Below are 241,764 nucleotides of genomic sequence, written 5' to 3' on the forward strand. Positions count from 1 at the left end.
TAATTTCATTTACACATTAATCTAATTTATTTTATAATACATATTTTTAAAAAATTTAACTAAATCTTACTATATTTATTTAACTAACTACATTTCAAACATTATTTTAATCTAACTACATTTTAAACATCATTTAAATCTAACTACATTCAATAATTAAAAATAACATATCTATAAATTTAAAAGACTCACCCGATAATTCCGCCAAAAAAATATATTCTGCGCTAAAAAATAATATTCCGCCACGAAAAATAATATTCCACCACAAAAACCGACTCCGCAAAATCTTCTCCACAATAATAATTGTTGTCGAGTGAAATTAAATCTTTTCCACAATAATACCCCCATTTAATAAATTTCTCTCTACATTTATCTCTCTATTTCATCTCTCTAGATTTTTTTTTCTGATTTCTTTGGAGTGAGCGAGAAAGGGGGAAAGGTTCCCCCTTATATAGGGGTTGCAGACCGCGGAAATCTTCTGCGGTCTGCAACCACCTGGTCAAAGGGAATTTATTCCCTGTCAGAGGGAATAAATTCCCTCTGTAAACCGCGGAAGTGTTCCGCGGTTTACGCCAACGTGGCTCCACCTGCGTCCAGATGGAGCCACGTCTGCAGACTGCGGAACACTTCCACGGTTTGCAGTAAGCCGCGGAAGTGTTCTGCGGTCTATAGGTGACAAATTAAGAAAAATTGTTAATTGGGGGCTAATTTAAAATTTTTTACTAATTTTATAGATAAACATGCCATTAACCCTGTATTTATTGTGGTTAGGGATGACCTAGGGTTTCCTAGAATCTTCTAGAACATTCTAAAATATTCTAGGGCGAAAGTGTGTGAAGCGATAAATTATTAAGTCTTGATATTAGTTTTAAAATCTATCTTTTTAATTAAATTCGGATTTAAAATTGGTGGCTAAGTAAAGGATTGTTAAAAGTGCGTTTTGGTGCCCGAAAGTGTTAAAAAAGGTTCCTCGGGCCCTATAGATTTGGTTAAGGTCAATTCCAGTCCGTCAAACTTGCAAATTGACATATAAACTTCTAAGATATGGTAATTAGTCCATTTTCTAGACTTAGATTACAATTTCTTTGAATTTTTATGGGCTATTTACGCATAATTACGTTTTAACCCTCCAAGTTTGCATTTGTGCACAGATTACGCCTGCATAAATTCCAGCAAGCAAATCGAAAGCTCGTCACCCGGACGGGTTTCTCTGGAAATCATCATTAGACGCTTCAGTTCCTTATCACTTTTTACCTGTCTGAAAAATAGGTGTCTACGCACGGGGTCATCTAATCCAATTTATACTTTTTTGACCAACTAACCCCAAAACTCTTCATTTTTGGGTCAAATAACCCCATAATTATATTTTTAAAACGCGTAAAATACAAATCGGAGGTGAGGGGTAAAAAAAAGTAATTAGATACTTTCCTAAATGTTGCGATATAGTTATTCTAAATCTATTTTTTGAAACAAAAAAATAAATTATGGGGTTATTTGACCCAAAAAATGAAGAATTTTTGGGTTGATTGCTCAAAAACGTATAAATTGGATTGGATGACCTCGTTTCACAAGTTTAAGGGCGCGTTAGCCCTTTAATTTTATGAGTATCACAAATCAACTACTATTCTACGAAATTCATATATCACTCAAGGGTATAAGTGGAACCCTGTAATACCCCAAAATATTTAAATAGCTAATTGGACCACGTGTCCAGTTTGGATTCGTCAGAGTGGTATTATCGGAAAGTTTTTCGATAAATAAGTTTTAGCAGGTCGGTTTTAGAAAAGATTATTGCGAAGAAAACTTATATTATATTTCAATTCTAAAGTTAGAATTGGAATAATAAGGAAAAATGGCTAGAAAAGTCCAAAATAGAGCACAGGGACCAAAGTGGTAATTTAGCCACTTTGTGTCGAAAATGGTAATATTGGATTTTTACGGGAAAGTATTAATATCGAGCTTTGTATTATTTATAGGATATAAATAATACGTATAAGTCGTAATAAAAGAATTTATCGATTTAGCTATGGACTAAATCGTAGGAAAGAAAAGTTTAAAGGATAAATGATAAGAAACAAAAAGAACAAGGACCAAAGTGAGCCTTTAACCTTAATATATATAAGGAATGAAATATGAAAGAATGGAAGAGAGACTTCCAGAGAGAGCGAGAGAGTTTGAGAGAAAACCTTCGATCACGATCGTTTCGCCGCCGTTTCTCCGTTCGACGTCCGATTCAAGCGATTCAAGCGGCGATTTCTTCGGAATTGAAAACTCTATCATCTTTGGGAATCAAATCAAGGTAAATATCTCGAGAATTGGTTCAAAAATATGATTTATTGGCTGTTTTGGATAGGATTATGATTTAGGTTGTAATTTGACGTTTTTGAGATTATTATGACGTTTTGAAGAAACCGAGATATGGGTATTGAGCGTGGGTATGTTTAGCACGTCGGGGTTGTGGCGAAACCCCGGAAAATCTGATTTCCGGGGCTGTGCACGTGGTGCACGACCGTGCACCACAGGTGCACGAACGTGTACTGGAAGTACACGAACGTGCACCTAGCAAGGTACACGATCGTGTACTGAAGTACACGAACGTGCACTTTTTATGGTGCACGAACGTGTACAATAAGTACACGAACGTGTATCCCTGAGGTGCACGAACGTGTACTCAGTTGCACGATCGTGCACCCACCGAAACGCACACCCATGCACCCCAACTCGCCTCCACACGTATGCAAACCGAAATTGACCTAGGCATTCGACGTTTTGAGTAATTTGACTCTAAAGGACGGATTTCGGACTTTGAGAATCATTAATCTCGAGATTAGCTCGACGTTTTAGATAAATAACAATAATGGAAAACGTCAAGGACGTTAAGCAATTCTCGATTATGAGAAATAGTATTCGCTAAATCGTTTATACGACTAAAGTTATTGAATACGTAAACAAGTATAAAATGAAACTAAATCATAAAACTTAAAAGTATTACACGTATAAGAATGCGAGAATCACGTCTAACTATTAACAATTTATCAGACGTGTCAGCAAGTAGTGGAGTCAATAGAGGCGGACTAGCGAGAGCGTACTATCAGATCGATCATATCATTTCTTGGTTTACGGTCACTGTGAGTTGTACTTTTACTTTCATGTATTAAAACTATTTGATATATATACTGTTTTCACGCATCGCATTATATATAATTGATTGAAATGTTATATGTTTATCTAATTTCTATATATGGGAACTAGTATACGATCCGAAGAAATTAGCTACCTATTGGGTGTCAATAGGCTGTGTGATCACCAGTATCGAGTCAGTCTAGTATGTTTGCATTGAGAAATGACTTGACACAGCTGGGAGCTGTTGATGAATATAAAATTTACGATTGGGTTTTTGATACGAGTGAGTACTCGGCTACGGTGTAGTCTGGAGTCCCCGTATCTAGTGGCTGGGCCACCAGCGAGTTGGACTCGCAATTGATATTTACGATTGGGTTAAATGATATATGATTATCCGAGAGATGTGTCGCATGCTAGGATATTAGTTTCGTACGGATCAAATACGTGTTTATATGTTTCATATTATTGTTCTCTTGAAATGCGATGCTATGTTTTTATACTAATACTGTTAGTAAATGACAACTCACTCAGTATTTCCCCAAATACTGACCCCTCACCTTTGATGTCTTACAGGTGCTTAGTTTGTGGACCTAGCTAGAAGCCAATTTTGAAGTGCAGAAGTCATCTGAATATGTTAGTTTATGACTTCTGTGAACGCTGCAGTAGTGGTCCTTCGTCGATAGTATAGTAGCCTAGACAGCAGTTCATTTTGATTGTATATATTAACTGCTGTTATTGTTTTATATGCATTTTGATAGGCTACGTATTTAGTATATAATCCACGGCCCCAGATGTCGGTGAGATGTTTGAAACACTAACCGATGAATATAGTACCGCGAGGCCAGTTCGTACAGGGTACGGTAACTAGAGCCCGCGAGGTTTTGAAACAGTTAGTGTAAATGTATGATTATATGTTATATATGTATATTTGCTTCCGTTTGTTGATATTGTTTATTTTATATTATATTATATTTGCGAAAAATTAATTATGATTTTAGGCTTGCTACGGGTTCCGGAGCTACCACTCCCGTTCCCTAGCGCCGGTTGCGGCTCAATATTTTGGGTCGTGACAAACCCAAAGCATGGTTCGATAAACAATGTTTTGGGTTTCAACTTTATACTACAGATATATAGAAAATTCATAAAAAAATTATATAAAAAATTTCTTTATCTTTTTAAATTTTTTTAAAAGAAATTATATAAAAAAAACTTCCCTATCATTTAATAAGGGATGAAATAAAAAAAAATATTTAATGTTTTTTGCAATTTTTGTATAAAATAAATTGAGATTTTTAAAATGAGACGAAAGGAGTAATTATAATTATTAAAAGAATAAGCAATTCAATTTTCGCATTCTTCACAATTCTTATACAATTCTTACTTGTAATTAAATTTATCATTTAATTTAATATTTATAAAAATCAAAATAAAATATTTTTAAAATTATTTATTTATTTTAAAATATATTAAATACAAAAGTTAAATATTTTTTTGTTATTTTTTACTTTACAGAAGTTCAAGGAAATATCTTAAAATTATTTTATATTTTATTGTCTATAATACCAAATATACTTTGGAAATTTTATATTTTAAAAAATAGAATCTAATTATTATGCAACTTATTTTTTTTTATTTTAGAATTAGATATTGGATAATTATTTAGTTCAAACTGGATTAAATTGAAATTTTATTAAAAAACAAATAAACTCAACTGAAATTATAAACATGTAAAAAAATTAAACCAAATGAATCCAATTGACTCGATTACTTTATTCGTTTCAGTGTGATTTATACTAAAATATAAATCAAATGAAAAGTTAAAAATTGGGCAAAAGTCCAAAAATTGGAAGCCAACTGATCTTATGCTGTTTTTTTTAATAAAGGGTCAATTCACTCCCTCAACTTGGCACAAAATATCAAATAGGTCATTTTGAAGTGTTTTGGGTCAAACAGATTCGCAACTTGCATTTTGTTTTTCAAAAAAACTCCTCTGGTAGAAATTGTACAGAACGCGTTGAAGAGATCGCGTTATTTCTTTGTGTCTTTGAAATTGCGGGAAAAAACTAACACGTGTAGGGCTTGGATCCTTCATCATAACGTCTCTGAACAAAATAACACCAAATCAAAAAAAAACCCTTCATTTCTTCGATCATTCTCATCTGGTCTTGCTTTTCTCTAACCTAGATTAAAATTGGGAATTTTCAACTTCTATCAATTTAGGCAAAATTAATTGTGATCGTTACTTTTCAAGAGTGAAATATATCGCGCTAAAGGTAACCCAGATAAGATTAGCTGTGAAAGTGGAGCATTTGGATGCATTGAACGGCGCGTCCACTGTGAACTGATAAAATCAAAAAAACGTCTCTAGGTACGTTTTTCCTTTCGTTAATGTCTTCTTTACAAGAATGAGAGTTTTTTTATGGTGAGAGAGAGTTGTGTTGATTTTTTTAGTTTGTCGTTTTAGTAATTTTTGTTAATTTCTGTTTTTTCAATTTATTATGCCAGAATGGTGGAATATATGCATATTAAAGTATATTTGAAAATTAAGCATGGAGGAGTCTTTGTCTTTAATCCTGATTTTAGGTATACTGGGGGGAAGTACTTTAGGCAAGTGATTAGTGATTAGTGAATGCACATTTTAGGACTTCTAGAATGGATTAGGAAGGATGCCATGTCTAGGATTCATAAAAAGGGATGGAAAGTCAGAAATGGTACACTAATGTGAGTCCTAGTGCAGTGTTAATGCTTGAGAAAAATATGAATAGGGCTTGTAATGGCCATGTAGAGTTTAATGGTGATGCACAATATGAGATTTCAGAAGGGGAGGATAGGCACACAGTTAATATCAACACTAGAAGTTGCACATGTAGGCTTTGGGAATTAACTGGTATTCCCTGTCCACATGGCATTGGTGCCATATACCGTAGTGGAAGGAAATTGCTAGACCAGATTCATGATTTTTATGGGAAGGAAAAATACTTAGCTAGCTATGGGTTTGCAGTGATGCCAATAAAGGGAAAGGAAATGTGGCATGGGACAGGAAAAGAGCCCCTATTGCCACTGAAGCCCATCAAACATGCAGGTAGACCAAAAAGAGAAAGAAGAAAGGACCCAGAGGAGCCAAAACCATCAGGGAAAATGCCAAGGGCAGGAGGTGTAATGACTTGTGGGTACTGCCATAACAAGGGCCATAATGCATGGGGATGCAACAAGAAGAAGAATAGTATTCCAGTCACTGAACATGCATGGAAAAAGGGAAAACAGAAGAACCAACCTGATGAAGAAAGTAGAGATTATGTCCAAGAACAAGCAACAACAAAAGGACCAACATTTGCAAGTGAAGAGCCAACATCTGCAACTGAACCACCCAGGGTATGCTTCTCATTAATTTATTCAATTGTGCTGTGTATTTTTCATGGGGGTGAATTGATGCACATTTATGTACTTTCATTTTGCATGAATGGGAAAGGGGGCCTCTGCCAGGGATTAGCATTGGAAATTCAAATCAGAGAAGAAACACTGAAGCATCAACAATGTGGAGGGACAAAGGAAAGACACCTCTTCCTAATCGCAAATCCAAGAAAAACATGTCAAATTCAGTAGGAGCAGGACTTTGTAGGGATGACATAACATGAGAAGTTGAATTTGATGTAAGTGTGGTTTTTAACCCTGTTAAGTGTGATGTGTCAAAGTTATCTAATGTGTACTTATTGCATTGCAGCCTGGTCAACTAGGTGAGAAGCTACTAAATTCACAAAATCCATTCCTAAGGAGCTACAGACAAAGATACACCATAAAGTGAGCACTGTGCAATACGAGGGAAGACCTTACTATGGAAGATCCATGGCAACTGGACCTCAGTGGATGGGGAGTGAAAGCATCTCAACAATCCAACTAGAATTTGAGGTACAAAGAACGATATCAGACATACGTAGAAACAAGGGGGTTACTGTTGAGTCAGCTCCTAATCCACCATATATCAGCTTCTCCAATCCAACACCCCCTGCCTTTAATAGTGTATGCCCACAAGCTGTTAGTCACACATTCTTTGGTCAGTCTGTTTCACAGACTGATTCCAACTTTGTCACCACACCAGCTCCATTCTACATGCATCAATCCACTACTATTAGATCACAAGTTTCAAAGTCAGGCTCACATGTACCTGGAATGCAGCATATGCAAAATAATGGAGATACTGCACAAGCAAAGAAGCATAAGCCAACAAAAAGAGTGAATCCTCCTTTCAAGCAACCAACAGCCAAGCCAAATTGGAAGCTTTGATTGTTTATGTAGTAATTTAGTTATTATCACTTTTGGTGAAAACTGTTTGCCTGTGTGCACAATGATATTTATGTTATGCAGATACAATGTGCTTATATGCACCACATTTTGGGCAGTTTGGTAACAGGGTTATTTATAATGACTGTTAACCTTTTTGGGCAGTTTGTTAATAGGGTTCTTTGTAATGAATGTTAACCTTTTTCGGAAGTTTCACCTTTTTGTTAACTGTATTTTACCTTTTAGTTTGTTCTATATGTGCTGTTATTAAGAGCATATGATAACAAGAATCGCATTTGCTTGAACAAAGATATTGCATTTATAATCAACAATTCCATTAAATATTGCATTGCCACAAGCCTTTAGGCACTACTAATAACAACAACTAAAACAAAAAAAAGCATCATAACAATCCCAAAAGCACCAGCTACAAACCAGAATCTTCTTTTGTACATATCACCCTCTTCTCTTGCTAGTTTCACCATCAATTCAGATGACATTGTCACATCAGAATCATACCTCGGCTCTTCTCTATTTCGCATGCCATTGAAATCTCGATTCAGACTAACCAATTCTTCATTTTCATCTAGCAAATCATTGATAAGTTGCTTCGACCGAGCAGTATAAGCATCATCAACCCAATCAAAGAAACCACATCCAAACTCACCTTTTCTACACCCAAAAAACCTTCTGCCTGGGTTTTCTTTGGTGCAAGCTACCCAAATCGGCGCCTTCACATAAACCCCACAATGACAATAATGATCTCCTCCTTCATAGTTAAAATCAGGTTTATTGGTCTGCTGACGTCGAATGGAACGCGCCTGTTGGGTCGAGCTGAAGATCCTCGAGATGTGGAAAAAGATGACATCTTCAGTAAATAAGGAAGAAATTAGGGTTACAACTTAGACAATTTAGCTATAACGAATTAGGGATTTGAAAAACATAATTGATTGCATTCAATTAAAGATTTAGCAGTTAGGGATTTGAAAGGGGAAAAAATTAGGGTTCATAAACAAATTGGCGATGATATGGTCGTTATTATGATATGGTCGTTATTTTCTGAATATAAATAACTTTTTCTATTAAAAAATGAATTTAATTAAACGCGTGAGACACAGTTTTTAGGGGAGGGGTTTTTTTTTACCAAAAAACGCAAGTTGCGGGTCTGTTTGACCCAAAACGCTCCAAAATGATCTATTTAATATTTCATGCCAAGTTGAGGGGGTAAATTGACCCTTTATTCATTTTTTTTAATTGAAGTTCAGAAAATACAAAACTTCATACAGACATCCAACCCAATTCACACGTTTGCGATTTATTTTTGTGACAAATAGCCACATATGTCATAAGTAATGACAGGGACTCAGATCGGCTTCATAAAGAGAGTATAGTTCGGTCCATTCAACCAGTTTTACTCAAAATTTTAATTTTGTTAATTAATTAATTGAATATTAAATTAAAAAAATTATAATAACAAGTATATAAATAATAATATAATGTCATATTTAATTAAAAATAATTATTAAAATTTTATTACAAAACAATTAATTATAAATAATTAATATTTAAATAAAAATTGAGAGATAGTGTGATAAAAAAGGTGTATGATAGATTTGTATTAATGAGAAAATGTATAAGAGTAAGTATAGAAAATAGAGTGTGGAAAAAGATGTAAAGGGTCAATCCGGTTTTTAAATTTATAATTCAAGTCAAGTAACTCAGTCTCATTTATTATGATCGATTAAAAATATTATTTTATTTTTAGGGCGGTTAAAGACAATATTTATTTTTAGATCAATTAAGAAAAAATTCAAATCATTCCAATTCTTAAATTTGTTCATATTATACAATTATGCCCTTAATTGATTTAAAATATGAAATTTTATTTTTAATTAAAATAATTAAAATTGATTTATTTAATTTTGAATCATAAATTTAAAGACTAGATTGATTCTTTATTTGCGAAAAATTATATATGAAAAATATATAAAAGAGAGAAATGTGTGTGAGAGAGAGATTGAGTATGTGCTAGAGATGAATATGGGTCAAACCAAAATGAGTGTTAATTTGGTTCATATTTTCAAAAAACGGATTTTATTAGTTTTGGTTAAAAACTGAATATATTTTTGGTTCAACCTGAATTTGAATCAATTTTAAATAATATAACTTTGATAACTAATTGAATTAAATAAGTGATCGATTTTTGGTTAACTTAGTTTGACCGGCTGGTCAGATTTACAAACAATGGTCATAGACAGTACTGATTTTTTGCCCCAACATAATTGTCTATCTTATCATTTTTATACAATTTACAAAAATAAAATTAATATTTAAATTTTTTTATAAATTTATCTTCATTTTTTATTATATTCTTATTAAAAACGATGAGTAATTCTCTTTTTTGAGATAATGACAATAAATAATAGATTGTAAATAAGGAAAATTATAAAAATTAATTTTAAAGATTGTAATTTTATCAAAAATATACACATATTTTGGACAAAAAAAGTGCACAATTGTGAGCGGAGAGGGGTTTGAGAACCGCTCGTCCAGACTTATGGCTGATTTCGGATATGGCTAGTAAAAAATGGAGTCGCCACCTAGCTAAGTTAGGAGTCTTTTCTACCGACTAGACAGCCTCACACGCTTATGGGGGAGATCATCGTGCATCAGATCAAAGGACCGGGTTCGCTGGACACTACCAAAACTCGTGTACTTGACTTATCGATTACATTTCATTTACAAAGACATATCCGATATATCTCATATTATTTATACATGCAGTCCACAATAATGTGTTGGAAAGTAAACAAGTCTGAAAAGCTGGTAAATGGAAGATGAAAAACATGTGAAACGCGCATATGACTCGATCTAGACTGCCATGTGAGCATGTAGCAAATATTTCTAAACAAATATTTAATTCTGGGGTTTTTATTACATAAGACAGAGGTTGGTCTTTGTCATTTTGCATGCACAAAGTCTAAACTAGATGTCTAAGTGAGATTGCTTCTATTTTGATCATCCTGAATGCCTATATAACCTCTATTTACATTTTCATGACAGCCCTAAGATCTCTAGGTGATTTGCTGAATTTGGAGCTAATTAACGTGGTTAAGTTATTAAGCCCATCAATTTTGGATTTCGACATACATTCTGTAACACCCACATTTAAATTGCACATAGTTATGCTCATGCATTTCATTCATTTTGATGATTTAGAGTAAGTGTCATTCATAAGCATTTATATGAGCATTTAGATTTATCATTGATATTAAATTAAATGGAAATTATAGGGGTCTGATTAATGCAATAACCATTTAAAATGAATAAGAATTAGTATAAAAACAAACAAATATATTAAAACTAAATTGGAATGAAAGTACGTCGGTTAACTAGAATTTACTTGGTTATCACGAAACAAAATAAGCTATAAGGTTTAAGTTATACTTATGGGATATTTCAAGGATTATAAAGAGATATTAGCATTGACAAATAATTTTATAAAAATATTTCTATTTTAGTAAGATAATCTTTTACTATATGTTTAAAATCACCTTTTAACTTTGATTCTCCATACATCAAAAGAAAAAGAGAGAAGAAAGAGTAAAACATCGATGAAAACCTAAACCTAACTCTAGCAACAAGATCAATTACATTATAATTAAAGTTTGGATCAAGAAATAAGATAATTGATAAGTAATTTAAAGTATTTTGGTTGATTATGTAAGGGTTCATCATCTTTTTGCAAGAATTTTGCATATATCCGAAAATTTAATCTATATTATTTCTATCATACGTCGAGTTATATAACTTCAAATTGAATTATTCTTGATTTTACAGAGACTATAGCCAGTCGACTACAATTGTTATGCTTTGTGTTTCATCATTTTCAGCCGTAATCATGGCCTAATAGTCCACGCCATTTTATTGCTCTGTCTGCCAATACAGCCTGATAGGGTATCACTAAAACTTGAATAACTCATGGTGTAGATATCTAATTGAGTTGGTTCTTTTTGCTATCTCTTATAGACTCATATACCTATAACTCCACCGAAAGGTTTTGTAAAATTATGTTATATTGAAATGTATATCACCTTAAAGACATGGTATATGATCTAGCTACTATGCAGAGCTATGGTTGCAATCTTATTTACTTGTAAATTGATAAATTGAGTTATACATGTCCAAATGATACCAAGTTTAATTATACGGAATATGTAAGATGTTATATAGAACTTTTTAATTTTGACCAAAGATTAATTCTATCATTTGGATGGTGAATAAGAAGAGAACATTTAGTTGTACACTATGTTTAGACAGTTTAACCTTTGCATAATTTTCTTTATACTAATCCAATTGATGTACTTTCAATTGGAAATGAAACTAGACTCAATTATGCAGAACATATATCAATATTGTGCATAGATGATGTGTGTGTTAAAAATAATACTAATTGGAAGTCGGTATACGTAATCTGCCTTGTAAAAGGGGTGGTTACAAGTTTGTTTGTTTATGTAAATTATCAATATAGTTATATCTTGTGAATGAATTGAGATTATATATATGAATATGTACTTATAGACCAGAAGAAAATACGATGGATAAGTCAGGAACTTCATGGGTTTAAGACTTGTTGAATTGAGTAAGTGAATAGATAATGTTATACTTGATATATACGTTTGTTTGTAATTACAAGTGTAAGTTGATTTGAGATGTAAATGTGCTAGTGAATTATAGTTGAAATGTTGAAGTGAGTGATGTTTGGTTATGAGAATCATGTCATGCTTATATTAGTATATTCGATGAGAATTGAGAATAGTCGTTGGTTGCCTAAAATGGCGATTCGGGCCAACAACCTGAGATTAAGTTATTGGTTGCCTATAGGTGCGATTGAGGCCAATAAATCGTATGTTGGTTGGCTAGATGGCGATTTGGGTCAACATGTGAATTATGCGCATGATTGAATATCCTTTTGTAATCTTGATGTTGATTGGAATTGTGTGAATATGTTAGGCTTGAATTGACCATTGGATTGTGCTGTTGGTTATGATTATTGCTTATGTTGAATGGATAATCGCTTGAGTTATATTTTAGTTACTTGAAATGCTTATGAATGTGTATGTTTAGTATAAATATATCTATTTTCTTATTAAGTTGCAGGCCCACCCCTCTGCATTATTTTTCAGGATATAAAGAGTTGCATTGAGTCGGTATTTGCATTTTATAGACGTTTCAGGTGGGCCAATAGAGAATTCATTGCATGTGCATATTTTGAAGTGTTTATGTATATAAAATGAATACATGGATCGTTTGTACTAAGAGTTTTGTAGCATGTTGTGTACAAAGTGTTTTTAAAGTGAGATAGTATGGATGTATATGGATATGTTATAAGTTAAAACTTTTGTGTCGTTATGAAATATTATATTTCATGGTAGTATATCAAATGGAAGTTGTTGTGCTTGTATAACTTACGAGTAAATAATGTTTTAATTAAAAGAGTGTCACACATTCAAAGCAATAAACAATATAAACATGCACATTTACAGTTGATATACATGCAAGGTTAGATACTTTTAACCTTGAAGAACCGGAGTGTCTGACACTCGTATGGCGTCTCGTTGTTTGTGCGGTCGAAATTTGGATTTGGTCGGAGCACAAAAATTCTTCGTCTTGTTGATACGAGTCTACTAGTTTCAACCGGGGTTGATTCCGAGTTCAAATGAACCCGTAATCACATCTCGAAATTGCTGGTCTCTAGCAAGCTTGGGCTTTAGGGTATAATGTGACAGCCCACAGATCTGAAGTGACAGGACGATGCTAACTTGGACAGGTCTATTACAATACAAAATAATGTCCTACAAATAATTACAAATTTTTAGGCTCAAACAAGTATAATTCTGAGCTCAAACGAGTTCGGAAACACAAAAATACAATCTTAAATTGGAAAAAAAGTTTGGGAGGGGCTGGTGCTGAAGAACCATGTCGCCACTTGGAGTGGCATCTGTGCCACTTTATTGTGGCGGCGGCGCTAGGTTACGGTTGCGGAGGCGCCACCAAGAGCTGGTGTGTTCGTTGGTTAGGTAAAAAAAACGACGTGTTGAAACGACCGAAAAGCAGACAGAAACACACATAAATATTCTGGAAAATTATGGAATTGAAATATTGACTAAAACTGGTAAATGCATCCTAAAAACATGTTTTTATATCGATTCATGGAAATACAGTGAGTATGGCAATTCATGGAAAACATACTAAAAAGAAGCTACGCATGCATCCTAATCCATGGAATCTAACAATTCTAGTATATATGCAATAAAAAGTGACAAAGAATGATTTGGATCCTCAGAAGTACCGTTCTGATTCATTGGCTCGTTTTTTGACGATCCGGACTTAGAATCCAGCTTAGGATTGATAGACAGTAATGCATTCTTGACTGAATCAAAGCGTAGAAGCTTATTTGATTGACTGGAGTGTGTGGTGGTGGTGGTGGTAGGTTCTGCCAAACTTAGTATTTTTTAGGGTTTGTATTTTTGATAGTTATGTGTTAATTGTCGGGTTCGGTTCCCTGCTAGAGTTTTCTAAAGTTGTTTAAATAGGTCAGTTTAGGGTTACTAGGCGTTTCAATTAGGTAGTGTGCTAGTGTGTTTTGATTAATTTGAAATATAAATTAGGATAATTATTAAGTTAATTTTGTACTAAATTAGCTATGTCATAAAAAAATGTGGATAAATTGCTATTTTAGTCTTTGAAAATGTCTAAAAGGGCTTCCAGGGCCAATAGAGTTTTTTTATGGTCAATTTAACCCGTCAAATTTGCAAATTTGGCATAAACTTCTAAGACATTCTAATTAGTCCAACTTCTCAAACTTTTATTGACCCCTTTGGATTTTTATGCCTATTTCCGGCTAATTACGCTTCAGTCCCTCAAGTTCGTCACCGTGCACTGATCTAACCTGCTTGAATTCAAACATGCGGACCGTTAACTCATCACCCGAGCGAGTTTCTCTTAAAATTATCATTTAACTCTATCACTTTTTATCTGTTCGGAAAATAAATCCCATAACAATTATATTGAAACAAAGAAAATATTTGTTATAATTTATCATAGATGTAACTGAAAATGTTAATTTTTTATTTTTATACATATGACATTCTTTAATTATTACTATTTTTCAATTTTAAAGTATTTTGATTTTCCCTCCTCCATTACGGAATCCAAATTACAATTAACTGCAGATTATTCCTAAAAATCACATCCCACAGTCTCGCTTGTAAAAGTATCACCATTACTCGCCGCATAAGCAGGACACGTCATTATTTTGAGATTCTCCGTGTGGTCTTACTAAGTGAAATAACGAAATTGCCACTGAATCGTAACCAGCGCGAGTACCAAAATAAAAGGCATATTTATTCAACCATTAATGGCGTATATATAACGCACATAAATAGAAAATTTCAATTCCTCATTTGTGTTTAGTATTTGTACTGGCAGTGAAATAGAAACAGTGTAAACACTTAAACTAGAGTAGAATCGGTGATAAATATGTCTGCAACCGGTGACGGCGGAGGCGGTGGCGGTGGTCAGGAAGAAGACAAGAAGCCTGTGGATCAAACTGCTCATATTAATCTTAAAGTGAAGGGACAAGTATGTATGCCTGTGTTCGTTTTTGTTTTTGTTTTTGTCTGGTCTGGGTCTTGTTTATTTTTTGTTTTTGGTGAAAAAGATGGTGGCTTTAGGGTTTGCATTTAGAAATTGGATGTGGGTGCTTCTTATTTCTTGGTTTTGCATGCTAAAATTGAGTTGAGCTGCTGTTATTCTTCTTAGTTGATTGTGCTTTTTTAGGTTTTAGTTGTGGCATTTTGAATTGTTTTACTTTGTGTTTTCTCTCTTAAAGTGTGTAAAAGTTCTGTCCTTGGGTTATAATATGATTATTTTGGAGCTTAAAGTTTCAATCTTTACTTGTTTAGAAGCTAGGTAGCAAGAACAATTCATTTAATCACCATTTGGCTTTTCGGAAACTGTCTGAAACTAAGTGTTTTGGACACAACTTACTTTTAACATAGGAAAGCTTACAATAACACTGTTTTGCCGTGTCCGTGTCCAAGTGTCTCATTTCTTCTTATCCGTCTCCGTGATACCTAGTTTAGAAGTCATAAGACGGAATCTTGAATGAATTATGTTTTGGATTACGTTTTCATAGTTTTTGCGATCAGCAAATTGGTTGCTGCATATGATAGAAGATTAAGAAAATGTTAGATCTCAATTGAGTAGACTTTTCATGTTAACTTGCTTTAATAGATTTTTGACTGATACTGATTGTTTATTAGCATAATCAGACTTTTTTCGTCTTTGAAAATCATGAAAGAATTGCCTTTTCCTGTGCTTTCAAAGCTCTTGGAATGTTGGCAGTTGCTTGTTGTGGATGGTCGATTTTGCTGATAGTTTGTATTTGTTTATATAGCTTAATTCTTTGTTTGGTTGTTTTGTTTATAGGATGGCAATGAGGTGTTTTTCAGGATCAAGAGAAGCACGCAGCTGCGGAAACTAATGACTGCTTACTGTGATAGGCAATCAGTAGAATTCAACTCGATTGCTTTTCTGTTTGATGGCAGGAGGCTGCGTGCTGAACAGACTCCTGATGAGGTAAAATCATATTCTAATTTTACTGATTGGTTTATATCTTTACACTGTTCTTGGCTCTTAGCTTTGTTGTTTTAGCCTCGGTCACGTCTATCCCAACTCATTTCTGTTTTTTAATTTAAGAAAGACTTTATGAGATTGTATTGTTTGAAGAGATACACTATCAGTATGCCAATTGAATTGTTGCGTTGGTTGCCTTCCTATCAGACAATAAAAGTAGCAAAAGCATTGTACTTCAACTGTCAATTTAGATGTTAGAGCATCTCAAATTGTATTTTTTGAATTATAGAGCATCTTATACCTAAAGATTTAAACTTTTAATCTAAGTGTAATGAATTTTTTCATTTACAACTCTTTGTTTTGATATTTCTATAAACGTTAAATAATACTATCAATGTATTTATTTTTGTCTTTCTTTTGATTTTAATTCTCATCTTCTTATGTTGGAAAAAGAATAATTGTTATACTCTCAAAAAGTAAGTGATTAATATACTCTTAATTAATTACATACACGGTAGGGAGTGGATTTTGGCTCTTCATATGTGGAGGAATCGAACCGACTCATAATTAAATTTCTATAGTAAAGAGTTTATTATATTCTTAATTTATTGCTATATTCTTTTTAAACTAAGAATTCAAACTCTTTACTATAGAAATTTAATATAATTTGTTGGTTTATGGAGAGCCAAACTTGCTGCTCTATATATAAGTAATGACTAACTTTTCAAAATTCATTATTTAATTTATTAGAATCCAAACTCTTGATTATAAACTTGCTTGTGACTTGGTGACAGCTTGAGATGGAAGATGGAGATGAAATTGATGCTATGCTGCACCAAACTGGAGGTGGAGATGCATAGCTTGAGTGCACATTGACTAAGCCGATGAATACAACGGAGGTGGATTGAAATATTATTACCCTACTAGTTTATTTGGAAAAGCTGCTGTAAATGGAGATCAAACTCATGCAGACTGTACTCTGGTTTTCTATATATTTTGTTTCATCGACTTTGAACTTATTAATTTATCATCCTGAGATGCAATTTCAACTGGTTTAATCTGTTGTGCTTTAGCAAATTCAATAGGGGAAATGCCTATTTTGACAAGCTGTTTTTGTAATATGTGATTCATATCTATTTTCTAAGAATAACTCACAGGTGCTACAGCGTATGAAGAAAAATAACTAATAGTACAATATTCTGGCATAACTCAGCTACATAGGTAAAATCTGAATAAATGTAAATAAAGTAATGTTTCCTACTTTTCAAAGAATCTAAGCTATAATAATAAATCATTAGCATGAAACAAAACTAGATCTGCTATTGCTGTTGTTGATGAATCAAAACATCATTCTATCCTTCCCGGAATGACTCAGGCTGGTAACTGGAGCCTCTTGTTGTTTTTCCAGCTGCAGCACCAATTTCAATTTAAATGGTAAGTAATAAAGCATAGGCAAGGGCAATGAACCATCCTGCAAATTACTTGAACACGATCTTTACCTCTCAAAGTAGTAATAGAAGAAGTCTGCATACAGCAATGTCTGTACAAGCCCTGAAATCCAAGCTGCAGACAAATATAGAGATCATCAATGCCTAAATTATCCTGGAAATGGGAAAGAGAACTCCGGTTGCTTTAGATTAAATTTAGTATCATTTAAATAATGACCGTAGTGGGAATAGCCAAGGATTAAAAAAAAACATAAAAACAGTAGCGATGACAAGTAATTAACAACCAAAAAGGCTCATAAGAGAACAGTTGAATGAAGTTACAATGAATGACTGCCAGGGCTAGGATTCATCTACTTATCTAGAACACATATAATTGCATCCTTGATTGAGGAAAGTCGAGGAGTTGAACTTTTATTATTCATGACCTTAAACCAGACCATGATTAAGCCATCTTCAACAAATACCACATTACATGGGAATCAAGCAAGAACCTGCTACTGAGCCAAGCCTAAACATGCAAGTAGCAAATTTATGACCCTGTTTAAAGTCATATAACTAGAGAGCTAAAACATTCTGGATATTTCGCTACAACAAAACATTCCTGGTTTTCATTCCATTTGAAAGGGATTTATAAAAGCAGGACAGTCCTTGCTCAAACATACAACATAATAGCAGGATGCAGGATTAATATTTAAGATAAACACTCTAGCGTTAAAGAGCTAACTTGCTAGCATCATCATACACATGACTCTGGTAATTTGTTCATATATGTGCATGAGGCACACCCAAGGACACAGGAAACAGGAGTGTTATTACCTATCCAATGGACATAGTGTGGCTCAGTGAAGTAGCGATAGATCCAGTTCAGAATATAAAGACCTCGGTAGGCACTGCAGAAGATAAGGACAACTCAAATATATTATTCAGCATCTAATATCAAGAACGTAGCAACTCATCAACAAGACAACAACATTTGTTTTTCTTTTAGTGACGAGGACTCACTCCCCTGAGCCGAAGCCGAGGATCACTGTCAAACATCAGGATGCGGACCGCCCGCAAGCCCACATACCTGGAAAATCCGGGCTATAATAGTCAACAGCCCCAACCACTCCATTTTTTAGAAAGGGCGTAGCCGGGGTTTGAACCCGCGACCGTGGCGCCCAGATAGCTGAGACTTAAACCACTAGACCAAACCCGTGCGGGCAACAACATTTGTATTCCTACTAGCATAACAGCATAATGGTAACATTAAGTCAAATTCTAAGAAATCTAAAACTTGGAAATAAGTGAGACATATAAAGTACAGTAGTTTAACTAATTGTGACATCAACGAAATTGTTTTAGCAAAAATGAACCCCAAGTGAAGTACTCACATGACCATAATTTCAACATTAGATGATTCATATAACCCTTGAAATTTTAATTTTGTACTATTGGGCCCGCCAATTGAAATGGTTCTGCATTGAATTTTGAACTTACTAATGCGATAGTGAACATTCAGATGAAAACTAGCAATTTCATCAAAAAAGTAAAAATGAAAACTAGCAAAATTGGTGTTCAATTCAAACCAACAGCTATGTCAGTTAATACATGGTGTGACATTTTCACAAAAATTTCCTATTAAACTTTTTCAAACTTGAAATTCATGAATATTAATGAGAAAGAAATTCAAAGAGAATGTTATAGGGTTTTCCTTTTGTTAGAAAATTTTAAGTTGCTAAAAAAAATCCACAGATCACAAGGAAATCTATAATTTCATTTTTCTAAATGAAATTCAAGTTATTAATGTTTGAAGAGAATTAAAAACTTTAAGACCCATATCATTTTTCACATTATCTATTTGGAAGACTTGGTGATGATTGTATCACCAAATGTATCAATTCTGACTGATATTTTCAAGTTGTCAAAATCGGACCCAATAACAGAAACTGAGTAATCAATACATAAATTTCTTCAGATGGAGTCACTGGCAAAAACATTAGTATTCTATGACGTAAGCTATTGGTTTTCTTTCCATTTCAATTCGGAAAATGTAAAATGACAGCTTACCCAAGAAGAAATACATATTGCCCAGTCAAGTTGTCAATATTTTTAGTTTTCTGCAACAGAACAAGCTGAGGAAGTATGGCAACAGCTTCTAAATAGATGGAAAACGTCCACATGACCTGAACAGTTTTTTGTAAATCATGTAAGAAAGCCAAATCAGGCAAAATCTAAATTTTTTTAGTGAGTTCAGAAAAGATGTGTGAAACAAATTAAATAGCTTGCAACCAAAAAAAACCCTTTACAGGAAAAAAAGGGAAAATATAATGATAACAAACCTCTTTAAACATAAATTTCTCGTTCACAATAAGGGCCAAGAGGAAGCAAGGTAGTATAATAAAATGATGGCGGAAGGTGTCTTGAGCTCTATCATAAGACCTGCTGACAATTTTGTGGTTCCTTATGTACCAAACTATCAAAAATGAGCTTCCTAGAAATATTAGCTTCATGATAGTATTGTAAAAGGATATGAAATCCGTGAATATATCCAAGTAGCGAGTAGCAAAAACTAGAGCATAGAGTTCTTGAGTTTTCAAAGAAATTCCTGCATAAAGTACAGCATATTGAAATTTGAAACTCATGTGACACAAAAATAATTTGACAAGACACAATACCACTAAGAATAGTGCATGCAATAGGAATTGAAAGACGACTCATAATCAGAATTCTGGAAGCATAGCACAAAGTTCAGACCTTAGCCTGCTGATTATACATATTAATAAGAAAAAAAATGGGAATTTCAACTGCCAGATCCAATCCATTCTACTATAACACCAAGAAACAAGGAAATTATTGAGATTCTGAAATTAAGAAAAGGCTTAATTCAGCTAGATCATCATTTACCTACTTTGCCTTTTATTCAAATAGGGATAATCCAACTCTATATGAAATCTAAGGATCCAAAAACTATGTCTGGTAGATTAACCACTGAATTCAAGCTTTGAAATGTTAAAGTAGGCTCTGTCATATTATTTTAAAACCATCAGCTTTGAGTTTCATTTCAGTTCAAAAGAGAGCTTATAGGATTTTTTAAGATAAAAAACATCCACCCACTTGAATTCCATGTGGCTCGCTCGCTATTAAGGATAAGGCAACAGCCCTTAAAGGAATTGTTTCACTGCAACTGGTATAAGTAATGCAGCTGTTTAGTTATTGGATTCTATGTCAGCATGAGATACAAAGCACGGAAGAAAAACCTCTCCTATTTACTTATGTCAACTGGTATAAGTAATGCAGAGTTCAATTACAAGATCACGTTACATTATCTAATCGCAACTGACAACTACAATCTTAAATTACCTTGAAATACTAACATTCTTTATCGTGTCGTCCTAGCACTTACGTTGGTTAATTCAATAACCTAGAATTACATTCTAGAATAATAGAGTGAAATTACTGAATCATAATACTATAGTACTTAAAATTCAAATACTACTAGCTATACTAGTACCTACAGGATTAATGAAGTTAAATGTTGATTCATTGCCCCAGTAAATTATAGTCTTAAACAACTTCAAAAACTAATTATCAATTCCAAATTTATAATTAATTGAACCTCAATAACAATGAACTGATTCCTAATTTCCACTCACATGTTAAAAATAATGAAATTGACATCTCATGATTCCTAAAACACAAGATTCCCACATTAACTGAACATTATATTCAACATTTAAAAATAAAATAGGGAGTAAGAGAGAGTACCAGCGCAAGATTTGATGGTGTGGATCTTAAGGAGCAAGACTAGAACGCTAGCGAGGTGAGTCATATCACCCGCTAACCTAAATATATTCATTGATGATCTATTCAATTAACGAAATGAATCAAATACAGTAAATTTAATCAAAAATGTGTTCTAATTTGCTTGTTGGCTGATCAGAATTGCAGAGATTTTACGGGAACCGGTGAACGGCGTGTCTACGCAAAAGAGAACAGCGTGAGCAGCAAGGTTAGTCAGATCTCACACCACTTTGTTGAATTTCGAGTGTGTTCTTCTGCTGTAGATTTTGCCATTATACATTTCTAGCCAATAACACTTTGCAATGTCACCATAGTGACTGCTCGTTTTAAACTTCCTCTCCTGTTTTCTTAATATTTTAATAAATATTTTACATTTAAATAGTTATTTAACTATTTATTTTGTATCCTCGTGAACCTTCCGTGGATAAAATTCGGAACGTATAACCAAACGCGAATGCCGTCGTTAAATATTTAAAGTTTAACTTAATTAAAAAATTTATACTATTATCTTTTATTTCATTTCGTCTTTAATATATATTTTGCATTTAAATAGCTCCTTAACTATGCATTTTATATATAAATGATTTTTTTGTTAACGAAATTTGAAGCATGTAACAATTTTTTTGTAACTTGTTAACTTGTTAAGGTTAATTTTATCTTGAGACCCAGAAACTTTCACCATTTTGGTTTTGTTTTTCCTTTTAAAAGTTTTATATTCATTAGGTCTTTATATTTCATCGATTTGATTTGATAGGTCTGTTTTTTAGACGGAATTTGTACACGTGTGTTTGGTTTCTATTACCATTGCCACATGGAAAATAATAAAGCGGATTTAGGTAAATGAGTTAATCTTTTAATAAGCCCCTCTATTTTCAAATTTTGTTTATCTGGTCCATTTTGCAGTTCGGACTCACATGTGTTTCGCGACGAGTGTAGTGCATACTCTTTATCCATCCTAAATAAGACTTAAAAAATCAAAATAAATTAAATATTGGAACTAGATAAAAATAATATTTTAGAAAATAACCAGATAAACAAAATAGTGAAACTATGAGGGCTTTGAGATGGAGTTGCCCAATATTAATATATCATAACTATATATGTCATTAATAGACTTGTGAAATTACGCTTAAGATAATTCAGATATCTTTTTGGTAAGGGTATGAGTCATAAAAATGAATTTAGATATTTAGGCTAGAGTTAGGAGTATCAAAATGGGTTGGTGGTCGTGTTTGTATCATATCGATCCATTGTGTTTTTACGATTAAGGTTGACACAAACACATTAATTTAACTAATTCTGTCAAAAAAATTAACTCAAACACGACACAATTTAAAATGGATAAGACGACATGCATATCTAACATGTTGTTTACACCAGTCCAAAAAATAAACTTTAAGACAATGGGCTGCCAGTTAGAATGGAGCATAGCGGGCTGAATTGGGATTGGGCCCACAATAGCCATTTTTATTATTGTTTTTTTATTAGCCGAGTAAAAGACTTTTAGTCTTATCAGGTTAGAATTTAGTTAAGTCATTGAGTCTTAGTTGTTTTCTTTTTCCTATTATTAGGGGATTTGTCCCTATAAATAGTTATTTTTTCAGATTAATAAAGGCACAACACAAATCAATCAACAAAAACACAATCTCAAAGCCCTGTGCTTTTCTATCCACAACCCCTGCGGTTGGTTAACTTAGGAGTAGATGGACATCAATCCCGCTTAGGTTTCTTAACCTCCGGATCGATACTGTTAGATTTAGTTTAGCTGGTCACTTTTGTTTCGTTCGTTTGCGAGACACGTTCGTTTGCGAGACACGTTCGTTTGCGAGACACGTTCGTTTGCGAGACACGTTCGTTTGCGAGACACGTTCGTTTGCGAGACACGTTCGTTTGCGAGACACGTTCGTTTGCGAGACACGTTCGTTTGCGAGACACGTTCGTTTGCGAGACACGTTCGTTTGCGAGACAAGTTTGCAAACACCGGAGGAGATCAGCTCATCGAGCCATTTGGCCGATCGGCGGATCATGACAAGTTTGCAAGACCTATTTTGCGAGACTTGACCGACTTGACCGATTAAAGCATCAAACCGAAACAGATCCCAATCATAAATTCAAAGATTCGAGTGGCGGATTATTTCCCTGCGAACATCTTTTGGCGACTCCACTGGGGACATGTTTATGGTTAGCACAAAAATCGGTACTAAAGAGCTAAAAGATATACACACTCAATGAGTCGATCAAGCTTATTCGAAGGAAGCGAGACGCCATGAGATTTAGACTCTGATTTGGAAGCGATCATGACCAAGAGAGACAAGAACCAACTGTCGCACGAGGGAACTACTATACCTCCCACAGAAAGGAAATCGGTCGATCTCAGAGTCAAAAATTTCAACCAATTCGAAGATGACGATTCGAGTGACGATAATCGTTTCCTATCCCCAAATCCTTCAACATTATCAATGGCCGATTCCATAACCATGAGGAATAAGATCACGTATGAAAATCGGCCAAGATATTATGAAGGAGACCAATTAGCGAGAGCCATGAAGACCGTACTTGACAAAAAAAATGACTGTTCAAAGAGAGATCAGGTCGGACATAGGAAAAAGCCTATTAAGCATAAACGATATTATGTCAAAAGTCATGGCTCGACAAAACATCGCCGAGACTACCATCAAGATGGTTGATCTTGGCTACACACCAGCACGGATCGGCTCGCAAAGAGGGACTGCCGATCAGACGCAACCGATCAATCGATCTGGTATGAAGTACGGTGCTGCAGATCACAAAAATGATGTGAGACACATGGAGTATTGTGTGGCCAATCACAATAATGCTTCAAGCCATATACATAATGGTGCAGTTGATCACAATAATGCTTCAAAACACATGAAGTATGGTGTGGCCGATCATTTGGTGGATCAAATCCAGACACCGAAAGAGATCAGCTCATCGAGCCATTTGGCCGATCTGATCAAAACACTGGAGATCACCTCGTTGAGGTATTTGGCCGATCTGATCCAAATGTCGGAGGAGATCACCTCGCCGAATCATTCGGTCGATCTGATCAAAAAGCCGGAGGAAATCATCTCTCTGAATCATTTGGTCGATGTGATCAAAACACTGGAGATCACCTCGTCGAGGTATTTGGCCGATCTAATCCAAAACGGAGAAGGAGATCAGCATTCGAGTTCATTGGCGGGACGACTGCTTGAAGATCGGTCCGATATAATGGTGATCATCTTTACAAAGGAGATCAGATTATCAAGTATATTTTGTCGCGCCTTTATGTGAGATCAGATTGTCAAAAAGGCGATAAGGCATATGACTCATTTTTAAGAACGAATCAAGACGCTGGGGGGCAAGGCCGACTTGGTGTATATGGATGTCAAGGAACAAGTAATTTGATATCGCCGATCGAAAAGATGAAGAATGGAGTAAGCTCATTCGGCGTTCTGCTAGTGAGACATGATCATTTTAGTTCGCTAGTGAGACCTGATCACTTTGTTCCGCTAGTAAGGTATTTGATTATTTCGGAAACATGGTGTTCAAGATTATGGTTTTTCACAAAATCACAATATGACGGTATTCTTGTCGATCATATACTTTTTGCCGAGTCCAATCCGAAGTTGCCGAGTCCAATCCGAAGTAGGCTGCACATCGTCACGCGATTCAAACACAGACTTGGAATAGATCATGACAAAAGGCGACAAGTCAGGGTTACAACCGCAAAAGGGGATCGACGTACCCTCCGTTGTAACAACGACCGTCGAGTTTCAGCTGCAAAAGGGTATCGACGCACCCCCGCTGGGACGACGACCGCATAGTCAAGCATCCGAACCAAGTGCTTGGAAGGAGACAAATGATTATGTCTGCAACCTACCTCCCACTCGCCTCACACTATCACGTGTTGATTTCCTAACTGTACATGATTTGGCCTAAGAAAACTCGGATTGAAGATCAGCCTAAGAAAGCTCTGGTTCTCAGAAAAAACACACCTGCCATGGTCGCACACAAGGTTACACCTACTGCGATCTTCAAAAATGGTACGACGACCATGATCGCCAACAATGGTTTACCCATCACGGATGTGAAGAACGGTAAATACAGGAGAACAGTGTTTGAGAGAATTTATGAAGTACGTTGCCCAATGTGCAAAACATGCTTCAAGACGGAGCAATATGTGTGCCGTCAACATTCGAAAACTTTCAAGCCAAAATCTGATCCGCTAGTGACAGTCACACTCGGGGGCAAGAGCCGATCATCCATAATGCAAAAATCTGATGATTAGTAAATACAAGTCGATCAGGGATAAAGTTTGCATACTTCCCGAAAATGGTGCGATACGATCAACGAAATGCATTTACGAGCAAGACCCTACATGAGTGTTTCGTGCAAAGATTGACGTATTTACTTAAGAGTGTTGTCAGCATAATCTTGTTGATCGATCAGCGGCCGATCATTGGTTGTTCACACTTGTGATAAAACGCAATGATCGGCCAAACAAGAGTGTGTTGTGCAACGATCGACATCTTTACTTAAGATTATTGTGAGCATAATCTTGTTGATCGATCGGCGGCCAATCATTGGTTGTTCACACTTGTGATAAAACGCAATGATCGGCCAAACAAGAGTGTGTTGTGCAACGATCGACATCTTTACTTAAGATTGTTGTGAGCATAATCTTGTTGATCGATCGGCGGCCGATCATTGGTTGTTCACACTTGTGATAAAACGCAACGATCGGCCAAATAAGAGTATTTTGTGCAAAGATCGACATCTTTAATTAAGATTGTTGTGAGCATAATCTTGTTGAACGATCAGCCAAACGAGAGTGTTTTGTGCAAAGATCGACATCTTTAATTAAAATTGTTGTGAGCATAATCTTGTTAATCGATCGGCGGCCGATCATTAGTTGTTCACACTTGTGATAAAACGCAATGATCGGCCAAATAAGAGTGTTTTGTGCAAAGATCGACATCTTTAATTAAGATTATTGGGAGCATAATCTTGTTGATCGATCGGCGGCCGATCATTGGTTGTTCACACTTGTGATAAAACGCAATGATCGGCCAAACAAGAGTGTTTCGTGCAAAGATCGACATCTTTACTTAAGATTGCTGTGAGCATAATCTTGTTACTACCTGTTTTGAACAAGAAAATTAAACAAACTTCGGCAAAACATGTCGATCAAAAAAGCAGAAATAGATGTTTATTCCGATCCACAAGCCATAAAATAAGCCCAAACATGCCGATCTCGTCGAGAAATAAAAATGTCTCACTAAAAATTACGCCTCTTCATCTTACTTGACATTCAGCTAAAAAGACGTGGGGGGCATTGTTTACACCAGTCCAAAAAATAAACTTTAAGACAATGGGCTGCCAGTTAGAATGGAGCATAGCGGGCTGAATTGGGATTGGGCCCACAATAGCCATTTTTATTATTGTTTTTTTATTAGCCGAGTAAAAGACTTTTAGTCTTATCAGGTTAGAATTTAGTTAAGTCATTGAGTCTTAGTTGTTTTCTTTTTCCTATTATTAGGGGATTTGTCCCTATAAATAGTTATTTTTTCAGATTAATAAAGGCACAACACAAATCAATCAACAAAAACACAATCTCAAAGCCCTGTGCTTTTCTATCCACAACCCCTGCGGTTGGTTAACTTAGGAGTAGATGGACATCAATCCCGCTTAGGTTTCTTAACCTCCGGATCGATACTGTTAGATTTAGTTTAGCTGGTCACTTTTGTTTCGTTCGTTTGCGAGACACGTTCGTTTGCGAGACACGTTCGTTTGCGAGACACGTTCGTTTGCGAGACACGTTCGTTTGCGAGACACGTTCGTTTGCGAGACACGTTCGTTTGCGAGACACGTTCGTTTGCGAGACACGTTCGTTTGCGAGACACGTTCGTTTGCGAGACACGTTCATTTGCGAGACAAGTTTGCAAACACCGGAGGAGATCAGCTCATCGAGCCATTTGGCCGATCGGCGGATCATGACAAGTTTGCAAGACCTATTTTGCGAGACTTGACCGACTTGACCGATTAAAGCATCAAACCGAAACAGATCCCAATCATAAATTCAAAGATTCGAGTGGCGGATTATTTCCCTGCGAACACATGTTAAGATAATATAGATTAGAGATGTCAATAAATGAATAAATACCACATGACACGACTAATATGTTAGATTATAGGTGTAAAAATGAGTTGACATTGTGTTTGTGTCGTGTAATCCATCAAATTTCGTCCATGCAAAGACCACATATATACAAAATACATAGTTAGACAAATTATTTTAATGCAAAATTTTTATTATGGAGCAAGTGAAATTAAAGTTAATAGTACAAAAACTTTAGGCAAATTTAACTTTAAGTATTTAGCTGCGTCACTTGCATTTGATTAGATGCGCCAAATTATGTCCATGGAAGGAGCACGAAGTACAAAATAAATAGTTAAGGGCGCATTTAAATACAAAATATTTATTATGAACAAAATAAAATAAAAATCAACACGAATTTTAAAATTAGTTTAGCCTATTCGTTTAAGGCTTAACTCATCAAGATGTCTATGCATTGAACTTTTATTTATAAGATCCATTTTTAAAGTTTGTTTCTTGATAGAGTCCATGTACTATTCGGGTCTTTTTATAGACGAAAGTTTTGAGATTATGGTTCAATCGTCATTAAGTGATTAACGATTTTCATGTCGATAGTAATAAAAAAATCCCTACATTTAATTTAATTTATTTGATTCATTATTTAAGTTTTTCTATTTAATAGATTCATGTACTTATAAAATTTTGTCCATATGGTTTCTCCTCAAATTTAATAATGCTTTCTATTTTGTCAACATGTTAAATTAGATGAACATTTAAATTTTGTCCATGTGTTTTTCATGGTAAATGTAATGCTCACTCTTTCTCCATCTTAAAAAGAATATAAAAATTCAAAATTAATTAAGTATAAGGACTAGATAAAAATTGAATTTTAGAAAAGACCTGATAACCAAAACTTAAAAATATAGAAACTTAAAGATGTGTTTGACCTTTTTTTTAATTGCTACACCTTTATATTTTGTTGGCGTTTTAAAAATCCAAACGGTTACGGTACCAAAAAGCCACTAATTAGTGATTTTATTGATTAAATAAAAAATAGACATATTAATATAATATATTTGTATATTTAAAATTTAAAGACATATAAAATTATAATTAATAAGTGAACGAAACAAATGACGGTTTTAAATAATTAAAAAAAAAATTTATAGCTTAATTAGTTCAATAATTTGTAATTTTTTTATATATTTATAGAGGTAGAATTGTATTTTTAATATTTCTTTTAAATCAGAGTAACTTTTGATTTGCAATCGAATATGATACGGTCAACACTAATTAAATTAAAGTTTATTCACTAAGTTTTTTAAAATCGAATATGATGAAATGGTCGGTCTAATATATATGAGATTGATTTTGTTAATTACCACATTTAACACCGAATACGATCACTACTTATATTTTTATGACAACCCGATAAAATCAAGGTATTTGATTAATCTAAATTTAATCATGTGAGATTGATTGAGTATTTGTTTGTAATGGTGGCTGGAAATTGTTTTCTATGGCTAGAAATAAATGTTTCAAATTATCAATATTAATTGTTTACTTCTTTTTGGTGTATTAATTGTCCACTACTTGAATAATGTACAAAAGATGATATTTATAAGTTTTAGGCAATGGTTAGGGTTAGTTAGAGTTTACTAGGTTTCGGGTTAGATTAAAACACTCATTTTAACGTAATTAAGAGTTAATTTCGGATTAAATAATAGTATATGCCATAGAAAAAGATGGGAAAAAGATTGTTTTAGTCCTTGAAAAATGTCAAAAAGGTTGGGCTTTTAGCAATCTGGTCCACCAAACCTACAAATTAGCCCATAAACGTTTAAGGCATTGTAATTAGTCCAATTTTTTAGTTTTTTCTCACAATTTCTTTTGAATTTTATGAGTTATCTGCGACATATATGCTTTAATTCTTCAATTTTGCCGTTATACGTCAATTTAGTACATTTGAATTATTACAAAAAATCGTTAGCTCGTCACCCGGATGAATGTCTCTAAACTTATCATTGGACGCTTCAGTCCTTTATCACCTTTTTACCTGTCCGGAAAAAATGTCTACAATTACATTAATAATTATTGTGAATTTTTGGAGTTATATTGTGCTACTTTCTACATTTTAATTGTGTTATTATGTTTTATTTTTAGTTTGCAGCACGATATTATAATGATGGTTGACTGCTGAATTTTACAATAGTATAATGTTGCACACATGTTGATTTTTTGTTAATTTCAGTTGACATAAGATTGATATTGCTAATTTGTATTGAGATAGTCTTTAGTTGAATTTATAATTGACGAAGACGATGACATTATACATGAAAAATATTAAAAAAACTAAAATTATATTGAAATAGAATAATGATATATTGGTTGATATTTGGTTGATCTTAAAATTGGCATATAAAATGACAATGTACATGAAAAAAATTAAAAATTAAACATCATAATTAATGTATAAAATTATGAAAGAAAATCAAACAAAACATATTAGAAAAATTGAAATTACTAAGTGTATTATATTTTTGGTTGACCTTTATTTGATCTAAAAATTGACAAAGAAGGCGATATTGTGCGTAAAAACAATCAAAAAAACTAAAAACTAAATATATTGTAAATAATAAGTGTAGTAGAATAATTAGCAAACAAAATTAAAATGTTAGAATACAAAAATAAAATATAAAATAATTTTAAAAAATTCAGTTTAAAACCGAAATATAGTATGAAATGTAAGATTTTACAAAATAATAATAAAAAATTATGAAAAAAATAGTAAATTGTATAAAAGGCCCCATATTTGTATGGGTTGGGCTGGAATGAGTTCGGGTAGCAAGAAAGGATCCAATGAGGCTCATATTTGAATCCAGTGATAAAGTAGACATCATATGCATACAAGTCCGAAATTGTGAAAGCAACCCATAAATCTCTAGTCCAAATGTTTGTCTGTCTTTCAGTTTCTTTTGGTCCCACACGTTAAAAATGGAAAATTTTAGCCTGCAGGTCATTTTCTTTTAAATTCAAACACAATTATTTAAGAAATAGAAACTGATTTATACACATTGCAAATTACATTTAAATCAATAATTTTTTTTCATTTTTTCTAAATATTAGATAAAAATATTTATTATTAAGATTTTGAAAGTTTGTTATTTGCTTATAAAAAATAAAAACTTAATTTTATTTTGAAAAAACAAAATTTTATTTCCCTTATTTTATTCTGAAAGCTATTTTTAACATTTCACTTTTAATATATATCAAAAGAAAATGTTGATTTTAAATGTTTTATTTTTAATTTAAATTATAACTTATGTTGCTCCTCATTATATTTTTGATAAATTATTAAATAATTTACATACAATTTCTAGGATATATTTATAGAAATAAATATGAAAAAATGAATACTAAATTAATTTTTTTAATATGAGTGTATTTGAAAGAAACACGAGAAAAAACATTTTTTTTTGTCAAAAAGGGACAATTTTCAAAATACCATACTTTTGGAACATAATTGCAGTAGTACCTAGTTTTTGTAAATAATCACACCTCATACTTTTTTTTATTTTTCAAATTTTCCTTTTAATTTTAAAAATATCTTTTTAGTTTTTCTTTTATTGTTTGTTGGTATTTTTATGGAGTACATATATTATATTTATGTGTATTTATGACATATTTATAATGAATAAAGACTGGTTAAAGAAAATATTTTTATAAATGTATTTTTAAAATTGAATACCGAATATAGTTAGCAATTTATAATCTAAATTTTTATAATTACTTTATAAAAGTAGGATAATTTGAGAATAATTTTAAAAATAAAAATAAAATGAGGCAATATAAAATATAGGGATAATGTCATAAAAATTCACAAACTTTACACGTTTTTTCAATTTAATCATGTTATTTAATACTTGTAAAAATACTCCAACTTTTAATTTTTCCCAAATTCATATACAGTGCTGACGTGTCACTTACTCATTAGTTAGAAATGACTTACACCTCATGCAAATTATACCAATGAATGAGTGAGACATCAGCACCGTGTATAAATTTATAAAATAATGGAAGTTGGTGTATTTCTATTAGAAATTTTAAAAAACGTGATTAAATTGAGAAAACATGTAAAGTTGGTCAATTTTTATGACGTTAACCCTAAAATATATAATAAATAGTGAATTTTAACACTCTCTATGTATAAAGTTAAATTAATTTTGTATTTTAAATTTATTATAATTTAATTTAATTTATAAATACTTTAAATAAAATAATTATTTTTTTTTCATTAAAATACTTTTAATATAAACAATACATTCTGTCAATTTTTATTTAAATTTAAAAAGGAAAAAATATACAAAAATGACCCTAATGTTTCGCCCGTGTTTCATCTGGCTCCCTAATATTTTTTTAGTCTAAAAAAGGACACTACCGTTATAAAAATGGAACAAATAAGCACCCCGTCTAACGGCAGACTGACTAAGTGTTAAACTCGCTTATGTGGCACCCAAAGAGCTGTTGCCATTAATCTACCTGGCATTTATTACTGCCACCTACTCAGCGTGCCTATTAATTTCCCCATCTAAAAGCCCTTAAATCCCCAATTTCAGAATCCTCAACATTTGAAATCCTAAACTACAATCAAAAACAAAATTGGAAGAGAAAAATGTTTGATTTCATGTCCTCCTCGTTAATCACAATCGATGAACACACTTCTCAAAAATGAATAAGCCCTTCCATTTAATTACGAAGGTCCTTCGAGGTTCTGTCATTGCAAATTAAGGGGATTGAGATTGAAATCTCCACTCAGAACAGCATGGACTATTGATAATCATGGGTGATAACGTTTAGTAGGGCCCTACTAAACGTTATCACTGGGCGAAAGTTCTTTAATTGTCGTTTTTCTGATGTAAGTTAGGTTTTGATATTGATTTAATTTTGTATCCGTATACTCAAAGTTTCAGTATGAATTTTGGTGAAGTTTGAAAATACTAAAACGTTGTTTCTCACAGTGAATTGATTGAATCAATGCAGAGAAGTCCATCGAATTTAATGAAGTGCAATTTCTTTCAGTGGTGTGATCAACCCATTAGGGATAGGACTGCAGTCGTTATCAATGAGATTCGAGAACATAGGTTGGTTATGAAAAGAGAAATTAGGTTCTTAAAGATGCAATTGAGGCAGAATAGAGGAGGAAATGACAATCAAATTGAAGCAGATGTTGGTATTCTTTGGACAGAGGTGAGGAGATTAAAAAGAAAACAATTGAAGTTGAATGAAGAAATCAAAATTGCAGCTAGAAAGAAGAATGTAGCATATGTTTTTGGTATTTTGTCATGGATTGTATTGCTATATGCCCGGTTTGCATAGGTATGTAATGGTTTAGGTTGAATTTGCTTTCGAATTGAATCAATGAAATTCACAATTAGTACCTAAATGAATGACAAAAAATATAGCAAATAGTGGATCATAGAGTTTGACATAAACAGCAAAAGAAGCCATATGTATTTATAAATATACCAATTGTTTTACAAAATACCATACCACACCACAAAATACATCCCCTGTAAGTTTTATTCTACCAAAATACCACACTACTGTTTTAATCTAACAAATCATGTCCAAAATAGTACTTAACCTATCTGCTTTAAACTAACAAAGATTATACAGGCCACATAACTATTTTATAATATGCTGGATTACAACAGTTGTGCAAAAAACAAAATTAACCTAATAGATGCCCTGTTTCAAATAGTGTGCTTATTTCCCCTGTTTTGCAGGCCAACAGCTTGTTGATCTCCTTATTGTTGAAGCCTAGATGTTGTTATACTAGGAGCCTTCATCCATTGCAATCCAGGTATTGTAAAAGGCAAGTCTATTGCATAACGCAGTTGAGATGGATCACTAGTGAATTGCACAGTTCTTGAATAAGACTTTGTAGTTTCAGTCCTTGTCCTTCTTAATTCCCTCTCATTTGTGATAGGCCTTCTAATCTGAGGATCAGGATTGTGCATGGCAAACACAAGAACAGGTACATGCTCTGTGTGCCTTTCAGATCAAATAAAGCAAATAGAAATAACAATAGAATCAATTAAGAATTCACATAACATATCATCAAACAAACCACAAAATAATAACAAACTCAGACCAAATAACTTACATCCATGATTGTTTCCCCTGTCTCTTCATTGTAGATGTGCCCATATCCTCTTACTGGCATGTTTCTCCTAGCCCAAGAAGCTGCCTGCATCCTTTGACCATGCAAGGTTCTTATTCGATTATTGGTCCTAGGGCCAGGTGGTGCTCTTGGCCCAGATGATGCACTTGGGCCAGCTGATGCACTTGGGCCCATCCCAAATACTGGACCCACCGCAGCTGCTGCACACAGCCAAGGTAGTGCATTTGGCTCATGAGATCCTGCTGAAGCATTTAGCCAGGATGGAACATTTGGCCTCCCGGGCACTTGTGGTACTTGATCTTCTTGAGCTTGTGCCTGTCAGAACCAATATCAACCACAATTTCAACCCACTTAACATTCAACCAATTTCAAACATTTTTAACATGTCTCAACAAATAATTACAAACAGAAACACATAAAGATGATATAAAGAATAAGTAGATACATGTGGTGGAATACACACATTATGACAATTTTTCTTATTATGCCCCTCTCCTCCACACTTACCACATCTCTGTTTTCCCCCTTCTTACTCAGTCTTATTGCAGGCTGAGACTCATGGACTCCTCTAATCCTCTTTTTTCTTTGCCTCCGAGGCATCTTTGTCAGTGGAGGTGGTTCTATTGCCTGGAATTCTTGACATTTGAAAAATTTATTTCCAGGATCCGGCTGCCATGAGTACTGATATGCTGCCACATACTTAGACTTGTGATACCAAGATGAAATCTCATTTTTTAGATCAATCTTCTGGTGTCTCATAGTTACCATTGTATGGGCACAAGGGATTCCTGTGAGATCCCAAGCTCTACAGGTGCATATTTTTTTATGCAACAAGAAAATGTGCTTGTCTTCTCCATCTCCAAATTCAAACCCATTATCGCCATTGAACACAACTTCACATGTTTGTGCACCAAGCTCTTTGTTGTCTTGGAACTAATCCATACAGATTGGGCTCAAATCTGTAACCCATCTATCAACAAGCTTCCTATTTTCAGCAATCCACGTCATAGTCTTCAATCTGATTTCCTCAAGCATGGACACTATTGGCTTATGTCTTGCTTGCTTGATCCAAGAATTGAAAAACTCCAAGATGTTATTGTCAACTGACCAATATGAGCATCTATTTATGAAATAGGCCCTTGACCATGTGTGGGGTTGATAATGCATTAGGTCTTTAGCTGCATCTCTTTTACTGCACCAAGCTTTACGAGGTTGTCTTTAAAATCTTCAGGAAATGTGCTCCAAGAACAATATCCAGAACAATTTCTCCATTTCACCCCCTCTCCAAGTCTAGCCCAAATTTACAAGGATGTGCCTTGCACACATACGATGCTCAACTTCTGGAAGCAAGTTCTTAATAGCCTTAGTTAGTCCTTGTCAATCAACAAGAAATTACTTTACTCCAAATGCAAGAAATGAACAACAAATGCAAGGCACAAAAACAAGCAATAATATTACCTTTTGCATGTCAGACATAAGGGTTAAGTGTTTCCCATCCCCAAGATTTAGCTCCCTTGATAGCCACATCAAAAACCAACCCCGGTTGTTCTTAGTCTCTTTGTCAACCACAATTCATGCAATTGGGTACATCTGATCATTACCATCCATTCCCAGTGTTGATAACATAATCCCTTTGCAGACCCCTTTCAAGAAGCACCCATATAAGCCAATGATTGGCCTACATCCTGTTAAACACCCCCTTTTGTAAGCATCAAAGCAAACAAACATTCTTTTAAAAACTCTCTTGCCTTACCTCAAACTCTAATTGCATAGATCAATGTGGGTAGTGGTTCCAGGATTGCTTCTTATCAAAGCAGCAGCGTAGGCCTCTAGATATCTAAACTCTACCTTATGACTCCCATTTAGCTCTTGAATTACTGCTCTTTTAGCCCTTTTGTACTTAGCAATGCTGATTTTAACCCTAAGTAACTCTTCTATTGTAGCCTTCAGGTCTTGTGTGGACATTTCTGGTTTTTTTATACGATTTCTTCTGCATGAAATTGGCAACATATGATGCAGTACAACAAGGATTTTCAAAAATCCTATAGCAATCATGATCTGGCTTCAAGGTCTTCACAGCTAGGACTGGACTACTCCCATCTTGTGAAATATGTATCACAAATGGACAACCTTCACAGGTGACATAAACTGCCCTAACTCTACTTCTCTCATTAGGCTTTAGCTTCAAATGAACACCCTTAGCAATATCATAGTTTGCAAGTGCAACTCTAGCTTCCTTCACATTCGTAAAGGTCATACCAACTTGGAAATGAGGTTGGCCTTCTCTTGCCTCAAAATGCACTCCTACCCTATGCTTATGATCACTGCTCTCATCACTATCTACCTCTCCATCATCTGAACTGTCATCTGCACTCTCAATATAGAGGAAATCATGTCTATTCTGCTCTGTTTGTCCTACCCAGCCCTTACTTACTCTGTATTGTTGTTATTAGGTAGTTTTTGTTTCCAATTTTGTTCAATTTCTCCCCCACCAGACCTGCTCCCTTCTCTATTTCCTCCTATTATTTCTACTCCAGCCCTACCATCTATATGATGCTCATGCCCATGTACACAACTATGTTATATACCTAAGTTTCCATCTTGAAAAATAGGGTCCAACTCATCAAATAAACCACCCATATCAAAATCCTAACCAACCACATCAAATAGGCCACCAGTATGTAACTACTGAACAAGCCCATCTTGACCAGCCTCCTCATCATGCCCAGAACCATCTTGACCAAGCCCATCTTGCCTAGCCTCCTCCTCATGACCAGCCCCATCTTGACTAGCCACCTTTTTATGATCAACCACCTCCTCATGACCAGGCCCATTCTAACCAGCCTCCTCCTCTTAACTAAGCCCATGTTGATCATCAACCTCCTGATTATTGTGTTCAATACTAAGCAGATGAGGGACCTTCTATACTTAAAAGGACAGTATGAAAAACAAGCCCATCGATACTGTGATCAACATACAAATCAATTTCTGATACCCAAAAATACTTAGAAATGTATTTCAGCATTTTCTTAACCCCTTCATCATTATGTAATAAAAATAACCCATCAAATAGACTTTTACCAGGTTTGAGAACAAATATGTGTTTGATATTTTTAAATCCTAATCTTTCCTTATACCTAAACTTAATGTCATTAAAACACAAGAAATCCATATCCAAAATTATACATTGTCTAAATATCTCCATTAATATATTCTAAATCAGGACCATTTGCCCATTCACCACCATAATGAAAATTAACGTTTAGCCCTCTTTCTGTTCTGCATAGGACAAGATAATTGCAAAATTAGGGTTTAAAGTGAAATTAAATATAGTTATTTAATGAAAACAGAACAAATTAGGGTTATTTAATTGTAAGAGAATAAAAAATCCATTTCCCAAATTTTCACTAAGATTAGTTTTTTTTATAAATTTAAACAGTCTATGTGGTCTACTCATATATAATTCCCTTTACCCCACAACAATAGTAAAATGCACAATAAAATAACAATGTGGTACATATAAGACAAATATCATTAACATTAAAAAGAGAAAAAAATAGTAAAATAAAGATAACATCAGAAGATTCTAACTTTTTTTCAGTAAAGCCCTTTTCGAACTTTATTCTAAAAATGACAAAGATAACACCATAATTTAGTTAAAGAACACATTCCGTTTCTATTTCTAGTGTAACAGCACAGTTTTGATGTCTTTAGTGAGGAATTTGAAATGGTTGTTGGAAAAGATGAGAGAAGTAAATGCACGCCGAGTAGGTGGTAGTAATAAATGCCAGGTAGATTAATGGCAACGGCTCTTTGGGTGCCATATAAACGAGTTTAACGTTTAATCAGTCTGCTGTTAGACATAGTGTTTATTTGTTCTATTTTTATAACATTAGTATCCTTTTTGAGACTCAAAAAATATCAAGGGGCCATCCTCTTCGGGCCGGACTTGGACAACTTTTTTATAAGTATAAACCCGGCTCGGCTTGAGCCCGGTTAAAAGCCCGGATTATTATGTCGGGTTTGGGATTTTATATAAATACCCAAGCCCGGCCCGAAATATAAATATAGATATATAATTATTAAAAAATAAATTAGTGACATTGGAGATATGTTAGAATTGAACCTGTGACCTTTTATTCAAATTCAAATGCCTTATACTGCTGAGCCAATTACAGTTTTCGTTTATGAACTTATTATTATTATTATTATTAATAAAACTAAATAAAAAACAGAAACCCTAAATGCAATTTGAAAGAAAGTTAGAAACCCAACTTATCTCATGTTCATTTTTCTCGTCTTCTTTTTGTTGCAGCTGCTCTGTTATACCAAAAAATACCTAACTCTATTCTATTCTTATGAAATTGTATTTTTATGTTTAGAGAGTTTTACTTGTAGAGGTTAATATAACAGATCAATCTATTAAAAAATTATTTCAGGTTATTAGACCGGGCCGGGCTTTTTAAAAAATTCAGGGCCTGGGCTTGGATAGAGAAATATTAAAAATATTCGGGCCTGGGCGGGCTCTGGCTTGATAAAAAAAAGTTCGTCCCAGCCAAGCCCGAACCGAGCCCCCTAAGCCCGGTAGGGCTGGCAATTCGTGTCATCGTGTCATAAACGTGTCGTGTGTCCATTTATAAATAGGCATATTTCTCTAACCCGAACACGACCCGTTTAACTAATCGTGTCAAAATGTCAACCCTAAGCCAACACGCTTAATAGACGGGTTAACACGTTTAGACATGTTTAACCCATTTAGTAAAACATGTCATAACAGATCACATATTTAACCTGTTTAACATGTTTATTAATAACCAATTTAACCCATTTAACACAATTTTTTATTAAATGAGTATAATCAAATAACAATAACCATAAATCTTAATATAATAAATAACAATTAATAAATTATATGTATCATATGAGTACTATTTGGTCATATATAATTTAATTAATCAATAATATTAATATATAGATTTAAACGTGTCTTAGGCGGGTTAGGCGGGTTTAACCTGTTTAACCTGCTAGTTAACTGTGTCATAAACGGATTGACCCGTTTATGACCCAAACTCATATAAACTCAACCCGAACCCGTTTAACTTCGTGTCGTGTCGTGTTGAGTTCACGGGTCGTGTGCGCAATTGCCAGACCTAAAGCCCAGCCCATAAACATATCTAGCAAGATGAGACACGGGTGAAACATTAGGGTCATTTTTGTACCTTTTTAAAATAGCAAACATGTACTTTAAAAACCATCGTCTCCTATTTAGTAAATCTATACAAGAACCAATAAAATAAAAAGAAAAGGAAATGTCACGTTCCTAATTAAAAACCACTTACCCCACAACACTCACAGTGGCAGAAACCACAAAATACGCGCCCACTGCCGTGTAATCAAACAAAGCGCCCTACCAAATTACCATTTCCCCCACCCCAAAAATCCAAAAAAGGAATTTCAGCAACCCCGTTGACTCACGCGCCATTAACATCGAGTGGGAAACCACAAACTTCCTTAAATATAGAAAGAAATCCAAAATTAAACCATAATCACACTCATTATTCATAATCAAACCAAGATAATCCAAAAATCCCCTCGTAACGGCCTTTTACAAACGAGACAGTCTCCACTTTTCTCTGCCACCAATCTAGAGAGAGAATCTAGAGAGAGAAACTAGTGGGTTTATTATTAGTTTATCAGCACAGTTTTCAACGAGAACACTCACTTCACTCTACTACTTATAGTATTTCAATTCTTTTTGTTTTTTCAAATTTTTTAATATTTTATATTTTTGGGTTTGGGTTTTATGTATAAATTAGTTTAAAGTGGTGGGTTGAGGTTGAATGTGGTGACCCGAGAGTCGTCGATCTGTCAAGTAACGGCTATTTTATTTTTTTCGTTTGGGTTTGTGATTGTTGAGAGATTGTGTGTACTATAGTACTCTTTGGATGGATTACAACGATGACAGGTAAAAAATAAATTTAATTTTTTTTTTCTGGTTTTCTCGTGGATTTATTGATGGGTTTTATTGGAAATGTAATGTTCTTTCATGGGTTTTCGGTGAATTTGCTTTTTTGTTGTTGGGGTTTCTGGGTTTTATTTTGATTTTGATTTTGGGTTTGTTTACCATTGGACTGTTTGATTTAGTTTTAGTAATGTTCTTTTTTTTGCTTTGTGAAGTGGCAATGGGGAACATTGGAACTGGCAAGGGGAGAATTATTGTATACAAAAGGAATCTAATTATGGTAAGTTATGTTGTTTTAGTTTGATTGTGAGTGAAAAATGCTGTGTCTGAAGTTTTGTTTTATGTAGATGCAACTGAAGGTATATGGAATGATGTGGCTTTGAATGAGGAAGATATTTCCTACATGTTAGATGAGACGACAACGCCGGTTAAGGCTTGTGGGGATTTGGCTTACCATGTTAATGACACTGGTAAAGCTTCATTTTCATGTTTTGGTTTGTTTGATTGTATGTTTTGTTTTTTATAATTGCGAAAAGTGTATCGCAGACGACAAGGAATTAGAAGAATGCAGGGAGAGTTCGTCGCAGATAAAGAGGCGCCGAATGTTGCAATTTGATGCTCAGTCGGCTGATTCTCCACTCTGCCATGAGGATATTTCGTCTGTTTTTCTTCAATCAAATGCAAGTGCTAGATATCCTTTTACTATTTTGACACTTGCATATCTAAAGCATGTTGTTTATCCTGACTATCAGAAGATAGATGTAATGCTATTTTTGATTCTAAATTTGTAATGTTCTATCCATATGCAAATTGGTTGTGCTACATAGGATTGCTGTTTAGGTGTGCTAGTGTTAAATTGAGGTTGAACATAACTACTTTAACTCTAGTGTTTCTGTTCTCAAAGATTTTTGACTTCTTCTATAATTTTGTCCTACGTTATCCGTATTGTACAAAATTACATACTTGCTAATTAGCATAGTGGACCATCCTTTCTTGTTTTTGTTATTTATGGTTTTGTTCTCTTCTTAGGAGAGGGAGGACTCACTTGATGAAATTTTACCTCAAGCATCAGATTGGATGCCTGGTTTTTCAGGTTTGTCATTTGAGGCTGTGTTATAAAACCAAAGTGTGCTTAATTGCTTACTGTAGTATTTGTGATGATGATGCCATATATTCTAGCAGATGTGTCTGCCTCCAGTTATGAGGTCCTCGATCAGTCATCCGAAAGGTGGCTTGCTAATTGCATTAATGACACTGACATGGACTATAGCCCTAATGATATGTATGCTTCTTTAGACTTTGCACTCTAGTAGTCTAGTTTGATTACATTCTCCTAAAAGCTAACTGATCAGTTATGCAACACTCAGGAATTTTCCTGGAGCATCTGATATTCAGATTGATGTATCAGGTATAAAGGCCTTCTTTTTCTTTCTCTATGGTTCTTTTAATGTGTACTATATGCTAAGTTCGTAAAATTGGTCTGCTATTGTAGAGTTCTGCAGCACTCCAATTCGGAATGAAGCCAATGTTATTCAAAAACGTCTTACAAGATCTTCGCGGAATGTAATTATTAAAGGTGTTTCTCTTTTCTCAGTATTATGTTTATTACTTGTTTCTACTGAGCTCTATTAACTATGTTAACTCATATAATTTTGTACCTTATACTGAATGTTGATGTGCAAATGTCTTAGTTGTTGTCACCTACAGAAAATTGTTATTGTTTTCTCATTTCTGTTAAATGATCTGAAATGCGTACCTTATATCTTTGATAAAGGGAAAAGACAGGAAGCGATTTGCAAGATTTTGAAAATCTGTATTTTCTGATCTTTGTGTTTCTGTTACTATATAAGACTCCCTCCTTTTTGGCATCTCTAGGTAAGAAGACCCTTATACGACCACCCACGAAGTTAGCCTCTTCTATTGTATATCCATTTAACTTCATCAAACCTTGTGGATTCCACGGAGATGTTACTCTTAAGGACATAAACCAGAAGATTCTCACTCCCCCACCATCAAAGTCAAAGCAAATTGAGGACGATCCATCTGCTTATCCCACTTCAGCATTTTCTGGGAAGCCTGTTGTTGGCAAAACTAAAATTCGCACCGAAGGAGGAAAAGGTAGCATCACAATCATGCGAACCAAAGGCTGAATAGATAAGTGTTTTTGCCAGACTTTCATTTTTGCAGCCCGATAAACTCTTACCCCATTGTGTTATGGGGTAAGAGTTTGATTTTTGTTTTGAAAGCTGTTCTTAGCTCTGCACCTTTCTCGGGCCTTCAAGTATAGATGTTGATAGCTGAATTTTCTCGTTCTCATTCAGTTTCGTTTTGGAATTCATAAATCACATGAAAGTGTTTATGTTTCCAAGGAGTAATTTAGGTGCCAACGGCAGTTGTGTCATATATATTGACTCTGGTCTAGGACTAATGATATCTTGATATGAGATCTCCATATGTTCTTTTGGCTTTGAAAGGCCTTGTTAGTGTTTTTGCTGAATTCCTCTAGAAGTGCAATGCCATTTGTATTTGGACTGTGTATTTGAAGTTGTATTGACATTATCATGAGTAGAAAAACAAAAAAATTCAGCTGGCATTCTCAAAACCTAGCATTCCCTATGTGCTGACTCGAGTTATTTTTTTTCTTTTCACGTTCATGCTTTGGGTCCTCATTGTTTGCCAGTTTTACAGCTGCTTAAGTTAACATTTTGAGCTGCCTGATTTTGCCTGTTGACTGCAAAAAATGCCATTGGTATTGCGGTTATTGCCCGTACGGATAGTTAAGAGTAAGTTTAACAGTTTACCCTAATCTCTCTCAGTTGTTGTGGTGGGTAGAAAACATGTTTACATATCTGTTTAGTCTCACAGATTGATATCTGTTTTTTCATCTACCTGTGTGTGTTTATCAGGGTGAAGGTTTCATTTTCAAATGTAGTCACTCTGTGAAAGTTGAGTAGTTTATTTTACAGGCCTGAGAGATTAATATGGGAATTCTCTTCTTTTTGATGCGTATTTGCATTCGGAAATTAACCTTATTTTGTATGATGCTAAAATTATTTATACAGTAGACCCTCTAATAATTAATATTCAATAAATTAATAATTTTGATAATTAATATAATTTTAGTAAACCAATCTTAATATTACGTCTTATATAATATTTAATAAATTAATAATTTTAATAATTAATTTATTTCTAATCTATCATGTATATTAATTATTAGAGGGTCGACTGTAATTTAATCATCTATTTTTGTTCAATTCTTAAAAATTATTTAATATGTTTTTTAGTTAAATTTAATTATAATGATCTATTATTGTGAATGAAAATTTATATTTGTCCCTTTACAAAAATTCCTAGGAAATTTCCAGTTGAGTGGATGTTGTGTTTTATTGCTGCCAGTACTAGGCCTAAATAAAACCATTGATTATTGTACCATTAAGGAACAAGAGCCTGTTTAGATTATTATATTTTTAGTAAAATTGTCATTTTATGCAATTTGAATAAATATTTTAAAACTAAGTCATGCATCATATATATTAAATCGAAATAATTCAGTCCTTTGCACATACAAAAATAAGTGCTATGGCTTATTCGAATAGTTTTCTTTTGGCATATTATAATAATGAGAAATTTTTAAATAAACTCAGTCCATCACATTATTTTTGGACTAAATCTATCATATTATGACACGTTATTAAAATAGTGGCATTATCGTAATATTACTATCCAAATGTATAAAAAAAGTAATAAATAGAATTACAATAGTACTACTATTTTGATGACATGTCATAATATGATAGAGTAGTTCATGGATGACGTTGTAGACAGTCTTTTTTAAGGATAGCTTTTTAAACTTTAGAAAGTCTTAAAATTTGAACATTTTTAAATATTAGATAATGATAGTCAGGATATTGGTACATTTTAATTTGGTGTGTGATAAGGGCAAAACAAGAAATCCAAAAATACTGATACTGTTATCAGCAGGTTTTTCAGCAGGTTTTTCACTGGAGCTGATTAATTATACAATTATTAGCAAACCATCAGAAGCGCGGAAGTTTCCCAAAACATCCTTATTATCTTTTGTTTTCTTCAATTACAACAGGAAGGAATATAGCAATGCGTCCCTAACACTCGACCACAAGCTTATTATCTATTCTGCCCTGTCCAAGTTATAATATAATTTTGAGTTAATTCCATAAAAAGTCATGAACTTTAAACGAAATTTCATTTTAATCACGACTTTTAAAAGTTGCCATATAAAATTATGACTTTTTATTTTTTTTTTCAAATCTATCACCGATTATTTTCCGGTGTATTTTTACCTTTCATTTTTTTTTCAAATCATACTGAAAATTAATTGGGGTATTTCTATTAAATAGCACCACCTTTAGCGGTTTTTGCAATTTAAGAACATACTACAAAGTGTCTCAATTGTTAGCCCAAACTTTCCAATCCTTTTAATTATTAGCACATGTCCTATTTCCGGCATCTGAAATTCCAACTGGCTCGCCGGATTGCCTCGTCAGCGCCAGCGTGGCCTTCTTTGACGTCGTTTTGGATTATTTCTACCAAATAACACGAACTACCTGTTGGGTTTTATAGGTTCATAACGCAGGGGAATTTCAAAAATTTATCTAAAAACCCAAACCAAGATCCATGTAATTCGAATTAACAGAATAATTACTTACTTGTATGTCGAATTCAACAACAATGTAGGAAGGAAGGAGGTGGTTCACTTTGGTGATACCTGGCCTTGGATCAGAAACGCCTCCAAAAGAACGCGTCCTCTACGAGTATCCACACGAACAGACCTTAGTCAAAATTAGTGTTTGTGTGCTAGCACTATTGCTTCACAAGCAATTTCGAATTTTAGTGATTTAGTGAATAATGAATTTCGTGATTCTCAAATCAATTGCTTAATGTGTATTTATAGTGATAAACAACACTAGGGTTTGAGACAAATTCGAATTTCAATCTCATTGCAATTCTACAAGTTTATGTTTATCAAAAACTCCTTTTTGATAATTATCCATATATATTAATTACTATATTTATTATCTTCCAAAAATAATAAATTAAGGAAAACACTTATCCTTAAATTTCGAATTAATATATATATATATATATATATATATATATATTAATATATATATTACGAATTATATATATATATATATATAATTAATCACTTAATCACATTGGGCTTGTACAACCCATAACTGTTTTGGGCCTGTTCTTAGTGTGCGACCCTATGGGTTCATATAACGTTGGCAGTAGGCTCGAAATCCCTATTTCAGCCCACAAGTCATAAGTGGCCTCTAGCAAGACATTATGACTACCCAAGTTATATGAATATCGATAATCCGATTTAACCATTTACAATAATATTTTAATCCCTTTGTCTCTCGATATCCAGATTGAATATAAGGCATAGTCCTGTCATCCTTATAATATTCAATCATTAGTTTCTTGATTTTAAGTAGACTGAAAATGATAACTCCTTATCAATTAGCATGGCCATGCATTTTCTTCAGTCTATCTTCTTCAAGGGGCCCATAGATATCTTACTCAAATAAATGAGGGACAAATTTCTTCCCAGTCACTCACATTTCTCACATAGTTACTTTCATATCCAATGACAATCTATTCCATTATCCATGATGATTTCAAGGTCAAAGGATTATACTAATAGAACTGTAATGAGAATTACTTATGACAGTGATCTATGTAGTATTCTCACAGTGGGTCATCCAGTGCCTTATTTCTCAAATAACACCTATGATTTGACTTAATATCTCATATACATGATTAGTAAAACATAATCATCAGTCAACATCATACTAGTCTCAATGTTCTATTAAGACTAGGGATAGATGGTATATAATTCTTTTATTAAACCTAAGGGTTCTATTATCAAGTCACATACTCGATGACCTTAGAAAGAATTAACCATTCAAGTATTTTAATCATTAATATAAAATGATAAAAACTGCCAATCAATAAATAATAAAATGATAAAGTCAAAACATGGTCAAACATGATTGACCTAGTGCATATCACTAACACTACCATTTTGTCTCAAATATTAGCACAACCTTTCAAATATTTTTAAATTTTAGCCTAAAACCTGTTTTCGGCTATTGGAATCCGATGTGCACATTTAAGAATAATTAGTGTCGTTTCACGTGTGTCACACGTGGCTCGCAGTGTGACTCGTCAAATTATTAAATAATATTTAAAATAATAGTTAATTAGGAATAGTTTATCATATATAATACTTTGGATGATTAATTTAATAGGTTAACGTTTTAAATTGATAATAAAATTTTATAATTATAAAAAATTTAAATAAAAAAATCAAATAATAATTAAAATATTAATTTATTAGAAGTAGTTTACCTTATTTAGAATTTTATATGATTTACATATAACTAAAATAGTAATTGTTAAATATTTAAAATAGTTTATTTTAATATAGTAGTTTAATTTAACTAGTACTATAAATTAGCTTAGCATAGTAGTTTATTTTAGTTAGTACTCTTTTTCTAATAATTATCTCAATATAGCCTAAACAGGTTTTAGGCTAAAATTTAAAAATATTTGAAAGGTTGTGCTAATATTTGAGATAAAATGGTAGTTCGTGTTATTTGATAGGAATAATCCAAAACGACGTCGTTAAAGAAAGCCACGCTGGCGCTGACGAGGCAATCCGGCGAGCCACGTGGGATTTCAGATGCCGGAAATGCGACCTGTGCTAATAATTAAAAGGATTGGAAAGCTTGGGCTAACAATTGAGACACTTTGTAGTATGTGCTTAAATTGCAAAAAACGCTAAAGATGGTGCTATTTAATAGGAATACCCCAAATTAATTTGGTGATAGATTTGAAAAAAAATAAAAGTTCATGGTTTATATGACAACTTTTAAAGATCGTGATTAAAATAAAATTTCATATAAAGGTCATGATTTTATATGTAATTAACCCTGTAATTTTCATTAAAAGTGAGAAGTTGGCAAAGAATATTTCTGGGCTCTTAATATGTACCAAAGGCAAACACTCATTGTTACACTTAAGTAGCCTTGTTCATGGACCAGGTTCGGACCGGGTTCGCCAGGCTTTTAAATTTTTAGTACAAGCCCAAATGGCCCGAACCTAGCTCAAATTTTATATTTCTTACCAAATCCGGTCCTAACATTATATGTTGTAGGCTCAGGCCGGGTTTTGGCAAAGTTACATGAAAATTCTATAAAAATAAAAGTCCGAGCACACCTATAAAATAGTCAGCTTTTTTCGGGCTCGAGCTCAGACATGGCTTAGGACGGAAAATTATTGACAAGCCCGGCCCTAAAGACCGGATTTAGACGGGTACCCAAACACATGAACATATTTATACTTAAGGCATACCCCATAGTTAACATTTGACCAGCTTGCCCAATTCTTTATATTTTTTATAAATCATGGAGTATTCATAATGATCAATAGCCTCTGTTACAATTGTTTGAAAATACTCCCTCTGTCCCAAAGTCCACTTTCTCCTTTTCACACAGTTTAAAAAACACAATTAATGCTCTAACTTTTCACAAATTTATTTTTATTTTTCCTATCATTCCCTTATTAAATGTTATGACCATAGGCTAATAGCAATAAATGATACACTTTAAATAAGAACAATATGGAAAACAAACACTCTTAATTGTGATTTACAAAGAAAGTGGACTACTGTTTTGGGACAAAAAAAAGTGGACTATTGTTTTGAGACGGAGGGAGTAGCAGTTTATTGTTTAGACAATTATCTTAAAATTTGAACAAATTACCGATGGACTATTCTGACTGAGTCGCGGATTAGGTTGCTCTCTTTAAGACGTTTTGCGACTTTACCCCAGCTGTGCAGGACAGTCTACACGATGTATAAATTTTAAGAGACCTCATTTTCTATTAGGTAGAAAAGTAAGAAGGGAATGAAGCATCCGATGATGATTTTCAGATACACTCGTTCAGATGACGAGCTAGCAATCCGCTTGTCAGAATTCAAGTGGACTAGATCGATGTACAACAACAAAATTGAAAGACTGAAGCGTATTCGTCGCAAATAACTCATACAAATCCAAAAGGATTATTATAAGAGTTAAAGAGATTGGACCAATTACAATACTTTAGAAATTTATGGCCAATTTGTATGTTTAACAGATTAAATTGCCCAAAACCTAAACTTAGTATCCATGACGTCTTTTTTGACACTTGTAGGGATTAAAACAACTCTTTTGCCACTTTTTCATGGCATACACTGCATATTCCAAAATTAATCTTTAATTAACCAAAAATAAGAGTTTCAACCTAATTTAGACTCTAGCTGTACCTAACCCTAACGCTAGCTAACCATTACTACTATAGATAAGAACCTTAACACCCTAATTAAGGGGGTGGCACATGATTAGATAGAAATTAATTAATTAAATTAATTAGAAGACACAAAACCTAAAATCTCAATCACCACCATCAGTTTCCAGCCACTTACCACCATTTCCAGTCAGTCAAACTATCACAATACGAACTCTTCGGATTGAGATCGACGCTAAGGAACGGGAGTATTTGCTCTGAAACCCGTAACAAGTTTAACTAATACCAACTTTTACCCAAGTATTGTTATTTATATCGTAACTGACAAACATGCTTGCATAATATATAATCAATATTAAACATACAACGTTATACTATTCAACATGCGTTCGAGTAAGACATTCTAATCCAACTACTACTGCGGTGCTTTTAGAAATTAAATTGTTTCATTTACAGACTTTTTGTCAAAAACCTCTTGTAGACACCTATTTTCCGGACAGGTAAAAAGTGATAAGGAACTGAAGCGTCCAATGATAATTTTCAAAAAAATCTGTCCGGATGACGAGCTATTGATTTGCTTGTTGGGATTCAGGCAGGCGCAATCAATGCACAACTACGAATTTGAAGGGATAAAACATAATTAGCCATGAGTAGCCCATAAAAAATCCAAAGAGATTGTAGTCTAAGTCCGGAAATTGGACTAATTGCAATAACTTAGAAGTTTATGGGTCAATTTGCAAGTTTGACGGATTAAAATTGACCATAATCAAATCTATAGAGCTCTAGGAGACTTTTAAACACTTTCGGGTACAAAAACTGACTTTTAGGTATGTTTTTCTTAGCCATCCAGTTTTAGTTCGGGACTAATCCCTTTTAAAGTAGTTTTCTCCTTATCATAACTCTATTATTAAATAATTAATTAACATTAATCATTTACTAAAAAAGCCATAATAGTAAATTGACTTAGAACTAACCCTAGCTAACCCTAAGTCACCTTTTTTTTTTGAATTTATCGGATCTCATTAAATTGGATATGAAACAGTTACATTTGTAAGAAACTCGGGATAATTTAAAAACTAAACCCGATGACCTGACATGGAACAGACAACATGCTGTCTGATTCGCAGACCTTACTTACGAAAATAAAAATAAATTATTAACTGTGTCGCGAATTAAGTGCAGTCTTCAATCACTCTTCGTTCAAACTTCTCATCACTCTTCGTTCAAATTTCTCAAAACACCCGCAAACTCACAGCATCCGATTCAATTGACACTTGATATAACTCTTTCTAAAAAAGAGACAACAACTCCTTCTAAAAAGGAGACAACAAACCTTTCACGGAGAAAGGACAACAAACCTTTCATAAAGAAAGGACAAAGTAAAACATTCATAAAAAAGACAAACAATACAAATAAATAAAACTAGTATAACTCATAGACGAATCCATTTTGTTACTGAAAGATCTTCAATCTATCGTCGCTTCTTGATAATTGAATTGCGCTTCGTGATAAATTTTAATCCGTTAGAAAAATGAAAAAGAATTGGCTATTTATTATAATCTATGAAATTAAAAGAACATAAATAAAAGGGGTGGATACCGTCAATAGAAAAATTAAGCCATTGACGGCTGCCGAAGAAAAAATAAGAAAAAAGCTCTATGCGGCTAGGGTTTGTTAGAGAGAAAAGAGGCGACACTAGTTACCCTAAGTCACCTTAATCACTATAAATACAGCTGTTAGTCAGCTTAGCAAGGGACCGGAATTTCAGACCTGAAAAGCATAAAAAACCCCTAGGATAAACATGGTCTTTGCCGCCCCCACTACACACACACATCAAATTCAGTTAACTTTAGTCCATAGAACGGAGCTAGAACATTCTGATCAATCAAATACAAGTTGTACATATAGATTCAAAGCTGGATTACGCATCCAATTCGTTAGTAAACAAGCTAAGGACTCAGAACGGTACTTCTGAGGTCCCTCAATTTATTCTCTATCACTTTCATGCCATGTTAATTGCAAATCGCTGAGTTATTTCCAATTAGGATGTATATTAGTTTATTTTATTGTTTTCGCCATAATTGCAAAATTATGTGTTCCTGATAAAAATTGTTATACAAACTAAAAAAACATGATAATAGGTTGTTTTTAGGTGTTTAGTATGCCATATATAGATTTATATTCATTGTAGAGCTTAAAATGCATGTTAGGAGATTTTTTAGCTTGTTTACCTCAAATTGCTATTGCTAAATTTGCCATTAAATTAGCTATTTGAGTGTTTTAATTTGATGTTAGACACTTTATATCAATTTCAGTATGTGTTATTTGCATTCCTTGCGCTTTTTATGCATTTTTGAGTGTTTTTGCATGAAAAAACGAGCTGAAACGACGAGCTGCTACCCCCTCTTGCTCATGCCGGCGCCGCCATTCTGAACTGTCGGCGCCTCCGCTATACACTGCCGGCGCCGGTAGTACACATTCCCACCGCAGGCACTGTGTGTGGCGTCATCCTCTTGTTTTTCCCCTCCACAACTGATTCCAGATCCTCCCAAAATCAATCTGACATTCTTTTCGTGTTTCCGGGCTCGTTTGAGCTTGAAATTAGGCCAAGTTTGAACTCTGATGTCTGTTTTAGTTGTAAGACTTGTTTGTAATAGTTAATGGGCATTTTCCTCTGTATTTCTGGCCTTAAAGCCGAATTTGTAATCTGTCCAGCCAACCGTGCCCTAAAGCCTTGATCCAGCGCGACTAGCAACTTCCAGACCCGATTCCGAGCCCATCCGTTTGCAAAATGGGGAATAAACATCCTGAGACTAACGGCGAAGAACCAAAGGAAATTCATTTTTGTAGCAGTTGACCATTCCACAAAATGGGTGGAAGTGGAGGCCGTTTCTACGATAACTGCAGCCAGAGCTATGGGAATTGTTCTAGAGAGAAGCAGTATGTCGGTTCGGCATACCTAAGACGCTTGTAACAGATAACGGGAAGTAGTTTGAAGCGCTACATTCAGCGGTTTCTTAATCTCCTCCAGAACCTCAGAATTAGGAAGGACTTATTGACCTTCCCAGAAAGTGACATCAGCGACCTGATCAACATGCGTCGCAGGAAGATTACCCACCTCCCCTATTGGAATGGACATGTCTATGTCAAAATTAGAAAGAAGGTCGTCAAGTGAGGCAGTCATCCTAGACGTAAAAGATAAAATAAATAAAGTTAGAAAAATACTTTCGGGATTAACACGAAGATCTACCAAAGGCGGAACCCGATGGGTGAAAACGTTAGTTACTAAATTCAAAAATGAAATAGCTTTTCTTTTTTATTTTAAATATTTTAAATTTTGAACCTTTTCTAGTTTAGACTATCTATTACATATATAAGATTATATTTGTTATTGCATGTAATTAGATTATAGTAATAGTTATTCCGATAAATTGATAAGATGAATAAAATAGTAAAACACAAGAGTTAATTGTGTTTATATTCTAGATTTTTTGATCGGATGAACATAATCTTATATATGCATAAGTGAGTAAGATCGACTAATTGGTATAAAAAAAATTCCTAGTACTACTGGATGGCAACCCAATTCCAGTTTAGATCACTAAATTGTCTTAAGGCTGAACGAAACCAAGCACACCGGGTTCACAGACCATCGCTCCGCTTACGGATAGTTAATAATTTTAATTTTGTTTTAGAATAAATATAAAAAAAAACGGAATTAAATTGGGCTGAATCAATTAAGTTTAAAATATTTAAAAACTCCCTTTGAACTGAACTCACTCACAGTCTACCAGTACCAGTACATACAATAAATAGTTAGCACTGCTGACAAAACACTAACGGTTTCCCAACTGTTCCATAAATAAACCGAAAGCATAAAACTTAAAATAAACTCTTTTCCCCCATCACTCCATTCTTCTTCACAATTCTTTTGAATCCTCTGTTTCCATGGAATCATAAGAATTAACCATGATTATACTGTTTCAAGGTTCAATATGTTACATTTTGTTCACCCTTATAGTTCTTGTATACACTGTATTTAATTCTACTACTGTTCATGCCAAGAAGCACAACATTCCGTCCACTCTCGACGGTCCTTTTGAACCCGTAACCGCTCCGTTCGACGTCAGTTTACGGGGCAACGCCGTTGATTTACCCGACACTGATCCCCGTGTTCAGCGCCTCGTAAAGGATTTCGAACCTGAACAGATTTCTGTTGCTTTGTCTTCTTCTTTTGATTCTGTGTGGATCTCCTGGATTACAGGTTTCGTTAATTTTTTGTTTTCAAATTAGTTGTATATGATTGATTAGTGAATTTCATGGTTAATTTTGTTGGTTTGCAGGAGAATTTCAAATCGGTTATAATGTAACACCGTTCAATCCTACGAGAGTGGCGAGCGTTGTTCGATATGGGACTTTGCGGCATCCGTTATCTCGTGAGGCGAAAGGGTATTCGGTTGTTTATAATCAGCTTTATGCTTTTGATGGTCTTCAAAATTATACCTCTGGGATCATCCATCATGTTCGTCTCACCGGTACACTTTATTTCCATCTTTCTTATACTTAGTTTGCTTCTATTTCACTCCAAACTTTGTCGAAATGAGCTTATTTAGAGTGTGTTTGATGTAAATGAGTGTGTTTGATGTAAATGAATGGAGTTCATTTAAAAATCTATAACATTTGTGTTTGGTTATAGCACGGACATTTCATTTAATCAATGTGTCACATTTGGTAAACGTTTCGGGACACGAAATTTCATTTTTTACATAGAAAACCTTAAGATAACACCATTTGCCGTGTCTGTAAGACTGCATCCGAGTGTTGCGTTCCCGTTTCCGTGTCTGTGTCCGAGTGCGCCGTTTCCCCGTGTCCGTGTTCGTGCTACCTATGTCATATGGAATTCTGTTTTTTTAATTATGTGGAATTCATTATGCTTACTTCAATTTCTATTAAAATTGATGAAATTTGGAAATGACAAAAACTATGGAACTCATTACATTTCAATCCTTTTCTCTTATGGTGCATTTAGTTCAAATGAATATTACTAAATTTTGGTAGAATTCATTTGCAAATGAATATAGCTGTGTTTGGTTTACTTAGAAATTTATGTGATAATTTTATTTTTTTAAGTTTTGTAAAATTGGTCATGTATATGTCAAATAAATTACTATATATATTAATCTGCAAATGAAGTTAATTTAAGAATTAGATTGATCCAAAGTAAGCCTAATCCTGGTAAATTGGGTTTTTTTTGTGACAGAATGTTCTCGGCATGAGCTATGTGTAACTGGTTAACATGTACCGATGATTTTTTTTTTCTTGGTTTTGACAGGATTAAAACCTAAGAAAATGTATTATTATAGATGTGGAGATCCTTCTATGAGGGCATGGAGTAGTATTTACTCATTTAAGACTATGCCTTCTTCAAATCCAAGTAGCTACCCTAGAAGAATTGCAGTTCTTGGTGATCTTGGACTTACTTACAATACAACTTCTACAGTTTATCATGTGATTAAGAACAATCCTGAACTTGTTTTGCTCGTTGGTGATGTTACTTACGCGAATCTTTACCTAACGAATGGAACTGGTTCTGACTGCTATTCTTGCTCGTTTCCTCATTCCCCTATACATGAGACCTATCAGCCTCGTTGGGACTACTGGGGAAGGTTTATTTCCTATTTCGTACTCTTTTTCCCTTATTTTGAGTTTGGGGATTATGTAGCTTCTTCATCTAGCTTTTGTAACACATGATATTGATATTGATATGCTATGTAAAACATCACTGCAACAGAAATTGTCGAAACGAAATATGGGAAAATTATATTTTTATAAATGATTGGGTATAAATATAGAGTTTTAGAGTTTCATAATCGTTTCTGGAAATAAAACGAAGCGCTGAAACCTAAGATTGAGAATTTTCCATGCAGCGTAGTTGATATGAAAAACATCTGTTTATAGGTTTATGCAGAAACTGGTATCTAGAATTCCAATGATGGTGATAGAAGGGAACCATGAAATTGAACAACAAGCTAGAAACAAAACATTTGTTGCTTATAGTTCTCGCTTTGCATTCCCATCTGAAGAAAGTGGATCTTCATCCACGTTCTACTACTCTTTCAACGCCGGAGGAATACATTTCATCATGCTTGGAGCATACATTGATTATGATAAAACTGGTAATTAATACAACCTTTATTTTTTGAGGCTTAATTGTCTTTTAATAAAACATAATATTACACTAGTGACTTTGCAAAGTGCGCTTTGATTTTCTTTTCTTTCAGCAGTTGATCATTGCGAAAACTTGCATGAATTCAAATGGAATAGAAGTCGGAGTGATTTTTATTTTGTAGAGTATATTGTTTTTTAATGATGAAACTTTTGATCTTGTAACTAAATTATGTGCGCAAATGCGTTCCATATGTACGATCTTGATCATTTATGTGCAATTCTTGGTTTGTTTCATAGGTAAGCAATACAGATGGCTGGAGAAAGACTTGGCTAATGTTGACAGATCTCTAACTCCATGGCTGGTAGCTGTATGGCATCCTCCTTGGTATAGTTCATACAAAGCCCATTACAGAGAAGCAGAGTGTATGAGGGTAGCAATGGAAGAATTGCTTTACTCTTACAGCGTTGATATAGTCTTAAACGGACATGTAAGTTATACTAACCCATTTAAGATAATAATTGGTCAGTATATATTAGCACAAGAGTTTTATAGCAATGCTTTTTTTGCATATGCATCTCAATGTCTTGATATTTTCCGGGAAAGAACATGTTTCATTTACATTGCAGGAAATGGAAATGCTGAGATGAAAAATGTTGAAATAGGAACAATGAAACAATATATATTTCAAAAGAACAGAAAACTTTTAGAAGTTTGCCGGAGCTGGAATGCAGGATTAGACAAATTTCTGTGCAACATAGGTTCTTCTTAAGTAGACTGATGTTCTGTTAATAATCTGTTACCAGGTTCATGCGTATGAGAGATCAAATCGTGTATATAACTACCAACTGGATCCTTGCGGTCCAGTGTATATCACAGTTGGAGATGGGGGTAACCGGGAAAAGATGGCTGTTGAACATGCTGATGAACCTGGCAACTGTCCAGAGCCATCAACCACTCCTGATCCTTACATGGGTGGATTCTGTGCCATGAACTTTACATCAGGTCCAGCAGCCGGTCAATTCTGTTGGGACCAGCAACCTGACTATAGTGCATTCCGAGAAAGCAGCTTCGGCCATGGAATTTTGGAGGTACTCTCTCTCTTGCACGAGAACTTGTTGAATTTTACAATTTGATATTTCATATCCATTTAGAAAGTGTTTCGGAAACTCATGAAACTTTACATTTACAATCTATTCTTGTAAAAAAAAGAAGTCCTTGTTTTCTCGTTTAGTATTTCCATTTCCGTACAGCATAGCATTCTAGTCTTTGGATTGCTTAGAAAATGCAGCACCCAACGTTCATTAGTCTACTTGATACCTATGTTGAACGGAAATTTGTATAATCCTGCATTTCAGCGTTTTTCATTTTCAGAAAGCTTCTAAATGTAATGTCATAATTTTCTCGCATAGTATTTCCATTTCCGTGCAATTTGCATAATCTCATAAAAGTGCTCACTGTCAACATGAATTGAATTGCAGGTGAAGAATGAGACTTGGGCATTATGGACATGGCACCGTAATCAAGACTCTGATAGTCAAGTTGCGGATGAAATTTATATAGTTAGGCAACCTGAGAAATGCCCTGTCCACCGCGGCAGCCGAATTAAACATCGGTTTGCATCTATATTAAATAGTTTTATCAGTACATTTTCCATGATTTTCTAACTGATGCAGCTGCTACAAACTGATTCTTCTGACAGATAGATTTTACAGAAATAGATTAGTTGGAGAAAGATTCTTTATATCATACCTCTAATGGATCCTTCTCCTTATAACTAACACACTATACCAGAAAAATACTTCCCATATGTGAATTACAAATAGAATCCTATAATTTGGACTATTTTTTATCTCATTGTATAACTAGAAATGTTTTATGGTGAAGCTTTGCAGAAGTACCCAATATAAATAGCCTTAGTGCTGTGTTATTTTGAAAGAGTACTTGTTTGGTTTAATAAAATTTAAAAGAAATAAGAATGGAATTTATTTTTGTTGGAAAAAAAAAAATTATATGGGGGATGAGAATGAGATTCTCCTCCAATGGAAAATCATTATTCCCAATTAAGGCTAACTTATAACGTAGTATCATATATCCATTTATATATTATCAATAAATCCGAATACAATACGTTATTATTTAACGGATTAACACGAGACAATATGGTTAATAATTAATAAACATGACATATAGATTATAGTTTATATAAAACTTGTTTAACCCATTTCAACTATTTGATATTGCAAGCATTTATCAAACCTATTAAATTTTTAAATAAAATATAATTTAGATATAAATATATAGAGTAATTAAACTTAATATCTAAAAATACTAAAATATTAATATCCATTAGCACAATAGTTGAACAAATTTAAAAGTGTTACTCGTGAATTAAGCGGGTTAAACTTTTTTTTTTGGGAAAAATAGCGGGTTAAACTTGGTAACCTGTCTTCTAACGTTTTGAATGGTTGATAATGTTATGATTTAAATTTGGTAAGCTCAATTTAAACCCGCTTAATTTCTTATTGTATTATGTCGTTTAAACAAACTGTTCTCCAAAAATGCCAGCCCTATCATTTTATTCTTTTAATTATCATTATTTTTCTTATTTTCTACTTAACCAACAACATATAAAATTAATTGTTTTTATTTTCTCATTGTAGTTTTCATTTATAATTATAAAGTTAAACAAAATGGACCCTAGTTGAAGTTGATGAGGTGACTAACTATTTTGAGTAAAATGGCAACAACTAGGTAATCCACACACAAAAAAGCATAGCACAAGCAACAACTACACATAAAGATTCAAATTCCTAACAAGAAATGACAAGAAAACAGCCGAACAACTGAACCCATTTATAGAAGATAGACAAGGTAATGTCTACATTAAATGTTTAATCATAAATACATTATTGATAACATAGTGATAATGATTAGTAGGGGTTAAGCAATCTCGCCAAAAACGAACATCGCTAAGTCAAGCATTTTACCGATATGGTCGTCGATAAACAACACCGAGCTATAACGGACACGGAGCACCTCACCCAAAGCTCGAATCCAGGAACACATGTATACACTGCCTTCGCTCGTGATGCTCAGCATCACAAGTCGGATCTGGCGAGACTAATCCATCGACCATGTGATATGGGGGGGGGGGGGGGTCACCGAACCAAGTATAGCCAAGGGGAATCTCGGATAAATACCAGAGACGTCGAGCATAAAATACCATCCGAGCTCCGTGGGCTTAACACTGAAGCTCGGTCTAACAAGATTCATGAGACGAGTTCTGAAATCTCACTATGATCCACATTCACGTGTAACTGATTCTGGGACCACATAAAATCCATAAAGAATGTTCCCTACGCCTGACGCACCTAACAAACCGCACCAAATGCGGAAGAACCTGCCACGTGAGCATAACTAAATACAGGGACCACAAGAAGAAGAGGCAAGGTTTGCATATGAGTTCTAATTATAAAAGGAACCTCATGTACAAACCCTAGATAATTCTTTTTTTTTTCAAGATTATTCTTCTTCTTTTTTCACTAAAACTTATTTGAGCGTCGGATCGAACATCCGGTGATCCCTACCGAAAATTCGTTTCGACCTCTGTTTATTGGTTTGTGCAGGCTTAGCAGATCGGACTCCATTATGGTGATTCATCACTTGGCGCCGTCTGTGTATATCGAACCCACGACCACATGGCTATAAATTAGCAACAACTACACATAAAGATTCAGATTCCTAATAAAAAATGACAAGAAAACAGCTGAACAAACTAAATCCATTTATAGAACATAGACAAGGTAATGTCTACATTAAGGGGCCGTTTGGTTCGGCATAAAAATGGGAATGGGTATGGGAATAATATCCATTGTTTATGTTTGTTTTGTCAAATTATATTAGGGAATGAGAATGTGATTATCCCCTCAATGGGAATCACCCATTCCCTCCCATGGGAATTGATTTTTTGGAATGGGAATCAAAATTTTATAAAATATTTTAATAATAATTAATAAATATATAATTATTAAAAAAACTATTTTTAAATATTTATTTTAAAAAATACACTTAAAATAATAAAAAAACTTTTTTAATTTTTTTAAATATTTTTTTTTTAATTTTTTTAAATATTTTTTTCAAAAATATGTTTTTAATTTTTTAAAAAACTATTTTTTTTATTTTTTCGAAAATATTTTTTTTATTTTTTCGAAAATATTTTTTTTTACTTGAATAATGCATTAGGGACCAAATAGTTGATGCCCCACTAGAAGATGTATATTTGGGATGTAGTACCACTGTCACTGTGTATTTGTCTTTAATTCAAAATGAAAATGACTTATGCATAAAGGATATGGAACTCACATGCATCTGGTTGAACATTTATTACTGTATTTCTATTTTGGCTAAACCTATATTTGAATGGCCTAATGTCTTAAAAAAACCCCGACCTTTTAGCCCCTTTTCAATCATACCCCGACGTTGCAAATTTGTCAATTTTACCCTATTTTACATTTTTGTGTTTCAATTGTACCCTGAAAAATTAAATTAACGTCTTTTGCGTTTGGAAATTTGTTTAAAACATTCTACACGTCTCGCATATATTAATTGTATATTTTTAAAATTTATTTAAATTTAGTTAAATTAATTAAGAATTTAAATTAGTGTTAATTTGATTATGGTTTTTAGTTAGTTTTTAAAAATAAAGGACTTATTTGTACTTTTTTGAATAAAAAAAAATTTAATTTCATGTTTAGACTTAATTAATTGAACGATTTAATCATTTAAGTAAAAAAATTAACAAAAATTAAAATATTGGGGTACAATTGAAAACGGAAAATTCAAAAGTGGGTAAAATTGACAAATTTTCAACGTCGGGGTAGAATTGAAAAAAAGTTTAAAGGTGAGGGGGTTTTGAGTGATTAGGCCTATTTGAATCCCTACATTGTTATATATATTTTTTTGAATTGAGTTCATCTCTTTTTATTTATCAAAATTGAATCTCTATATTTTTGATTTTGTAATCATGGAAATGAAATGTGTGTATCCACATGTCGTAGTGCGACTAGGATAATTGTTCTTTTGCATCTTTTTAATTGAGTCTATATTTTTATTTTTGTTGAAAGTAAATTTTTTTAATTGGTTTTTTCGGTATAAATTGACACTATTAACACTTTTATATGTCGAAAGGATCTAAAGTAGAAGGACTATTTAAAAAATATAAAAATATAAATATGTCTTTTATCTTTTTTTTTTTAATTACTTCCGGAGGAAATTAAATTTGAAACCTTCAGTTCTATTAGAAACGTTCTGATCACTAGAATATGCACGTTAGTATTTGTTATTTTGTTATATAATGGTACAAACCCCATCTCATTTAATTCATATTGTTGTACAATTTTCATCAATAAAGGATTAATAATTTAATAATACCCATGTTCTATTGAACTTTTATTGTCAACTTTAGTTGGAATTGCATTCTTTTCTTGGTGTTTCCCATTTTAGATGGCACATAATCTCACTTTAATTGAGTGAGTTATCCTCAATTTTGTATCATTTTATCCCATATATATGAACTTAGGTTGGCTAATTAATTACATTATGGAGAAATCATTTCTTGCAAGTAATATATACCAAACAATAAAGTAGAATTTAAAAACATAATAATGCTAATTACACCTTACAAACATTAATGTATAAGAAAACAGAGTATCATCATTTTCCTGCTTTCTATGGACTGAAAAGGTAGAGTTAGTATTTCATTTGTAAAGGAATCAAATCATTATTGGTCTCTAACATATAACTCTTCTTTAATGAAGTAAATGGTCCCCAATCTTTTGATAAAACATAATGATCAGCTTTAATTTAATTCTTTATTGTTTGTGTTTTCTGTAATTATTAATAATTTAGAGAGCACATTCTTAGAAAAAAACATTCTTTAAATTATTGAATTAATTTTTTTATTGAATTTAATGTCAGAAGTGTGTGTTAATAAAACTAGCCTCCAATTATCATCTTCTTTTATAAGCATAAATACTACAAATTTCTAAATTTAAGTCGTAATAAATCAGTTCATACAGTTTTTTTTAAAGTAAAATATTCAACACAATTTAAAAGTTGTAGTAGTTCATTCGGTCATAATTATTAGAGAAAATTATTCTAAAACTCTTCATATTTGTCATATTTACAGTTTGGTACATCTTGTTTGAAAATCAAACGATTTGATATCTCATTTTTAATTCCGTCAACAATTAGGGGCTTATGTTAATTCCGTTAATAATTTGATATTCACTTTCAAACAATTTGATATCTCACTTTCAATTATATTAACGATTTGGTACCTCATTTTTAAACAATTTAGTATCTCACAATTAATTTTGATACCTATATTTAACAAAAGGTTGTAAATATTTGCAAAACTAAAATTGAAATACCAAATTGTTTAATTTTTGAACAAAAAGTATTAAACCGTAAATTACGACATATATAGCAAGCCTTGGAGTAATTTGCTCAATTATTATTGAAAAGCAATTCATTTTAAAAAATAACTACATCACATAACAATTATTCCAATCACTTTTCCAAACTTAATTTCTCCAAAAGATTACATCAATACAGTTATGGGCAATATGACAAACATAACAACTCAATTTTCCACACAGAAGTTGAAAAAGTTTTATATAAATCTAATTTATTATCAAATTATAATAATAAACCAATAAACTAATTTTTAAATACTAGTTTCGCATTACGTGCTATGCATGTGGCTCGTAACGTAACTCCTCAATGAACATATTAGTAAATTTATTATAGTTATATCAATTTTTTTATTTATAATTAATATTAAATTAGTTAAGATTTTTTCTAATTTATTTCATACTGAATTTATTTTTCTTTTGGTTTTATAATAACCATAATTAAATAATTAACTTAATTTTATTAATAATATCTTTAAAAATAATAAGATAGAAATTTAAATAACAATATATTAACCAAATACAGTATTTTAATTTTGTAGTTTAATCAAACTAAAAGATAGGTATTCCTACTAATTTGGAGACAATTTAGTTTTGGAGATAATTTAGCTACCTATTTTAATTAGGACTTTAATTACAATAGTGATTAATTAAATAACTAATTAGTTAATGACTATAAAACCTTTATTTAGTAGTAAACTGAAAAGGATTATTCAGTAAATTTGCATGTCCCCCCCCCCCCATCCGTGCTTTTATATATAGTATAGATTAATCAATTTTAAGTAAAATTTGAATTTTTTTATTAATTAATTAATATCACATATCAAAAAATAAATAGATAGTTTATAATCCAACTTAATAAAGTAGTACTATAATTTATGAAAAAATATCTCCAAAATTTATATACAGAAAAAAACATATTCTATATTAAAAACCTGTAATCTCACAAGAACATACAAACAAGATGTTTACATAAATTCTGAATGTGAATAACATTTGATATGAATTTCAACAAATAAAAATTGAAAAAAAAATCTAAAAAATATCAAGAATTTCAACAATAAACCCATTACAAAGAGGACAATTACCCCTTTGAACCCAAAGCTCTCTTGAACACAATCTGCAAAACGTATGCCCGCAGGGGATAAAAGCTGCGCCTTTATGTCTAACCATGCACACGCAGCAAGTGTGCTCAATTCCATCACCACCGTTCGTTCCATCATCATCATCCTCCTCTTCCTCTTCCTCACATTCCACCTCATCATCCCCCACAGTGTATCTGGACCCCACAAATCCCAGCTGTCTATCCGTTTCTTCTAACAAATCCATCAACGACATTCTCACCGGCTGCTCCTCTTCTTCCTCAACCGCCTCCGGAGACTCCCCTTCCTCCGCCTCCTCGTCGGCTTCCGCTTGAGCAGCCGCCTCCGCTGCTTCCTGAGCAGCTACGGCTTCTCTCGCCGACAATTGTCTCTCCTCCGCTAACACAACTCCTAAACGTCGGCTACCACTACTACTACCGTTACCGTCACGTGCTATCTCGTCTTCTCCGCCGTCTATAAACGGAGAGTCGTAGTTACGAGATGAATTATGCCGCGACATTTGCGGTCTGAAGCTACGTGCGGGAGGTTCGTCTCCGACGGCGTGAATATTCTCATCCGGTACCGGTGATGTTCCGTACCGAGAGGAAACTCGTCGCACCATAAACGGTCGAGCACCGGACCTCGGAATAGAAGACGCTGAGGCAGGTGAATGATCGTTATTCTCATCATTATCTGAACGAGGAGACTGATCACCGGCATTTACGGAAGATATAGTAGTAAACCGAACGGAGCTCCGGCGAGACATTGACGATCTGGTTTGGTTAAAAGCGTTGGTGTTAGCGAAGTTAGTGTTGATCGGAATATCAGACGCCGGAATCGGAACTGTTGAGGTCCAAGCAGCGCCGGCGCGTTTAAGACGGAGACGGTCTCGGAAAGCTTTCCAGCTTTTCTTATCCTTCTGCCCGAATAATGAACCGTTCGGCTCTTCATCTCGTATTATATCAAGTAGCGTTCTGTTCATTTGTGGTGGCGCAGGAGACGCCGCAGCCGGTGGTGGTGGTGTTGATGGCGGCGGTTGTGGTTGATTCTGTTTGTCGGAGAGAATTGAATCCAGTGATAAACCAGTTAGGTCACCTGACATTTGTTCTAAAAGTGTGAGGCTCCTCTGTCCTCCTCCTGCTCCTCTTCCTCCGCCGCCTCCGCCTCCGACTCCGGCGCTGCCTACTTCCATTCAGAAACAAGAAATAAAAATGGAAATTAGATTAAAAAAATCTTAGGGGAGAGAATCGAGAAGGATTGGAAACATCTTTTGTGTTGGAAATGAAGAAGAATGAATTGGAAAAAAAAAATAGAAAATCAGATGCGAAGAGACAAATTTTCAACAAAATTTGGCAGTTTCTATTCTAATGTTGAATAGATAAAACAGGGCTGAATACATAGTTTGACCCCTGAATTTGTACCCTTTTACCCATCTAACCTCTAAACTTAACGCTTCACCTATCGAACCTCTGAACTTGTTAAATAATCCGATTTGACCCCTGAACTTGATACAAACGTAAATATTGAACCCCTCCGTACACAATTTCTTCTAGAATGTTTCAAGTGACAGGTGGCACGGAGGGGTTCAATATTTACGTATTTATCAAATTTAGGGGTTAAATCGGATTATTTAACAAGTTCAGAGGTTCGATAGGTGAGACGTTAAGTTTAGAGGTTAGATGGGTAAAAGGGTACAAGTTCAGGGGTCAAACTATGTATTAAGCCATAAAACAATGCTTTACCAGGATACAGATCTAAAATAAGTGAATGGGAATGAAGAATCAGCAAAATAAGCAAATATTTAAGGATATTCAATTTTTATATAATTTATTTAACTATAATATCTGTGTAAGTCAAATTTTTATCTGTTTTTATGAAACAAGTATTTTATAGCATTTAAAGAAAAATATTTCTATTTTTGTTTTGAAAATATTTCTAATTTATTTAAAACTTAGGTTTTTTTTATTGAGTTAGTCACATTGATACTAAACAAAATTTAAGACATTTATTTAAAATTACAGTTAATGATTAAGATAAAAAGAAATTTATATTAGATGTTTTTTTGATTATCGGGGAGAGGATGCGTTTTGAGAAAAAAATGAACCCACAACTTAGCAAAATATTGTTTAATATTTTTATTATTTAAGCATAGCTCGTTGGTAGTTTATATTAGTTTTTAGAATGTATCTCAAATTAATGATCTTCAAAAGAATGGGAAAAAAACTGAGGTTAATAAATTGAAAAGCATTGGATACCTTAGGGGTTGGTTAATTTGACAGGTACTGTAATGGCAGATGTTCTCTGAAATATGTAATTTTTTTACAGCAGATTTGAATTAGAACAATAGTACCTGAAAAAAGAAAAAGTAAAAGTGAAATAAAATTGGAGCAAGAAATACCAGAAATATATTACTGCAAAGATAAAAAAGACATGGAAAAGTAAAACTGAAAAAAAAAACAAAAAAAAGAGAGTGCACCCACCAAAAGGAAAGATGGGGAGGTGTATGTTTTTGAAGTACTATCACTTTCTTTGCATTTTGTTTGTTTCTTTAATTTTGTGAAATGTGTAAAAGTGAAAGAGAGGTATGGGAAATGAGAGCGAGTCTTAAGGAAACATTGGGGTCCTATTCCATCCCTTCATTTACGCCAACCTTCTTTTTTTTCTTTATTCAAATTATTTTTCCTTTTTCAAGTCAAAATTACATTTGAGAAAAACAAACAAAAATTGAATAATTAAATTGACTGTCCAAACATATTTCGTTGGATTTTCATATTTTTTTAAATTAATGCTATGAATTTTTAAAAAAATATCAAGAATTATTTTAGCCATTTTACAATCATCGAAATATTACGAGGTTAAAATAATTTATAAAGTTGTTGATATGGTGTGACATTTAAATTAAGATCTGAGTTAAAATTGAGTCTAATATGAAAATTAAAATTGTATATTTGACACACAGACAACTGTATAATTATCCACATAAAAATCATTTGCTTCACTAACTAAATAAAAAAAATTCTCAATCGGCCAACGGCGACTAAAATCTTGTTTGGATTTTGGTACTTATAAAAAAAGTTAAAACATCAATATAAAAAACAGTTCATAAATCAAAATAAAAAAAATTATTAATATTAGGTACTCTTAATAAAACTTTTCCTAAAATTTTAAATTTGGAGAAAGACGATTTATTTATTGTTAACAGAAATCAGATAAATAATGCATTGCATAGACTACATCTTTGAGTAACCTCTAAATTTGACTTGTTAAAGAGAAACTAATTGAATATTCCCTCAATCACTATCATAAAGTTTTATATATGTTATCTTTGCATTAATATACTTCTCAATCGGCCAGCTAAATCAGGTTTTGATTAGAGATTCTAAAGTACATATAATGTGGCAGCTGAGCATATGAACATCTTCTTTTCTCCTTTTATAAGTGATAACGTAGCACATCTAGTAGGGGCGAAGCAACCTCGCCAGGAACGAACATCACTAAGTCAAGCATTTCACCGACCTGGTAACAATGTCCGACCTCCTTGAAATCATAGAGCACATGACTTGGGGGGTCACCAGATCGATGGGAATTCAAACATCATCCGAGACAATCATGCTTGATAAAGTCGGATCAAGAATTCTATCCGGGCTCCGAATTATATTCAACTCAGACCTAGGCCGAACTCCGAGCTCCTAAGCCCGAAGGACCAGACCATCTGGCCCGAGCTCTGAGCAATTCTCAGATACAGGAGCCATGATAACTTGACTCCCAAGTTATCCGGGCTTCAAGGCTTGACCGGGCTCCGAGGTCCTGCCCCGGAGCGCTCACTCGTGTACCAGATCCTGGGACCACAGAAGATCTTCTGACAGGTACGTGAGGAATGTTCCCTCTGACACACCTAACAACCCGTGCCTCCCGCAGGGATATTCTACCACGTCAGCATAACTGATTTCTGGGACAACTGGGCTCACAGCCTGCCAGCAAGGCAGGTTTGTCCTTAAACCCTAACTATAAATAGAGGGTTTAAGGACAAACCCTAGGTAATTTCTTTTTCTCTACTCTAAGCACTCTCTTTTCCCTTCTTCTTCTTCCTCTACTTCAAAACCTTACTTGAGCGTCGGAGTGAACGTCCGGTGACCCCCACCGGAGTTCCTTCTGACCTCTGTTTGCTTGTGGTGTGCAGGTCGGTAAAACTCGGATTCTGTTTGGTGATTCATCACTTGGCGCCGTCTGTGGGAAACGTTTTGTATTCCCCTGTTCTACTCTGGTTCTCTTGACGTTGCTGATCAGATCTTGACAAGAAATAATGGCTGATGATCCTGTTTTGGACAGGGTAGACCCTCTGGGAACTACGGTTACCGACACTAACTTGGTTGGTGGAGTCTCTGCTAGTGGTCGGACCTCTGTGATCACTGGCTTAACTCCTCCGGCGAATGCTCAGGTGGGAGGATCCAGGGCCTCCGGCAGTGGAGCTGGATTTGTGCCTTTATATGGGTTGGAAAACTATCCTAGGGCGAACCCTTTTGCTTCAGATGCAAGTCACACCCACTTATCAACCCCAGGAACCACCGTGCCTCAGAGTTTCCTCCACAATACCTTGTCTCCCACTCAACTCAACTTCCCGGTAGACGCTACACTGGTGGCTACGGGAACAGGAACAACTTCTGGGCAGGATATACCTCCGGCGGTCTTACAAGCTCAAGAATATTTAGAATACATGGCTCGCCAACTGCACCAGGCCCAACAGATGCATTTTGCAGTCATGTCCCAGTATTACCCAAGTTACAACCCCTCGGCCACCCCCGTGGTCCCTCCACCCCAAGCTGCTGAGTTTCAGGATGGTCGTCCTCCGAGAGAAGAAGGTCGGAGCGATCACCCACGACCCAGACCTAGGGGTCCCACAGAGCATCAAGCACCAAGAGGCGAAGATCATCGTGACACTAATTTGCCGAGAGACGAAGGTCGGCATGATCGCCCTCTGCCGAGAGACGAAGGTCGGCATGATCGCCCTTTTCCGAGAGAAGAAGGTCGGAATGATCCTCCTCCTCCTCGAAGGGAGGGGGTGCAAGACGAGAATCTACCACCGGGGACACAACGTGGTGACGCTGGTTTGGGGAGGGGAGACCCAGACCCGGAGGCAGATCCTCTGCGGACCGCGAGAGCAGGAGTTCCACCGGTCAGGAGAAACGGGGCAGAAAGTGTTCACAGCTCGGGTGCAGCGTCACAGCATCAGAAAACCTTGCATGACGAAGTCACTCATCTGGTCCAGGCCGAGCTGGATAAGCACAAAGGACACAAGGCAGAGTCTCGACCTTTTACTACCTGCGGCATTGCTAGCCCCTTGTCAAAGGCTATATGGGATGACCCATTCCCAGATAAGTTTAAATATCCGCCCATTGACAGATATAACGGTAAATCCGACCCGATGACTCATTTAAGTTGCTTTCAGGTTGCCATGGGAGTCCAAAGTGTCTCGGACGCCACGTGTGCAAAGTGTTCCCTTCAACGTTGAGTGATGCAGCGCAAAAGTGGTACCAGAACCTCAAGGAGGGCTCTATTACTAGTTTCAGGGAGCTCGCTATGGCTTTCAAAACTCATTTTGCCCCGAGCATCGAACGAAAGAAAAGATCCAGTGATTTGAAGAAATGCTTTCAAAAGCAGGGAGGAAGTTTGAAAGCTTACATTGCTCGGTTCAATGCCGAGGCAATCATGATAGAAGATTTGAACGATGATACCGCCATCGATGCTATGAAAGATAACACCAGCATGCAAGTCTTCCGAGACAGCCTGATCACCAACCCGGTTGACACTTACACCGAGTTGATGGACAGGGCTTGGAATTATATCAATCTCGACGAGGAAAGGCAGAGGAAGTCTTACGGGATGGCTAGCCCAGTTCCCAGTAAAACGCAGAATACTCAGGGATCCAACCGTAACCAAGGTCGGTACCGACCTCTGAATGAGACTTCGGGGTACAGGGGTAACAAGTCGTTCAATGCTCAAACCAGTCCGCCAAGTACAGGGCCTGGCACGAAGCCAAGCTTCAGTATTGGAGGAGGAACGGAAGGATACGTGGACCGAGCAGGAGTACCAAGACAATATGTACCACTTAACACACCGAGGGAGCAGATTCTATCCTGGATCAAGCACAACAACGAAGAGATTCGTTATCCATCGAGGCTAGTGAAAGATGGAGACCGATCCAAGTTCTGTGATTTTCATGATGGTTATGGCCACGAAACAGAGGAATGTGGACGTTTGCGAAGTGAGATAGACAAGTTAGTCTGCCAGGGGCGATTACAACATTTTGTTGTGGCCAAGGAGGGCCAAGACCGAGGAAATACGAGGGTCAACTCGGTCAGGTCAGAGCCCGGGGGGAGCAGGGAAGCCCAATCCCCATCAAAAAAGACACAGGTCGCGGGGGTAATTAACACAATCTCAGGAGGAACTTCGGAATCTGAGTACAGTCGAAAACGCAGAAAGAAAAAGCAAAAGATGGTCATGTCAGTATCTACCGGGTCGCCATGGCCTAACATTGTTTTCGGGCCAGAGGATGCGAAAGGAGTAGATTTTCCTCATGAAGACGCTTTGATTGTATCAGCCATCATTGGATCGAAATGGGTAAAACGATTGCTGGTAGACGATGGTAGCTCGGTTAACTTGTTGACTCTGTCAGTCTTTTTGACAATGGGAGGATCCAAGACTGGCCTCAAACCTGTGAACATTCCCCTCCTGGGGCTGGGGGGAGCTCCGGTCACCCCAGAGGGCATGGTCGAGCTAGATTTGGAGCTTGGCATCGAAACACCTCAGGAGGACGGAACAGAGGGAGTCTTGGCGGAACCAACACGGAAGGTACGTTCACTGTTCATGATAGTTGACATGCCTCTTGCGTATAATGGTATTCTTGGTAGACCTATGTTGTATAGCACAGGTGCAGTGACTAGTATTCGTTACTTGATGATGAAAATCCCAGTGGAAAACGAGGTCATAACTATCAGGGGAAACCAAACCCTATCTAAGCAATGTTACATGGCCACTATGGGCAGCACGGTGGAAACGATGAACATCGATACACCGGAGCTGCTCCTCAAAGAGAAAAAAGCTCAGAAACCCCGAGAAAACTTAGAAACAATTGAACTTACAGAGGGATCCGAGATGTGTGTAAAGCTGGGGGTAGATTGGCCAAACGAGCACCGGGAAGCTATCATAGCTCGGATAAAACAGTATGTGGAGGAGTTTACCAACAAGCCAGAGGATATTGGAGGGGTAGACCCGAAGATAATCTCGCACAAGTTAAACGTGGATGCCAAATGCAAGCCTGTCAAGCAAAAGAAAAGAACTTTCTCTCTAGAGAAACAGATTGCTATCCGAGATGAAGTGGAGAAGTTTTTGAAAGCCGGGTTCATCAGGAAGGTAGACTACCCTGAATGGCTGGCTAATGTAGTCTTGATCAAAAAGTCCAACGGTAGATGGAGGCTTTGTATAAATTTCACTGATCTAAACAATGCCTGCCGAAAAGACAGTTTTCCTCTGCCAAACATTGACCAACTGGTGGACGCGACGTGCGGATTTGCGGTCTATGCATTCTTAGACGCTTCTCAGGGATATCACCAGATCCCGATGAGTAAAGATGACGAAGAAAAGACAGCTTTCACAACGGACCTGTGGACTTATTGCTACAAGAAGATGCCTTTTGGTCTGAAAAATGCTGGGGCAACCTATCAAAGACTCATGAATCATGTTTTTAAAGATCAATTGGGCAAGAACGTCGAGGTTTATGTGGATGACATAGTCGTGAAATCCAAAGGGATCGAGGATCACGCAGAGGATCTGGCAGAAACTTTTGAAAAGCTGAAGGGTTTTAACCTCAAGCTGAACCCAGAAAAGTGTGTTTTCGCAGTCCGCTCGGGGAAATTTCTAGGGCACCTCATCTCGGAGAAAGGCATCGAGGCGAACCCGGAGAAAATTGAGGCAGTCATGAGCATGAAAGCACCCAGCTCGGTGAAAGAAGTACAAAAGTTGAACGAGAGAGTAACGGCGTTGGGAAGATTCATGAGTTGCTCGGCCAAACGATGTTTGCCATTTTTCAAAATCCTGAAGAATACAAAGAACAAGTGGACAGAGGAGTGTAACACAGCTTTTGAAGAGCTGAAGGTTTACCTCAGCACGCCCCCAGTGCTAGGTAGACCTGAGCCTGGGGAAATCTTATATTTGTATCTCTCGGTGAATGACGAGACAGCAGCGGCAGTCCTGGTGAAGGAAGATAAGGGTCTGCAAACCCCAGTTTACTATCTTAGCAGGGTCTTGAAAGGCCCGGAGGTCAGATATCCAAAAATTGAGAAATTTGCTTTGGCATTGAAAGTGGCGGCGGAAAAGCTAAGGAGATATTTCGAGGCTCACATCATTGTAGTACGTACGAACCAACCTCTGAGAAAGGCGCTGCAGAGGCCAGAGATGTCGGGACGGCTGGTCAGCTGGTCGGTCCAGCTGGGAGGATATGACATCCGGTATGAACCGAGACCGGCTCTGAAAGCACAAGTATTGGCAGATTTCATAGCCGAGACCACAGCAAGCGACCAACCTGAAGAACCTGATGAACAACTTCTACGGTGGGTCTTAGAATTCGACGGGGCATCAAATCTGGAGGGATCTGGGGCAGGCGTAGTCTTGAAAGGCCCTCACGGAGTCACACTCCAAAGCTCGGTAAAATTCGATTTCCCGACATCCAACAATGCCGCAGAATATGAGGCTCTGTTGATCGGATTAAGAATGGTAAACGTGGTCAAGGCCGAGCACGTAACAATAAGGAGTGATTCTCAGTTAGTCGTTTGTCAAACCCTGGGTACTTTTGAAGCTCGGGATTCGGAAATGAGGAGATACGTGGACAGAGTCAAGTTCTTCTTGAACAAGATTCAGGAGCTCGGAAGAAAATGGGTGATAGAGCAAGTTCCTCGTTTGGAAAATCAAGAGGCTGATGTACTAGCCAAAGCAGCAACAGTGAACGAAAAGATACCGGGGGTCCATTTCTCTGTTCAAATGCATTCCAGTATCGACAACCATGAAACCATTTTTCTAACTCAGCCTTTGGAAAATTGGATGCAAGGCATAGCCCACTACCTGATGGATGGAACTCTGCCAGAAAACAGAGACAAAGCCTACAAAATCTTGCGACAAGCTTCGTACTACGCGTTCCTCGACGGAGTCTTGTACAGAAAGTCATTCACCCACCCGTGGTCGAGATGCTTGACAGCAGAGGAAGGGGAGTATGTGCTGAGAGAGATACATGAAGGCATCTGTGGGGCACACATAGCTCCTCGCATGTTAGCAAAGAAAGCAGTGTTGCAGGGCTACTACTGGCCCCTAATGGTCAGGCAAGCAGAGGAGATAGTAAAGAAATGTGAAAACTGTCAGAGGCATCAGAACATCCGACATGCTCCCACCACAGAGCAGTGTCCTATTACCAGTCCTTGGCCATTTGCAACTTGGGGAATTGACATCCTGGGACCTTTCACGCCAACCAAGGGGTAGAAAAAGTTCTTGATAGTGGCAGTAGATCACTTCACAAAGTGGATCGAGGTAGAGGCAGTGAGCACCATCACAGAAGCTCGGATCCGGGATTTCTTCTGGAGGCAAATTGTGTGTCGTTTCGGTATACCCAGAGCGTTGGTAACTGATAACGGAAAGCAATTCAACTGCCGAGCCTTCAAGGAATTTTGCAACGACTTGCACATTGACCTGCGTTTCACTTCGGTAGTTCACCCGCAAAGCAATGGGATGACCGAAGTAACCAACCGGACGATCCTCAAAGGGCTTAAGGCCAGGCTAGGGGAGTTCGATAGACAGTGGCTGGAAGAGCTACCAAAGGTCATATGGGCTTACCGAACCACGCCAAGGGCAGGCACAGGAGACACCCCGTTTTCTTTGACATACGGGTGCGAGGCAATGATACCTGTGGAAATCGGGATGCCGACTCTAAGGGTCCAGTTCTTTGATGAGGCTAAGAACGAAGAAGAACAGAAGTTGTGCCTAGACCTGCTGGAAGAACGAAGAGAGTAGGCAGCGCTGAGAATTGAAGCATACAAACAAAGAATGTCTAAGTATCATAACAAGAGAGTTAAACCCCTGAGTTTCCAAGTTGGCGATCTGGTCCTGAGGCGGGCAGACATTGCTAAGGGAAACGCTTGAGTGGGAAAGCTCGAACCCAATTGGGAAGGCCCCTATCGAGTCACTGAGGTCGGACGAGCAGGAGCTTACAAGATAGCACACATGTCGGGCAGAGTGCTCCCGAGAACTTGGAACTCCCAGGTTCTTCGGAAATACTATCAGTAGTCACTTGTTTTCATTTTCGAGGTACCTAGGGGTTTTTTCACTTATGTTTGAGTTAGGCTTTTGTAAAACTCAAACATAAGTTTTTCCCCTCAATGAATAAAAAAGATTAAAAAGAATTCATGTCTTCTCCAAAACCCGAGCACTCTACTCGGTAAAAAATCCACGGGCTATGTGCCATCCACGGGCTATGTGCCACCAGCGGGCTATGTGCCATCCACGGGCTATGTGCCACCAGCGGGCTATGTGCCATCTACGGGCTATGTGCCACCAGCGGGCTATGTGCCACCAGCGGGCTATGCGCCATTTACGGGCTATGTGCCACCAGCGGGCTATGCGCCACCAGCGGGCTATGCGCCACCAGCGGGCTATGTGCCACCTACGGGCTACATACCACCTACGGGCTATGGACCACCTACGAACTACGAGCAATTCTGACCCCGAGCAATGACAACCCCGGTTTGTCCCAAGACAGCAGGTTATCCACCCCGAGACAATAGATCAAACTTGCTCAAGCTTGATCTATGAACAACCAAGAACCTATCCTAGCATTTTTTTATCCTAAGTCTGAGTCAAGAACCCATACATGAAAACAACAAGAGAAAGTTCACACTACTGGAACCAGCTCGGAAATTAAACTAACTTAGTCAAAATCTCCAAAATAAAAACAGGGCAAAAAGTTCATTCAAAGAGACAACACGAATATAACAAAGAAAACATAGGCATTCAGACAAGTAAAGATCAAGATATATATACAAAGAAAAAATTCATTCAGAAAAAGCAAGTATATACGAAAGAAAATATCCAAACTGGCAAAAAGAGCTCAAAGCTCAAATATCCCAAAAATTTACAAAGACAAAGAAAAATTGTTCCAAACTATAAAACAAAAAACCAAATTGTTCAAAAATTACAAAAACATCTGCCTTAGTTCGGTCCTTGGTCTTGATCATCAGCCAGATAATCCTCGATATCGGCTGGAACATCATAATCCTCGGGCAGCTCCTTAGCTCGGCGATGCAGCTCCAACGCGTCTAGCTTGAAGTCCGAAACATCGACGTCGGCTCCAAACCGGCCTTTCACGAACTCGCCAACTTGAACCTCCCCAATGTACAGCATCCGCCGGAAATCCTCATACAGGCCTTCCTCCCGGGCAGCTCCCTTGGCCACCTCGGCCTCTGCATCCTCGGCCCGCTTGGTGATCTCGGTCAATTTTTTCTTTTGGTCGGCCACGGTCTCTCGGAGGCCTTTAGACGCCAAGTCATTCCGAGTCATCAAGGCGGACAGTTGCTTGGCAAAGTCATCCTTAGCCGCAGAATGTTCATTCTCAAGCCGGCTAACTTCGCTTCTTAGCTTCTCCAGCATGCCCAAATCCTCGGCCCGACGATCCTCGGAACACTTCAGCTTGTCCTCCAATTTGGCCACCAGAGAAGCCCCGTCCGAAGCCCTCTTCTCAGCCTCCGAGGCCCTTTTCTCGGCTTCTCCAGCCCTCTTTTCAGCATCCCGGACCTTGGCAGCCTCCGCAAGTAAAAGCCTCTTGGCCAGCAGGAGGTCATCTTCATTTTGGCTGGCATTCCGATCAGCCCGGTACGACATCTGAGCCGCCTAAAAGCAAACACAAAGTTGTTTAGAACAAGAAAAATGAATCAAGTAAAACAAAAAGACAAGCCAAGCAATGTTAAAAAAAAAAATTATTACCTGGATACAGAGAGCAGAGACGGTGGCCAGCAAGTTCTCGGGCTTATAAGTTTTATAATAAGCCTCGTCCTCGGGCAGAGTCGTCACCCGAGCAATGTCCCCCGCTATGGGCAGTTCATGAATGGATACCCGGACCCCAGGGTTATGCTGGCCGACCCACTCGGCGAAACGCGCCCGAGTAATACCATTGGGCCCAGAAGCAGTGGTGCTGGAGTCCGACGAAACGTCCGGCAGATCCGGCATCCGGAAGTGGGAGGTTTGAGCACTGGAACCACCCACCCCGGGAGCCGCCCCCTGGGGGACCTCCTCAGCCTCTCGCGGCCCCACCACAGTCTCGGCAGATCCCAGGTTGACGAAAGGGATGTTCCCCACTGGCTCAGCAGTAGGTGGGATGTCGATACCTTTAGGCAGTTGGACCCGGAGGGGGACCACGTGAATACCCACCTCAGGGGCCGCTGTACTCGCTGTCGTTGTTCGAGGCCCCGAAGCTGCATCAGCTGCTGCCCGGGGAACAGCTGGAGGCACCGAGGTAGAAGCTCGGGTAGCAGGCCTTTTGCGCTTCTTCCCAGCGAGTTTTGCAGGATCCAGACTGTTCACTGCAATAACACAAAGGCACAATGAGTAAAAAAAAAAACAACAACAAAGGAAAAAGTACAACACAACACAGCAAGCAAGATACCAAACAAGACAAAGTATTAAGATAAACACCAAACTAATGAAAATAAGCAAGACAAACCAGCACTAGCTGGAGCCGGGCTCTTCCAATAGTTAAAAGGAACTTTGGGGCTCAGATCATCAGCATGAGCCTTTTCCCCAGCAGGAGCAGCATCCCGGAGCTTGTACATATCATCTCGCTCCAGAGGGCCGGGGATATGGAACCACTTCTCGGGTTTGTAGCATTTGGCAACCCAGGTAGTCACCATCCCTTGGAAAGCCGTAGGATGAGAAATCTGAAAATAATCCTCTTTGAAATCCCTCAAAGAGTCGGTTATCCCCGAGACCAGCCCCCCGGGCACATCTTTCCTCTCACCCCGAAATCGAAGGTAAGCAAAATGACTTTGGTCCTTCAACGACATCAGATACATACAGCAGAAGAGTCGCATGCTGCCCGTAACTCCGTTTTGCTGACACAGCTTCAAGAAACAGGAGTAGTGCCGCACACCGTTAGGGTGAATCTGTGATAAAGGCACTTCGAAATAATCGCTTAACCTCTTGTACTGCTCGGAAATGGGAAACCGAATCCCTGACTGTAGATGCTCCAGAGTGAGCATGATAGTGTTCTCGGGAGGAACATCATTCAACCTCTTCCCCTTAGGAATCACCGACAGCTCGTATTCCTCCGGGATGCCGAAAGTTGCTCGCACAGCCCTTAAAAAACCCAACGTACACCGCGATGTCTTTATATCCCGGTCCTCAGGCTTATCATTCCCAGCTTTTTTCTTTTCCTTTCCCTTACGGGAAGGTTCAGGTATAGAGGTCCCCACCTCTTCCACCTCGGGAGCCTCATCGCGCCGAGGGCGTACTACATAAAATTCAGTCGACGGCTCGTCTGTGCCCATGTCATTGTCATCATACCCCATCCCCTCTTCACGATCTGATGACTCACCCGACATGCCTAAAGACAAGGAAACAAGCTCGGATGAGGCAAGTCTCACTAAATAAACAAAATGAACGAAGGAAAAACTAAAACTATGGATCAATGAGGGTTTCCTAGGGGGTGAATTCATCAGAACATGAAGAACATCAAACGAAACCTCCAGATTACTGGAGAAACGCCTCCCAAACAGAGGACATAACCCTAAATCCCCAAATCTGGAAATCCAGACCCCAAACAAACCACACAGGAACAACAAAAAATAATAAAATCACAGTGAGCAACTGCCACGAAACAAAGCAAAACAACGAATTCTGGGAAACAAAAGGAATTTTCAAACATTACACAAACACAGAGGCAAAAACAAGTATCAATCCCTAGAAAAACCTCTGCAGCAAGCAAGGAACGAATAAACAGAAATAAAGCACCACAAACACAAAATCCAAGTCATCACAGATACGAAAAACCGAAAATTTAATAAGAAAACCAGAAAACTTACTTGTATGTGAAGCAGAGAACCTTCGAAGAACAATGGCGAATCCTTTGGCGTAGACAGCACTGGAAACAGAAAGCTTCAGAAACACTAGAAAATCCTTCGCCAAAGAGAAAGACAGAGAACCTTCACACTCAGAAACACGAGGAAGACTGAGAAAAATCAAAGCACACAGGTTTCCTTTTTAGCGCAGAGAGAAAACGAGAGAGACGAAGATGAAAAGTTTAATCTGTTTTTGAAAAATGCAATTTATACCTGAAAAAGAGAGGGAAATTGAAAGGACACGCCTTTAATTTTTCTCTCTCTTCCCATTTAAAACGTCTCCTAGGAAACTGCACTAGCAATAACCGCTAGACACGTGGATGAAACGTGCACGAAAGCACGAACGCCATCCAGGAGACCCATCTCTAACAGCTGTCATGCTCACCAACTCGAAAGGACAGGTCTTTTCACATCCCACCAGTTACCCCTTCTGACAAGCGGCTCGGTGTCAGCATTGACCAATACTAGGACAATCAAACCACCATTCACGTGAATGGAGATCTCAAAGGACACTACCATCTCGGACATAAATATCCGACACACTGGGGGGGGACTAGTGATAACGTAGCACATCTAGTAGGGGCGAAGCAACCTCGCCAGGAACGAACATCACTAAGTCAAGCATTTCACCGACCTGGTAACAATGTCCGACCTCCTTGAAATCATAGAGCACATGACTTGGGGGGTCACCGGATCGATGGGAATTCAAACATCATCCGAGACAATCATGCTTGATAAGGTCGGACCAGGAATTCTATCCGGGCTCCGAGTTATATTCAACTCAGACCTAGGCCGAGCTCCGAGCTCCTAAGCCCGAAGGACCAGACCATCTGGCCCGAGCTCTGAGCAACTCTCAGATACAGGAGCCATGATAACTTGACTCCCAAGTTATCCGGGCTTCAAGGCTTGACCGGGCTCCGAGGTTCTGCCCCGGAGCGCTCACTCGTGTACCAGATCCTGGGACCACAGAAGATCTTCTGACAGGTACGTGAGGAATGTTCCCTCTGACACACCTAACAACCCGTGCCTCCCGCAGGGATATTCTACCACGTCAGCATAACTGATTTCTGGGACCACTGGGCTCACAGCCTGCCAGCAAGGCAGGTTTGTCCTTAAACCCTAACTATAAATATAGGGTTTAAGGACAAACCCTAGGTAATTTCTTTTTCTCTACTCTAAGCACTCTCTTTTCCCTTCTTCTTCTTCCTCTACTTCAAAACCTTACTTGAGCGTCGGAGTGAACGTCCGGTGACCCCCACCGGAGTTCCTTCTGACCTCTGTTTGCTTGTGGTGTGCAGGTCGGTAAAGCTCGGATTCTGTTTGGTGATTCATCAATAAGTATCGTTAATTACAACTTGTGAAGACATTCAAATTCATAACTTTAGTATTATGACTGTTCATTTTATTAGGATAAGGGCAATAAATAACGAACTTTAAATAATGACAAAATAAAAGAGTTTATTAGTAATGTTGTTTTTAATAATAAAAATAATAATTTATTAATGTTGCATCGTCAAGTTTACTTTAGCTACCAATGAGTTATATCTTAAATGGTGTAAATGCGGACAATATTCTATTAGATCGTATGTTTAATTTCAATTCCTCCCACAAGTGCGCCTTTTTTTAGTTATAAAAATAAATAAATTATTTTTTAGTCATTGGAATTACATTTAAATATTAGTGTGGATCGCATCTAATTTTTAATAAATTTGTAATGATGTAACAGTTTTACTAAATTAATGATAAATAAATTAATATTTGGTTAATACAACAGTTGAAATGTTTGAAGTTTTCATATGATGACTAATTAAATGTAGATTAGCCGGCCAAATACCTGTTCAATTTCATGCTTATTTGTTCTAAAGCATAATTAAGTACTCAAGAATAACGAGACCAAAAACCTAATTATAGGTTTTGTTTGGTTAACAGCTTAACTTGACAATGAATGGAAAGAATATGGCTTAATACATCATTTGACCCCTAAACTATACACTTTTATTCTCTGAGACTCTTAAACTAATTTGATATTCTATTGTACCTGTTAACTTTATTTTTTGTTCTATTTAACCCGTCAACTGCAACTATTTTTCCGATCTGACCTTTTTCCTCCAACGTGGCAAAAGCGCGTGTTTTCAAACGCTTTGAAGCGCGTGAAGGATAATTAAAAAGCATAAATTGTTCTATTGAACACACGAACTACACTATTTTGTTCTATTTGACCCCTGAATTTATTTTATTTTCCTATTACACCTTCAAATTTTTAATTTTTACCCATTTAACCTTCTCCAAAATACAATTATTTAATTGTTATCCATTTAATCTTCTAGAAAAATAAAATAATATTGAAATTTAGTCAAATAATTACATAATATAACTTCTTGTACATGTAAATATTTGTTTACATTTCAATAATGATAAATGAAGTTTGTCTGTTTTTAACGATATTATAAAATATATAAATTTATTATACTGTGATAATATTAAAAAAAGACTAAATTTTTTAAAATATTATAATTTTTAGTGTGTTTCACGAATTTCCAATTTTAATACGCCAGCTTTTAATTTTTTGCAATTTCAAACTTTCAAATCAATTCTGAATTTTTAAAATTTGTGTTAAAATTGGAAAACACGCTAAATTTCATGACTTTTAAAGCCTTGGATGATTTTTTCAAATAATATGTAAAGTATATCACTTTTTATTTTAAAATAAAAAAATATATTTAGGCTTAATATATTTTTTGACCCATAAACCTTACCCTTTTATTCCCTATAACCTCTAAACTATTTTAGTGTTCCATTGAACCTCTTAACTATTTTTTTTATTCTATTTAACCCCATGTAAGAAAAGCCATGTCAGCAATTTTATCCACGTCATCGCGCGTGGTTTGCACATTCCGTGTGAGAGGTTAAATAGAACAAAAAAAAAAGTTAAGAGGTCCAAAAGAAAACGAAATTAGTTTATAGGTCGCAGAGAATAAAATGGTATAGTTTAGGGGTCAAATTATGTATTAAGCCGAAAGAATATCAACTCTAATCAATATGTTACATAAACATAATTATGTATTCATACATAACGATAAGCGTAATATTTATAGTTAGAAAAATATATTTTTAATATATTTTAATACTCCATCCGTTTCAAGATAATTGTCCATTTTACTCTTTAAATACAGTTTAAAAAAACACAATTAATATTTCAAATTTTAATTAATTATTTTCAAATTTATACCATATCTTTATCAAATGTTATGACTGATTCACTTATTTAAAATAATGACAATAGATAGTGCACTTTATACAAGGCTAATATAGACAAATTAATTTTATAAATTTGTGAATTACTAAAAACGGGCAAGTATTTGAGACAAAAAAGAGAAAAGTGTAAAAAATTATCATGGAACGGATAGGGAGTATTAATTAGTGTCATGACCCGAAATCTCGAGTCGAGACCGGCACTAGAGAATGGGAGTGGTTGCTCCGAAACCCGTAGTAAGCCTGAAAAACACTATAAATTTTTCGCTTTGAAAATAGAAATGTATGAAACATTTATTAAATAACTGATGGGACAAAACATCAGAGTTTAAATGCGTTTTAAAACATTTGTATATAACAAGACTATACTAGTATACTGCGGACAACTAGAACTTAAAACCTTCTTTACAGTCTTTTACCAAAATAGACTTCCGAGAAATAAACATTCGGAAGCCTCCTTCACAATCGGACCAGCTTTCCCTGAAAATGTTTGGAGGAGTGGGTCAGTATAAAACTGAGTGAGTTCATGCCGTTACAAATAAATATTACATAAAGTGAAAATCGTTTTATATTTAAAATAACTTTATGTATTTTTAAAATTCTTTGAAAACGTCTTAAAAACAGTTGAAGCTCGAACTCGTACATAACATATATTGACAAGACATTCCATATCATTGGAGTCAACCATACACGTTGACCTTTAGATTAAACCACATTTCTTAAATTCGTCCATCTACATTGATGGCGAAACTAATCAACATATCACACATGCATAATCTTATGTGACCGATAGTACAGCCAACCGATCAACCATATCCACAACAAACACAAATTATATGCGACCGATAGCACAGCCAACCGATCAACCATATTCACCTGACATTGATAGCGAAGCCAACCGATGTAACACACACACACAATCCGACATCGATAGCGAAGCCAACCGATGTAACACACACACAATCCTGACATCGATAGCGAAGCCAACCGATGTAACACACACACAATCCTGACATCGATAGCGAAGCCAACCGATGTAACACACACACAATCCTGACATCGATAGCGAAGCCAACCGATGTAACACACACACAATTCTGACATCGATAGCGAATCCAACCGATGTAACACACACACACACAATCCTGGCATCGATGGTGAAGCCAACCGATGTAACACACACACACACACAATCCTGACATCGATAGCGAAGCCAACCAAAATATTTTGTGATAGTCAAACAACACTCCACATTGTTGCCAATCTGGTTTGCCACGAATGCACCAAGCACATAGAAATCGATTGTCACGTCATCCGAGAGAAAATTCAGCCAGGTGCTATAGTAACTGCTCATGTTTCGTTAGCATGCTAGCTTGCCGATTATTCACCAGTCACTAAATTCATCAATTTTTCATTCCCTTCTAATTAAGTTTCACATTCTTGACATACACGCTCCAATTTTAAGGGGAGTATTACGGAAAAGATTACACTTATAAAGTCTCCATAATAATTATGGAAATCTTATTTGTTAATTTATAGGATTATATATTAGCCAATTTTTTGATTGATTGTAATTAATATTTGCCTATAGTAGAATAGTTGTTACTGTGTATAAATAAACTTATAATGCATACATTTGAATATATAAAAAATTTCCAGAGCTCTAACTCTGTTTTCTCAAGCAGCTTCGGCCCAGTCAATAGTAATGATGGTGTTGTCTAGTCATTTTTGACTGCCTTTGTTGACGGCGGCTACCTCAGCAAAGCCGTCGACGACAATGAATTCATTATCAGTACCGCAGACATCATAAGACATATGTTGTTGTATCCTTGTTGTTGTCTTGTGCTTTCCGATGCCATGGGATCCTTATGGTGTTGTCAACTTCAGCAAGCAATTGCAATAATATTCTGGTACATCGTGCCACTGGTTTGTTATTTCCTTATTGATGGTCACGTTTTGCAATTGCAAGTAGTGGTGAGCATAAATCAAACCAAAGCAAATAACCAAACCAAACTGACCGATGTAGTTTGGTTCGGTTATTCGGTGAAAACGATCTGGTTTGGTTGCCACAAAAGTCAAGTTTGGTGTTCGGTTTTCAGTCCGGTTTGAACATTTTGAAATCCGGCCGAACCAAAAAATCGAACTAACCAAACAAAGATATAGAAAACCATATATTTTTTGTAATATATATGTATGTTAATAATTTTTTTAGTATAATTTCCTTAATTATTGTTAATATATGAGTTAATAAATTTTAAATATTATATAAATATGTTAAAAATATATATGGAAATTTATTATATCCTAATTATTTAATATTTGAATTAATTTAATATGAAAAATAAAAAAATAAAAAAATTTGATTTTAACCGAATCAAATCATACTGAACCAAAATGTTCAGTTCGGTACGTTTTATTTTTTTTACTCCAAACTTCAATTTTAATTCGGTTTGAAATTTTTTCAAACTTCAATTGGTTATTTTTGCTCGGTTTGCTACAGCCAAACCGACTGACGTTGACCCTTAATTGTAAGAGCAATTGCAAATTGTAACAAATGGGCCACATTTTGCAATTGCAAATTGTAACAAATGGGCCACATTTTGCAATTGCAAAAAAGCTTTGTACATAAATGCTTGAATTGAGCTATGGATATGCAAAAATACTCTGATATTGAAACTTAAGCACAATTACGCCTTTTTCAATGAACTTTATGCACTAGTACGCTTTTTAAGAAACTGAGATCATTTATATGATGAAAAAAGTCAAAACACCCAATACTCTAAAATTTTCATCCACCTCATCTTTCTTCTTGTCCATTCTTTATGGTACCTGTTACTTAAAATTATTTCATCAAAATTGAAATATTATTTTCTTTATCCATTTTTTCATCAATCAAATTAAAAAAAAGAACAATAATTTAAAGTAAAAGTATTTCATTCAATTTCTTTGATTTCTGGATATTTACATTTATTTTTTATAAAATTAATCTTACTTTTTAATATTTTATTTGTAATGTGTAAGTTGTATGTTTTTAATATTTAAGTGAACTTCTCATTAAATTTTTATTTTTTGAGTGAGATAGTCTCATCTTTAGATGCAGAACTTATCTTGTTTAGTATTTTTCCACTGTTTTATTTTATTTTTTGTACTAAATTACATGATTTGGCTAAATAATAGCCATCTTTAGTCTAAAATAAGACAATTTAATGAGGTTATATAGTATATATGAATGACAATATTGCATTAATTTATTTTACTATAACTAATTGTCAAGTTAAAACTTGTGCAAAGTTTAGTTTTTAAACAAAATTTGTAAAAATTGATAAATCAAATAAAAAGAAAACTAATGGTATCCAATTGTGAGTTAATAAAAAAGTTAAAAATGAGAAACCAAAAGACATTTGAATTTTACAACTTAAATTGCTCAGTTGAGATCAAAAAATCATCGGCCAATTACAAATAATTATACTGTCATATAATTTTTTGATCATTCACATCGCTTTTCGTTATATTTTGGTGGATTCTTGGCTGATTTTTGTTTGCTCATTGGTTTCTCTTTGATTAATTTTTGGTAGCTGATTTAAAATAAATATAAATTTTTTATTTAATTTAAAAATTAAAATATATTAAATTTTATGAACAATTACTGTTTTTTTATAATAAAAAGGAGGAGCGATTATGAAAAAAAATTAAACTCACGACTATAGCAGGTGATGTCCAACAATTAATATAATATTTAAGTTACTCGTTTATGTGAATTACTACTACTAAAGGATGTCAACGAAGCATCATATGCTTGATCAATATGCATAGATATTGTACTCATTAAACAATCAAAATTGTAACATTATAAACTTAGACTTTGATTGTTTAAAATTAAAATATATTATGGAAGATATTTATGTTCAATGAATGTAAATTAATTTTTTATAAAATTATATAAGACGTTTGATAAAATACCTTAAGAGTCTCTCTAAGATCTCTCCGTAATAGTTTAAAATAAAATATTTTTTACGGTACATTTTGATTAATAATTAGTTGATTGTTGGTTGATTATAATTGTTCTTTAACTTTCGTTATTTTTTATTAGCTCATTAGTTGCTTTTTAGTTGATTATCAATAGATCATTATTAATTATTAATGGTTCATTGGTAACTTGTTTGTTGTTTTTTAATTGCTCTTCGTCTTGTTGTATTTTATTTTCATTTTAGTTGCTTTTTTTTTTATTGAGGATTTAGTTTTTACAATTATAATCTTATAACAAATATTAATTTCATTTATTAAATATGATTATCTACAATATAACTTACTTTTTGTTATAATGTATGAATATGGTTAATTTTTTTATTTGCATAATACAAAAAAACTAATTAGAGATAGGTGTAAAAAAATTAAAATTCTTTCAATGAAGACAATTTTATGTAGCAAATGTAAGGTGTACGAATATAATAAGAAAACATCTCGAAATGACGCAAGAACCTTATTTATAATTTTATAATTGTATCAAAATTATAAGTCGAGTAACTTCTTGTAACGTCTTTTTAAATTTATACAATAACATGACATTATTATTCAAATATTATAGTAACTAAAAAAATTTATATTTTAATTTGTATTTATTGACTTATTATTTTTAAGTAGATCGTTGTAGAATTTTAGTTGCTCATTAGTTGCTTTTAGGTAACTCGTTAGCAGCTTGTTAGCAGCATTCTAATCGTTAGTTACTTTAAATAGCTCATTAGTAGCTATTAAAATATTTAAGAAACATGCATTGTCAAAGTATTTTTATATCAACTCTAAAATAAATGATTTTCATCAAATATGAAATTTTAAAAAAAGTTATGATTCACCATTATTCAAAAATATAAATTCATGATAATATATTGTTGATAGTAAAAAATAGGAATATTGGCAAAACAAATCCCAACATTTTATTTTTTAGCGAGATAAGTCTAATGTTTAAAATATTACGAAACAAATCATAATCTTTTTAATTTTTGTATTTTGTAGCCTCATCAAGAATTTCGTCCATTTTGTCAACTTTTTTTAGGTTGCATACTTCAAAAATGTGAAAAGGCTGGCATTTTATTTGCAAAATTTTAAAACGTTGGAATTTAATATGCCAATAATATAGCTGCCACGTATGCAAATAGTGGCCGAAAAATTGTTGGAGCTACAAAATGAAAGAACTAAAAAGGTTGAGATTTGTTTCGTAACGTTTTAAATGTTAGGTTTAAATCGTTAAAAAGGTGAAACGTTAGGATTTATTTGCTAATCCCCCTAAAAAATACTACACATACTAACTTCAAAAGTAAAAACATTATGATGAAAGTAATTTTAAAAATTTTAATTAAAAAAATTAAAATTAAAATAACTAGTGTATAAATATAAAAGATAAGTGTCTAAATTAAAAAAAAATCAAAAGAAAAAAGATAATAAAATTTAACTACAAAGGACAAGTGTCTAAATTAAAAAAAATTGCTCATTAAATACAAATATCTAAAATTAGATAAGAAATGTCCAAGTGAAAAGGAAATTAAATAAAAACATATCAAGTGTTTAGTTGAGAAAAACATGTGTATATGATAAAATCTAATTATTAACATGAATCATATAACATTTACGAATATATATTAATTTTTATATTTATCATGCTAATAAACAATAGATAAATTGAATTATAAAAATTGGAATATAAAATAAGATAAAATCAAATAAATAAGATCAAATAATAGAATTGAGCAATTATAAAAATAAAAAGATTAGTATAAAAAAATAGTGTGATAATATTAAAACAAATAAAAAAAACATATATAATGATAAACTTAATATAATAAAAGATATTGTATGTAATATCATTACAAATAAAAACATACATGTATGGATACACCTGTGGAAACAAGCACGTGGAAGGCCACAAAACAAAAAATGAGTAAATTTGAAAATGAAATGTTAAAAAGGAACACGTTTGATATTGTTTCTTTTGATCAGGTACATATGCAAAGATAATAGTTTTAAGGATATAGGGTGTGATTTTCTCATTGCGGAAAATATGATAGTTGGGCCATTTGGCCCAATTTTGTTTATCTTTTTATTTTGGGCTTTGTACATAAATGCTTGATTTGGGCTTGTTCTTTTCAAAAACACTCTCCTATTAAAAAGTTAGCACATTTACTCCTTTTTTAATTGAAAGATAGCAAATGTACCTTCTATCTAATAACAAAATCACAGATGCACGAAAAATTCTCTTCCACATATTAGGCTGACTGGCTACAGCTAGTGGATCTTAATTTATTAGATTTGATATTACTTATTCTCTAATTCTAACAAAATATTATTATTATAATAATCTCCCTTTTTATCTCGTTTTTTTTAATCAATTACTATTATAGTTTACTCTATGAAGTATATAGCCACAATCCTATTCTTCATGTTCTTCTCATTAACGCCAGTTATTAAGTTGAATTTTGTTTATAGATAATAATTTTCTATAGCAGTGGCTCTAATTGTTTTATCTATTTTTGTTGCTAAATAATTTGAAAACTTGACAGCTACCCTTGTATATAGTGCTCCATCATTTAATTGTTTAATAAGTTATGTTGGCTCAGTTGTTTTTTTATCAATAAATAAGTTATAAAATGAAAAATAATAATTAAACATTTAATATTGAAATGATTTTTATCTAATTTAATTATAATATTATATTTTATCTTTAATTTTTTTTGTAATTCAAATATAAAAAATATAATAGTATGTGTAAACTATAATAATTTCAGTGAGTGACATCATGAGATAGAATATATTACTCCCTCCGTCCCAATAGAGTTGTCCACTTTGCCTTTATCACACAGTTTAAGAAAAGCAATTATTGTTTGTGGATTTTATGAATTTTCACTTACTTTTCTTGTCATACCCCTATTTAATATAGGGTCCACTTGCAATTTACTTTTAATTTACTCATTAGTGGATTTTAAATAAGGGTAATATAGAAAAATTAAGTGTAAAAGTTAGTTACTTTTTGAAAGTGGACAAGTATTTTGGGACAAATTTTTTTTTCAAAGTGGACAACTCTATTGGGACGGAGGGAGTAGTTTTTAATGTACGCCCTCCGTTCTTTTTTAGTTGTCCATTTAGCAAAATATATTTATCTTTAATTAGTTGTCTATTTAGAATTTCGATGTAATTTTAGCTATTATCTTAAAAATTTATCCATCCCTAATAAATGACTCCATGTTTTCATTTAAAAAATATTTATTAACTAATAGGCCTATATCAGTATTTCTCTTTATAAATTAAGATAAAAGAGCACTATATTGGTATGTGCAATATTGGATAAATGGACAGTTAAAAAAGAACGGAGGGAGTAATGAGCAATTAATGAACAACCGACGAACAACTAAAAAATAACCGACAAGCAACCAAGAAGCAATTAAAAAGCAATATGAATTATTATTTTAGTAATATATTATATATTTTTCCTTTAGTTTGCTTAAAAAGTTATTAAATAGAAATTAATTATGCACTTTTTAATACTAAATAAATATAACTTCATTATCTATGGAAAACTAGAAAATATATCCAAAATGCACAAAATACTTTTTATATATAACATACACTAAATTTTAAATTGTTTAGTAAAATATTATGTGAGCAATTTAAAAATAATCAAAGATCAACTGAAAAGTCACCAAAATGCAACTAAAGAGCAACTCAAGTGTCATTGAAAAAATTATCAAACACAACAACTTAAAACTAAAAATAATCAAAGAGTATGAAAATTAAACATTAAATGAGAAATAAATATATGTTTTTAAAAAATAAAGATAATGCAATGTTATTATCCATATATAACCAAAAATAATATCCAAATTACATAAAATATTCTACATTTTAAATAGTAACCAAAAATAAATATAAAGTATGAGTAATTGAAAAGCTAGTAAAGAGCAAATGAAAAATAACCAAAAAAATACTAAAAGTGTTAAAACTTCAAGTGATGAAATAATTGTGTGAATAAAATGTCAAAACATTAACAATAATTTTTTTTAATTTATTAATATTGATCATTTAACAAATTAGTTAATTTGACCTTATCAAGAGTGATTTTTTTATATAATTATCATGTTAATAAAATAATAATAAAAAAATAACTTTATAAAATAAAAATAAGAAATAGAGATCAAAATAAAAAAGATTAAAAATAATTATTAACAAATAAAAATACATATAGAACACAAGTGTCTAACTTTAGATGTCGCTTGTTTATATATTAAAGATAAATAATAAAATATGGAGATTTTTATAAATAAAATAATAATAAAAGATAAAATAAAAAAAATATTTACAAAAAAAGAGCATTAAAGAAAAAATATTCATTATAAAAGATAAGTGTTTAAAGGCAAATAACAAATTCAATAGTATTAGAAAAGTGTTTAAAATAAATGACAGATGTCTATATATTTTTAAAAAATAGATTAATATAAAAAAATAAATTAAAATGATAACATTTTTCATTAGAGATAAATATATAGCGATAAATAGTAAATATTTTAATATAAATAAATTTGCATTCAAATTTAAAAAAATTAATCAAATTTTTAATAATTTAAATTTATAAACATTAACATGTATTATCAAAAACTAATATGATATGATAATAATGACAATTACTTGTGAAATGAGTATTATGTTAGTGTTGTCATGAAAATGGCGTATTTGTGCAAATTGAACATTAAAAAGGCGCACGCTTGCCAATGTTAAACATAAGGGAGTACTTTTACAAAGATATGAAAAAGCTATGTGTAGGGCGTCAATTCCTCTTTTATTTTGTTTTCTTATTTTTACATTTATAAGGCTTTATTGAAAATTATAACTTTTGACACCCGTGATATAGTAAACATCTGACGCATGATCACAATTTTAATTAACCAACTAATTTAGGGCTAGTGTTTAGATTAGACAATTTAATATTTAATTAAAATTAATTCATTTAAAAATATTTAGGATTTAATTCTCATAATTAGTAGCGTTGTCTCATGTTTTGATTAACAATTGCATGGTCGCTAAAATATTGAATGTTTGCCTCACTCGGCCGCTCATAGTAAAAATAAAATGGGACAGAAAAAGTAAATATAAAAATTAATATAATCATATATGTTAAACTCTTAGGGGGTGTTTGATAACCCAATTTATTACTTAAATTAATAAATTAAGCACTCAATTATTTTAAGTTGGTTTGATATTTCAAAAAAGTTCAACTTAACTTACTCAGTTAAGTCAAAAACCACTTAAAATAATAAATCCAAAAATTTGACTTATTTTTTTTTACTGAAAATATTAAATTATTAAATATTAGTTTTATTATTGAATAAACTTTATATTTTTATTATTTTTGATAATTACTCACAAATACAAATATTTTATCTCACATTTCTTTAATATCACAATGAGTATATTATATTTTGGTACTATATTTTTCATTAGAAATATTTTGTTTTCTATCTTTTTTTTTATAATCTATATATCATTTATTTAATATTTTCATCTTTTAATATTATTTGAATTTCTGCTTGTAATTGATGGAAACCGAACTCCAACATAACTATAATGAAATCAAGTCGTATAAGATCTACTCTTATGAGAGAATCCTAGCACTCGCCTAAAAGGCGAAAGCCTGATGGTATCGACATCCGATTCAAACTTGAAGATTAATAGATTTAAACGATTTTTCAGAATTACAAAAATTAGTATTTTATTTTAAGGGCTAATTTTTTAGTTAAAGGGGAGCACTGTTATAATCTTTAAGGACTAGTTATCAACATATGCAACTAAAATTTAATATTTTTATTTATGATATATGTATTATTCATAATATTTTTTATATATTATTTGTTTATATTATAAAACATTTAAATAATAAATAATATAAAATTTATATTTAATAATTTACTTTTAAAATAATTAATCTTTAAAGGTGTAAATATGTAAATATAATAATTTTAATAATATTCAACAATTGTAGACTTGAGTTATTAAACAGACTTATTTAATTCAGCATTTAAAAAATTCAGCAATTATTATTTTCAGCACTTAAAATTCAGCACTTAATTTTCAGTTTTATCAAACGTCACCTTAGTTAGTGTTTTGATTCATTACATGAAGTACATAGTTCTAAAAGCACATAATTTATTTTATAAAATGAACCACAAATTTAAAGTGATTTAAAAAATTAAATGAAAAACATATACGTATTAAAATCATCTAAGTTTTTTAATATACATATTTATTTAAATGGACAATTAAAAAATAGGGAATGTATAATCTTTTAGTGTTGTATTTCATGTAATATTTGTTGTTTGAAATTTTTTGATTAAAAAATTCTTGAAGAGATAATGATAATATATAAAATAATTTTTAATTATAATAAATTTTTAAAAATTATTTATTATTAAAATCGGAAGTGTTCCCTTTAAAAAAAAATAAAAAAAAATAGAAAGTATTATTGGAGAGTAGTGGGAGAATCTATGCGGCTTCTCGAGTCTTCTATAGATCCACAGCTTGTCTTAGCTTTCTTTCTTTTATTTATCATACTCTCTCCTTTTGTCAACCAATATATTTCATTCATTTCCTTCATTAAAAAGAAAGAATTCAATTTGATCATAATTTTCTTGATTTCTTGAACTGCAGGAATTATCTGCTTCATAGTAGTTAATCAGATCAACAAGAATGACTCATATCCTTTGCTGATCAGTTTTGTTATTATCTTCACATCAACTTTTTCATTTTTTTACAAATCCCGTTGTTTAATCCAAAGCAACTAAACAGATTAATGGGGAATTTGATGTTATAAAATGTTAGTTTTTTGGTTTATGATTCTGTTTTATCTTTAACTGAAGCGAAAGCGGAAACCAGAGAGAGCGAGACCGTGAAAGAGCTCAAGCTAGGGCCGGCAATACCAAATCCAAGAACTCCAATCACGACGGTTTGACCCCTGAACAACGCCGTGAAAGGTTTCGCTTTTTCTTTTGAGTATTTATTCTATACGACTGTTGTGCCATGTCATTTTTATAACATTCTAATAGAGAATTTTTTAGTAATTTTTTTATTATTCAATTTTGGCCTAATGTCTTAAAAAACCCTAACCTTTTAGCCCTTTTTCAATCATACCCTGACGTTGAAAATTTGTCAATTTTACCCTATTTTGCATTTTTGTGTTTCAATTGTACCCTGAAAAATTAAATTAACGTCTTTTGCGTTTGAAAATTTGTTTAAAACATTCTACATGTCTCGCATATATTAATTGTATATTTTTAAAATTTATTTAAATTTAATTAAATTAATTAAAAATTTAAATTAGTGTTAATTTGATTATGGTTTTTAGTTAGTGTTTAAGAATAAAGGACTTATTTGTACTTTTTTGAATAAAAAAGAATTTAATTTCATGTTTAGACTTAATTAATTGAATGATTTCATCATTTAAGTAAAAAAATTAACAAAAATTAAAATATTGGGGTACAATTGAAAACGGAAAATTCAAAAGTGGGTAAAATTGACAAATTTTCAACGTCGGAGTGGAATTGAAAAAAAGTTTAAAGGTGAAGGATTTTTGAGTGATTAGGCCTTCAATTTTTCACAAATAATGCACGAATGACGTAACGCAACAGTTATGTTATATAATTTTTTTTTTTGACTTTTTTTTTTCATTTGAACTGTTTTTGAATTTTAATTTTCTGTTTGTGCAGAGACGCAAAGGCTTTACAGGAGAAATTAGGGAAAAAAGCTGCTCAGGCCGCTGCTGGCGGAAATAATGCTGGTGGTGGTGGTGGAGGTAAAAGCAAATAATGGAGTGTTTGCTCATTGATATTGACTTCTGAACACTGGATATTCATATCTGATTTAAATGGGAACCTTGTGTAGCATAGTATTGTGATGTCTTTGAACTCTAAAGTATGTCTAGTTTAACTCAATTATTCTTATTGAACTTTCATTTATTTTGTTGCTTATTTTTTATTTAATAAAATCATCCTAATGTATAAATGGTGATTTTATGAACATTAGAATAAGATATTGAATGAATGTTGATTAAGATATTGAATGCTTTTCGGATTTCTATCACATTGGAGAAGGGGAATTTCAATACGAGACTTTCAATTCTGAATTAATGTCCTACAACCAAGTGGGATAAATAAATGAATAGATTTAAGATACTTCTAGTTGATGTTCATCTATACCTTAAGTGGATACTGAACCGGTAGTACTTGTAGACTTGTAGTTAGTATCATTGATTTAAAAATACGAGCGGACCGGTCGATTCAATTCACTAGCTGTCCAATTTTGATTGACCATAAAAACTAAAAATTGGATTGAATTGGGTTTATCGTATTGAACCTGGATTGAACCAGCGTTGAACATCCGATAACCAGCTAGACTTTAATCCATGTCTAAAATTTATTTTTTAAATTCAGTTTATTTAATTGGTTAAATTAATGTATCGGTTGAATTGGAATCATTTTAATTTTTATGTACTTTTAGTATCATAATTTACTTGTTTGAAACTTTGTTAGTGTTATAGACAGGATAACTAAATCAAAATCTTACTAACAAATAGTACGGTTTGGATTTTTTGATTAGTGATTATTTGACATAATATTAGAGCTTTAAACATTGAAAGATCTAGAATTTTATTTTTGAAAATCTCATAACTAGATGTCATGTATTGATTCACATTATCTGCCCAATGAAAGAGATTATCGACTACATTTAGCACCTTAATCAATCTCTCCCGTTTTCGTGGAGTTCTCTCTCTCTCCTCTAGGTTTTCTAGGGTTAGGGTTCCTCTTCCACGTGAAGATTTTTTATCGTTTCTTTTGATTTTTCTACGCCGTTCGACGTGCGGTATCCTTGCCTCCTTTCTGAGGTGGGTTATTCGTATTTTTGTTTCTGATGGAGGAAGGGCTGGTAGCAGCTTGTTCACAGCTGCGTCTGACAGAGGATGAGTTAACTACCATTACTTTGGAAGATGTGGTTGATGAGAATGCAGAACAGAAGGCTGAACTGAGTCTTGTAGGTCGGGTTTTGACGCAAAAACCTTACAATATTACCCATATGAAGAATGCTTTGACGAACGCTTGGAGACTTGCTAAAGGTTGTTCAGTTAGGGATATTGGAGAGAGGACCTATTTGTTTGTGAGTTTGCGACTAAGATTGACAAAAACAGAATATTGAACGAGGGGCCGTGGAATTTTGACAAACAGCTCATTATCCTTGAACCTATGTCAGGAAACATGCAACCCAACAATATGATCTTAAAATTCTGCCCAGTTTGGGTTAGAATCTATAATCTCCCTATGAACTGTAGGGGTAGGGCTGCAATAAGCAAGATTGGGGGAAAGCTGGGTCGTATCATGGAGGTGGATGGTGACAATGGCGAGTGTAACCGGTATGGTAGAGCTAGGGTTAATTTGGATACCTCTAAACCCATTATTAGAGGTACCAAAGTCATAAATCCCCTTGGAGAACAGTGTTGGATACCCTTCAAGTATGAGCGAATTCAGAATTTTTGCTATTGGTGTGGTATGTTGAACCATCTGGTGGCTGAATGTGAGGATAAGCCAGAAGAGACAGACGTGACTGACTGGCCGTATGGACCAGGCCTACGGGCTACCCCACGCAAACGGAGTATGATGGCTCCTAGATCAAACCCTACAGTTAGAGTCACTAGGGTCGAGGAACCAGCTGTTGACGTTTCTCAGAATTGCGGTGGGGTTAACTTTAGAGAGGTGAGGAGAGAACTGAACCTTAATCCGGGTATACTTGACGCAGATGTTGGAGGTAGTCAAAACCCGTCTCTCCCTAGCAGGACGGGGCCTGAACGTGGAATGGTTAACGGTGAGAATGCAGCAGTCCAGGGAGAGCAGCAGGCTGTAAGAGTAAATGAGTTAGTTGACGTGAACATTCAACAAGCTCAGTTCGTGGATACGGCACAATCTGTTAGTTTTCAAGGGGGTACCTCTAATCAGCTTAAAGTTGGCAGGAAATCAAGTCTTGAGGGGTCCTGTTCTCGAAGTAGAGCTGGAAGAAAGAAAAGTATGGTGGAGGTTGGGGAGGGCAGTAAGAAGAATGCCATGAAGAGAGCTCGCAGTGATTTGACAGGAGAGGATTCTGATGACCTTTTCTCTAAAAAAGTAAGAGATGGGTTGATGAATAGGTTCGAAAATATTGAGATATCGGCGGAGACTGTTGACCAGTCTCGCCGGATGCAATGAAAATCTTCAGTTGGAACCTCCAGGGATTGGGGAATTCTTGGACGGTTCGGGCTCTTAAATTATTCATTAAGAATAATTCCCCAGACATTTTCTTTTTGATTGAAACAAAGTTAGTTCGCAGTGAATTTGGTAATTTACTTAGTTTTTTTAACTCCTTTAATTCCTTTATAGTTGATTCTGATGGTAGGAAGGGTGGATTGGCTCTTTTCTGGAGGAAAACTATTGATGTTAACATTGTTACTTCATCGCATAATCATGTGGCTTTTATGGTAACAGAGGCTTCAATAGATAATTCTTGGATGGGCATCGGGATGTACGGTTGGTCTGAATCTCAATATAAGTCTCGGACCTGTGAGCTTATTAAGGATTCGCGGTGTGTTGCTACATAACCGCAGGTTATATTTGGTGACTTTAATCTTCATTTATTTCATGGCGAGAAGTATGGGGGGAGAGATAGTGACCAACGGGAGATGGATATGTTTCGAGAGGCTCTTGATAGTTGTGGTGTAGCTGATTTGGGGCACAAAGGTGGTATCTACACCTGGTCCAACAGACGACGGGATGACAATCTCATACAAATTCGTCTTGACAGATTTGTGGCCAATATGAAATGGCAGGAATCCCACCCGGGTTGGCTTGTATCTCATCTTTCAAGGTATAAGTCAGACCATTGCCCCATTCTCCTTGACTCTACGGGTTTAGATCGGTCGAGTGAATTTGGTAATTTACTTAGTTTTTTTAACTCTTTTAATTCCTTTATAGTTGATTCTGATGGTAGGAAGGGTGGATTGGCTCTTTTCTGGAGGAAAACTATTGATGTTAACATTGTTACTTCATCGCATAATCATGTGGCTTTTATGGTAACGGAGGCTTCAATAGATAATTCTTGGATGGGCATCGGGATGTACGGTTGGTCTGAATCTCAATATAAGTCTCGGACCTGTGAGCTTATTAAGGATTTGCGGTGTGTTGCTACACAACCGCAGGTTATATTTGGTGACTTTAATCTTCATTTATTTCATGGCGAGAAGTATGGGGGGAGAGATAGTGACCAACGGGAGATGGATATGTTTCGAGAGGCTCTTGATAGTTGTGGTGTAGCTGATTTGGGGCACAAAGGTGGTATCTACACCTGGTCCAACAGACGACGGGATGACAATCTCATACAAATTCGTCTTGACAGATTTGTGGCCAATATGAAATGGCAGGAATCCCACCCGGGTTGGCTTGTATCTCATATTTCAAGGTATAAGTCAGACCATTGCCCCATTCTCCTTGACTCTACGGGTTTAGATCGGTCGAGTGGTGGGGTTCCTAGATCTAGACCGTTCCGCTTCGAACAGATGTGGATGACGAATGATAATTTTGATGGGGTGGTCTCGGAAGCTTGGAGGGAGTCGGGAATGGGTAGCATGGATTTTATGACCAAGATTGAAGCTTGTGGGGCGAATCTCAAGAGTTGGGCTCTCTCAAACTTTGGAGCTGTTAACAAAAGCAAAAAACAAAAGCTTGAGGAGCTGTTACAGCTTCAAAATCATACCGACCCAGACAGGGTCTATGAGCGGTGTCAGCAGGTCTCGGCTGAGCTGGATGATATCCTTACGACAGAAGAAATAATGTGGAAGCAGAGGTCGAGGGCAGATTGGTTGCGGGAGGGAGATCGCAATACAAAGTTCTTCCATAATAAAGCATCAAATAGGAAAAAGAACAATTTTATCCATCGTATCCAAGATGGAAGTGGGACGTGGAAGCAAGGAAAGGAGGTTTTTACCGTGGTTGAGGAGTATTATCGGCAGTTGTTCACTACCTCCTACCCTACGAACCAAGACAGAGTGTTGGCATGCATTGATTCGGCTCTCACAGCTGAACAATTCTCAGATCTGCAACGTCCGTTCAGCGAAGAGGAAGTTATTGCGGCTCTCAAACAAATGGGATCGCTAAAGGCTCCAGGACCTGATGGTATGCCTGTCCTGTTTTATAATTCCTATTGGCATGTGGTGGGGAAAGACGTTATCGCCTGTATTTTGGATTTCCTCTCTACTGGAACTATGCCCAGCCGTGCTAATCACACTTTTCTCACTCTCATTCCGAAGATTGCTACCCCTGAGACTATGAAAGATCTTCGACCTATAAGTCTTTGCAACGTAATCTATAAGTTAATAGCTAAAGTAATTGCTAATAGACTTAAAGGTGTGCTATCTGGGTTGATTGATGAAGCTCAGAGTGCTTTTGTTCCGGGAAGAATGATCACGGATAATGCTATGATTGCCTTTGAGGTTTTTCATTCTATGGCAAAGCGGTCGCAAGGGAAGCAAGGAGCGGTCGCTCTGAAACTTGACATGAGTAAGGCTTACGACAGGGTGGAGTGGAGCTTTATTGAGAGAGTATTGGAGAAAATGGGATTTCCACATCATTTTATTCGGCTGATTATGGTTTGTATCTCGTCAGTCTCCTTTTCGTTCCTCATTAATGGGACTCCTTTTGGTCTGCTTTACCCAGAGCGGGGCTTGCGTCAAGGTGACCCCTTGTCGCCATATTTGTTCCTGATTTGTTCGGAGGGATTTTCTGCTCTTATAAGGAAAGGTATCCGAGATAGAGTGATATCGGGTGGTAGGGTCTGCAGGGGTGGTCCTCGGATTAGTCACTTGTTGTTTGCTGATGACAGTGTCCTTTTCATTAAGGCTTCATCTCGGGAGGGGAGGGCTCTGAAGGAAATAATCACGTCGTATGAAGAAGCTTCGGGCCAGGTCGTTAATATTGATAAATCAGAAATGTTTTTTAGCACAGGTGTTGCTCAAAATCATAGAACTGAATTGGCTGAGATGTTGGGGTTCAGGGTAGTCGACTACTTCAAAAAGTACCTGGGTATGCCCACGCTAGTCGGACGGTCTAAGAAACCCATCTTTGCGTTCCTTAAAGAACGGCTTCATAAGAGAGTTCTCGGGTGGAAAGAGAAGTTTCTTTCGAAAGCAGGTCGCGAGGTGCTTATCAAGTCAATAGCCCAATCAATTCCCACGTATGTTATGAGTTGTTTTGCACTCCCAGTTACTTTTTGTAATGAGATGAGGAGCATTATCTCGAAATTTTGGTGGAGCGGTACTGATGACAAAAACAAGATTTCATGGGTGAGTTGGCAGTCTATTTGCAAACCAAAGAGCGAGGGTGGTCTAGGCTTTCGGAATCTCCATGCTTTTAATTTAGCTATGTTAGCTAAACAGGCGTGGAAGCTAGCGCAGGACCCTCATTCCTTATGTGCCAGAGTTTTAAAAGCGAAATATTTTCAGCACACTGACTTCTTGCAGGCAGGAGCTCGGAGGGGGTCGAGTTTTCTTTGGCAAAGCATCATGGAAGGAAAACGAGTCCTTGACACAGGAGTTGCGTGGAGAATAGGTAACGGGGAGAAAGTGGATGTTATCCGTGATAACTGGATCACGCAAAGTTCCATTATGCGGCCAATGGGTTTTTTCAAATGTTCAGGTGGGGTGTAAGGTGAAATACTTCTTAACTGCTGATGGCCGATGGGATGTTGAGAAGCTCCAGAATTGTTTTTCATCAGATGACGTATCCAACGTTCTCAAAATCCCACTTAGCAGGAATCTTCCGCCAGACAAGCTTTTTTGGACGTTCAATAGGAACGGTTTTTATACGGTGAAATCGGGATACTATCAGGCTTGCAAGGTTCTTCACAGGGACGTAGCATCATCGTCTTCCTCACATAATAACGATGGTCTATGGAAGAGAATTTGGCGGCTCTCAGTGCAACCTAAGGTTCGTCATTTCATTTGGCGTATTTTGCACGAATCTCTTCCATGCAACGCAAAGTTGGCTCGTCGGATTCCTGCGTCATCAGAGTTATGCCCTAGGTGTGGTGTTGTAGAGGAGTCTCAGTTACATGCTCTAAAGGATTGTGAGGTTGTTCGTGGCCTATGGCTGATCTCCCCCTCTAAATCTTCGTACGGATAGCTTCAATAGCTTGTGTATGAAGGATTGGATCTTGCAGATGTTCAACCGGCTTAAGAAAGATGAAGTTCATATTTTCGTCATGAGTTTGTGGGTTATCTGGCTGGATCGTAATAATATTGTCTTTGACAATAATCGCCACCCTCCTGATTTGCTTTTCCGGTCTGTCTACCCCAGGTCTGACCAACGATCAGCTTCTGACCGTCGGTCTAATGCTCTGCGACCTCCTGTTCTTGTAGAATGGGAACCTCCAGCCACGGGGACGGTGAAGATTAACACTGACGCTGCGATATCAGCTGCTAAGAACCGCTCTGTCTCCAGTGCTATTTGCAGGGATGAGAATGGAAGGGTGTTAAGGTGGGGAGTTAAACTGATGCAAGGTGTTGTGGATGCTGAGCTTGCCGAAGCCCACGCTGTACTTTTCGGAATTCAGCTAGCTTCAACGTTTTTGGGTACTCAGTTGGTATTTGAATCCTATGCCTCAAATGTTATCAGCAGACTGTTGAACCCGTCAAGTGCGATTGATCCTATTCAGTTGGTGATTGAGGATTGTCTGGATTTGGTGAAGGGTAGCAACGTTGTCTTCAAGTTTGCTCGTCGTCAATGCAACCATGTTGCCCATGCTTTGGCAAAATGGGGAGTATTTTATGATAAAGATTATATTTGTAACGGGAGCGTTCCTTTCCCGGTGAATGAACTTATTAATGTCTCTTGTGATTGATTAATAAAACTCATCTTTTCTCTCAAAAAAAAAAGAGACTATCAACTAGTCTTAAATAAATGGGCGATACTATTAGGATAAAATCTATTCAGATAGAAAGATTTTTTATTTTTATTTAATTATTTAACTAAAAGATAATCACTATTCTAACTTTTTGTAATTTTTTTCACCATCTTAATTTTAAAATATTTCACTTTACTTTCTATTTTTAGTAATTAATATTTTCTACACTTTTATCTTTTTCTAACCAAAGTTTATCATTTGTATAACTACTTTTTTTTAGAATGAGGTAGGATTTTATTACAGAAAAATATCAGTCATTACAATGTTTTTCTATTCGTTTGTAACAAAACTATGATTCTATTCTAAAACCTCATTTAGCTAAAGAATGTGCCAAGCGATTTCCATCTTTTCGTACGTGCGAGAACATGATATGTTCTGTACTGTTTCCCATATCAACTGACGATGATCCATTGCACCATTGCACTATCAGTATTTTGAACGCGATGTGTAACTTAAATGTGTAACTTCTTAAAACCTGCAACTATTGTCATCTCTACTCTGAATCTAATAGCCATAAGTTCTGCCACCTCCACATTCGTAATTCATGTGAACTAGTGGTGTGCATCGGTCGGTTCAGTTTATAATTTGTCAAAACCGAAATAACCGAAGTTTAAACTATGGTTGAACTGAATTGTATTTTTTATTGAAAACCGAAATTTATTTTAACCGAATATTAGTCGGTTCGGTTCGGTTTGGGTTTTTAACTTCGGTTTGTAACCTCTTAATTAGACCCTGAAACATTTTAATTGAACTTCACATATTAAAAGTCCAAAAATCTATTTAAGTAAGCATACACCAACAAATGAGAACTTTAATACATATTTCCCTAAGTATACATCGTAATAATAGATGTTGAAAACCTGTTTAACTAAAATCCATACATGCTGTAAATAATTCATCTTAATCTATCAAATAATGATAAAGTATGAAACATATATAGAGAGGTGGATGCATATGCATCAAAAAAATGCTCCAAGCACAAGGAATGACCACTTTTCAAAATCGCAGGCAACTCAAAATCAGGTGAACCACAAGAGTAACTGAAGACATCAATGCTGTGGATGGAATCTGAAGCTGGGACATTCAACAAATTATGTAATGAGACCAGAATTTTGAATCTGCAATATACAAGAATGCATAAAAATTAGACATTAATAAAATAAACATGTTCATGCCAATGTTAATGCCATATAGAAAGATGATAAAAGAAAAACCCAAACAATAAGCTAAATCAGAAATAAAGATAAAACATAAATTATCACCTCCATTCATTAGATTAATACATAGATCCATATGCACCAGAAACAGAATTAATGATCAAGATAGAAGCCTGACAAGAGGAGATAATTCAGTTAAAAAATGAATCATTTTTATAGTTGAACACAATTATTAAAACATAAATTTTTAAAAAATTATTATCTACCTCAATTATATTCATCATATAGGTTTTCATATGAGTGGTTGAGCTATTACCTGATAACAATATTTCCATGCCTAGAGGTGAGTAGATGCGCCAACTCAAGATGAATTCAAACCATCAAATCTTTGAACAAAGGGTCAACGCGCCCCCTAAACTTGTGACACGGGATCATCTAACCCAATTTATATTTTTTTGAGCAACTAACCCCAAAAGTCTTCATTTTTGGGTCAAATAACCCATAATTATATTTTTAAAACGCATAAAATACAAATCGAAGGTGAGGGATGCAAAAAAATAATTACATACTTCTCTAATTGTTGCGATATAATTATCCTAAATTTATTTTTTGAAATAAAAAATATAAATTATGGGTTATTTGACCTAAAAATGAAGAGTTTTGGGGTTAGTTGCTCAAAAAAGTATAAATTGGGCTATATGACCCCGCATCACAAGTTTAGGGGGCGCGTTGACCCTTTGTTCTCAAATCTTTTGAATTCAGGCCATCAAAACCAAAAATGTATCACACTTGCTACCTGAACTTGAAAAAATGGACCAGATCACAATTTTTGAAACATAGATAGTTCACAAAATTATAATCTACTTCAAGCATATTATTATTAATATCACATACCTTGTCCATATGAGTAGTTGAGTTATCAGCGATAAACATTGTTTTGACGTTAATAGATGCACTTCATTAAAAGCTGAATTAAGACTATCAAAGTCTCTTGAATTCAGACCATCAAAACCAAAAAATTATCATGCTTGTTGCCATTGACGGAGACAAGGTAGGGCCAGGCAGTGCCTGGGCCCTACCTCAAAAAAAAATTCACTTTTAAAAAAATTAAAAAAATAATTAGTTACATAAAATATATAAAATATTTAGGTAATTTAGTTAGTCAAAAATTCACAAATCTTAACCATAACATTTTATGGACCGAACCAAATAAATTATCAAAGCCTTTAGTCAAATTTAATCCATATAATTTAATTTAAATGTACGTTTGCTTAGCCATAGGAGCAATTTATAATAAGTTTTTTTTTTATAATTAGGAAGGAGAGAGTGAGACTCGAACACGATTATTATTGTGCTACAAGAGCACTCGTTATCTATAATAAGTTAGTTAATGAATTTATTTATTGTCTAGGTAACATGTACATTTTATTTATTTAATGTGTCTCGTTCTAAGAACTTTTCGAAAATGTGACATTTCAAACACGAAACTTCACTTTTTACATAGAAAACTTTAAAATAACATTATTTATCCGTATCTGAGTGTCCCATTTCCCAATATTCGTTTTTGTGTTACCTAATTCATTGTTTATGGTTATGAAATGATCATTGGACAAATATAAGAACCGTTAGATTAAATAAAATCAAATCAACCTGAATTATAATATCTCTTGAACCAATCAAATTATTAATTTTAACTAAAAACTGATTTAATTGAATTAATTAAAATATTGAAAATAGAAAACTAAACTAGCCGAATTAGTCGGTTAATTTGGCTAAACCAATAAAAATATAAAATAAAATAATTAAAACAAAAATATATATAGTATTTGATCAATTTTTTAATAATTATTTTTTAATATATATTTTTTATGATATTATATTTATACTTTTTATAATTAAATTGTGCACTACTTGAAATCGTGGTCTGGCTTCGTCACTGCTTGTTGCCTAAACTTGGAAAATTTGACCATTTTACAATTTCTCCCAAAAAAAAACACCATCTCTTTGCCCAAAAAACAAAATACAGCATCAAAAGATGCTGTCCAGGCTGCATTTTCAGCCAGCAAGAGGCCCATGATTCGGCAACTCTGAAAAAAAAAACATATTATAATCAAGAAGCAAAAGAAAACCAATAATAATAAAGAAATAAAAAGTAGGACAAAAACAAATATACAACCTTGCTCAAACAACTCAAGCTCATCAATTGATTCCTCAACTATCAAAGGAAGGTTCGATGCTCTAAGCCAATCTTGCGCACATATTAATGCTTCTGCCAATCTAGGAGTTAAGGAACTTCTAAAACAGTCCAGTACCCTACCACCGGTAATAAAAGCTGATTCGGAAGCGACGGTAGATATGGGAATAGCAAGAGTATCACGAGCCATTTTGGATAGGATCGGAAAACGCTATGAGTTGAGCTTCCACCACTTCAATACATCAAAATTATCATCATCCTCAATGAGGGACTCACTAAGATAAATTTCCAGCTCACTCTTCTTGTTAGCTAGGCTGCCTTTTTCCTTTCTATGCTTTTTAAATCTAGCTTTCGTAAGTGATTCAAGCTTTTTAACACCACAAACTCGAGCTGATATTGTAGAATGGACTCCCTCGCGTAGGTTCAAATTCGATTGAGAACACACATTGCTTTCATCAACAACAATTTCATACATAGACTTTTACTCATCAAATAAAAGAGCAAGCTCACACTTAACAGATTGAAACAGATTTGAACCTTTTTCATCATCAAACATTGATGTTAGTGAATACTCCATTCCATCTAGCTTAGCAGAAGGGTCAAACACATATGCAATAAAAATCAGTTTATTCATTTTATCGGGGTCACCCCAATACTTATCAAATTTGCTCTTCATCTTCTGACCCATATTCTTAACATCAATATCTTCACTGTCCATCATATCAATTAATTAATACCATATGCAGATCACTAATATCTTGAAAATGCATGTTGGAAGTTACATATAAGGATCCAGAAATGCGTATAGTCACCGCATAAAAATGAGATAAACATTCAGAAAATTTTCTAATCATTTCCCTATCAAGAGAGTTGGGTAAATTGTTTTGCATATCTGTCTGAAATGACGACTCCTCCTCATCATATTTTTCAAATGCCTTTTCACACAAGGAAGCAGTTTCAAGCATTAGAAATGTAGAGTTCCATTGGGTAGGAACATCAAGGGAAAAACACTTTTTTGTTTCTATTTCAACAAATGTGGCAAGGTCTTTAAATTTTTTAAGCCTTGTGGGGCTGTTTCTGATGTACCTAACACAATCCCTTACTTTTTTTGATAGAGACATGCATATCTTTCAATCCGTCATTAACAACCAAGTTTAAAATATGCGCTATGCATCTCATATGCAAATATCGACCTTTAGACACAGATGTTCCCCATGAAATTAATTTTTTTCTTGAAAGTTGAAACTGCCACATCATTGCTCGAAGCATTATCCATAGTAATTGTGAAAATACTTTTAAGTCCCCACTCTAGTTACCAATTCTCTAATGACTTAGCGATGTACTCACCCCGATGTCCAATAACTGGAATAAATGATAAAATTCTTTTATGCAATTTCCACTCATCATCTAGCCAATGGCAGGTAAGATACATATAGTTAATTCGTTGAATGCTTGTCCAACTATCAGAAGTTATACTTACCCTTTGACTGCGATTTTTTAAAAAGGCTTTAAGTTTCAACTTTTCATCAAGGTATAGCTGAAAGCAATCCCTAGTTACAGTCCACCTAGATGGGATTTTAAACCTAGGGCAGGCAATATCCATCAATTTTTTGAACCCAATTCCCTCAACAAACCTAATTGGTAATTCATCAACAATTATCATAAAGGTTGTAGCATTCCTGATTAATTCTTGAGAAAATTTCCAAGCTCCTAATTTTCCATTCCCCTCATCCTCACCAACAGCAGAGACATTCATTGTAGACTGCAAAGTAAGTAAAGCTTGTCTGGTATCTCTACTCTGTGGATTCATAAGGCAAGCTAGCATATGAGCTCTAAGTGTAGATGTGCCATTTAACTTAGTGGATGATTGGTAAATTTTAGCACAATATAAACACTTAACGCTGATTACCTTCCCGTCGTTGTCGGTTATACGCTTAAAATGATCCCAGACGATCGATCTACTAACAATTTGCTTCCTTTTTTTACCTTGCAATATTTTTGCATTTTCAGTTCCAGTATCAGCTTGAACAGGCTGAGCAGAGCCCTCAACACCATCATTCTCTAATTGATCAGAATTGTTTTTCTCAGAGTTGGACATCTACAAAGAATTAAAAAATTTAAGTTAGTTAAAACAAGTTACTCTTTCAAAATGATAAAGCTATAGATAATATATTATGAAAAAAAACTCAAACTTAATAAAAATGGTAACTACAAAATTAAGAAAGTGATAACTGTAAACAAAACATAATATTGTTCATTTAATAAATATTTTAAAGATAATAAAAATTGAAAAGAAAAATTAAATAATATAAGTTTAAAAGAGAGTTGACGACGATTACTCGAAAAAAACCCCAGATAATTTCAAAATTATTTCATTTGTCATAAAGTAAATAATTTTAATTTTTCTTTTCAAAGAAACCATTTTCAAAATATAAAAAGGAAAAAAGAGATGAAATCAAGTTAGACTACACCTAAAAGTAATTGATTTATTAAAACATCTAATTTACTATCATTTATACAAAAATGATTCAAATAAATGAATATATTATCTGTATTATACCTCTAATGTTTTTCTTCCACCAGATTTCACATAAAAAATTTGAATCTCAAAATGGATTTTGTCTGCTTCTTCAAGAAAGAAAATTTGATTTTTGAAAAATAATTAGAGAAGATAATAATCAGATATAATAAATAGGAGATATTAAGAAGCCATGAAGTGAGGCTTAAGGAGTGGCGGTGAGCGGTGTTTTAAAAATCGAACCGGTGGCCGAACCGGTGAGGCCATCGGTTTCCGGTTCAACCGGTTGAACAGGTTCAATGACCGGTTCAACCAATTTAATAAATTTAAAAAAAATTAAAAAATTTACTGATTCACCGGTTTTTTACCGGTTCAATCCGGTCCGATCCGGTTCAACATCCAGTTTTTTACTGGTTCAATCCGGTTCAACCGGTCCAACCCGGTCCAATCAAAAGATCCGGTTTTTCACAGTTTCAGACCGGACCACTGGCCGGTTCGCGGTTCAACCGGTCCGACCGGCCGTTCCGGTCCGGTTTTTAAAACACTGGAGGTGAGTTCTTTTTTAAAAGAGTAAGAAAAAGAATTAGGTTTAGGGTTAGATAAGAAATATAAAATATTCTAATAAAACGATATCGTATGAAATAGAGAATTCTATTTTTATAAACCTTTCTTTATATTTGCTGCATTCTAATTATAGATATGAAAACTACATCGTTTTAAAATTTCGGTTTTTCGGTTTTTTCGGTTTTTAAAACATAAAAACCGAACCGATAACCGATGACCTAAATTTTTAACAACTCACAACCGAACCAAACCGTTCCTATTAAAAAACCGAACCAAACTTCATATTCGGTTCGGTTAAACGGTTCGGTTTGGTTCGATTTTTGCACAGCCCTAATGTGAACGTTTTAGTGCCCATCTTGTAGTCTTGACTTGTTTGATCCATGATAATCATACTTCCAACAGCCAGCTCGTTACTCAAGTCCACCTCCGCGTCTGTATTCACTTTTACTTTTCCTTCCGCTAGTGGTCTCCACACTACCGATGGAACCAGCTGATCTTGAGCTTTCTACTTATCCATACTTTAAAGATGCTATGACAGAATGAGACTGCCTGAAAAAAGAAAACGATCCTCCATTCTCTTATTGTTGAAAACAATATTATTCCTATCCGTCCAAATGAGCCAGATGCAAATGCAAAAGGTTTGGATAGCATCTTCTGTGAAGTTAAAGAATACATATCTAATCCAATTTTCCATTTCCATATATACAATTTCATCAATGCGCGGACCTAATGGAGAAAGTAACCAAAGAATTCTGACCTTACTACAGCTCATCAACACGTGCTTGGATGATTCTTCTTCTTGTTGGCACCTAGGACATAGAGTAGGGATCTGGATGCATTTTTTTCACAAATTCAACTTACTCAACAGGCTTCTAAAGGAATTTGTATTAATCTTATATATTTACATTAAACCTTTGCACTATATATATATATATATATATATATATATATATTTATACAGGTTTGTGAGACTGTTGACAAATATTACAATGGTAAACTAACATATTTGCAAAGATACACTGACATATATAGAGCTGATATTATGCTAAATTAGAGCTGAATTAACATCCTGATTTTGTGCTCTATCATGCCCCCGCAAGCGCAAGGGTCTAGGAAGGACGCTAAGCTTGGTACGATGATTATGAAGAATTTGACGTGACAATGGCTTAGTTAAGGATATGCGAGCTGGTCAGAAGTATGTACATGAGTGACCCGAAGTAAATTTTTTGCTACTTGATCACGAACAAAGTGAAAATCAATAGCGATATGCTTCATTCGAGAGTGAAAGATAGGATTGGAGCATAGATACGCAGCTCCGATGTTATCACAGTAAATGGTAGGGGGAGATGGAACTGAAATACCAAGTTCACCGAGAATATTAGACATCCAATTAACTTCAGTTGTGGCAGTAGCAACAGCTCGATACTCAGCTTCTGTAGACGAGCGGCCAATTGTTTTCTGCTTTTTTGAGCTCCAACTGATAGAATTAGAACCCAAGAACACAACATATGCTGAAATGGAATGACATGTATCGGCATCGCCTGCCCAATCAGCATCCGCAAAAGCATGCAGAGAAAGAGGAGAGTTAGCAGATAAGAAAAGACTATAGTGAGACGTACCTTTGAGATAACGGAGAACTCGTTTAACATCGTTCCAATCTGAGGAAGATGGACTGTGCATAAATTGGGCAATTTTGTTGACAGCGAAGCTAACATCCGGTCGAGTTAACGATAAATATTGGAGAGAACCAAGAGCTTGACGATATTCAGTTGCGTCATGAGTTGGTTCGCCATCATGGAGTTTCAGAGTGTCATGTGGGGATAGAGGCGTGCTGACTTCTTTCGCCTCGTGCATGTTGGTTTTATGGAGCAAGTCTAGTATGTATTTTCTCTGAGATAAGAACAGCCCATTGGCAGTCCGATGAACTTCAATACCCAAGAAGTAGTTGAGGGAGCCAAGATCTTTCAGGGAGAAAGATGTAGTGAAGTTCTGAATTGCAAGAGAGTTACTTCCAGTGACGACTATGCCGTTAACATATACAAGGAGATACATGATGTGATTATTAGTGCGGCGAATAAACAGAGAGGTATCGCTCTTGGAATTGACAAAATCATTGTCCAAGAGAAATGAGCTGAGTTCCGTATACCATGCACGAGGTGCTTGACGAAGACCATATAGAGCCTTGTGTAACTTACAAACATGATGAGGATATTTCGGATCATTGAATCCTTGTGGTTGCTGCATAAAAACATGGTTAGATAAAGTTCCCTGCAAGAAAGTATTGTTAACATCCAACTGATTCATAGTCCAACCACTAGATATTGCCAAACTGAGTACAAGGCGAATAGTGGCAGACTTAACCACATGGCTGAAAGTCTCTTTAAAATCAATGTCAAGGCGTTGGTGAAAGCTTTTTGCTACAAGGCGTGCCTTATAACGAGCAACAAAGCCATCTGTTTTTTTTATTCGGTAGACCCATTTACAACCAATAATATTTTGTGTAGGTGAGTAGGGAATTAAAGTCCATGTTTTATTTTGTTGAAGAGCGACTATTTCCTCTTCCATGGCAGCACGCCATTCAGACAATTTATTTGCTTGGGTAAATGAGGTTGGTTCAGTAGTAGATAAAATGGTGATGGTAGAGGTGGTGTTCAAGTTGAATGGAATTTTTGGTTTGTGAATATTATTTTTGTGCTCTTGTGATTATTCTTCGAGGTTCAGATGGGAGAGGAAAAGATGGTGAAGAAGGATTACTTACTTGATTTAGCGAGGAGGGCATTGAAAAGCTTTGACTAGACGGTGAAGTAGGTGTGATATTTGTGTGAGAGGAATTTTGAGATGTAATTACGGTTGGGCAAGGTGTTGTTATTTGTTGTCTTTCTTATGACGTGAAATTAGATGGAATGATGGTAGGAGATAAATTAGGTAGAATTTCAAAATTTGGTGAGTTATTTGATACGTCTTGACTTACTCGAGATTTAGCTAAAAATAAGGGAAGTAAGTTAGAATAAGAGTGATTGGTGCTGCAATGTGCTGATTTGGAGCGATCTTTGTATGGAAAAATATTTTCAAATAATATGACATGTCGTGAAATAATTTTTTATTAAGTTTTGGATCAATGCAGAGAAAAGCATGATGGGTGAGTGAGAAGCCGAGATAGACACATGCTTTGGACCTTGGTTCAAGTTTATGTGTATTATATGGACGGAGCCAAGGGTAGCAGAGGCAACGGAAAATACGTAAGGAAGTATATTTTGGCTGATGACCAAACAAATTTAATAGGGAGTATCATTTTTTAAGACTGGGGTTGGCATACGATTAATAAGATAAGTTGCTGTTTGGAAGGCATAAGGCAAAAAACGGAGAGGTATAGAGGCATTGTGAAGGAGAGTTAATCCAGTTTCAACAACATGTCGGTGTTTCCGTTTAACAGTACCGACATGTTCAGGAGTATAAGGAGGTGAAATGAGGTATTGAATACCATGTTGAGTAAGGTTATGAGATAGGGCTTGATATTCTCCTCCACCATCTGTGTAAACAGTTTTAATAGATGTTTGAAAGAAGTTTTCGACAATTTTTTAAATCGTTCAAAAACAGTTGAAACTTCAGATTTCAATTGAAGAGGGTACAACCATGTATATTTGGTATAGTAATCAACAAATATGACATAATACTTAAAGTTGCCAAAGGATGTAATGGGAGCAGGACCCCAAACATCAGAATAGATAATTTGAAATGGTTTGTCACAAACAATTGAAGAGTCTTTAAAAGATTATGAATTTTCTTACATAAACATGAATCACAAATTTGATTTTGAACATTAAAATCTGAAACAGAAATTTGATTACTCTCAAGAATTTTCTTTTGAACCGGAAAAGATGGGTGTCCAAGCCTTTGATGCCATAGTTTGGTGGTTGATGCAATAGAGGTAGAAGGTGATGCGGAAGGTGGTAAATTTAAGGATGACCATTCATACAAGTTGTTCCTACTCCGGCCTTGGGCCAAGGATGCCCCCGCATTCAAATCCTTCACAAGAAAAAAGTTAGGAAAGAACTCTATAGATGTATCATTTTGTCTGCAAAACTGAGAAACTGATATGAGATTTTTTTATGTAAAGGGGCACACAGAACATTATTAAGGGTAAATAAGTTCATAGAAGAATTAACTTTAGAGGAACCAACATGTGAGATAGAGATTGCTTTACCGTTGCCGACTACGATGTCCTCGTCTCAAATGTAGTCGGAGTGCATTGATAAATTTTGAAGGTCAGAAGTCATATGATGAGTGGCTCCCGAGTCTAGTACCCATTTGTTGTTGTATTGACCTGGATTAACATCTGTATAATGCGCTTGAGGTCGATTGAGGAAGTGAGATGGTAGTCCACGAGAGCGGCAAGATTTTGCACTATGTCCTGATTTGTCACATAATTGACAAACAGGTGGAAGTTGGTTCTGATTATGATATGAATTCCAAGATGGGACATGAGATCGATAAGTTGGGCGGTATTGAATGCCTTGTGGTGTATATTCTTTGGTGTAGTTGTTGGCTGACCTAAATTGAGGGGAGTGTGACTGCCCACCAAATTTGGAGAATTGATGGAATGACTTTGAGTTTCTTGAGTTACCTGTATCATGGTCGGTTGAAGATTTAGAGTCCCAATGATTTGCCTTTCCAATTTTTGTTTTGTAATTATTGACTCCTCGTTGAGCCACCTGAGCAGTGATTTGAGTTTCATCTTCTGGTAGTTCACCATGATTTTGAATGATTTCTTCATCCAAGAGTTTGTCATAAAGATCTTCAAAGGAGATGGGGCTGTCACGAATCCGAACAGCAGCTGTGAGTTCTTTGAATTCATCTCCAAGACCATTAATAGTATGAGCAATAATTTCAGGATCGCTCAAGACATGACCAATAAGTGCAAGATCATCGATGATGCTTTTCATTTTGTTTATGTAGGTAGCAACTGATTTTCCTTCCTTCTTAAATGACACGAGAGAGGATAGGAGAGAAAACATTCTCGTATTTGAATGATTGGCATAACTGTTTGTCAATCTATTCCATGCTTCAGCTGTTGTAGTGCAGTTGTTGATGGTGGGGCTAACAGTGTTGTGAACCGTTGCTTGAGTTCCTAGGATTACTAGTTGATCTTGTCGAAGCCAGAAGATTTGGTTTTGATCTGCGTTCGGTGGACAAGGTAACCCCGGTTTAAGGGGACGGCTGACCTCTATCTGCCTCCCTAAAAGAGGAACAGACACCATGTTCCAATCCCGTATACAAGGTCCGGTCACCGGCGTCCCATCCACTGGGAGCCCTGTCAGGATGGCCACGTCCTGCAACGTGATAGTACACTCGCCCTCTGGAAACATAAACGTATGTGTCTCCGGTCTCCACCACAAGAGCTGTGATAAGGCACAAGTCAACTGGAAACTGGCGCATCGCGATAAAACCAGACATGCCCGTCTGAATAACCCCATTCCTGATGCGAGAATGTATCTCGTGAAATGGAGTAAGTCTGGCGCTCGATCGTGACCCTAGGGAAGACTCGTCGTCCTGAAAAAGTAACAATTCTATAAAAATTAGGACTCTGATCTTGGAAAAAGCAAATATAAAGTATTGTGCCAATAACAAAACAAGTTGTTACCTGGTTATCCTAAATAACCGCGGATCTGTGATCGTCCTGCATGGTCAGAACGTCTGGCACCTGCGGCCCAAGAGTGTAGTAGTCATGGCGTTCAGCCATAGCTGAAATAACAAATATATATAACAGTTATTAAAAATTACAACAAACATTCATAAGAATAATACATTACTAAAATGAGATTCATAAGAATTACTAAAATGAGATTCATAAGAATAATACATTACTAAAATAACATTCATTAAAACAATAACAGTCATAACAAATACAATAACAGTCATAACTACTTCCAATCTATTACACGATAACAGTCATAATCTACTCATCTCGGATAGGATTGGTATAATTGTCACGGCTCAAATTTTTGAGCCGCGAACGGCGCTAGGGAACGGGAGTGGTAGCTTCGGAACCCGTAACAAGCCTAAAATCAATATAAATTTTTTTTCGCGATTAAAACGTTTTATTATATATAATATATTATCAGAAATCTTCTTTAAATAATATAATTCAATTATAAAAATATCGTATTCCTTTTCTGAAAACATTCGCGAAACAATTCCTAGAAACCAGGGTCTTACCGAGCGATATCTCATATCCAGCACCGCCCTGTTTCTAATCACAAACATCACCAATTCCATTCACGGTAATTGCTATCAAATTCAAACGGATAAATGCTATCTTTCTAAACAATTCATTTATAAAATTATATCAGAGTTTACTTTTCAAATACCGTTTGAAATTGAATTATAAACCTAATACTGACACCTACTGACTACTGCAGCTCTATAAAACTCGTACTTTGTGTAAGCCAAAAGGCTGCCGACACAAAGGAGATGGTCTGTCTGATCCGACTCCGGTCACCTGAAAAGAAACACTGTGAGGGGGTCAGTATTTTGGGAAATACTGAGTGAGTTGGCATTTACTAACCGTATTATAAAAATATATCATCGCATCTCAAGAAAACAACAATATAAAACATATAAACATGTATTTGATCCGTACGAAACTAATATCCTAGCATGCGACACATTTCTCGAATAATCATTATCATTCAACCCAATCGTAAATATCAATCGCGAGTCTAACTCGCTGGTGGCTCAGCCACTAGATACGGGGACTCCAGACTACACCGTAGCCGAGTGCTCACTCATATCAAAAACCCAATCGTAAATATCAATCGCGAGTCTAACTCGCTGGTGGCCCAGTCACGTAAATTTTATAATCATCATCAGCTCCCAGCTGTGTCAATTCATTTCTCAAATGCAAACATACTAGACTGACTCGATACTGGTGATCACACAGCCTATTGACACCCAATAGGTAGCTAGTTTCTTCGGATCGCATACTAGTTCTCGTATATAAATCTTGATAAAACATATAACATCTCAATCAATTATATGTAATGCGATGCGTATAAATAATATACATATACATATGAAAATATCTTTTATTCTAATAATACGCGAAAGTAAATTTGCCACTCACAGTGACCGCCAAAACTGCATTATCGCCACCCGAATACATAAGCTCCGTGCATCGTTTGATCTCGTAGCTACTCTAGCTCGACGGCCTGGTAGCTTAACGATATGTCCAATTCCTACTCAAATCATATGTACGTTTAATTCATAAACGTAAACTTAATCTCAAAACCCTAAGTTATAAACTTAGGTTAATATAATCGTATTTTAAATACAATTCTTAACTTTAATTTTATTTTAATACTTAGTCGAGATATTCATTATATCTCTTATTCATTGATTCTTAAACTTAGGTTCCTTATATATATATCGAAACTCTAGTCGAACACGTTATGTTTGATATCCAAATTTCCCGTTTTCGAGGTTTGTAATCCATTTTCAATATCCGACATACACGAAGTCGAACAACCGGGTCATAATGGGGCAAGAAAATGCCCAAACAGGCAAGCCTGTTGGCTGTGCGATCGCACAGAGGGCACTGTGCGTTCGCACAGTTCCGGTGCGATCGCACAGCTGCCTCAGCTGTGCGTTCGCACAGCCCCGGAAATTTATTTCCGGGCTATTCCGACGTGCTCCGATGCCCCTAATGCGATCTACATGCTATTTATGACAATATCCATTTCAAAAACGTCGATTAAAACGCGATTATAATTCGTTCAATTCGAAATAATCCTAAATTACCAATTCTCACAATAAAAACGTCAAGTTTACCTCGATTTGAAGCTTAACGATGAAAGAGAATCGAATTCTGAACGAATCGATATAAAGAACTCGTGATTTGGGCGAGAAACGGCGAAACCGCGGCGGATCGTAATCGATCGTCGAAACCTTTCTTTCCTTCGCTGCTTCATTTTTCTTCTTTCTGGATTCTTCATTTCCTTAAAATGATTCATATATATTTGGCTAATTATCCATTTTGATCCTTTAACTCTTTAACTTAAACCATTTCTCTTTTAAATTTTCTAATTTAACCAAACGGTTAAATTATTCTTTTAATTCAATTACTTACGTATTATTTATATCCAAATAAATAATGCTAACCCAAAATTATTATTTTCCGTCAATAATCTTTTAATTGCCATTCTCGAAGTTTAATTGGCTAATTTACGTTTTAGCCCTTGAACTTTTCAAAAGTTGCAATTTAGCCCAAAACGTATCCGCGTCCAAATTTTAAAAGGTCTCCGATTGACCCGAAACTTTCACCACATATATTATAAAACATTTCGCGGACCTTGGCGAAATAATTTTCATTTCAAGATTTATATGGTTAAATTACCACTTTAGTCCCTGAACTCTAGTTCGGGACTTTTCTTGACATTTTTCCTTTTAATTTAAATTCCAACTTTTGAATTGGAATATGATGTTAAATTTCTCACAATAACCCTTTCGAATCCGTCCTGTTAAAATTTAATATTTATCTTAATTTCTCGGAAATCTTTCCGATATCGCCACTCTAGCGACTTAACACTAGACACGGGGACCAATTAGAAAATTTAATCATTTGGGGTATTACAATAATCATTTGCATTGTGACCCCTGTTACAACATCTGCTAAACCAGTTAGGACTCTGATCTTCCCTGTATTCTTGATCCATCTCGTTCTTGTAGCGCTGGTTGACTGGACGCCCCCTTTTTCGATGCCATTCAGGGTTTGGAATGAAGTACGGTTCGCCTTCGCCGGACTTCCTCCAGTATGTGCGGGCACGTAACACTTTAAATGGAGTGTTCCAGCATTGAATATCAAACTTTGTCTGATAATGCCAATGCACAAACGCAAGAGGGTTCAGCTTCTCCTTCGCACAAACGGCCATAGCATGAGAGCAGGGCAACTTAAATTGCTGGAATTTACCGCACGTGCATTTCTTATTCTGAAGGTTTACCGTATGGATATTTCCTCCTCTCCCACTAGAGTGGTTCTTCCTAGTTTCCACTTTGCATGTCATCGTAGAACGGTCGTATGTCTGGCTGGTATGGAAACGGGCCTTCTCCCCCTTCTGCTTCAGTAGTTGGATGCATATTGGAGTGTAGTGAACATTTGTGGCAATTAACTCCTCATACGTCTTCCAACGCGTGTCGAACATTTTAACCATCCGATCAAAAATTGCTTCAAGCATTGATGTGATCGGAAGCCCCCTTATATTTTTCAGTGTCGCGTTGACAGACTCAACATAGTTAGTTGTCATCACATTGTGGCGTTGCCCTTTTTTGTCATACACCCTTGTCCACTTTTCTTTAGGCCGCTTTTCTTTCTTAGTCAGCCATGCATACGCTTCTGGTCTTCTAATCTTGATCGCGTTCATGTAGCGAGTATACTTCTTCTTCTGATATGCTCGGCCTAAAACATAAATCATAATATTAGCGCATAATAATAACCTATTTTGTCAACATAATCACTCGTAAAAAATCATTACCTGCTTTCTCCGCCAGCTTTTTCAAAACCTTGTCCCTAAACTTGGTCTGAAAATTACTAAAGAAATGTCTGATGCAAAACTTGTGAGCGACACCGGCCCATTCAGGATGCTTCAGAATCGACAATATTCCAGCGTGCAGATCAGATATAATGGCCACCTTCCTTTCGCAAATCACTTGCTCACGCAAATGTTCAAAAAAGTACTCATAACTGGCAGTACTTTCATATTCAACAAGTGCAAATGCCAGTGGCATTATGTGACTGTTCCCATCGATTGCCGACGCGATCAACAAGGTCATTTTGTATCTGCCATATAAATGAGTACCGTCGACGAACAAAACTGGCTTGCAAAAACAAAACCCATCAATTGTCGGTTTGAAAGTCCAAAACATTCTGATGAACGTTACGACTTTCGGCTGAAGGATCCCGTCAGTGTAAACCTCAGCGCCTACATATCACAAGTTCAACAAAATTAGAATTATTACTTGAAGCAGCTCGTTGTATAACAAATTAGAGTTATTATGTATACCTTCTGCATGCTAGAAAGATCCAGGGTTGACATGCATCATCTCGATGGTTTGGATCAGGTAACAGCTGATTGCACGTGTGCGGGCCAATATATTTTGTCAACGTCCACGTCTGAGTTGATTGTAGAAGTGTGGCGCGCAACCACCATTTGCGGAGAGGGTTGTGCCTACAAACCAACAATATTGTGGAGTTCGTAGTCCGGCGACCCTTGTACTCCCTTCCCACCCCAGCCGAATAAGAAGCTGCACAAGCTCGGACGACATCGCGATTTGGAAAGACCATCCCTACTTTGAATTCCATCCCAGGATCCCACATAATCTTTTCATCGGCCTCCGGGGCGACGTCAAAGTCGCAAAGATCCGCCCTTCTTACATGCTCAGGAAGTTGCGACTGATATTGTGAATCTGCTCCTAAGTCTTCCTCAACATCCTCTTCGTTGCTGTCATAGAAATCCTCTTCTTCCTCTTCTTCCTCTTCATCACTACCCTTCTCAGACCCGCTGGAATCACCTAAAACCAACTGCTCCAGTAAAGTCTCATTGTGAACTACAACCTCGTATTACACGTACAATTCCAAAATATCCAGTTGCGGATACCGGATAACCTCGTTCAAAATTCCAAATACATGCTCGCTATTCTCCACAGAAAACAACGAGTACGAGCGTATCGCACCCCCAACTATTCTTGGAAGCGGGAAGTAGATTTTTGAAATTTCTACTTCCCCGTCGGTAGAAACTGCTCTTCTACAACTATTTTGTAATTCTTCGAAACTCATTCTCTCGCTAAGCGCCATATTAACTAGACGCCCCCCCATGATATTCTATTCCACACGGAGAACTCACAATACGGCCATCACACCATATCAACAAAGATATATTTGGAGTCGTCATTTCTAATTAATAAACAGCAAATATATCACCACTATATTTAAAATGCGAATCTTAAATTTATAGCATGAACATATCAATTGCAATTACTGTTACTTTATTTCTAATATTTTTTTAAAATAAAAATAAATTAAACATATCCTAATATAATTGTATGAAATTTCTAATTATACATTTCCTTATTACATGAAATTTCTAATTATACATGTCCTAATTATATCCTAATATAATTATATTAAACATATTCTAATTTTTTTATATTATACATGCATTTCTAAATTACAATTAAAGTCTAATATTTTGCTATATTAAAATTAATTTTATAACAATTTTACATATTATTAAATTTCTAACATTTATTAACACTAAAATTATTTAAAGCAATAATTAAAAAAATTACACGTACTAACCTCTTGTAGTCCTTTAAAATAATTAGTATCGAATAAAAAATATAACACTTCACGAAGAGATCCGTTTAGCTCCGAAATATAACTTCTTCCAACTTTTTTCCGTTCAACTTCAAAATATAACGCCTCGAAATTAATTTTTTTCTGCCCTATACTCTCATTTTTTTACTCTCTTATCATTAAATTTGTTTTTTTTAAGTGAGTAAAAAGGTTTTGAAAACCCTTTTTATAGGCAACCGTTGGGAGCTGCTCCCAACGGTAAATTAAATGCGTTCCGCATTTCTTGAATGCGGAATGCATTTAATTTACCGTTGGGAGACCAGCTCCCAACGGTAACATGTGCAGTGTTCCACATTTCTAGAATGTGGAACACTGCTAATCAGATTTATTTATCTGATGAGCATGTTCCGCATTCTAGGAATGCGGAACTCCACATGTTCCGCATTCATAGAATGCGGAACATGTGAGTCCTGACACTCTTTTGGAATTAATTCCAAAAGAGGCACAGGACTGAAATTTTGGGTGCCTCATATCAAAAACCCTAATTTGACACGTATATCATACTTTAGAGATATAAAAGTTGGATCCGTATAAAAATAAAAAGTTGAAGAAAGTTAGTTATTTGGAAAAAAGCTCTATACATAATTCATTTTAATTATATAAATTATGCTCTTTCATTCTAAAGGTGAAAATTATTTGTAGATGAAAATTATATATAATTTATTTATAATTAAATTCTATTATACATGTCGAATTGTTTCCAAGGGCCTTTATAATTAGGGGTGAGCAAGAACCAAACCAAACCAAAAAATCAAACCGAACTGAACCGTTATTTAAATATATATATAAAAGTTTATTAGACTCTAATTATTTAAGTAATTGTTAATGGAGGTTTTTGTTTTAGTATGATGTTATAATGTATTCGTAGTTTGAATTAATGGGCTTCACTTTAATTTTTTATCAAAAATAATGGACTTTATTTTAATTTTTTTATTAAAAATTATAGGTTTTACTTTAATTTTTTATGGGCTTTCAAAAATCCAAACCGATAAAAATTATGAAAACCGAACCAACCAAAGTTTTTCGGTGAAAAAAAACTTTGGTGTTTAGTTAAATAAAAAACGGTTTAAATTGAAATTTTTCCAAAACAAAAACCAAAAAATCAAAAAAATTCTAACCAAACCGAACCGACTGATGCTCGCCCCTATTTATAATTGTAAACTTGTATAGTTGTGAAACTTGTGAAAAGAATTCTAAATTAACATAGAACATCATAAAGAAAAAAAGGCCTCGTTTTTTTATCATCTTCTTCTTCATGCAGAAAAGCCCAAACCCAAGCCCATTACCATCACAGGGACAGGTCTGTCTCTCGCTCGGATACTCCCTCTTCGAAAAACCAAAACCTGAAGGGGAAAAAAAAACTTAAAAAAAAAAATACGAACGTACAAATTTCTCAAACAATTTTCTTTTGAAAATCAGAAAGGACCTTTTCAGATTGAGAAACGAAAAAAAAATTACAGAAGAAAAAAACAACAATTTCATGGCAGGCATTTTGCAGTTACGTGTTTGATTCCCAAGGCAAAAATTAAATTTCCCTTCCTCTTGATTATGCAGAGCTAATTTTATTTTTCATTATTCCAAAACCCTAGGAGAGAGAGACTTTTCTTTGTCACTTCAATTGCTCTGCCCTAGCTTCTCAATTTTGTAATTCAGGTGATTCTTTCTTCTAATTTCTAGGTTTTATTTTATTTCCAGTATGCAAACCCTAGAATTGAACTCCAATGTTCAATTTCTGATAATTTTTTGTTGATTCGGGCAAGTTAGGGTTTCTTTTTGTAGGGCATAGTATTTCATTTCGTTTCTGTTGTGGTTTTGTGACGCATTGATGTTGTAAGCTGTGCTATTGTTGTAAATATGGGAATTAAGTGTATTGACTTTGTATTATCTCGTGTTTAAGTTGTTAGGTGATTGTTTTTGGATTTCTATTTGAGTTTATTTGTTGGAATTGAAGTGTTTAATCATTTGTTTTGCTTATGAGCATGCACATATAACATTTGCATAGTTAGTACCTATGTTGGTTTTGTTAGTTACATGTTTTTAGGGGCTTAACTTCTTTTAAATGGATCATAACTGTAGATTTTATTCTTCTTTCTGGAATTCTTTAACTAAAGTGTCTGGAACCAGATTGCCATATGTAACAATGTGAGAACAGTTTTTACTGTTTAGTGCATTGTTGTTTATGCAAGCTTTGTCTGTGATTGCTGCGGTGATGTTCGTTTGCAATGTATATGCAGCATTTCAAATTAGCTGTATGAGACTCCTCATGAAATCATTTTCTATGGACAGAAGAAAATTACTAAGACTATGTTAAGCTAGTGATATGCACTAGACAATTAAACTTCTCTTAAGTTCTCTCTCTCTTTCTGTGATGTTTCTTTCGTAAACCATATTGCATTACAAACTGATTGTGGTCGGCATGTAATATAGATTCTGCGTAGTAATCTACTGAGTTAGCTATCTATAAGACTTTACCAGGTATTTCTCACTCAACTTTGAGTGTGAAGGAGCTGCAAATGTATTTTTATCACTCATATTACTTAGAGAATTGAGGCATTGTTGCAGAAATGCTAAATTCGGTCTCTGCTGAAGGAAATTTCCTTGGTTTTTTCATTTGCAATTTCTGGAGATACTGCATATTTAGACCTGCTATCATTTCCCTTTGATTTTTGTACTATTCAGCTTCGGCTTGTGTAGCATGATGAGGTTCATAACTGGAGTAAAGTGTTATGAGGCCTATATAACATATTAATTAAGTATAAATTTGTTGTTTGAGATAATCTTTTATGCGTGCTTTTTTTCTTTCCTCCTGAATGATCGTACATGAATGCTGTAATATCGATGTCATAGTAACTGCTATGTTTTGTCTATGGTATGTCTGTGCTTTGATGGCCGAGATGTGTGTGCTTTCCTGCACAAGTCAAATTTGCTTGCTTACTTTCCTGTATATATATTATAAGTAAATGTGCTCACTAGTCAACTGTGAGCTTTTCAGTTATTTGAACTCGTTGAACCTTAATTACATCGGAGATTTACATATTATATTACAGTCCTGCACTTTTGACTTACTTGTGAAAGAGTGCTTTCCAATGGTTCTTATTGCTCTACTTCATCCTAAATTTTTTTATTTCCGTCTTACTTTAGGTTTCTGGACCAATGGGAAGGGACAGGTTGTAGCTATTGAGGCAGGAATGCATGTATGTGGTTTAGGATCTGCTCTCTTAGTAAATGCTGAGGTTGATTCCATGGGAGGGGTTGTTGACGGCGGAGTTGGAATTGGGATCAAAACCTCTCCACGCCGAGCAGCAATTGAGAGAGCTCAGACAGAGCTGAGGTAATGCTAGCATGCTCTTCTCTGTTTCACATCCCTTAAAAATTGCTGATATTCTATTCCCATTGATGTGATTTATATTCCTTATACTTTTTGGGAAAATAAGAGAATTTCATGTCAACAGACAGGAGTATGATGTTCGTGAGGAAAGGCGAAGAGAGCTAGAATTTCTTGAGAAAGTATGGCAATTTAGTGCTTATCTTTCTGATTTTTGATGCGCTTAAAAACAAGCGCTTTTTTTGCTATTTGCGTTCCATTAGGTTCTCATTTAAGTATTATCCTTTCCTGTAGGGTGGCAATCCATTGGACTTTAAGTTTGGGAATGCAGCTTCAGTTAGTGTTCAGTCTACTTCTCTCACTGATCATCAAACAGAAAATTTTGTGACTAGGTATATTCTTTTTCCTGCTCTATTTTACAATTTTACAGAGTATGTTTTATTAGGCAGCTAATGCACTGATTTCACTTGTCCACTGCTGTAATTACAGTGAAGCAAAAGGTAGTTTTGCATTGACTGCATCCCCTCATGGTGACTCTGTGGAGAGTAGTGGCAGACCAGGAGCACTAACAGTTTGTGAACCCAACAGTGCTGACAATTTTGATGCTGACAATGAAATTCTTGAAAGGGAAAGGAAATTTAAACATTCTAGTCGAAGGAGTCATGTTGCTCCATCAGAACAGTCTTCCCAGATTGATGGGGCTCAAAATGCAAAGGAATCTGAAGATTCTGCCATTGTACGACCATATGCTCGAAGGAACAGGTCTAGACCAAATCGTGATGGTGCTCGATCAAGCTCAACTGATGTAGTTCAGAGTTCTGGTGGTCATGGATCTTTATTACAGATTCATGGGGGTTCAAGGGATGCAAAGGGGTCAATATCTGAAACAAACCATGAGAAGGACCGGATTATTACTTCTGGTTTGCACCCTAAGTCCACTGCTTCTAATGGTGATATGGTTTCTCAGATTTTGGTTACAAATTCGCAGTCAAAAAAGCACGTGGATGGTGCTCAGGCTCTGGAAGCATTAGCCAGCACTACTAAATCTAGTCTCCCTGAAAGTAGGTTGAATGTCCCAGATGCCAACATTTCTGGGGGTAACCAACATGATAAAACAGGAGTTTTAGAAGATGATCAGAAAATGTCGGTTGACATGGTTTCTAGGGGTTGTGACCATGTTGAAGGTAAAGAACAGGTGATTTTAGCTGCTTCTGAGTATCCATGTGGTGCAGCTGTGACAAAAACTGAGAATGAAAATGGTTCTGCTCACTTAAATATCTTCAATGACTTGAAAAAAGATGGCATTGAAGGCCAAAATAACAATGGTGCACAAGGAACAAAAGGATTACATTCAGAATCCTCTTGCACACAAAATGTCATGTGCTTAGAGGCAAACAAGGAGAGTGATTTACATATTATTGGAAGAAATGACGACACTAATGAGATTCTTGTGAAACGGACATCAGACTCTGAAGAAATGGAAATTTTAGTGGCCGGTGAAATAGGAAATGAAAAGAATGATATCAAGGTTATTGACTGCGGTGATGTGATGAAAGAAGACGATATTTTTCCACACCAAAACCAATCTGACAATGATCCTGTTCGCAATATTAAGGAAGAAATACAGAAAAGTCCTGATGAGTTAAAATGTTCTTCATACTCGAAAGAAGTAGAACAGAATGACCATACTGAACCTGAGGGTGATAAAAAACAATGTAATGAAATAGGTGAAAATTTTAGTGTCAATATCTTCTCTGGTGTGCCACAGAACTCTATCAATTTCTCAAATAAAGAGTTATCTGAATTGACATTGTCTGAGAAAAGCTCTTATGCTGCTGCTGACCCTCAATCTTGTTCTGGTAACCATTTGGTAGCTGCAGAGAAGGCTCATGAAGATTCTATTCTCGAAGAGGCACGGAGCATAGAGGTTGGTTCTGCATCCTTTCATACAATTCATTAGTCAATTGCAGGAATTTCATTCCTTTACTTCTAAAGCTTTGAGGATATGAACTAATGTGGCAAAACAGGCTAAACGCAAGAGGATTGCAGAGTTACATGTTGGAACTGTACCTTTGGAGAGTCGCCGGAAGTGTAACTGGGATTTTGTGCTTGAAGAAATGGCATGGCTGGCAAATGATTTTGCACAGGTCTGACTGCTTTTAACTGATAATGACTTGATAAATAATAACTTTTCCTGGTGAAGTGTTGATCTTCTGCATCTAACAAAATGCTTTTGGAACTTGTATTCAATGTTAGCTTTCTTCCTTAGTTATTTGTTGTTTGCTTGTAGGAGCGTCTTTGGAAAATGACTGCTGCTGCTCAAATATGTCACCGAGTTGCTTTCAGCTATCAGTTAAGAGTTGAAGAACAGAATCAACAACGGAAGCTTAAGAGAGTTGCTTACTCTCTGTCAAAAGCTGTCATGCAGTTCTGGCATTCAGCTGAGGTGTTGGTAAATGGAGATGACCAGTTTGCTGGTTTAAAAAACAGCAAGCATGATTCAAGGATATTTGATGGGAAGGAATTGTCCAAGGACAAGCTTGGAGAACTTGATAAGGTGCCATTTTGTTAACTTGTTGAACAATTGGTAGTTCCTCACTTTATTTTAATATCAATCCACCTTGTGGTTGTCCTTTTTCTCTTTCCTTTATGCTTTTCCACAGGTATTTCTGGATTCATTAAAATTCTCATTGTTTCTTTGTCTTAATATGTGTATTCATACAAGCAGTTCATTTTTATATATGCAAAGAAAATAGATAAAAATATATTGGGTACTACCAAATTTGATTCAGGGTCCGAAATGCTTCTCTTCCTAAATGTGATTCTATGCGGCAAATGTGCTTCTAGGATTGCTAATGGAGTTTTTAATTGCGCTGAGTTCCAGAGCTGGCAAGAGTTATAAGCTTATTTGCTATGTATTGACTGCTACTCTTGGCCTTCTGATTATGGACAGGAGACTTACACAGATTTTGAGATGCAAAGTCCTGGAAAGAATTTTGCACGGTCAATTCAGGGATATGCTGTGAGATTCTTAAGATGCAACAATTCTCCAATTCCTTCCCTTGAAGCAGAAGCACCAGCAACTCCTGATAGATTAGGCGATTCAGGCATTGTTGAAACTTCCTGGGAAGATCACCTTACAGAAGTATGGTTTTTGCATATAATATTTCTTTTTTTGTTATGTTTACTAACCATATTTGATGCCTGCTATTCCGTCCCCATCTTTTAAATTTACATAGTTGCCTTTCATGGTAGGTATCAGTCGTACAGTATATTTTTTGGACAGTCTGTCTTGTATTATCATGTGGTCACTTCTTTGTTTTACATGTTTGAAATTCTTATTTATGTGTTAATTCTATTGGCAGGAAAGCCTATTTTATGCAGTTCCCTCAGGTGCAATGGAGGCCTACAGGATCTCTATTGAGTCTCATTTGGCCCAGTGTGAGGTAAGTAAATAAGATCGGCGTGTTTATGTGTTCTTTTGTTTGCTCTTACTTTGGTATGTGATTGCAAAATATGCGAGTTTAGAAGTAATTTTTTTTGTATCTCAACTAATTAACACAAATGCCTTGGTATTTGTGTTCAATCGGCATACCGTGCCTGATAGTTATTTTATGAGTAGAGGTGTAACCGAGTCGAGTCGACACACTGCCAAGCTCGAGCTTGACTCGACTTGACTCTAAAATATGAAGCTCGAGACTCGACTTAAACTTGACCGAGCTTCATTTTAGGAGTTTGAGCTCGAACTCCATAGAATAATTAAGAGTCGAGCTCGACTCTAACTCAATTATCTATATAAATATTTAAAAATTAAATTTTAATACTAAAATTAAGGTATTATTATAAATATATATAAATATAAGGCTTAATGTCTTAAAAAACCCTGACCTTTTATCCCTTTTTCAATCCTACCCTGACGTTGCAAATCTGTCAATTTTACCCTATTTTATATTTTTTCATTTCAATTGTACCCTAAAGCATAACATTGATCTTTTTTTATTTGGCAAAAATTCTCTAAATTGACCCTTTTTGCATTGGATTAACTTTTTATATTAAATTGATCATTTAAAAAAAAATTATTGAACTCTTGTCAAATAAATAAAGGTCAATTGTATGCTTCAGGGTACAATTGAAATGAAAAAAATGCAAACTAGGGTAAAATTGACAATTTTTCAACGTCAGGGTAGGATTGAAAAGGGGATGAAAGGTCGGGGTTTTTTTAAGGCATTAAGCCTAAATATAAAGGGTAAAAAGGTAAATTAACTGAAGCTCAATTAGGCTCGCGAGCTCATCGTGTCAAGTATTTTGGAGCTCGAACTCGACTCGATAACTAACTCGAGTAGCTCTAACTCGATATTGGTCGAGTATTTTCCGAGTCAATCCCGAGTATCTCGCGAGTTAGCTTAACTCTGTTACACCCCTAATGACGAGCATTTGAATCAAATAGTGCAAACTATTTATTTTTGAATATTTTCCAATTTTTAACAGCTCGATTTTCTTGTTTTATTTATTTATATTGGCATTATGGCTTATTTTGAAATCAGTTTTTCCCCTTTCAGAAGACTGGCAGTAACATACAGGAGGAAGTTGATACATCTATGTATGATGCTACTGCAGGTAAATTGGCGCTACTTTGTTTATGATTTTTTATTCTAATATGGTGCAGTTCTCTCAAGTTCATTATCAAATTCAGATTTTGGGTATCGTGGGGATATGTACGATGAAGAGGATGGAGAAACAAACACTTATTATCTGCATGGAGGTCTTGACAATACCAAGTCAACAAAACATGACCAGAAGAAAAGGAAAATCCTTAAATACTCTGCTGATTTTCCTTATGGAAACTACGCAGCTGGGTCCCAACCGCATGCATTGATGGGAAAAAGGCCTGGGTCTGCCAGTAATCTTCATGTGGGTCCAATTCCGACAAAACGTGTCCGTACTACTCCTAGGCCGAGGTTTATAACTCCTTTTACTGCTGGAGCTTCTGGATGCATGCAGACTCCGGCGAAGACAGATGCTTCAAGTGGAGATACTAGTTCTTTTCAGGATGAACAGAGTACTCTGCATGGTGGATCCCAAGTCCAGAAGAGTGTGGAGGTTGAGTCAGTTGCTGAGCAGTTAACTTATGACTGTGCAGAGACATCAACAAAGCCAAAAAAGAAGAAGAAGGCAAAACATCTGGTACATGAGTATTCTTATGTCCAAGAGACAGGCATTGCGGATATGGTTTTTTGGTACTGGTTGAGTGATCTTGCTCTCTTTGGTTGCAGGCTTCTGCTTATGAGGGTTGGCAGATGGATTCTACTTTTCATAATGAACAGGTCAATAAGTTCCTCTTTCTCGTACTCTTCCTTAAATTGCTTTACTTTTTCAAAATGTCTTCATGCTCTTTCTTATTGTTAAAATCAGTTGGTTCATGTCATTTGAACTTTTTGAGAGTAAAACAGGAAGAAGTCTTATTGCAATTTGCAGGAGTTTATAGTTAAAGAATTCAAGAATGTGCTATCGGGGTGTCAATTTAATATCTAGGGTTTATAAGCTGATACTTCCTATTGTAATTCATATTCTACTATGCATGTCTACTTAAGTTGCTCATCAACATGTGGACCTTTGTCATCAATGTTCCCTTTACTGATAGTGTAGCCTACTCTGTACAATGACTGTGTATGCTAGAACAATCATCTAAAAGGTTGTTTATTTTGTCATGGTGCTTCTCTATTTGCAGAGGGATAATTCCAAAAGGAGATTGGATAGTCCTCATTTCGACTCGAATGGAACTAGTGGTAATTCTGTATTTCATTTAAAATTGCTTTAGTGTTTATTTGACAGGGTTCTTTTTCTTGAGTTCTTACATTGTAAATTCTAGGTTTATATGGGTACCATACTTCAAAGAAACCAAAATTACTGAAACGATCACTTGACAATACCTATGACAACATGGCTCAAAGTGGATTAGTTCCTTCTCCTGCGGCTTCCCAAATGAGTAATATGCCTTGCACAAATAAAGGTGTGAAAATGATTGGTAATCGCGATAGGGGCAGAAAGACTAAATTACTAAAGGTAAATTTCAGACTTTCAGTGCAGTTGTGGCTTGTTCCCGCTAGTTTTCAATTTTGTAGATGTCTCATTCCAGGTTCAAGCTTTTTCCTCCTTTGCAGGTGCCTACAGGGCCACAAGGTCCTGGAAGTCCATGGTCGCTTTTTGAAGACCAGGTTTGCTATGACCAACTTTCTGGAATCTATTTTTTGTGGTCAGCAATGTAATGGCTAAATATTTAAGTGATAATTTTCTAATTCCAGGCACTGGTTGTCCTTGTACATGATATGGGTCCCAATTGGGAGCTTGTAAGTGATGCCATTAACAGCACCCTTCAATTTAAGGTAAATTACATGTGTTGCATTTGAATTGGGATTCTCAGATTACATGACAATTTCCACTGGGTTCCTTTTTTGCTTCAAATATTGTTGCAAATGTTATTGACCTTTTTATTGTCAGAAATATTTATTTTATCGGTGTATGTTCAACATGTTCAGTGCATATTTCGCAAGCCTAAAGAATGCAAAGAACGGCATAAAATTCTAATGGATAAGAGTGGTGGTGACGATTATGACAGTGCTGATGATTCGAGAACTTCTCAATCCTATCCATCAACTTTGCCCGGTATCCCGAAGGCAAGAATTTTGGTTCTATAATAGATATTGTTTCCCCTAATTATTAGACAAAAATTCTGCATACTTATATTATGAAAGATGTTTTTCTTGCTTTATTTGAATTCTAGTGCTTTATTTCATGCAGGGCAGTGCCAGACAATTATTTCAACGTTTACAAGAACCAATGGAGGAGGATACTATCAAGTCACACTTCGAAAAGATTACTTTGATTGGAAAGAAGTATCATTACAGAAGGAATCAGGTTTGTCAATGACCCGAAGTTGCATACAGAAATTGGTCATTTTATGTTGATTGTTCTCTGAAGTCTACAAACTTCCAGCGTCCAAATCTTAAAGAATTTGCTAACTGGGCATTTTATCAGAGCTATGTAGGAGTTGCTATTTACTCTGTTTCTTGAATTTAAACATTGGCAATATCTGTCACATTTACCCTAATACTAAATGCTAACTGATTTGAGCTTATCTGCTAGCACAAGTTACATGGAAACAATAGAATTAGTTTTTATTCTTAAACTGATACTTGAATATGTGAAATTGATCCTATAGGACCTAAACTTGCTCTATATATATATATGCCTTTTCAAACTCTCATTGACTCTGATTCTTTGTTTATATGCAAATTGTGAAGAATGATAATCAGGATCCTAAACAAATTGTAGCAGTCCACAATTCTCATGCTGCTACTCTAGACCAAGTTCCCACAAACCAAAATGGGGGTGTTTTAACGTAAGTTTTTGCTCTTTTGAAACCTGGTTACTTAGCCATGCATAATTTTTGTTTGTTTATGTTAATTTATCCTCATCATAATTGCAAAATGACTTTGTTGTAGGCCCCTTGATCTGTGTGACGCAAGTGCAGCAAGTCCAGATATTATTCCCATTGTGTCTCAAAATTCCCATGCTACTGGTATACCGTTGGCAAATCAAGCTGCCGTAGGATCAGTGCTTCCTACTTCTGGGGTAAATACCTCTCTATCTTCTGGTGTGGCTCTTGGTAATAACTCTTCATCTTCTGGCCAGCTTAATGTCCCTATCAGGTAGCCTTACTTATGTTTATCATTTCACGTTCATTTAATCTATGTGCTATTCCTATAACAGATTCTAATTCCTTATTCTGTGATGTGAAATGACTGTTACCAGGGATGGTCGGTACAATGTTCCAAGAACATCTTTGCCTGCTGATGAGCAGCAGAGGATGCAACACTATGGTCAAATGCTTTCCAACAGAAATTTGCAGCAGCCTAACTTGTCTGTTTCTGGAGCTGACCGTGGCGTTCGCATGCCACCTGGTGGAAATCCCATGGGCATGATGCATGGGATGAGCAGAAGCTTGCCACAGCCTAGGCCAGGTTTTCAGGGAATGGCCTCATCTTCAGTGCTGAACTCTGGTAGTATGCTTTCAGCTGGAGTAGTTGGGATGCCAAGCCTTGTAAATATGCAATCTGCAAGTGGTTCTGGTCAGAGGAATTCAATGATGAGATCCCGTGAAGGTGTGCATATGATGCGGGTAAGTTCTTTTATATTTATGTAAGTGCATATTAAGGTTGGTTGTCTTAATGATCACATTGATTCATGTTTTTGTAAAGGATACCAAGTGTGCCCTTGTCAGTATGTTATTTTTATTTTATGTGCTGGTCTGAATTCTTTTCATCCGTCTTCTTTATGTAATTCATTTCATTAAATGTCTAGGTTATAATTTAATTATCTGGATGTAAAGGGCAACTTGCTGTAGTTGGTGGTTACCTCTTCTTTTTATATGAAGTCAATGTTGGACTTTCCTATTGATACCTAAAATTCCATGCCTTTACTTGCACATTCTGTTCATATCATTTTATTATTGCATCAGTAGTGTTATAATATTTGGAACTGGCTGTCTTTGTTATAGGCTAACCATAACTCGGAGCATCAAAGGCAAGTAATGGCTCCAGAGCTTCAGATGCAGGTCACACAAACAAACAGTCAAGGAATTCCTGCTTTTAATGGGTTGAGTTCAACTCCTCCATCTGTGCATGCATATCCTGGTCACGCCCCACAGCAGCATCAAATGCCTCCACAACAATCCCATGTGATGAAACATCCTCAAATTCAGGGCACCAACCATACTACAGGATCACAGCAGCAAGCATATGCAATGCGTATTGCTAAGGAAAGGATGCAACATCGGCTTCTGCAGCAGCAGCCGCAACAGAATCAGCAACAGTTTGCTGCGTCTGGTGCATTAATATCACATGTCCAACCTCCTTCTCAACTCCCCATATCTTCATCTATGCAAAATAGTTCCCATATCCAGCCACAAACTTCACAACAGCCAGTGTCACTTCCCACATTATCATCACCGTCGTCTATGACTCCTATGTCAGTGCAACCACAACAGCAGAAGCATACCCTGCCGCATCATGGTATCAGTGCCAACTCTCAAACTGCTGCCAGTGGGTTGACCAATCAGATGGGAAAACAAAGACCCCGACAGCCACAGCAGAATCAGCAGTTTCAACAATCTGGCAGGATCCATCCTTCTCAGCGGCAGCACGCACAGTCTACACAGCAAGCTAAACTTTTGAAGGGAATGGGAAGAGGGAATATGACGGTACATCAGAATCTTCCCATTGATCATGCTCCATTAAACGGCTTTTCTGTGCCAACAGGAAACCAAAGTGCAGATAAGGGAGAGCATATCATGCACTTGATGCAAAGTCAAGGCTTGTATCCTGGTTCTGGTTTGAGCTCAATACCATCCTCTAAACCATTGGCTACTCAGTCCTCAAACCATTCTCAGCCTCAGCAAAAGTTATTTTCTGCCTCTGCACCACCTTCATCAAAGCAATTGCAGCAGGTGCCTTCTCATGCTGATCCCAGCACTCAAGGTCAGGTACCATCAGTATCATCTGGTCATTCATTGTCTACTGCTCATCAAACTCTCCCTGCTTCCATCATGGCTTCCAACCATCAGCACCTGCAACCGCAACCACAAATACAGCAGAAGCAGGCCAGTCAGGCTCAACCAACTGTCCAGAGAATGGTTCAACAGAATCGGCAGTTGAATTCTGAACTCCCAACCAAGTCTCAAATTGATCAGGGGCATATAGAACAGCAGCCCTTCTGCAATGTTCCACAGATGGGTGCAACTACAAACACGTCAGTGTCTCAGTCCTCTAATGATTCAGCAAATGTGGTGCCAGTTGTTTCTTCTTCTGTTGCTTCTCAGTGGAAACCATCAGAACCCTCATGTGATTCTGCCTTGACGAATTCTGCTTCTCAAGGGGGTTCTATTGCTTGTCCACCTCTTACAAATTCAGCAGGAAGTGAGCCAATCGCATCTGTCAACCAAGGTTTAGGCCAAAGGCAGTTATCAGGAGGCTTGGCCCAACATAAGGGTGCTGGATCTCAGAGGCAGCAGCATCTACCGCCTCTACAGTCATCGCCTCCACCTCTACAACCTGTATCTCAGCAACTGTTCCAGCCACAAGAGCAGCAATTACAACCAGAAGAGCAGTCATCACGACAACAGCTGCCATTGCAACAGCACTCTCAGCAGCACACCCAGCATCCTCAATCAGCACAAGGAAGTTTATATATGAGGCCCACCAATTCTCACATGGAATGATTCAATATATAGATTGAGCAGTTCTGGAAGCACTCGGTGCTGCTACAGTGTGGGTTCGCATGCTCTTATACCAGCAATGTACAGGTAACTTCTGTTTTTCTTTTTCTCAACTGGCACACACTTGTTTATTGAAAGTCAGGACTGTATTTGTTGTAGTAGTTCTATAAATAGCTTTGCATGTCTTTTCAAAGTTGTGCATGTTACAACATGCTTGAGCTCTTCTTTCATTGTAGGGTGGACTATTTGTCTACTGTAATTATTCTTGCTTTTGATGCTCCTCAACTGAGGTGTATTTATTCAAAGCGTCCATATGTCTGTTTTCTTTACTTCAAAGTTGATCTAAAACACTTATTTTACAAATTTTATTAAATGGTTGTTTCTAACAGGAATTCTTAAGGTTTTTTTACCTCCATTATCTCATAGCAATTTTCACTTTTCGCTGTTTTAATTTATGATGTTTTGAACATCTTTTTTTTTTTTTTGGGTTTCTAACAGGAATTTGAGGTTTTTACCTTCATTATTTCGTTGCAATTTTTCACTTTTCACTATTTTAATTTATGATGGTTTTGAAGCTCTTTTTAGGTTTTTTCCTTTGCGAATAACCAGTATTTTTACTACTGTAATGAAGGCAATCTAATGGTGCAGTGGTTTTTATGCAGATTAGGCTGATTACTCCACGGTGACATTTCAAAATTGGAGGCAGTGACTATTTTTTGCAGGCTTTGTTAAAAAATTACCCAATGAAATGTCTAGGGGCCATTTTTTTGTTAAAAACGGTCTAATTTTATTAAAATTAGGGGAAAGCATGTAAATTACCACTTGTGTAGGGCTAATGGAAGATGAAGATGAATATAGGTGATTGTACAGGGTCTCATCTGTCCATTTCTTGTACTTCCCCCACCTTTTGTTTAGTTTACTTTTTGCAGGCAGTAGCAGCAGTAGGTTAGTGCATGTAATTTTGTTACACTAGCAGATTATGTTGGTAGCCATCATTGTTATGGGCAAAATGGCCCTTAGAAATTTTGTGAATACAAGCTCTCTGGTGTACACTAGTCTCAATCATCTATCGCTGCCATTGCCATCCATTGCACGACTATCCGTGATGGCCGACCCATCTGGTAATCTGTATATATTGACAAATTAATAGTTACAATCTTTCCTCTTCGCCCTTTTTCATATCTACTTATTACTACTTAATTAGCAGGTGTTTTTTGGTTATATATAGACCTTGTAATACAGCTTTTATGAAGTCGAATCCTTGGGTGTACATACTCGTCATTCGTCAATACTAGGTTGGAGGGTATACACAAGCTCTCTGTTAACTCCTTGATTATAGTAGCTTTATATTGCACTTTGGATCAACTCCTTTATTATTGTAGCTTTATATATTGTATATATGTATAAAATTATAGTTATAGTTTTGGTTCTTCCTTTATGTATGGTTCGAGAAGGTCTGGTGCATGATAGATTATGGAGTAACAAAGGTGATTTGCGAGTTGAGCTGAAAAATAGAGAATAAGTGTGAGAAAGAAATGTATAGTTATGGTCATATAGGGAGTTCACATATGAGGGATGACCTACGCCATACTTCTCAGTAATTTAATTTCAAGAGAAGAAGAAATAAAAGAAATAAGGATTGGGATCCCCTCAAATTCATTTATTTGAGGGGATCATGTTCACGATTTACACCGTTCATTGTAAAATGAACGGTGTAGATTAATTTGATCAAAATTATACTTTTTTGATCTACACCGTTCATTTTATAATGAACGGTGTAGATCGTGAATATGATCCTCTCAAGTTTAAAATGGACTTGAGGGAATCCCAATCCAAAAAATAATAAGTGATAACATTATAGATGGAACAGTTATAATAGTCCACCAAGCCTGGAGATCACTTCAGGTCCAAGCCCCACTGATCAGTCTCACACTGGACCAAGATGAAAAATTTCCGATTTAACCAAATTATTGAGACAACCAAGTTAACGAAATGACCAGCTTATCACAGATTTTGCCCAATGAACACACAGCCATATCGAGATAGCACCTTGCTGAAATCAGTAGGTATTCTGACACTATGCTGGGGTATTGCGCAGCAAATAAAGCATACCAGCCACGTCATCCCGGATTCCCACCAACCAATGCCACATCACCAAATGTACACGATCATTGCCACATCACCAAATGTACATGTTCATTGCCTCATCATCATTTCCCATAAGTATTCCAAAAATAGATAAGGTTAAGATAAGTATTCTTTAACCAATTTGTATCACAACCAATCTAAAAAAACCTTAAATAAAGAAAAAAGCCAAATCTATCGCTACATACTTTCACTTCTCATTTGTTTCTTCTACTCAAACTTATTTGACTGTTAGAGAGGTGTTCCGGAATCATCTTTCGGCACCCTTCTAACAATTATTTTTCTGTGTTTCAGGTGAGTTTTGAAGAATTCTCCGGCTCAAGACATGTTCCGGTTATTTATCCGTTACTATCGGCATCAATAATAACTGGTGGGGCGTCCTCAAAACTCATTAGAGATTTTACAGTTATTCATAAGGTATACTACTATTATTACGTTTTAGTATTAATTCAACCTCACATCCAGAATGTAGCAAATAAATTTGTACAATTCGATTTAGAAAAATTAAAATCCCAATAATATTTTTGGTTTTAAATATTTTTGGTTCGATTTTGGCTTGATTTGGAATAGTGCCCAACCCTTCTAATGCTTACGCAAAAAAAAAAAATATGAATACACTCTAAAAAAGATCAAGTACTGAAATTATTTGTGGAGAAGGACAAGAAATAGTAGAAAACACAAGACAACAACCTTTAGAAAATATAAAACCACAATAATTCAAATTTTGAGATCAGATAAGGCTACAAGAATTCGTTTCCACATAAAAAAAATAATTATAAAGGGTAAGCAAATATATCAACTTCTCAGCTTTCGTATTTTATCCCGTTTCCTTATATCTGCTACTTCCATTTCTGTCATAATAACACATAGCAATGGAGTCAAGTTCAGAGGCTGCCCAAAGAATTGCAAGAATATCTGCTCATCTATATCCTCCCAATTTCCAGGTTTTTTCTTTTCTTACTGCTTGTCAAGTTTCCAAAACTTGGGGATATTATTTTCAGCTTGGAACCTTACACTTCTCAACATGACTACTTGGTTTTTTTGTATCTTTAAGTTACAGTTCTTCCAATAGTTCAGCTATGTTTTAGTGAATGTTTGTATGGCCTTTGTTTGAATAGATGGAGGAAAGTCCAGCTTTGAAGAGAGTTGATTGCAGGGCAAAAGGAGGAGCACCAGGGTTCAAGGTGGCTATCTTGGGCGCGGCCGGAGGTATCGGCCAACCTCTTGCAATGCTTATGAAGATGAACCCGTTAGTCTCAGTTCTTCATCTCTATGATGTTGTGAATGCTCCTGGCGTCACGGCCGATATTAGCCATATGGACACTGGTGCTGTGGTAACTATCGATGCCCTTTACTTAGTTTTTAAGTGAATCTTTCTAACTATATAATTCGGCTAACTGTTAATTCGGGTTTGTAGGTTCGCGGTTTTCTTGGCCAGCAACAGCTTGAGAATGCTCTTACAGGCATGGACCTTGTAATCATACCTGCTGGTGTGCCAAGGAAGCCTGGGATGACTAGGGATGATCTTTTCAAAATTAATGCTGGGATTGTCAGGACTCTTGCTGAAGGAATTGCCAAGTGCTGCCCCAGAGCAATCGTCAATTTGATCAGCAATCCTGTTAACTCCACAGTTCCTATTGCTGCTGAGGTTTTCAAGAAGGCTGGGACTTATGATCCCAAGCGACTTCTTGGAGTTACGATGCTTGATGTCGTCAGAGCAAACACTTTTGTGGTATGCACCGATAAATGAACTGACTAGTTATGTGCTTTCTGGTTTTACTTCGTTATGCTATTTGGATTACATGCTTTCTGAGCTGTGTTTTATGATCACAGGCTGAAGTTCTGGGACTTGATCCTAGGGATGTTGATGTCCCGGTGGTTGGAGGTCATGCAGGAGTTACAATTTTACCACTTTTGTCGCAGGTATTAGAGATGATTTCCTAAACACCAGCATTGATTAGATAATGTTATTACTATTTGCACATACGTTATGGTTTTCTTCGACAAGAAATTGAATTTGGTGCACTGGTTGCAGGTTAAACCTCCCTGCAGCTTCACCCCAGAGGAAACTGAATACCTGACTAAAAGAATTCAAGATGGTGGCACGGAGGTGGTTCAGGTAAGTTTACAAATCGTACATTTGATGTGAGCCAATGATGTATATGGAGTTGAGATTTGGTATTCCATTTGCAGGCAAAAGCTGGGGCTGGCTCTGCAACACTCTCAATGGTTAGAAATTTTTTTCTACCTCCTTTTGTCTCAAAGTCTCGTAGTTTTATCTGCTAATGTACCTGCATTCTGAATGAAATATACGACACACAGGCGTATGCAGCAGTGAAATTTGCAGATGCATGTCTTCGTGGTTTGAGAGGAGACGCCGGAGTCATTGAATGTTCATATGTTGACTCTCAGGTGCCTTTTTTTTTCTGTATCCATCATCAACTCACAATTTTGGTTCGAACTTTTTACCAGCGAAGCGTCTCATTTATAACAGGTGACGGAACTTCCTTTCTTTGCAACCAAGGTACGACTTGGCCGTAATGGAGCTGAGGAAGTCTATCAACTTGGTCCTTTGAATGAGTATGAAAGGTATGACTATACACATTATCCCTTAACTGTGATTAATATGTTTGCCAGAATTAGCAAATATGATTAGATTTTCTTTTTTTTTTATACGCAGGATCGGGTTGGAGAAGGCGAAAAAGGAGTTGGAAGCAAGCATTGAGAAGGGAGTTTCGTTTATTAGGAAGTAGTAGGTCCTCCATATTGAGGAAAAGAGTATTATGTAAATGTAATAAGTATAATGTATTAGTATTTTGTTTCATAAATGTTCAATCAACCCTCTTGTATCCATACTCTTTTATAATGAACTTTCCTATAAGTTTCAGCAGATTCAAAAGTTATTATCTTATGCAGTTTAGTTAGAGAGGAGTCGAGTGGTGTGAACTAAATATAATATTATTTTACGAGTGTCGCTATTGTCAAAGCAACAAAGGATAACTTTGTCAAAATAATTTTTTTTGCTCTAGCTATATCAACTGTTGCTCTGACGATAGCGTCATCCTATTTTAATTTTGTTGGCATGTACATTTTTATTGTGGAAATGACTATGAAATGGGTTTTTTTGTCAAAAAAAAGTTGAGAATAACCTTTTAAATTTGTAATGCAAGTTGAGGGAGAAAAATAAACTTTTATCCAGTTACTACTAGAACTTGAAAGATACAAATGTTTGTGATATGACTCAAATTTAACATTTTCACAAATTATTTTGTTTCTATACTTGAACTAGCTTAATTCACAAATAATTAATATTGTTGTTGTTTTTGGAACCTTGAGATGAAAAACTCCAACTTATAAGGAAATAAATTACTCCCTCCGTCCCACGAAGATGGACAAAATTTCTATTTTAGGTATAAAGTTGCTATTTTAATTTGAATTGTCAACTTGAATTAACACTATTGTCCCTCATTAATTTCAACTACTTTTATTATATTCTCTTAATCATCATTAATTATTACTTTATCCAATATAAAATTAATAATAAACTTACTTTTTCAAAGCCTTGCTTGGTTGGAGATAAGTGAACTAGGGAAATAAAACTTCCCGGAAAGTGATAAAAAAAACATTTACTTGGTTCATTTTATGTGTCATACTTCTCAAAAAGTTGATAGTCAAACTTCCCCTTGACTAGGGAAGCAACTTCCTTAGCAAAACTTAGGTAAGTTGTACTTCCCTAGGTACTAAATATAAAATACATCAATATCCTTATATTTAATTGTTTTAATTATTTGTTAAGGGTTTTATAGTTTTTACCATTTAATGTATAAAAATAAAAAAACAATTTTCCTGAAAAGTTGAAAAACAAACCAAGTAGAATAATTCTTATTTCCCTAATAATTAAATTCCTGAGTAATTAACTTCCCGGAAAGTTATTTTTCGGAAAGTGTATAGTTGCGAACCAAGCGAGACCTAAGATTATATTGAATTCCAGCAATAAATATTATTCCCAAAATATATAATTCATAAAATTTAAAATATCTAGATTATTAAATCAAAGGTATAATAGAAAGTTGATAATAAACAACTAATTCAACTTCCATTTCTTAATTCTTGTGCAAAGTTAGTTTTGCCTATTTTTAAGGGATGGAGGGAGTATTAGTTCAAAACAAATTATTCCCTTAAATAATGTTTCAGTTAGCAAAATATTTATCTTGTACTTGCACTGAAGTAGAGATCTTCTTCAAGCAGATGAGGCATACACATAAAACGGTTGATTTTGTTGCCTCAACATTCATTTTAGAAAATGAAGTCATCAATAAATTATTAAATCCTATGAAAGATAGAGCTGCAGTAAAGGTATAAGAAAATGTACTTCTCTTGCACTTAAACCACATCTTGGACCCTAATCCTATTCTTGGAACCACATTGTAATCAAAGAGAGAAAAAATTGAAATTGCAGAACGTATTTTCCGCTAAATTTTATCCAGCGACATGTACCGTATGCTTCATTGCTCTCAGCTTCCTTGACTTTCTCATTTCTCAAATTAAAACCATCACCGTGCTAATGGAAGATTCCGACAAAAATACTAAATCAGTTCCCTGTGCTCTTCCTTTCTGTGCTTCACCACAAGCATCTGTTTAAGTCTGGTTTGCATAGGCATGAAGAAGAGAAGTTGTTAATTGACAGACAAAGGCGAAAGCTATAACTGAAATTAATGCAATTTCCAATCCCAAGTAGCAATTTAGCAGCATAATAACAAAATGTTACAGCAATTTCCATCCACCAACAAAATCAAATCCAGTTCTCCAAAACATTGAACTGTCTTTTCTGTTATCATAATAGTCAGAATTTTACCACAAATGGAGTCGTCATGTTAGATTGGACATGGGTTATATTTCAATTTTTTAGAGTAAAAACCATTGAACGGATAAGGGGTTAAGAATTTTGCGCAATTATCAAATGCGCACCCCTAACATTCTCAATACACTCATCTTTGCAGCTTAGAAACTGTTGCCGCAATCCTACATATACATCCCTTATACTCCAAACTCCAATATCTTAACATGCATTACAATTCTGATTTATGGTTATCCAATAGCTAAAGTGAAATAAGATAAATATAATATTAGTTCTCTTTTGTTTGGAAAGAAAGTAAATCATAATATAACGATAATTTTTAGTTGAATATAACCATTACTATCTCAAATCAATTCCCCCATTTGGGAAGTTGAAAATTAAAGTTTTAAAGGTTTAGAACGCTTACCTTCTAATTACTCAAACATGGATTGAAAGCTCCAAAACTTTACAAACTCTCCTCAACACTTCTCGATCCTTCTCAACCCTGTTTCGAAACACACTGTAAATTTTCTTTTGCAAACAATAGCAAACAAACCGTGTTCACTGCACAATAGCAAAGACAATGCAAGTGAACTAAAATAACTAATCCATTTTCATGTTCTAATCAAAATGAATCACAAGTTGCAAATCTATTATAAGTACAGAATGCTCTAACCTAAGTAAACAGCAATAGCACGAAATCAACTCGAATCCTAAATCAACAAAAAGCATAAAAATTTAAATAGAAGAGCAATAAACCTTGAAATCTTCTCGAGAATCAAAAGCCAAATTGATCATATCAACAATCTTTTTCTGAGAATCCAAAATCATCCCCACTCTTTTATTCTCCATCTCCATTCGCCATCTCTCCGTCTCCTTCATCATTTCCATCTTCTTCCTCTCCATTCCGACTATCCTCTCCGTAAACGCCCTAATTTCCCCTGCCAATTCCAACTCCACCCTCTTTCCACTCCCTTCCTCCTCATCCACCTCCTCTTCAATCACTTCCTCCTTCTTCCGCTTATTCACCTCGGCCGCGGCCCGTAAAAACCTAGAATCACCCCCTCCTGCAAATCTGTTAACTAAACTAGGTTTCTGCAGTATATAATTAATACTCAAGGACCTACTCCTATACCCATGTTCTTCTTCATCCTCTTCCTCCTCCTCGTCCTCCTCCTCGTCATCGTCTTCTTCACCGTCTTTGCCATATCCGTCGCCTTCTACCACCGCCAGTGGCCGTACAGATATAGGCAAAGGCCCACGTTCTAAGGAATCCATTAGGTTAAAGAACGGCCAGAAACAGTTACCGTTGAGAGATAAACGGCGCGTCTCTTCACGGTAACGTTTGCGGAGTTTCTCCATTTTGTGGCGGCATTGGACGACGGTTTTAGCGGGGTGGCGATTGTAATCGTCGTCGTAGCCGCAGCGGGCGGCGACTGTTTCGGCGACTTCCTCCCATTGGTTGGCTTTGAGTTGTCCGCGTTTTGAGGAGTACCATTTTTCTTGGTAAGCTTGGATTAAGTGGACTGTTTCTTGGTGGTTCCAGGGGACGGGGTGGTGTTTCTTTTTGCTGGTGGTTCTCGGTGGCGATGAGTGTGATAGCGGTGGTTCTTGTGGTGGTGGTGGAGATGGAGAGGGGGAAGGTGTGGCCATTCTGGGGGTTAGGGCTAGGTTAAGTGTTTTCTAGTTGAGGTGAGTGGGTTAATTGTTTTTGGATGGGCGGTGGTGACGGCGGAGGAAGTGGTGGTGTGATGGTGGCTGGAATTAGGTTGTGGTACTACTGCGGAGTGTGCTTTCAAAGCTGGGCTTTGTGCTTTTTGATGGGTCGGGTAAATGGACCAATGCAGTAAAGTGTGTGAATCAGTCCAATACAAAGAAGAGCAAGAGAACTAGAGAAGCTCAAATACATCATAAAGAGAGGAAAACTACTAAAACTTATACAGTCGACCCTCTGATAATTAATACACATGGCGGTCAAAAATTTATTAATTATTAGAATTATTAATTTATTGAATTTGTATAAAAAAAATTATAAAAGATATTTTAAAACATATATATTAATAGACCTAATATTAATATTATATTATAAAAAAACTAACTAAATACACTTTACAATCACTCAATTTAAAAGAAACAATTTTATATTTAATTTAAAAAATATCAATTGATATCAAATCAAAAAATAATTATTAAAAAATTGTATTCATAAAATAAAATAATTTTTAATATTTTTTATATTAGAGATACTTTACTTACTTTATTTTGTTTATCTTATAACTTCTTTTAAAATTTCTCAAAAGAATAAGAAAGTCATAATTTGATGGTATTTTAACTTCCACTTTATGAATTAAGGTTAGTATTGCCTCAAATAAATTATCAATTGTTATATATTTTTTAAAAAAAATCTCTCTAATAATTAATATTCATGTAGAATATCTTTTAAATTTTATTAATTATTAAATAATAGAATTATTAATTATCCGACGTGAAACGAAGTTGGTTCTCTCAATTTTCTATTAATTATTAGAATTATTAATTTATAGAATATTAACTATTAGAGGGTCGACTGTATAAAAAACAGCTTAACTTTTAAAAATATGTTTTAAACTTGACTATTTCATCTTAATTTAAAAGTTTAAAAAGAAACATACTTACAAAAATTCATCGTAGATAAACATTACATATGTCAAAGATACATTGCCAATACGTTTCCGACACATCTCTGTTATTAGGGGTGTGCAGTATTCGGTCAAAATCGAATTAACCGACCGAACCAAACTGAAATTTCAATTCGGTTCAGTTTTTGGTTAATTTGGTTTTGGTTTTTAGTTTTTAAAAGTTTGGTTAATTCGGTTTGGTTCGGTTTTGGATATGAAATTTTCCAATTAATCGAATCGACCGAAATATATATATTTATAATGTTATTTTTATAATTTTTTTTAAAAAATAAGGTAATTTTGAATTTTTTTAGGATTTAGCTATTAAATCACCCTGAAATTATACAATAATAATAAATTAGTACATTTTTATTTTTATTTTATTTTTAATAATTAATTTTAATAAAATTTGGTTATTTCGGTTAACCGAAATAACCGACCGAACCAAAATATTATTTCGGTTCGGTTTTAAAATATTTCGGTTCAGTTTCGATTTTGGAAATTTCTAATATTTCGGGTTCGGTTAATTCGGGTTCGATTCGATTCGGTAACCGAACCGACCGATGCACACCCCTATCTGTTATAGAGTGTAAATGAAAGTTTTTCTTATTATTTTGTAGTATTTAATTTTGTATTGCGTTTTCTCACTATTTTGTAATCTATATTTTGTATTTCAAACTGCTTTTATAGTTTTTCTACTAGAAACCTAGCTAGCAATAGTGAGAAAACGAAATTATATATAGTTTTGAACAAGTTTGCGTTATATTGACAACAAATGTAATTTCTTTTAGAAAAAATGTAATTTAATTAACTTGATTTTAAATACAATATTCAAATTGTTCTGAAATACTAAAGTTTGTCTCCATGACACTAATTTTACAATGTATTTTTCACATTTGATTACATTTTAGGATTAGAAAAAGGCCAAAAATGAGAATAATTTGGGAGGTGGCAATGATATATTCTTTTTGTTGGATAATGCCTCAAATGTGATGAACATTGAACAGGATCTTTCGTTTGAATCAAGCTGGACATGTCAAATGATTAACAATTAGGTGTAATACATTTAATATTATTGAGTTGAACATTCGACAATATTTGACATGTCAAATGATTAACAGTTAGAAATAATATACATTTGATATTATTGAGTTGAACATCCAATCACATTTATGTTGAATTAAATTTTCAAGAATACCATATTAATAAAAAAGAATATAACTGAATAATCAATTCAGTAATATTAAATGAAAGTAACTAAATGCCAACAGCATGATGCTTGAATTCAAGCTAATACATGCAAATTGCTAATGTATTTTCAAGTTTAAGACAGCAAAGGATATTTATGAAATAATCAATGGTTGATTAAAAGTAAAGGAATAATATATGCAAGTTAAAATTCACTTCTTGTTATGGTTATCAATGGCCTAGCACAAATTAAAGTTCCAATCTTGTCTTCAGAAATTGCCTCAATTCAAAATATTCTTGTAGTAAAGCTTTTTTCTGAAAAGATCGATTCTAAGCATCGGTGTGGTTGCATATTTTGTCAGTCCCGGAAATAAGAAATGGAAAAAAGAAAAACAAAAAGATCATGCTATGTACAGATACACGAGACATATGGTACATGTATCATGCTCGCATCTGAAAATTTAGAATTCACGGCAAGCTGATGAATGTCATTCTTGTTCTTTGAAAGATAAGAACCTGTGTAGAAAAGAAAAGAAATGAGATTGTGTTTCTTGGAGTTTGAAACATAGATATTACGGCCATGCATTAACTAAAAGTAATACCTCGAATGCTACTCCCTCTGAATCCGCTGAGCGAGCTTGCGTTTAGTTTTATCTGAATTCTGCAGAGTCATAAGGCTTCTGCAAAACAACATCCGGTAACTTGTTTTCAAGAAACGCGTCTCATCTTTCGGGAGGAAAAGATTTGCAGTTTCTTGGCCAACAAGAGTTCACTCCCTGCAATAGGCAAAGTTTTGCACAATCAGCAGAGTAAACGTGTCCCATTAAACTAAGCCGAACTATAGATTGCATTTTAAATTAAATAACACAACAATGTCTTTCCCCGTCCCGATAATATTAATCACTGTTGTGACTGACCAACAAATTCAAACATGCGTGTAGATCGATTATTATTGACCATATTCTTTATCCATCACCAACTTACAATGGATTGATTGGCAACAAGGGTATCGCTAAATGCTAGATTATAGGTTGAAAGAACTAAAATTTATTTTGATTAACTTACAGTTAAGGCGCTCTCTTTAAGATTTTCCAGCGATGCAGCAAGCTCCACCTGTTTCGATGCAGTTGCAATCAGTGCCTGCAAAATGATAAGTTAGTTTCATCGACCAAATAATGAAAAAGAAAATTAGTATGATACTATTCAGTTCAGTGCTACCCACGTTTTGAGTAAAGTAAATGTATCTTACCTTCTTTGTCTTCTGGAGATCATATTCGATACACTTAATTCGACTCAATGACTCAAGAAGCATGTCCTCTTTCTCACGAGGAATTTTGGAAGGTTTGTTAACCAGCTCATTGACCATTTCTTCTAAATTTTGCAGCCTCTGCCAGCATGGCTGTAGGGATTCCTCTTTTATGTCATTTGAAACATGTTGCTCTTGAGAATTTGAGTGTTCTAACAGTAGGACCTGTTGGTTTGGTAACTGTCTGTCTGGATGTTGTGCTGCAAAAAATCTCCGAGTCCTTGGGAGGAGAAGATATATCCATGCTAACAATTTGAGCATGAAGCGAACCATAGAACTTGTTATCTGATGAATGAAATTCTTCTGCACCGTTCTTGTGCTGATTTCATTTATTGATTCATCTGTCAGAAATGTTAAATATCATCAAAAGGCTTGCATGCTACATTAACTATAAGCCAAATAATAGTTTTTTCACTGAGACGGGAAAATAATAATGGAGCGCCAGCTATACAGCAGTTAAGGACAAATTGAATAATGAAAAAGCAAGTTTCGCATATAAAATCAAATCAGACTCTGTTACAGCTTGATCTATTTAAAACTTGAAACAGTTAACATCATATTAAGTTGGCGCCTTCTGTTATTTTAGAAATATATATGTAAAGATGATTGATGAAACACTCTTTAACATCTTTGTTCTGCATTCTGTGAGCGACAAAATAGTGCACTGCCAACATCAGCAATTTAATTATGTTTATGGTATCATTAAGTTACTTAGCTATCCCTGAGCCTCCGTAAACATCATTTAGAACTTATCATCCGATGCCAAGGCATCGACTGCAAGGTGAAGAAGAAGCAATCCAGCTATAGATCTCATTTTTCTCCCTTCCTGATGAAAATTTTGCATGATACAACCACCTTGAATACATTTAGGGTGTGTATTTTTCAATGTTGGGAATGGAATGAAAGGTAATGGGAACAAAAATAGTTTTATTTCCATATATTGTTTGGTTTAATAAGTTTAGTATGGGAATGGGAATGAAAAGTAACATAATCTTTTACTATATTTTATTAATTTACAATACTAAATGAATTATTTTTAAGCAATAAAAGTTTAAAACTTAAATACAAATAAATATATGTAATTCAAAATAAGTAGAGGAAAGAAAAAACATTTGTCATTTATGAGTTGTCAGGCTACTTACTTGTTGAACTAGATTCTTCCACCCTTGCAGGAATGTGCTCTACCAGGCTGTGAGTAGAAGCCGGAGCACCCGTCCTTCCCTAACATAAAATAAGACCATTGCAAGTGTTAAACACAGCAACAAGCATGTCTAATTATCAAAAAAAAGTGTTAAGCACAGCAGTGAACCAGAAAGCAATATGCTCTATATGTTGTCAAGCATCTTAAAGGACACTATCTTGAACCTTCCACTGTTACAACTTGTCATAATTTTCAAATTATACTGACAAAAAAGAAGAGAACTTTGACTCAAAAGCTCAAATGGATCAAACATTAACAAATACCAGTTAAAAGGAGAACAATATGATCACCTATAACGTATTTTTCAACTAACAATATGAAATTTAGAGTTCCTATAACTTCAGAAATCCTTGAAATTTGCAATAACTAGGCAACATTAAAGAAAAAGGGTCATTTTAAATAAATAAACCAGTCTCAAGTTACTAGCAATCTACTAAGTTCATTGGATAACAAATTAAGCACAATAGATGATGTTCAATAAAGAAAAGAGTGATGCAGGACTTAACCTAGTATTGATATACAAATCCAGAACCTCAAAACCAAATTCTAGAAAACTTACTTTCTCTGAAACTGGAGTTTGTTCTATAAACCCTGAGGCATTTGGATTAATATCAAAACATGAATCAGCAGAAAATGCTTCACTTCTAAAAACCTGCATCACAAAGTATCTTGCATCAGTTCATATAGGTAATCATAGGTGAAGGTTAAAGTGAATAATCATTCTGCAACTCACCTTAGAGGCAAATAGCTTGAAATCTAAATCATCATCAGAAAAAGAATTCCTCATTTTCCTCAAGTACATTGCTTCCCCAGCATGAACAACCTGCAAGCAACACGAATACTTTTTAGTTTCCCAGCATGCCAACATGAATATTGAAGCTTTAATGTAAAACATCAATACTTCCAAATTAAGGTTTCCAAGTAATAATGTTTGACACTTTATCTGATATTAACAATGATCATACTTTCATTATTTCTGGATCATTCCAGGGCCCCTTGTCAGATCTAAGACAACCACCTTCACTTGGGCACGAACAGGATCCACCAAGAAATTCTGGCAATTGGCTGTGTTGCAAGAAATACCAAAACAAGTTTGAAGCATGGGTTAGAGAAAATTACAGATGGAGTTCATAATTTTCAATTACACATAAGATGCAAAAAACAAAATTCAAACCTTGGGTCTATAATCTCAAACAACTTATTTTGGAATTTATTGCCTAAAACCTGTGGAGCCAAATCAGAATGAATTAGTATCATAAATTTCGAGTACTCAAAGAAGTAAAATATCAAAGTGTTGTACATGTATCTTTGCAGTAGTCTTAGGGTCAAGGAAGCTTTTTGCTGTATTCCACAGCAATTTGAATCCATTACCAGCATTAACAATGAACATCTGATGTAATGTCTGTAAGCAAAGGGAGCAGAAAATGAATACATAGTAACTCGAAAAAAGATTTTGTTCAAATTTTATTAATAATAAAACTACCTCGGGATAGTTGTCACCGTCAGTTTTCTGCATCCGCATAACTAGATCATGAGCAACCTTTCCAAAACTCATCCAGTTCTGCACAACCAGAGAAATATCAAGGAGTGATGGAATAGTTCAAATGCATATCATTTATGAAATTGAAATAAATAGTACTGCATATGTCAAAAAAAAATAAAAAAAAGATACTACTGTAAGCTCAGAAAAATTACCAGGCCATGCACATCCAATATTGTAATTGTAGAATCTATGTGCCGTTTGGCTGCAATAGAACACGCAGGAAATTTCTCAGCAAAAGTCTTTTCAAATCCCTGAACGTGATATTTTAAAAACCGGTCTACTGTGGTTACACTCATTAGCTTGCTGGGTTCAATTTTTCCAAGCCTTTCGATATAAATTGGCCGACCCTCTTTATCTACACCATGATAACCATGAGGATAATAACGTTGAACTTCTTCATACTCATCATATACAAAATCCTAAGCAAGAAACAACACATTACACCATCAGTTGCAAACCAAAAACATGCAAATGTCACTTGCCTTGAGAGTCGGTCTTGATCTCATGCATCAAACAATTAACATAACATAAACTATTTCTACTATGACAGGTCTGAATTGACAATATTAAGAAAATGAAACTCTAATAGTAAAATTTACCTGTAAGATCGAATCTACTCCATTATCTCTCCTCCAGTTAAGCATTTCTGACCACATCAGGAGAGTTTTATCAAGGTCAAACTTTCGAGCCCTTAAGAACCTGCAAGGATAAGTATCCAATCCACTAGAATTAAGTACAATAATAGTATTCTCATTACCCTTATTCGAAGGAAAAAAATTATAAATTATAAATGCAAATATTCAATTGGACTAAATTTTATTTATTGACTTCTCCAGAAAGTCTATAGTTGCTATAATTCAATTATTTCAGCTTACTAAAAGAAAGCATTCTCTAAGAAATCGAAATAACATCCAAAATTTGATATGATTTTGAAAGACACGACATCAAGAGGTTAATCAAATTGAATTCTCGCGCACGATTTGTTGCAGTACAGCAGCTAAACAGTTAACTTTGCATGTGAAACGACAATATACACATCTAATATAAAACAAAAAACAAAAAACAGAACCAAAAAATCACCTCAAAAGAGTATGATAATCATCATGGCGAGGCGGAAGCAAGTCTTTAACAATCAATGTATGCCGAAACGCATTAACCGCAGCTTCCTCCTCCGCATCCCTAAAATCATTAATAGAAATCGCAGCAAATCTACAATCCGCCACACGCTTCCCTCGCTTCCTAAGGCTATGAGTAAGCTTAGAGGAAGCACTCATTGCTTTTTTCTTTAACAAATTAGATCTCGACGATGATTTCCTTCTCCTAATGGTCTCATATTCAGGAATTTCTAGATCCATAGCTCTCGCTCTCTCAATCTCCTGAATCGAATGAACCTCACCTACGCATACACGATCCAAAAACAATCACAAATCTAATAAAACTAATAAAATTAAATCACATTTTAGGTTATTTTTTCATAGAATTTCACACACCTTGCATTGGAATTCAGATCACAAATCTAGATCAGAAAAACAAAACAATCAATCGATTAGATAATCAAAACATATAACAAACAGATCGGATCATAATAAATCAGATCAATGAATCAAATAAATCGCACCGTACCTTCGCCGCAATCAAGCGATTGAGATTCTGATCGGAGAATTACAGTTACGAATTATATACATGAAATTAATACGAATACAATGCAATTGCTTGGAGATTACGAATAGGATTATAGCTTTATTCACATTTATATGGTTTGTTTGTTAGAGTATTAATTCTTTTTTTGTTGGTTGGTTGGTTGGGTTGGTTTTAAAATTTTAAAATTTTAAAAAATGAAAGGGAATAATATTAAAATAGTTGGTGACAGAAGGAGCTGAAGAAGAACGCAGCTGCTATGGTACGGTTGCTTTCAGGTAAGGAGAAGCTAAATGAGGGAGCTTATGTTATGTATAGATGTCGTTTTCAATTCCGTTTATTTTCACCGTAACGGCAATGCCGGTTGTTTTTCTATTTGGCGCTTCTTCTCCTGCTGGTAACTACCGCTTTAATACTGCTCTTCATCAAAATATACTTCTCTTTATAATTTGTTTATTTATTTAATTCTGTAAAATGGTTATATTTAATTTAAATTTTAATACAATTTATTATTAAATTTAGTATAGAAGTATTTACTAATAATGAAACAAAAATATAACACATAGTATAAAATAGCAATTTATATGAACTAAATATTTAATTAAATTTATTTATCTTAAATATAATATTCAATTCATGATTATCAAAAAATATATTCAATTCATTGTAAATGAAAATTTTATTTTTAGAATATCAAACGCAATAATTATTTATAAATATTATTTTTTAATAATTATTATTTAACTGAATTTTATATTAATTGGAAATAAGTAATTACAAAGTGTATTAAAAATGTTAGATACTTTTAATCAATTTATTTTCTTCTAGATAACCTTCTATGCTTTTAACGAATAGTAAGACTTATAAAAGGACCAAAGCATTCACATGAGTCTCATGCTTTAAAGTTCAAAATAAACTATTTTATAGTCAACAAATCAGAGTAAAATGTCAAATTGTGCGATGATATTTATGTAAACTAATAGGAATATTTTTGATGCTATAGTACTTTTCCATCAACATCTAAATAATTTTTTAAATATCTTTGATTTACTCAAAAAAAATAAAAAAATATCAAAAGAGGCCCGAATAGTACTAGTTTTATTTGTTTGTTTGATTCTTACTCCCTCCGGTCCATAATATTTGTCGCATTTGAGAGATTCTTTTGTTCCATAATATTTGTCATGTTATAATTTCAAGAGAGCATTAATTGCTATTTTTCCATGGTTGCCCCTTATTAATTTAGTGGACTACTATTTACCGCCCCAAATTACTACCCACCGCCCAACTTTTTACCAAAATACCCCTAAGCCATTCTCAGTTTTTTTTTTAAAATATTCAATTCTCTCAATTCAATTAAAAACCTAACGAATATCCGAGTGAATTTACAATAAAAATGTCAAAATCGACTAAAAATAAAAGACGGAATTTCCGGTAAATAATCGGTTTTTATTTATTTAATTTTTTAATTTTTTTAATTTTATTTAATTTTTTTTAAAGGCCATCGCCCGGCGATGGCGATGGACCTGTGCATCATCGCCTGGCGATGGCGATGGTGCACTGGGGACGATTGTCCCAGTGGACCATCGTCCTCGGGGGACGATTGTCCCAGTGGACAATCGTCCCAGGAAGACGATGGTCCTAGTGGACCATCGCCAGAAGATGACGATGGTCCATTGGGACCATCGTCCCTCATGGACAATGGTCCACTGGGACAATCGTCCCTCGGGGACGATTGTCCCTGTGCACCATCGCCATCGACAGGCGATGGTGCACAGGGCCATCTCCATCGCTGGGCGATGGCCCTTGAAAAAAATAAAAAAAAATTCTTTTTTATTAAAACAGTTAAAAACGAAAAAAATTAATTACCGGAGGTTTCCGTCTTTTATTTCCCGTTGATTGCGACATAAATCGGCTCCGGTTATCGTCGGGATTTTATGTTGAGTTTGAGAGATTTTTGAGTTGAGAGAATTTTTGTTTTTTTGTTTTTGAATTGAAATTATGTCAGGGGCATTTCAGTCAAAATTTGGGCGGTGTGTAGTAAATTGGGGCGGCGAATAGTAAACCCCTTAATTTATTGAAAGAATACAATAAACAAATGAAAATGTTAGTTATAAATGTAAACAAGTTTCAATATAGGGTTAACTTAGTAAAAGTGTTTATAAATTAAGACATATTAATTATTATTTTAGTTTTTGTGCTAAAGCCAAATACGACAAATATTATGGACCAGAGGGAGTAGTAAATTATTGAAAAATACATTAATTCTCAAAATTATAAATTTGGTCAAAATTATAAATTTGGAAAATATTTTTAAATTCTAGATGTCCTAGCACTTTTTTGCATACTAAGTATAATATTATCGTACCAACGAGCTGTATCTTAAATATTATAAGCGTTGGTCAGTAATTAGCAAAGTCGTGGGTACAAATTCTTCTATAAATGTTCTTCTTCTCTAATTATTAAAAAAATAAAGCATGATATCATTGTTCATTATTTTATTAAGCTTAAAAAAACACTTTAAAATAATTAAAAGTTTGATTGAAACACCCGATTGCGCACTTAAGTTGTACCACCAGGCTATAATTCTTAATTGAGTAATAATTATCTTTAGTAATTTTAATTTCTTTGGTTATGCTTTCTGTTTGAAGTCTTAATTTATATGGACAATCTGTTAGATTTTTAAATAGAGGAGTGTATCTTTTTTATCAAATTTATATATATTTCAATTAGTTTACATTTTTTTTATCATAATTAGTTTATAATTTTGACTGAGACCATATTTGTAAATCGTAATACGAAATTTACATAAGATTGAGCCGTTAAAATGATATAATTCGAAAAGAAAATTGAAAATGAAGTGAGAGGAGAGCATGGGATATAGAGTAGAAGAAAAAACTTCAATCATATCAATATTTGACTTTTTAGTTTGAGATGGATACAATTCATAGAAACAACGTTGATATCGAAAAAAAAGTACACCGTTCATTTTGAGAAGGTCAACAAATAAATTAAATATTCTAATTTATAATGAACTACAATTTTGAGAAGGTCAACAAATAAATTAAATATTTTAATTTATAATGAACTAGAAACACTTTTCTATACCTAATTTCAAAAGTGTTTCTTTTAAATATTTTAATTTATTTATTTAAGATAATAGATATAAAATGTTATCATACTCATTAATTCAGTGTAAATATCATCATGTAAAAAAATGCATTGACACGTACTCAATTTTTTTAGGGCAAAAGGGTTGAAAAACTACCCACCTTTTATTTTTTTTAAATAGCACTCTGACTTTTTAAAAAATTCAATAGCACCCTATTTCATATTTTTACGTTTCAATAGCACCCTAAATTTTAAAAAATAGTTGATTTTATTATTATAAGAATTAAATTTAATAAAACAATCAAATTTAAGGGCCATTTTATACATTTTTTTACTTGGCTAAATTCAAACAAACCCCTTAACTTAAAATACATTCAAATAATTAATTATTTAAAATGGTGTTTTGTTTACTATTTCGAATTAAAAGGGAATTTCATCCACAACCTCCACATCCACCGCAGATCTATCTCTCAGGGTTCGATTTTGGCCATTTTTGGGTATTTGGTGATTGAATTATTGAATTGCAATGGCGAAAGGGGCAAAACTGTCAGGAATGCAGAAACAAGTACTGAGCCTTTACCGATCATTCCTACGAGCTGCTCGATCAAAATCCCCAGAGGGTCGCCGCCAGATTGAATCGGTTGTATCGACCGAGTTTCGGCGACATTCAAATTGAGTATTTGATTCGTCGCGGTAGGAAACAGCTGGATCATCTCAACTCTCCTGATACTCTTGGCTTATCTTCTTTTAATCTCAATCATCATAGTCATGATTGATTTGTCATTGCACGCATACTGTTTTTTGTAATGCCTTTCAGTTATTCTTAATTTCTTATTACTTTTCAATGTATTATTAAAAAGATTGCTAGTTATGAAATATAATTCAAAATCAACTCAGTTGCCACACAAATTAATTGTTTGATTCTATCTACATTTATAATGCTTCTCAATTATACCAATTTTTGAAGTTGATAAACTCAAATTGACATGATATTACCAGGAAGAAGTAATCTGGTTATTGAGTCCATCAGCTCCATCCATAAGAAATTGTTTGATTCTATCTACATTTTAGTATTTTTATTTATTTATATTTTTTTTATTGTGAGGGTTTGTATATAAAATTTAAAACATTATATGATATTTAGAATTTTTGAAAAATATGAAAGATTTGTTTTGATCTTTATGCAAATGAAAAGAGTTCAATTTGATACTTTAGGGTGCTATTGAAACGTAAAAATATAAAATAGGGTGCTATTGAACTTTTTATAAGGTCAGGGTGTTATTGAAAAAAAAATGAAACGTGGGTAGTTTTTCATCGCTTTTGCTATTTTTTTAGTATAAAACATGAAAAGAGAGTATATTTTTTAAAAAAGAATAAATTGTACTATTTTAAAAAGTTTGAACACATTAAACTTTATATTTTTTGGACTTTTAAAAATAACACTTTAAAATAATATATTTATTGACAAATTAGTCATATATAAATTTAATACTACATTATCAATATTAAATTATTTACATTTATTATTGAACTACTAAAAATTGGATTAATGTCATAAGAATTCACCAATTTTACATGTTTTCTCATTCTAATCACGCAGTTTAAATTATCTCATTTTCATGCACGAACTACCATTTTTTTCTCAAATTCATGCACGATGCTGAGGTTCAGGGTCCCCCATTAGTGTAATTTGCTAAGATAGAGGTCATTTTACACCAATGAATGAGTGTCACCTCAGCACTGTGTATGAATTTGAGAAAAAGTGGTAATGTAATACCCAAAATATTTAATTATCTAATTGGACCACGTGTCCAGTCTTGAGTCGCAGGAGTAGTGATATCGGAAAGTTTTCCGATAAATAAGTTTTAGTAGGTTGGTTTTGGGAAATTAATTATGAGAAAATTAAGGTTATATTTCAATTTTAAAGTTATAATTGGAATTAAAAGGAAAAATGTCAAGAAAAGTCCAAAATAAAGTACAGGGACCAAAGTGCTAATTTAGCCACTTTGTGTCGAAAATGGAACTTTTGGATTTTGACGGGAAAGTATTAATATCGGGTTTCATATTGTTGGATATAAATAATACGTATAAGTTATAATAAAAGGATTTATCGATTTAATTATGGACTAAATCGTATAAAAAAAAGTTTGAAAGATAATTTGTAATAAACAAATAGAACAAGAATTAAAGTGGCACTTTAGCCAAATTTTATAAGAAAGAAAAATTGAACCAGAGGAACAGAAGGAGGCTTCGAGAGAATTTGAGAATCATCGCCGATTATCGTCGTTTCGCCGCCGTTTCGCCGTTCGACGTCCGATTCAAGCGGTTTTTGCGGCGATCTCTTCAGAATCGAATTCTCTATCATTCCTAAGCTTCGTTTTAAGGTAAATATCTTGATATTTGGTGGAAAATTTGAATTAAATGGTAGTTTGGTATAAAATAGAAATTTATTGATTTTAACTCGATTCTTAGCGTTTTTGGAAAAACTAAAATACGGGTTTTGTCGGAAATGAAGTGTTTGGTGTGTATGGCGAGAGATAGCACGACGGGAAGCCCGGAAACAATGTTTCCGGGGGCTGCGTGCGAAACGCACACCAGTGTGCGGACGCACACCCACGGTGTCCGAACGCACACCACCCTGTGCGGGCGCGCATTGGGTCCGCGGGGACCAAAGTGGACTTTTTTCCCGAGGGACTAATGGACTTTTAGCCCTAGCTGAACAAGAATTCAATATTTTTGAATATTAGACCCTAAAAATGATTAAGGACCCCGATAATTCGAAAAATAAAGTTTTAGCTCGACATTTTACGCGAGCATCGATAACGAAAAACGTTAAGGATATTATACGTTTCTCGAATACGAGAAACAGAGTTCGAGATATTGTGACTATGATAAAGGAATATCGAGATCACGAATAATGTTAAAAATGAAACTAAACCCTAGAACTTAAAAGTATTATACATATTAAAGTATGAGGTGCACGTCTAATCATTAAACAATTTGTCAGATGTGTCAGCGAGTAGTGGGGTCAGTAGACACGGACTAGTAAGAGCGTACTATCAGATCGACCACATCATTACTTAGATAGCGGTCACAGTGAGTTGTATTTTAGTTTCGTGTATTATATATTAAAGTTATTTTATATATATAATTAAACTGTTTATCGCATCGCATGATATATGGTTTGAGTAAATAATAGATATTTTTATTAAGTATATATAGGAGAACTAGTATGCGATCCGAAGAAACTAGCTACATATTGGGTGTCAATAGGCTGTGTGATCACCAGCATTGAGTCAGTCTAGTGTGTTTGCATTGGAGAAATGATTTGATATGTATGGCATGATGTGATTATGAAATTCAAGATTGGGTATATGATTTCGATACGAGTGAGCACTCGATTACGGTGTAACCTGTAGTCCCCGTATCTAGTGGGTTGGACCCACCAGTGAGTTGGATTCACAACTTGAGATTTATGATTGGGTTGAACGATATATGATTATTCAAGAGATGTGTCGCATGCTAGGATATAGTTTCGTACGGATCAAATACATGTTTATATGTTTTATATTATTGTTTTCTTGAGATGTGATACTATGTTTTTATATTAATACCGTCAGTAAATACAAACTCACTCAGTATTTTCCCAAATACTGACCCCTCACCTTTAATGTCTTTCAGGTACTTAATATGTGGACCTAGCTAGAGGCCAATTTTGAAGTCTAGAAGTCAGTTGTGTATGTATAGTATCTGACTTCTGTGAATGCTGCAGTAGTGGTCCCGTGTGACAGAATCGTAGCCTAGACAGTAGTACATTTTGATTGTACATATTACTTGCTGTCCTGTTTATATGTTTTTGTAAGCTGCGTTTTTTATATGTTGTGCACGGCACCAGATGCCGGTGATATGTTGGATATACCAACTGATGTATATGGTACCGCGATGCCAGTTTGTACAGGGTACGGTAACTAGAGCCCGCAAGGTTTTTGAATAGTTAGTGTAAATGTTTGTGTATACATGTTATGTATACTTGCTTCTGTTACTTTATGTTATTTGTTTATTATTTGGAAAAATTAATAGTGATTTAAGGCTTATTACGGGTTCCAGAGCTACCACTCCCGTTCCCTAGCGCCGGTTGTGGCTCAATAATTTGGGTCGTGACAGGTAGTTTGTATATGAAAATGAGAAAATTTAAATTGCATAACTAAAATGAAAAAACGTATAAAGTTCATAATTTTTTTTAACATTAACTCTTAAAATATTGAACATATTAAACTTTTTTATATTTGTTCAAAGATATTTGGTTAATAGTCAATAATTAAAAATTAAATTAATTTACTGTATTTTTAGTTTAAATACAAAATCTGAAACTTAAAAGTTTAACAACATGATATTCCCGCTACAAAGTGTGGTACAATTACTGGCTCACGCACGTGGATGGTAATGAGCAAAAGCAAGAATAATAATGCTTCTTAAAAAGTCTATTACTTCCAAAAGAAAAGGCCTATTACAGTTGTACAGTCTTCTAACACTAATCATTAACATCGTTAGTTGCATCATCACCAACCATCATCATGTACAATCAAAATTTTAAAAAAAGTCAAATCTTCTGTAAAGTCAAATCTTATCTCAGGCATCTAGCTTTGTCCTGAGACAAACTCTGTTAAAGGTCGTCTGAAAAAATAAACCCAGATGAGTTCGTGTCCTCAAACGACGACGAATTATTCATATGAGAATACAAACCCAAACCAAGACGACTCAGCAAGATCTGTTCGTCGCGGGTCCGAGAGTCGCGGTAGGTCCGAAGGCGTCGGGAGGTCAAAAAAAGAGAAAATTACACATATGGGCTGATAGCGGGCTTTTATTACAAAATTGCTAAGGCTGTCAAAATCTTTCAACTGTGCTAGCTTTTTATTTACATTAAAATACTAATAACGGGATTATATTACATGTTGTACGAGAAGCATCCCTACCTTACATGTGTCATTCTAATTACAATCAACCCACTTTTTCCATCTTTTCAATCTCACCCTCTCCACACCATTTTCGAATTCTGAGCAGTGGTAGATTGTTCTTTGGCGTTGCCTTGTAACTTTACTTCCTCTTCTTTCCATGGATATTCAGATACTCTATACGAAGACAACGATCTCGCAGCTCGCCGGCGGCTCGCACTAGAAGTTAAACTCGCCGGACTTCTATCTCTACCTCTTTGATTTCGAGTATTTTCAGCAGCTGTAGCAAATGGATCTGAATAATCTTTCTTCTTCCTCGGCGAGAAAGCCTTATGAAACATCTTTTTCCATTGAGCTAGCGGCGATCTCAGCGACAAAAGAGAACTCATGTCTTCGTACTGTAGTCTTGGAGGAGGCTTCAGCGGCTTGATTTTACCTCCGTCGAAAAGATCTTCAGTAGAAAGAGAAGTTTCTTCTAACTCGGACCTGAAATCAAAAGCGAATTCATCCCCTTTCGGCGACGGAGATCTAGGCGTACCAGGTCTTTCCTCCAAATTAAAAGCAAATCCGCCGCTGTTACTATCTTCAAACTCGTCAAAAGTATGATAAAACTCAGCGATTCTGGAGGGACTGGAAGGACCACTAAAAGAAAAATCACCCAAACGCCTAGGCGTAGACGGAGCACTCAAGACGGAGCACTGTTTCTCTTTACTATTTTTCTAATTAATTTCTCTTTAAACTTCTTATTCTGCTTCTGGGTCTGCTTGTTTTGATAAAAAAATTGCATTCTTTTATCTGGGTACTCAACTTTTTCAGCACAAAAATATGAAAGTTTAACATTTTCTCATGCTATCTTGGTTGAATTTGTGCTTTGAATTTGTTTATTAACTGAAATTGGTTAATTATAAAGGCCCATTTTAATTTCAGCATAATTTTCTTTTAATCTTAATTTATTGTTTCTTTTTTTTAGAAGAATTTATTGTTTCTTGAATGACTGCTCTTAATTAAGCTAATTAAGGTGGTGGAGATGACGTGGAATAGGAATACCAATAATTCTGCAACCTTCAACAGCTCCCATCAACACAATTTGCCAACTTGGCATGGCTAAGATGCTCTGTGTATGGACAAGCTTGTACCTTAAAATATTACACTTTGAATGTTTCAAACTTCTTACAGTTTCATAGATTTGCCTTTTTTTGGGTTTCAGTTACTTATGGAGAAGTATGTGTACACTATTCCTTTAGTGTGTTGTAAAAAAAATTGATTCATAATAAAATAGATGTATTATTAAAATTATATTCGTTATGTACTTTTTATGTATTTAAGATGTATTTTTTATGTATATTAAGATGTATTATTTAAATAAAATATTGTCAAATTTTATATAACGAATACGTTGTTGATACATTTTTAATACATCTCTAATACATTTTCGACACATCTCAGATATATTAGATAATTATAAATTTATTATTTAAGAAAAATAGTTAATCGACGCATACATGAGTTAATCTTTTTTTTTTAAAATCTTGGATCGAAAAGTGAACTAGATGTAGTAAATTGAAGTTTAATTACTTGAAATAAATTAAATTTTTTATTTTTTATTTGTTATTTTTTATTTTTATCGATTTAATTGAATCAACCGATGAATATTTGATACATACAAAAGATATTTAAAAACATATTTGATACATCTACGATACACCTCAAATACATATCCAATACATTTGCAATACATATTTGATACATATTCGTTGTTCGGAACCTTTTTCTTATTGTCTTTTTTTTAAGTTTTATTACTAATATTTTTATACATCTCAAAGACTTATCAAAAAATTTATTACATGTATTACATATATATTTTATATACATATTTGATATATCTCTGATAAATAATTTATATATATGATAGATATATTTTTAAAATATATTAAACAGACACATCGTTGATATATAATTTATACATGATATATACATCCTTAATATGTCTTTTAAATATATTTTTAGATACATCTTTCATATACAATTAAAACATCTCGTATACATCAACAATACATATCAGAAACAGCTCACAGAATATTTATATATATGTTTTTTAGATGTGTTTGTTAGATACATCTTTTATATACAATTAAAACATGATAAATATATCCTTAATACATATCATTGATTAATATTTTATACAATTTACAGAGCATGTGGCATATTTTAATATATGTTATTGATATATTTCAACTATCCGTAAATTATATATTCAATGCGTTAAATATACAACTCAAATACAGCTCAAATGAATTTAAATAAATGAATTATTTATTTCAAAATTTAAAATAGTAATTAACAAAAGAATAATGCAAGCATCGAACATGTAATAGGAAGACACATTATTTTATAGATACTTTTTTTATAACATAATTTATGTATTTTTAAAATATATAATACCTGTATCTTTTAATTTAAAATATATTATACATATACCTTATAGGCATATAAATAATAAATATAAATAATATATATGTGTGTGTGTGTGTGTGTGTGTATTTATATATTTATAATTGTTTTAAAAATAAGGAAAAATGATAAAACAAATGTTTCTGATACATTGCGGATACATAACAGATACATAAATAATACATGTTTGAATATTTAACTTGTGACATGATGCATTTGTTTGACACGCGCGTCAAGCACATGTCTGAGCGCGCGTCAGGCGCAGATCTGACACGTTTCTGACGCGTTTTTGACCAATTTTGACACGTTTTTGACTTTTTTTCATTTGTTTTGAGTGTGCCATGTGTTGCATACTCATTGGAAAGGTATTAGATGTAAAGTTTCAATTTTTTTAGGTGCTGATGTAATATTTCAGCAAACTTAGTATTTTTGTTATTTTCTTCCTTTTTTTGAATAGTTTTGTCATTTACTCTCAAAAAAGGCGACCGTGGAGTCGGTTTAATTTTTAATAAAGTTCAAAAAATTGATTAATTATATATTTAATTAAATTCTCACTTAAAATTTATTTGAATTTTTAAAACATAAAGAACTTGTTTAAATTTTTTCAAACAGAAAAAAATATGATATTATCATTAAATTTAGTTGTTTTAAATGCTTTTATCCTTATAGTAACAAATCGTCTAATATTTTCAATATATGGCATAATTGAAAGTTGAAAATGTGAAATAGGTGCTATTGAAAAAAACTACAACCTCAGGGATACTAAAAAAAAATTAATGAGACCTTTTGCCTAAAATATAAAAGTCTAAATATCGAGAGTGATTTTTCTAACTTCTAGCATGCGAGGTAAGAATTATAATTTAAAAATGGAAGGGAAGTTTACATATTCATCTAACAAAATAAAAATATTTGCATTTTATACCTCAAATCGAAAAAAACTATAAAAAAATACTTCACGTTTTTTTCAAATTTACGTTTTTGCTCTCGATATTTAAAATAATTATTATTTTATTCCGTTATCATATATATGTATCATTATCATGTCAATATCATAATCTTACTGGTAAATTTTTTAATTTTATTCCATTATCATACATGTATTCACTATCATATCGGTGTCATAATGTTTCTGTAAAATCATTTGATGTACTTTATCGTACTATTATCATAACCTGTTTTCATAAAAATTATTATAACATAATCATAATATACTTTATCATAACAATATCATAAGTATTATCATATTATTCTCATGATTTACTTTATCATACTGATATCATAACATTATTTTACTATTATCATAATCTTATCATATTTTTATCTATCTATTATCATAGCTGTATCATACGATTACCATACTATTTGTCACGACCCAATCTCAGAGCCGAGACCGGCGCTAGGGAATGGGAGTGGTTGCTCCAAAACCCGTAGCAAGCCTAAAAACGTAAAATAATTTTTCGCAAAACATAAAAGTCATGCATGACATAAATAAACACGTGTCATGCAGAAGCACACAAGCCAGGCACACATATCCTCTGGCAGTCACAATATATATAACGCAGCAAGCGTAAAACGTTTAAGACTTTAAAACGGTAAAGTTATATTTACAGAAAGCTACACATATAAGCTGACTTACAAAACACTTATCTACTGCAGCTCTAAGAGTAAAGTACTGTTTCTTTATATACTCAAAAATACAGACTTCTGGAAGTAGGATAGAAGTCCGTTGCTTCAAAGCGTCTTTATCCTGAAAGGAAATCTGTGAGGGGTCAGTATATTGGGATATACTGAGTGAGTTCATACATTACTAATAAGTATTCAAATAAAATCATAAACGATACTTAATCGTATGCAGCCAAGTACAGGATCCGAATGAAACATTAATCCTCAAACATACTAATAATCAATCGATCAACCTAATCATAAATATCAATTGCGAGTCCAACTCGCTGGTGGCCCAGCCACTAGATACGGGGACTTCCAGGCTACACCGTAGCCGAGTTCACTCTCGTATCGAAATCATAACCCAATCGTAAATTTCATGTTCATCATCAGCTCCCAGCTGAGGTATATCAAAACTGGTGATCACACAGTCCTATTGTCGCCCAATAGGTAGCACGTTCCATCGGATCAATACTGGTTTCAAATCAACCATATGTAATTCATAAAAAGAATTCGCATATAAAACATGTAATTCAAATATAAAGCAATATAAAATAATTGCTTAATAAATACTTTAAAAGCAAATCGTATAAACTCACAGAAAACGCTTATCCAAAAATACGTCGGGGCTTTAGAAACGTCAAGCTTCCCGAGCTCCTGGTCCAGCTCCTTCATACCTCGCTGGATCTAAAACAATTTCAAAACATTTGACTCACATCAGAATCCTATTCTAAGATTAACTCTAGACTCGAGACTCGACACATTGAACTCTTATTAATCGTCGTGCTTCTCACGCATATCCCATTAAACGATATCAAACTCGTTTACGGATCGCAAATTACTTCCAATTCAATCTTCTTATAACCTCATTAGGTTAACTACTATTCGATTTCCGATTCAATACGCGTAATTAATTCAATCGAAGTACGAAGACTCAGGGTGCGAGAATCGAAGGGTGCACGCTCGTGCAGGGAGGTACACGTTCGTGTACCATATGATGGTACACGTTCGTGTACCTTAGTACACGTTCGTGTACCATTGATGGTACACGTTCGTGTACCATAAGTACACGTTCGTGTACCACAGTACACGATCGTGTACTGTCGTGCACGATCCCCCGAAATCGATTTCCGGGGTTTCCGACCTGCTATATACGTAAAAACGCTCCAAACTCAGCCAAAACGCGTATTCTAAGCTCAAAACGCTATATATCAATCCTATATTCGATAAAACGATAAAATCGTTTCGTGGCCTAAAACTTTGAATCGATATAACTTAAAATATAATCAACGAAACGGTAAAACGTCAAGCTTACCGTGATTCGCCTCGAGAATACGATCAATTCGAGCTATTAAACGTCGAAAATGGACGAGAAACGGAATCGAGCGACGGAACCGTAAGGAACGGAGCGAGAGAAATGAGAAAGAGAAAGAAAAGAGATGAAGGTTCTGTAACCTTCATCTGAAGGTTTAAATCATATGAATAATGGCTAACTTGCCATTTGGTCCTTGAAACTTTTCAAAAGCTTCAATTTAGTCCAAAACTTATTCAATTAATCTTTCTATTAATTCAAATACGTATTATTTATATCCGAATAAATAATACTAACTCAAAAATACATATTTCCATCGAAAATCCTCGAATTTCTATTTTCGGGCTTAATTGGCTAATTTGCACTTTAGCCCCTAAACTTTTCAAAATTTACAATTTAGCCCTAAAATGCTTCCACATCCAACTTTTCATAATAACTCCTTTAATCCCGCTAATTGACTCATCAAATTTTTATTCTAAATTTCCGATATAATCAAATTAAATTCTCCTTAATTTAATTTATCGGAAATCTCGACACGTGGCACGACTTAATTACCTTAAAATATTTTGGGGTATTACATTCACCCCCCCTTAAAATAAATTCGTCCTCGAATTTAAAATTTAGCCACGTACCTTGAGTGAATAGATATGGATACTTCTGCCTCATATCCTCTTCTGTCTCCCACGTGCACTCTTCTACGGATTGACTCCTCCATAGAACTTTTTCACCATCGGAATTCTCTTTGTCCGTAGTTGTCGTATTTGCGTATCGACAATTTGCACTGGCCGTTCTTCGTAAGTCAGTTCTTCGCTCACATCCACCACTTGCGGTTGAATTATTCGAGAAGGGTCTGGTACATACTTCCGAAGCATGGAAATATGGAAGACCGGATGGACTTGCGACATCTCCTGTGGCAAGTCTAGCTTATAGGCAACTGAGCCTATACGCTCCACGATCTGATATGGTCCGACATATCTCGGAGCCAATTTACCCTTCTTTCCGAAACGAATAAATCCCTTCATCGGTGATACTTTGAGAAATACGTAGTCTCCGATCTGAAATTCGATATCTTTCCTCTTGGGGTCCGCGTAACTCTTCTGTCGACTGGAAGCAGTATTCAAACGCTGCTTTATCAACGGAACTTTTTCTGACCTAATCTGGATAATCTCTGCTCCAGTGAGCTTTCGCTCACCGACTTCGTCCCAACAAATAGGAGATCGACATTTTCGCCCGTACAATGCTTCGTAAGGAGCCATCTCGATGCTTGAATGATAGCTGTTGTTGTAGGCAAACTCGACTAGAGGTAGGTACGTATCCCAACTACCTCCGAAGTCTAATACGCAAAGTCGAAGCATATCTTCTAACGTTTGAATCGTCCGTTCAGACTGACCGTCTGTCTGAGGGTGAAACGCAGTGCTGAAATTCAATCGCGTTCCTAATACGTCTTGTAAGCTCTTCCAAAAATGAGAGGTAAATACAGAACCTCTGTCTGAAACGATTGATACGGGAACTCCGTGTAGGCTTACGATCTTATCGATATAAATCTCCGCCAACTTTGCTGCAGAATAAGTCGTCTTGATAGGAATGAAGTGCGCTGACTTCGTCAAACGATCCACAATTACCCAAATAGAATCAAAACCTTTCTGCGTCTTGGGCAATCCGATTACGAAATCCATCATAATTTGCTCCCACTTCCACTCTGGAATGGGTAAGGGCTGAAGAAAACCGTAAGGTCGCTGATGCTCTAATTTGACTTGCTGACAAGTGGGGCATTTTGCTACGAACTCTGCGATGTCTTTCTTCATTCCGCTCCACCAGTACGTTGTCTTGATGTCGTGGTACATCTTCGTGGAACCAGGATGAACACTATACATCGTTCCATGAGTCTCCTCCATGATCTTCTGTCTTAAGTCTTCCACATCTGGAACGCACATTCGACTGCCGTATTTCAGCATTCCGTTGACGATACTGAAATCTTGACTCTTTCCTTGTTGTACTTCCTCAATTAGATGCTTCAATTGAGGGTCATCCGCTTGCAACTCTTTAATCTGATCTATTAACGTCGATCGTATCGTTAACTGAGCCATTAGGTTTCCGAGAGATGAAATCTCAAACTCAACCCCTTGGCTAAACATCGTATGAATCTCGTTAATTAATGGCCTCCGCCATGTTGTTGTAACGTGCGCGAGACTTCCTGCCGACTTCCTGCTTAAGGCATCTGCCACTACGTTGGCCTTGCCTGGATGGTATTGTATCGTACAATCGTAGTCTTTCAGTAGCTCCATCCATCTCCGCTGTCTGAGGTTTAACTCTCGTTGGTCAAAAATGTACTTGAGACTCTTATGATCCGTGAATATCTCGCACGTGGCACCATATAAATAATGTCTCCAAATTTTTAGCGCGAAAATCACCGCTGCTAACTCTAGATCATGCGTCGGATAATTCGCCTCGTGCTTCTTAAGCTGTCGCGATGCGTACGCTATTACTCTACCGTGTTGCATAAGAACACATCCTAGTCCAATTCTTGATGCATCACAGTAAACTGTTAATCCTTCCGTTCCTTCTGGTAGTGCCAAGACTGGTGCCGTCGTCAGACACTCTTTCAGTTTCAGAAAACTGAGTTCACATTGGTCCGTCCAATTGAATGTCGCGTTCTTTTGAGTTAACTTCGTTAAAGGTACAGCGATCTTCGAAAAGTCCTGTACAAATCGTCTGTAATATCCCGCTAAACCAAGGAAACTTCTAATTTTCGTAACTGATTCAGGCCGCTTCCATTCTATCACAGCTTCGATCTTCTTTGGGTCAACCTTAATGCCGCTTTGTGAAACCACATGACCTAAGAAAGCCACTTCCGTTAGCCAAAATTCACATTTAGAGAATTTGGCGTAAAGCTGATGCTCTCTTAGCGTCTTTAGTACTATTCGCAGATGTTGAGCGTGCTCTTCTTCTGAACGTGAATAGATCAAAATATCGTCAATGAACACGATCACGAACTGATCCAAGTACGGTTTGAATATCCTATTCATCAAATCAATGAAGGCTGCTGGGGCGTTCGTCAATCCGAATGACATAACGAGGAACTCATAATGTCCATATCGAGTTCGGAAAGCAGTCTTTTGTATGTCATCGTTATGAATCTTCAATTGATGATAGCCTGATCTTAGATCAATCTTAGAGAAAAACTTCGCTCCTTGTAACTGGTCGAACAAATCGTCGATTCTGGGTAACGGATACTTATTCTTAATCGTCACCTTATTCAGCTGTCGATAATCGATACATAGTCGAAGCGATCCATCCTTCTTTTTCACGAACAACATTGGTGCACCCCACGGGGATACACTCGGTCTAATAAAACCACGATCAAACAATTCTTCTAACTGATCCTTAAGTTCTTTGAGCTCTGCTGGCGCCATTCGATAAGGAGGTATCGATATTGGCTTCGTGCCAGGAGCCAATTCGATACAAAATTCAATCTCGCGATCTGGGGGTAATCCAGGTAATTCCTCTGGAAAACGTCTGGATATTCCGACACAACTGGCACGTTACTTAAATTTATACTTTTCTTCTCCACGTCTCGTACTATTGCTAAGAATCCTTGACATCCCTTCTTCAACATACTACAAGCTTTAATAGCTGAAATAATACTCGTAGAAGATTCCATCTTATCACCCTGAATTGAAACCGCTTCAATTCCAGGCGTGTTAAACGTCACCGTCTTCTTCCGACAATCCACGTTGGCATAGTGCTGAGCTAGCCAATCCATTCCTAGTATAACGTCAAAAGCTAATACTTCGAGTAAAATTAAGTCGACTAACAAATCTCGTCCTTGAACTTTCACAGGACAAGACGGGTAAACGATACTAACTTCCACACTTTCTCCAACTGGAGTAGCTACAGATAAGGGATTCCTAAGATACGCTGGTTGCACTCCTAACTTACTAGCAAAACTAGGCGAAACAAACGAATGTGTAGCGCCCGGATCAAATAAAACTAATGCGTCTTGAGAAGCGATAGAAAAGGTACCTTGCACCACCGCATTGGAAGCCTGAGCCTCCTGAGGATTCAGTGCAAAGACCCTAGCTTGACTTCCGCCAGCCTGCGAAGTCTGGCCAGTACCACGACCTCCGCCGTTTGTGCCTCCTCGATTCGCATAACCACGGCCTCTCTGGCCAGTAAAGGTACTTCCTGTTTGATCATATCCTGACGCTATTTGCTGCGCAGTTCTCTGCTGCTGATAAGAAGGCTGTACTACAGTAGTCATCGAACCCTGAGGCATCTGCCTCGGACAATCTCTGGCAAAATGGCCCCGTTGACCACAGTTAAAACATGCTCCATTAGCAGTGTAACACGCACCATAGTGCCTCCTATTACAATTCAGACATAAAGGAACTCCGCCTCCCATGACACTCATCGATCTGGCACTAAATCCGGTGCCTGAAGTACTGACTCTAGTTCCATACCGAGCTCTTTTATTTCTCTGCTGACGTGATGGAGGTCGAGAATAACTCCCAGCATAAGATCGGGTAGGTGCGCTCTGTACGCTGCGAAACGTATTATCTCTCACAAGTGCAATATTGGAAGGGTCAGGAATTTTTCCAAAACGGATAAGAGAAACTTCCATTTGCCTAGCACTATCAATCAGTTGCACTAAGGTTCTTCCGATATCAGACGTCAGACTCACAAATTCAGCTCCTAGACCCTCTACAAACCTTGAGTTCACTCTGACTAGGTCTGTAGTCAGGTCTGGTGCAAACCTACTCACTCTAGTGAACTCCGTCACATACTCTTGCACAGACCGATTGCCTCTACTCAGGGTCAACCACTGACTACGATAACTCTCCGTCACCGCATATGGTAAAAAGTATTCCCTAAAATGGTTCGCGAATTCAGCCCAGGTCATAGTCTCCATGGTTGGCTGAATATGCTGCTGAAACCAATCTTTTGCGGGTCCTTTCAATGACATTTCCACCATAATGATGGTCTGTCTCTCATTAGCTTGCAGGCGTCGAGCATTACGTTCTACTTCTTCGAGGAAATCGAGAGCATCACCTGTACTGTCAAACTTAGTTGGCTTGAGGCGCATATAAGCCAAAACGATATCTCGATCAGTAAAAGCAACATTGCGTAGCTGTTGCTGCTGTAGTTGTTCACGATGCATATTCTGCACTTCTGCCTGATTAGCTTGCATAGCCGCAATTCCCGTAAGGAACTGATTCAGATCAAAACCCACAACATTAGGTTGCTGGGCTTGCGCTTGCACTCCAGGTGCCTGCGCCTGGGCCTCTTGGCCACCACCTCCTCCGTGAACAGAAGACTCATCTTGAGCTTCTGGATGGACGTCATGCGCCCCTTCTATAACATTATGTGCTGCAGCGGCAGCTCGCTCTACTTCTTGTCGTTGGTCAGACATCCTGACCAAGACAAACAGCGTTACTTAGCCACATAATCGCATATTATCGCAAACGCATACCGTAATAAACGCGCATCTCATCACAAGCGAACACACACATAAGACAGACTCACATCCTAGAGGGAAAGCTGAAAGTTTGAAAATCAAACGAATACGTAACAAGGACAAGACTCGAGTCCTATATGCTGCAGTAGATTCCTAGGAAAATCAATCACTCTTCTGACATAAGCAATGGTAACTGGACCATGCTCTGATACCAACATTGTCACGACCCAATCTCAGAGCCGAGACCGGCGCTAGGGAATGGGAGTGGTTGCTCCAAAACCCGTAGCAAGCCTAAAAACGTAAAATAATTTTTCGCAAAACATAAACGTCATGCATGACATAAATAAACACGTGTCATGCATAAGCACACATGCCAGGCACACATATCCTCTGGCAGTCACAATATATATAACGCAGCAAGCGTAAAACGTTTAAGACTTTAAAACGGTAAAGTTATATTTACAGAAAGCTACACATACAAGCTGACTTACAAAACTCTTATCTACTGCAGCTCTAAGAGTAAAGTACTGTTTCTTTATATACTCAAAAATACAGACTTCTGGAAGTAGGATAGAAGTCCGTTGCTTCAAAGCGTCTTTATCCTGAAAGGAAATCTGTGAGGGGTCAGTATATTGGGATATACTGAGTGAGTTCATACATTTACTAATAAGTATTCAAATAAAATCATAAACGATACTTAATCGTATGCAGCCAAGTACAGGATCCGAATGAAACCTTAATCCTCAAACATACTAATAATCAATCGATCAACCCAATCATAAATATCAATTGCGAGTCCAACTCGCTGGTGGCCCAGCCACTAGATACGGGGACTTCCAGGCTACACCGTAGCCGAGTTCACTCTCGTATCGAAATCATAACCCAATCGTAAATTTCATGTTCATCATCAGCTCCCAGCTGAGGTATATCAAAACTGGTGATCACACAGTCCTATTGTCGCCCAATAGGTAGCACGTTCCATCGGATCAATACTGGTTTCAAATCAACCATATGTAATTCATAAAAAGAATTCGCATATAAAACATGTAATTCAAATATAAAGCAATATAAAATAATTGCTTAATAAATACTTTAAAAGCAAATCGTATAAACTCACAGAAAACGCTTATCCAAAAATACGTCGGGGCTTTAGAAACGTCAAGCTTCCCGAGCTCCTGGTCCAGCTCCTTCATACCTCGCTGGATCTAAAACAATTTCAAAACATTTGACTCACATCAGAATCCTATTCTAAGATTAACTCTAGACTCGAGACTCGACACATTGAACTCTTATTAATCGTCGTGCTTCTCACGCATATCCCATTAAACGATATCAAACTCGTTTACGGATCGCAAATTACTTCCAATTCAATCTTCTTATAACCTCATTAGGTTAACTACTATTCGATTTCCGATTCAATACGCGTAATTAATTCAATCGAAGTACGAAGACTCAGGGTGCGAGAATCGAAGGGTGCACGCTCGTGCAGGGAGGTACACGTTCGTGTACCATATGATGGTACACGTTCGTGTACCTTAGTACACGTTCGTGTACCATAAGTACACGTTCGTGTACCACAGTACACGATCGTGTACTGTCGTGCACGATCCCCCGAAATTGATTTCCGGGGTTTCCGACCTGCTATATACGTAAAAACGCTCCAAACTCAGCCAAAACGCGTATTCTAAGCTCAAAACGCTATATATCAATCCTATATTCGATAAAACGATAAAATCGTTTCGTGGCCTAAAACTTTGAATCGATATAACTTAAAATATAATCAACGAAACGGTAAAACGTCAAGCTTACCGTGATTCGCCTCGAGAATACGATCAATTCGAGCTATTAAACGTCGAAAATGGACGAGAAACGGAATCGAGCGACGGAACCGTAAGGAACGGAGCGAGAGAAATGGGAAAGAGAAAGAAAAGAGATGAAGGTTCTGTAACCTTCATCTGAAGGTTTGAATCATATGTATAATGGCTAACTTGCCATTTGGTCCTTGAAACTTTTCAAAAGCTTCAATTTAGTCCAAAACTTATTCAATTAATCTTTCTATTAATTCAAATACGTATTATTTATATCCGAATAAATAATACTAACTCAAAAATACATATTTCCATCGAAAATCCTCGAATTTCTATTTTCAGGCTTAATTGGCTAATTTGCACTTTAGCCCCTAAACTTTTCAAAATTTACAATTTAGCCCTAAAATGCTTCCACATCCAACTTTTCATAATAACTCCTTTAATCCCGCTAATTGACTCATCAAATTTTTATTCTAAATTTCCGATATAATCAAATTAAATTCTCCTTAATTTAATTTATCGGAAATCTCGACACGTGGCACGACTTAATTACCTTAAAATATTTTGGGGTATTACACTATTATCATAACTTTATAATGCAAAAATATTTTATATACTATATCATAACCTTATCAAGATAATATGATGATAACGATATGATAATATTATTAATACCGATATGATAATCAAATACTGTTTTTAGAAAAAATTGTTTTTTCCTGCAGTATTATGATACTGATATGATAATTTAGTGGTACCAACATGATGATCAAACAGTTTTCTGCATAAAAAAAATTTCCGGCAAAAAAAACATTTTTTTCAACTTTTTCAGTAGACTTTTAGATCTGAAAAATGGAAGAAAAAGAAAATCAAAGCCAATTTTTTAGATCCAAAAATTAAAATAAATCGTAAATATTACAACGAGCAAAAAAATTGATGAAATTAAATATGGAATGACGGCGAAGCGACGGCGGAGAAATGACGAGAAAGAAATTGAAAAAAAACAGAGAAGAAGGAAAAGAAAGAAACACGCGAAACAAAGAGAATATAATACAAGTGTAAGATTAAAAATAAAAATGCTTAGAATAAAATAAAGGGTTATTCCTACCAGATAGCACACGTCTTTTGCAATTTAAGCACATACTACCATTTATCTCAAATACATAACCTTTCAAATGTTTTTAAGTTTTAGCCTACGCCCCGTTTCCGACCCCACTGGAATCCAACGTGACTCGCTGAATTGCCTCGTCAGTGCTAGCGTGGCCTTCTTTATGTGAAGTCGTTTTGAATTATTCCTGCCAAATAGCATAAACTAACCAATGAGAGTTGGTTCAAGTGGTAAGCGGCTTGGTATCGCTTAAGTAAGGTCTCGGGTTCGAGTCCTTGTGAATGCAGAAAATTCCCACTGGAAGACTCACCCACCATGCCAGGTGCGCGACACGGGTCGGATCCGGATTAGTCAGGGCGAAGCCTTGGAAACCGGATGGGCTTACCAAAAAAAAAATAGCATAAACTACCATTTTGTCTCAAATATTAGCACAACCTTTTAAATATTTTAAATTTTAGCTTAAAATCTGTTTTCAGCCATTAAAATCACATCTAACCCTAACATCACAGCTTAAATTCACAGCCCTAGAATTACAACCATAAATTCACAAACTCTAACATCACAGACAGAAATTCACAACTTTAATATCAATACTGTAAAATTAGAAGTATAAAATCTTTCAATCAGAACATCCAATAAAATTTTAGAAAAAGATGTCGGAATCAAAAGTCAAAAGTTTGATCCACATTAAAACTTTAAATTCAAAAATAAATAAAATAACTAAATTAATTTTGTATTCGATAATTTTTATAACAAAAGTGATGTACCTCTAAAGCATATGCTTGTTCATAATACGTAGCAGATTTTTGTAACATATATTCACAACCCTACATATGTTTTTTTTTTTGAAAACGATCAAGAGATTTATTCATGAATCAACTTGAAAACAATTACAAGTGTGAGAAATTCAAAAACGTGAGAATACCGCTCCTGCTTACCTGACAAGGAACGGATAAAGTGCGCTAAATTATGCGCTGTCTGATCCGCAGATCGTACTCTTACAAAAACAAAAATTAAAATCGAAAATTGCTTAGCCAAATCTACACAGTCTTCAATCAAAAAGTCAGCTTCGGTAGTACCTCGAATCCTTTAATCCAACTGAAAATTTCTCGGATGTCCATTATCTCAGCCGTTCTAGGAGAGTAGCTGCCTATGATGTTAGAGGCACAGGCCTGGATCAGTTTACCTTTACTGTCATGAACCACACAACCGATGCCTACTGAACTGCCATCAACCGGACATGCAATGTCAACATATGTTATTTTATGATAAATGTGCATTTATTATTTTTAAATGTGCACAATTGGTTCCAATAGCCGGAAACTGGTTTTAGACTAAAATTTAAAAATGTTTGAAAGGTTGTGCTAATATCTGAGATAAAATGGTAGTTCGTGCTATATGGTAGGAATAATCCAAAACGACGTTGCATAAAGAAAGCCACGCTGGCGCTGACGAGGCAATCTGGCGAGCCACGTTGGATTCCAATGGCCGAAAACGGCACGTGAGCTAATAAATAAAAATATTTGAAAGGTTATGCTAATATTTAAGAAAATGGCAGTGCTTAAATTGAATCTCCAATTCATAATTTTTTTAATTTATTTTATTTTTGTAGATATTAAATAATGTTAATCTATTAATTTATTTATTCTATTACTTTTAAATACTAAAAATAAGATAAAATTATATTTTCAAAAGCAAAAATTATCAAAATTATTTAAAATTTGTATTTTTATTGATAAGATTTGAAGTAGAGAATGAATTTGGCTCTCTATATGTGGAGACGCTCTACTCTAAATTTTAAATATAGGAAGTCTATTGGAGTTTATATTTTATGTCAAACTCTTTAAATTAAAGAGTTTTACATTTTTAAAGAATGCATCGAAAATGCTCAAATATTTTAAAAGCTCATTGTCATTTCAACTATGCAAATCTCATTTGAATTTTTAGTACTTTTTTGTTCTTTTCATATTGATATAATTTTAAAGTATTAAATATATTTATCTACAGAGTTCATGAAATGTTTTGAACGTATCTCAATCAGTGTTTTAAAAATTGAATTGGTGGCTAAATCGATGAGGTTAACGGTGCCAATTCAACCGGTTGAATTGGTTTATTAACCGGTTCAACCGGTTTAATAAATTTCAAAAAATTATGATTTATAGGTTTTTTACCAGTTCAACCTCCGATTCACAAGTCAACACCCATTTTTATCGGTTCGATTCGGTCCAATTCGGTTAAACTAAAAAATCAAGTTTTTTTACAGTTTTAGATCGGATCACTGACCGATTTCCAGTTTAACCTGTACAATCAGCCGGTTAGGTCTGATTTTTTAAAATATTGATCTCAACTATGGAAATGCACCTTTAAACCTTTCATATCAGACTAGTTTTATTTAGAGTTGCATAGGTCCCCTGTAGATAAAACTAGAACAAAGGATCACTTTACCCCCTGAACTTGGCGCAAAGTATCAAAAACGTCCAAATTAGCAAAACAGGATCACTTTTACCTTGAACTTGTCAAATTTAGTACAAAACCCCCCCTCCCCACTCTCACCCTAGAGAGTGTACCTCACTCTCCGGTTTTTTGTGGTGGTTAATTTTGAAAGGTGGTTTTTAATGGTAAATAGTTTAAAAAGGTGCTTAATATTTTTTGATTTTTTAAATTAACATATAATAATTTTTAAAAAAATTATTTAATCTTTTTTATTTTAAAACTTTATATGTTAAATGAATTTTAATTAAAAATAAAAAGGACTACTTTGTATTTTTTACAAAAAAAATATTTTTTTTAATAGATGAGCAGCTGCCGGACTTCTTCTCCGACAGCTGCCCATCAGAGACGACGAGCTTCGTCTCTGAAGCTCGTCGTCTGGTCTCTGTATCAGAGACGAACCCATCTGGGTTCGTCTCTGTTACAGAGACGAACTCATCTCGTCTCTGATACTGAGACGAGTTCGTCTCTGTAAGGAGACGAACCCAGATGGGTTCGTCTTCTTACAGAGACCACCGTCGTCTCTGTAAGGAGACGAATCCAGATGCGTTCGTCTCCTTACAGAGACGATGAGTGTCTCTGCAACAGAGATGGGTTCATCTCTGTTGCAGAGATCAGTCCGTCTCCGTTGGAGACGGAGGCCGGAGGTTGGAGACGGAGGCCGGAGGTTGGCCGGATTATGGGTATATTTAGAGTTTTAGGTTAATTAGATTAGGTTAATTATGATTAGGTTAATTATGATTAAGTGTTTAATTAGTATGTTTAATTAAATTAGATTAATTAGAGTTAAGTATAAATAAATAGAGTTAATTTTAAAATTTGAAATCTCACTCTCCAATTAAGTGCCACTTCAGCATAAGGGGGGTTTTTGAGCCGGTTTTGCCAAGTTCAGGGTAAAAGTGATCCGGTTTTCTCAATTTGGACGTTTTTGATACTTTGCGCCAAGTTCAGGGGGTAAAGTGATCCTTTGTTCGATAAAACTATGACCCCAACTTGTAGTACTTTTTTTTTTATCTTTTTCATGATGATATAATTTAAAGCAATAAATGTTATTAATAAATGCGAATGATTATAAATTTATTTTATTATCCATTATATTATGTTAATGAAAAATGACAAAATCCTTTGAAATTTGAATTTTTATTTAAAATAATTATTTTATGGGTTAATAGCAAATTATAACACAAACTTTAAAACTTGGTAAATTGGTACACCAACTCTCATATTTAGCAAATTAATATATCGAACTAGAAAAACACTAATATAGACATTGTAATATACAGTCACATATTGTAGTATGATTGGTCAGTGTACTAATTTACTAAAAAAATGAAAATCAATCTATCAATTTGTCAAGTTTTAAAATTCGTGTTGTAATTGCAAATTAAAATTCGTTTATTAATTTGTAATTAACTCTTATTTTAAAGCAGGCAAACTACGTCTACGTACAAAATACTTTGAACTATAACTTTTTAAGTGTGTGTAAACTAAGACTTTTCAGATGAAACAGATATATACTGTAATTAATTTTCGTTTTCTGTCATCTAGAAGAAAAACATGATTTACGACAATAAACATTATTCATAAAAACTACTAATAAAAAAACTAAACCCTTCTCAGCTTGTTAGACTTTCCAACTCCATTGACGTCTACCTTCTACCAATTCTTCTGGTCTACATCCAGAGTCAAAAAACTCAAATATTAGTACTTAGTACTAATCAAACTTTTTTATTTTTTTTTAATTATAATCTTATTTGAATTTTTTTATTTTTTTCATAATTTATTCCACCAAATTAAATTGAAAAAGAAAAAGACAAATATAAAGAAAGCAGCAATTCAATTAAGTCAAACAAATTTAACTGCAATTAAAAAAAATTAAACATTATTTGTTCTATTATTCAATACTTTATTTATTCTAAAATAGACCAACCACTAAAAAAATGCATCAATTTTCAAAGTTTCAGGAAGATTCATTTTCACATTAGAGTTGACATAGCTATTATAAAATCTTAAGAATAAAAAGTGCATAATTTTACACTTTTCAACTATGTATGTAAGACATGCAGAACTAAGTAGTTTCCATTCATCTTGAAATTTACAAACCAAGATTTTTATTTAAAACTACAATATCAAAGATCAACACAGCTAGCTTACGAATCAAACCGTTAATTGACATGAATTTACAGAGGTGAATTTACAGCTCCGTGGCTACTATCCTAAGACACATTAACGAGACAAACCTGACGAATGCAGATTCTTCTTGATTCCGTTGATTCCTTTCTTGATCCAATTTGATGATTTAACTACTTTCAATGCCTTCGTATGACGGACTTCGATGATGTCTTTTCTTCAAGCTTGCCTGAAATTGCAGAGTATTTGATCAGAGTGTTTGTGAAACATAATGACGTTTAGTACTACGTTTTCTGAAGCTGAGATTTCTAGCAATACAACAGTTAACAAAAATCTATATTTAGCGTAGCATTGCAATTGTGGGGGTTGTATATCTACCAATCAGAATAAGAAATCAACTTAACGGACAATCATATCTTAATCTAATTAGAAACACTTCTAAAATTTCACCAATGCTATTTAATCTATCGTCCTTCAATCAACCTAAAAGCTGAAATTGTTATGTGCGGCTCTGGCTATGGTTTATCATCTCCAACACACTCTGCATGCGAGTACCCATTAGGTTTGAAGCATGAACAAACACATCGCTACCTCATACTCGTATATTTAATTAATCAAATAGTATTGCCAAGGATTGAACTCTACATTGTTTGATCATAGAGCTCTGATACTCTATCAAAAAGTATCACATAGTATCAATCAAAGCTTAAAAGTTCAAATTGTTAAGTAATGGATTGCTCAAATTGCTAACCAGAAACAACACCGTGCATGCAGTAAAAGCAATAAGAACCATATCAAATTGAATCAAATCATTTTTGTTAATCATACTTGTTACTTCAGATGCTTGGCAGAAAATAATGAAACCGATGCATGAAAATGATAGTAAGTAGGAAAATTATTATCTATATGGGGTGTATTATGAATATCAAGTGGTGGGATTTAAGATGTAGTTTTAAATAGTGAGAGTCACACGTTAAATTCCTATTGCAAGTGTACAACACCCAAAATACGTGTACACCCAAAATACGTGTTAATCATCCAACGGCTGGTGCAGGTAAGAATTTCACAGGTAGGTAAAAGAAGATCCAAGATCTAACTTTTGGAATGTTATTTTTCATTAGATCTGCTTATATAGCTCCTGAAGTTAATTATTGAGCTGATGATTTTAAATTTTAGAGATTTTTCTCTCTGGATGAAGCTTCTATGAACCTCCTAGTATATGTTATTACGGATAACGGTAAAAAGAAGCATCTATGTCCATATAATAAGGGTAAAACGTTTATGAAGTGCCTATGTCTCCTAGACCATGGTTTTAAATAACGGCCGTTACGTAACGTAACGGCCGTTATTTCTAGGTTTTGAAGCATGCCGTTACCTTTATGGCCGTTATCTAGCCTACTTTTCTTTTTTGTATGAGTAACGGCCGTTACCTCCGTTAAGTAAAGGTAAAGGCCGTTTTTTTTTCCGTTACCTTTAAGTAAGGTTGCAAACTTGCAACATATGAGAAAAAGCTGACATGCAGCAGACTGCAGAGTTAGAGGCAGTACAGTTTGCAGAACTAAAGTGCTGCATAGACCCCACCACTTTTGAGAAAAACAATAATTACCTATATATATGTATAAACCCACCAATATATACAACCATAAATTATGAATAAATATTTATTACTATTAAATTTACCTATTATATATTATTAATGGTTTTTGAATTTTGTTTATATATAAAATTCAAATATAGATTAGAAAATTATACATAATTTTTATATATTTTATTTATTGATTACTATTAGATTTCAGGACTTTATATTTGTTTAATTGCTTATCCAAGTTTTCTTTAATTTTTCTGTCTACTTTTTTTTCTTCAAAATAAAGCATAAACAATTATGATATAAAATAATGAATAAAGTATGCATTTTTTTCTACATCTCTTTTAATTAGATATTTGTATAGTTAAATTTTATTTAATTCCTTCAAAGTATAATAAATCTATATACTTTACAAAATTTTAAATAAAAATTGCGCTTCGCCGGACCGTTATGCAACGTTACGGCCGTTACTAATATGTTTCCGTTATATACGGCCGCGACCGCGACTGCGGCCGTTACCGCGATTTAAATCCATGTCCTAGACCCTCCTACCTTCTCTTTCAGTTATGAGGTTCTACTAATGAAGGCTGCATAAAAATGCAGCCACCCTCCCCCCCTCTCCGGCAATAGCCTGGAAGCATTTTAGGGTTCAACTCCATTCTCTTTAATATACACGTCTTAATGTTTTACATCATTGTCACAGCCATGTTAAACATCTTGTCTTAGATTCTATATAAGCATTACTCCTAATTCTGTATTTGTTTCACCATTTGCATACAATAGCTTAATCTCATGGTAGGCTCCGCACTGCTGAGTAAGTTCTTGAATCAACAATAATGCCAGTGCACTTGTCATTTAATCAGTTTATTAAAAAAAAAATAAGGCGAAAAACCAGAAATAGCATTTAAAACTCTTGTAGCACACCTTAGAAGATGATGTCGGTAAAGAAGCATGCCGCGTGGGCTCTCTCAGCTGCTGAATCTCTCGAAGCTGGTTCAATACGTCCTCCACCAGTTTAAGCTGTGTATTTACTATTTCCCTGTGCTCTGCTGAGAAAGTTAGCTTCTCCTTTTCCTCTTGCACTATACGCAGCCTCTCTCTTAGCCTTTCAACTTCATTGTCAATTTTTAACCTTTCACCATCAATTGGAGATGGAGACCGCCTCTGTGAATCAAAGTTAACGGTTTTGCATGAAGAATTACCAGACACTAGGGATATGTTATGCATATCAAAACTGCTCTCACGGACAATGGGCTCAATATCTGCCATGGTCATATTCGAACAGTCACTCAAAAGTTTATCACTCTGAACACTTGTTGTAGCATCAACAACATGAACATCATAAACAGTTGATTCTGAATCGAGTATAGAACTATGTATCTTGCAGCCCAATTGATTCCGATGGTCCTCATCTTTTCCTAGTTCTTCTTCAATAGTATCACTTTTTTTAGGTGATATCATGCGGATATCCCTTTCGGTTTCTTGTTTTCCTGCTACACTATCAGTGCTTTGCACCAGATCTTGCGACACGCATAAGTCAGAGATTAAGTCCACACTTATCATTTCTTCCCCCAATGCTTGGCTTTGCTCATTATACAATAGCCGTTTTGCAGTACTTCCCATTCCCTTCTCATCAATTGAATTAACTGAAGGTGAAGAGCCCTGCTCTTCGTCGTTTATCTGATAGGATGAATCACCTTCCGCCTGCTCATTTCCCAAAAAGCTCATCCTCTCATAAGCTTCAACTTCCTTTTCTAGAAAATGAATCTCCCTCTCCCTCCTAATAAGAATCTCTTTAAAAATCTTCATCTCTTCGTCATCATAAGCAAATTTTTCTTCTATCACCCTGTGATACTGTCGCGCTTCCATTTCAATAGATGCCTTATCTTCTTGCAACCGTAATATCATGGCCATGGCTTCATCGGCTGCAGTTGCAGCAGCAGCCCTCTCTTTCTCTAACTCCTGATAAAGAGCTGCACGGGCAACTTTCTCTTCTTCAAGTGATTGTACCAACTGGCGAATCACATTTGCTTCAATTTCAACAGTCGCTGAATCCTTGTCAATGTCTTTACCCTTCCAATAGGATCCATCATATTCAAAATTAGTCGCGGTGCTTTGACTAAAAATACTGCTGTTTCGAGCATTTTGATCACCTAACCAGCAAGCAGTCAGTTTGCCTTTTAGTGCAAAATGTGTTCAATAGTAAATTGTGAATTAAAGGTCAAAGAAAATCAACTTAGACTTAAATTGTTCTAAACAACTAACAAACATGTTCAATATGAAATATGTAATGCATATCTTTGTAAATGAGGAGGACTGTTATTTAAGCAACAGATTTCACTCACCTACAAAACCATCTTCCACTGCACTTCCAGGATCCAAGCAATCACTAAACTCAGTTCTCATAACACTGCCATCATAAACATGGTAGGGAATTCCTACACCTACTAGATTCGTGCCTGTACTAGTAAAAGATGTAGCAGGGAAGTTTTTACCATATCCAAGAGCAGCTCTTCTCCGCCGACGAACCCCGGGTTTTTGCTTCTGATTCAAGCTTCTCTTCCCCTTCAAATCACTTTCAAATTCCTTATCAACAGAACTTTCACATATTGGACCCGAAATTGAACCAGAACAAGCATCTCCCTCCACCACAAAAACCCCATTTGAACAGTTTCTAATTCCAATCCTTTCCACATGCAAATTACAAGACTGGTGATCAAACCAAATCAAATCAAAAGGGAATCTAGTCTTAGCCAACTCCTGAATGGTAGCAATCTTTGTAATTGGCCAATCTATCAACAGTCTGTGAAAGCACAGATCATAGTTTTGGTAGCCAAAAAAGCCAGTACAAGGACATGGAAAATAAAGTCCAAGTGCACTCAATAATTTAGATGGTATAAATGAAAAAAGAGATCCACATAAGAGTGTATAAGCAATAGAAAGCTCAATAAAAGCCTTTATAAGACTACTCAAACTCCAAGAACGAACAGCTCTGAAACCCATAATAATCAAAATACAATCTTTACTACAAGAACTCCAAAAACAGATGACCCACATGAACTAATCATGATTTTAACATTAACCCACTTCAAGAAACTGTACAATAATCATCAAGAACAAGAAATAAACTTGAAAGAAGCAATATAAATAAAAAAGTCAGAACCTAAGGGAGCCAACGAAAATAAAGAAGAACCTGGAAATTACAGAGTGGCGATCAATGAAATTGAGTGAATTGGCCAACAGCATAAAAAAACAAAAACAGTGTTTATGAAGGATCAGACACGTGCTGTACTAGAAAAGCTTCATAAGCAAGAAAAGTTATTGCAATTTCGTTTCTTACAGTGGGATAGAACCGTATTGTAATAATCAATCAGTTGATCTTACTGTGTTCTGGGAGTTTTATTATGTAGACGAACTACCCAATTATTATTCTTAAATTATTAATTATTGGTTTACTATAGTCTCATACAATAATCGTTGGGATTTAGGTAAAAAAAGAAAATATTTATTTTATTATTTGTTGTTGAGCACGCAGTTTATTCGGCCATGGTGTAGGATACTGTGAATCAATATTTGGACCATTTCTGCATTAATTAATGTTGATTGTTTGAGACATTTTAGGCTTATTTTTATCCTTTAGCAGTTAGAAAGTTCCATGTATTTTACTAATTGATTAAAAAGTTTTGAAATTTATGAGATTAATTTGGATTTGGTTTTGACCAATTCGATAAACTAGTGATGTGCAGGGGTGTAGCGAACCGAGTTGTTCACGAGCTGTTTCTTCATCAGAGTTCGATTCAAGTTCATTTGTACTAAAAAAAACAAATTCAAACTTAATTTTATGTTTATTTATTTAAACAAATCGAGTTTGGATATATTGTTCTTTGTCTCGTTTATGTTCAAGACCACTCATATATTAGCTTGTTTAATAGTATATGAACATGTTTATATATGTGTTCGTTTAAAAATTTATAAACGGACTCATATATAAACTCAATAAAGAGTTCGTCAGTTGATTTGTATGCGTGCTCGATTATACGTTACTGAACTATTTTATATTTAAATTAAATATAAGATATTAATTTATAATTTAGTATAAAAATATTTTTATATATATATATATATATGATTTATTTATTTTAAATATATTTATAGGAGATTATTCATCAAAAAAATTTATTTATAAAATTAAACAATCTTTAGATATTTTATGATTGTCATTTGATATTTATTTGCTATTGATATTGTGAATTTTTGTTGGTTAAAAATTATTTTTATATATTTAATAATCGTTCTTTATTATTTATTTCTTACTAAAGTTTGGGTAATTACTATGTATTTCATAATTAATTATTAAATATTTTGTATTTGTTTGTTTAGGTTCTAAATAATCTCCGTTCGTGAACCTAAACATAAACAAGTGAACACGAGCTCGGCTCTTACACTAATAAATATGAGCTAAACACACAAATTGAGTACAAATATTATAGATTTTAAGTGAATCGGACATCAATATAAAGGTGACCATGGTGAATCAGTATGGTCAAACAGGGACGGGCCAACATTAGGAACCGAGGTGGTCATGGTCACCCCAAATCCTAATCAGGTTTCTAAAAAAAAAATTATAGTCCTTATAGTTTTTTTCCTAAATTTAAATAATTTTGATGAAAATTAATTAATTTTACTTTTTTAACTAAAATTCTTTTAGTAATAAAATTTAGTTTTAGTTTCTTACAATGTCTTGTGCAATTTTTTATTATTAAATTGTTTTTTAATTTATATAATTATATTTATTTTATTGTGATAATAAATGAAAGATAAATATATATTTTGTATTATATATATTTTTAAATTACAACTGAAATTATAATTTATTAACAGCTCCTCCAAATATGTTTACAACTTCTCCTTCTCCTCTTGCATATTGGGATGAAATTGAAGAGGGGTTAAAAGATTGAGAATTTTTAGGACATTAAATCTATAAAAATAATAATAATTAACTGAAGTTGGACGTGTTTTTATCATGAACATATCAATTTATTTTATCACGCAACTTAAAACACGCCGCTGATTGACAAAAAAAATAATCAATCCATTTAATTTTTTTAAATCACATTATGTTTTGTCAATCCAACCCTACACGTTTTCAATTCATGTCAATTTAGTAATTTTTTTTTGAAAAAGTCAATTTAGTAATTTAAAAACCTATATATAATGTACATATAAATTATTCAACTAAGCGTGTTATATAAACTAATTAAATATGGATTAAATTGTTAAAACAATAAAGTAGCATAATATTAAGGAGTTGGGCTGGGCTAAAATCAAAGCCCGTATCAAGCCTCTCATTCACCGACCCAATACTCTACATCTTGGTCGATCAAATATTCAAACCCCAACTAAAAAAATTAAACCCCTCAATTAGGGTTTCTCTCTGTACACAAGAAGAACAATCAGCTGAACCTTAATTTGATAATCTAATCCTATATCACCATGGTTTGTTCTATAATTCAATCTCCTTTAATTGCTTATTTTCCCATTGTTTATTTTTTCATTATAATTTATACTCATTTGATTTGAATTATAGCCTCAAGGAGATTACATAGAGCTGCACAGGAAGAGACATGGCTACCGTCTCGATCATTTTGAGCGTAAACGCAAGAAGGAGGCTCGTGAAGTTCATAAGAAATCTGAGCGTGCTCAAAAAGTTTGTTTCTTTGCTCTTTTGTATGTGTATTATGTTTAACTTTGTGATTGTGATTTTGATTTTTAACTAATAAATTATGTTTGGTGACAGACATTGGGTATCAAGGGTAAAATGCTCGCCAAGAAAAATTATGCTGAGAAGGCTCTCATGAAGAAAACGTTAGTTTCCTTTTTAATTCTGTTTTTTTTTTTTAATTTCGATTATTGCATTTCTGCGTTTTTGTATGCAAATTTATATTATATTCTGATATATTATATGCTGATTTTCAGAATATTTCATTTTGTTGTGCTATAGTTGATGCTTTACGTAAACATTTTCTTTTTCGAGTATTGAAATCTGATATATCATGTAACATTGTTTAAGCCTAGTTCAGTTGTGCATTTATTGGATGATATTACAAACTTAGTCTAAGGTGGTAATCTTGTGATAATTGGAGTCAGCTTGATAGGGGTGGTATCTCTATGTTGAAGCTGTTTTTTTTTTTTTTTTGCTTTATGGTAATTGGTGTAGGAAATGTTAATGACAAAGCCTTTTTTGCCTTCCCCTATTCCCTTTTCTTATTCTAGCAGGCTGAGAGTAGGATTTTGTGGTTGTAAATTTGAAGTGCCGATTTTAGGATTTTCTTGCAGTTAATCACGAACTGCCAGCCACGCCATAGTAATTATTGCTGTAATTTATATATTACATTTTTTAGGCAAAGTGTATTTATGATATAGTAGCTGAAAAGTAACTTTGAAGTGTCGATTTTAGGATTTTCTTGTAGTTAATCATGATCTGCCAGCCACGCCATAATAATTATTGCTGTAATTAATATCAGAAACTTTTGATGTGTTTGACAATTTTTTTAGGATTTTTGTGGTTATGGCGACTTTTATGTCATCTTATAAACTGTTTCTGCAGTGTGTACCTATTCCATAATTTGTTTTGTAATTGCAGTTGCTTGAAAATTGTTTCTTTTATGATATGGTGTTGTAACTACAGTTATTTTATGTGTCCTGGTTAATAAATCAGTTATGTTGACACTTGAACTTTTGGATAATTCTGTTCTATTATGTTAATAGCTTGGCCATGCATGAGGAATCAGCATCTAGGCGCAAGGTGGATGATGATGTTCAGGAAGGAGCTGTTCCTGCATATCTGATTGACCGTGAAAATACAACACGAATGAAGGTTAATTCATGATGCACATGTGGTTAAAATCAGTCTGTTCATGTCATATGCAGTGAATGTGGATATATTTGTATCTCTAAATGTATAATCTGATGTTTCAGATTCTTAGCAACACAGTGAAGCAAAAGAGAAAAGAAAAGGCTGGGAAATGGGAGGTGCCTCTACCCAAGGTTAGATGGAACTCACTATTTTATTTCATCTATATTATCTACTTCCTTCATTTATATCCTATTGGAGTTTATTTTTGGTTTTAGACACTTTCAATCTTCTTATAACGACATCACTTTGCACTTGTAGCAATGCTTAATGGTCTCTAACTATATCTCTTATTTCTTTTTCTTTTCCAGGTTAGACCTGTTGCAGAAGATGAAATGTTTAAAGTTATTAGATCCGGCAAGCGAAAAAGTAAGCATTTTACTAATTGTGCTTCATCTGCTGAGAAATAATTCTCTTATTGGTAACTCTCATAATAAGTTCTTCATTTCTGCAGCCAAGCAGTGGAAGAGGATGGTAACAAAGGTCACATTTGTGGGACCGGGTTTTACAAGGAAACCTCCCAAGTATGAGCGTTTTATCCGTCCTTCAGGATTGCGTTTTACAAAGGCCCATGTGACGCACCCAGAACTCAAATGCACATTCAATCTTGAGATCATCGGAGTGAAGAAAAACCCTAATGGCCCAATGTATACATCTCTTGGAGTTATAACCAAAGGAAGTATCATCGAGGTAATACAGTACTTGCATATTGTTTGAGATGCTACGACATTACTTGCATATTGTTTGAGATGCTACGACATATATAGAATTAAGACTTCCTGTTATATGTATTGAGTGTTATTGTGTGAACTTCAGGTGAATGTCAGCGAATTAGGTCTAGTTACACCGGCCGGCAAAGTTGTATGGGGTAAGTCCATTCCTGATTTCTCACTCTGCCTTCTTCCATTATGTTATCCTTTGCTTTCTTGTAACAGCTCTATCTGTTTCTTGATTCAGGGAAATACGCTCAAGTAACAAATAATCCCGAGAATGATGGCTGTATAAATGGAGTTCTTTTGGTGTAGGAGACGAATAGCACTGAAGATTTGAATCAACGTGAATGAGTGTTTAATGTCACCATCTGCTCCATCTCAATAGTGTAGTAGTTTCTACTTGCTTCTAACGTGAAAGATATATCCTTGTACGAATATATGCCAGTTTTGTCAACTAGTATTTGTAGACATCAGCCAGGCGGCTTTAACAATGGCCACTTTTTATTGCCTGGTTCAATGGCAACTCTGAGAGTTCATGTCAATTGTTTTTTACTTTTTGCCTTGGGTCCATGCTGTTAGACGTCGTCTGGCTGCGTTACTTTGTGGTTGGCTGAGTTGAGAAGTAATCATGCGCATTAATTGTAATTGCTATTGAATTTAACAAATAGCTGTTTTATAACTATTCTAATCCACCACCTTTTATAAAAAAACAAAATGGAAGTAAACATTCATATATCTTGAGTGTAGGTATGAAAACTTGGACTTTAGATTTCACATTGGCCAAAGGTACATCCATGACCCTGATGTTAGGTTCAAAATTATAGTTGAATCATAATGATAAATTTTGGTTCTAAATACACATTAACATTATATATATAAAAAGAAGCATAAACACTAGACCCCACGATCCACAACATAAACTCAAAACCTAAAATTAGGGTCTTAAATGTACCTTTATCCTTTCACGAACATGAAAGAAGAATACCACCTGCACTTAGGTGGGAGGAACATTTATAGTCGTACAGCACTACACAGTTAATAGATTTGATTCATAATAAATTCGAAAATAGTCCGAAGCAGGTAAAGTTACAACAGAAGCCAGCAACTTACATGCTTGCTTGAAATCATTTTAGTCCAAACCAAACAGACAATGACCGAGAACAAAGGTCAGTTTCATTTAGTTAGTTTCATATCTATATTCTAACTTCTAAAACCGAAGCTAAAAGTCCTGTACATTATACAGTGCTTGATGAATTTTGTGGATATTCATAATTTGAAATATCTATATTCTAACTTCTAAAAGTGAAGTTAAAAGTCATGTACATTATACAGTGCTTGATGAGTTTTGTAGTTATCCATAATTTGAAAAAATATTTATCTGTTGAGGGTTCCTGTGAAAAATGCAAGGTGTGCATAAAATTGTCCATTTCGTTTGCTCTACTATGCATAAATGATATATATAATATTAATGGGGCCACCAATATTGAAATACCCACATGCAGGGTTCTTTGGCAATTGGACATATTTTTTTCAACTCTTGCGTCTTGTCATTAGCACATTGCATAAATGTAGTTAGAACCTATATTCTATTCATTTGTCAAAGATGTCTTTCCTTGAGCCACTCACTCAACACTAATAAAAGTTTGCTCTAATAAATTTGCACAATTATAATAGCGTAGTAGTTGTGTATTCAATTCCCCACAATAATAAAATTCACCAGTCATGTTGTATTAAAAACAAATCAACAATTATAGACACCCTCTGCATCCCTATGAAGCTAGATGGATCTACAAAAATATATATTGGAAGAATCAAAATATATCTTTAACCAATGTGAATTACGGACAATCTTTTCTTTGTATTGTTTTTATATAGGGTTAATGTCATTAAAATTCACCAACTTTACATATTTTCTCATTTTAATCACGCAGTTTAAATTTTCCCATTTTCATACACGAACCACCACTTTTTCTCAAATTCATACACGGTGTTGAGGTGTCACGGCTCCATTGGTATACTTCGCTGAGGTGGAGGTCATTTTACACCAATAAATGAGTGCCACCTCAGCACCGTGCATGAATTTGAGAAAAATTGATAATTCGTGTATGAAAATGAAAAAATTTAAACTGTGTGATTAAAATGAGAAAATGTATAAAGTTCGTGATTTTTTTTAACATTAACCCTTTTATATATCTTTTCTCTGTCTCATTTTTCGAGGAAAGAAAAAAGGGTCTTTTTTGTAATCAAACTTGCCCTGCCATTCAAATATAAATTAGTTAGTTTCGTATTGTACCTCACACAACTTGACGCACTGAGGTTAGTTTTTTCTTTGGCTCTTTCAATTTCAATATGTTCGCATATTATTTACATTATAACATTTTGTTTTTTCCAAGTTTGCCCATCAACACACACATATCTCATATAAGGTAATAAAATTTTAAAATTGCCAATCAATACACATGTGTGGTAAACTAATGAGTTTAGATATTAAATTACTCTATCTTTTGGAATCTTGAATATAATGCTACCAATAATTGCACTAATCCACATATGCTACTTTTTTCTTTCTAAGGGATGGGGTTGGGGTGTATAAGAACCGTTTTTTTGAGGATGCCTGGGAACAACTCCTAGTCGTGCTTTGTGTTTGTAAGAAAGTGCGGCAAGAATTTATTTACAATAGACAAAATTTATTATCTATCAAAAAACATGAATGGGCTACAAGAGTCCGAGTTACCTAATGACATGATCATTTTTTTTAAATGGTCTCTTTTAAAAATGAAATGAATTTCGCCACTGACATTTGACCTAATTATTTATTATTGGTATCCAATGTTAGTGTTTGAATTTTATCAAAATTGTTTATATAAAAGATATATAAACACTTTATAATATAGTAAAAAGTGTTAAATAAACTCCTAACGTTTAACCTATAGGTCAAATAGGTCCCAACGTTCGGAAAGGTACAACGAGGACCTCAACGTTTTTCAGTCGTATTATGTAACCCCTCCATACTAACACCGTCTGCTTTTGCCAGCGTGGCTCATTTTATGCTGACATGTAATGTTTAAGAAAAACTAAACACTTGGTGTTCAATAACGATTAGAACAGTTTAAGAAAAATTAAACAATGAGCCTTTTAGCAGGAGCAGGTGCCAGTAGTTTCACAAGCGGCGGTGAAAAAAAAAGACCCACCACTTGTACAATCAAAAAGAAAAAGAAGATCAAAACAGGTAAAATTACCCAGAAAATGAAGAACACCAAGAAAACGGAGAATACCAAGAACACAGCTATAAAAGATAATAGAAACTACCTAGATGATGACGAAAATAAGACAAAATGGAACCAAAACAGAAAATCCTAAAGCAGATCCAACCAAGTTACCTGGAAAATAAAGATTGAGAATAAAAAGTTAGAACTGGAAAATATTCAGAGAAAGAAACAAAAATAAGTGAAAAAGCACGGGAAAGAAGAAAACCACTTAAATATGTAAGTGATGGCATGTAAAAGTCATAAAAAGACACTTGTCTTAAATTTAGAAAAGACAATAACAGATGATTGGAACATGGCAAAAAAGAGGAAGAAATAAAAAAAGATCATGAATTATACCTTGAGAAATAGTTCCTCCAACGAATTCATAATATAATTCAGCAAGTCCTTTCAAAGGATCTTCCAAAGGCATCCAACGGCGCCTAACATGGCCATTCACCAAAACAGGAAATAAAGGTTCTTGAAAGATTATGTGCAAAGGGAGGTCAAAGGCCAAAATAGACTCGAAAAGAGTTAAAGGAGAAGGATAGACATCATAAAATTTAGCCGAAAAACATAAAGGAAAATGGGAAAAAACAAAATCATGACAGATAACGAAATACCTAGCTCGCCAATCATTATCTAAGTAGGAAAAATGAATAACGAATCTACCTTTCCTACCGAGGGCAAAAACGAAGCATTCGTCACATTTTTTCAACTCTACAAAATGATGAAATGCATTTAAAGAAGGAAGTTGACCCTGAAGCCTACATGCTTCTATATAAGCTAATATAATCTGAATTGTCCCAGGGTAAAGTTCTCATAGAGCTATTTTCGCTTCACTACACAACTCTATGATAAAAGGATCTAAAGGAAATCAAAGACGTACGACTAATTGTTCTTCAAAAACAATGGCCTCCCTAGGCGAATCGGGATACCCAAAGGCCCGCATCCAGGGGTCTGGTGTCCCAGCACCGTATTCCAGAGAAAAATTATATCTAAAAGAAAGATCCTGAATTTCTTCGCTAGAAAGTTTAGATTCAGTAAGAGCCATCGAGGCCCATTCAACTCTCGCCTTCTTAGCAACCATATAAAGGGCGGGAATTTTAACAAATAAAGGAAAGGAAATTCAAAAAGAAAAAGAAGATCAAAACAGGTAAAATTACCCATAAAATGAAAAACACCAAGAAAACGAAGAACACCAAGAACACAGCTATAAAAAATAATGGAAACTACCTATATGATGACGAAAATAAGACAAAATGGAACCAAAATAGAAAATCGTAATGCAGATCCAACGAAGTTACCTTGAAAACAAAGATTGAGAGTAAAAAGCTAGAACTGGAAAATATTCAGAGAAAGAAACAAAAATAAGTGAAAGAGCACGAGAAAAAAGAAATACACTTAAATATGTAAGTGATGGCATGCAAAAAGTCACAAAAGCCACTTGTCTTAAATCTAGAAAAGATAATAACAGATGATTGGAACATGGCAAAAAAGAGGAAGAAATAAAAAAGATAAGGAATTATACATTGAGAAATAGTTCCTTCAACGAATTCATAATCTAATTCAGCAAGTCCTTTCAAAGGATCTTCCAAAGGCATCCAGCAGCGCCTAACATGGCATTCACCAAAACAGGGAAAAAAAGGTTCTTGAAAGATGATGTGCAAAGAGAGGTTAAAGGCCAAAAGACCCAGAAAGAGTTAAAGGAGAAGGATAGACATCAGAAAATTTAGCCGAAAAACATAAAGAAAAATGGGAAAAAAGAAAATCATGACAGACAACGAAATACCTAGATGATCACAAAAATAAGACAAAATAAAACCGAAACAGAAAATCCTAAAGCAGATCCAACGAAGTTACCTGTAAAACGAAGATTGAAAATAAAAAGCTAGAACTGGAAAATATTCAGAGAAAGAAATAAGAATAAGTGAAAGAGCACGAGAAAGAAGAAAACCACTTAAATATATAACTGATGGCATGTAAAAAATCACAAATTGACATTTGTCTTAAATCTAGAAAAGACACTAACAAATGATTGACACATGGCAAAAAAGAGGAAACATGAAAATCCTGACAAGAAAATAAAACGACACGCTGAAATACGAATAGACTCGTCCCAAACGAAGCTAAAATTTATCAAGGCATAAATATCAAGATGTTAGCTCACTTGCAGCAGGGGGGCTAATGATGGATACTGAATCCTACCATAAGTACAATGGAGTCGAGTCGTACAAGATTCACCCTCAAAGACAATATCGAGCTCTTAACTGAAGGGGTTAAAAGCCAGATAAAACCGGCAACCGAATCCACGAGATTCTTTTACCGAAGGAGTAATCTGAATCACAAAAATAAGGCACCTGAAGATTCGGATAAAGCGCGTTGACCGAGGGATTTGATTAACATGAAAGAATTGACCGAAATGATTAAAATATCAATAAAATAATCATGAAGAATCATATTATTTGATTTTTAAATAATTGTTTTTTTTTTAATAATTATGATAATAGTTAGGAGTGGTAGAGTAATTTGCTATAAAAATATTTAAAACTCTTACATACGAGATTTCAAAGAGTGTTTTTTTTTGTGTGTTTTTGATAATTGAAAAAAAGAGTGTTTATAAAAGGATTTAGGGGGTGTTTGGTTTAGCTTTTTAGAAGAGCTTTTAGCTTTTGCTTTTCAAAAAGTTTCATCAAAGTGTTTGGTGAGAATTTTTCTAGAGCTTTTCAGAATTTTTTGAACCTCCAACAGCTGCTGTTTGAAAAGCTACATTTTGGAGCTTTTTGCCAACAGCTGATAGCTGTTTTAATATTTTTAATTATAACGGTAATAATTCATTTATTCTCCGCCATGTGTCGCTATTTTACTGGAGTTTGATTTTCCCCCAAAATTCCAATTGCTTTAATGGGCTCAAACCCTAATTTCTTCATTTAGTCTCAGATTTTTTCCATTCTTCTCTAATTTCTTCACCTCAATAGCAGTTAATTCAATCCCATCACCAAACTCAACAAAGAACCATAATTTTGTCCTTGTTTCTCTGATTTCGTCATCCCAAAATCGTAATCAACCATACTCAACAATGGATTATCCGACGTTCATTCCCTCCTGCTATTGCAATCAACCAGCTTTATTGAAAACGGCTTGGACTCAGAAGAACCCAGGAAGGAAATTTTTTGGTTGCAATGGTTTTAAGGTAAGTGTTTTTCATGGGTGAAATGAAATTTGTTGGAACTGAGGATTTGTGAAATTGAAACGTTATGCTTTCTCTTGAACAGTCTGGTGGTGGGTGTGATTACTTCTGCTGGTTTGATGATCCTCTGCCAAAAAGAACAAGATCTATCCTACTTGGATTGCTGGATAAGGTGGATGAACAAGAGGTAGAAAGTCAGTGCAAGGCAAGAAAATGGACTTTTATGAAGCTTTTTGTGCTTTTTGTTTTTGTATTTTATCTTGGAAGATTGAGCTGTAATTAGACTAGATTGAATGTAATGCTATTAGTTAAACTATGGTTATCTGTAATGGTTGTAGATGGGTCTGTTAGTATGGCAGCAGCTATGTTTGTAATAGTTTAAATTTGTGTCTGTAATGATTCAAATCTGTGTCTGTAATGCTTCAAATCTGTGTCTGTAATACAAAAATCTGTTTCTGTAATGGTGAAGATGACTAATGAAATGTAGTGTTGTTGTTTTAACAATGGTAGAGTAAATAAAGTTAGCTATATTGGTAATGAAAAAAGAAACTTGATCGAATCAACTACATAGATAACCATGTTAAGGTCAAAATACAGGGAATAAAACAACATTTAAATATTCAACCTGTTTGTACAATCCTAGCAAAAAGCCAAATATAGAAGTGGGGTAGATGCAATAATGCACCACCAACTGCTGCTGGCAAGAGTTTAATATTCTCTTCTCTCTTTACAAAAAATATCATAGTTAATATAAAAGATGCCAGACACAACACACTTCCACAAAAATAGTCCCATTGTTTATTTCAAAGCTACTGCCTTGAAGATTGTCCTGGTGGAACCCAAATGTTTATCTTCCTTATGCTCAGTTTTGCAAGAGGAGTATGTAAAACTTCCATAGAAGTTGTTGTGGGAGTACCAGCAAGAGCTTTTGGAGCACTTGGAGCTTTTGCAGATCTGCTAGCTTTAGGAGCACTTGGAGCTTTTGCAGCAGCAACACATTTTGGAGCAGTTGGAGCTTTTGCAGAAGTACTTGGAGGTTTTGCAGCAGCAATTTCAGATCTGGATTGAACATGAGCTTTTTGAGTCCTCTTTGGTGCTACAAACCTCTTAGTTGATGGAGTCTTAGCCTTCACATGCCTTTTGTCTATCTTAATCCTCTTACCACTAGATCTGTGGATATCTCCAAGAGTTGGATCTCGAGCAGCTACATCAGTTATGTCCACTAGCCTTTTAGTCTTTCTAACAACAATGTCATCTAGTGGTGTGGGAGTCTGATGCATAACCACAACAACAACACATCATATAACAACATCATTTAAAGTAAAAAACAACTAGGTTACCTCAGGCTCATCTTGAGTAGGAGCAGGAGGAGGCATGTCTTGAGTGGCTGCAGGTGGAGGAGTGTCTTGAGTGGCTACATCTGGCTCATCTTGAGTAGGAGCAGGAGGCTCATAGAAACTTTCATCTTGCACATCCATCTCTTGAGGCTCAGGAGGCATGTCTTCTGTGGGAGCATCAGGTTCCTGCTCAGCTCTAGCAGCAACAGGTGGAGGGATGCCAGAAGCTACATGTCCAAGTGGTCTTCTACTTGAGCCCTAAAACAATGTAAGTTATAACAAAATAGTTAGCAATTGTTTTTGATATTAAAATGGTTGACAGAAAATTAAAAATACTTACAGCACCAGCTGAACCTTCCTTTTCATGCAATTTCTTGTTGTGCCCTCGTAGACCACAATATGAACACTTTGAAATGCCTCCCTTTTTTGATTCTTTACCATTAACTATGCCAGAAGGCCTTTGCAGCTCATCATCTTCCTTTCTTTGTAGGAGTTGCTTTTTACCTGTCCTGAAATTCACTGCCTTTGGAGGAATTATTGGTGGGTGATCACTTTTGGGCCAAAGTTCCATCCCATTGATTGGTGATAGCAGATGGTTGTAGGTTCTAAGGTATGTGGAAACCTTATAGCAGTCATGTAGATAGTTCTGTGGGATGTCTTTATTCTCATTGAAAGCTGCAATTGCATGGTGACATGGTATGCCTGTCAATTGCCACCTCCTACAGGTACATGTAAGCTGCCCCTTATCCACCACAAACTGACCATCAAATCCAAAAACCTGATAAGTTTGCCCTCCTGACCAAATTGTCTTGTAGAACCAACTCATCTGCCTTCCCTTCTCAAACTTTTTCAAAGGCTTTCGACAATACAAACTGTCCAACTTAAGCATGTTATCTTTTTTTTGTTGAATTCTTACCATTAACTTTGTCCTAATCATCTCATTTATAGTAATGATACCTTTTGTCCTAGCATCTAGAATAACATGATTAAAACTCTCACTCAAATTATTCAATAAGATGTCACACTTGAAAAATTCATTAAACTGAGACCTTGTCCACTTGCCTTTTTTTATGCCATGTAGATAAGCATAAGCACTAGGGGAGATATCTTTTGCTTCTGTCATACATTTGTCATAACCCTGACTGTATGGAGCCCTGGCACATGCCCATAGTAAGTCCTTAAGGGCCTTTCCCTCGAATGTTTTCCTAAAGTTGGTTAGAATGTGTCTAACACAGAACCTATGCTCAGCAAAAGGGAATATGGTCTCAATAGCAGGTATTAGTCCCTAGCAAAAACAATAACCTACCATTAACCCAAACTACACATCCAAAACAGGTTACAACATTTTAAAAAAGGCATACAACATATGACAGTTGACAATAAAAAACAGGCAGCCAACATATAACAGTTGACAATAAAAAACAGGCAGCTAACATATAATAAATGAGGATAAAAACAGTTACCTTTTGTCGATCGCTCATAAAGAACCAACCATGGCTGTTGTTGATAGGCAAATCATCCGCCAATAACCCAAGAAATCACATCCAGTTTTCCTTGGTTTCACTGCCAACAGTACACCATGCTATTGGATATGTGCAATCATTTGCATCAATCCCTACCGCCGCAAGCAATTGCCCTCCATATAATCATTTTAGCCAACATCCATCAACTGACACAACCCTCCTACAATCGTCCATAAATCCATCTCTCAGAGGTGCCAAACACACATACATTCCCTCAAACACACCCTGAGACCTCTTGAAAAGAATTGTTGAATTAGGGTGTGCTTTCATTAGCTCAAGTCTGTAGTCATTTAGCCTTTTCATTTGGTCACTGTCATCTCCATTCAGTATATGCAAAGCTAAATGCTTGGCCCTAAGAGCAGCTACTCGTCATATGCTTGCCTTTTGATTGGATTTAACAGCCTGTATTATTCCATTAAGGCACCAATTGGGATCAGCTCTGGATTGTTCCAAGTACTTGTGTGCAATCCACTTTGGACTCACATGCCTTATGTTATGGTCCCTAGTACATTCATGCTTCAAAACTCCTAATTTAATCTGCACAGTAAGTTTATCCTTGTTCATAAGAGATGCCCATAGGTAGAAAGGACATTCTTTCTTGCAATAGGCCTTACATCTCTTCTTATCATTAGGCCTGAACTTCATCATACAACGGTTCTTAATACCATAGTTCCTAACTGCCTCTTTAAATTGGGCAAAACTTTTGAATTTCATTCCAATCTCAAATTCTAGATCCTCCATGTTTTCCTCGTTGAACTCAGAATACTTAGGTTTTTGTGACTCAGCATCTAAGTCACTACCTGAACATGAATGTAATTCATTATCATCAGCAATATAGGAATCATCATCTTGATTAGCACCCTGATTTCCACCATCAGTTGCTCCAATATCAGCATTTGCATTATCTACTTGATTACGGGCTGCAATATCCTCTTGCTGCACATCCCCATCTCTGTTCATACTAGAATCAGAACTGTAATAAGAATCCTCAAAGCCACTACCATCAGATTCCTTGTCTAATTCATCATCAGCATCATCAGCATCTCCTTCTCCAGCCTGAACAAAACTACTCTCAGCATTTGCAGCTTCATTATCCCTCGCAACAGCAGGTTCTTCACCCTGATTCTCACCCACTTCTGTGAAATCTACTTCATTCTCACCCACATCACTTCCCTCTAATTCAAAATGACTCCCTATTTCAATAATAGCATGCACATCTATCAATTTATCAGCATCCACACTAAGAGCCATCTTCAGAACATCCCTTTCAGTCTTCAAATTGTTTAACCTCACATGTAATTCCTCAGAAACATGATAGAACTTAAACTGATCAGCATCCTCACCTAATCCCAAGCTGACACCCATACAAATCAACTCTGGCAATGACAAAGTTGTTGCACTACAATAATCTATATAACCTAAAAGCTTACAATCATAACCAATTTCACGTCCTACATATATTTTATACATTCGCATACTGAAAAACGAGGACTCTGGTGCTGTGACAAGTACACATTGTAAACAAAATTAACACAACACTCAGTATGCTCAGAGACAAAGATAATAAAAAATCCAAAAGGCACTTACCGTAAATAGGAGTTGGAGATCCTTCGCAGCGGGGTCTCTAGTCGCGATTCATCCTTTGTGCTCGTTAGGGTTTCTGCAATGAGAGAGACAACTTCAAAAAAAAAAAAAAAGACGAACAGAAGAGTTTAGGGTTTCTAGGATTAAAAGGAAAGAAAAAGAGGGAAAATGAGAATTTAGGAATTAGGGGTTAATTTTTAATTATGTATTCGTAGCAAAAACGATTCGTTTTGTTAAGCTGACGTGGTCTCTTCATTTTGATAACATGGAGGAGAGAGATTCGTTAGCCTCTTCCGGCGTGTCATGTAAGACCAAAACGATGCGTTTTGTTAAGAAAAGGATAGAAAACAGGCTGGTGATATCCCATTGTAATGAACAGGTGATGTCAGTGACATTTTTGAAAGAAAATCGACATTAGTGAGCATTTTGTAACTTCAACTGATTTGGATGACCTAGGATGTTTAATATCCTTCTTTTGCTGACCTTTCAAAAAAAATGAATTCTTTTGCTGACCACTCACAGCAAGCCACATGGATCCAAAACCATCCTCACATACTAAATAGTCACCATTACCGACTAGCTAATATCTCTGCACTGCAACACAAATTATGGCTCTGAATCTGATTCTAATGGCGAGTTCAACACGCGCCACTTTTCCATCGCCTAAATCCTTCAGTCCACGGCAGTCAAAGCACATTACCTCCCTTAATCTTCCTCGCCGATGCAGCACTACGTTATCGTTACCGTTATCCCTCTGCAACATCGACATTTCGGTTAATCCATTCTTCAGACCTTCAGTTCTCAGGTAAAATTAATTCGTTACCGCTGTGTTTTTTTTAGAGTAAATTATATTTTCACTCTCTGTATTATACCATTATTTACACTTTACTCCACTGTTTCTGTAGAATTAGCACTTCCAGTCCTTGTCCTATTTTTGATGATAGACTAAAGTGTTATATAACATTGAATAAATATGGAACAGCTGCTAAGTGAGAATTGTTGAAAAAAACGCGAAGGATGAGAATTGTTGAAGTTTAGCAAGTTCAGGATATGTAGTGCCACAATTTCTTGAACTTGCTAAACTTTTCATCCTCTAGTGTAGAGCCGTTTTTTCCCGCCAAAATAATGTCGTTTTGTCCGTTTTCGATGACTAAAAACATCGGATATGTTGTTTAGGCTATAAATGCCACAAAGTGAAGGGTCATGCTTTTTAATTCTAAGAAATGTAAGGTTGGAATGTGTGGTGCCACGTCTAGTAGAATGTGTTTAAATCGAAAATAACGCGAAAGTTAAGGATATTTTATGACAATAACTCAATTGTATGTCATGGAAAAACTATTGGGGTGCTTAGGTAAATATGTCTATTACAAATTAGTGTTGTAATTTGTATGGTGTTATGAAACAGGATCAGAAGCAGCTTTGCTCGGGAAGATTCTGGAAATTTAGAACCTGAAAACAATAGTTTAGATGGACAGAATGAAATATTTAGGTCTCAGAATAATAATAGTAATAATAATGGTAGTGTTTCATCAGGAAATTCACTTTTGATTATATTAGGGGTTGCTGTGGGTATAGCTGCAATTATTACAATAACATCAATTGGTTTAAAAAGGCCTAGTGGTGGCGGTGGTGGTGTTAGTTCTTTCTTTGGAGTTCAGTGTCTGGCTGAAAGCTCGGCATCCTCGGCTTCTGGTTCTGTTGGTTTCAGTTTCAAAGCTTTTGGATATAGAATTATACTTCCTGAATATGCACCAGGGTAAATGTTTTCATTGCTTCATTCCTTGTAATGTCTCGATTTTGTTAGCAATTACTAATTGTTAAGACAAACTGCATTTTCTTTTGGCATTGACTTTGATTCTTGTGAAATCATATCATTTTTTTTATGATTGCACTCCTACAAATTGCTTTCCTTTCTTTCATTTTCATGCCATATTGGTATGGGCGAGAATCTTGTGCAGAGATCAAATGAAGTACAAATTTCAATTACCTGGAGCTAAAGTGTCTCTTATTGATTCAACATCACTACAAGAAGGCAGAGCTAGATGACCTTGCCTCTTTATGTACTTTCTCTGAAATGATACTATTCTTAAGTTTCATCCAAAATGCTTTCTTTTAGATGGATTTATTTTTGGCTGCTCATGGCTGCTGGTTGTGGACTATTCGTCAGTGAGGAGGCATTAAATGTTTGGGTCTGTTTTGAATACTGGTGCTTCTGTTTTGCTAACTCGAACATTTACTTTATATCTTTAGGCTTTGTTTTTCTTGAAATTCTAAACTAAGCATCAGCATGTCTTTTACAGTCATTTTGTTTTCATTTGAGCATTTTTTTTTTCTTGGCCCCTATTCAGGTTGGTATATCCTTATCACGGATGCTGACTCTGGACGGAACATGGCAATCTTTTGTTGAATCTTTCTCTCGAAATGCTCCGTATATTATGTCCACGGTTCTGTGGGTATACTGGTTAGTAAAAATTCCACTTTGTTCTTTCCATCAAATGCTATTGCTATTTGGTTCCTTAACTTGCTCCTGTTGTGTATAATGAATTTTTAGATGTTCAAAATTCTACAAACATAAAGTTTCTTAAGCCTTATCTAACAGTAGGCTCCAACCCAAAAATGATTAGTAGCCATCACACTATTTTTAAAATGGATGAGCATACTAGTTTCTTTAATGTTGAACATTAAAATATTTGAATTCAAAACGAAGTATGTATTGAACATTTGATAAGTTGATTCTTTTCACTCATAATTCAATGCTATTGCTTTAAAATTTCAATATCTAATTTCTGTTTCCTTTTACGTCTTATATGGCAATGTGAATCTTCAGGGGAGTTTGTATCAGTGATATGATACCATTTTACCTGGGGAAGCTTTTTAGGGAAAGTGGGACAACTGGTGACATTTGTTCAAAGGTTCACTTTTTGCTCATTAATTGCTTCCAGTTCAAGCTTCTTCTTATTGGATAATATATATGGTCAATACTTGCTCAATTTTAAAGTTCAATGGATTAATTTGAAATTATGCTGTATTAAGTATTTTAAAAGACTTGATTTCTTCTAATTGTGAACACTTGTGATGACTATAGTTAGGTATTGGTGAAGAGAAGGCGCTGAGCATTTCAAATACGGTGCGAAAATATGGCAACCTTGCCGGCCTTGGTGAGTTATAAGCCCCTGTTTCATGTTGGATATTAATTTATCTGGAAAAGTATGTTGTGATGGAATGATAAATTATGAAGTTACAATGGGATTCCTTTCTGATGTTAATAATGTCAACAAATGAAAATGTGGATTCTGATATACATTCAGTAAACATGGGGTCATGTAACAAATATGAAATAAACGTGCATACTCCTTTAGTAATGCTGCCAATGCGGACAAATGTGCATAAACTACTTGCATCTTGGCATCAGTTGTCTCACAATTCACAAACCAGATTTCCCAACTTCTTCTCTCTCCTACAATAAAGTCCATGATTGTACATCCGAGAGTGTTGTCTCAAGGCCTCAGGGCTCCTTTTTCTCTCTGAATAGTGATCACCTTATACTATTTGATAAACATTTATAAGAATTCAGGTAGAGATGGGTTGGTCTTCACTTTTAATCTTTTACTGGTCAATTACGAGGCATGATATTGGTTGAACTTCTTAAAAAATTGAAAGAAATTAAAGTTTATTTTGTGTTAACTTATTGTGTATGCATGATGGAGCCATCCAAAGTTTAATTGATTTTTATTATGTTTTTGTGTATTGTAATCTGCAGTGGAGCGGTTTTCCCTTGGAGTAAGAAATCCTACTGGTTTTCTGGCGGGAACGATGGTTAGTGATCATCAATCTATAGTTCTATACAGATTGCATGTCTTAACAAAATGTTTTATTTCAATTCATACAATTAAAAGGCCTAATACATTAGGTGCTGCCTTGTTTTAACCCGTTTTAGACATTCTGTAGTTTTTTCCTTTAACCCCCCTTCACTCGATCTACTTATATCTATGTTGCTCTTTATTCTCTTATCCTGGTTGAGCTTGTGATGACGATTGACATTTGTATTTTTTGACCACCTCCTTTTTTTATAGATATAAATTTCACTCAGCAAAAAACATGACAAGGAAAAAAGTAATAAATAAACTAGGAAAAATAGTGATAGTACACAAATAATAGGAAATCTGAATGGATTTTATCTCGTGACCTAATAATAAACATGCGAGTTATCTGCAACATTTTTCATACTGTCTACTATGGATTTATGCATCATATTAGTACTTTTAGTGAAACAATCTCTTATCTGAATGCAGGGTGTATCTCCAGAAATTTTCTTTGCTGGAGTTTGCGGTGGTTGCTTGATCACCCTTCCACTTCAGGTCTGTCTAGATCCATTTTATATTTCATGTGTAAGATTTATCTGCATTCATCACTGCACTATACGGTCCTTGCTTACAACACTGCTTAGGTACAAGAACATTCAAACAATTAAGAAAATCCCTCTTTGCAATAGTAAAAAAGAGTCAGCAAGCATTGTTCAAAAGGGTGGTGCCTGCGAAATTTTGTCTTCGGCTGGACAGAATTGCACAAGTAAATCCCATTTTCCCAGAGATGACTGATCAAGGATCTCATAAATTTATTAAGCCATTCCACTAGTTGGACTCCTAAATAGTAAAATTTATAGGAAGCTTAAATTATTAAAATTAATAATTAGATAGTGTCGAGTCCTTAAATTCCATCTTCGTATTAGTTTTAAATTTTGCTTGGTTTGGCTTTATTTTCTGCCACTGATGATTACACTTTCAGATAGCTGCTATAAATGATTGTTTATTTTCCCTACCTGGTGTCTTCTTCAAATTGCATGCAGCTAGTTAGATCACTAAGTGTATATGTTTTCTTGGTTGTTAAACACAGCTAGGGATTGGATATCTATTGAGGGAACGCCCTGTGGTTGCCCTTGCCACAGTTGCCTCTGTAGTGGTAAGAAAAGTTTAGGTTCGCATCATCTTTTGATTTTGCATATACCAGTATCTAATTTGTAGAGCCATCATACAGGGCATTTGGACCATATTCCCCTATGCTGTGGCTGCTGTAACTGCATTATTCCTTTACCTGCAAGGTCGTTCCTCTACCTAGCTTCACACAAATTCGTTCATCATTGTAAGTGGTCCAAAATTTTATAGTAACTAAATTTCTTTACATGCGCAGCATTATTATATAAGCTCATCATATCCTGCATGATTTTGCACATCCTTCAAACTTTTGCCTGTAATCTAGATGAAGTTGCATTTTGAATTTTCCTCGGGCAAGGAGGGTCTATAACAAAATTATTTGATGTTTATCTAGGAAAAGGAAACTGGACCACATATTTGATGAACCACTTCATATTCAGGATGATTCACTGTGACGGGTTAGTTGGCTTGTGTGTGATTAAGTGATGGATGTGGTTCATCAAAAATAAATCAAACCCAGTAATATGCTTCTTTTAATATATATATATATATATATATATATATATGTAGATTTAGTAACGGACAGAGCCTAGCTTGGTTTATCTTTTTATGTATTCACCAGTCTCTTTACATTCTATACCTGTAGAAATTTCTTAAGATAATTATCAGGTGTTTATATACATCTTTCAGTCTGAATAGCACACAACTTTGGCAAGTGGTAGGCATACTGAATTTTTTTTTTCACCGACTGAACAGATACATGTATATGCATAGCTTTTCTTTCACTCTCATAGATCTCCTTGTGCTAAATAACTTACTAGATACCATTCCACACTATTTCCTTTAACCAAATATCTATGTACTAATCCCTAAAAAGCACTGGTCTTACGGCACACACTTAGACATGGACTATACTTACGCTGCACTGGTGACAAGGGACTTACATGTCGCAGGCTGCGAGATATGCCAGCTGAGTGTTGTATGCTTCTTTTAGCTCTGTCAATACCTCTGCTATATTAGGCCTCTGTGAGGCATCTCTCTCTACTGACCTAGCAGCAACTTTTGCTGCCTTTCTCATGCTTTCTACCTCAAAAGTTCCCTTTATGCTATCATCTACTATCTCAAATGCATCCGCCTGCAAGTAGGGCTTGGCCTGCAGTCATCATTGTAAACACAAAGCAATTTAGACCTTTTACGGGAAGTAATACTTCAGTAGATGTAAAAAGAAGAGCTTTTGTTTACCCATAAGACTAAATTGAAGGAATCTGGAGTTCCTGAGCGGCGTAATGGTTCCCGACCACAAATGAGCTCCAAAAGAACAACACCGAAGCTGTAGACATCGCTTTTCTCTGTAAGCTGTTGGGTAGAATAGTACCTAAACAGCGTATGAATTTGAATGAGTTCTAATTCATTCATTAAGAATTCGGTAAAGAATTAGATTAAGATCTCAATAACCAAACACTTACTCAGGATCAAGATAGCCAGCAGTGCCTTTGACAACAGTAGTCACGTGGCTTGCATCTGCCTGCATCACTTGCTTAGAAAGGCCAAAGTCACAGACCTTGGCATTCATGTCCTTGTCCATTAATATGTTGCTGCATTTCACATCACGGTGTATAATTCTCGGTTCGCTCCCGTTGTGCAGATAGTCCAATCCTAGAATGGAATTTAAACTAAATGTTACACTTTGATCTCTTAATAATGTCATACGAAATCAATGTACACATACCCTTAGCAGAATCAACAGCAATTTTCAGTCTACGAACCCAACTTAAGGAAACTTTTCGACTGTTAGGACCTTAAAAATGAAAAAATGGGAAATATTCAGGCACATTAAGTAAAGGGTTCAAAAGTTTTCAACTGAATGCAAAAGGCGGTATAATATTGATTAATAGCATATACCATAGAGGTGATCAGCCAATGATCCACCAGGTAGATACTCATAGACTAGAATTTGCTGCTTTGATTCATAACAAAATCCTTCCAGACCCACAAGATTCTGATGACGAATTTGCGACAACAGATACACCTGAAAATATATGGCAAGGAAAATCAGGCAACTCCGGAACTCATTTAACCTAAAATTATATTCCACAAAAACTTATTGAGTCGTACATTTTGACATTTTGTTTCCTTTCCGGAAACGCTTCTAAACTTAGAAACTTTATATTTACAACATATTTTTGTAATGCCCTTCAAGGCCTTCACCATTACCTCATTGATAAAAGAATCAGCCCCAAGTTGAGTCCTGTCAAACCTCACTTTCACAGCTACTGGTTTTCCATCTGAAAGCTTTCCAAGATAAACAGCTCCGAAACTTCCACGGCCAATAACCTCCTTAAACTTGTTTGTAGCTCTTTTTATTTCTTTATAGGAAAAGATTCTTGCTGCATTCCAGTTTCTCATATCTATTGCAGTCCCTGACCATCAGACAAGATTCCAAATAAGTATGAATTATGAAACAACTTCATCGTGTTAGGAACACGGATTTTAACATACTGTCTGTGTATGTGAGTTCACTAGTTTGTTTCTTTGTGTAGAGGAATAGTGCAAGAGAAATGAGAAGAAGAGCAAATATGGTTCCTCCAGCTGCACCAAGTATAATTGCCATATGATTGATCTTGTTACGACTTTTCTTGGTAAAAATTGTAACTTGTGGTGTTTCTATCGTCGGATTAGATGAAATGTCGCTGCACGACAAAGTCGAGAAGGAAAGACATGGATTTCCTGATGTCCTGCAATATGGTTGCTGCATCAGAATTCTTACTTACAGAAACAAAAAGATCAAGAAAATGTATTTCGTACCTCACTTCCAAACTTTCTCTGTTTAGAGACTGTGGAAGACTGCCCTCCAGTTTATTGTTTTCCAGGTTCCTGCAGAATGCAAGAGAGTGATTACTACTTGGTGCTTAATTTATTAAACTGTCTCGATGCGGACTAATAAACTTTAACGGGTCATAACTTTCATTGAGAGTGGAATTACGAGGCCTATAACCACAATTGACTGATATGTTGCCCAAAAATTTTATTTTTTAAAGGCATTTCTTGAGCCGTTAAAGATTTCTTTCGATTGACTTTTAAGAAATTTCTTGCATATTTCGGATTTAGATTTTCCTTACCTTTTAGAAATACTGCTTAGACTTCTTTAGTTAATTTGAAAATTGAATAATATAACATAATTTTTTATATCTCAAATCATAACTGTGTTTGCTATTTCGCCGTGTCACTCAAATTTGATATTTAGAAGCTTGCTTACAATAGATGAAGGTCATCCAACTCTGCTAAGCCATCAGGAACAGTTCCTTGCAAGCTATTGTTTCGCAGGTCCCTTCGTGTTGGAAAATTAACGTTAGTACAAAAATTCTATTTAATTAAAATATCCAATAAAAAAGCCATGGAGAATCCAATAGATAAGGCAACTTACAAACTCTGAAGGCTAACCAGTTTGTCCAGTTCAGTCCCAAAGGATGTTAGATGGTTGAAACTCAGGTTCCTGAGAAAACAATTTAGATTTGTAAGAAAAAAAGTTGTCTTACTCTCTCAAGAGTAAAAAACTTGCAATTTTATTAATTCTTTTTCTTCTCAATTTTAAAAAGAATTCATTTTTCAGTACTATAGATATTAGATAACATATTTCAATTAATTGGAACTAACTAATATATAGGAGAAACAATGCTTTTTTAAAACTCAAGAAAAATAATAATTTCGACTTAATCTCGTGTTTACAGCTTCTCAAGATGTTGGAGGCTTCCTAAGTTCTGAATCTCTCCAGCAAGTGAAGTGTTATGCAAATCCCTGAAGCAAAATATGTCAGGATATGAGAAATGGAGCACTGAAAGAAGTGAATCATGGATTGAAAACGGTATTGAAGATCAGAATTTACAGTGTTTTAAGGTCCAGTAGATCACCAAAGGTTGGATTAATTGACCTTAAATTGACATCTGAAAGCTCCCTATATAAGAAACCAAATCACAACATACATATTAACAGATTATGGTAGTACTGAAATGAAAATGGCGAAATGATAACTTTTTATAGGAATGTATTAGTATAAATGTAGCGTTTTGGGGTTCTAAATGTATTTCGGAAAACGCTAAAACATAGGACTCGAGATCTTGAACAGCAACCAAAATGATTAGGAAAGTAAAATGGACAATAACTTACAATGATGTGACAAGGCTTCCTTCACATTGAATATGATCCCATGGTGTTGGAGAACACGGATCATCTTCCCATTCCAGGTCTAATCCTGTTGAATGCTGAATAACCTGAAGTGCTGACACTGCATATAAGTAATTCAACAGTCACGATCTGCAAACTGAAGTCAGTTCTAGCCTATGTTGCACGGAAACATACACATTGAAACGAGAAACGCTCATATAGTTAACAACAAAACAACATATTTTACAACACTATATTATTAATTTAAAAGGTCCAAAGTTTCAGGGGCATTTTGAAAATAAAAGTAAAACGGTGAAACATAGGACTCGATAAAAGTAAAATGAAAGATTCACCTGTAGTTGAGGAAGTTTGTAATGGAATTTCAAGAATCTCATAAACTTCAATCCCATTGATTTGTGGATAGAAGCTGATACTCTTCAGAGTAATATTCAAGCTATTTATTTCTTTTCGCGTTAAATACAAAGCACTAGCTTCTGAAACTCTGACAGTATAATTAGAATGAACAATATGACCATTAATCAGAACATCAAAAGAGGGAGAAACAGGAAGAATCCCAGCAAAGTAAAGGACAATGTAGTAATCTCCAAGTGTATCCAGACCAAGATTGTAACTCAGAACATCCTTCCGTGCCAATACTCTCGCGTTCTGAAGAACATTGATGGGAGGATCCTCACTAACACTTGATGACTCAACCTTTAGTAGCTTCTCGAATCCAGTCGATACGTGAAATGGTGTATAATTTTCATCAGCATCCCAGATTCGATCATATGGATCGTAAGGGTACCTATCGTATTCCAAATTATAAATCAAACAACATTAATAGAGAAGTCCTAATGATCGATAAAAATCTAAATCTTATATCAATTCTAACTTTTTTTTTATTCAATGGTTCATACCTTAAGGAACCATTAGCATAGCCACTATTAATACGATAAGTTTTTCTGAGTAATCTATCAGGAAATTCTCCAATTCCACTCCGATAAGATCCTTCAGGAAGCGAACGAACTTCAAGCGATGCAATAACAGGAAATCCGCCGTCAGGAATACTATGTAAGCAGAAAGAGAGTGTTTCCTTATTAGCAGGCCAAACAAATTCTTCAATCCATGGATCATTTTTTGCAAGATTTACAGTACTAATAATAGCTGTGTCGATAGAAACACGAAAAGAAGGGGGTTTTCGAAGCTTGTCGTAATTCTTGTACAGAAATTGAGGCCTAACAAGAACAACAGATGATAAATTCTTCAATGGTAGCTTATAGCATTTTCGAGCTTTCGAATCCGGAAAAAACCTGAGAGGAATGGTAGATGATGAAGTAGCACCAATGGTGGTGGTGGTAATGTTTCCTGTGGCTATGTATTTACTGTCAGAAACCCATGAAACGTTGGATGAATCGGTAAAACTTGTAGCTCCACCGCAGGATAAACTCAAGAAACCTGCAGTAAAAATTCAGAGACAGGTAAAAAAATATAATATGTTGATGAAAAACAAAATGGAATGTGTTGTTTATGTACCATTTTGGTTAGTACAGAGAGAGTTCATCCAGAAGGAAGACAAGAATATGAAGCCAATCCATAAGGATTTTATTAGATCCATAGAACCAAGCAAAGACTATAGGGAAACCAAATTTTTGTAATATTACTCAATGCTAACTGACATATATTTATAGGGTGTAAACAGTAACTCTGAAACTATATATAAAAAATAAAATATGTTCAAACTATAGGGTGTAAACAGTAACTCTGAAACTATATATAAAAAATAAAATATGTTCAAACTATATCAAGGGAAATCTTAAATTGAAAAAAACAAAACAAAACTTAAAACAGTCCGAAAAGCGACTTAAACAATTGACTTGAGGGTTGTAAATCAGCTGATTACGGATATATTGAGCAATTCATGTGGATTTCTGAATTAGTTTCGATTTGATATATTAAGAGCTTTATAAGTTATAATTCTAGTCCAATTCAAAGCTATAATCTGATGCCAATGATTATACTTTTGAATGATGATATGCAACAGGCTTAATGGCGAAAAAAAAAAGCTAAATCTTTACCACTTGTTGCAATTTAAACTAAACCTTTTAATTTTTGTAATAATAGCTATTTTTGTTGTTGTAAGTTTGGTCACCAATTTGGCTATTATTGTAAAAAATTTAAAAATTTAGTTTAAATTAAAACAAATCGTAAAGTTTTTTTTTTTTTCTATCATTAGGCCTATGCAATACTGAACTATAGTGCTAACTACTACTAATGTAGTAGTGGAGGTTGGTAGTAAAAAAGCAGCTCAAGAGAAACAAGAAAGTCTTGAAGGTTTAAAAACAAATAAAATAAAAGTAATTTCTTCTTCATGGAAAAAGATGTGTCTGAGTTGACAAACATGATCATGCTCAAAACACTTTTGGATAGAGAAATGTATTTGAAGTTTCTGTTGCCAAACCAATAAAGAGCCACAGTTCATAAAGAGCCATAGTTCAAATAGTATTAACGCTGAATAGCAAACTATTACATCGTGGGCTCAATTTTTCTCACAAATGCTCTCCCTCCTCAAAATGAAATCACTAACGGAGTTATATAAAAGGGTGGTTGCAATGACGGAAGGAAGGGGAGGCATGGGAATGTGATGATCCCTCCCAATTTTTAAAATTGTCAAAATTAGCACTAATATTTTTAGTATTTTACAGTTTAACCCTTCCTAATTTCTAAAATTGCCTACTTTATATATTATATATTGCAATTTGGCCTTTTTTTATGTTGAAATTCTAGCTCCGTCACTGTTGGTTCTGTCCTCGAATATAATGATATTGTCATGTCATTTTTTTTTGTTATATTAAGACAGAAAAAATGACAACATCAACTCAAAAAAAATTAAGAATTTCATTAATCACTAAAAGTGGAATTTAAATGGACCTAATTGGTAAGCTAAACAAGATAATGATTTAAGATTACTTAATTAATTTATGTGGGCAAGTAATAATGAGGCATAATGGAATGCTTAAAGAAGGCGCATATTAATTAGGTTTGCTTTCAAAATAAAATTCACCACATCATGTGTCTTTCCCTCGAAGGAAAGCTACCTTTCAATTTTTCCAATTCGTAATCAAAGCAAACATCAGTAAAGCTTATTTTAACAAGGCCTAATGTCTTAAAAAACTTCGACCTTCCATGGAATTTCTATTCCATAAACCAAAATAAGAAATAGTCATTGTATACCAAATACCAAACATAGCATACAAGTTAAAACTTGAAGGTTTTCATATGAGTTTAATAATACGCATACACTTAGCAGAATCGACGGCAATTTTCAGTCTACAAGCCCAGAAAACTTTTCAACTGTTGGGACCTTGATAATGGCAAAATGGGGAATTGTCGGGCACATAAAATAGAGGTTTAAAAGTTTTCAACTGGGTGCAAAAGGTGGTATTTATTGATTGATAGCATATACCATAGAGGTGATCAGCCAGTGATCCACCAGGTAGATCCTCATAGACTAGTATTTTCTGCTTTGATTCGTAACAAAATCCTTGCACACCCACAAGATTCTGATGACGAATTTGCGGCAACAGATAAACCTGAAAACACATGGCAAGAAAACACTTTTGAAACTTCAAATTTTATGATTATAACCTATTACCGTAAAAGATTATGTTCTTCCCATGTGAGATAAGAGTATAGACCTAAAGTTCACCATTACAAGTTATATGGTACAAACCTCATTGATTAAAGAATCAGACCCAGGTTGAGTCCCGTCAAACCTCACTTTTCCAGCTACTAGTTTTACATCCGAAAGCCTTCCAAGAGCAGCAGCATCAATATTGGTGGTAGTGGTTCCTCTAGTTATCTATTACTATCAGAAACCGATGATATGTTGGATGAATCGGTAAAACTTGTCGTTCAACCGCAGGATAAACTCAAGAAACCTGCAGTAGACTCAGAGACAGTAACAAAATGGAAAAATCGAAAGTGTTGGGTTTATGTACCATTTTTGTTAGTGCAGGAGGAGTTTATCCAGTACCAAGGCAAGAAGATGAAGCCAACCCATAAAGGATTTTATTAGGGGCCATAGAAGAATCAGACCCTAGTGTAGGGTAATTTGAATCTAAGAGTAGCTTATTTTTTAAAAACAGATTGTATTTTGTTCATCCTAAATTTGTGCACCAATTTGGTATGAAATCACAAGTAAAAACTGATGATTGATAGGAAATGATTGTGCGAAAAATAGTGAAATGAGACTACTATGCATCTAATCAAGCTATAACTTAAGTTTGAAGGTTGAACATAATTTTTGACCAAGAAATGTTTCACATGTACTCTATTAAATGCAAAAAGTTAAGCCATCTCAACTAGTTAAGGTACACGGTACATGTGTCGCGCAATTTCAGAATTGAGCTACAAATCTGTACCAACTGTGGCTTAAAGTTCTACTATTTCAATTACATCTCAAATACATTACTCAGTCGCGATCCGCATCTTCTATTTCTTCATCTTCTGGCACACCACGAAGATACAGAACATTGTTGCATCTGCAGATATAAGACAAGAAATTTAAACACCATTAACTTTGGGGAAAATATTATGCAGCATTCTAATGGTGTTCCGACATTGGAAACAGTTGCCATGGGTAATTTCTTTGGATTTCAACATTTTTCATCAAAAGATTGCACAGATTTTTACAGCTTCAGTTAGGCAATAAATAGTAATTTTTGCATACTGTTTGTCTCAAAATAATCATTCAATATGCCAAATATTATAATATTGCATACAAACAAATGAAACTCAGTTAGATACATAGTGTATATTGTTCCAGAACTTCAAAACCATTCTTTGCACTGCTACAGTTTATCAAAAGAGTCTTAAACAATGGACATCCACTTTCTAAAATATCCTCTAGAAATGTAAAGAGAAGGGCATTGCATATTTTTTATATTTCGTAAATCTAATTACTGAAGGATTTCAAGTTTGCAAGTAGATTAATTTGGATTTTCATAGTATCCTGTTAACTTTCCATAGCAAATTAGTTCTTCTAGTTTGTCACAGTTCATAATAAGTGGGTGATAGAGAACTGAATCTAGAAAAAGCAATGTCAAAGCCAGCCAATAGAGGCACTGCGGCTTCGATGCTTATCTTTCTTAGACATGTTGATGAGTTGCATACAAGAAAGACTGGGTTTCTCACCCCTTCCCGCACCCCAGCCCCCACCAACACCCCTAACCATGGTGAGATTCATCACCATGATAAAAGCATGGGGGACCATCTCGGTGAACGGAAAATGAAACAAAGGCATTTAGTCTATCAGTTTTTTTATTTGGTTGTCCAAATTAAAATCTTTAAGTTAAAGCTTATCAACAGTTTTCTGAGAAGATGGATAAAAATAACCATTTCCATCCATCTTTCCAGCATTTAAAAATAATTTTTAGGTTAACATACACACTTGGCAATTGCACAAAGTTTCACACAATAAAGACATCAAGTAATAAGACACGGAAACTAGTCAATTCGGTTTAACTTACCTGATCAAAATCTCCCCAAGGTTTCCAGTGAATTGTCCATCAATAAACTCTTCGGTGTTGCCTAGCTGCAATCAGATTCATTGAGCAAAGAAGGTGAGAAAGGACACCCAAAAGACATAATATAGTCAAATTAAAATGCACGAGAGAAACTCCAACAGCTCGACTGTATCATTCTAAGCCAATTACATGAGGTAGATTATTTAAACCACATCATTACAAAATTCTCTCTTCTCATAGCCAAACAGCACTGCAATATTCCCAGAACCCAGTCCAAATCTTATTCCAGTAGTCCAAAATAATCAGAATTAGTTCCAAAGACAGTGCAAACCTAGTTCTCTTTTATTTATCTCTGGTTTTTCTCCCCTCTAAACTAACAGAGCAGATAGGCTAAGTGAAGAAGCAGTACCTGTAAGTTCATGTATGAGTCAACTGACGCAAGAAACCCTAAAAAAACAGCAACATTTCAAAATTAGAGGCAATTAGTGTTAAAATACAAAACAAAATTGAATTAGGTTTTGACCTCTGTATTCCATGCCCCATTTAAGTTTGACTATAACAGTCTTCCCGGTCAAGTTGTTCAAGAATGGCTTTGGATTAACTGGTATAGTCTGCAACTCATGAAAAAAATTATTCAGCACCAAAAGATATATAAATTACAGAAGATGAAGTTTCTTGAAGCAAACACGGAAAAAATACAAGTAAATAAGACTACTTACAGCCATTGTGGAGCTTGCTTTGGTGGCTGGCCGGCGGCAAAGGTTAGGGATGAAGTTTTGAGTCAATTAAATTTTAACACACCCCTTAATTATAACCGCACTCTAATTTTCAAAATTGTTAAAATTAGCACCAATATTTTTTATTATTTACAATTTAAACCCCCCCCCCCCCTAATTTTTAAGATTGCATACTTCATATTCCTTCCATCTCAATAGAGTTGTCCACTTTGAGAAATTTTTTTGTCCCAAAATACTTGTCCACTTTCAAAAATTAACTAATTTTTACACTTAGTTTTTCTATATTACCCCTATTTAAAATTCACTGATGAGTAAATTGAAAATAAATTGCAAGTGGGCCCGATATTAAATAGGGGTATGACAAGAAAAGTAAGTAAAAATTCACAAAACCCACAAACAATAATTGTTTTTCTTAAACTGTGTGATAAAGGTAAAGTGGACAACTCTATTGGGACGGAGGGAGTATATAATAAAGGCCTAATTACTTAAAACCCACTCATTTTATAACTTTTTTTCATTTATATCATGACCTAGGAAAATTTTCAATTGTACCCTATTTTCGATTTTTATGTTTCATCTCTACCTAATGAGTTAAATTGATCTATTTTCTTTTGAAAAAAAGTTTAAATTAGTCCTTCATTTTTAATCTATATTCTGATAAAACGTTAATATTAATTATTTATGTATCTTGTATTTAATATTTTCATCCTTAAATTAATTAAATTATCAAATTTTTTAATTTTGGGGTACAAATGAAACATAAAAATCGAAAATAGGGTACAATTGAAAATTTTCCTAAGTCATTGTATAAATGAAAAAAAATTATAAGATGGGTGGTTTTTAAGTAATTAGGCCTATAATATATTACAATTTGGCCCTCTTATAATGAAATCCTGACTCAGTCACTGTTCAAACATCTAATTATTTATTTAGTGAATGAAGGAATATATAGACCTGGAATTTGGAAGAACATTTATAATTTAGGGTTAATTACTATCACCCTTATAAGATTTGATCCGTAATCCTATCCCCATAAATTTTGAAAAACGACTATTTTTTATGATATTTGTGTTTTTTTAATTAACATCCCCTAGCTGAACATAAAATTGAAAGGGAAAATAGTTGTTTTTTTTAAAACTCATAAGGAAAGTAGTATTTAAGACCAAATTTCATCGGAGTAATAGTAATTAACCCTATAATTTATACTAAATTTCAAATACCATCAGATTTCTATGTTACTTGTCAAAGTAATATATTCTTAAAAACTTATAGCATGTTAAAACAATATTTCAAACAGAAAAATCGTAATTTGAAAGCGTAAAAAAAGAATTCAGTCCGTAAACTAATGAATTAAGAGTAATTATTTAATCCAATGATTGTGGTTATTTATTTAAGAAGGTGATTAAGATATTAAAATCTGTCAACTCCAAATACAATTACAACTCTGCCCCTACTTTCACTTAGCTAAAAAAACAATAATAGCTAACCCAATATCTCATAACAAGCTAAACTGTCTATTTATGTTTTTGCGCCTTGAGCACGTACACCGTTATTAACAGCGCCAACATTGCCAACAGCGTTACTACTAGCACTGCCGGTCCCCACAAATTAATTATTCGTATAGCCCAATGTTCACCACCTCCGTTACCGTTCTCGTCGTCACCCGCACCGCCGTTATCCAAATTATTATCACCCGCACCGCCGTTATCCAAATTATTATCACCCGCACCGCCGTCACCGTCACCGTTATCATTAGCACCACCGTCACCCAAATTTTCCACAGCATCACCGTTGCCGTTACCGTCATCATTAGCACCACCGTCACCCATATTATCCCCAGCATCACCGATGCCGATACCGTCATCATTAGCATTGCCGTCTCCCAAATTATCCCCAGCATCACCGACGCCGTTACCGTCATCAATAGCACCACCGTCGCCCAAATTATTCCCAGCATCACCGACGCCGTTACCGTCATCATAAGCACCACCCTCTCCTAAATTATCACCAGCATCACCCTCGCCATTACCATTATCACCAGCATCACCCTCGCCATTATCGTTATCAACTGCACCAGTGTTACCCAAATTATCAGCAGCACCACCGACTTTTTCCTCACCGGCACCGGCAAGAATAGCAGTTCCTTCATCCTCTTCCACAGAATTATTCTTGTCAACAAGTTCCTTAACAGTTGAGTTCTGAAAAGGGGATAATTTATAATGAAGAACTAATATTACTTAACAAATTAAACTAAACATCAGATAAAAGAAGAATCTTGATTCTTAAAACTTGTTAGCATCCAAGGGCTGCATTTCTAATACAGTTTTGCTAGTTGTTCAACAAAATGAAAAATACAAGAAATTACCCTAGGACCCAACCAGAGGCACAAAACTGAGTTCTTGATTATTTTCTTGCGAACCAAACAGTAATCTACACCATATCTTTCAAGATACAAAACCCTAAAACACGTCAAGATTGTATAGCAAACAATTAGCAAAATAAATTTTCTTCCTAATGTATCCAAACAAGAAAATGACCAATTGAACACTTGAAATTCCAGGAATCGCATGCAAAATTTATTTACCATAAACATGTAAATAAAAGCATGAAATAACCAAAAGCATAACAAGATTTCAGGCTACATTTTCTTTTCCAAGAAGCCAAACAGAATGTTTAAAGATTCACTTTACCTTAACATCAGACGAACTTTCCTTCGATTGCTTGCTATCAGTATCCATTATAGTTTTGTTTTCTTTAAAAACAGAAAGGAAAATGAGAGATTTTGTAGTGGTTTCTTGATTTTTCTTTAGAAGTAAACTCTAAATTACAGGGCTGCTTCTCCGAGTTTGTAATATTAAAGTTCGTTTCAAGCTTCGTTGCAGGCAAGTTAGTTATACATAACGGTTTTTCAATCCTTTTTAGCAAATCGTATTTTGCCACGTGCATGATATAATAGCACAAACATTGTCTTTTGACCCCTTTATTTATAGCTTAGTACTCAAAGGTGAAAATATGTTAGAGTAGTCAATTTTACCCACATTTTTATGGATGTAGAAGGGAATTAAAAAGATAAAAGTGCAATTTATCAGGAAAAGGGACTATTATATGGCATTTTAAAAAATAAGGGTGTGTCCGCACCTTTTATAAATTTAATTAAAAATTGAAATTGTTTCATTAAAATGAATAATTAATCTTATTGTTGAAAAGTAAGAACTAATTATTTTAAATTTACTAAATAGTTAATTATTTCAAAAAATAAATTTTAAATTGCTGACAATATTTTTAGAAGAAGAATATTTATATTCTAAGGCACAACATTATAAAAGTGAACTCTCTCAATCAATTATCAATACGGGATTATCAATATGGTAAGTCGTTATATCAGTTTAATAAAACTGTAAAACGGAAGCATCTTGAAATTTTATTTCTCCACTTCCTCACTATTTTCAAACTTTAGCATGTTGCACATTTAATGTTGTATATTAGTCTTCATGTTAATTTTTTTGGGTTAAAGATTCTGAGGGTCGCTCAACTTTCGCTAAATTGTAAAATAGTCAGTGAATTTCAAACGTTACAAAATGGTTACCGTGCTCCTATTAAGTGAATCTCCGATGGTCTTTAAATGATTTCCGGTATTAATAATCACACATGGCCACCGGAAGCTGAGTCACTCCATTCTCTATTTTACACGTCATTTTTTTCCTCACTCATTTTACATGTCATCTTCTCCTTCTTCACAAGGACAAATCTACCATCTACAGCCACCAGCAACCACCCACAGCCACCCTAACAGCAACCAGCAACCACCCACACCACCCACAACCACAACCCAGAACCACCCTACATCAACCAACAACCAAAATGACACCCATAGCTACAACCAACCACCCACAGCCACTAGAAAAATTAAATTCCAAAAACCTCCGACTAGCATCGTCTTACCGCCTAACTCCTCTGTGCTCGTCTTGCCGCCTTAGGTCGTTCTTCGTTGCTATTTCTGCCGTTCAACACTGCTCCTCCGCCATTGTTGCTGCTGCCGTTCAACGTTGCTCCTTGTTCAAAACACATGTTGCTGCCGTTAACTGCCGCTCCTCATCCAACACACTGCTGCTGTATATTTTATCTTTTGCTCGTTCATTTTGCAGCAATGAAGAAAGGTGGAAGCCGACGATGTGAGGATAGGCGGCGGTGGCAGCTCATTGTGTAGATTAGGGTTTCATGTAGTTTTGTTTGAATATGGTTAATTTTAATTTAATTATGGTTAAAATTAATTTAATTAGGGTAGTTGTGTTTAATTAGGATATAATAATTATAAATTAAATTATGAATAAAAAAATAGGGAAGAAGAGATGAGGTGGATGCCTCAAAATATTGTTGGCTGACATGGCAAAGGAGGGGAGCGTGACTCGATCAGCATCGGAAATCATTTAGGAACCACCAGAAGTTTGCTAATAGTGAATACGACAACCATTTTGTAATGTTTTGAAATTCAGTGACCATTTTGCAACTTGGCGAAAGTTGTGTGACCCCCAGAATCTTTAACCCTAATTTTTTAGATGTCTTTCAATCCTTCAAGCGGAAGTATGGAGAGCTTTTGACGGTTTGGAAATTGCTTGAATTAGAGGCTTTCGGAATGTGGTTTTGTTATTGGAAGAAAGACAGAAATTTAATCATCAAAAAATTAAAATAAACAGTAAATCACATAACACAACGGCATACCAAAACTTTAACGGTAAAAATAAATGACTTAATTAAGTTATATAATTTTAAAAAAATTTGATAGAAAGCTCTAATGATCTACTATTACTCAGGTAGCCTCGTAATAGCGTAAAAAGAAAGAAACAAGCTTGTACTAATCCAATAGTCGAAAATCTGTATTTAAATTAAACGGAGAAGTTGTGTTTCTCATAACGCCAAAAAGCAGCAGATTATATAAAGATCATCGGTGATTCTACTTCTCAGCCTCCTTCAACTTTTTTTCTGTTTTAGTAGCTTCATGTTCGATTATCTCCGACTCCCCATCCTCCTACCTTTTCCCTGAAAATAGGACATGATTATATTAAGAGCCGAGTGTTATAGCTTCGATTAAAAAGCTAAAATGTTAAGAGAGAAGGCTTACTCCTGTCCGCTTGATCATTGCCAGGTGCAGGAGCAGCATGATCATTCTAGTCATTCTCATTAGAATCCTCTATCTGAAATTCATATCCCCCATCGGCAAAATGAGCTTTCACAAGAGAAAGTGTCCGGTAGCGGTGAGAGATCTTGTTTTTCTCTTTCTGGGAAATCTCAGCAAAACTAAAGTGAAGATCAAAATAGAAATTCAGATTAATACTGTATCTAAATAAACAAATAGAGAAACTTTGACAGTATTAGAAAATATCTTGTTCTTACGTTTGATCATAGCCATCAGGTTGAAAGATTGGATCCCATCCGAAATCCCTAGGTCCCTTGGGAGCAACTATCTTATCTTGTCATTCAATGTCGAAGCAAATAAGTTGACAAAACCATGAGAAGATAACAATCAGCGAGTTAAATAGTTTTTGGGTCACTGAACTATAGTGTTTTTACTAAACAGTTACCGAATTATAAAAAGTTACAAAATAATTACTGAATTATAGCTTTTTTAGAAAACGGTTATCGAATTATAAAATGTTACAAAACAGTTATTAGAGTATCTTTTTTTTTTTACAAATGGTTACCATCTTGATTATGTGGAAAAGGAAAATATGTATAGTAAGATAACCTTTTCGTAAAACAACAACAGTTCGATAACCGTTTTATAAACATAACTATAGTTAAGTAACCATTTTATAACTTTTTATAGTTCGGTAACCTTTTTGTAATAACACTATAGTTCACTAACTTTTTTGTAACTTTTTATAATTCGGTAACCGTTTTGTAAAAACACTACTATAGTGACAAAAAATATTTAACCCAACAATTAGCAATAATCAACTCGATTTGGCTCAATAAATTTAATATACATGATAGAAAACTGAAGAACCTAAACAATATGCTCTTTACGGTTTTTTTCTAACAAGATGGTCAGTGATTTTACAAGGAAAGTGCATGTTGGGTTTAGTTATTCAACTAATTTTTTCATTCAAAAAATCAAACTAAACGTCATTTTTGGTTTACTTTTCAAATTAATTTCTGACATTGAATACGAACTTGTGCAAAATATGATAGTATAATTTAGGGTTAAATACAAACTCATACACCAACTTTAACCTAATTTGCAATTACAACATAAACTTTTAAATTTGGTCGGTAATGAACTTTGCACTTTTGACAAATCAATACATCACTATTTTTCCGGGACATTTTTGCTGAGTTGGAAGTCGGATTGCCATGTAGGCTGACAAATTGGAAAATAAACGGTGCATTGATTTGCCAAAAAGTAAAAGTTGTTGCCTGTTTTTACCAAAAATTTAAAATTAGTGTTGTAATTGCAAATTACGTTAAAGTTTATGATTTCATTTGCAAACGTGCCAAATTACGTGACAAATACTGAAATTCATTACGTCAGTATACGTGTTCTTTCCGGCCTCCAACTCAGCAAAATTGTCCCGAAAAATAATTGGCGTATCGATTTGCTAAAAGTGCAAAGTTCATTACCGACATCGCCAAGTTTAAAAGTTTATGCTATAATTGAAAATCAGGTCAAAATTGGTATATGAATTTGCATTTAACTCTATAATTTACGGTAAAAAAAAATACTAAGACTTAACCTTATACTTGTTAAGTGATAAAATTTTGAATTAATTTAAGGGATATTAACTGTGGTTGACATAAATTAATTTATGGAGTTTAAAGAGGCGAGTAACCTGGAAAAGTTCATATACAAATGTTTAATGTTTATCTTCATGGAATTATTATTCTTTTTATTTATTTATATATTATTATTTTTGGCTTAGAAAAAAAAAAACTTGAAGGGATATTAATATTCAATTTACGTTAATATGTGAAGTTGAGCGTCACTAATATTTTTATTACACTGTATCTCTAATTTTTTCTTGATTGTTTCTTTTGCAAGAGGGGTCTCCTCCTGCCTTCCGTTGTCAATTGGTGGAACTCCTCCACTTATTAGGTAAAATTAAATTAGATTTTTTTTGTTATTTTTTAATATAAATAATCTTGTCTTATTTTAAAGGATCCCGACATTTCAGTTATGTGTTCTACAAAATCAAAGTAATACTTATATTATTTTAGTTGCTACTAAAGGGAAGTAATTTTAATTTGTAAGTTTTATCGTTCTATATTGCTACCGTTCATTTAGCAAATTATTTACATACTAGTCGTAAACCCGCGCATTTGCGCGGAATCAAATTTATATATAATTTAAAGTATTACTAAATTTTAAAAGGTAATATAAATAATTTATAATCAATAAAATTTATAATCTATGAACTAATAAAACAAAATAAATTAAAATCTATTCTAATGTATTCTAATAATCATAGTAATGTTAAGATAATAAGGCTAAGATAATGGCAAAAAAACTAATATTTCATACTTTATGAATTAATAAAAAAAATCAAATTTATTTTTAAAAGTAAATGTATATCGATAATTGCAAAAAAACTAATATTTCATACTTTATGAATTAATAAAAAAAATCAAATTTATTTTATTTTAAAAAGGGCCTAATGCCTCAAAAAAATTCCGACCTTTTAGCCCCTTCTCAATCCTACCCTGACGTTGAAAACTGGTCAATTTTACCCTATTTTGCATTTTTGTGTTTTAATTGTACCCCGAAATATTAAATTGTCATTTTTTCGTTTGGAAAAATTAAAAAACGTTCTCCATGTCTAGCATATATTAATTGTATATGTTAAAAATTTATTTATATTTAGCTAAATTAATTAAGAATTTAAATTAGTTTTAATTTGATTATGGTTTTTAGTTAATTTTTAAAAATAAAAGACTTATTTGTACTTTTTTGAATGGAAATAAATTTAATTTTATCTTTAAACTTAGTTAATTAAATGATTTCATCATTTAAATAAAAAATTATAAAAAATTAAAAAATAGGGTACAATTAGAACGAAAAAATGCAAAATAGGGTAAAATTGATCAATTTTCAACGTCAGGGTAAAATTGAAAAGGGGCCAAAAGGTTGAGATTTTTTGAGGTATTAGGCCTTAAAAAAATAACAAATCTATTTAGTAGTTAATAAGAACACTTTTCCTCAGGAAAAAAATATAAGAACACTTCTTAAGATCATAAGATGTAAATATAACAAAAGACTGTGAAACGCTTAAAACTTTCGGCTAGATGTTTATAGTTATGTGGGTTAATTACAATTAACGCAACTATTATTTAAAAAAAAAAGTAAAAAAACCAAGTATTTATAAACATGATGAACCAAAACAAATAAATGGTCGAAAACCATTAAAACCCACACCAAAAAGCATATGCTAAACTCATATTAATCTTGTAATTCTGCATAAATATGTCTATTTAATCAAATTTAACCAATTAAATGTTAATATTGCTGAATAAAAGAATAGTGATAATACTACACTAATCACCACATGTAAATGAATAAATCAAACTCAGAAAATAAAGACTTTCAAAGTTCATATTTTTAACTCATGATCAAAAATTAAAGTATAATTAAGATGGCCACTGATGTTGATTAATGACTTAAATCGTTTTTTTTTTTGTTCCCAAACTCGTAAAAATGAAGAAAATATAAATGAAATATGATAAAGATATTGAATTAGCATTGAAAAAGTTTTACTGATCTAATAAAAGATTAAAATTGAAGTTGATGGTACATTTTCTAAAAGGCTAATTTCCTGAAAACCCCCCGCACCTTTCAACCCCTCTTCGTTTGCACCCTCACCTTTCAAAATCTCCAATTTTACCCAAATTCTCACCTTTCATTTTCAATTGCACCCTAAAAGTATTAAATTAGTCCTTTTTCACTATAAAAAAGTTCAAATCGATAATTTTTATTTTAATTCATATTCTAAATAGTCCTCAATGTTTAAATTTCAACAGTAAAACCATATTTCTTAAAATTTTAAAAGTTAATTTTTTTTATATAAAATAAAAATCAATTAAAAATATCATTAAATATGGTTTTGTTGTTGAAATTTAAACATTAAGGACTATTTAGAACATGAATTAAAATATAAAGTATCGATTTCAAGTTTTTTCTAGTGACAAAAGCCCAATTTAATATTTTTAGAGTGCAATTGAAAATGAAAGGTGATAATTTGGGTAAAATTGGAAATTTTGAAAGGTGAGGGTGCAAACGAAGAGGGATTGAAAGGTGAGGGTTTTTCAGGGGTTAAGCCTTTCTTAAAAATGGGTGGCTTAAAATAGTTCAAAGAAACCCGAGACACTCAAATGTTTTATTGTTATTAAATCCAAAATTTTCTATAATTAATAGAAGGGTCAAAAACACGTGATTACATGTATATAAGAAAAATAACATTCTTCTGCAAAAAAAATTATAAGAGAATTATATGCTGCAAACAAATTTATTAAGTATAAAAGAAAGGAGTTTTCCACCTACTCTTTAAAGTCCTGTTAAAATAATGCTGTAAATTTTGTTAATATCTTAGGTTATTATAAGGAACCTTAACAGTAGTAATAATTATCAGGAAGTTAGAATCCAAAATTTTCTATAGAATTGCTAACCCACCCCCACGCCACAAGAAACATAAAGACAGAAAGTGGGTTGGCTAACATTTCAAAAGAGATAAATAGAGAAATTTAATAAAAAAAACACTTATATTGTTATGTTACCTAGTCTAGCCAAGTGAATCGAAAATGATTGGCAATGAGTTAAAGGATTTTATCTTAAAAATTGTATTCAGTGCTGTAACATAGCTTATTTAATACATACACATGAAGATCTGTTCACTTCATTAGGGAAATCAAACACCATACTTAACTGAAGCTCGTCATAATCGAAGCTTGTCAAATACCGCAATTTTTGAAACGCGGTAACTATATTTCAATTGCCCAAAGATTGAATCTATAATTAATCCAATGTGGGCAATTAGTAAAATAACAAAATGGTGTAAATTGATCAATTAACAAATGAAAATATAAGAATAAAATAAAATAGTTTAATCATCTAAATATAAGAATAGTATCTTAATGGTAAGTAGAAGAGAGTTGTAGAAAACTTAACTGAATTGATAATTGAAATAAAGATTATCTCAGCTATAGATTAAATTAAAGAGGATAATATATGATAACCAGCAGTCCTTAATTTGATATAACTCTTATAAAATGTGAAAGACCTTACAATTCTTTTTCCTTGACGTGATCCCAAAATTGCTTGACAACCTAAAAGAGACAATAAAAAGTCAGTATTGAAATAATGGCCTGGGAAGAAAATATCTCTGTAACTTTCAATGGAGATTAGTGGCAAGGAAAAAAGATACCTCTGTAATTTTCAATGAAGAGTTACAAATTGTATAGAAAGAACCGATTGGAATACCAAACAAATATATAGATTGGTATTCTAATTTGGCGGATAATTTTTGTTTGATTTTTTTAGGTTGAAGGGAAGAATTTTTTAATAAATAACTTAAACAAAATATATTATTATAATAATTAATTAATTTTATAAGAATCCTATTACCTTTGCTCCTTTAGTATTAGTAAAATATGTTATATTTCATCATTAAAATTAAACTGTTAATTGGTATATTTTTTTATATTGGAATTTGAATCCTGTTTAATTTAGTATATTTTTACTGAAAATATTAAATAATTAAATATTTAGATATTATGGGCTACATATTATAGATGTTTTTTTACCAAACAAGGAGAAAAATATGAATTCTAAAAAACGGGAGCAATATTTTCGGTAAAGAAATGCATAGATTATAGATTAATTGAACAAAGTATCACTTTACCTCCTTATCTTGTGTTAAAATTTTAAAAAAGTTAAAAATAGCAAACTTGTATTACTTATATCCTGAACTTGTGTAAACAAGATAAAAAAAATTTTTTGACTTAACCGGAGAGTGAGTTTCATAAAAATTATAATTTACTCTAATTAATCATAATTAAATAATAATTAGTTCTAATTAAACCAAATTAAATTAGGGATTGTTTAATTTTTTTTTCCGGCGAGGCGGAGGATCTCCTCCTCGCTTGAGAACGAGGGAAGTTCTTACCAAGACCGGGTTCATGAAAAATTCATGGACCTATCCAATAAGGTGTTAGAGAAATGAAAAGAAAGAAAAAATAATAAAAAAAGAGAGAAAATTATATTAGATTTTCTAACACCTCATTGGGTAGGTGCATGGAAAATTCATGGACCGGGACTAGGTAAGAATTTCCCTGAGAACGATACAATAAAACCCTGTTTTTTAGTTAATATTAATATGATATATAAAATCTTGAAATTATAGGGATTAAATTATTATCTTAAAATTATTATGTGTTAATTTAAAAAAATTAAAAAAATTTAGGAGCGTTTTAAATTTTTTACCAACAAAAACTATTTTGACAAAAAAAAACCATCACATTCCAGAGATTGTGTCTCTCTGGGACGAGAGTGGAGAGGGTGTTTTTGATCCGATTTACACAAATTCAGAGTAAAAATAATCCCGGTTTGTTAGTTTTGACTTTTTTAATATTTTAACGCCAAATTTAGGGGGTAAAGTGATCCTTGTTCATCATAGATTATAGATGTAGATTAATAGATGTAAACTATTCCTATCCGAAAGAAGCAAAACTAATAATTATCCTTAACAAACAGGCGACAAGATATTGATTATATATCCCTTAAACTAATCCTAATAGATTATCCTGAATAGTAATCCAAAGAAGGTATTATAAATCTAAATAATTATTAATTCTGTAACCTACGCATAATAGGAATCAAATATCTTTCTTTTTTTTAAATGTTGGAATCAAATATCTTAGAAATAAATAACACACGTGATCATCTAAACTTACTAGAGCTTTTTAAGGAATAATATTAGTAGACCATATCCAAAATTATTTCGGATATGGTTTAACAAAATATAAAATCTTTTCATAGCAAAATTTCTCTATAAATAGACAAGACTTATGATAAGGGTTTTTCATTACTTGCAAAGCAAAAAAATACACATACATTAGTTCAAGAAGAAGATAAAAGTTAAAGATGACGATCTCAACAGCAAATCCTGCAGGTTTAGTAGTTTCGTTCGGAGAGATGTTAATCGATTTTGTACCAGATGTTGCTGGTGTTTCCTTGGCGGAATCCGGTGCTTTCATTAAAGCACCGGGCGGTGCTCCGGCTAATGTTGCTTGTGCTATCACCAAGCTTGGCGGCAACTCTGCCTTCATCGGCAAGGTAACTATGTAATCTGTTGTTTTGTTTACGTTTATGGAAAAACTTTTAAAACTCGGAAACTCTATATTTATTTGTTTAAGCGTTTTTTATTTTCGTGTTACGTATCTGATATGTTTTTGTGATGTGATAGGTTGGAGAGGATGAATTCGGGCATATGCTCGTCGATATATTGAAGAAAAACGGAGTGAATTGCGAAGGAGTATTATTCGATCAGAATGCGAGAACTGCATTAGCTTTTGTGACATTGAAAAAGAATGGAGAAAGGGAATTCATGTTCTACAGAAACCCTAGTGCTGACATGTTGCTGAAAGAGTCCGAATTGAACATGAATTTAATCAAGCAGGCAAAGATATTTCACTACGGATCCATAAGTTTAATCTCAGAGCCGAGCAGATCAGCTCACATGGCCGCTATGAAAGCAGCAAAAGCCGCAGGAATCTTACTATCCTACGATCCGAACGTGAGACTCCCGCTCTGGCCGTCTCACGAGGCGGCTAGAGACGGAATTAAGAGTATATGGAATGAAGCTGATTTCATCAAAGTGAGCGATGATGAAGTAGCATTCCTGACGCAGGATGATCCGAACAACGAAGAAGTCGTTATGTCGCTGTATCACGATCGCCTCAAGCTGCTCGTGGTTACCGACGGGGAGAAGGGGTGCAGATATTTTAGTAAGACTTTCAAAGGGAAAGTTGATGGATATGCGGTGAAGACGGTGGATACTACCGGGGCCGGTGATGCTTTTGTTGGGGCGTTTTTAGTAGCTGTTGCTGAAGATGAATGTGTCTTGGAGAATGAAGAGAAGTTGAAGGAAGTTTTGAAATTTGCTAATGCTTGTGGAGCTCTTTCTACTACTCAGAAAGGAGCTATTCCTGCACTTCCTTCAACTTCTGAAGCTCAGGCTCTCATTAAATCTTCCAAAGCTTAATTTTTTATTTTTTTTTAGTTATTAGATCTAGTTAGTTTTTTTTTTCATGTTTGTTTTGTTATGTTTGGAATTTTCTTTTTTTAGTTTTTTGAAGTGATAATGAACTTAATGAGAGTTTTGTTCTGGAATTAAATAGTTATCTCTATGTAGCTTTTTTCATTCTAGTTTTTTTGGTGATTCAGAAATCTAATATCTGCAGAACTATTAGCATAAGCTGCAATATTAATTAATTAAAAAAATCGTAAAAATTCAGCTTATATTTAAAAATTTCTTACATAAACCTAATTCATCATCTTGAATTGTTACATCGATTAATTATATAACAAGTTATATAATCGAATGTAATAGCCAATCTATTAACGATTAAATGGATATTAATTCATTAATTTGTTAATTACCTTCAGTTAGTCTATATAGACTCGGATATGGATATTCAAAATGGATACATATCCGTATATCCTAATTTTCTTAAGTAAAAATATAGGAATATGGATCCGATATAGAACTCCGGTATTTAGGTATGAAAATATATATACACTAGACATAAGTATTTATTTAGTTGTAAAAATTAAAATAATAACTAAATTAAAAGCTTATAATTATAAATAGTCTTACTTTTAAACCAAAACATTAACATCATACCTGACACCAATGTTGTGAGACCCGATCCGGTACTAGAACCAATGCCAATAAAGGATTAAGGGTTTAAAGTTCAACCGGGGTCCAACCGGTATTAAACCCGTGTTTTGAAAATATAAAAAAAGTGAAATTACAACTCCATTAGTGATATTTATACTACAGAATAAGAAATATGGACACACGGATGATGTTAGCATGATGGTACTGTGCGTTGCCACACTAAAAAGGCAACCAGTGGTTTAATTTATTTTTTTGATAAGTACATTTGTTGGTTTTTCTAATGTTGATCGAACCGGATCCGAATTTTCCAGTTAAATTACTCCGACTCAACGGTTAACTGACCGGTTTGATAGGAAAATCCCGGGTTTATTAATAAAAGGGTTTTAAGTGCTAACCGAACCAATAACTCGAATGGTTCGAGGGTTTTCCGGTCGAACCGATTGGTCCGTTCGGGTTTGACAACCATGCCCAACACATGATGTGGTTTTTTTACCACATGATATTGCAACTTCTTATGAATTCTATCTCTTTACATGTTAATTGGAGAGTTGGATTTATATCATATGTCATGTCGGTGCTATGTCATGTACAACTCTAATTTGCAGACAAAATGAAGAGTCCGGGTAACATCGACCTTCAATAGCGTCACATGTCAATCAATTAGTGGATGAAAAACTAAATCAACAGTTAATATCAATTCTTTCATATTTCAGTGTATGATTAGGTCAACCTCCTTAAACTTCTAAACCATAGTCTAAAGAACTGAACCGGCCAGTTCGACCGAGAAGATCATTAAACCAATTGCACCATAAAAACTGTCTGGTTCATAAATCATAATCAACCAAAGAAAATTCTTCAGACTAGATCTATAGTTTTGGTCCTTGCTCTTTATGATTCTTCAATTTGACACATTTGAGGTCAAACCTCTATGCATCCAAATCAGCTCGAAAATGGACATATACTTTCATCAATTCAAGAACAAATTCATTTTCTTGTTCTTTGTTATCCGATACCATCACTCTTTTAGTCTCTCGAACCTTTTTCAACAAAAGTTTATTTTATCCTCAAATCTGGTAAAAAGTCAATTAAATTTAAGCTCATGACTTTAAAATAAAAAAACACTCTAAATTTAGCATTATAGATCATTTCACTCCTTTTCCGCCACCCAACACTAGTTTATAAATGATGCTCTAATCATTTTCCGACACCTTATCAAAAGGGATAAAACGAGAAATAAAACTAGACAAAATGTCAAGTTCGTATATTATTTTTTCAAAGCCATAAACTTGACTTTAATTTTGTTATCTCAATTTCAAAAAGTATAATGAACTTTGTTGCTTCCTTTTTATTCCCGCTCATCATAGAAGGAAACATATTAGAGAAGCATTGAAGCGTATTAACAAATGGAGCAAGGAAGAGAAATGCGGGCTTGCTATAAGAATAAAGAGCCATGGCTTCGATAAGGAAAATTGTGAAGAAAGAGTCTAGGCATAAAACAATAAAAATCAAGTAGGCGAACTAAACAATGCCGATATTCTAATAAAGATTCAAATACTAACAATTTAAACAAAATTGAAGTGTTGAAGAAATCCATCAACTACTGATCCTAACTAAAATTGTAAGCCACTAGATAATCAGCAGAACTTCAGTATGTAACAGCAGATAGTATTTCTCCTTGGGAACCCAGCTTCTCCTCTGCAGCCTTCTCAGCCTTAACCCTGAGCTTGTTCAATTGCTTCTTCCTCTCATACATAACCTGAGATCTTTCCTTTCTCTTATTCTCCAACTCCTGCACAAAATTTCATAATTAGAAATAAAATCTGCATGTTGTCATCACTGCCTAGTTGCTTTGGCTTTTTCCTAATAAAAACTCTTACTTCGTAATCATAGACTGTGAAGATGAACTCCAGATACAACCTACTTATCTAATACACTAATACAGCCTGTGTTCCCCAATTGTAAATTAAATACATGATGTACGGCTCAGTTGTTGATCAAAAAAGATTAAAGGAGAAATAGGACCATTCTAACAACAACTTTTTAAACATTATTATTACAGCCCAAATATCAGAATTAACATAACGAAGGGAGAAAACGATGGCAGACAATTAAATAGATTAACAATATAGTCGAGGTCGAAGATAAGAAGATTCATCCAATTAGCTGAAAGAACATAAAATCGCAAAGAAACCATAATGCTACCTTGAGATGATTCTAAGAAGTTCCACACAAACAGAGATAAAGTATAAATGTAATCAAATGCTAAATCTGCTATTGAATATGTAGATAAATAGTAACAAAACGGTTTAAAAACCATGACAAATTTCATCTCGACAATAACAGGTACTACCACATTAATCCGAATACAGAAAAACAGAAGTCGATTAAGCACGGGGTGCTAAAAGATGTAAAAGACTCACCTTGATGGTGTCATAGTGGTTCCATCCAACCTCAGACGATAGACGACCCAACAAGCAGTATTTATGTCCACTCTGAAGTCTCAACACCCTAATTTACACAACCAATCAACAACAAAACAATCAAAATCAAAACAAAATTCAACTAGCACCAATCACAAATAAAAGATCATAATTTCATCATAATAGCACTCACTTAAGAGCATCAGGAATAACCATCCTCTTCATCTTATCATACGGTGGAGGAACACCCTCATAAACCTTCAACCGGGCAAGCGCAGCTTCCCCACGCTTCGTCTTATGCGGAATCATTCTACACAAATAACAAAATTCTCATTATTTATACACAACAATTTATCAAAATAACACCAATAAAGAAATAATTTACCCACGGACAGTGCGCCAAAAGATCTTAGCAGGGGCGCGGAAATGAATGGGACCATGCGAGGGTTTGGTGTTCATTCGCTTACGAAGGAACCGCAAGTACTTCATTTTCTGCCTCACTAATCCTCCTGATAAGCAAATTTCCTCGCATCGAACAACCACCACGTGCTGCCCGTTCAATAGCTCCTTTGCCGTGGCTGACGCAAGCCTCCCCAGCATGTGGTGGCGTGCGTCTACTACCACCCTCTTCGCGCGGATTCCCGATCCTGACACCATTTTTGAACGAACTGAAACAGAGTCTTTCGCTCGCTGTTCAGCTGGTTTGGTGGTATTTAGAAGACGGGTAGCTAGGGTTTTGCTTTGTTTAGTGGACTAGTTTTTGATGGATTTGAGCCCACTGAGAAAATTGGGCTAATTGTTGGCTTGATCACCACATATCTATATTAGGGAAGATTAGAATAATACATTATTTTTTAAAATAATTTAATTTTCTATCTCAATACAAAAAAAAATACCTCATAATTCTAATGCTTTTATTTTTTTACTCTATGTTTATATTATAATTATACCTACTTTTTATTAATTTTTTACTCTAAATATCTCATATGACAATCGTCATATTTTACATTTCCCTCTTTCTTTCTTTCTCTCTCCTCTCTTCTTTTTTTTCTTTTTTTTCTTCTTTTTTTCTCATGCGTTTCTTTTTTTCTTCGTCAATTTTTTTCTTCTTCTTTATTTTTTTTTCTTCTACATTTTTCTTTTTTCGTCACCCCTTCATCGCTTCACCGCCGTTTCTTCATTGCTCCACCGTCGCTGCATTATTCATTCATATTTTATTTTTTCTTTAATTCATGGTGATTATTGCGATTTTTTAACATTCATATATAAATAAATTACTCTTGAATTTTTTTTTCAATTTTAGATCTAAAAATCTGCATGAAAAAACGAAATTATGATGAAAAAAACGATTTTCTGCAAAAAAACATCATCTGATTATCATAATACTGCAGAAAAAAAGATTTTTTTATTAAAAAAAAACAGTCTCTGATTATCATGTGTATCACTGTATTATCATGTTGTTATTATAACACTGCACTGAGAATGATTTTTTACAAAAAAAATTGATTATCATGTTGTTATCACTGTATTATCATCTCGTTATCATAATAAAATCATATGATACCGAGATGATAATGTATTATTATACCTAAATGATAATGTTATGACAACGACATAATAATAAAATTATGATAACAGTATGATAGTATGATACTTATATAAAAAATTACATAAAAATTATGATAACGAGATGATAATGTGAAAAAAATAGTATGATAATAAAGTATAATAAGGTCATATTATCATACTATTATCTAAACCTTATCATCTTATTATCATAATTTTTTTGTAATTGTTTTTTCATACATGTATCATATTATCATACTATTATCTTCACATTATCATCTCGTTGTCATAATTTTTTGTCATTATTTTTTTCATACAGGTATCATATTATCATACTATTATCTTTAAATTATCATCTCATTATCATAATTTTTTTACATATAGATATCATATTATCATATTATTATCATAACTTTATTATTTTACTAGCATCTGGTTATCATACTGGTGTCATGAATCTTTTTGTTATTCTATTTTCACGTACGTTATCATCTAGTTATCATAATCTTATCATAATTCATTATCATCTAATTATCATACTCCAGTGATATGATAACGACATGATAATCAAACACTTTTTTATCATACATTATCATATATGTTATCATATATGTACCATAAATATTATCATCTCGTTATCATATGATAAAACATTATCATATGACACTATTTCTATAATTTTTTTTCATGTTAGTATCACATGATAATGTTATGATAACGATATATGATAATATTATGATAATGATATGATAATCAAACATTATTTTCTGCAGAATTTTTTTCCTGCAATGTTATGATAATTACATGATAATATAGTGATACTCATATGATAATCAGAGGATGTTTTTCTACATAAAAATTATCTTTTCTGCAGTGCTATGATAATGTGATGATAATGCAGTGATACTCATATGTAGAGGTGGCCATGGGCCGTGTCAGCCCGTGAACCGGCCCGGAACCGGACTAAGACCGGCCCCGAACCGTACAAAGGGCGGTTCCGGGCCGGTTCCATATTTGTTAAACCGTGAACCGGCGGTTCCGGATCAAAACCGGCGGTTCAAGGGTCGAACCCGTTGATAAAAAATATATATTATATATTTAAAATATATATTATATCTTTATCATATAATATATTTACTTTTGCAATAAAATACATGCTATATTTATTTTAGTTAAATTTTTGGTTAGTATTTTAATTTTTTTTTTAAAAATTCTTTATTTTCTTGTAATACTATCTCCGTGAGTTATTTTATTGTTCAATTATATTTTTTAATAATTAAATTTTATTATTTATTTTAATTTTTTTCTAAACCATTCTAAACCAGAACCGTCCGGTTCCGAACCGTCATGGAACTGTCTCTTAGGCGGTTCCGGGCCGGTTCCATTTTTTCTTGAACCGTGACCCGGCGGTTCCAAACCGGAACAGCCGGGTTATGAACCGTGGCCAACTCATATGATAATCAGATGTTGTTTTATTTGCAGAAAATGGTTTTTTTGTGCAGAAACTCATTTTTTCATCATAAAAATGTTTTTTATACAAATTTTTAGATCTAAAATTGAAAAAATCAAAGAGTAATTTATTTAGATCTGAAAGTTAACATAAATCGTATTAATCACCACGAATTAAGAAAAAAAATCTAAAATCAAATATGAAACGAACGGAGAGCGACAGTAGAATGATGGCGGAGCGGCGGAGGACTGATGGCGAAGCGGCGAAAAAGAAGAGAATAAAAATGGAAAAGAGAAGAAGAAGAAGAAGAAGAAAGTGACGGGAAAAACAAACAGAGAAGAAGGAGAAGAAGAAAGAAAGAGAGAGAGAGAAAAAAAAAAGTTACAATTGTCACTTTCAGTAAAAAAAAATGGTTAGAGTAAAATAATAATAAAAGTTAGATATAATTATAATATAAACATGTGTTAGAGTAAAAAAATAAAACAATAAAAAGGTGAGGTATTTTTTTTATCTTTTCCTTATTGAGGTAGGAAATCAAATTATTTTTAAAAATGGAGTATTTATCCTATTTTTCTCTTTATATTATTTTAAAACTAAATAATATGCATAATTCACTAAATTCTTCTATTTTCGTAACATTGCATTAATTGTTTTTTATAGGGATTTTTTTAAGAATACATATAAAAAAGTTTCGATTTTTTTATTTAAAAAATTAATTTTATTATATGAATATATGATAAATAAATGTAAATTAATTTTTCTCTCTAAATTAATGATTTTTTTTTAAAATTGCTATAATGTTTTAAATTGGAATAGTAAGAATTGGAGAATTTAATGTATTAGTTAATTGAATTGCGATTAAATTTGGTTACATTGTTTTATTTTAAATTTTTATAATATTTTGTTCTCAACATTCTTTAATTGGTATGGTAAGATTAAACATTAATTGGGTTGCTTATCGAATTACCTTATTTGTAGCTATAGATGTAATATGCTCTTTATTTATTGACTTAAATTTCGCATTTAAAAACCATCAAAATGGAAAAATAAAGTTAATAACAAATATTGAAGAATGTAACAACAAAAAATTTGTCTTTAAAAATTAAAATAAATAATTCAAAAGGATTCAAAACTAAATTATAGCAAGGAAAGATTATATAAGGTTGATTGGGTAATAGCCAAAATATTAACCGGCTAGAAAAAACGTTGGAATCCCTAAATCCTCAATTTAGCTTGTTTCTTTGTTTTCTTCAATATTATCTTAGTTTTTTAAAAATTTAGTTTTTTTGCTCTCTCAATCATTTTTATTTAAATCTAAAAAAAATTAATTTTGCCTTAGTTGGGTGAGATTTATTCTACTCTAACTTAAAATTAGTATGTCTCCATCTTTTGAAGTAGTTTTTGCGGTTCGAGAGAATCGGATTCCAGCAACCTGGAAGTTTGCGGTGTCTAGGGGTGAGCAAGAACCGAACCAAACTGAAAAATCGAACCAAACTTTGTCGTTTGACTTAGTTGTTTGGTGAAAACGGTTTGGTTTAATTTCTACTTTAGGTAAAGTTTGGTGCTCGGTGTTCGGTTTGATTTGGGTGTTTTAAAAATCGAACCGACCAAAAACCGAATTAACCGAACTTTAACATAAAATATATAATTTTTTTTAAAAAAATATACATATATACTTATATTAATATGTTTTTTGTCTTTGTATCTTAATTATTGTTGATGTATGAGTTAGTAATCGTTATTTAAATATATATATATGGAAGTTTATTAGACTCTAATTATTTAAGTAGAGGACAAAAACATATGTATATATACTTTTTCAATTTACAAACCCTAATATTTGTAATTGTTAATGGAGATTTTTGTTTTATTATGTTATAATATAGTTGTAATTTATCGGTAGAAAGACAGAAATCCCACCTAATCGTTTATAAAAGGAAAACATCACCACTCCTCGCAGATTACGTTACTATCCTTATTTTTACATGTTCAATTATTTTTTTATCTTTTACTCACTTAAGTATCAAAGTGGACACTGCGCTTATAAATACTGGCTCATCTTTGTTTTAACTGTACAGATCTGCACCTCCATTCTGACCAACGACCAACAAATCTCCACTTGTCAGACTCTCTACCATCATCTCCAGATCCATCAATAATCATTTAAGTAAGGAAAAAAGGTCATTAGGGTTTGACTCGAAAATCAAGTAAGTTCTTATTAAGAATATTAAGTGATTAATGCCAAACTCAACTCTTGTATTACTGTACGTATAAGATATATAGCAGCTGATTACATGATATCTGTTACGTAATGGACAACTATACTACATGATAGATAGCTATACAAACTAATCAGAGTATATCAACTTAACAACCTTATCACATCTTAACAACCTTATCATCCTCCCGCAAGTTGTATCGGTCTGTCAAGAACGAGCAACTTGTCTTTCGACCAAATAAACTGCTGCTTGGATACAGACTTCGTGAGGCAATCTGCTATCTGGTCTTTGCTAGAAAGATGTCGAACATCAAATTATTTATGTGCCACATTTTCTCTAACGAAATGAAAGTCGATCTCGAGATATTCGGAACGAGAATTAAAGATAGGCATTGTAGTTAAATATATAGCACTCATGTTATCGCACCAAAGAATTGGTGCTGGTACATAAACATGTAACTCTTTAAGCAAAGAGTATAACCATTGCAACTCTTGAACAATATGAGCGATGGCACGGTATTCAGCTTCGGTAGAAGATTTCGATACTGTTCTTTGCTTTTTAGATCCCCAAAGTATTAAATTACTGCCCATGTAAATTGCGAATCCAGTCGTTGACCGTGTATCATCAACATCACCACCCCAATCGGCATCACAATAAGCTGAAATTCTTGAACAAGAAGAAGACTGAAGAAATAACCCATGTGTACTTATGCCTTTTAAATATCGTAAGATCCGTTTGACAGCAAGCCAGTGATCGATCGTAGGTGCATGCATAAATTGCGATACTTTATTCACAATAAACCCAATATCTGGCCTCGTAATGCATAAATATTGAAGAGCTCCTACGGTTTTGTCGAAATAATGTCGGATCGTCAAAAATTTCACCCTTACTTCTAAGAATAGTTTTCGGATAAGATGGTGTGGCCATGGGATTGGCATTTTCCATTTTAGCTTCAGCTAGAATCTCCCTGGCATATTTGCTTTGAGAGAGATGAAGACCGTTTGAAGACCATGTTGCTTCGATGCCAAGAAAGTAACTCAACTCTCCAAGGTCCTTTAAAGCAAACTTAGTTTGCAAGAAGGTAACCAGCTTTTGAACTACTGCATTATCATTGCCAAGTAGGAGGATATCATCAACATAAAGCAGACAATACATAGTGATATTGCTGCTTTTGAAAATAAATAATGAACTTTCTGTTTTACTGCCTTGGAAGCTAAAAGAATAAAGAGCTGAAGTGAGACACTTAAACCATTGTCTCAGAGCCTGTTTGAGACCGTAAATGGAACGATCAAGCTTACAAACATGAGACGGATAGTTCGAATCCTTATAGCCTGGAGGTTGACACATATAAACATCTTTTCAAGAATACCATACAAAAAGGCGTTAGATACATCCAGTTGGCGAACTGGCCATTTATTTGTAACAGCTAGAGAAAGAAGAACTCTGACTAGCTGGTTTTATAACAGGATTATATGTGTCATTATAATCAATTCCCGTTCGTTTATTAAATCCTTTGGCCACCAGCCTTGCTTTATACCTATCGATTTTACCGTCCTTCATATACTTAATACGGTACACCCATTTGCATCTAACAACATTATGAGAAGGGGAAGGAGGAACCAAGTGCCAAGTCTTATTTTGGATCATTGCTTTTAATTCATTATCCATTGCTTTCCTCCAAACTTCATGTTTTGCAGCCTCTTTATAAGTAACAGGTTCAACATGAGAACCAACGTTTGCAATGAAGACTTTCGGTTTGAGATTTCCTGTTTAAGATCGAGTGACAATTTGGTTGGGTGGGGCTGATGGTTTTATTGAGTCCACAAGAAAAGATTGGCCAGGAGATGTGGTTGGGTCAGAATTGGGCGGGGTAAATGTATGACCAAGTGAAAAAGATGGAGTTTGAGGTGACTCAGAAATTGGTTTATCAGATGCAGGCTGAGTAGGATTATTTAAGAGAGAATCTGGCGGGTTAGAAATGTTTAGCTGAGATGGAATTTGAACGGGAAAGGATTGGAATTGTGGTTATAATATAGTAGCTGGAGTTGATGAGATGATATGTTGGACACCAGTTGTAATATCCCTAATTTTCCAAACGTGGAATTTTTGGAAATGCGATAAATCGGAAATTAATAGCGGTGGAATGTCGACTTAGGAATTAATTTTTGATTGTTAATTTCGTGTGATTAATTTATTTATGATGCTAGATTTTTAATTATTTAATTTTATGTGTGCATGGCTACGTGATTTGATTATTTTTGCATGAGTGGCAATTTCTTAATTTTCGGCCATAAAATAATGAAATCGTTTTAAATTAATAAAACGTTAAAAAGGAGAAATTATAAATATATTTATACGAGATTTGACTTTCCGAGAATTTAAAATTTAGCGAAAACGGATTTCAAAAAGGATTTAATATCTTTCTCGAAAATCGCCAAATGATTGCAAATATTTATTATATAATTTTATATTTTATGAAAGACACAAAGAATTAGGAGAAAAGGACACATGGGTGCACATGTGCCACCCATGCAAAGAGTTAGAGCCTTGGCTTTCAAGCTAAAAGCCAAATATACCAATCAAATCCCAATAGAGAAAACTTTTCTCCTTCTCCTCTCAAAAGAAAAATTAGCCAAAAATACTCTCTTCTTCTTCTTCTTCTTCTTATTTTCTGCCGAACCCTAGCAAAAATAGGAGTTTTCATTTTCTTTTCTTCTTCAAGTATAAAAATATAAACAAAAAGATATTTGAACATTCTTTTAGCTATTAAGCTTAAATGATGTAAATTGTGTTCTTGGTGATAAATGTGTTGATATTTAAAGTGATTTTTCTTACTTGAAACTTTCTTACAAGAATGAGTTATTTAGGATGATTTGAAAATGGGTTGTGGTTATTTTAAAAGAAATTCGGTTTTAATTAAAAATGTGATTTTTAAAAAATCAAAGTCTACATGCAATGATACATTTGAACTAATTAAGGTAATCTAAAAATTGGATGAGAATTATTTTAGGTAAAATCTAAGTAATCCAAGGTTAAATTTATTTGACCTTGGCCGAATATTTTAATAATATTTGTTCAAACAATGGACTTGGAAAGTTTTCATCTTTTTCATTTGATAAAATTTCTTTAGTAAATGTATGAATTAAAAGCTTGAGAATTGGGTATTTTTACTTCAAAAGAATTTAAAAATGTAGATTGGGATAAATAAGAAATTAAAAGTTTATCATAAAAATTTGGTATATTGGGTCTAATTGCTTCAGATTTTTGTTAAAAAAATTAAGGGGGAAATTAAATATAAAATTGTAGGTTTTAAACCTAGCGATGTTAGTTGGGTGAGTATCAAGAACTCTAAAATTTTTTAGTCTTTGCAGGGTAAAAAGAAATGTAGTTATAAATTTTTATGAGAAATTATGGGTTTTCTATTTAAAACATGAGGTTCATTTTATGTGCATTTAAAATGAATGAATTAATAATTTTTGTTTGTTTTAAAGAGGCCGAATAGATCTATTGAGGTGAATGCTAAATTTTGATAATTCTTGGTGGATAATGTGCTCATAAAGTTTGATAGTTTAAAAAAAAAAAAATGCAACAAATATTGATTAATATTTTGTATGAGATTGTGAATTTATGCTTTAAATTATATGAGTTTGGGAAATTGCTTAAATGTTAAATTTTGTTGGCCGAATAAGCAAGAAATAAAAGTAGATAAATTTTGTATAATTTGCATGATTTATTTGGTGATTAAATGTTAATTGAGATCATGACTATATGTTGTATGGATTTAGTGTTTGAATGTTAATTGTGAGATATTAGCCGAATTAGTTAAAAATTTAAAGAAAAAGATGTACTTTTAATTACTTTGATTAATGTGGAATTATGAGTATGAAATTAGAATTAATTTGATTTATTTGTTATGAGCATGTTTTGGTGATGTTAATTGTTAAAAGAAAATTGGTTGAAAAAGGATTTTAGTTGATTGGCCAAATAAACTAAAATTAGTTTTGATAATTTTAGTAAAACTTATTTGGTGTGTCCATGATTGTTTAAAGTAAATTAACATGTGGTTGTGGTGTTATTATATTTAATCAAATGTGGGATTAAATATTTTTTGCAATATTAATTTCATTATGTTTAAAATTAATTGCTATACTTTTGGTATAGGTGGTAGAGAGTAGGGTAGTGGTCGGCGAACCACTACCGGTCGGTAAACGGAGCATGGTGGCTCTGTTTTACCGAGCCAAAATTCGGTTAGGTTAAAACACAAACCGATAAGGACCGGGCCAAGTGGGGCCAAAACCGTATAATAGATTCCGGACTTTAGAACTTTGGACTTTTTATCTAGACTTGAATTAAATAAGTTTGAACCTAAAGTTAAATTTAAAAGGTAAGTTAATAAATTAAAAACTGGTTAAAAGGACTAAAACGGAAAATTTAAAAATATAAGGACTAATATGTCCTAAATGGAATTTTGATGGACTTGGAAGGTATGTGGGACCTTGGATTGTTTTAATTAAAAGTTTTTAAGTTTTTAAACTTTTAATTTGGACTTAGACCCAAAAGATTTATATTTTAAATGGGTTGGTATTAATTAGTTGGACATAAACTAATTAATTGTTTATTTAATTAAAATTTAGAGAATTTTAATTAAAGGATATATTTTTGTAAAAAGGGGAATTTAAAAATAATGGTATCTTATAATACGGAAATTGAGGGGTCCGTTTATATTTTTAAAATAAAGAATTTTTTCGAAAGGGTAAAATGGTAAAATTACCTAAGGGTATAGAATGGACCAAACTTTGAATTTAATTGGATTCCTAAGATTGAACCCGATACGTAGAAAGATTTTTCGTATGTACGGGCTACGATGATTATCGTAGGAATTAATGAGAAACGTTGAGATTATCGAATGTTAGAAGATTTGACGAAATGTCAATCTTGGATGGGATGCATCCACGGGGCGTTGAGTGAATAAACGCTGAGGAGCTAAAAGTGGATTAGCGTGATGTAAAAATTATTTGTGAGCGATAGTCTGTGAATTTGCATTTTTACATGCATACATTAAAGTAATAAAATTACTATTATTACTTTAATGTGAAAATTAATATCATAAAGCATTTTAAATATATCGTATATCTACTTTGAGTAAATAAAATTATTATGGAATGAGTCTACGAAACGTGCCATCCTATTTGGGCTATAATTGGACTATGTGATCACTAGTTAATCATGCATATTTATATTTTATGAGTAAAGTGGTATGTGGAAATCCGGGCGACGGTCTGGAAGTCTGAGGCGACGGCCCAGATATAACGGGAGAGTTTCTAAGACGACGGTCTAGAACCCCGAACAAGTTAACGGCGATGGAACGATAGAGTCCGACCGATTGATTTAAGGACTAGTGGCGTCATGGAACATGAAATGTTATCGGTCGTTGAGTCTATGAAAAAAGTTGGAAACAACCTAAAGTACGGTTTAGAGCTGTAAAGGATAGTGGAAAAATAAACTAGAGTCGAGCGAATGTACGGGTTCAGCCGACTAGTTTATTAACCTAAGTCTGTACGGAGACTTAGAGGAAAATGGAATAGAAATGGCATTCATTTAAAGCATTATGTTTCTGTGATTAAACCAGTAGTAAATATTCTAATATGTCTATTTTATAACGTGTTAAATTATTTAATGTGTGTTTGTAAGTTGTAAACTCACCAGTTAACCTGACCTCGTTGTTTTACCATTTTTCAGGTACGTAGGCTGTCTTTTTGGCGAGACTTCATTTTCTTGATGGTATTGTGAATATTTCCTATCGTAGCGCTGCAGTAGAATTGTACAGTTAGACGGAACTTTTAGCATGCTTTTATTTTGCAATGAATTGCCACGTAATAACTCTGTTTATTTTCACCGCCTTATTATTATGTATTTAAATGCATGCTTATCAATGTTATTTTGCAATGCCTCTCGGGTATTTGAGATACCGAGATAAATGTGGAAAACAGTAATGAAACTGTTGGCATCGAGACAAAAATTCTAATGTGGGCCCAACGTGGCATAAATGTGAATTGCATGTCTTGCCCTATTATGTATCGGAAAAGGGTAGTTAGGGCTGAGCAAGAACCGAACCAGACCGAAAAACCGAACCGAACCGAACCGAACTTTGTTGTTTGGTTCGGTTTTTCGGTGAAAACGGTTTGGTTCGGTTCCTACTTTAGGTAAAGTTCGGAGTTCGGTGTTCGGTTCGGTTTGTGTATTTTGAAAACCGAAAAACCGAAAAAACCGAATGAACCGAAGTTTAATATAAAATATATAACTTTTTTAAAAATAATATACATATATACTTATATTTATATGTTTTTTGTATTTATATCTTTATTATTATTGATATATGAATTAATAATTGTTATTTAAACATATATGAAAGTATATTAGACTCTAATTATTTAATATTTGAATTAATTTTAATAAAAAAATTAAAAAAATTAAAAAAATAATTAAATTCGGTTTTAACCGAACCGAACCGAACCGAACCGAAATATTTCGGTTTAATTCGGTTCGGTTTTTTTACTTCCAAACTAAAAGTTCGGTTCGGTTCGGTTTGAGAAATTTCCAAACCGAAAACCGAAAAAACCGAAAATTTTCCCACCGAACTGAACCGAACCGACCGATGCTCACCCCTAAGGGTAGTGATAAATGACATGTTGTGAAAATGAAAAGACGGTCCCATGAAATGGTTGACCGAATGAAAATGTTCTGGAATTGAAAACGAATGGTTTTTATTCCGCGAAAAATTTATGTGAGAAAACTTTTATAAGAAAAGTTCAATTGTTTTTAAATGGGAAAATAGATTTTATTTTAAGGCTTGATACGGGTTTCGGAGCAACCACTCCCATTCCCTAGCGCTGGTCGCGATCCGAGAATCGGGTCGTGACTCCAGTAGAGTCTTTAGGCGGAGAAGCAAATGAAAATTCCTGTTCAAAAAATAAGATATGCCGAGATATTAGAATTTTTTGAGTAGCTAAATTTAAGCAATAAAAACTTTTATGTAATTTGCTATATCTCAAGAAACAACATTTGGCAGAACGTGGTTCCAATTTAGTTTTGGCATAAGGTCGAGTCCAAGGGTAACACAAACACCCGAAAGCATGCATATTTTTATAATCCAGATTTATGTGAAACAACTTAAGATAAGGATTAGAATTATTTAGGATAGAGGTAGGTAATCTGTTAATTGTATAAACAACAATTTCAAATGCATAATTCCAACACTTATAAGGCATAGAAGAGTGATGCAAAATTCACAAGCCTAATTCAACAATATGTCTATCTTTTCTTTCCGCACAACCATTTTGCTCCGGAGTATAAGGGCATGAACTTTTTTGGGTTATACCATTTTCTAACAAATATGATTGAAGAGCTTGAAATTCACCACCCCAATCTGCCTGATATTGACGAATATTGGTGTTAAAGAATTTTTCAACGAGATGACGAAATTTAATGAAAACACTCAATACCTCAGATTTGAATTTCACAAAGTAAATCCAACTATATTTGCTGTAATGATCATAAAAAAGGACATAATAACGACTTACATTAATTGAATCAACAGGACAATGACCCCAGAGGTCTGAACAAATTAACTCCAAAGGACTTTTGGCTTGAAAATCAGATACCGGAAAAGGTAAACGATGACTTTTACTAATATTACATGCATGACAAGATTGAGAACTATCATTAACAAAGGGAATGCGAGCCTGTTGTAAAGGTTGATGAATAGTGCAATTGTTCGCATGACCTAACCGACAATGCCATTGAGAAAGAGAGGAAACCATTGCTCGCTTGGAGCCACTATTCTTGGAGACGGGATTCAGCAACATAGTATAGAGACCATTGTCACTCGGCCCTGAAAGAATTTGGCGCCTCGTGTGGATATCCTCAACAATAAAATAGTCAGGATGAAATTCAATAAACACATCATTAGCTTTTGTAAAAGAACGAACAGAAAGTAAATTGGAACAAGAGTTAGGAACATGAAGTAAATTGTTTAAGAAAACAAATTATTTTTAGCATGAAAAATAGAGGAACCAATATGATGAATTGGAAGACTTTTACCATTTCCAAATTTCACTCCGTCGCGTTCATAATATTCCAAATTTAAAGTAAGATTCTCCAAATTCGGAGTTAGAAGATGAGAGGCACCAGTGTCCAACAACCAAGGTTGAGAATGAGAGGCATCATAGGTTGGTGTATTTGTAGTAGCAAGGTGAGAACTGGGTCTGTAAGACTGTGTGAACTGATTTCTGAAAGTAGGAGAAGGCTTTCTTGGAGTGGAACAATTTCGAGCTAGATGACCAAAACCTGAGAAATTGTGGCATTGTGCTGAATCACTAACCGAATGGGGTCCATAAGAGGACTGACCATAACTTGAAGCAGGAGAAGAACCTAAGTTGGAAATTAGAAGGGCGACTGTAAGAGCCAAATCGACCACCGCGATTGCGTCCTCGTGTACCACGTCCACGAAAGATAAAATTAGACTGTCTTGGCTGAGCCGATTGAGCAAGATGAGCAGTGGGAAGGACGGGATCCTTGCCTGAATGTTCAAAATTGAGATTTTCTTCCTCACTTAATAAGAGACCGTAGAGGTCATCAAAAGAAACATCAGTTGATCGATTTTCTAATGAACGTATAAATGGCCTGTAAATTGCACCAAGGCCATTAACAATCACTTGTACCAAATCATCTTCGGAGACCGGACTTTGCAAGGCAGCCATCTGATCATACATTGCTTTAGCACGTTGTGTGTATTGAGCAATTGTTTCATTGGATTCTTTATTTAGACGAAAGAAACGAGCCTTGATTATACGAACTTGTGCTTTAGAGCCCGACGCATAAGCATTAGCAAGTTTCTGCCAAGCAATTCGCGCAGTTGTTGCGCCAACGATTTGCGGTATCAAATTTTCAGAGATAGACCCAATAATCCAACTGAGAACAATTTGATCGTGCTTGAACCAGACTTATCATTTATGTCTGGAAAGGTTTAAATATGCCCTTAACGTCTTAAAAAGTGGACAACCGGACCATCTAATTTTGACAACCAGACCCCAATGCCTCATTTATGAGTCAAAATTAGGGAATGATTGTTCACTTTTTAAGACGCATGAGGCATATTTAAACCTTTCCGGATGTTAAAAGCTCACTTGATTCTGTAGACAAATTTTAGGAATATACAAGACCTTTTTCCGTTTAAGTAATAGTAATAAAAATAATTATTGTAGTAAGAGTAGATTTTTTTAGAAGAAAAGAGTAAAAGTTAAATTATGGATACATTAATAAAAGTAGTATCTGGTTGGTTGATCGCTGACAGAAACTTGTATCATCCATATCTAGTGTCGTTAAGGCCCCATTATGAGTGCCATTATAAAGGGCTTTTTACACAATCAACCAACATTGGCTAAATCTTTACTTTTATACGGGTCATATTTTCAGCTATCTAAACTACCATGTGCGGACACAATTCTTACTTTTATACGGATTGTATATATTCAACCCTAATAGTAGAGACATCATAATTTCACTTTTTTCTCTCTCCTCATTATTCAATTCTCTCTTCCTCTCAACTCAATTTTCTCTCTCTTCACTCATGTTTCTTTCTTTCACTCTCAGGTCATCTCTTTTTTACCGTTCTCCGCCGTCTTCCGCTGCGTCGTCCTCTGTTCCTCCGCTCCTCCGTCATCGTTCTCATCATCGTCTTCTTCGTCATCTTCGCCAACAATATCATATCCTCTACTCGTCGTCGTCATCTATTTGATTTCAGATCTACAATTTATTCATTCTTCTTCTTCTTCTTTTTAATTTTCAGATCTACAATTTTTTACTGTTTTTTCACGATTAAACATGTATACAAATTATATTTAAAGAATATAATGTTGATTTCATGTTATGTAAAATAAATTTATGATTATATGGAATAATTTTTTGTTATTTCTTCATTTTGTTTTTGTGTTTGGTTGTATTTCTGTGTTTATTTATTCTGCAGCTCGTTTTTTTTATGATGGTTGATTACTGAATTATTATAATGTTACAGTGTTGTTGATTTGTTGTTGATTTTGTGTTGATAATCAGTTGTTATTCCTTGATTTTAACATCGGAAAAAAAATTTAATTTTTTTGGCAAATTAGATAACTTTATCCGCAAAATAAACTAAATAAAATAAAATTCAATAGAGACTAGATAATTATATGTTAGCATTATCATGTTGACATGTTGTTGATTTCTTGTTGATATTTTATCGATTGTCACAATTTTTCAAAAAGTTATGTTTTATTTTATTCCTTATGTTGATTCGTTGTTGATTTATTGTTGACATCATGTTGATATGTATTTCAACTTTTTTTGATTTTCAATCTTATGTTGACATGTTGTTGATAACATGTTGATTTTTCAATCATTGAAAGAAAAATAAAGTTAGTCTTAAATTGATGTATTAATGAACTATTGATATGTTTTTGATAATGTGTTGATTGTTTTTTACTTAAATCAATCAATGTTCTCTTTTTACAAACATCTTGACTAAATTAGCATTAATTGTTGATTCGTTGTTGATTTATTGTTGACATTATGTTGATAAGTATTTCTACTTTTTTTTATTTTCAATTTTATGTTGACATGTTGTTGATATACTGTTGATAACATGTTGATTGTTCTATCATTAAAAAAAGTAAAGTTAGTCTTAAATTGCTGTATTGATAACCTGTTGACATATTTTTGATAATATGTTGATTGTTTTTTGCTTAAATCAATCGATGTTCTCATTTTACAAACATCTTGACTAAATTAGCATTAATTGTTGATATCATGTTGACATTATGTTGATATTTGTTAATATGATAGTAGTAATTCTACTAAAAAACAACAAAGATAGAAAATATTTAAAATAAATGAATCAGATAAAGATATTAACATAGTAAGTAATCAAAACAATATGAAAAAACAACAACAGTAATTCAAATGAAATAAAATAAAATTATTCTTACATATAAAAATAAAAATATATTAAATATACACCAACACAACAGTTCACAAATTAAAAAAATTTATTTCAAAATATTTTTTTCCCTCAATTCTCTTTGCAGCTGCACAGTTCTTCAAAATCACTTGTATAACTGTTTTGCGTTCCACCTCTCATACCTAACTAAATTTCGACAAAGACGGTTATGATACAGTTTCATTTCATCTAACGAAAGTTTATTTCACAGACAATATTATCTTATTTGTCAATGTTAAAACAAAAAGAATCAGTAGATATCAACATAAAGTCAACATAAAATCAACAACACTGTAACATTACAATAATTCAGCAATCAATCATCATCAACAAATCATTCTGCAGAATAAAAAAACACAGAAATACAACAAAACACAAAAAATGCAGAAATAACATAATTTTATTATATAAAATCACAAAATTATTCTATATAACATGAAATAAGTATTAGATTTTTTAAAGATACTCTTTATACATGTTTAATGGTGAATCAACAGTAAAAGATAAACAAATTACAGATCTGAAAATAAAAAAAAGAACAAAAAATTTCAGATCTAAAATTAAAAAGATAAAATAAAGATGACGCGGCGAGACAAAGGAGGAACGGCGGAACGACGGAACGGCGGAGGCGGAACGACGAAGGCAGAACGGCGGAACGGAGGAGGCGGAACGGCGAAGGCAGAATGGCGGAACGGAGGAGGCGGAACGACGGAAGCGAAGGAGCAGAAATCGTGAAAATTTTCTTTCACAGCTCAAAAGAAATCGTGTAAAAGAAGAATGATTGAGAGAAATAAGAAAAATCGTATAAAAGAAAGAAATTTGAAGTACAAGTTATTAAAGTAAGAAAATGAGTTAGGTAAAGTAAAGATTTTAACTTGTCCTGTATAAAAGTAAATGGGCTGTCAAAATCAGTATTTTATATAAAAAGCCCCATTATAAAGGCAGCATACACATATGATTAGGATAACAGTATTCTTATTAAACAAAAATAAAATAAAATAAAATAAATAACCAGTGTCTCAATTCTTTTTATTTTAATATTTTAATCTTCGAATTTTTGTTATGAACGATATTCGATTTTTTATTTATATTATTTAGTATTTTAACTTTTCAAAAACATATTAAATAAGTTGTTGCAACTATTTTTCTGTCATCAGTTTATTAAAATTCCAATATTTATTTTATTTTTCTTTAAATGTTTTCTTCATTTAATTTAAAAAAATTTGATCGTTTATACTATCATACACTTATGTCTTTCATTTTTGAAAATTAAAAATAAAATTGAGGACCCTTTTATGTATTAAACTCTCAAAATATTAACTTGAAAATTAT

General features: G+C 34.5%; 19 protein-coding genes and 1 long non-coding RNA gene across 32 annotated transcripts; 10 read left to right on the plus strand and 10 right to left on the minus strand.

The window, feature by feature from the left end:
• Nucleotides 1–14,853: 14,853 nt before the first annotated feature.
• On the plus strand, nucleotides 14,854–17,099 carry LOC126655734 (small ubiquitin-related modifier 1-like). The gene is made up of 3 exons (XM_050350014.2): nucleotides 14,854–15,045; nucleotides 15,895–16,044; nucleotides 16,836–17,099. The coding sequence occupies exons 1-3, from the start codon at nucleotides 14,944–14,946 to the stop codon at nucleotides 16,899–16,901; spliced, it is 318 nt and encodes a 105-aa protein (XP_050205971.1). The 5' UTR covers nucleotides 14,854–14,943; the 3' UTR covers nucleotides 16,902–17,099.
• A 112-nt stretch (nucleotides 17,100–17,211) lies between these two features.
• LOC126655733 (ER lumen protein-retaining receptor-like) lies at nucleotides 17,212–21,597 on the minus strand. The gene is made up of 6 exons (XM_050350013.2): nucleotides 21,237–21,597; nucleotides 19,811–20,076; nucleotides 19,539–19,654; nucleotides 18,306–18,379; nucleotides 17,541–17,604; nucleotides 17,212–17,449 (listed from the first exon to the last, which is right to left on the minus strand). The coding sequence occupies exons 1-6, from the start codon at nucleotides 21,325–21,327 to the stop codon at nucleotides 17,413–17,415; spliced, it is 648 nt and encodes a 215-aa protein (XP_050205970.1). The 5' UTR covers nucleotides 21,328–21,597; the 3' UTR covers nucleotides 17,212–17,412.
• A 17,536-nt stretch (nucleotides 21,598–39,133) lies between these two features.
• Nucleotides 39,134–42,111, plus strand: LOC126657367 (protein XRI1). The gene is made up of 9 exons (XM_050352040.2): nucleotides 39,134–39,521; nucleotides 39,734–39,798; nucleotides 39,866–39,988; nucleotides 40,065–40,198; nucleotides 40,548–40,611; nucleotides 40,701–40,800; nucleotides 40,886–40,926; nucleotides 41,011–41,094; nucleotides 41,394–42,111. The coding sequence occupies exons 1-9, from the start codon at nucleotides 39,502–39,504 to the stop codon at nucleotides 41,666–41,668; spliced, it is 906 nt and encodes a 301-aa protein (XP_050207997.1). The 5' UTR covers nucleotides 39,134–39,501; the 3' UTR covers nucleotides 41,669–42,111.
• Nucleotides 42,112–51,643: 9,532 nt separating this feature from the next.
• Nucleotides 51,644–55,804, plus strand: LOC126657725 (purple acid phosphatase 15). Its single transcript, XM_050352470.2, has 7 exons — nucleotides 51,644–52,119; nucleotides 52,199–52,390; nucleotides 53,188–53,521; nucleotides 53,814–54,031; nucleotides 54,321–54,511; nucleotides 54,828–55,112; nucleotides 55,503–55,804. Exons 1-7 carry the CDS (start codon nucleotides 51,825–51,827, stop codon nucleotides 55,686–55,688), a joined length of 1,701 nt encoding a protein of 566 aa, XP_050208427.1. The 5' UTR covers nucleotides 51,644–51,824; the 3' UTR covers nucleotides 55,689–55,804.
• Nucleotides 55,805–61,451: 5,647 nt separating this feature from the next.
• Nucleotides 61,452–64,151, minus strand: LOC126656483 (uncharacterized). Of its 3 annotated transcripts, none has more exons than XM_050351063.2 (3): nucleotides 64,060–64,151; nucleotides 63,835–63,929; nucleotides 61,452–62,761 (listed from the first exon to the last, which is right to left on the minus strand). In XM_050351063.2, the coding sequence occupies exon 3, from the start codon at nucleotides 62,679–62,681 to the stop codon at nucleotides 61,533–61,535; it is 1,149 nt and encodes a 382-aa protein (XP_050207020.1). In that variant the 5' UTR covers nucleotides 62,682–62,761; nucleotides 63,835–63,929; nucleotides 64,060–64,151; the 3' UTR covers nucleotides 61,452–61,532. The 3 variants fall into 3 exon arrangements, with proteins under 3 accessions (XP_050207020.1, XP_050207019.1, XP_050207017.1); XM_050351062.2 differs by having other exon boundaries at nucleotides 61,452–62,764; XM_050351060.2 differs by lacking the exons at nucleotides 63,835–63,929; nucleotides 64,060–64,151 and having other exon boundaries at nucleotides 61,452–62,980.
• Nucleotides 64,152–89,498: 25,347 nt separating this feature from the next.
• LOC126657121 (uncharacterized) lies at nucleotides 89,499–91,092 on the plus strand. Its single transcript, XR_008789487.1, has 2 exons — nucleotides 89,499–89,987; nucleotides 90,720–91,092. It is a non-coding gene; the product is annotated as an uncharacterized LOC126657121 (long non-coding RNA).
• A 2,146-nt stretch (nucleotides 91,093–93,238) lies between these two features.
• On the plus strand, nucleotides 93,239–97,923 carry LOC126657122 (uncharacterized). Its single transcript, XM_050351757.1, has 5 exons — nucleotides 93,239–93,371; nucleotides 93,414–93,511; nucleotides 93,638–96,652; nucleotides 96,720–97,154; nucleotides 97,243–97,923. The coding sequence occupies exons 1-5, from the start codon at nucleotides 93,239–93,241 to the stop codon at nucleotides 97,921–97,923; spliced, it is 4,362 nt and encodes a 1,453-aa protein (XP_050207714.1).
• Nucleotides 97,924–117,159: 19,236 nt separating this feature from the next.
• LOC126656395 (chromatin modification-related protein EAF1 B-like) lies at nucleotides 117,160–130,603 on the plus strand. 4 transcript variants are annotated; one of them, XM_056103596.1, is made up of 24 exons: nucleotides 117,160–117,323; nucleotides 117,416–117,479; nucleotides 118,968–119,157; nucleotides 119,279–119,333; nucleotides 119,446–119,543; nucleotides 119,641–121,078; nucleotides 121,179–121,298; nucleotides 121,442–121,708; nucleotides 122,105–122,296; nucleotides 122,517–122,597; nucleotides 123,696–123,768; nucleotides 123,845–124,335; nucleotides 124,425–124,475; nucleotides 124,880–124,937; nucleotides 125,021–125,214; nucleotides 125,313–125,366; nucleotides 125,454–125,534; nucleotides 125,688–125,825; nucleotides 125,950–126,066; nucleotides 126,453–126,550; nucleotides 126,654–126,860; nucleotides 126,964–127,330; nucleotides 127,709–129,511; nucleotides 130,087–130,603. In XM_056103596.1, the coding sequence occupies exons 3-23, from the start codon at nucleotides 119,015–119,017 to the stop codon at nucleotides 129,425–129,427; spliced, it is 6,042 nt and encodes a 2,013-aa protein (XP_055959571.1). In that variant the 5' UTR covers nucleotides 117,160–117,323; nucleotides 117,416–117,479; nucleotides 118,968–119,014; the 3' UTR covers nucleotides 129,428–129,511; nucleotides 130,087–130,603. The 4 variants fall into 4 exon arrangements, with proteins under 4 accessions (XP_055959571.1, XP_055959573.1, XP_050206923.1 ...); XM_056103598.1 differs by having other exon boundaries at nucleotides 117,160–117,479; nucleotides 130,092–130,603; XM_050350966.1 differs by having other exon boundaries at nucleotides 117,160–117,479; nucleotides 123,711–123,768.
• A 1,759-nt stretch (nucleotides 130,604–132,362) lies between these two features.
• On the plus strand, nucleotides 132,363–134,459 carry LOC126656214 (malate dehydrogenase, glyoxysomal). Its single transcript, XM_050350728.2, has 9 exons — nucleotides 132,363–132,513; nucleotides 132,688–132,903; nucleotides 132,987–133,301; nucleotides 133,403–133,492; nucleotides 133,605–133,688; nucleotides 133,763–133,798; nucleotides 133,892–133,981; nucleotides 134,064–134,158; nucleotides 134,250–134,459. The coding sequence occupies exons 1-9, from the start codon at nucleotides 132,442–132,444 to the stop codon at nucleotides 134,320–134,322; spliced, it is 1,071 nt and encodes a 356-aa protein (XP_050206685.1). The 5' UTR covers nucleotides 132,363–132,441; the 3' UTR covers nucleotides 134,323–134,459.
• A 1,361-nt stretch (nucleotides 134,460–135,820) lies between these two features.
• Nucleotides 135,821–138,275, minus strand: LOC126657546 (trihelix transcription factor ENAP1). Of its 2 annotated transcripts, none has more exons than XM_050352250.2 (3): nucleotides 137,166–138,275; nucleotides 136,834–136,970; nucleotides 135,821–136,213 (listed from the first exon to the last, which is right to left on the minus strand). In XM_050352250.2, the coding sequence occupies exons 1-2, from the start codon at nucleotides 138,057–138,059 to the stop codon at nucleotides 136,968–136,970; spliced, it is 897 nt and encodes a 298-aa protein (XP_050208207.1). In that variant the 5' UTR covers nucleotides 138,060–138,275; the 3' UTR covers nucleotides 135,821–136,213; nucleotides 136,834–136,967. The 2 variants fall into 2 exon arrangements, with proteins under 2 accessions (XP_050208207.1, XP_050208205.1); XM_050352248.2 differs by having other exon boundaries at nucleotides 136,834–136,911; nucleotides 137,166–138,273.
• Nucleotides 138,276–140,450: 2,175 nt separating this feature from the next.
• Nucleotides 140,451–146,266, minus strand: LOC126656448 (phosphatidylinositol/phosphatidylcholine transfer protein SFH9). Its single transcript, XM_050351021.2, has 16 exons — nucleotides 145,925–146,266; nucleotides 145,792–145,817; nucleotides 145,382–145,697; nucleotides 144,901–145,000; nucleotides 144,454–144,720; nucleotides 144,242–144,319; nucleotides 144,059–144,160; nucleotides 143,933–143,982; nucleotides 143,724–143,823; nucleotides 143,492–143,581; nucleotides 143,318–143,410; nucleotides 142,700–142,778; nucleotides 141,501–141,898; nucleotides 141,317–141,391; nucleotides 140,854–141,027; nucleotides 140,451–140,767 (listed from the first exon to the last, which is right to left on the minus strand). Exons 2-15 carry the CDS (start codon nucleotides 145,796–145,798, stop codon nucleotides 140,974–140,976), a joined length of 1,809 nt encoding a protein of 602 aa, XP_050206978.1. The 5' UTR covers nucleotides 145,799–145,817; nucleotides 145,925–146,266; the 3' UTR covers nucleotides 140,451–140,767; nucleotides 140,854–140,973.
• A 26,080-nt stretch (nucleotides 146,267–172,346) lies between these two features.
• On the minus strand, nucleotides 172,347–177,447 carry LOC126656094 (uncharacterized). Its single transcript, XM_050350572.2, has 3 exons — nucleotides 176,346–177,447; nucleotides 174,925–176,153; nucleotides 172,347–172,644 (listed from the first exon to the last, which is right to left on the minus strand). The coding sequence occupies exons 1-3, from the start codon at nucleotides 177,055–177,057 to the stop codon at nucleotides 172,585–172,587; spliced, it is 2,001 nt and encodes a 666-aa protein (XP_050206529.1). The 5' UTR covers nucleotides 177,058–177,447; the 3' UTR covers nucleotides 172,347–172,584.
• Nucleotides 177,448–179,384: 1,937 nt separating this feature from the next.
• LOC126657494 (uncharacterized) lies at nucleotides 179,385–182,178 on the plus strand. The gene is made up of 9 exons (XM_050352193.2): nucleotides 179,385–179,496; nucleotides 179,588–179,707; nucleotides 179,798–179,865; nucleotides 180,769–180,877; nucleotides 180,979–181,047; nucleotides 181,225–181,282; nucleotides 181,368–181,603; nucleotides 181,730–181,781; nucleotides 181,871–182,178. Exons 1-9 carry the CDS (start codon nucleotides 179,494–179,496, stop codon nucleotides 181,936–181,938), a joined length of 783 nt encoding a protein of 260 aa, XP_050208150.1. The 5' UTR covers nucleotides 179,385–179,493; the 3' UTR covers nucleotides 181,939–182,178.
• Nucleotides 182,179–189,377: 7,199 nt separating this feature from the next.
• On the minus strand, nucleotides 189,378–190,760 carry LOC130014885 (uncharacterized). Its single transcript, XM_056103871.1, has 2 exons — nucleotides 189,739–190,760; nucleotides 189,378–189,656 (listed from the first exon to the last, which is right to left on the minus strand). Exons 1-2 carry the CDS (start codon nucleotides 190,519–190,521, stop codon nucleotides 189,393–189,395), a joined length of 1,047 nt encoding a protein of 348 aa, XP_055959846.1. The 5' UTR covers nucleotides 190,522–190,760; the 3' UTR covers nucleotides 189,378–189,392.
• A 2,224-nt stretch (nucleotides 190,761–192,984) lies between these two features.
• LOC126654689 (uncharacterized) lies at nucleotides 192,985–201,481 on the plus strand. Of its 6 annotated transcripts, none has more exons than XM_050348629.2 (11): nucleotides 192,985–193,310; nucleotides 193,911–194,261; nucleotides 194,622–194,694; nucleotides 194,854–194,966; nucleotides 195,333–195,417; nucleotides 195,591–195,663; nucleotides 196,266–196,321; nucleotides 196,798–196,863; nucleotides 197,399–197,464; nucleotides 197,540–197,644; nucleotides 201,165–201,481. In XM_050348629.2, exons 1-10 carry the CDS (start codon nucleotides 193,114–193,116, stop codon nucleotides 197,618–197,620), a joined length of 1,161 nt encoding a protein of 386 aa, XP_050204586.1. In that variant the 5' UTR covers nucleotides 192,985–193,113; the 3' UTR covers nucleotides 197,621–197,644; nucleotides 201,165–201,481. The 6 variants fall into 6 exon arrangements, with proteins under 6 accessions (XP_050204586.1, XP_050204587.1, XP_050204588.1 ...); XM_050348630.2 differs by lacking the exon at nucleotides 201,165–201,481 and adding an exon at nucleotides 198,390–198,480; XM_050348631.2 differs by lacking the exon at nucleotides 201,165–201,481 and adding an exon at nucleotides 197,762–198,227.
• LOC126654688 (probable LRR receptor-like serine/threonine-protein kinase At5g48740) lies at nucleotides 196,660–203,313 on the minus strand. Of its 2 annotated transcripts, XM_050348625.2 has the most exons (18): nucleotides 203,131–203,313; nucleotides 202,908–203,052; nucleotides 202,515–202,832; nucleotides 201,951–202,402; nucleotides 201,601–201,718; nucleotides 201,320–201,388; nucleotides 201,163–201,231; nucleotides 200,861–200,929; nucleotides 200,693–200,764; nucleotides 200,242–200,310; nucleotides 199,936–200,171; nucleotides 199,651–199,856; nucleotides 199,339–199,465; nucleotides 199,166–199,234; nucleotides 198,903–199,092; nucleotides 198,679–198,811; nucleotides 198,381–198,589; nucleotides 196,660–196,916 (listed from the first exon to the last, which is right to left on the minus strand). In XM_050348625.2, exons 1-18 carry the CDS (start codon nucleotides 203,210–203,212, stop codon nucleotides 196,901–196,903), a joined length of 2,649 nt encoding a protein of 882 aa, XP_050204582.1. In that variant the 5' UTR covers nucleotides 203,213–203,313; the 3' UTR covers nucleotides 196,660–196,900. The 2 variants fall into 2 exon arrangements, with proteins under 2 accessions (XP_050204582.1, XP_050204581.1); XM_050348624.2 differs by having other exon boundaries at nucleotides 202,515–203,052.
• Nucleotides 203,314–205,874: 2,561 nt separating this feature from the next.
• LOC126654690 (probable small nuclear ribonucleoprotein F) lies at nucleotides 205,875–207,954 on the minus strand. The gene is made up of 5 exons (XM_050348633.2): nucleotides 207,842–207,954; nucleotides 207,646–207,733; nucleotides 207,532–207,569; nucleotides 207,126–207,190; nucleotides 205,875–206,138 (listed from the first exon to the last, which is right to left on the minus strand). The coding sequence occupies exons 1-5, from the start codon at nucleotides 207,845–207,847 to the stop codon at nucleotides 206,069–206,071; spliced, it is 267 nt and encodes an 88-aa protein (XP_050204590.1). The 5' UTR covers nucleotides 207,848–207,954; the 3' UTR covers nucleotides 205,875–206,068.
• A 1,279-nt stretch (nucleotides 207,955–209,233) lies between these two features.
• Nucleotides 209,234–210,690, minus strand: LOC126656352 (uncharacterized). Its single transcript, XM_050350898.2, has 2 exons — nucleotides 210,550–210,690; nucleotides 209,234–210,057 (listed from the first exon to the last, which is right to left on the minus strand). Exons 1-2 carry the CDS (start codon nucleotides 210,595–210,597, stop codon nucleotides 209,374–209,376), a joined length of 732 nt encoding a protein of 243 aa, XP_050206855.1. The 5' UTR covers nucleotides 210,598–210,690; the 3' UTR covers nucleotides 209,234–209,373.
• A 9,222-nt stretch (nucleotides 210,691–219,912) lies between these two features.
• Nucleotides 219,913–221,239, plus strand: LOC126655002 (probable fructokinase-5). Its single transcript, XM_050349009.2, has 2 exons — nucleotides 219,913–220,178; nucleotides 220,309–221,239. The coding sequence occupies exons 1-2, from the start codon at nucleotides 219,987–219,989 to the stop codon at nucleotides 221,104–221,106; spliced, it is 990 nt and encodes a 329-aa protein (XP_050204966.1). The 5' UTR covers nucleotides 219,913–219,986; the 3' UTR covers nucleotides 221,107–221,239.
• A 2,025-nt stretch (nucleotides 221,240–223,264) lies between these two features.
• On the minus strand, nucleotides 223,265–224,913 carry LOC126657808 (60S ribosomal protein L13a-3-like). Its single transcript, XM_050352591.2, has 4 exons — nucleotides 224,551–224,913; nucleotides 224,359–224,475; nucleotides 224,166–224,253; nucleotides 223,265–223,534 (listed from the first exon to the last, which is right to left on the minus strand). The coding sequence occupies exons 1-4, from the start codon at nucleotides 224,820–224,822 to the stop codon at nucleotides 223,391–223,393; spliced, it is 621 nt and encodes a 206-aa protein (XP_050208548.1). The 5' UTR covers nucleotides 224,823–224,913; the 3' UTR covers nucleotides 223,265–223,390.
• Nucleotides 224,914–241,764: the final 16,851 nt, after the last annotated feature.

Source organism: Mercurialis annua, linkage group LG7, assembly GCF_937616625.2.
Source record: "Mercurialis annua linkage group LG7, ddMerAnnu1.2, whole genome shotgun sequence".
In the NCBI taxonomy this organism is placed as follows: Eukaryota; Viridiplantae; Streptophyta; class Magnoliopsida; order Malpighiales; family Euphorbiaceae; genus Mercurialis; species Mercurialis annua.

Excerpts from the sequence above, each read along its gene's own strand:
- LOC130014885 (XM_056103871.1), bottom strand. The coding sequence starts at position 190,521 with ATGACAGAAGCAAAAGATATCTCCCCTAGTGCTTATGCTTATCTACAT. Across the intron at positions 189,657-189,738 it reads AGGAAGGTTCAGCTGGTGCT|GGCTCAAGTAGAAGACCACT; the intron begins GTAAGTATTTTT and ends ACATTGTTTTAG.
- LOC126656395 (XM_056103598.1), top strand. The coding sequence starts at position 119,015 with ATGCATGTATGTGGTTTAGGATCTGCTCTCTTAGTAAATGCTGAGGTT. Across the intron at positions 119,544-119,640 it reads ACAGAAAATTTTGTGACTAG|TGAAGCAAAAGGTAGTTTTG; the intron begins GTATATTCTTTT and ends CTGTAATTACAG. Across the intron at positions 125,826-125,949 it reads CTTTGCCCGGTATCCCGAAG|GGCAGTGCCAGACAATTATT; the intron begins GCAAGAATTTTG and ends TATTTCATGCAG.
- LOC126657725 (XM_050352470.2), top strand. The coding sequence starts at position 51,825 with ATGATTATACTGTTTCAAGGTTCAATATGTTACATTTTGTTCACCCTT. Across the intron at positions 52,391-53,187 it reads CCATCATGTTCGTCTCACCG|GATTAAAACCTAAGAAAATG; the intron begins GTACACTTTATT and ends TGGTTTTGACAG. Across the intron at positions 54,512-54,827 it reads ATATAGTCTTAAACGGACAT|GTTCATGCGTATGAGAGATC; the intron begins GTAAGTTATACT and ends ATCTGTTACCAG.
- LOC126657546 (XM_050352248.2), bottom strand. The coding sequence starts at position 138,059 with ATGGCCACACCTTCCCCCTCTCCATCTCCACCACCACCACAAGAACCA.
- LOC126655734 (XM_050350014.2), top strand. The coding sequence starts at position 14,944 with ATGTCTGCAACCGGTGACGGCGGAGGCGGTGGCGGTGGTCAGGAAGAA. Across the intron at positions 15,046-15,894 it reads ATCTTAAAGTGAAGGGACAA|GATGGCAATGAGGTGTTTTT; the intron begins GTATGTATGCCT and ends TTTTGTTTATAG. Across the intron at positions 16,045-16,835 it reads CTGAACAGACTCCTGATGAG|CTTGAGATGGAAGATGGAGA; the intron begins GTAAAATCATAT and ends ACTTGGTGACAG.
- LOC126656483 (XM_050351060.2), bottom strand. The coding sequence starts at position 62,771 with ATGGAAGTAGGCAGCGCCGGAGTCGGAGGCGGAGGCGGCGGAGGAAGA.
- LOC126657494 (XM_050352193.2), top strand. Across the intron at positions 179,866-180,768 it reads AAGGCTCTCATGAAGAAAAC|CTTGGCCATGCATGAGGAAT; the intron begins GTTAGTTTCCTT and ends TTATGTTAATAG. Across the intron at positions 181,604-181,729 it reads CCAAAGGAAGTATCATCGAG|GTGAATGTCAGCGAATTAGG; the intron begins GTAATACAGTAC and ends TGTGAACTTCAG.
- LOC126657367 (XM_050352040.2), top strand. The coding sequence starts at position 39,502 with ATGGATTACAACGATGACAG. Across the intron at positions 39,799-39,865 it reads ACAAAAGGAATCTAATTATG|ATGCAACTGAAGGTATATGG; the intron begins GTAAGTTATGTT and ends TGTTTTATGTAG. Across the intron at positions 39,989-40,064 it reads TTACCATGTTAATGACACTG|ACGACAAGGAATTAGAAGAA; the intron begins GTAAAGCTTCAT and ends AGTGTATCGCAG.
- LOC126656214 (XM_050350728.2), top strand. The coding sequence starts at position 132,442 with ATGGAGTCAAGTTCAGAGGCTGCCCAAAGAATTGCAAGAATATCTGCT. Across the intron at positions 132,514-132,687 it reads TATATCCTCCCAATTTCCAG|ATGGAGGAAAGTCCAGCTTT; the intron begins GTTTTTTCTTTT and ends TTGTTTGAATAG. Across the intron at positions 133,493-133,604 it reads TTTTACCACTTTTGTCGCAG|GTTAAACCTCCCTGCAGCTT; the intron begins GTATTAGAGATG and ends CACTGGTTGCAG.
- LOC126657122 (XM_050351757.1), top strand. The coding sequence starts at position 93,239 with ATGAAAATCTTCAGTTGGAACCTCCAGGGATTGGGGAATTCTTGGACG. Across the intron at positions 93,372-93,413 it reads GTTAGTTCGCAGTGAATTTG|TTGATTCTGATGGTAGGAAG; the intron begins GTAATTTACTTA and ends ATTCCTTTATAG. Across the intron at positions 96,653-96,719 it reads GTAACGGGGAGAAAGTGGAT|GTGGGGTGTAAGGTGAAATA; the intron begins GTTATCCGTGAT and ends TCAAATGTTCAG.
- LOC126656448 (XM_050351021.2), bottom strand. Across the intron at positions 144,721-144,900 it reads GAGTAGATTCGATCTTACAG|GATTTTGTATATGATGAGTA; the intron begins GTAAATTTTACT and ends TTTCTTGCTTAG. Across the intron at positions 141,392-141,500 it reads ATCTCCAGAAGACAAAGAAG|GCACTGATTGCAACTGCATC; the intron begins GTAAGATACATT and ends ATCATTTTGCAG.
- LOC126654688 (XM_050348624.2), bottom strand. The coding sequence starts at position 203,212 with ATGGATCTAATAAAATCCTTATGGATTGGCTTCATATTCTTGTCTTCC. Across the intron at positions 201,719-201,950 it reads ACAAACTTCCTCAACTACAG|TGTCAGCACTTCAGGTTATT; the intron begins GTGAATCTTTCA and ends ACTTATATGCAG. Across the intron at positions 200,311-200,692 it reads TTGGATGACCTTCATCTATT|GAACCTGGAAAACAATAAAC; the intron begins GTAAGCAAGCTT and ends TGCATTCTGCAG.
- LOC126654690 (XM_050348633.2), bottom strand. Across the intron at positions 207,570-207,645 it reads ATGGGGCATGGAATACAGAG|GGTTTCTTGCGTCAGTTGAC; the intron begins GTCAAAACCTAA and ends CTGTTTTTTTAG. Across the intron at positions 206,139-207,125 it reads CTTGGGGAGATTTTGATCAG|ATGCAACAATGTTCTGTATC; the intron begins GTAAGTTAAACC and ends TTATATCTGCAG.
- LOC126656094 (XM_050350572.2), bottom strand. The coding sequence starts at position 177,057 with ATGTGGGTCATCTGTTTTTGGAGTTCTTGTAGTAAAGATTGTATTTTG. Across the intron at positions 176,154-176,345 it reads AGTGGAAGATGGTTTTGTAG|GTGATCAAAATGCTCGAAAC; the intron begins GTGAGTGAAATC and ends CTTGCTGGTTAG. Across the intron at positions 172,645-174,924 it reads TACCGACATCATCTTCTAAG|GCAAGCTTGAAGAAAAGACA; the intron begins GTGTGCTACAAG and ends CTGCAATTTCAG.
- LOC126656352 (XM_050350898.2), bottom strand. The coding sequence starts at position 210,597 with ATGGATACTGATAGCAAGCAATCGAAGGAAAGTTCGTCTGATGTTAAG. Across the intron at positions 210,058-210,549 it reads AAAGTTCGTCTGATGTTAAG|AACTCAACTGTTAAGGAACT; the intron begins GTAAAGTGAATC and ends TCCCCTTTTCAG.
- LOC126655733 (XM_050350013.2), bottom strand. The coding sequence starts at position 21,327 with ATGAATATATTTAGGTTAGCGGGTGATATGACTCACCTCGCTAGCGTT. Across the intron at positions 18,380-19,538 it reads CAATATGTATTTCTTCTTGG|TGCCTACCGAGGTCTTTATA; the intron begins GTAAGCTGTCAT and ends TATCTTCTGCAG. Across the intron at positions 17,605-18,305 it reads ACACTATGTCCATTGGATAG|CTTGGATTTCAGGGCTTGTA; the intron begins GTAATAACACTC and ends ATTTGTCTGCAG.
- LOC126657808 (XM_050352591.2), bottom strand. The coding sequence starts at position 224,822 with ATGGTGTCAGGATCGGGAATCCGCGCGAAGAGGGTGGTAGTAGACGCA. Across the intron at positions 224,476-224,550 it reads TTTTGGCGCACTGTCCGTGG|AATGATTCCGCATAAGACGA; the intron begins GTAAATTATTTC and ends TTATTTGTGTAG. Across the intron at positions 223,535-224,165 it reads ACCACTATGACACCATCAAG|GAGTTGGAGAATAAGAGAAA; the intron begins GTGAGTCTTTTA and ends AATTTTGTGCAG.
- LOC126654689 (XM_050348629.2), top strand. The coding sequence starts at position 193,114 with ATGGCTCTGAATCTGATTCTAATGGCGAGTTCAACACGCGCCACTTTT. Across the intron at positions 195,418-195,590 it reads CTGGTGACATTTGTTCAAAG|TTAGGTATTGGTGAAGAGAA; the intron begins GTTCACTTTTTG and ends TGATGACTATAG. Across the intron at positions 196,322-196,797 it reads GTTTTCTGGCGGGAACGATG|GGTGTATCTCCAGAAATTTT; the intron begins GTTAGTGATCAT and ends ATCTGAATGCAG.
- LOC126655002 (XM_050349009.2), top strand. The coding sequence starts at position 219,987 with ATGACGATCTCAACAGCAAATCCTGCAGGTTTAGTAGTTTCGTTCGGA. Across the intron at positions 220,179-220,308 it reads ACTCTGCCTTCATCGGCAAG|GTTGGAGAGGATGAATTCGG; the intron begins GTAACTATGTAA and ends GTGATGTGATAG.